The 288,358-nt window shown below is 49.0% G+C and overlaps 1 protein-coding gene across 1 annotated transcript; it reads right to left on the bottom strand.

Annotated features, from left to right (window-relative positions):
- Nucleotides 1-107,320: 107,320 nt before the first annotated feature.
- Nucleotides 107,321-235,354, bottom strand: RXRB (retinoid X receptor beta). The gene is made up of 10 exons (XM_069241896.1): nucleotides 235,165-235,354; nucleotides 183,406-183,644; nucleotides 182,977-183,130; nucleotides 175,687-175,866; nucleotides 174,391-174,554; nucleotides 136,880-137,009; nucleotides 136,079-136,211; nucleotides 129,438-129,529; nucleotides 128,162-128,267; nucleotides 107,321-111,633 (listed from the first exon to the last, which is right to left on the bottom strand). The coding sequence occupies exons 1-10, from the start codon at nucleotides 235,178-235,180 to the stop codon at nucleotides 111,486-111,488; spliced, it is 1,362 nt and encodes a 453-aa protein (XP_069097997.1). The 5' UTR covers nucleotides 235,181-235,354; the 3' UTR covers nucleotides 107,321-111,485.
- Nucleotides 235,355-288,358: the final 53,004 nt, after the last annotated feature.

Here is a 288,358-nt window from a genome sequence, read left to right as displayed (position 1 = left end):
AGTTTTTGGAAAAGGAGCCAATGACAATTTTTCTTTGATCACATTGAATTCCCTTTCACACACCTCATTCCATACAAAATCAACTCCCTTTCCGAGGAGGCCTCTCATATTATAGGTGATATCAGCAAAATTCTTGATAAATTTATGAAAGTACTCAACCATTCCTAAAAACCTCAAAAGTTCTTCTTTCGTGGAAGGAGAAACCATTGTCTGAATCGTATTAACTAGATCAGCCTTTGGGGCAACCCCTTCACCTGTTTTGGTGTGCCCTAAATACTCAATCGTTTTGGTGCCAAATTAACATTTTTCTAGCTTAACTGTCAAATTATGATCATCTATTCTCTTTAAAACTTATTTGACTCTGTAATTGTGTTCTGCATGATCTTTCCCATAGACAAACACATCGTCTTGATACACACAAACCCCTTCTAGACCTCTCAGGATCTTCTCTATGACCCTCTGGAACACGGACGCCGCCAAGATCAGACCAAAAGGAAGTCTGGTGTGTCTGAAAGTGCCACAGGGTGTTATGAAGGCAGTCAGATCCATGGATGCTTCGGTGAGTCGGATTTGATGATAGGCTGAAGCCAAATCAATAGTGCTAAAGACTTTTGCATCTCCTATCATCATTAACAATTGACTAATATTTGGTAACGGACACCTGTCTATAATGACACATTTATTTAGCTGTCTGAGGTCCACACATAGCCTGATAGACCCATTGGATTTCCTGACCATGACTACTGGGGCCAACCAGGGGGTGCCTTCTGCCTCCTCAATGATGCCTTGTGACTTTAATTTATTTAATTCATTAAGTATCTCCTCTCTGGCATTGATTGGAACGTCCCTGACTTTGCTGCAGAAGAGGACGGAACCTGGAGCAATTTTAATTTCATGGCAATAATCTTTTAGGCAACCCACCTCACTTCTGAACACCCTTGGGAATTCTTGAAACAGAGTCTAATGGAGGCCCGCATCAGAGTACTGTGATGACACTGACTCAACCTGGCATATGTCTTTTACAAAAATGGGGTTCGTACTACTGGGGTCCAACATGACTCCAAGGTCTTTCTGGTGCCACCAGCTAATAATGCTATTACCTTTTTTTTTTAGACATTAATTTTAAATGACGTAAAACGGCCTCTTAATTCAATTAAACCTATGAAGTAGCCAAGTAGAGGGATTACTTCACGCCCATAAGCACAAGGTTTAATATCAGGCTTCTGAAGAGTGACTTTCTCTTTCAAGCAGCGAGAAAAGAAATCACGGGAGACAATGGTGATTTTAGCCCCAGAATCAAATAGGACTTCTGTCTGCATACCTTCTACTGTGATCAACTCAAGGGGACCTCTATTCTTCCCTACCTGAAGGACAATTTGTCCGCAATCAAAGTCCGAAGAACCAAGATCTTCATCACCATCAGTGTGGACCTCACTTACATTTGATTTGGCTTTTTACAATATGAACAAATTAATTTGAGAGCCGGACATTTCTTATCGTTAGCAAGATGACTCAGTTTGTCACATCAAAAACACGTTTGTCTCTCACTGTAGAGGAAGCTTCTAACGCTTTCTTATGTGTATTGCCATTTTTCCTACTATTCTCAGCTATAGTACAAACCACCCCCGAAGGCTCTCCACTGGAAGCAACTTTCTTAATTACATCCACGCACTTTAAAGAGTGTTCAATCTGCTTTGCAACTGTCAAGACATCCTCCAAAGAGGTTTCATCCTTAAGTAACAGTTCCTCTCGAACCTTTTCAATATTGCAACCCAACATGAACTGGTCCCTTATTCTCTCATCTGTGAGCGAGCCAAATTTACATGAGGAAGAGAAACGTCTAGGATCTGTTATGTAGTTCTCTACAGATTCACCCTCCATTTGTTGTCTTTTCCCAAAATAATAACGTTCGAATATAGTCCTGACCTTAGGAAGGTAATGCCTGTCCAATTTCCGTATTCAAACTTCGAATTCGTTCAAATTTATTGCTTCGCTGTCTGGGATATCCGGGAGGTGATCAAATACTTCTTGGCCTTCAGAACCCAAACAGTGAAGTAATAAAGCAGTGTGTCGTTCAGCACTTAGTGACGTACCACAAACTTTGGCGTACTTCTCAAACACCCTTTTCCATTTTGACCACTTAATGGGTGGTTCTCCTGGAGAAGATAGGAAAAACGGAGGTGCAGTTACGTTTTGCATTATAACAAGTTAAGTATTCAAAATTGAGGTTGAACCCCGTGCTTTGGTATTAATACGTGAAAGAAGACTAAACAGAAGGCACCAAGTCTGGGGATGTAGAGCTGTGTGTATCAGCGTAGAATACATTGAATTGATACACATTTTATGAGACACTTTAAGTGGTGAGAACTTAGCAGCCAAACATATGCAATTGAAAACGACACCTCCCAAAACAAAAGGAGCCTTGTTCAGTAATATAATAATTGGCAATGCATGAAAGGCATTACTCTTTGCGACTGAAGTGTGGGCGTGAATGCTGTTGTCAATTCCAGCGACGTTTCTCTGAAAGAAAGAAAAAAAAAATGTCTTGCGTCAGGAAATGGAGTCCGGCGGGGAAGTCCGGCAGGCGGGGCACTCTCTGCCGTACAGGCAGGACTCTAACTGTTGCTTAGAAACCAAGCAGCGGCGTCTCTGTTGAAAATGTCTTGCGTTGAGAAATGAAGTCCGGCGGGTGGGGCGCGCTCTGCCGTACAGGCAGGACGCTAGCTGTTGCTTAGGAACCAAACAACAAAGCAGGACCGCGTCCCGATACGTGGGTGTACGGCAGGATGCCGGCTGTTGCTTAGAAACCAGCCAGAGAGGAAAAGCGCGTGCCGATGCGAGCGTGAGCGTGATCTAGACACAGCTCTCACGCACCCTTTCAGAATTGTAAAGGGGTGCGCGAGATGCCAGAGCACAACAAAGTCCCTTCAACGAAACAAAACAAAAGAAAAAATGTAACTCCAGAATGCCTGCCTGCTTAAAGTCTCTGAAGTCCCAGACGGAGGGCGTGGTACCACACTGCCCAAGCGATGTGGAAGCGGTACAGCCGTTGCCAGGTGTGTTGGGCCAGCGAGTTGTTTTGTCCCATTCTGGTCGCCAGTGTTAGGAAGTAAGTGGTCTCGATTTCTTTAAACAAACTCCTTTATTCCAAGATGAGCAAGTTACAATCATAACTGCACAACCACACAGCAGTCTGTCCACACCGGTCCAGTGTCTCTGCTCAACTGCCACAATTCAACCTCCCTCCAGCACTCTCAGTTCTACATTCCAGAATGAGTGAATGAATGCAACAGTTATGTTGTGTGGTACTGTGTTATGTTATGTGATGTGATGTTATTTTATGTTGTGTTGTGTTATTTTATGTGATGTGATGTTCCTTTATGTTATGTTATGTTATGTTATGTTATGTTATGTTATGTTATGTTATAGGATATAATTTGATATTATGTTATGTGATGTTATGTTGTCTATGATGTGATGTTATGTGATGTTACTTTGTGTTATGTGATGTTATGTGATGTTATGTTATGTGATGTGATTTGATATTATGTTATGTGATGATATGTTGTGTGATGTGATGTTATGTGATGTGATGTTACTTTATGTTATGTTATGGTATGTTATGTTATGTTATGTGATGTGATGCTTTGTGTTGGTATGTTATGTGATGTTACTTTATGTTATGGCATGTTATGTTATGTGATCCTTGTGATGTTATGTGATGTTACTTTATGTTATGATATGTGATGTGATGTGATTGGATATTATGTTATGTGATGTCATGTCATGTGATGTTAATTGATGTTATGTTATGTGATTTGATATTATGTTATGTGATGATGTGTTGTGTGATGTGATGTTCTGTGATGTTACTTTATGTTATGGTATGTTATGTTATGTGATGCCTTGTGATGTTATTTTATGTGATGCTATGTGATGCTATGTTATGTGATTTGATATTATGTTATGTGATGTTACTTTATGTTATGGTATGTTATGTTATGTGATGCCTTGTGATGTTATTTTATGTGATGCTATGTGATGTGATTTGATATTATGTTATGTGATGTTACTTTATGTTATGGTATGTTATGTCATGTGATGTGATTTGATATTATGTTATGTGATGATGTGTTGAGTGGTGTGATGTTACTGTATGTTATGTTGTGGTATGTTATGTTATGTGATGTGATTTGAAATCACGTTATGTGATGTGATGTGATGTTACGTTGTGTTGTGTGATGTGATGTTACTTCATGTTATGGTATGTTATGTCATGTGATGTGATTTGATATTATGTTATGAGATGTTATGTAATGTTACTTTATGTTATGGTATGTTATGTTATGGGGTAGTATGTTATATGATGTTATGTTATGAAGTAGCATGTTATGTGATGTGCTGTGATGTGATTTGATTTTATTTTATGTGATGTTATGTGATGTTATGTTGTGTATGATGTGATGTTAATTTATGTTATGGTATGTTATGTTATGAGGTAGTATGTTATGTGATGTTATGTTATGTTATGAAGTAGCATGTTATGTGCTGTGATTTTATTTTATTTTATGTGATGTTATGTGATGTTATGTTGTGTATGATGTGATGTTATGTGATGTTAATTTATGTTATGGTATGTTATGTTATGAGGTAGTATGTTATGTGATGTTATGTTATGAAGTAGCATGTTATGTGATGTGCTGTGATTTTATTTTATTTTATGTGATATTATGTGATATTATGTTGTGTATGATGTGATGTTATGTGATGTTAATTTATGTTATGGTATGTTATGTTATGTTATGAGGTAGTATGTTATGGTATGTTATGTAATAAGGGAGCATGTTATGTGGCGGATTGTGACTTATAGGACTAAAGTCAGAAGATAAAATCTTTGACCATCCAGAGAGATGTGGTTGGTGTATCTGAGCTGAGCTCCCCCGCAGTCAGTGTCAGGTCCTGTTCTACCACTGACCATGGAGTATTATTGCCACCTTAAACTTCTTGGCGCTGTTTTTTAAACTTTAAAAAAAAAATCTAAACTCCATCGCTATTTTTACCTAAACCTTTAAAATCCATAATTATGGTTCCTCTTGTTGGATTAATGTCATTTTGGTGTAATTTTATTTAATAAATTGTACTCTATGTCTCAACCTTGTGCTGTGATGTTCCTTGTGTTGTGTTTTCCACTTTATCACTGTTTGGCTGCTGCGTAAATACTTGCACACTGCCTCTAAGTTAGCCTGGCTGCTGCCCGCTGCGTGCCAAGCTTCTGGGGGTTGGCACTGGTTTATTTAGGGACTTCTGTGGCTCACCCTGATGAAGATTGTGATGTGTCTCTGAGGTGGGCCCTCCCCTCCCACAAGTAACATCCCAATCTCTTACAGGTGTCAAGGATAACACCCTCAAGAGGTCAGGTGTCAAGGGGCAAAATCCAGACCAGTGCCACCAGTGCTGACTGGTGCTGCTGTGCTGTTAGATCACTTCTTTCAGTACCACTTCGGCACCGGTTCTGTTAAGGGTACTGGAGTGTTTCTGTGGACAGATGTTCCAGTACTTGTACCTGTACTAGAGTGTTCCTGTGGACAGGTGTTCCAGTACCCGTACTTGTACTGGTGTGTTTCTGACGACAGGTGTGTCAATACCAGTGCCTTCAGCTTCTCTCTACAGTACTGACTTGTATCTGAGGACAGGTGTGTCAGTACCTGTACTGGAGTGTTTCTGTGGACAGGTGTTTCAGTACCAGTACCTGTACTTGAGTGTTTCTGTGGACAGGTGTGTCAGTACCCGTACCTGAGTGTTTCTGTGGACAGGTGTGTCAGTACCAGTACCTGCCGGTTGTGTTCAGCGTACTGGAGTGTTTATGTGGACCAGTGTGTCAGTATCAGTACCTGCTGGTTCTGTTTAGGGTACTGGAGTGTTTCTGTGGACAGGTGTGTCAGTACCAGTACCTTCCGGTTCTGTATACGGTACAGGAAGGTTTCTGTGGACAGGTTTGGCAGTACCAGTACCTGCCAGTTCTGTATAGGGTGCTAGAGTTTTTCTGTGCACAGGTGTGTCAGTACCAGTACCTGCCAGTTCTGTATAGGGTGCTTGAGTGTTTCTGTGGACAGGTGTGTCAGTACCAGTACCTGCCTGTTGTGTTTAAGGTACTGGAGTGTTTCTGTGGACAGGTTTGGCAGTACCAGTGCCTGGCGGTTCTGTGTAGGGTGCTAGAGTGTTTCTGTGGACCAATGTATCAGTACCAGTACCTGCTGGTTCTGTTTAGGGTGCTAGAGTGTTTCTGTGGACCAGTGTTTCAGTACCGGTACCTGCTGGTTGTGTTCAGGGTACTTGAGTGTTTCTGTGGACCAGTGTTTCAGTACCAGTATCTGCTGGTTCTGTTTAGGGTACTGGAGTGTTTCTGTGGACATATGTGTCAGTACCAGTACCTGCCAGTTCTGTATACGGTACAGGAGGGTTTCTGTGGACAGCTGTGTCAGTACCAGTACCTGCTGGTTGTGTTCAGGGTACTGGAGTATTTCTGTGGACAGATGTGTCAGTATCAATACCTGCCGGTTCTGTTCAGGGTACAGGAGTCTTTCTGAGGACAAGTGTTTCAGTACCAGTACCTGCCGGTTGCACTCAGGGTACAGGTGTGTTTCTGTGGACAGGTTTGTCAGTACAAGTACCTGCCATTTCTCTAGAGACTACTGGAGTGTTTCTGTGAACAGGTGTGTCAGTACCAGTACCTGCCGGTTCTGTATATGGTGATAGAGTGTTTCTGTGGACAGGTGTGACAGTACCAGTACCTGCCGGTTGTGTTCAGGGTACAGGAGTCTTTCTGAGGACAAGTGTTTCAGTACCAGTACCTGCCGGTTGCACTCAGGGTACAGGTGTGTTTCTGTGGACAGGTTTGTCAGTACAAGTACCTGCCATTTCTCTAGACTACTGGAGTGTTTCTGTGAACAGGTGTGTCAGTACCAGTACCTGCAGGTTCTGTATATGGTGATAGAGTGTTTCTGTGGACAGGTGTGTCAGTACCAGTACCTGCCGGTTCCTTATATGGTGATAGAGTGTTTCGGTGGACAGGTGTGTCAGTACCAGTAACGGAGTGTTTCTGTGGACAGGTATGTCAGTACCAGTACCTGCTGGTTCTGTTCAGCGTAATGGAGTGTTTCTGTGAACAGGTGTGTCAATACCAGTACCTGCCGGTTCTGTATATGGTGATAGGGTTTTCTGTGGACAGGTGTGTCAGTACCAGTACCTGCCGGTTCTGTTCAGCGCGTGGGGTCAGTGAAGCCCTCGGACTGCCCCGTAGGGCATGGGCATGTGACTACGGGCATCATTGAAGGGGCAATGACCCTTCTTAGCCCATACCAGGGCACGGACGGCAAGACACTGTGTCCAGCCCACAGGGAAGGCACATCAGGCTATGGGCATCCTTGAAGGAGCAATGACACTTTTTAGACCACACCAGGGCAAGGACATCAGCCTATGGGCATCCTTGAAAGAGTAATGACCCTTCGTAGACTACACCATGGCACAGACATCAGGTTCTGGTCCTCCTTGAAGGAGTGATGGACCTTCCTTGACCACACCAGGGCACGGCCAGCAGAACACGGTGTCCTGCCCACAGGGCATGGACATCAGCCTACGGGCATCCTTGAAGGAGCAATGACCCTTCGTAGACCACACCAGGGCACGGACATCAGTATATGGGCATCCTTGAAGGAGCGATGACCCTTCCTAGATTACACCAGGGCACGGACAGCAGGTCATGTGCCCAGCCCCACAGGGTATGGACATCAGTCTATGGGCATCCTTGAAGGAGCGATGACCCTTCCTAGACTACACGAGGGCACGGAGAGTAGGTCGTGTGCCCCCCCATAGGGTATAGACATCAGTCTATGGTTCTCCTTGAAGGAGCGATGGCCCTTCCTAGACTACACTAGGGCACGGACAGCAGGTCATGTGCCCAGCCCCACAGGTATGGACATCAGTCTATGGGCATCCTTGAAGGACCGATGGCCCTTCCTTGACCACACCAGGGCATGGACAGCAGATTATGGGCCTCCTTGAAGGAGCAATGACCCTTATTGGACCACACCAGGGCATGGGCATCCTTGAAAGAGTGATGACCCTTCCTAGATTGCAATCAAATCAAAACTAGATTTATAAAGCGTGGCTAATCATCCGTTTGGGTACCTAGGTGCTACACCAGGGCACGGGCAGCAGGACCTGGTGCCAGCCCTGCAGTAACAATGACACTAGAGGAACCAGCTCTACCCTCTTTACGTTTGTCTTTTTCCTGTCTATTTCCCTCCAGTGCCTCTCTCCATCTCCCTCTCGAGGTCTCTTTTTTGCCTGAGTCTACTACCCTCAACAACTGGAGACACAGCCAACAGCTTTCGACCTTCAAAATCAACCTGAGGAAGTGCCCGATGGAACAGGTCTACGATCCATCCCTGGTCCCAATACTGTTGAACTGAAGGTTGCACAAAGCCTACAGTGATCAATCAATGAATAAATTCAAGTTGGCTCTTTGGAAATTGATACACCTGGAAAACAAAACTACGACCTTGGTACAGTTATCTTTTATAAAAACATATGTAGAATATGGAGTTTTGATTAAGTGATTTGGGCAAAGTGCAATAAAACTGAGTAGATGGCAACTGTGTTTCAGATGGTAAGAGCGAATACATGTAGGAACAATGCATGCTGGAACCACGCATGCCTGAACAACGCATGCTGGAACCACGCATGCAGGAACAACGCGTTGTTATCACTAATGCCTTTTCCACGAACGCCTTAACAATGATTTTTCGTTGTAAAGGCATGTCTGGTAAAGGCATGCGTGGTTCCAGCATGTGACCCCTCTCACACCCACCCCCACCCCTAAAACTACTGTTATTCCCCATCTCCGCCCCTCAAACTACCCCGGCCTCCCACCCAGCCCCTAACAACTAAACTTACCCCAACCCCTTCCCCAGCCCCTAAAACTACCTGACCTCCCACACCACCCCTAAAACTACCCTGACCCCCCACCCGTACCATTAAAGCCAATTGATACACCTGGAAAACAAAATTACGATCCTGAAACGGTTTATAAAAAATATATAGAATATGGTGTTTTAATGAAGTGATTTAGGCAAAGTGCAATAAAACTGATTAGGTGCTAACTGTGGTTCAGATGGTAAGAGCGAATATATGTCGGAACAACGTATGCTGGAACCACGCATGCCTGAACAACGCAGTCGGAACCCCTCCCCAGCCCCTAAAACTACCTGACCTCCCACACCGCCCCTAAAACTACCCCGACCCCCCACCCCACCCCTGAAAACTATAATTACCCCAACCACCACCCCAGCCCCTAAAATTACCCAGACGCCACACCCCGCCCCTAAAACTACCCCAAGAAACTAAAATTACCCCAAACCCCCTACCTTCGCCCCTAAAACTAACCGCCCCCCCCACCATTAAAACCTATTGATACATCTGGAAAACAAAATTACGATCCTGAAACGGTTACCTTTTATATAAAATATATAGAATATGGCATTTTAATGAAGTGATTTGGGCAAAGTGCAATAAAACTGAGTAGGTGCTAACTGTAGTTGAGATGGTAAGAGCGAATATATGTCTGAACAACGCATGCCTGAACAATGCGGTCTGAACAACGACCGCGTTGTTAGCACTAATGCCTTTTCCACGAACACCTTAACAATTATTTTTTGTTGTAAAGGCATTCCTGGTAAAGGCATGCGTGGAACGGCATGCGTGGTTCCAGCAAGCAACCCCCCTGACACCCACCCCCACCGTTAAAACTACCACTACCCCCTACCCCACCCCTAAAACTACCCCGAACCCCCAGTCCGCCCCTAAACACCAAAATTACCCCAACCCCCACCCCAGCCCCTAAAACTACCCCGACCCACCACCCCACCCCTAAAACCTAAAACTATACCAACCCCTCTCCCTCCTAAAAACTAAAATCACCCCAAACCCCACCCCAGCCCCTAAAACTACCCCGACTGCCCCTCTCACCCCCTAAAACCTAAAACTACCCGACCCATAACCCCTAAAAACAAAAATTACCCCAACCACCACACCAGCTTCTAAAACTACCCCCACCCTGCCCTTAAAAACAAAAACTACCCCAACCCCCCACCCCACCCCTAAAACTACCCCGATCCCCCACCCTCACCATTAAAACTTAAAATTACTCCAACCCACCAACCCGCCCCTAAAAAACTAAAACTACCCTGACCCCCCACCCTAAAACTACACCCACCCTTGCCCATAAAACTACTCCCTAACCCTAACCCAGCGCGCTTACCTGACCGCATCCTCTCCGATCCAGAGTCTGTTTTCCTCTGCCTCAACCACACATGTTCATTGTTCCGGACATGCATGTTTAAGGCAGAGGAAAACAGGATCGTTGACAACGCACCTCGTTCCACCATCGTGGTTTCGGCCACTTCCCAGTAAGAACACTCACTGAAAGTAAATCCAAATTCCACTGTCCAAGTGAAAGGCTAGTAAGTTATATTGTCAGTGCCCCTGGGGTCGGCGGAGGGTTTCTTTAGGAGAGGTCCGACCTCTGTGTGCTTCCATCTGTCTGGGAACCTTGCTGTGGAGATGGAGGTGTTAAGGGTGCTGGTTAGTGCTGATTGTGTTGGAGAGATGTGGGGCAGGGGTCGGTAGGCGCCTCTGAGTGGATGGTAACATGATGGCCGCAGTGGTCTGTGTGGTGATTAGGGACCAGGTGGTTATCGTGTGGTTGTTGTTCACTGTTTAGGGGAGGTTGTCTAGGCTGGAAATGGTGGGTTGTGGGTCGACGTTGTTGTGGATGGTGGTGATCTTGCTGTGGAAGTAGTCTGAGAGTGTGTCGCAGAGCTCCTGGGGTGGGTGGATGGTGGTCCCTGTGGCTGCCGGGTTGGAGAATTCCTTGATGATTCTGAAGAGTTCTTTTAGCTGCAGTGATGATGCGGGCAGTGATTGCTGCTCTTCTTGCTGCATTCATGTGGAAGTGGTAGTTGTTTTGTAGGCAGCTCTGTTGGAGGCTTTTGGGTGGTGCCGCTGTATTTAGCAATAACTTCTGGAACTTGTAATTTAAAAGCACCTGCTGAAAAGTTCCTTGTGTGTTTAGCCTTCAGGAAACAATTACAATGTCAAGATACTGCTTGTGATTAATGTTCCTGCTAGAGAGAGAGAGAGAGATGGGAGTTTTGCCTAGTGGCAGCATTGACTCAACACAAAGTAGAATAGAGGGTTAATATGCCTGCTGCAAAAAACAGAGCTATGGGGCATATTTAAGAAAAGTGGCGCTGCACACAATGCAGTGCCACTATTCTTGCACCCCTTAGCGTTCCCCCAACACCACCATGTGTGCGTCATATTTAAAATATGACGCACCATGGCTGTAGTTAGGGGACTAGCGTCAAACAATTTCACGCAAGTCCGGCACTTTGCAAGATTAGCGCTAAAACTGTTGACGCTAATCCTGCAAAGCACCCAGAGGCCCATTGTGACCAATAGGAGCCCCCTTTAATGCCTGCTCTGAGCAGGCGTTGAAAGTGCCGGCAAGAAATGATGCAAAGAAATCTGACAGATTTCTTTGCGCCATTTTTTTGGCCTCCTTAATGGGTGGATGCCCCCTTTGCATACATTATGCCTGACAGAGGCATAATGTAGCACATAGGGTTACAAAGTGGCACAATGCATGCATTGCACCACTTCTAAATATGGTGCAGTGTTTTTGGCCTTCTAATGCCACATTAGCATGAAAAAATGACACTAATGTGGCATTAGAATGGCACTAGGGGCTCTTAAGTATGCCCCAATGGGGCACATTTGACAAAAGTGGTGCTGCACACAGTGCTGCGCCACTTTTCTTGCGCCCCTTAGCACCCCACTAATGAAATCATGTGTGCGTCATATTTAAAATATGGCGCAACATGATGGTAGTTAGGGGACTAGCATCAGAATCTTTTACGCTAGTCCGGCGCTTTACAGGATTAGCATCAAAAATGTTGACGCTAAACCTGCAAAGCACCCAGAGACCCATTGGAACCAATGGGAGTCTCCTTTTAATGCCCGCTCTGAGCAGGAGTTACAAGTGCAGAAAAAAATGGCGCAAGGAAATCTCTCAGATTTCTTTGCGCCATTTTATTGTCCCCCTTAACGGGGGATACCTCCTTTGTATACATAATGCCTGGCGCAGCATAATGTAGTGCAAAGGGTTACAAAGTGGCGCAATCCATGCATTGCGTCACTTTGTGACTATGGCGCAGCGTTTTTGGCCTTCTAACGCCACATTAACATATAAAAAAATGACACTGTGGCGTTAGAATGGCACTAGGGGCTCTTAAATCTGCCCCAATGGGGCATATTTGAAACAAGTGGCACTGAACACAGTGCTGCGCCACTTTCCGTGCGCCGCTTAGCACCCCCCTAAAGCCACTGTGTGTGTGCTGTATTTAAAATACAGCACACCACAGCAGTAGTTAGGGGCCTAGTGTCAGAATTTTTTACGCTAGTCTGTCGTTTGTCAGGATTAGCGTAAAAAATGTTGATGCTAATCCTGCAAAGCACTCAGAGGCCCATTGTAACCCACGGAAGCCTCCTTTTAATGCCTGTCAGATTTCTTTGCACCATTATTTTGCCCCCCCCCTGTAGGAAAGTACCATCTTGCCTGGCATGTTACCCCCATTTTTCACTGTATATATGTTGTTTTAGTTGTATGTGTCACTGGGACCCTGCCAACCAGGGCCCCAGTGCTCATAAGTGTGCCTGACTGTGTTACCTGTGTAGTGACTAACTGTCTCACTGAGGCTCTGCTAATCAGAACCTCAGTGGTTATGCTCTCTCATTTCTTTCAAATAGTCACTAACAGGCTAGTGACCAATTTTACCAATTTACATTGGCTTTCTGGAACACCCTTATAATTCCCTAGTATATGGTACTGAGGTACCCAGGGTATTGGGGTTCCAGGAGATCCCTATGGGCTGCAGCATTTCTTTTGCCACCCATAGGGAGCTCTGACAATTCTTACACAGGCCTGCCACTGCAGCCTGAGTGAAATAACGTCCACGTTATTTCACAGCCATTTTACACTGCACTTAAGTAACTTATAAGTCACCTATATGTCTAACCTTTACCTGGTAAAGGTTAGGTGCAAAGTTACTTAGTGTGAGGGCACCCTGGCACTAGCCAAGGTGCCTCCACATTGTTCAGGGCCAATTCCCCGGACTTTGTGAGTGCGGGGACACCATTACACGCGTGCACTACATATAGGTCACTACCTATATGTAGCTTCACAATGGTAACTCCGAATATGGCCATGTAACATGTCTATGATCATGGAATTGCCCCCTCTATGCCATCCTGGCATAGTTGGCACAATCCCATGATCCCAGTGGTCTGTAGCACAGACCCTGGTACTGCCAAACTGCCTTTCCTGGGGTTTCACTGCAGCTGCTGCTGCTGCCAACCCCTCAGACAGGTTTCTGCCCCCCTGGGGTCAAGCCAGGCTTGTCCCAGGATGGCAGAACAAAGGACTTCCTCTGAGAGAAAATGGTGTGAAGGCAGGGGAGGAGTAGCCTCCCCCAGCCTCTGGAAATGCTTTCATGGGCACATTTGGTGCCCATTTCTGCATAAGCCAGTCTACACCGGTTCAGGGACCCCTTAGCCCTGCTCTGGCGCGAAACTGGACAAAGGAAAGGGGAGTGACCACTCCCCTGACCTGCACCTCCCCTGGGAGGTGTCCAGAGCTCCTCCAGTGTGCTCCAGACCTCTGCCATCTTGGAAACAGAGGTGCTGCTGGCACACTGGACTGCTCTGAGTGGCCAGTGCCACCAGGTGATGTCAGAGACTCCTTCTGATAGGCTCCTTCAGGTGTTGCTAGCCTATCCTCTCTCCTAGGTAGCCAAACCCTCTTTTCTGGCTATTTAGGGTCTCTATCTCTGGGGGAACTTTAGATAACGAATGCAAGAGCTCATCCGAGTTCCTCTGCATCTCTCTCTTCACCTTCTGCCAAGGAATCGACTGCTGACCGCGCTGGAAGCCTGCAAAACTGCAACATAGTAGCAAAGACAACTACTGCAACTCTGTAACGCTGATCCTGCCGCCTTCTCGACTGTTTTCCTGGTGGTGCATGCTGTGGGGGTAGTCTGCCTCCTCTCTGCACTAGAAGCTCCAAAGAAATCTCCTGTGGGTCGACGGAACCTTCCCCCTGCTACCGCAGGCACCAAAGAACTGCATCACCGGTCCCTTGGGTCTCCTCTCAGCACGACGAGCGAGGTCCCTCGAGTCCAGCAACTGTGTCCAAGTGACCCCCACAGTCCAGTGACTCTTCAGTCCAAGTTTGGTGGAGGTAAGTGCTTGCCTCCCCACGCCAGACTGCATTGCTGGGAACCGCGACTTTTGCAGCTACTCCGGCCCCTGTGCACTTCCGGCGGAAATCCTTTGTGCACAGCCAAGCCTGGGTCCACAGCACTCTAACCTGCATTGCACGACTTTCTAAGCTGGTCTCCGTCGACGTGGGACTCCTTTGTGCAACTTCGGGTGAGCACCGTTTCACGCATCCTTGTAGTGCCTGTTTCTGGCACTTCTCCGGGGGCTACCTGCTGCTGAGAGAGCTCCTTGTCTTGTTCGACGTCCCCTCTGTCTCCTGACGCAATTTGCGACATCCTGGTCCCTCCTGGGCCACAGCAGCGTCCAAAAACACTAACTGCACAATTTGCAGCTAACAAGGCTTGTTGGCTTTCTTTCGGCGGGAAAACACTTCTGCACGACTCTCCACGGCGAGAGAAATCCGTCCACCAAAGGGGAAGTCTCTAGCCCTTTTTGTTCGTGCCGAAACCTCTGCTTCTTCTGTCCAGTAGAAGCTTCTTTGCACCCACAGCTGGCATTTCCTGGGCATATGCCCATCTCCGACTTGCTTGTGACTTTTGGACTTGGTCCCCTTGTTCCACAGGTACCCTAGATTGGAAATCCATTGTTGGTTTGTGTCTTTCCTGCATTATTCCTCTAACACGACTTATTTGTCCTTAGGGGAACTTTAGTGCACTTTGCACTCACTTTTCAGGGTCTTGGGGTGGGCTATTTTTCTAACCCTTACTATTTTCTAATAGTCCCAGCGACCCTCTACAAGGTCACATAGGTTTGGGGTCCATTCGTGGTTCGCATTCCACTTTTAGAGTATATGGTTTGTGTTGCCCCTATCCCTATGTGTCCCCATTGCATCCTATTGTAACTATACATTGTTTGCACTGTTTTCTAAGACTATACTGCATATTTTTGGTATTGTGTACATATAACTTGTGTATATTTGCTATCCTCATACTGAGGGTATACTCTGAGATACTTTGGCATATTGTCATAAAAATAAAGTACCTTTATTTTTAGTATAACTGTGTATTGTGTTTTCTTATGATATTGTGCAAGTGACACTAGTGGTACTGTAGGAGCTTCACTCGTCTCCTTGTTCAGCCTAAGCTGCTCTGCTAAGCTACCATTATCTATCAGCCTATGCTGCTAGACACCCTATACACTAATAAGGGATAACTGGGCCTGATGCAAGGTGCAAGTACCCCTTGGTACTCACTACAAGCCAGTCCAGCCTCCTACACCCCCTAACAGGGGAATTGCCGCTTTTGCATACATTATGCCTGGCGCAGACATAATATAGTGCAAAGGGTTACAAAGTGGCGCAATGCATGCATTGCACCACTTTATAAATATGGCACGGCATTTTTGGCCTTCTAACACCACATTAGCAACAAAAAAAAATACGCTAATGTGGCGTTAGAATGGCGCTAGGGGCTCTTCAATATGCCCCTATATTTTATGTGGCTAGCTGAGTGGATTAGTAAAGCCACCCTTTACAAGTGCTTTGAAACACATGAATGTATGTGAAAGGGGAGCGATGGAGAGATGAAGGCCACATAGTAGTAGTAGTGAGTGAAAACGAGGAGGTGGTCATGGGTTGGGGGGTGCCAAAATAAACTGTCACACAGGGCGCCACCAGTCCTAAAGCCGGCCCTGATTGGAGGGGTCTTTGGTTAATGCCATTGTGTCTCGAGTCAATGGCAGCCACGTTCGAGAGTTTCTGAGCTCCGCAGTGTACCATCTCGCTTGCTTGGAGGTGTTGTTGGTTTTTGCTGGTTTCAGAGGGATGACTCTGTCGGTGCATCTGGTGATCCAGGTGGTGAAGTAGCTCTGGATGGCCTGGTTGAGGTCTGATGTGGGCTCGGGTTAGGATTGATCCCTGGCAGGTCATGGTGCCCAGCTCTACTAGGGTTGATTCCTGGCAGTTCATCGTGCCCATCTCTTCGAGGATTGATCCCTGGCATGTTATGGTACCCAGCTGTTCTAGGATTGATCCCCAGAGGTTCATGGTGCCTAGCTCTTTTAGGATTGATCCCTGACAGTTCATAGCGGCCAGCTTTGTAAGACTGACTCTGGGCAGGTCATGGTGCTCAGCTCTTGTAGGGGTGTTCCAGGTGAGAGGATCTAGTCGGGGTTTGGGTGTAAGTGTCCAGCCAGGGTCTGGGTGTCAGTTTATGCTCACATTCTGGTTTTCAGGAAGGATTATTGTGAGAGTCTAGTCATGGTCTGGTTGAGAAGGTCCATTGTGATGGTCTGGTAAGGCTCTGTGCTTGAGGGTGCTTGAGGATCTAGGTGCAAGGGACCGGTCAGTGTCCAGTCATGGTCTGGCTGATAAGGTCCATTGTGATGGTCTGGTAAGGGTCTGGTTGAGAAGGTCCATTGTGATGGTCTGGTAAGGGTCTGTGCTTGAGGGTCTAGGTGCAAGGGACCGGTCAGTGTCCAGTCATGGTCTGGTTGAGAAGGTCCATTGTGATGGTCTGGTAAGGGTCTGTGCTTGAGGATCTAGGTGCAAGGGCCCGGTCAGTGTCCAGTCATGGTCTGGCTGAGAAGGTCCATTGTGATGGTCTAGTAAGGGTCTGTGCTTGAGGGTCTAGGTGCAAGGGACCGGTCAGTGTCCAGTCATGGTCTGGTTGAGAAGGTCCATTGTGATGGTCTGGTATGGGTCTGTGCTTAAGGGTCTAAGTGCACGGGACCGGTCAGTGTCCAGTCATGGTCTGGTTGAGAAGGTCCATTGTGATGGTCTGGTAAGGGTCTGTGCTTGAGGGTCTAGATGCACGGGCCGGTGAGTGTCCAGTCATGGTCTGGCTGAGAAGGTCCATTGTGATGGTCTGGTAAGGGTCTGTGCTTGAGGGTCTAAGTGCACGGGACCGGTCAGTGTCCAGTCATGGTCTGGCTGAGAAGGTCCATTGTGATGGTCTGGTAAGGGTCTGTGCTTGAGGGTCTGGGTGCAAGGGACCGGTCAGCGTCCAGTCATGGTCTGGTTGAGAAGGTCCATTGTGATGGTCTGGTAAGGGTCTGTGCTTGAGGGTCTAGGTGCAAGGGACCGGTCAGCGTCCACTCATGATCTGGCAGAGAAGGTCCATTGTGATGGTCTGGTAAGGGTCTGTGCTTGAGGGTCTAGGTGCAAGGGACCGGTCAGCGTCCAGTCATGGTCTGGCTGAGAAGGTCCATTGTGATGGTCTGGTAAGGGTCTGTGCTTGAGGGTCTAGGTGCAAGGGACCGGTCAGCGTCCAGTCATGGTCTGGCTGAGAAGGTCCATTGTGATGGTCTGGTAAGGGTCTGTGCTTGAGGGTCTAGGTGCAAGGGACCGGTCAGCGTCCAGTCATGGTCTGGCTGAGAAGGTCCATTGTGATGGTCTGGTAAGGGTCTGTGCTTGAGGGTCTAGGTGCAAGGGACCGGTCAGCGTCCAGTCATGGTCTGGTTGAGAAGGTCCATTGTGATGGTCTGGTATGGGTCTGTGCTTGAGGGTCTAAGTGCACGGGACCGGTCAGCGTCCAGTCATGGTCTGGTTGAGAAGGTCCATTGTGATGGTCTGGTAAGGGTCTGTGCTTGAGGGTCTAGGTGCAAGGGACCGGTCAGCGTCCAGTCATGGTCTGGTTGAGAAGGTCCATTGTGATGGTGTGGTAAGGGTCTGTGCTTGAGGGTCTAGGTGCAAGGGACCGGTCAGCGTCCAGTCATGGTCTGGCTGAGAAGGTCCATTGTGATGGTCTGGTAAGGGTCTGTGCTTGAGGGTATAGGTGCAAGGGACCGGTCAGCGTCCAGTCATGGTCTGGCTGAGAAGGTCCATTGTGATGGTCTGGTAAGGGTCTGTGCTTGAGGGTCTAGGTGCAAGGGACCGGTCAGCGTCCAGTCATGGTCTGGTTGAGAAGGTCCATTGTGATGGTCTGTTAAGAGTCTGTGCTTGAGGGTCTAGGTGCAAGGGACCGGTCAGCATCCAGTCATGGTCTGGCTGAGAAGGTCCATTGTGATGGTCTGGTAAGGGTCTGTGCTTGAGGGTCTAGGTGCAAGGGACCGGTCGGCGTCCACTCATGGTCTGGCAGAGAAGGTCCATTGTGATGGTCTGGTAAGGGTCTGTGCTTGAGAGTCTAGGTGCAAGGGACCGGTCGGCGTCCAGTCATGGTCTGGCTGAGAAGGTCCATTGTGATGGTCTGGTAAGTGTCTGTGCTTGAGGGTCTAGGTGCAAGGGACCGGTCGGCGTCCAGTCATGGTCTGGTTGAGAAGGTCCATTGTGATGGTCTGGTATGGGTCTGTGCTTGAGGGTCTAGGTGCACGGGACCGGTCTGCGTCCAGTCATGGTCTGGTTGAGAAGGTCCATTGTGATGGTCTGGTATGGGTCTGTGCTTGAGGGTCTAGGTGCACGGGACCGGTCGGTGTCCACTCATGGTCTGGCAGAGAAGGTCCATTGTGATGGTCTGGTAAGGGTCTGTGCTTGAGGGTCTAGGTGCAAGGGACCGGTCAGCGTCCAGTCATGGTCTGGTTGAGAAGGTCCATTGTGATGGTCTGGTAAGGGTCTGTGCTTGAGGGTCTAGGTGCAAGGGACCGGTCAGCGTCCACTCATGGTCTGGCAGAGAAGGTCCATTGTGATGGTCTGGTAAGGGTCTGTGCTTGAGGGTCTAGGTGCAAGGGACCGGTCAGCGTCCAGTCATGGTCTGGCTGAGAAGGTCCATTGTGATGGTCTGGTAAGGGTCTGTGCTTGAGGGTCTAGGTGCAAGGGACCGGTCAGCGTCCAGTCATGGTCTGGTTGAGAAGGTCCATTGTGATGGTCTGGTAAGGGTCTGTGCTTGAGGGTCTAGGTGCAAGGGACCGGTCAGCGTGTCAGTGTCCAGTCAGGGTCTGGGAGAGATGGTCACATCAGGTCCAGTGTACAGTTGTAGGCGGATTCTAGGTGCGAGAGCCCTCTGAGGGCTCAGGTGCAAGGGTCTTCACCTGAGCATCCAGGAGGGAGCGTCCTAATGCGATGCTCTAGTCAGGGTCCGGGTCCTGGGTCCACCTCACAGAATATTTCACTAAGACTGGTAATGGGAGACAGGGAATGAAGGATTTGCTTATGTTTAATACACCACGAGTGGCCAATCGCAGTATTTCATTATTGTTAACCCCAGGGGCCTGTAGTACGGCCCTCGGACACAAGGAGTCGCTGTAGCTCAGTGAGTGGTGACCCCTAGAGGCCAATGACAGTATCTCATTATCGGTAACCCCAGGGGCCTGCAGTTTGGCCCTCAGACACAAGGGGTCGTTGTAGCTCAGTGAGTGGTGACCCCTAGGGGGCTTCAGGAGGCCCTCAGACATAAGGGGTCGCTGTAGCTCAGTGAGTGGTGACCCCTAGTGGCCAATCACAGTATCTCATCACTGGGTAATCTGGGGGGCTGCAGGTGGGCCCTTAGACACAAGGAGTCGCTGTAGCTCAGTGAGTGGTGACCCCCTAGTGGCCAATCGCAGTATCTCATTACTGGATAATCTGGGGGCCTGCAGGTGGGCCCTCAGACACAAGGGGTCGCTGTAGCTCAGTGAGTGGTGACCACTAGGGGCCTGCAGGTGGGCCCTCAGACACAAGGGGTCCCTGTAACTCAGTGAGTGGTGACCCCTAGTGGCCAATCGCAGTATCTCATCACTGGGTAATCTGGGGGCTGCAGGTGGGCCCTCAGACACAAGGGGTCCCTGTAGGTCAGTGAGTGGTGACCCCTAGTGGCCAATCGCAGTATCTCATTACTGGGTAATCTGGGGGGCTGCAGGTGGGCCCTCAGACACAAGGGGTCCCAGTAGCTCAGTGAGTGGTGACCCCTAGTGGCCAGTCGCAGTATCTCATTAATGGGTAGTCTGGGGGGCTGCAGGTGGGCCCTCAGACACAAGGGGTCGCCGTAGCTCAGTGAGTGGTGACCCCTAGTGGCCAATCGCAGTATCTCATTACTGGGTAATCTGGGGGGCTGCAGGTGGGCCCTCAGACACAAGGGGTCCCAGTAGCTCAGTGAGTGGTGACCCCTAGTGGCCAGTCGCAGTATCTCATTACTGGGTAGTCTGGGGGGCTGCAGGTGGGCCCTCAGACACAAGGGGTCGCTGTAGCTCAGTGAGTGGTGACCCCTAGTGGCCAATCGCAGTATCTCATTACTGGGTAATCTGGGGGCTGCAGGTGGGCCCTCAGACACAAGGGGTCGCTGTAGCTCAGTGAGTGGTGACCCCTAGTGGCCAATCGCAGTATCTCATTACTGGGTAATCTGGGGGCCTGCAGGTGGGCCCTCTGACACAAGGGGTCGCTGTAGCTCAGTGAGTGGTGACCCCTAGTGGCCAGTCACAGTATCTCATTACTGGGTAATCTGGGGGCCTGCAGGTGGGCCCTCTGACACAAGGGGTCGCTGTAGCTCAGTGAGTGGTGACCCCCTAGTGGCCAGTCACAATATCTCATAATTGGTTAATCTGGGGGGCTGCAGGTGGGCCCTCTGACACAAGGGGTCGCTGTAGCTCAGTGAGTGGTGACCCCTAGTGGCCAATCGCAGTATCTCATCACTGGGTAATCTGGGGGCTGCAGGTGGGCCCTCAGACACAAGGGGTCCCTGTAGCTCAGTGAGTGGTGACCCCTAGTGGCCAGTCACAGTATCTCATCACTGGGTAATCTGGGGGCTGCAGGTGGGCCCTCAGACACAAGGGGTCCCTGTAGCTCAGTGAGTGGTGACCCCTAGTGGCCAGTCTCAGTATCTCATCACTGGGTAATCTGGGGGCTGCAGGTGGGCCCTCAGACACAAGGGGTCGCTGTAGCCCAGTGAGTGGCGACCCCTAGTGGCCAATCGCAGTATCTCATCACTGGGTAATCTGGGGGCTGCAGGTGGGCCCTCAGACACAAGGGGTCGCTGTAGCTCAGTGAGTGGTGACCCCTAGTGGCCAGTCACAGTATCTCATCACTGGGTAATGTGGGGGCTGCTGGTGGGCAGCTCATTAAGAAACAGCCCGCAGACCAGTTCTGTGCGTTTCATGTTGTCATGCTCGGTTCTGACAAGGGGGCCCTGGCACTGAGGGTCTTGCAGCTGCCATCAGTGTAAAGTTTGCCACTTTAAATCCTACTTTGACTGGGGTTTACAGTAGCTAAGAGTGAATTTGCCCGTAATTGGGGGGAACAGGAGCCCCCAGGCCTTGGGGTCCTGGCCTGGATGACTCCAGGGGCCTGGAGAGGTCCCCGCTCTTGCCGAGGAGATTCCCACAGAAGTACCATAAGGTATGGACGGACCGGAGCTTCTATAGGGGCACCTCCCTGGCCCCTATGGAGAGGGGGGCCCCGGGCACACAGGCCCTGTACCCAGACATACTGGGGAGGGCGGAGGATAGACCTATGTGTGAAACCCGTGCCTTTATCATCCACGTGGCAAGCTGTGCTGCCATTCTGGTGTGCTGTTATCAAAACAGCACAATTGTCTCTGGTGCCAACCTGCTCGTGACATGTTATTGAAAACAATTAAAATGTTTTATAAAATAATATGTGTCATCTTATCTACGGTCACATCGTCAACAGTCACCAACAATGAGGGTTCCGGGGTGTGAGTTTGTTTGATGAGTTCTGTTTAGGAAGTGAAAACTATTTTGACTTCATTCACCAGACGGACCCTTACAAAACAAATGCAACATATTTGAGATTCTTCTAAAGTCCCGGTGCAATTTTAAAATACCTGGCGTCTGCCTGTGAAGTAGATTTACATTTATGTGAACACTGCAAAGCCTAACTTTCACAATAAGCCGGGAATCATGGTTCCCATCATCTATAGTTACCTACGAGTACTTAAGGCTTTTCTTTCCCTTTGAAACCCCACCGGCCCCCACCCGACCCGACCCAAGTCCCTCACCTTTGTATATTCACACAAACAGGGCGACATTTCCTCTCCGACTGCTGAGAAAACCCACGCAGTCTTTTGTGCAGAACTGCAACCAGTGTGCAGGGATTTTAGAAACCTTTAACCAGTTTAAGCAAAAAAGTGTTTTTTTCTAAAAGTTTAAACACCATGCGGTAGGTTGTTGATTATGCGGAACGTGTGGCAAATTCATCCTCAAACAGAAAGGCAGCGGCTGCAGAGTGACATTTCTTCCGGAGGTCCTGCAGATGTTTACTGCTGGATACAGTGGTGGGATATGGAGATTGGGTCTTTAGTGTATGAATGTATAGATCAATAAACAATAGAGGTCTACTGCCTATATTGAAAACAAAAAAAAACGAGGAGCATTAAACAGGAGTAAGTTGTTGAAAGGTGCGCTGTTAGTGACGTCTGTACATGCCACGCCATCCAGTCCTACGCCCCTGAATGTGCTGGGGGGTGCAGCTCTTTCTGGGCCCGTCAGTCATTTGTTATAAAATAAAGCACTTCTTTCGTATGTTACTGGTGAACTGGAGTCTCTACCAGGTGCGGTGAAAGTCTCAACGTCCCCGCCTCAACCTTCAGATACAGGCGCCCCCGGAAGTGTTGTTGGTGGGGGGGGGGGGGGGGGGGGGGGGAGCAGGATCACGAAGCCTTACCACTCCCAACCCCATCTGGGACCCCCAAATCCCGCCACGCCTACTGTGGTACCCATCACAGCCTCCTGGGGTAGTGGTGTAACCAAACTGTAGGGGGGCCCACAATGCACAGAACATTGAGGGGACCCCCCTCGGGCCCACTCAGGCCAGGTGATGTGCTGAGGGGGCCCCCTGGAGCTCAGCCCTCCCACCCACCGGCGCTGTGGGTGCCTTTGTTACACCAACATCTTGGGGGTCACCTCGGGGCCACCTACTGAAGGAAGTTGTAAGGACGGAGTAGGGAATGTACCGGGTCGGGGGGGGGGGGGGGGCGGGTGCATTTAAATAGCATTTATATAGCGCTTACTACCCCTGGCGAGGGTGAATGGTCTAGCGGGCGTCACCGGCCCTCCAGGTGAGGGGAGTCCGTATAGGACAAGGCACCATTGAGTGTGAGAGACAGAGAGAGTGAGAGAGGGGAGGAGGGGCCTGGTGGTGTGACCCGTCCGCTCTGCTTCCTAACAAAGTGCCCCTTATATCCCTCCGCCGGCCCCGCCCCGGTCCCGCCCCCTGCCACCGGCCCCGCCCCCCGCTCAGAGCCCTCATTATGCGGCACACCCAGGAGGCAAGCTGTGTAAACAGGAGCAGAAGACGGCTCTTTATGCACAGAGGCGGCCATTCACAAATACTGTACGGGGGGAGGGTACCTCGGGGCCCAGGCCAGGAGGGCTGCACTCAGGCTGGGGCCGGAGAGTGTGCGAGGAAAAGTGGTGCCCCCAGTACCCTTCAGAGGGTGTGTGAGAGGAAGAGGTGCCCCCCAGGACCCCTCATAGGATGTGAGAGGAAAAGAGGTACCCCCCAGCAGCCCTCACAGGATGTAGCAGCCCTCACAGGATGTGAGAGGAAAAGAGGTGCCCCCAGCACCCCTCACAGGATGGACGAGGAAAAGAGGTGCCCCCCAGTGCCCCTCAGAGGGTATGTGAGAGGAAGAGGTGCCCCCCAGGACCCCTCAGAGGGTATGTGAGAGGAAGAGGTGCCCCCCAGGATCCCTCATAGGATGTGTGAGAGGAAGAGGGGCCCCCTGACCCTTCATAGGATGTACAAGAAGTGCCCCCCTGCACCCCTCAAAGGATGTGAGAGGAAAAGAGGTGCCCCCAGCACCCCTTCAGAGGGTGTGTGAGAGGAAGAGGAGCCCCCAGCACCCCTCACAGGATGTACAAGACGTGCCCCCACAGCACCCCTTAGAGGGTATGTGAGAGGAAAATTGGTGCCCCCAGGGCCACTCAAAGGGTGTGTGAGAGGAAGAGGTGCCCCCCAGAACCCCTCATAGGATGTACAAGAAGTGCCCCCCTGCAGCCTCATAGGATATGAGAGGAAAAGAGGTGCCCCCCAGCACCCCTCAGAGGTTGTGTGAGAGGAAGAGGTGCCCTCCCCCCGCAACACTTCATAGAATATGTGAGTGAAAGAGGTGCCCCCAGCACCCCTCAAAGGGTGTGTGAGAGGAAGAGAAGCCCCCAGCACCTCTCACAGGATGTACAAGACGTGCCCCCCAGCACCCTCAGAGGGTATGTGAGAGGAAGAGGTGCCCCCCAGGACCCCTCAGAGGGTATGTGAGAGGAAGAGGTGCCCCCCAGGATCCCTCATAGGATGTGTGAGAGGAAGAGGTGCCCCCTGACCCTTCATAGGATGTACAAGAAGTGCCCCCCTGCACCCCTCAAAGGATGTGAGAGGAAAAGAGGTGCCCCCAGCACCCCTCAGAGGGTGTGTGAGAGGAAGAGGAGCCCCCCGCCCCCCTCACAGGATGTACAAGACGTGCCCCCACAGCACCCCTTAGAGGGTATGTGAGAGGAAAAGAGGTGCCCTCAAAGGGTGTGTGAGAGGAAGAGAAGCCCCCAGCACCTCTCACAGGATGTACAAGACGTGCCCCCCCAGCACCCTCAGAGGGTGTGTGAGAGGAAGAGGTGCCCCCAGCCCCCCTCAGAGGGTGTGTGAGAGGAAGAGATGCCTCCACAGCAAACCTTCCTAGAGTATGTGAGAGGAAGGGGGCCCCCCAGAGCATCCCTCATAGGATGTACAAGATGAAGAGATTGGGGCTCATCTGAGGGCGTCAATGCCAAAGAACGGAAAAGGTGAAAGCGGGGAGGGGTTAAGATACAGTGATTTGTTCTAGACATGCAGAGTTACATAATATGAGTTATTAAGATAAACTAATTTCTGTCTTGACACCTAAGTAATGGGCGTTGATGTCGAACACAAACACCTTTCATCACTCTGATGAAATGCTGAGTCGGGGCCGCCGGCATCCGAACCCCGCTGTGATCGTCACATTCCTGGAGGGGGCGCCTGACCCGCTGAGCTACCAAGCGGCCTAGCAGACGTGTGGATTGATGAATGGATGGACGGAGAACCGGATGGATAAACGGATGGATGAATGAACTGATGGACAGATGAATAACTGGATGGATAAACGGATGGACAGATGAATAACTAGATGGATAGACAGATGGATGGATGAACTGACGGACAGATGAATGAATGAAATAACAGATGGACGAGTGCAGTTCTCAAAAAGAGAGGGGTTCAGCCAGACCCCGGATCCAGCAGCTATTAACAAGTGGGACCCAGGTGGTGCCAGTGAAATGTGGCGAGTGCACCCAAGTGTAGTTTGCCACACTGGGACATATTCAGTGTTGCCCCCCTTTGCGTGCCTTCAAAGCAGCACTTTGGCGTGGGTGAGGGGCATCTCTAACTTCCAGTTCTGTCTGGGCCCAACACAAATGCATCACTTCAAGGGCCACCAGCAGTACTCTTTACGTTCGAGTCTCACCCCTTCTGGGAGTTACCTGAAGCCTGGTACCTTGATGCCAATGCCTTCATTGAAGCAGACAGTCTCTCACTTCACTAGTGCTTGGGTGAAGCAGATGGCAACATGTACAAAACTTATGAATAGCAATTTCTAAAATGCAATTTCCTGCAAATCTCAATAAGGATCGATTTTTCTAATGTATGAGACTCTTTTGAGTTTTATTAGCGATTCCTAGTGGGTCTCAAATAGAACAACCTCATGAATATTAATGAGGTAGGTTGCAGTTTGCAACCCATTAGGATTGCAACCATCACATGGACGGTGGCCTGTTGGGGTCAGCTGACCACCCAGTCTGTGATTGCTTTTAAATAATGCAATATATATTTTTTTTCTAAACACAACCCATTTTCCCTAGAGGAAAACGGGATGCATTTAAAAAGGAAAAAATGAAACTTAGAAGTTTCATTTTTAACACTAAGCAGGGAAGTGGTCCTTTAGGAACCTCATACCATTTACAAATGGGTCAAGTACCAAATCGCAAAACCCAAATTACAATTTTGGTAACAAGTTACCGAATATCAATTTGGCTATTGTACATCTCACAAAGCATTTCCGTGGTCGCAAATGGCCCAATTCTGTGAATTGGCCTCTTTGCAACCTCAAAAATGCTTTGTACATCTAGCCCTAAACTATATTACAAGCATTGAAACTTGTGACCAGCAGGTGAAAGAAAGATCTGCGCAATAAACACATCAACCCACTGTGCCATTACCATAAAATACAATCAGTGACCTGCCATACTCCATAAGATATTTTAAATACAGTCTCTTTGTGGCCAATGAAGTAAGCCAGAGCAGGTTTATAATCACATTTGTCCTTGTTGGTAATTTCTTTGGGGCAGAGTTAAAAAAAAAAAATGGGTAAGTAAACTCCCAGACTCCACTGCTCAAGGCTCCGCTCTCGTGACTCCACTCCCTTTCTTCTGCCCCCCTCCCCTTGAACCACAATGTATGGAGTCCCAGAGTAATTGTTTCTATCTGCAGAAAAGGATAGATAGATGGATGGTCAGATGGATGGACAGACAGATGGCTCTTCCGCCCACGCCCTTCTGCTTTAATCCCCTTATGACAGAATACGGAAAACAAAAAACACCGTCAGCCCAAACTATCGCGGCACCAAGCAAGAGTCAAAATATCAAGACGATTAGTGCACATGGATAAGTATTCTTTAATATTCTTAATTCCACATCTGCGTGCCTTAAAGATATATATTGTCAAGGTACGTGCATGTGGAGTTCAGTGTAGTAAACATATGCTTACTTATAGAAATTTACATTCACAATATTTTGGTCCTTAGTATTTTTACACAATATTTTGACCACACAATATTCTTTTGTCGATATGTTGGTATTCTTGTACAATACCACGTTACACCCAGATCTACTCATTAATTCTGTCTTCGCTCCCTCTCTATGGGAAGGTAGGTATGTGTGTGTGTATGTATATATATATATATATATATATATATATATGTGTGTGTGTATATATATTTATATGTGTGTGTGTATATATATATGTGTGTGTGTGTGTGTGTGTGTAGATATATATGTGTGTGTGTGTGTGTAGATATATATATATATATGTGTGTGTGTAGATATATATATATGTGTGTGTGTAGATATGTGTGTGTGTGTAGATATATAAATATGTGTGTGTAGATATGTGTGTGTGTGTGTAGATATGTGTATGTATGTGTGTGTGTGTGTGTGTGTAGATATATATATCAGGCAGCACAGAAAAATTGACATTAGAAAAACACCACTTACTATTCCTAATTTAGGTTAAATACCTTTTGTTAAATAAATACACATGGGAAAATGTAATAATACATATATGCAGATGCCTCAGATATCACATGTAATTTGTTACTGCGGTGGCGGGCCCTTGCCGCCCTCAATAATGGTAATAAGTAGCATTTCACACTCTGCACATCTGCTAGGCTGCAGGTCAGAGCCCACAGGGGCACCCGGCCTGCCCAGATCATTAGAACCCCACAGACACTTCTGAAACCCCAGGCCCTTCTCTCCTGCTCCCAGCTCCACAAACCACCAAAGACTTTCTGATGTGAAACAGATGGGGCCATAAGAGTGAAGGCGCAGACAGTGGCATATCTGTGGCCTGACCTCACATAATGAGAGTACAGGGCTGGAGGGGGAGTGTGGGTGTACTCATTGGGAGGTGGTCGACGGGTTCTTAGCCCATCTAGGGGCAGACTAGAGGGCCTGGAGCTGGGGCAGGAGGACCCGTACCCTGGAGAGGCAAGATTAGCAACATAAAAGGATGATGGACGGAGTGCTGAACCTTTTCAAGCACTCACCCCCGGTCACAGATCTGGGTTTAATGCATCATTCTGTTGCTCACCATGCCACCCCAGTTTGGACCCAGCCATATGTAAATCAGTCTTGACCCTGTTCCTCTTTGGAACAGTCAAGCCCGAACTGCCAAGCCAGGTCCTCCCTGGACCGGAAACATGCATCCTGGGACCGGTTTCAGGGTATCAACCTTCATCAGCCAGGCTAGCTTATATCCAGTGGCACAGTGAGCAAGGGACCCACGTCTGGGCATGCCGTTCCCACTTAGGGCAACTTTAGCAACACAAAAGGATGATGGACGGAGTGTTGAACAATGCAAACACTCATCCCCATTCACAGATCTGGGTTTAATCCATTCTTCTTTTGTTCACCATGCCACCCCAGTTAGGCCCCAGCCATATGCAAATTAGTTCCCCATGGGGGCAAGACTCAGGGAGACCCAACTCAGGGGTGTGGTGGTGTCCCAGCAGATTGAATGACAGGTTGTTGGGGCATGATGGATGGTGGAATAACTCATCTTGTTCAGGGGCAGGCTGCAGGGGGCAGAACTTATGTGTATGGGGTGCTGAGGAATGGCTCACCCATCAAAGGCGGGCTGGAGGGCAGGGAGCTTAACTGACAGACATGGGTGCTGAAAGGAGCTTATCCCATCAAGGGGTAGGCTGCAGGTATAGGGGCCTGAACTCACGGAAAGAGCAGTGAAAAAAGGCTGCTCAGGTGGGAGTGTGCAAATTAATTATGTCTGCTTGGCTGGAGACTCTTTGTGTACAAAAGTGCACATGGTTCATGGGCGGGACTTGGAGTTCACACAGCCATAATTCCCATTGGCTAATCTGCATTCAGAAAGAAACAGCCCTGGTGAAGGTTTAGCCAAAACCTAATCTCAAAACTGACAAATCTTCACTGGCAGATGTCTTTAAACTTTGCAAATAAGGGGAGAGGGTGAGACTCTGGGCCTAACTTAGGGCCTGGTGGAGGGGGTTACTCGATATCCTGTTGGCGTATTACGATCCATTGTATCCTGTGGGAATCATAATATGGCAGACGGGATATCCATCATGTCCCTCACCAGAAGCGAAATCACGCCCTCCGTCTTGGGTGGATAAGGTGACCCTGGCCGACGCCTGCAGCCCTGCCATGACCCGGGGGACCTACCCCCACGGCCCCCCACCAGGCACAAGCACTGGCTTCGCTCCCCTCTCACTGGTGATTCTGGCTCTGTTCACCCCGAGCTTCATTGGCTACAGAGAAGTCAAGAGATCTAGCAGCCAAAGTCAGGCGTAAAACAACATTTCTATGTCGCACTTGCTGTGGCCCTCGGTAGGCCTGGGTGACATGTTTGTTTCGCAGGAGTAATCGTGTAATTTCACATTACTTGTTTGACATCAGATTACTGTAAATTATGTGACTACACCTGTCTGCATAAATATGACATATTTGGCACAAAACTCCTACTGCAGGAGTAAAGTAACGGCTGAGTGAGCGGCCGCGGCCACTGCTGGTAGCGTTCTGTTGCATTTAGTGCTATTTTCTTAGCCCAAAATACGTCTTCCTGTCCATTTTGGGTGTGAGATTGCATTTTGTGCAAAGAAACCAGAGGTAAAGGCTGGGATATGCATGAGTAATTCTGCATCATCTAGCTGTAAATTCAGGTAACTATGTTATAGCAATTTACGCGAATTGCAACCCTCCCTGGTTCTCGGGCTTGCGGTTGGACTGTTAATGTCAGGTATGTGTGAAGACTAGTTGTTGGGACTTGAACTGAGCTTATATTAGGTGTGGGTGTGAAAAGTGTGTGACATCACAGCCTGTCACTGGCCGGACGCGGAGGGCCCTGTACGCAGCGCCGAGCTGGGGGTCCGGCGCGAGGCGAGCTACCGCCTGTCCCAGCCCCTGCCTCTGGGCGCTCCCTTGATGCTCTTGAAAGATGTCTGGACAGTGAGCCTCATTTTAGGAAATGACCCAAGGCCTGGCTCGTGCCCCATTAATCCTGCCTGCAATGAATGTTCTCGCACAGCTGCTCACCGTTAGCGCCGCGAAGCCTTCCGGTAGCCACGCACTTTACACATGCATCTAATCTAATCTGATCTGATCTGATTATACCAAGGACTGTGGCCACAACTTTACCTCAGAAAAAACTGAACAAGATGGGAAATCTGCCTCCAATACCAGGAAAAAATAGAGGGGATAAACTCCTGAGAGTAGAAGTAGCGGCTTGACAACCGAAGGGTGAGGAGCTGGAACCTGAAACTAGACGAGTGGACGGACAAGGGCCCCTACTGGAGATGAGCGCGATGCGCCTGGGTCGGACAGAGGAGGAGGCCGGCTTCTGCAGATAACCAGCACAGGAGCTCAGCGCCCCGGCCCCTGGAGTGGGCTGGGGCCAGGGGTCCGTGCAGCATTGCAGGGCCCTGGGGCCGCCCTTCCGAGCCTTCTCAAGGCCCGCAGACCCTATGCCCGAGGGCTGATGTTTAGACTTTCGGAGCGGGCGTGTGCCCCCTACCTTTCCAAGCCAGGCGCAGGCGCCGGTGACCCTATCTCCCGGGGTCCAATGTGAGCAGTGCCTAGAGGACTCATCCCAAGGGCACTGCTCTTCCCTGGCCAGGGGAGTGCCACTCCCTGCCCACACTCTGTGGGCAGAGAACACAGCTGCCCCTGCCTGGGCCGGAGCACTGAGTGCCTGCGGTTGCGGGTGCCCTGGGTGGGCACCGCGGCACCCACTGCGGCTCTCGCTGGCACAGAGTATGGGTGCCTGCTGGGGAGCCGGCACGGGTTATGGGGCTCTTGGAGATCTCCCCGCAGCCCCCAACGAAGGCTACATTGTGGGGGCCCGGGTGACCACCGGGGCACCCCAAAAATATAAACAATATACAAAAAATAAGCGCCAGAGCGGCCCACTCGTGATTCTCTGCTCCATCCAACGAGCGCCCTAATGCTGCCCAGTGAATAGTTAATACTGGCTGTGGAGTCTGGCCAGGGTCCTGCCCGGTGAATAGTTAATACAGGTAGCGGTGTCTGGCCAGGGCCCTGCCCGGTGAATAGTTAATACTGGCTGTGGAGTCTGGCCAGGGCCCTGCCCGGTGAATAGTTAATACTGGCTGCGGTGTCTGGCCAGGGCCCTGCCCGGTGAATGGTTAATACTGGCTGTGGAGTCTGGCCAGGGCCCTGCCCGGTGAATGGTTAATACAGGCAGTGGTGTCTGGCCAGGGCCCTGCCGGTGAATGGTTAATACTGGCTGTGGAGTCTGGCCAGGGCCCTGCCCGGTGAATAGTTAATACTGGCTGTGGAGTCTGGCCAGGGCCCTGCCCGGTGAATGGTTAATACTGGCTGTAGAGTCTGGCCAGGGGCCCTGCCCGGTGAATAGTTAATACTGGCTGTGGAGTCTGGCCAGGGCCCTGCCCGGTGAATAGTTAATACTGGCTGTGGTGTCTGGCCAGGGCCCTGCCCGGTGAATAGATAATACTAGCTGTGGTGTCTTGCCAGGGCCCTGCCCGGCGAATAGTTAATACTAGCTGTGGTGTCTGGCCAGGGCCCTGCCCGGTGAATGGTTAATACTGGCTGTGGAGTCTGGCCAGGGCCCTGCCCGGTGAATGGTTAATACTGGCTGTGGAGTCTGGCCAGGGCCCTGCCCGGTGAATGGTTAATACTAGCAGTGGAGTCTGGCCAGGGCCCTGCCCGGTGAATGGTTAATACTAGCTGTGGAGTCTGGCCAGGGCCCTGCCCGGTGAATGGTTAATACTAGCTGTGGTGTCTGGTCAGGGCCCTGCCCGGTGAATAGTTAATACTAGCTGTGGTGTCTTTTCAGGGTCCCTCCCAGTGAATAGTTCATACTGGCTGTAGGGTCTGGCCAGGGTCCCGCCCAGCGCAATGTTAATAGATCTACTGGTGTCTGGTCCTGTTGTTCACGCCTATTGCCTGGTTAAAATACGAGTGAGGTCTGGCCCGGTTCCTGCCCTGTGCTTCATTAATACCCGGAGTGGAGTTTGGCCTATTTCCTGCACAGTACAGTAGAGTGGAGTCTGACACATTTCGTGCACGTTACATTGTAATACCCGGAGTGAGGTCTGGCCCGGTTCCTGCCCAGTGCATTGTTACTACCTGGAGTGGAGTCTGGCGTAATTCCTGCCCTGTGTATTGTTAGTGAGTGAAGTCTGACCCATTTCGTGCATAGTACATTGTTAGTACCTTGAGAGAAGTCTGGCCTATTTCCTGCACTGTGTATTGTTAGCACCCAGAGTAGAGTCTGGCCCGGTTTCTGCCCAGTATATTGTTAGTACCCCAAGTGGAATCTGACCCGGTTCCTGCCCAGTGCATTGTTAGTACCAGGAGTGGGGTCTGGCCAGGTTCCTGCCCTGTGCATTGTTGGTACCCTAAGTGACATCTGATCCTTTTCCTGCCCTGTTCATGTTAATACCCTTAGTGACGTCTGACCTATTTCCTGTCCTGTGTATTGTTAGTACTCGGAGTGAAGTCTGACCTATTTCATGCCCTGTGCATAGTTAGTACCCGGAGTGGGGTCTGGCGTAGTTTCTGTCCTGTGTATAGTTAGTGAGTGAAGTCTGACCCATTTTCTGTACAGTGCACCATTAGTACCCTGAGTGAAGTCTGACCCAATTCCTGCCCTGTGCACTGTTAGTACCCTGAGTGAAGTCTGATCCATTTCCTGCACAGTACATTGTAATACCCGGAGAGGAGTCTGACCCATTTCTTGCCCTGTGCACCGTTTGTACCCTGAGCGAAGTCTGACCCATTTCCTGCCCTGTGCATTGTTAGTACCCTCATTGAAGTCTGACCCCTTTGCTGCCGTGTGCATTGTTAGTACCCGGAGTGGAGTCTGGCCCAATTCCTGCCCAGTACATTGCTAGTACCCGGAGTGGAGTCTTGTCCGGTTCCTGCCCAGTACATTGTTAGTACCCGGAGTTGAGTCTGTTCTGGTTCCTGCCCATTACCTTGTTAGTACCTGGGGTGGGGTCTGGTCCGATTCCTGCGTAGGGTATTGTTAGTTCCTGGAGTGAAGTCTGGTCCGGTTACTTCCCTATGCATTCTTAATGCCTGGAGAGGAGTCTGGCCAGGTTACTGTCCGGTGCACCGTTAGTACCCAGAGTGGAGTCTAGCGTGGTTCCTGCCCAGTACATTGTTAGTATCCGAAGTGGTGTCTAGTCCGGTTCCTACCCATGGCATTGTTAGTACCCGGAGTGGAGACTGTCAGGTTCCTTCCAAGGACATTGTTAGTCCCAGGAGTGAAGTCTGACCCATTTCCTGCCCTGTGCATTGTTAGTACCAGGAGTGGACTCTGGTCCTGTTCTACCCAGTACATTGTTAGTACCAGGAGTGGACTCTGGTACGGTTCTACCCAGTACATTGTTAGTACCCGGATTGAAATCTGACCCATTTCCTGACAGAGCACCACTAGTACCCTGAGTAGCCTTTGGCCCGCCCCCTCTCTGCCCAGGCTGCTGCACCTAACAGGCCACATTATAACCCGGGCCTGGCCTGCAGCCACGCGCCCCGCGCGCCACGCCCGGCCAGGCCACCATTGCAATGAGAGGGCCCTTTTCTCCGCACGCCTCCGCCAGCCGCGGCCAACCCGCTCATTATTTCTATTTTCTCACAGATTTCCGCTCTGGTCGCCTCAGCCCAAACACAGCAGCCGCGGGAGTTCATTTTAAGCAGTGAAACCAACTCCGCCAAGCCGCAGGCCAGGAGGCCGGGCGGGCTGGGGCGGAGGCGCACCCAGGGCGCAGAGAGGGGGCGCAGCCTCCAAAGAGGTGCCAGTCCTGTCAGACGGTGCTGGGCGCAGAGCGGGGGGAGCCCGTCCGAACAGTATCCCTCGACCACAGAAGATGGGCGCCTTCCCACAAGACCCCGGCTTCTAGGGTGTCTGTCATCGAGGCGCTTTCAGAATGGCCTCTCACTGGACCCAGGCGCATCCGCCCACAGCGCGTTTAGGGTTCAGCCGACCTCCACCACTCTGAGGCTCTTAGGTGTTCCGATCAATGTGTGGGATTGAGGGGTCCTTGGTAGTTAATTTGATATCACACATTTTCACCCATTTCTAACCCAATGGTACCCGAATAAGTAACCAAGAAGGAAAGGTCAAGGGGCATCTGAGGTCTCCCACTGCATGGAACCAAATGGCTGGAGCCCCAGTGCCAGCTGCCAGCAGGAGGGGGCGTGGTCACATGTCTTCAGTGATGGGTCTCACCCACACCTGCCATCCGTGATGGGTAGACACCAGTGCAGGCGGAGGTGTGGTCACCTTTCCTTCCATTGGCGGGTCTCACCCACACATGCCAGGTGCCCGAGGGAAGACCCCAGTGCCAGCTGTCAGGAGGAGGTGTGGTCTACTTGATTTCCATTGGCGGTTCTCACCCACACATGCCAGATGCCATGATGGGCAGATCCCAGTGCCAGCTGTCAGCAGGAGGGGGCGTGGTCACCTGTCTTCAGTCATGGGTCTCACCCACACATGCCATGTCCATGATGGGCAGACCCCAGTGCAGGCGGAGGTGTGGTCACCTTTCCTTCCATTGGTGGTTCTCACCCACACATGCATTGTCCATGATGGGCAGACCCCAGTGCCATCTGTCAGCAGGAGGAGGGGTGGTCACCTGTCTTCAGTCATGGGTCTCACCCACACATGCCAGCTGCCCCGAGGGCAGATCCCAGTCGATTCACTAAAATGCCAGGAGTGGTGGAAGTGGCATTACAAACCCTTAGGCCTTAATGACATCATAGGAAGTGACAACATATGACCTTTGACCCTTTTTTCCAGGAAGACGTGTCACATGACCGTAACATCACACTGACACAAGCCATGTGCATGGTGCCTAGACCTCAGTGCCGGCTGTCACTTTTGTGATGCAAACCCGTGCAAAGTGATCGGGTGGGGCTTATTGTGCAGCGTGAATCAGGGTTTGCGCTGGGGAGTATCCCAGGCGTGCAAAACTGCACTGCGCACTGCTTTGCGTCATCTTGTGCCAAGAGAGCGTTCCATGGATGGTGCATGATCATTCCTATGCAAGTTCACAAGGAATAAGACACACATCAGTATCTACACACTTTGGTGGACAGCGATTTGCACCACAATTCTAGGAATCCTTGAGGAAGACGTAAGGAGGAAAAGTTTTTACATGTCTCATTTTTCCAACTGTGCCTTAGTGCGCAGTGTCTGTACTGGAGGAGCCCTTCCCGGTACGGATCCTATGCTTGGGAGAACGCACTAGGGCGCACGGCTGTGCAGGTAGGCGGGTCCGCCACGGGTGCACCAGCACACAGTTTCTCTTCCCTTTGGCGCAAAGCATCGAAGCCACTTTGGAGCAGCATTGTTTTGCGTCAAAGAACAGTAACTCTGGGTTTTCATCTCGCACAGTCTCACCCACTACCTGTCAGTCACTTTCACTTACACACAGAGGCTTGCACATACTCTCTCTCTCTCACACACACACACACACACACACACACACACACACACACACACACACGCTCTCGCACATAAACACACTCTCATTCAACACACGTTTAAAACAATTTTTACTTACCACAGCCGCCACCAAGTGTCCAACTCCTGCCACGTGTGCTCCATTTTCTATTACATTAATAGTGAGTTATAGAATATTATTCACTATTAGTTTCATGAAATGTGGACAAAAAATTAGGAATGTGGATCTGCTCCTGTGTTTTTGGCACTGATTTTGCCACCTCGGAGGACAGGGGTCCCAAAGGCAATGCCAGGGGTCGCAACTGCAACCCTTTGTGACTCCCAAGTGACACCCATGGGATTGCCGTAGGTGGGACTTTGCCAATGTGGCTGCCGAGGACTGGAATCACCTAAACACCACATCTGCAAAACGTTCTGATCAAAGTGCCCACTGTGGTGGGACTAGGCTTGGTCAACGTCCTTCAATGATGGCACTGACCACAAGACCCCCCATCACCTACCGCGGTGGGCACAGGAATGATCAACATTATTTTTAAGGGACTCTCTGCTCGCCTTAAAACCGGGCAGGTTTTTGTCCCACTGCAATGCCCTGATCCTAACACATCCCCATGCGTCCAGACATGTCCTTTAACACAACTGCACGAGGAACATTCACCCACAGCAGCGCCTTATCGTGTGCAGACCCTGGTGCCTTGCTGATGCAAACAAACCCTCCCTCACCACCACTGGCCGCAGTGAAGTCTCCCAGGCCGTGGTGAACATGCACCAGTTCCAGTCACGGGTGGTCACGGGTGGACGGTCCTCAGCCCTCTGAAGAGAGAGACCACCAGTGCTTCCTCTCTGTCCCGGGCAGTGTATCTCCCACCTGAGAGGAGACAGCATCCTCATCTAAAATGTGCTTTTCTCCCACCTGATATTGGGAGGTGTGGATGGCTTCAAAGACTGCACCAGGGGGCTCTGAGAGCCTCTGGGGGCCATTCACCGGGGGGGGGCTCTGAAGGGTCGGGCAGAGAGCCACTGCTATGACCTGCCCTGCCCGGAGTCGGGTGTCCTATCATTGCATCACTGTGTCCTCTCCTGCACTACCGGAGAGGTCGGCAGAGTACTTCTCCTGCATTACCGGGGAGGTCGGAGATTGGCAGGGTACCGCTCCTGCACTACCGGGGAGGTCGACAGAGTACTTCTCCTGCACTACCTGGGAGGACAGAGTACCACTCCTGCACTACCGGGGAGGTCGGCAGAGTACTTCTCCTGCACTACCTGGGAGGTCGGAGATTGGCAGGGTACCGCTCCTGCACTACCTGGGAGGTCGGACATTGGCAGGGTACCGCTCCTGCACTACCGGGGAGGTCGGAGATCGGCAGGGTACCACTGCTGCACTACCTGGGAGGTCGACAGAATACTGGTCCTGCACTACCGGGAGGTCGACAGATTACCTCTCCTGCACTACCTGGGAGGTCGACAGAATACTGGTCCTGCACTACCTGGGAGGTCGACAGAATACTGCTCCTGCACTATCTGGGAGTTCGACAGCGTACTGCTCCTGCACTATCTGGGAGGTTGGCAGGGTACTGCTCCTGCACTACTTGGGAGGTCAGCAAAGTGCGTCTCAGAATTCCAGTGTCAGTCGGTATCTGGTAGGTGCTACTTGGTGGATGATCGTGCAACATCCAGCTGGTGCTTAGACACTTGTCTCGTGCACCTTTCGTACACATCTGTTCTCTTGAATACCTGGTTGGTCCTGCCAGTCGCATACGCTTGTCTGAAGGATTCATCCGGGCATGTGTTAGTTCACAAGACGCACGTGTAAGTGCGCATGTCCGATACAGTGAACTGTGAATGGCTCATTCAATCAGTTATGGTTCCCTCAATCACTCCATGGTATTATTGGATAACTGTGGTGATTGTGGAGTCTTCTGTACATATTTTAAATAAAGGCCTCTGTGTCAGCCTGCCGGCCTCTAGTCGCCCCCGCAGGGGACTACCACCATACCCCACAGCACTGTCCACGAGGGGGGCTCGGCTCGTGCGGTGGATGCTTCCTTGGGTTGTGCTGGGGTCCTGAGGCCCGTGCACTTTACCTGCATGAATCTCTGGTGCTGAGTAAGGACCCTGCAGTCACCAGAGGGGGCTTTGTCCTTGTGTGAATACCTGCTGATGTGTTATGTTCACATGATGGGCTGGCAGGATGGAGTGAGTGAGAGTGAAGGAGATCTGCTCATGGGTGGGTGGGCATTGCAGCACTGGCTGGGATGAGGGGCCTCCTGCTTCCTGCAGCCCGCCCGTGTCTGGTATTTGAGGCGTTCCAGCCAGAAGTACTGCAGGGAGGTACAGCAGGGGTGCCAGTGATGTGAAGGGCAGTGGTGACTCTCTTAGACAGTGGTGCAGGAGGTGGTACCGCAGGGGTGCCAGGCTCTGGTGCAGGAGGTGGTACAGCAGGGCTGCCAATGATGTAAAGTGCAGTGGTGACTCTCTCTTAAGCTCTGGCGCAGGAGGTGGTACCGCAGGGGTGCCAGTGATGTGAAGTGCAGTGGTGACTCTCTCTTAGGTTCTGGTGCAGGAGGTGGTACAGCAGGGGTGCCAGTGATGTGAAGTGCAGTGGTGACTCTCTCTTAGGCTCTGGTGCAGCAGGTGGTGCAGCAGGGGTGCCAGTGATGTGAAGTGCAGTGGTGACTCTCTCTTAGGCTCTGGTGCAGGAGGTGGTACAGCAGGGGTGCCAGTGATGTGAAGTGCAGTGGTGACTCTCTTAGGCAGCGGTGCAGGAGGTGGTACCGCAGGGGTGCCAGTGATGTGAAGTGCAGTGGTGACTCTCTCTTAGGCAGTGGTGCAGGAAGTGGTACCGCAGGGGTGCCAGTGATGTGAAGTGCAGTGGCGACTCTCTCTTAGGCTCTTCTGCAGGAGGTGGGGGTGCCAGTGATGTGAAGTGCAGTGGTGATCCTCTCTTAGGCTCTGGTGCAGGAGGTGGTACAGCAGGGGTGCCAGTGATGTGAAGTGCAGTGGTGACTCTCTTTTAGGCAGTGGTGCAGGAAGTGGTACAGCAGTGGTGCCAGTGATGTGAAGTGCAGTGGTGACTCTCTCTCTTAGGCAGTGGTGCAGGAAGTGGTACAGCAGGGGTGCCAGTGATGTGAAGTGCAGTGGTGACTCTCTCTTAGGCTCTGGTCCAGGAGGTGGTACAGCAGGGGTGCCAGTGATGTGAAGTGCAGTGGTGACTCTTTCTTAGGCTCTGGTGCAGGAGGTGGTTCAGCATGGGTGCCAGTGGTGTGAAGTGCAGTGGTGACTCTCTCTTAGGCTGTGATGCAGGAGGTGGTACCGCAGGGGTGCCTGTGATGTGATGTGCAGTGGCGACCCTCTCTTAGGCTGTGGTGCAGGACGTGGTGCAGCAGGGGTGCCAGTGATGTGAAGTGCAGTGATGACTCTCTCTTAGGCAGTGTTGCAGGAGGTGGTACAGCAGGGGTTCCAGTGGTGTGAAGTGCAGTGGCGACTCTCTCTTAGGCTCTTCTGCAGGAGGTGGTACCGCAGGGGTGCCAGTGATGTGATGTGCAGTGGTGACTCTCTCTTAGGCTCTTCTGCAGGAGGTGGGGGTGCCAGTGATGTGAAGTGCAGTGGTGACCCTCTCTTAGGCTCTGATGCAGGAGGTGGTACAGCAGGGGTGCCAGTGATGTGAAGTGCAGTGGTGACTCTCTTTTAGGCAGTGGTGCAGGAAGTGGTACAGCAGTGGTGCCAGTGATGTGAAGTGCAGTGGTGACTCTCTCTCTTAGGCAGTGGTGCAGGAAGTGGTACAGCAGGGGTGCCAGTGATGTGAAGTGCAGTGGTGACCCTCCCTTAGGCAGTGTTGCAGGAGGTGGTACAGCAGGGGTTCCAGTGGTGTGAAGTGCAGTGACGACTCTCTCTTAGGCTCTTCTGCAGGAGGTGGTACCACAGGGGTGCCAGTGATGTGATGTGCAGTGGTGACTCTCTCTTAGGCTCTTCTGCAGGAGGTGGGGGTGCCAGTGATGTGAAGTGCAGTGGTGACCCTCTCTTAGGCTCTGGTGCAGGAGGTGGTACAGCAGGGGTGCCAGTGATGTGCAGTGGTGACTCTTTTAGGCAGTGGTGCAGGAAGTGGTACAGCAGTGGTGCCAGTGATGTGAAGTGCAGTGTTGACTCTCTCTCTTAGGCAGTGGTGCAGGAAGTGGTACAGCAGGGGTGCCAGTGATGTGAAGTGCAGTGGTGACCCTCCCTTAGGCTCTTCTGCAGGAGGTGGTACCGCAGGGGTGCCACTGATGTGAAGTGCAGTGGTGACTCTCTCTTAGGCAGTGTTGCAGGAGGTGGTACCGCAGGGGTGCCAGTGATGTGAAGTGCAGTGGTGACTCTCTTAGGCTCTGGTGCAGGAGGTGGTACAGCAGGGGTGCCAGTGATGTGAAGTGCAGTGGAGACCCTCTCTTAGGCTGCAGTGCAGGAGGTGGTGCAGCAGGGGTGCCAGTGATGTGAAGTGCACTGGTGACTCTCTTAGGCTCTGGTGCAGGAGGTGGTACCACAGGGGTGCCAGTGATGTGAAGTGCAGTGGTGACTCTCTTAGGCTCTGGTGCAGGAAGTGGTACAGCAGTGGTGCCAGTGATGTGAAGTGCAGTGGTGACTCTCTCTCTTAGGCAGTGGTGCAGGAAGTGGTACAGCAGGGGTGCCAGTGATGTGAAGTGCAGTGGTGACTCTCTTTTAGGCAGTGGTGCAGGAAGTGGTACAGCAGTGGTGCCAGTGATGTGAAGTGCAGTGGTGACTCTCTCTCTTAGGCAGTGGTGCAGGAAGTGGTACAGCAGGGGTGCCAGTGATGTGAAGTGCAGTGGTGACCCTCCCTTAGGCTCTTCTGCAGGAGGTGGTACCGCAGGGGTGCCACTGATGTGAAGTGCAGTGGTGACTCTCTCTTAGGCAGTGTTGCAGGAGGTGGTACCGCAGGGGTGCCAGTGATGTGAAGTGCAGTGGTGACTCTCTTAGGCTCTGGTGCAGGAGGTGGTACAGCAGGGGTGCCAGTGATGTGAAGTGCAGTGGAGACCCTCTCTTAGGCTGCAGTGCAGGAGGTGGTGCAGCAGGGGTGCCAGTGATGTGAAGTGCACTGGTGACTCTCTTAGGCTCTGGTGCAGGAGGTGGTACTGCAGGGGTGCCAGTGATGTGAAGTGCAGTGGTGACTCTCTTAGGCTCTGGTGCAGGAAGTGGTACAGCAGTGGTGCCAGTGATGTGAAGTGCAGTGGTGACTCTCTCTCTCTTAGGCAGTGGTGCAGGAAGTGGTACAGCAGGGGTGCCAGTGATGTGAAGTGCAGTGGTGACCCTCTCTTAGGCTCTGATGCAGGAGGTGGTACAGCAGGGGTGCCAGTGATGTGAAGTGCAGTGGTGACTCTCTTTTAGGCAGTGGTGCAGGAAGTGGTACAGCAGTGGTGCCAGTGATGTGAAGTGCAGTGGTGACTCTCTCTCTTAGGCAGTGGTGCAGGAAGTGGTACAGCAGGGGTGCCAGTGATGTGAAGTGCAGTGGTGACCCTCCCTTAGGCAGTGTTGCAGGAGGTGGTACAGCAGGGGTTCCAGTGGTGTGAAGTGCAGTGGCGACTCTCTCTTAGGCTCTTCTGCAGGAGGTGGTACCACAGGGGTGCCAGTGATGTGATGTGCAGTGGTGACTCTCTCTTAGGCTCTTCTGCAGGAGGTGGGGGTGCCAGTGATGTGAAGTGCAGTGGTGACCCTCTCTTAGGCTCTGGTGCAGGAGGTGGTACAGCAGGGGTGCCAGTGATGTGAAGTGCAGTGGTGACTCTCTTTTAGGCATTGGTGCAGGAAGTGGTACAGCAGTGGTGCCAGTGATGTGAAGTGCAGTGGTGACTCTCTCTCTTAGGCAGTGGTGCAGGAAGTGGTACAGCAGGTGTGCCAGTGATGTGAAGTGCAGTGGTGACCCTCCCTTAGGCTCTTCTGCAGGAGGTGGTACCGCAGGGGTGCCACTGATGTGAAGTGCAGTGGTGACTCTCTCTTAGGCAGTGTTGCAGGAGGTGGTACCGCAGGGGTGCCAGTGATGTGAAGTGCAGTGGTGACTCTCTTAGGCTCTGGTGCAGGAGGTGGTACAGCAGGGGTGCCAGTGATGTGAAGTGCAGTGGAGACCCTCTCTTAGGCTGCAGTGCAGGAGGTGGTGCAGCAGGGGTGCCAGTGATGTGAAGTGCACTGGTGACTCTCTTAGGCTCTGGTGCAGGAGGTGGTACCGCAGGGGTGCCAGTGATGTGAAGTGCAGTGGTGATTCTCTTAGGCTCTGGTGCAGGAAGTGGTACAGCAGTGGTGCCAGTGATGTGAAGTGCAGTGGTGACTCTCTCTCTTAGGCAGTGGTGCAGGAAGTGGTACAGCAGGGGTGCCAGTGATGTGAAGTGCAGTGGTGACTCTCTTTTAGGCAGTGGTGCAGGAAGTGGTACCGCAGGGGTGCCAGTGATGTGAAGTGCAGTGGCGACTCTCTCTTAGGCTCTTCTGCAGGAGGTGGGGGTGCCAGTGATGTGAAGTGCAGTGGTGATCCTCTCTTAGGCTCTGGTGCAGGAGGTGGTACAGCAGGGGTGCCAGTGATGTGAAGTGCAGTGGTGACTCTCTCTCTTAGGCAGTGGTGCAGGAAGTGGTACAGCAGGGGTGCCAGTGATGTGAAGTGCAGTGGTGACCCTCCCTTAGGCTCTTCTGCAGGAGGTGGTACCGCAGGGGTGCCACTGATGTGAAGTGCAGTGGTGACTCTCTTTTAGGCAGTGTTGCAGGAGGTGGTACCGCAGGGGTGCAAGTGATGTGAAGTGCAGTGGCGACCCTCTCTTAGGCTCTGGTGCAGGAAGTGGTACAGCAGTGGTGCCAGTGATGTGAAGTGCAGTGGTGACTCTCTCTCTTAGGCAGTGGTGCAGGAAGTGGTACAGCAGGGGTGCCAGTGATGTGAAGTGCAGTGGTGACCCTCCCTTAGGCTCTGGTGCAGGAGGTGGTACAGCAGGGGTGCCAGTGATGTGAAGTGCAGTGGTGACTCTCTCTTAGGCAGTGTTGCAGGAGGTGGTACAGCAGGGGTGCCAGTGATGTGAAGTGCAGTGGTGACTCTTTCTTAGGCTCTGGTGCAGGAGGTGGTACAGCAGGGGTGCCAGTGATGTGAAGTGCAGTGGTGACTCTCTTAGGCAGCGGTGCAGGAGGTGGTACCGCAGGGGTGCCAGTGATGTGAAGTGCAGTGGTGACTCTCTCTTAGGCTCTGGTGCAGGAGGTGGTGCAGCAGGGGTGCCAGTGATGTGAAGTGCAGTGGTGACCCTCTCTTAAGCTCTGGTGCAGGAGGTGGTACAGCAGGGGTGCCAGTGGTGTGAAGTGCACTGGTGACTCTCTTAGGCTCTGGTGCAGGAGGTGGTACAGCAGGGGTGCCAGTGATGTGAAGTGCAGTGGTGACTCTCTCTTAGGCTCTGGTGTAGGTTGTGGTACCGCAGGGGTGCCAGTGATGTGAAGTGCAGTGGTGACTCTCTCTTAGGCAGTGTTGCAGGAGGTGGTACAGCAGGGGTGCCAGTGATGTGAAGTGCAGTGGTGACTCTCTCTTAGGCTCTGGTGCAGGAGGTGGTACAGCAGGGGTGCCAGTGATGTGAAGTGCAGTGGTGACCCTCTCTTAGGCTCTTCTGCAGGAGGTGGTACCGCAGGGGTGCCACTGATGTGAAGTGCAGTGGCGACCCTCTCTTAGGCTGCAGTGCAGGAGGTGGTGCAGCAGGGGTGCCAGTGATGTGAAGTGCACTGGTGACTCTCTTAGGCTCTGGTGCAGGAGGTGGTACCGCAGGGGTGCCAGTGATGTGAAGTGCAGTGGTGACTCTCTTAGGCTCTGGTGCAGGAAGTGGTACAGCAGTGGTGCCAGTGATGTGAAGTGCAGTGGTGACTCTCTCTCTTAGGCAGTGGTGCAGGAAGTGGTACAGCAGGGGTGCCAGTGATGTGAAGTGCAGTGGTGACTCTCTTTTAGGCAGTGGTGCAGGAAGTGGTACCGCAGGGGTGCCAGTGATGTGAAGTGCAGTGGCGACTCTCTCTTAGGCTCTGGTGCAGGAGGTGGTACAGCAGGGGTGCCAGTGATGTGAAGTGCAGTGGTGACCCTCCCTTAGGCTCTGGTGCAGGAGGTGGTACAGCAGGGGTGCCAGTGATGTGAAGTGCAGTGGTGACTCTCTCTTAGGCAGTGTTGCAGGAGGTGGTACAGCAGGGGTGCCAGTGATGTGAAGTGCAGTGGTGACTCTTTCTTAGGCTCTGGTGCAGGAGGTGGTACAGCAGGGGTGCCAGTAATGTGAAGTGCAGTGGTGACTCTCTTAGGCAGCGGTGCAGGAGGTGGTACCGCAGGGGTGCCAGTGATGTGAAGTGCAGTGGTGACTCTCTCTTAGGCTCTGGTGCAGGAGGTGGTGCAGCAGGGGTGCCAGTGATGTGAAGTGCAGTGGTGACCCTCTCTTAAGCTCTGGTGCAGGAGGTGGTACAGCAGGGGTGCCAGTGGTGTGAAGTGCACTGGTGACTCTCTTAGGCTCTGGTGCAGGAGGTGGTACAGCAGGGGTGCCAGTGATGTGAAGTGCAGTGGTGACTCTCTCTTAGGCTCTGGTGTAGGTTGTGGTACCGCAGGGGTGCCAGTGATGTGAAGTGCAGTGGTGACTCTCTCTTAGGCAGTGTTGCAGGAGGTGGTACAGCAGGGGTGCCAGTGATGTGAAGTGCAGTGGTGACTCTCTCTTAGGCTCTGGTGCAGGAGGTGGTACAGCAGGGGTGCCAGTGATGTGAAGTGCAGTGGTGACCCTCTCTTAGGCTCTTCTGCAGGAGGTGGTACCGCAGGGGTGCCACTGATGTGAAGTGCAGTGGCGACCCTCTCTTAGGCTGCAGTGCAGGAGGTGGTGCAGCAGGGGTGCCAGTGATGTGAAGTGCACTGGTGACTCTCTTAGGCTCTGGTGCAGGAGGTGGTACCGCAGGGGTGCCAGTGATGTGAAGTGCAGTGATGACTCTCTTAGGCTCTGGTGCAGGAAGTGGTACAGCAGTGGTGCCAGTGATGTGAAGTGCAGTGGTGACTCTCTCTCTTAGGCAGTGGTGCAGGAAGTGGTACAGCAGGGGTGCCAGTGATGTGAAGTGCAGTGGTGACTCTCTTTTAGGCAGTGGTGCAGGAAGTGGTACCGCAGGGGTGCCAGTGATGTGAAGTGCAGTGGCGACTCTCTCTTAGGCTCTGGTGCAGGAGGTGGTACAGCATGGGTGCCAGTGATGTGAAGTGCAGTGGTGACTCTTTTAGGCAGTGGTGCAGGAAGTGGTACAGCAGTGGTATCAGTGATGTGAAGTGCAGTAGTGACTCTCTCTCTTAGGCAGTGGTGCAGGAAGTGGTACAGCAGGGGTGCCAGTGATGTGAAGTGCAGTGGTGACCCTCCCTTAGGCTGTTCTGCAGGAGGTGGTACCGCAGGGGTGCCACTGATGTGAAGTGCAGTGGTGACTCTCTCTTAGGCAGTGTTGCAGGAGGTGGTACCGCAGGGGTGCAAGTGATGTGAAGTGCAGTGGTGACTCTCTTAGGCTCTGGTGCAGGAGGTGGTACAGCAGGGGTGCCAGTGATGTGAAGTGCAGTGGCGACCCTCTCTTAGGCTGCAGTGCAGGAGGTGGTGCAGCAGGGGTGCCAGTGATGTGAAGTGCACTGGTGACTCTCTTAGGCTCTGGTGCAGGAGGTGGTACCGCAGGGGTGCCAGTGATGTGAAGTGCAGTGGTGACCCTCTCTTAGGCTCTGGTGCAGGAGGTGGTACAGCAGGGGTGCCAGTGATGTGAAGTGCAGTGGTGACCCTTTTAGGCAGTGGTGCAGGAAGTGGTACAGCAGTGGTGGCAGTGATGTGAAGTGCAGTGGTGACTCTCTCTCTTAGGCAGTGGTGCAGGAAGTGGTACAGCAGGGGTGCCAGTGATGTGAAGTGCAGTGGTGACCCTCCCTTAGGCTCTTCTGCAGGAGGTGGTACCGCAGGGGTGCCACTGATGTGAAGTGCAGTGGTGACTCTCTCTTAGGCAGAGTTGCAGGAGGTGGTACTGCAGGGGTGCAAGTGATGTGAAGTGCAGTGGTGACTCTCTTAGGCTCTGGTGCAGGAGGTGGTACAGCAGGGGTGCCAGTGATGTGAAGTGCAGTGGCGACCCTCTCTTAGGCTGTGGTGCAGGAGGTGGTGCAGCAGGGGTGCCAGTGATGTGAAGTGCACTGGTGACTCTCTTAGGCTCTGGTGCAGGAGGTGGTACCGCAGGGGTACCAGTGATGTGAAGTGCAGTGGTGACTCTCTTAGGCTCTGGTGCAGGAAGTGGTACAGCAGTGGTGCCAGTGATGTGAAGTGCAGTGGTGACTCTCTCTCTTAGGCAGTGGTGCAGGAAGTGGTACAGCAGGGGTGCCAGTGATGTGAAGTGCAGTGGTGACCCTCCCTTAGGCTCTGGTGCAGGAGGTGGTACCGCAGTGGTGCCAGTGATGTGAAGTGCAGTGGTGACTCTCTCTTAGGCAGTGTTGCAGGAGGTGGTACAGCAGGGGTGCCAGTGATGTGAAGTGCAGTGGTGACTCTTTCTTAGGCTCTGGTGCAGGAGGTGGTACAGCAGGGTTGCCAGTGATGTGAAGTGCAGTGGTGACTCTCTCTTAGGTTCTGGTGCAGGAGGTGGTACCGCAGGGGTGACAGTGATGTGAAGTGCAGTGGCGACTCTCTCTTAGGCAGTGGTGCAGGAGGTGGTACCTCAGGGCTGTCGGTAAAGTGCAGCTCACTCCTGGCTGGCTCCCATTCCTGGCACCAGGGCTTGGACACTGCTGGACCAGTGGAGTCTGCTGCCCTCTGCTGGGCTCCCTGAGCCGCTGCACTGCCGCAGCCTCAGTAGCAGTGTGCAAGGCTGAGCTTGGAGCGGCGCTCCCTCTGGTGGTCACTGGGAGAAGAGCACCGCGTCGGAGAAGAGCCCTGCGGTCCTGCTGGACTGGCAGCTGTGCAGGGTCTGCCATGAGGAGAGGGAGGGAGCTGTGCGTGGTCTACCTGGAGGAGAGGGAGGGAGCTGTGCATGGTCTGCCAGGCGGGGAGCTGTGCATGGTGTACCTGGAGGGGAGGCGGGAGCTGTGCATGGTCTACCTGGAGGGGAGGGAGGGAGCTGTGCGTGGTCTGCCAGGAGGAGAGGGAGGGAGCTGTGCGTGGTCTGCCAGGAGGAGAGGGAGGGAGCTGTGCGTGGTCTACCTGGAGGAGAGGGAGGGAGCTGTGCATGGTCTACCTGGAGGGGAGGCGGGGAGCTGTGCATGGTCTACCTGGAGGGGAGGGAGGGAGCTGTGCGTGGTCTGCCAGGAGGAGAGGGAGGGAGCTGTGCATGGTCTGCCAGGAGGAGAGGGAGGGAGCTGTGCGTGGTGTACCTGGAGGAGAGGGAGGGAGCTGTGCGTGGTCTACCTGGAGGAGAGGAAGGCAGGGAGCTGTGCATGGTGTACCTGGATGTGAGGCTGGGAGCTGTGCATGGTCTACATGGAGGAGAGGGAGGGAGCTGTGCATGGTCTGCCAGGAGGAGAGGGAGGGAGCTGTGCGTGGTGTACCTGGAGGAGAGGGAGGGAGCTGTGCGTGGTCTACCTGGAGGGGAGGTGGGGAGCTGTGCGTGGTCTACCTGGAGGGGAGGCGGGGAGCTGTGCATGGTCTACCTGGAGGGGAGGGGGGAGCTGTGCATGGTCTACCTGGAGGAGAGGGAGGGAGCTGTGCATTGTCTACCTGGAGGGGAGGCAGTGAGCTGTGCGTGGTCTGCCTGGACGGGAGGCGGGGACCTGTGCGTGGTGTACCTGGAGAGGGAGGCGGGGAGCTGTGCATGGTGTACCTGGAGAGGGAGGCGGGGAGCTGTGCATGGTCTACCTGGAGGGGAGGGAGTGAGCTGTGCATGGTCTACCTGGAGGGGAGGCAGGGAGCTGTGCATGGTCTGCCTGGAGGAGAGCTGTGCATGGTCTACCCGGAGGGGAGGGATGGAGCTGTGCATGGACTACCTAGAGGGGAGGCAGGGAGCTGTGCGTGGTGTACATGGAGGGGAGGCAGGGAGCTGTGCATGGCCTGCCTGGAGGGGAGGCGGGGTGCTGTGCATGGTCTACCCGGAGGGGAGGGAGAGAGCTGTGCATGGTCTACCTGGAGGGGAGGCGGGGATCTGTGCATGGTCTACCCGGAGGGGAGAGATGGAGCTGTGATTGGTCTACCTAGAGGGGAGGCAGGGAGCTCTGGGTGGTCTACCTAGAGGGGAGGCGGGGAGCTGTGCATGGTGTACCTGGAGGGGAGGCAGGGAGCTGTGCATGGTCTACATGGAGGAGAGGGAGGGAGCTGTGCGTGGTGTACCTGGAGGGGAGACGGGGAGCTGTGCATGGTGTACCTGGAGGGAAGACGGGGAGCTGTGCATGGTGTACCCGGAGGGGAGGAAGGGAGCTGTGTATGGTTTACCTAGACGGGAGGCAGGGAGCTGCACGTGGTGTACCTGGAGGGGAGGCAGGGAGCTGTGCGTGGTCTGTCTAGGGGGGGAGGCAGGGAACTGTGCGTGGTCTGCCTGGGGGGTAGGCAGGGAACTGTGCGTGGTGTACCCAGAGGGGAAGCAGGGAGCTGTGCATTGGTGTACCTGGAGGTTAGGCAGGGAGCTGTGCATGGTCTGCCTGGAGGGAGGGGAGGCAGGGAGCTGTGCATGGTCTACGGGGAGGGGAGGCAGGGAGCTGTGCATGGTCTTCCTAGAGGGGAGGCGGGGAACTGTGCATGGTCTACCTGGAGGGGAGGCAGAGAGCTGTGCATGGTCTGCCTGGAGGGGGGAGCTGTGCATGGTCTACCTGGAGGAGAGGGAGACAGGGAGCTGGGCATGGTCTACCTGGAGGGGAGGCAGGGAGATGTGCATGGTCTTCCTAGAGGGGAGGCGGGGAACTGTGCATGGTCTACCTGGAGGGGAGGCAGGGAGCTGTGCGCATGGTCTGCCTGGAGGGGAGGCAGAGAGCTGTGCATGGTCTACCTGGAGGGTAGTCAGGGAACTGTGCATGGTCTACCTGGAAGGGAGGAAGGCAGGGAGCTGTGCATGGGCTGCCTGGAGGAGAGGAAGGCAGGGAGCTGTGCATGGGCTGCCTGGAGGGGAGGCAGGGAGCTGTGCATGGTGTACCTGGAGGGGAGGTGGGCGCGGGGATCTGTGCAGGGTCTGCCTGGAGGAGAGGCAGGGATCTGTGCAGGGTCTGCCTGGAGGGGAGGCAGGGAGCTGTGCAGAGTCTACCTGGAGGAGAGGCGGGGATCTGTGCATGGCCTACCTGGAGGGGAGGCAGGGAGCTGTGCATGGCCTACCTGGAGGGGAGGCAGAGAGCTGTGCATGGTCTACCTGGAGGAGGGGCAGAGAACTGTGCATGGTCTACCTGGAGGAGAGGGAGGGAGGAAGCTGTGCATGGTCTGCCTGGAGGAGAGGTGGGATCTGTGCAGGGTCTGCCTGGAAGGGAGGCAGGGAGATGTGCATGGTCTGCTGGAGGAGAGGCGGGATTTGTGCAGGGTCTGCCTGGAGGGGAGGCAGGGAGTTGTGCGTGGTCTACCCGGCGGAGAGGCGGGGATCTGTGCAGGGTCTACCTGGAGGGGAGGCAGGGAGCTGTGCATGGTCTACCTGGAGGGGAGGCAGGGAGCTGTGCATGGTCTACCTGGAGGGGAAGCAGGGAGCTGTGCATGGTCTACCTGGAGGGGAGGCTGGGAGTTGTGCATGGTCTACCTGGAGGGGAGGCAGAGAGCTGTGCATGGTCTACCTGGAGGGGAGGCAGAGAACTGTGCATGGTCTACCTGGAGGAGAGGGAGGGAGGAAGCTGTGCATGGTCTGCCTGGAGGAGAGGCGGGATCTGTGCAGGGTCTGCCTGGAGGGGAGGCAGGGAGCTGTGCATGGTCTGCCTGGAGGAGAGGCGGGATCTGTGCAGGGTCTGCCTGGAGGGGAGGCAGGGAGCTGTGCGTGGTCTACCCGGCGGAGAGGCGGGGATCTGTGCAGGGTCTACCTGGAGGGGAGGCAGGGAGCTGTGCATGGTCTACCTGGAGGGGAGGCAGGGATCTGTGCATGGTCTACCTGGAGGGGAGGCGGGGATCTGTGCATGGTCTACCTGGAGGGGAGGCAGGGAGCTGTGCATGGTCTGCCTGGAGGGGAGGCAGAGAGCTGTGCATGGTCTGCCTGGAGGGGAGGGGGGAGCTGTGCATGGTCTACCTGGAGGGGAGACGGGGAGCTGTGCATGGTCTACCTGGAGGGGAGACGGGGAGCTGTGCATGGTCTACCTGGAGGGGAGACGGGCAGCTGTGCATGGTCTACCTGGAGGGGAGGCAGGGAGCTGTGCATGGTCTACCTGGAGGGGAGGCAGGGAGCTGTGCATGGTCTACCTGGAGGGGAGGCAGGGAGCTGTGCATGGTCTACCGGGAGGGGAGGCAGAGAGCTGTGCATGGTCTACCGGGAGGGGAGGCAGAGAGCTGTGCATGGTCTGCCTAGAGGGGAGGGAGGGAGCTGTCCATGGTCTACCTGGAGGAGAGGCAGGGAGCTGTGCATGGTCTACCTGGAGGGGAGGCAGTGAGCTGTGCATGGTCTGCATGGAGGGGAAGGAGGGGGCTGTGCATGGTCTACCTGCAGGGGAGGCAGAGAGCTGTGCATGGTGTGCCTAGAGGGGAGGGAGGGGGCTGTGCATGGTCTACCTGGAGGAGAGGCATAGAGCTGTCCATGGTCTACCTGGAGGAGAGGCAGGGAGCTGTGCATGGTCTACGTGGAGGGGAGGCAGTGAGCTGTGCATGGTCTGCCTGGAGGGGAAGGAGGGGGCTGTGCATGGTCTACCTGCAGTGGAGGCAGAAAGCTGTGCATGGTCTGCCTGGAGCAGAGTCAGGGGGCTGTGTATGGCTACCCGGAGGAAGGCCATCAGTGCATTGGAAGAGGGAGGTTGAGGGCTGAGGAGGGCCGCCAGTGTCTGGCAGGGAGAGGCAGGGAGCTGTGCATGGTCTGCCTGGAGGAGAGACAGGCGGCTGAGAGGTTGTGCCCGGAGCAAGGGGGGGTGGCACCGGTGACTGGGAAGGGAGATGCAGAGGGCTGAGGAGGGCCAGCAGTGCCTTGAGAAAGGGAGAGACAGAGGGACTGAGTAGGGCTACCAGTGCCTGGGGGAGAGAGGAAGTGGGCTGAGGTGGTCCGCCGGTGCCTTGGGGGAGAGAGGCAGAGGGCCGAGAAGCGCAGCCAGCGCCTGGGGAGAGAGAGGCTGACGAGGCCACCAGTGCCTGAGGAGAGAGAGGCAGTGGGCTGAGGGGTCGCCAGTGCCTGGAGAGAGAGAGGCAGGGGGCGGTGCACGGTCTGCCCGGAGGAGGGGCCACCAGTGCCTGTGGAGAGAGAGGCAGGGGGCTGAGGAGGGCCTCCAGTGCCTTTGGAGGGAGAGGCAGAGGGCTGAGGAGGGCCTCCAGTGCCTGTGGAGAGAGAGGCAGGGGCGGTCCATGGTCTGCCCGGAGGAGGGCCGCCAGTGCCTGTGGAGAGAGAGGCAGGGGGATGTACAATGTCTGTCCGGAGGAGGGCCACCAGTGCCTGTGGAGGGAGAGGCAGCGGGCTGAGGAGGGCCTCCAGTGCCTGTGGAGAGAGGCAGGGGGTTGAGGAGGGCCACCAGTGCCCGTGGAGAGAGAGGCAGGGGGTTGAGGAGGGCCACCAGTGCCTGTGGAGAGAGAGGCAGGGGGCTGAAGAGGGCCTCCAGTGCCTGTGGAGGGAGAGGCAGCGGGCTGAGGAGGGCCTCCAGTGCCTGTGGAGGGAGAGGCAGCGGGCTGAGGAGGGCCTCCAGTGCCTGTGGAGGGAGAGGCAGCGGGCTGAGGAGGGCCTCCAGTGCCTGTGGAGGGAGAGGCAGCGGGCTGAGGAGGGCCTCCAGTGCCTGTGGAGAGAGAGGCAGGGGGATGTGCATGGTCTGTCCGGAGGAGGGCCACCAGTGCCTGTGGAGAGAGAGGCAGGGGGTTGAGGAGGGCCTCCAGTGCCTGGGGAGAGAGGCAGCGGGCTGAGGAGGGCCACCAGTGCCTGGGAGAGCGAGGCAGGGGCTGAGGAGGGCCACCAGTGCCTGGGAGAGCGAGGCAGGGGCTGAGGAGGGCCACCAGTGCCTGGGGAGAGAGAGGGAGGGGGGATGTGCATGGTCTATCTGGAGGAGGGCCACCAGTGCCTGTGGAGAGAGAGGCAGGAGGTTGAGGAGGGCCTTCAGTGCCTGTGGAGAGAGAGGCAGGGGGGCTGAGGAGGGCCTCCAGTGCTTGGGGAGAGAAAGGTAGGGAAATGGCATGGTCTGTCCGGGGGCCACCGGTGCCTGTGGAGAGAGAGGCAGGGGGTTGAGGAGGGCCACCAGTGCCTGGGAGAGAGAGGCAGCGGTATTAGGGACGCAAGTGCTTAGGGGGAGAGAAGCAGAGGGCTGAGGAGGGCCACCAGTGCCTGTGGAGAGAGAGGCAGGGGGATGTACATGGTCTGTCCGGAGGAGGGCCACCAGTGCCTGTGGAGGGAGAGGCAGCGGGCTGAGGAGGGCCTCCAGTGCCTGTGGAGAGAGGCAGGGGGTTGAGGAGTGCCACCAGTGCCTGTGGAGAGAGAGGCAGGGGGCTGAGGAGGGCCTCCAGTGCCTGTGGAGGGAGAGGCAGCGGGCTGAGGAGGGCCTCCAGTGCCTGTGGAGGGAGAGGCAGCGGGCTGAGGAGGGCCTCCAGTGCCTGTGGAAAGAGAGGCAGGGGGCTGTGCATGGTCTGTCCGGAGGAGGGCCACCAGTGCCTGTGGAGAGAGAGGCAGGGGGTTGAGGAGGGCCTCCAGTGCCTGGGGAGAGAGGCAGCGGGCTGAGGAGGGCCACCAGTGCCTGGGAGAGCGAGGCAGGGGCTGAGGAGGGCCACCAGTGCCTGGGGAGAGAGAGGGAGGGGGATGTGCATGGTCTATCTGGAGGAGGGCCACCAGTGCCTGTGGAGAGAGAGGCAGGAGGTTGAGGAGGGCCTTCAGTGCCTGTGGAGAGAGAGGCAGGGTGGCTGAGGAGGGCCTCCAGTGCTTGGGGAGAGAAAGGGAGGGGAATGGCATGGTCTGTCCGGGGGCCACCAGTGCCTGTGGAGAGAGAGGCAGGAGGTTGAGGAGGGCCTTCAGTGCCTGTGGAGAGAGAGGCAGGGGGGCTGAGGAGGGCCTCCAGTGCTTGGGGAGAGAAAGGGAGGGGAATGGCATGGTCTGTCCGGGGGCCACCGGTGCCTGTGGAGAGAGAGGCAGGGGGTTGAGGAGGGCCACCAGTGCCTGGGAGAGAGAGGCAGCGGTATTAGGGCCGCAAGTGCTTAGGGAGAGAGAAGCAGAGGGCTGAGGAGGGCCACCAGTGCCTGCAGAGAGAGAGGCAGGGGGCTGAGGAGGGCCTCCAGTGCCTGTGGAGAGAGAGGCATGGGGCGGTGCATGGTCTGCCCGGAGGAGGGCCACCAGTGCCTGTGGAGATAGAGGCAGCGGGATTAGGGCCGCCAGTGCCTGTGGAGAGAGAGGCAGTGGGCTGAGGAGGGCCTCCAGTGCCTGTGGAGAGAGAGGCAGCGGGCTGAGGAGGGCCTCCAGTGCCTGTGGAGAGAGAGGCAGCGGGCTGAGGAGGGCTCCAGTGCCCGTGGAGAGAGAGGCAGGGGGGCTGTGTATGGTCTGCCCGGAGGAGGGGCACCAGTGCCTGGGAGAGCGAGGCAGGGGCTGAGGAGGGCCTGAGGAGGGCCTCCAGTGCCTGTGGAGAGAGAGGCAGGGGGTTGAGGAGGGCCTCCAGTGCCTGTGGAGAGAGAGGCAGGGGGCGGTGCATGGTCTGCCCGGAGGAGGGGCACCAGTGCCTGTGGAGAGAGAGGCAGGGGGAAGTGCATGGTCTGCCCGGAGGAGGGCCACCAGTGCCTGTGGAGGGAGAGGCAGGGGGCTGAGGAGGGCCACCAGTGCCTGTGGAGAGAGAGGCAGGGGGCGGTGCATGGTCTGCCCGGAGGAGGGCCACCAGTGCCTGTGGAGAGAGAGAGAGAGGCAGGGGGCTGAGGAGGGCCACCAGTGCCTGGGGAGAGAGAGGGAGGGGGATGTGCATGGTCTATCTGGAGGAGGGCCACCAGTGCCTGTGGAGAGAGAAGCAGGAGGTTGAGGAGGGCCTTCAGTGCCTGTGGAGAGAGAGGCAGGGGGGCTGAGGAGGGCCTCCAGTGCTTGGGGAGAGAAAGGGAGGGGAATGGCATGGTCTGTCCGGGGGCCACCGGTGCCTGTGGAGAGAGAGGCAGGGGGTTGAGGAGGGCCACCAGTGCCTGGGAGAGAGAGGCAGCGGTATTAGGGCCGCAAGTGCTTAGGGAGAGAGAAGCAGAGGGCTGAGGAGGGCCACCAGTGCCTGCAGAGAGAGATGCAGGGGGCTGAGGAGGGCCTCCAGTGCCTGTGGAGAGAGAGAGGCATGGGGCGGTGCATGGTCTGCCCGGAGGAGGGCCACCAGTGCCTGTGGAGATAGAGGCAGCGGGATTAGGGCCGCCAGTGCCTGTGGAGAGAGAAGCAGTGGGCTGAGGAGGGCCTCCAGTGCCTGTGGAGAGAGAGGCAGCGGGCTGAGGAGGGCCTCCAGTGCCTGTGGAAAGAGAGGCAGCGGGCTGAGGAGGGCCTCCAGTGCCTGTGGAGAGAGAGGCAGCGGGCTGAGGAGGGCCTCCAGTGCCCGTGGAGAGAGAGGCAGGGGGGCTGTGTATGGTCTGCCCGGAGGAGGGGCACCAGTGCCTGTGAGAGCGAGGCAGGGGCTGAGGAGGGCCTCCAGTGCCTGTGGAGAGAGAGGCAGGGGGTTGAGGAGGGCCTCCAGTGCCTGTGGAGAGAGAGAGGCAGGGGGCGGTGCATGGTCTGCCCGGAGGAGGGGCACCAGTGCCTGTGGAGAGAGAGGCGGGGGGCAGTGCATGGTCTGCCCGGAGGAGGGCCACCAGTGCCTGTGGAGGGAGAGGCAGGGGGCTGAGGAGGGCCACCAGTGCCTGTGGAGAGAGAGGCAGGGGGCGGTGCATGGTCTGCCCGGAGGAGGGCCACCAGTGCCTGTGGAGAGAGAGAGGCAGGGGGCTGAGGAGGGCCTCCAGTGCCTGGAGGGGGGAGAGGCAGGGGGCTGAGGAGGGCCTCCAATGCCTGTGGAGAGAGAGAGGCAGGGGGCGGTGCATGGTCTGCCCGGAGGAGGGGCACAGGGTGAGGTCCCCTCCTGGTCTCCAGAGCCACCAGGCACAGAAGGACATGGGCAGTGGACACAAGAACGATAACACCAACAAGACAACAACCCCACTCGCTTCATTAAAAGAGATAATATTAACACATTCTTGTTTTGCATGTCCAGTTTTCTTCGTTGGGGCGCAGGCTCAGGGGTGCGGGGGGGGGGGGTCTTTAAAGCCTACATATTATGATAACCTACAACATGCGAGCCCGGGGGGCGGGGGCGTCAGGGGAGCTTCCATGGGGAAAGAAGGCTACAGAAGACCACAGAATCCAAACTACAGGTCCCAGAATGCACTAGGAGATAGACTGTCACATCAGAAACCCCGATAAGAGGTGGTCTTTGCTCTGACTCTTGTTCTCATGGTGTTTTTTTTTTTTATCAGCAAGTCACAGCCTCTGAGTAGTCTGCGCAGTGGGTGGCTGGGGGGGGGGGGGGGGTGCACCCCTCTTCCCCACCCCCCTAAACACCCCAGCACGACCAGGACTCAGGGGGGCAGAGTCAGGGTAGAGAGGGGAGAGTAGGAATGGATGGGGTGGGGGCGCCCATGGCCCTGGGGCATAAAGTGTATTTTCCCTTCATACTCTCGTTTCTAAGCACTACTCTGTTTTCTAATCTGACAAAGCTCAATATTTCGACCCCAGAAGGAGAAAGGTTTAGTCGGCTCGGCTGGGATCGACTTGTGACCTGGAGGGTGACAGATGTCAGGAGAGAGCGCTTAAATCACTGGACCCAGCGCACGAACACGGGTTACTTTACAGTCAGGCTCATACATCCCTCCCAGCCACCAAGGGGTTAAGTTAACTCTTAGGTGACCTGCAATCCTGTGTCAGTAAACTCTCTCCTGCTCAGAACCGTGAGGCTGCCCTGCCACCTAGTGGCCGAGTGAAGGGGGGCCGATGGATCTGGACAGCATGTAATCCAGCCAGGGTCGTCTCCCTGCTGCAGCTGCACCCAGGGTAGCCACAGTCAGTAAGACTGGGGGGGGACTAGGGCGAGCTTCAGATCTCCCAACCACCAGGTTGACATATAATGCTAAAATACATTCTAGGGGGTCAGAGTGCATGAGAGGGGTTAAAGGGCAGCTGACAAGGAGAGAAGTGCAGATTGGCAGGAGTACTGTCTGAGGGAAGGCCAGCATTCTGTAAAATAAGCAACATTTTGAGAACGAGAGAATTTATGTGCATGTGTGTGTGTTTTTGTCAGTGTATGCATGTGTGTCTTTTTGTCAGTATGTGTGTGTTTTTGCTGGGGTGTGTGCGTGTGTATTTTTGCCAGTGTGTGCCTGTGTGTGTTCGTGTGTTTGTCAGTGTGTGTGCGTATTTTTGTCAGTGTGTGTGCATGTGTGTGTTTTTGTCAGTGTGTGTGCATGTGTGTGTTTTTGTCAGTGTGTGTGTGCATGTGTGTGTTTTCGTCAGTGTATGTGTGTGTATTTTTGTCGGAGTGTGTGTGCGTGTGTGCATGTGTGTGCGTGTGTGCATGTGTGTGCTTTGGTCGGTCTGTAAATGTGCATGTGTGTTTGTCAGTGTGTGTGTGTTTTTTGTCAGTGTGTGTGCATGTGTGTGCTTTTGTCAGTGTGTGTGTGTGTGTGTGTGTGTGTGTGTGTGAGAGTTTTTGTCAGAGTGTGTGTGTGTGTGTGTGTTTTTGTCAGTGTGTGTGCAAAAATCCCAGGTGAAATCCAAAAGACACCTCACCATACGCGACTGAATGCACCTGTACCCAAGTATTCATCAGAAAATACAAATGTTAGGGGGTGTGACATCCCAAGCAACTCCCGAAGCTAGACGCCTGACCAACAGGGAATTAGGGTTCAGAATATGACAGTCTTGGGGTTCTGTTTGAAAGTAACGGCAAGTGCTTTTGTCGTGGAACAGATGGGGGGTTCTTTAAGAGGTGATCCCCAAAGGAACAAGGCACCTCCAACCTTACACAGTCGCTGAAATAACCTCTGAACAAAAGTTTCTTGCAGATATACTGAGTCATTTTACCCGGTAGGTACTGGGCCCTGTACCTTCTACATTTCACCAAGTGACTGAGGTGTTTGAAACTATTACTTACCGGTAAACTTCATTACCCCGAGTAAGATCATCCCTGTCCCAGGGCCCGGCCTGGAGACGGACAAGTCCCACGCTAGCCCCATTTCTAGTTCAATTGCCTTCCTACACAGAGGCCCGCCCACTCACCTCCTGGAAGTGACAAGTAAGGTCTAGGATGTGCAAAATAAGGGGGGGCGCTTTGACTTGGACAGAAGAATCTTAATCAGGGTAATGAAGTTTACCGGTAAGTAATGTTTTCATTAACCCCTCAAACGAGCCTCCTCGCCTCACTAGTTAGGTATTCACAAGCTTCAGAAAAACAGCAAACATTTTGCATCGATCAAATGCTGTAGTCACAATTTTTTTGGGGTTTTAATATTTCATTGCCGGTTTAACCACAACTGATTCGATTATCAGAAAATTAATCTGTTACATCAAGTCTGTGATGGTTCACAAAGGTGTGATGGGAAGCGCATGTGGGTGCCCTAATAGCTCATGTGGAGATGCCCCGCCAGCCCCTGCGCAGGAAGTCAAAACTCACCTTGTAGATTGTAGCAGTGTGGCTGGCGTAACCAGATAAAGAGGAAAGGGTGGATGGATAATCGGTCCTTATAGATCCGTTACTTCATCGTCCTCCCGGAGGCCTCTACCGGCTGCCCAAGCTCCCTTGGAAGAGAAGCACGGCAGAGGAGCTAGGCACTGGGAGTCCGAGCCGTTCCAAAGGGAGCTATGGGGAAGCAGAAAGACACATCTGTGAAGGGGAAGCCTCCTGCAGATCTCTGTGAATGCAGAACCTCCAGAAGAGGGGTCAGCTGTGAGGCCAGAGGCCGCTCCTTGGAGACGGTTAACTACTTGGATGACGCATCCCGTACACTAACTTCTGAAACAGTCTTGGATGCAGGAAGAGCGGGAGAAGTGGAACAGACATAACAATGTGCAGATGTAGGGGGTACTCGAGAAACCCGACTTACCCCATGGACTGTTCAAGGAACAACTGATGTGGAAGCCTTCTCCCTCTGTCATATTGTCAGGGGTCATTATCGTAGAAAGAGAACATTGATGGGTGGGTCCTGGGCAGGTTGTTGGGCTAATGCATGCCCGATGGATGCCAGAAGTTTGCATTATCACGAGAGCCTCTACTGCTGCACGGTTACAGGACGTTCTTTCCGGGCTCCACAGCAGAGGTGCAGGTGGCAATGAAACAAGAAAACTGTTTGACTGAGGAGGGTACAATGTAAGGCAAATACCTTCAATATGGAATGCTTCAGCCAGCAGAAGCAAACATCTTCCAGGATCCAGGAGGTAGTTCATTTATTTTTTTCATTTATTTACTGTACAGATCTCCCAGAGGTGCCATGGTGGACTTTTCCTGCTATGAACAGCAGAAGCCCCCCCCCCCAGCTTCATTCCATTACAAGTGCAAGATGGAGGGGCCATATCTTAGCCCTCCCTCTCAACGGTCCCCAAGAGTTAGTGCCTTACTCATGAACAAGTTGCGCCTCTTTTGCACCACGCGATGGGGTGCAAGAGAAATGCAACTACAAAATGTGATTTATCATTACTCTTAAGTTTTCAAGCCACTCAGGGCCATGCAGGGTGGCCTTGCGCGGCCCCGAGTGGCTTGATAAATCCATAGTAATGCAACGCAGTGCAAACTGTGCTGTGCTACTCTGCCCCAGGGAGGCGTTCCATGGGTGTTCGCATGCACCATCCATAGATTGTGATGCATTCTGCAGCACACACAGCAAGAGGAAAATGACTGAAGGGATTGTTCCTGGTGTTTCCACGTCACGTGGTGCAGCGCAGTAGGTGACTTGCTGCATTGCGTCACAAGTTCACAAATAAGCCCCACAATGTCTCCCCATAATGTAAGTGAAATTGGACCATGGCGATGAGTGAACTGCACTAGGGTGGCTTCTGGGCCCTCGCTGCGGTGGAAGATGCAGAGTGTCACACTCATGTCCCAGCACCTCAACCTCACCATAAGAACATTCAGAGCCTGTAGGAAAATGCTACTGCTGGCATGGTCACCCCCTCACGTTTTGCCTAGTGTTGATGCCACCTTTGATTGGAAGTGTGTTGGGACCCTGCCAACCAGGCCCCAGCACCAGAGTTCTTTCCCTAAACTGTACCTTTGTCTCCACAATTGGCACATCCCTGGTACACAGATAAGACCCTTGTAAAAGGTACCCCTGGTACCAAGGGCCCTGTGGCCAGGAAAGGTCTCTAAGGGCTACAGCATGTATTATGCCACCCTGGAGACCCCTCACTCAGCTCATGCACAATGCCTCACAGCTGGTGTGTGCTGGTGGGGAGAAAAGACAAAGTCGACATGGCACTCCCCTCAGAGTGCCATGCCCACTACCTACTGCCTGTGGCATAGGTAAGTCACCCCACTAACAGGCCTTACAGTCCTAAGGCAGGGTGCACTATACCACAGGGGAGGGCATAGCTGCATGAGCACTATGCCTCTACAGGGTCTAAGTCAATTCTTAGACATTGTAAGTGCAAGGTAACTATATTGAGTATATGGTCTGGGAGTTTGTCACTACGACCATAATGGCTACACTAAATACTGTGAAGTTTGGTATCAGACTCCGCAGCACAATAAACGGACACTGATGCTAGTGTGGGATTTATTGAAAAATGCACACAGATGGCATCTTAGAGATGCCCCCTGTATACCAGTCCAAGTACTAGTGCAAGGCTGACCGGTCTGTGCCAGCCTGCCACTCCTAGACCAGTTTCTGCCCCCTTGGGGTGAGAGCCTTTATGCACACTGTGGTCAGAAACAAAGCCTGTCCTGGGTGGAGGTGCTTCACCCCCCCCCCCGCAGGACCTGTAATTCCTGGCGGTGAGCCTCAAAGGCTCAGGCCTGGTGTTACAGTGCCGCAGGGCACTCTAAACAGTGGAGATGCCCACCCCCCCAGACGAGCCCCCAATTTTGGCAGCAAGTCCAGAGGGATAATGAGAAAAACAAGGACGAGTCACCCTCTCAGTCAAGACCACGCCTAAGGTGTCCAGAGCTGAAATGACACCCTCCTTGAGAAATCCTCCATCTTGCTTTGGAAGATTAGGACCAATAGGGATGGGATGTGTCCCCCTCCCCAGAGGGAGTGGGCACAAGGAGGGTATAGCCACCCTCAGGGACAGTAGCCATTGGCTACTGCCCCTGACCCTAACACACCCCTAAATTTAGTATTTAGGGGCGACCCTGAACCAAGCTTTTCACATTCCTGACGACCTCAAGAAAGAAGAAGGACTGCTGAGCTGAAAACCCCACAGAGTAGAGAAGGGGACAACAATTGACTCAGTCCAAGCCCTACCGGCCCTTCTCCTGCTTCAAAAAGCTGCAGAAGAAGAAGCAACACGTTCTGGAGGACCATCGACCCCTGAAAAGCCTCCAGGGGACTGCCTGCATCACCGAGCACCAAGAAACTCCTGTGGACAGCAGACCTGTCCAACAAGAAGACAGAGAAACCATCTTTAAAGGGACTCTCACCTTCTTTCCTGAAGCGTTAGTCCAAGCTACTCTGCACACGACACCCCTGGCCCATGTCCAGAGAAACCCACTAGCCAAGGAGGATCCTCAGGCGACTCCGACGACGTGTCCACCCTGGGCTGACCTCTCCAGAACCCCACGACGACACCTGCAGAGGGAACCCCGAAAACCTCCCTGACCGCGACTGTCCAGGACGGAGATAGCCTGCACAGGGTCCCAGTCTGCCTGGGAACGCCCAGCCAATCCTGACGCTGCTTTGAGGAGCGTCAGGATTGGCACAGGGCAGGTTGGGAGCCTGTGCCTGCAGCAAGAAGATGGAAGAGCAGAGCAGAGCGACGGCGAGGAGGGAAGTGTTTTTTTTCTTAATTAATTACATTTTTATTCCCCCCCTCCACGCGCCGCCACACCCCTTCTGCGCCCCACAAGCCGCCACTGTCTTTAAGAGAAGGCCTGAACTGATGGGGCTAGATGTGACACGGTCTGTCTGCAAGAGGTGGTCTGAACTGATGGGGGCTAGATGTTATAGGGTCTGTCTTCAAGGGGAGACCGGAACTGAGGGGGACTAGATGTGACAGGGTGTGTTTTTAAGATCCCTGAACTAATGGGGGCTACGTGTGACAGGGTCTGTCTGCAAGAGGTGGTCCAAACTGAGGGGGACTAGAAGTGACAGGGTGTGTTTTTAAGATCCCTGAACTGATGGGGCTATGTGTGACAGGGTCTGTCTGCAAGAGGTGGTCCGAACTGAGGGGGGCTAGATGTGACAGGGTGTGTTTTTAAGATCCCTGAACTGATGAGGGCTAGATGTGACAGTCATTAAGAAGGTATTTTCAGCTGCTTCTTAGGATGACACAAGTTACTTAACTGTGATAACATCTTTGCCGCTTGAGATGCTTTGTGATTCACATTCTTTGCATTAACATTGCATGAACCTTCAGGCATTGACATGATGGGTTTCTCCTTGTAATGTAAGCAAGGATCTTTAATGTCTGGTATTTTATGTTATCGACCCGCCAATCTCTCAGATTGGCATTCTCAACCCCTGATAGACTCCATCTCAAGCATGGCGCTGACCCACTCTAATTTCTTCATTCTTGGTTATTTCAACTTGTGGGCTGAAGAGTCACCCCTTCTTCCTCCTACAGAGAATTCAACAACTTCTGTAAGATTCAGGGTCTAAGTCACCTGGTCTATGGCCCAAAGCACTCCAGTGACGTAGAGCTTTATTGCTGCATGGGATGTTAAACCTCTACATCCTAAAGCAAGGCGGTGCTGGTGTTATCACTGTATGGGATGTTAACACCAGCACCGCCTTGCTTTATGATGTAGAGGTTTATCACTGTATGGGATGTTAACACCAGCACCGCCTTGCTTTAGGATGTAGAGGTTTATCACTGTATGAGTTGTTAACACTAGTACACTTTGCTTTAGGATGTAGAGGTTTATCACTGTATGGGATGTTAACACCAGCACGCTTTGCTTTAGGACGTAGAGCTTTATCGCTGTAGGGGATGTTAACACTAGCATCGCCTCACTCTAGGATGTAGAGGTTTATCACTGCATGGGATGTTAACATCAGCTAAGCCTTGATTTAGGATGTAGAGGTTTATCACAGCATGGGATGTTAACACCAGCACCACTTTGCTTTAGGATGTAGAGGTTTATCACTGCATGGGATATTATCACCAGCATTTCCTACCTTTAGGATGTAGAGGTTTATCACTGTATGGGATGTTAACACCAGGAACGCCTCGCTTTAGAATGTAGAGATTTATCGCTGCAGGGGATGTTAACACCAGCTCGGCCTTGATGTAGAGGTTTATCACTGCATGGGATGTTCAAGCCAGCACTGCCTTGGTTTAGGGTGCAGAGGTTTATCACTGTATGGGATGTTAACACCAGCACCGCCTTGCTTTAGGATGTAGAGGTTTATCACTGTATGAGATGTTAACACTAGCAAGCTTTGCTTTAGGATGTAGAGGTTTATCACTGTATGGGATGTTAACACCAGCTCTTTGCTTTAGGACGTAGAGCTTTATCGCTGTAGGGGATGTTAACACTGGCACCGCCGCACTCTAGGATGTAGAGGTTTATCATTGCATGGGATGTTAACATCAGCTAAGCCTTGATTTAGGATGTAGAGGTTTATCACTGCATGGGATGTTAAACCTCTGCATCCTAAAGCAAGGCGGTGCTGGTGTTATCACTGCATGGGATGTTAACACCAGCACAGCCTTGCTTCAGGATGCAGAGGTTTATCACAGCATGGGATGTTAACACCAGCACCGCCTTGCTTTAGGATGCAGAGGTTTATCACTGCATGAGACGTTAACACCAGCACCACTTTGCTTTAGGATGTAGAGGTTTATCACTGCATGGGATATTATCACCAGCATTTCCTACCTTTAGAATGTAGAGGTTTATCACTGTATGGGATGTTAACACCAGGAACACCTCGCTTTAGAATGTAGAGATTTATCGCTGCAGGGGATGTTAACACCAGCTCGGCCTTGATTTAGGATGTAGACGTTTATCACTGCATGGGATGTTCAAGCCAGCAGTGCGTTGGTTTAGGATGCAGAGGTTTATCACTGTATGGGATGTTAACACCAGCACCGCCTTGCTTTAGGATGTAGAGTTTTATCACTGTATGAGATGTTAACACTAGCAAGCTTTGCTTTAGGATGTAGAGGTTTATCACTGTATGGGATGTTAACACCAGCTCTTTGCTTTAGGACGTAGAGCTTTATCGCTGTAGGGGATGTTAACACTGGCACCGCCGCACTCTAGAATGTAGAGGTTTATCATTGCATGGGATGTTAACATCAGCTAAGCCTTGATTTAGGATGTAGAGGTTTATCACTGCATGGGATGTTAACACCAGCACCGCCTTGCTTTAGGATGCAGAGGTTTATCACTGCATGGGATGTTAACACCAGCTCGGCCTTGATTTAGGATGTAGACGTTTATCACTGCATGGGATGTTCAAGCTAGCACTGCCTTGGTTTAGGATGCAGAGGTTTATCACTGTATGGGATGTTAACACCAGCACCGCCTTGCTTTAGGATGTAGAGGTTTATCACTGCATGGGATATTATCACCAGCATTTCCTACCTTTAGAATGTAGAGGTTTATCACTGTATGGGATGTTAACACCAGGAACACCTTGCTTTAGAATGTAGAGATTTATCGCTGCAGGGGATGTTAACACCAGCTCGGCCTTGATTTAGGATGTAGATGTTTATCACTGTATGGGATGTTAACACCAGCACCGCCTTGCTTTAGGATGTAGAGTTTTATCACTGTATGAGATGTTAACACTAGCAAGCTTTGCTTTAGGATGTAGAGGTTTATCACTGTATGGGATGTTAACACCAGCACTGCCTTGCTTTAGGCTGTAGAGGTTTATCACTGCATGGGATGTTAATACAGCACTCCCTTGCTTTAGGATGTAGCGGTTTATCACTGCATGGGATGTTAACACCAGCACTGCCTTGCTTCAGGGTGCAGAGGTGTATCACTGTATGGGATGTTAACACCAGCACCGCTGACAGGTGAGAAGGGCATCTTACGCCCTGTGTCTGACTGGCTAGGAAGGCCTGGCACTGGGGCCTCTGGTTGTCCCAGGGCTAAGAATGATGAAATAGTCTGAGCTGTGCCCAGATATATCCTGGTAACCCCTCGGTGAGTCCATGTCGACCCACAGAATGGATGGACCTACCCAAGGCCCTCAGCTGTGACTGCCGGTAGTGCAGTAAACAGAGCTGCCCATCGTCTCTGCGTGCTGGTTGCCTTGTGGACACAACTGGTCCTAGGTTGGGAACAGAGATGTGGCACGAGGGCAGAGGGCCCCATTTAACCTTTTAGCTTCAGATGCTTTGTTGCATCTATAGCAGGCTAAGGACAGTCCTGTCACAAGTGGGATCTGCAGATGAGGAGAAGAGGTTCCCATAGGCAGGGTTAGTGGCTAAGGCAGAACTCAACAAAGGGGTACTAGTAAGTTTAAAGCGGTATAGAAAGAGCAAGCGCCTATGCAAAGGCAGCTAACTCATGTAGCTCCCTCTGGCCCAGAAATCCTGACACTTTAGTTTCAGAAGTGCTCCCATTCCAGCGGCGGACAGAAATAGTAGCACTTGATAGTGACAAGTTCTAGCAGTCCGCTGTCAATAGTGATTTATAGGGAGTGCACTTAGAGCAAACAAGAGCCCCCCGTGTGCCTCACAACATGGGCGTGCTTCTGAAGGAAGAAATGGTATAACCAGATGAGGGTGAGATTCAGCCAAAGGGTATGGAGCCATGGGGTGTATCTGGCAGAGAAGCAACACTCTAGTTCACAAAGAACGACGAAGACATCCCAGGAGTGTTGACACAAAAGTCAGTCTTTAATATCACGCCCCCAAGTGAAGAAACCCAGTTGTCAAGAAAAAATATATTTGTTAGAGGAATGGTGATCTCAGTGGTCCATAGGGAAAGGAAGACTGAGCTCCTGAAGGCATGATGAGGAGGCCTTCCGACTGAAGCAGCCTTCTGTCAGTCCCTCAGGACCTGCAGTGTGTCCTTCTCCACCCACCTTCAGAGACAGAGCGTCCTGGCACAGGATAGGGACCTCGCCACATACTGCTGGTGTAGGAAGTTGGCCCTGTATGTGCTATTTCAAAGTAAGGAATAGCATGCACAGAGTCCAAGGGTTCCCCTTAGAGGTAAGAGAGTGGCAAAAAGAGATAATACTAATGCTCTATTTTGTGGTAGTGTGGTCGAGCAGTAGGCTTATCAAAGGAGTAGTGTTCAGCATTTGTCGTACATACACACAGGCAATAAATGAGGAACACACACTCAGAGACAAATCTAGCCAATAGGTTTTGTTATAGAAAAATATATTTTCTTAGTTTATTTTAAGAACCACAGGTTCAAATTCTACATGTAATATCTCATTTGAAAGGTATTGCAGGTAAGTACTTTAGGAACTTTGAATAATCACAGTAGCATATATACTTTTTACATAAAACACAATAAGCTGTTTTAAAAGTGGACACAGTGCAATTTTCACAGTTCCTGGGGGAGGTAAAGTAATGTTAGTTTTTGCAGGTAAGTAAACCACCTACGGGGTTAAGATTGGGGTCCAAGGTAGCCCACTGTTGGGGGTTCAGAGCAACCCCAAAGTCACCACCCCAGCAGCTCAGGGCCGGTCAGGTGCAGAGTTCAAAGTGGTGCCCAAAACGCATAGGCTTCAATGGAGAGAAGGGGGTGCCCCGGTTCCAGTCTGCCAGCAGGTAAGTACCCGCGTCTTCGGAGGGCAGACCAGGGGGGTTTTGTAGGGCACCGGGGGGGACACAAGTCCACACAGAAAGTACACCCTCAGCAGCGCGGGCGCGGCCGGGTGCAGTGTGCAAACAAGCGTCGGGTTTCCAATGGGAGACCAAGGGGTCTCTTCAGCGGTGCAGACAGGCAAGGGGGGGGCTCCTCGGGGTAGCCACCACCTGGGCAAGGGAGAGGGCCTCCTGTGGGTCACTCCTGCACTGAAGTTCCGATCCTTCAGGTGCTGGGGGCTGCGGGTGCAGGGTCTTTTCCAGCCGTCGGGATTTTAGAGTCAGGCAGTCGCGGTCAGGGGGAGCCTCGGGATTCCCTCTGCAGGCGTCGCTGTGGGGGCTCAGGGGGGACAACTTTGGTTACTCACAGTCTCGGAGTCGCCGGAGGGTCCTCCCTGAGGTGTTGTTTCTCCACCAGTCGAGTCGGGGTCGCCGGGTGCAGTGTTGCAAGTCTCACGCTTCTTGCGGGGATTGCAGGGGTCTTTAAATCTGCTCCTCTGTAACAAAGTTGCAGTCTTTTTGGAACAGGTCCGCTGTCCTCGGGAGTTTCTTGTTCCTCTTGAAGCAGGGCAGTCCTCTGAGGATTCAGAGGTCGCTGGTCCTGGAGAAAGCGTCGCTGGAGCAGGTTTCTTTAGAAGGCAGGAGACAGGCCGGTAGGACTGGGGCCAAAGCAGTTGGTGTCTTCTTTCTTCTTCTGCAGGGGTTTTCAGCTCAGCAGTCTTCTTCTTCGGTAAGTTGCAGGAATCTGAATTCTTAGGTTCAGGGAAGCCCTTAAATACTAAATTTAAGGGCGTGTTTAGGTCTGGGGGGTTAGTAGCCAATGGCTACTAGCCCTGAGGGTGGGTACACCCTCTTTGTGCCTCCTCCCAAGGGGAGGGGGTCACATTCCTATCCCTATTGGGGGAATCCTCCATCTGCAAGATGGAGGATTTCTAAAAGTTAGAGTCACTTCAGCTCAGGACACCTTAGGGGCTGTCCTGACTGGCCAGTGACGACTCCTTGTTATTCTCATTATCTCCTCCGGCCTTGCCGCCAAAAGTGGAGTAGCTGGAGTGCCCTGTGGTGCTGGAACAAAGGGGGTAAGCCTTTGAGGCTCACCGCCAGGTGTTACAGCTCCTGCCTGGGGGAGGTGTTAGCATCTCCACCCAGTGCAGGCTTTGTTACAGGCCACAGAGTGACAAAGGCACTCTCCCCATGTGGCCAGCAACATGTCTCGAGTGTGGCACGCTGCTAGAACTAGTCAGCCTACACGGGTAGTTGGATTAGGTTTCAGGGGTCACCTCTAAGGTGTCCTCTGGGGTGTATTTTACAATAAAATGTACACTGGCATCAGTGTGCATTTATTGTGCTGAGAAGTTTGATACCAAACTTCCCAGTTTTCAGTGTAGCCATTATGGTGCTGTGGAGTCCGTGTTTGACAGACTCCCAGACCATATACTCTTATGGCTACCCTGCACTTACAATGTCTAAGGTTTGGCTTAGACACTGTAGGGGCACAGTGCTCATGCACTGGTGCCCTCACCTATGGTATAGTGCACCCTGCCTTAGGGCTGTAAGGCCTACTAGAGGGGTGACTTATCTATACTGCATAGGCAGTGTGAGGTTGGCATGGCACCCTGAGGGGAGTGTCATGTCGACTTACTCGTTTTGTTCTCACCAGCACACACAAGCTGGCAAGCAGTGTGTCTGTGCTGAGTGAGGGGTCCCCAGGGTGGCATAAGATATACTGCAGCCCTTAGAGACCTTCCCTGGCATCAGAGCCCTTAGTACCAGGGGTACCAGTTACAAGGGACTTACCTGGATGCCAGGGTGTGCCAATTGTGGAATCAAAAGTACAGGTTAGGGAAAGAACGCTGGGGCCTGGTTAGCAGGCCTCAGCACACTTTCAATTCAAAACATAGCATCAGCAAAGGCAAAAAGTCAGGGGGTAACCATGCCAAGGAGGCATTTCCTTACACAACCCCCCCTCCCCCAAACGAAAGAGGATGAGACTAACCTTTCCCAAGAGAGTCTTCATTTTCTAAGTGGAAGAACCTGGAAAGGCCATCTGCATTGGCATGGGCAGTCCCAGGTCTGTGTTCCACTATAAAGTCCATTCCCTGTAGGGAGATGGACCACCTCAACAGTTTTGGATTTTCACCTTTCATTTGCTTCAGCCATCTGAGAGGTCTGTGGTCAGTCTGAACTAGGAAGTGAGTACCAAAGAGGTATGGTCTCAGCTTCTTCAGGGACCAAACCACAGCAAAGGCCTCCCTCTCAATGGCACTCCAACGCTGCTCCCTGGGGAGTAACCTCCTGCTAATGAAAGCAACAGGCTGGTCAAGGCCATCATCATTTGTTTGGGACAAAACTGCCCCTATCCCATGTTCAGAGGCATCTGTCTGCACAATGAACTGCTTGGAGTAATCTGGAGCTTTTAGAACTGGTGCTGTGCACATTGCTTGTTTCAGGGTGTCAAAGGCCTGTTGGCATTCTACAGTCCAGTTTACTTTCTTGGGCATTTTCTTGGAGGTGAGCTCTGTGAGGGCTGTCACAATGGATCCATATCCCTTCACAAACCTCCTATAGTACCCAGTCAAGCCAAGGAATGCCCTGACTTGAGTCTGGGTTTTTGGAGCTGCCCAGTCCAGAATAGTCTGGATCTTAGGCTGGAGTGGCTGAACTTGGCCTCCACCTACAAGGTGTCCCAAGTAAACCACAGTTCCCTGCCCTATCTGGCATTTGGATGCCTTGATAGAGAGGCCTGCAGATTGCAGAGCCTTCAAAACCTTCTTCAGGTGGACCAGGTGATCCTGCCAGTTGGAGCTAAAGACAGCAATATCGTCAAGATAAGCTGCACTAAAGGACTCCAAGCCAGCAAGGACTTGATTCACCAACCTTTGGAAGGTGGCAGGGGCATTCTTTAAACCAAAGGGCATAACAGTGAACTGATAATGCCCATCAGGTGTGAAGAATGCTGTCTTTTCTTTTGCTCCAGGTGCCATTTTGATTTGCCAGTACCCTGCTGTTAAGTCAAAGGTACTTAAGAATTTGGCAGCACCTAATTTGTCTATCAGCTCATCAGCTCTAGGAATGGGATGGGCATCTGTCTTGGTGACAGAATTCAGTCCTCTGTAGTCCACACAAAACCTCATCTCTCTCTTTCCATCTTTGGTGTGAGGTTTGGGGACTAAGACCACTGGGCTAGCCCAGGGGCTGTCAGAGTGCTCAATTACTCCCAATTCCAGCATCTTGTGGACTTCCACCTTGATGCTTTCCTTAACTTGATCAGACTGTCTGAATATTTTGTTTTTGACAGGCATGCTGTCCCTGTGTCCACATCATGGGTACACAGGTGTGTCTGACCAGGGGTTAGGGAAAAGAGCTCAGCAAACTGTTGCAGGACTTTCCTACAGTCAGATTGCTGTTGGCCAGAGAGGGTGTCTGAATAGATCACTCCATCTACTGAGCCATCATTAGGGTTTGATGACAGACGATCAGGGAGAGGCTCACTCTCAGCTTCCTGATCCTCATCTGTTACCATTAACAGATTCACATCAGCCCTGTCATGGAAGAGCTTAAGGCGGTTCACATGGATCACCCTCTTGGGGCTCCTGCTTGTGCCCAGGTCCACCAGGTAGGTGACCTGACTCTTCCTCTCTAGCACTGGGTAAGGGCCACTCCATTTGTCCTGAAGTGCCCTGGGAGCCACAGGCTCCAAAACCCAGACTTTCTGCCCTGGTTGAAATTCAACCAGTGCAGCCTTTTGGTCATACCAAAACTTGGAGCAGTTGGCTGGCCTCAAGGTTTTTACTTGCCTTTTCCATGTACTCTGCCATCCTTGAGCGAAGGCCAAGTACATAGTCCACTATGTCTTGTTTAGGCTCATGAAGAGGTCTCTCCCAGCCTTCTTTCACAAAAGCTAGTGGTCCCCTTACAGGGTGGCCAAACAGAAGTTCAAAGGGTGAGAATCCTACTCCCTTCTGAGGCACCTCTCTGTAAGCGAAGAGCAGACATGGCAAGAGGACATCCCATCTCCTTTTGAGTTTTTCTGGGAGCCCCATGATCATGCCCTTTAATGTCTTGTTGAATCTCTCAACAAGGCCATTAGTTTGTGGATGATAGGGTGTAGTGAATTTATAAGTCACTCCACACTCATTCCACATGTGTTTCAGGTATGCTGACATGAAGTTGGTACCTCTGTCAGACACCACCTCCTTAGGGAAGCCCACTCTGGGAAAGATACCAATGAGGGCCTTGGCTACTGCAGGGGCAGTAGTCGACCTAAGGGGAATAGCTTCAGGATACCTAGTAGCATGATCCACTACTACTAGGATGTACATATTTCCTGAGGCTGTGGGAGGTTCAAATGGACCCACTATGTCCACACCCACTCTTTCAAAGGGGACCCCCACCACTGGAAGTGGAATGAGGGGGGCCTTTGGATGTCCACCTGTCTTACCACTGGCTTGACAGGTGGTACAGGAGACACAAAACTCCTTAACTTTCTGGGACATATTGGGCCAGTAGAAGTGGTTGACTAGTCTCTCCCACGTCTTGGTTTGTCCCAAATGCCCAGCAAGGGGAATATCATGGGCTAAGGTCAGTATGAACTCTCTGAACTCCTGAGGCACTACCACTCTCCTAGTGGCACCAGGTTTGGGATCTCTTGCCTCAGTGTACAGGAGCCCATCTTCCCAATAGACCCTATGTGTTCCAGTTTTCTTGCCATTGGACTCTTCAGCAGCTTGCTGCCTAAGGCCTTCAAGAGAGGGACAGGTTCCTTGCCCCTTACACAACTGCTCCCTTGAGGGTCCCCCTGGGCCTAAGAGCTCAACCTGGTAAGGTTCTAGCTCCATGGGCTCAGTTCCCTCAGAGGGCAGAACTTCTTCCTGCGAAGAGAGGTTCTCTTTTTGGTGTTGTGTTGCAGCTGGTTTCCCAGCTGGCTTTCCTTTTCTCTTGGTAGGCTGGGCCCTTTTTCCAGACTCCAGCTCTACTTTTTCACCCTGAGCCTTGCACTGTGCCCTTGTCTTGACACACACCAGTTCAGGGATACCCAGCATGGCTGCATGGGTCTTCAGTTCTACCTCAGCCCATGCTGAGGACTCCAGGTCATTTCCAAGCAAACAGTCTACTGGGATATTTGAGGAGACCACCACCTGTTTCAGGCCATTGACCCCTCCCCACTCTAAAGTTACCATAGCCATGGGATGTACTTTAGTCTGATTGTCAGCGTTGGTGACTGGATAAGTTTGTCCAGCCAGGTATTGACCAGGGGAAACCAGTTTCTCTGTCACCATGGTGACACTGGCACCTGTATCCCTCAGGCCTTCTACACTTGTCCCATTAATTAAGAGCTGCTGCCTGTATTTTTGCATGTTAGGAGGCCAGGCAGCCAGTGTGGCTAAATCCACCCCACCCTCAGAGACTAATGTAGCTTCAGTGTGACACCTGATTTGCTCTGGGCACACTGTTGATCCCACTTGGAGACTGGCCATTCCAGTTTTAGCTGGAGTGGAGTTAGAAGTGGTATTTTTCTGGGGACAGGCCTTGTCTCCAGTTTGGTGTCCAGGCTGATTACAGCTACGACACCAGGCGTTTTTGGGATCAAAGTTTTTACCCTTGTACCCAAAATTGGTTTGTGAAGAGGCTCTGGGCCCACCCTCCTGTGCAGGTTTTTGGGGGCCTGTAGAAGACTCTTTACTATTTTTGTTTTTGGATGTCTCAACACTTCCCCTGGGGAGGCTTTGTGACCCCTTTCTTTTGGTCACCCCCTGTGGAAGTCTTGGTCACCCTAGTCTTGACCCAATGGTCCGCCTTCTTTCCCAATTCTTGGGGAGAAATTGGTCCTAGGTCTACCAGATGCTGATGCAGTTTATCATTGAAACAATTACTTAACAGGTGTTCTTTCACAAATAAATTGTACAGCCTATCATAATCATTTACACCACTGCCTTGAATCCAACCATCCAGTGTTTTCACTGAGTAGTCTACAAAATCAACCCAGGTCTGGCTCGAGGATTTTTGAGCCCCCCTGAATCTAATCCTATACTCGTCAGTGGAGAATCCAAAGCCCTCAATCAGGGTTCCCTTCATGAGGTCATAAGATTCTGCATCATTTCCAGAGAGTGTGAGGAGTCTGTCCCTACACTTTCCAGTGAACATTTCCCAAAGGAGAGCACCCCAGTGAGACTTGTTCACTTTTCTGGTTACACAAGCCCTCTCAAAAGCTATGAACCATTTGGTGATGTCATCACCATCTTCATATTTAGTTACAATCCCTTTAGGGATTATCAACATGTCAGGAGAATCTCTGACCCTAGTTATGTTGCTGCCACCATTGATGGGTCCTAGGCCCATCTCTTTTCTTTCCCTTTCTATGGTTAGGATCTGCTTTCCAGAGCCAATCTCTTGGCCATCCTGGCTAATTGGATGTCCTCTTCACTGAGGCTATCCTCAGTGATTTCAGAGATGTTGGTCTCTCCTGTGAGGGAAACAGCATCTCTGACTATTATGTTTGGAGTCAGGGCTTGAGCAGCGGCACCCAGCAAGGAGGCGGCGGCAGCACCTGTAAGGGGGCAGGAGCCCTTTAATTGATTTCAAAGGGCAGGAGCCCTTTAAAAACAGACTACCGCGCTCCCGCCCGCGGGACGCGCACGGGCGGCGCCCGGGCCAAGGGCGGGCCCGTCCTGCGCCCGTCAGCGCCTGACAGAGGCTGGGCTGGGCCATCCCCCTGACATCCCTTATCGGCCACTATCGACATTGGTTTCTTCAGGTCTATAAGAGCTGCTTTTTATTCAAAATGGGGAAGAGAAAGCAAAATCAAATAGGGAATGATAGGAACATCACAACCCAGAGAAGTACTAATACAATTACTAATTCTCTTACAGATGCCATGGAAAAAATAAATGAAGAAATCATTAATGCCGAAGCACGTCTAGTGGCAACAAAAAATGTTTTACATGTGGCCATCGCCGAAGTGAGCTCTGAAGCCGCTGGTCTAACTTCTGAGTTAAAAGTCCCAGAAGGAAAAACTACTAGGGCCAGACCCTAGGTTCCCCATAGGTCCCTTACTTCCTACAGATATATTAGAGGAAAATGATTCACCTAATAGTACAGATGACCAAATCCTTTCACCACCTAAGAAAAAAATAAATAGTCAGATTTTCAAACCTAAATCCATGGCAGTACACTCACAACCCCCTAAGAGTAACAAAAAAATTACACAAATGCATGGGGGTCATGTAGTAGCACTACCATCAGAGAATGATGGCTCCCTTCAAAAATGCGTGGAAACTCTTTTTAAAAAACTGCATGGCAAGTTAGATCATATAGAGACAAAAATACTGTTAGAATTTAAGGAGATAAAAGAACGCATAACCAAGATAGAAGCAAGTGTTAACTCAATGACCAAACCAGAAACCCTATCTCCTAGCAGCGACCTTATATTAATATAAATTTACATGGGTAGTTGGATTAGGTTTCAGGGGGCACCTCTAAGGTGTCCTCTGGGGTGTATTTTACAATAAAATGTACACTGGCATCAGTGTGCATTTATTGTGCTGAGAAGTTTGATACCAAACTTCCCAGTTTTCAGTGTAGCCATTATGGTGCTGTGGAGTCCGTGTTTGACAGACTCCCAGACCATATACTCTTATGGCTACCCTGCACTTACAATGTCTAAGGTTTGGCTTAGACACTGTAGGGGCACAGTGCTCATGCACTGGTGCCCTCACCTATGGTATAGTGCACCCTGCCTTAGGGCTGTAAGGCCTACTAGAGGGGTGACTTATCTATACTGCATAGGCAGTGTGAGGTTGGCATGGCAACCTGAGGGGAGTGCCATGTCGACTTACTCGTTTTGTTCTCACCAGCACACACAAGCTGGCAAGCAGTGTGTCTGTGCTGAGTGAGGGGTCCCCAGGGTGGCATAAGATATGCTGCAGCCCTTAGAGACCTTCCCTGGCATCAGGGCCCTTGGTACCAGAGGTACCAGTTACAAGGGACTTATCTGGATGCCAGGGTGTGCCAATTGTGGAATCAAAAGTACAGGTTAGGGAAAGAACACTGGTGCTGGGGCCTGGTTAGCAGGCCTCAGCACACTTTCAATTCAAAACATAGCATCAGCAAAGGCAAAAAGTCAGGGGGTAACCATGCCAAGGAGGCATTTCCTTACAGCTGGTTACAGTACCAAACGGCAGTCGTGCTCTACTTTGGAAATTTTGTTTGTTAGGACCGGTACCAGCCTTCTCCTGATGGTCAGTAGGAAGGCTTTCGGGCCAGACTGATTACCAGAAGCTCCAGAGTTTGATGAGGAGCTGGCTCTCTGCTGAAGGCCAGGAGCCTCTGATCTCCACCTCCCCCAGATGACCCTCTCATCTCCACCCCAGCAGTGAAACATCTGTCCCAACCATGAGGTCTGTGTGGGGAAGAGACCGTGGCCTGCGGCAGGACAGGTTAGCGCTCAACTGCAACTTTTCTGAGGGTTACACAGGGTCAACAAGTGCCATCTGGACGAGTTGGATGTCCTTGACTCTGCAGAAGTGGGAAGGTCATGTCCAGGATGGAGCCTATGAAGGAAATCCTTAGTACCTGGCTCAGGGGAAACATCAGCTCACTAGCTGAAAGCCAGGCACTTCATCCGCAGTTGGTCTGTGACTGAGGGCAGTAACCCTGCCTTGAGCAGCAAGTCTTGAGGTTCAGGAAAACATGAATCCTCGACCTCCAAAGATGAGCTATGACAACCACCATCACCTTTGTGAACACCAGAGGGCCAAGGTAAAGCCTAAAGCCAAAACGGTGAATTGGACAATTTCTGAAACCACCATAAGCCACAGGTAAGGTCTGTGAGACTGCAGGAGGGGTATCTGAAAATATGCATCATGCAAGTGCAGTGTCAACATTCAGCGCCCAAGATCCACAGGAAAGAGGGGTTGAGACAGAGTAAACATTTTCAATTTATCGCTTTCCAACGGGCATTCAATGGCCAGAGGTTCACTATGGGCCTCTGTCCTTCTTTGAGATGAGGAAGTAGCGCACACAAAGCAACCTTTGTCTCTCTTGAGTCCTGCAACCGCTCGATGGTGGCTTTGGACAGCAGGCGATTGACTTTTCATCGAGAAAGTAGCATGGTCTGCTGAAAATCACTCGACTGTAGGGAAAAGAAAAGACAGGGAAGAAAAGAAGGACCATGTGAAGGGATGCTTGAACATCCCTTGCAAGCCCAGTTGATCACATCAAGCTGTGCCTTCTGAATACTACACTGGTGCTAATTCAACAGCTTCTGCAATTGGAGGTATCTGACGCAATACATCCCGTCTGTCCAGGATTGGCTGGGCCAGTGATTGCCTGAGGTTCTCCAGAAGAGACAGCAAGACCTCGCTGGCCAGGTCAGTTCACGAGTAGGAGTGCAGCTGCCCTGCAAGCACCCGCCTTCATAGATCATGAAGCCAGGGAGGCCGGGCAGAGGTAACCATCTTCTGCCCAAAGGCATCAATACATTTTGGCTCCCTATATGGTGGAATTTGAAGGAAAAGCATCCGAATTGACTTTACTTGTGGGTGCTTATACCACAAGACTTACAGGTGTTGGGTGTCAAAAAATCATGGTCAGCCGGGTCTGGTCTTTGCCGCCTGGCCACAGATCAGCTGAACGGAGGGGCTGAGCATGGCTTAGACCACGTGGCCAAGAGGGTGTTAGTAAAAGACTTCTTAATGTTAATAGCAGCTCAGAAGTTGGACCTGGTTGTTAATTTCAGTCAATAAATTGCCTTTGCTTTCCACAGTAGGCAAGTGCAAGTCTAGCACTGTTGCTGCTCTAAGCACTACTACAGTATAGGAGGAACTTTACGCCGTCGGTGGACCAGACGGTGAGTCCTGCTCTGCTTCTGGTGAGGTATCTCGCCCACTTGCATTCTCGCAAATCCAAATAAAGCCCCTCATCAATGTAATGAGCCAGGAACTTATTGTCCATCCCCTCATTATTGTCAATGTTGTGAGGGACATTCATATGCCTTGTGCTGCCATGGAGGGTCTCCATCCTCCAACAGGACTGGTGTCAAGGGAGAGGCCCAGGCTGAAGGCCTGGTCGCAAACTGACTGCACCTTAGTTACTTTATAGCACAACACAGGCCTGGCACAAGACGTGCTTGAGGTGAGAAATCGGCATCACAATTTGTTCCGTTTCAGGCGTGGCACGAAAGGAGCGGGTGTTGACCAGATGACAGAGTGAAAGTCTCAACAAGCTTCATAGATGCTCAAGAATCGGTCCCAAGGGGACCGCCTGTCAGGGAAGAGGTCCTTGGCAGAGGTCCACATGGGGGCCTCTGTGACACCATGGGGCCCAAAGCAGCACCCAAGTACCCCAGTAGCATCTGATGAACTTGCAGCATGGTGTCTGTGATGGCTGCTCTCTGCAGAAGATGGCCCAAGGAATTCGGGGCACATCAGATCAGCACTGAGACGATGTCAGACCCTTCGATGAACGCCCTTGCGACGTCACACCCGATTTTAAGTGGTGGGACGGGTGCTTGGCTTCTTTGCTCTCATGGCACCTTTTTTACTTCGGCTTAGAATAACTGAGTGGGAAGGTAATTGTGAGCTGCACCAACCTGGTGACCTTGATCGACAACAGCCCTGTGACTTGGAGCAGGATCTCTGTTTTGAACAAAGCTCTTCTTATGCTCACAGTGTAGAGATTTGCCTCCCACTCCCTGCTTGCCTTCAGGTGCATGAGGGTCAACTCATTGCAGAACTTTATGATTGAAGCAGGCGTACACAGCCAGTGACATGTTGCCTGCATGGCTTGAATCCTGTCATTTTGAGGGGAATTCTTTCCCCTGGCACACTATATTTGAGATAAAGTTTGTCAGAAAACTGAGGCAGGTAAGAGTGGAGCACTGGATCCGCGTTGAAGGCGTGGAAAGAAACTGACATCAGTGCACAAGGGTGGTGCTTATATGCTGCTCTGCTCCATCACAATCCGGGTGGTATAAAGTTATGGAGGAACCATGTGGCGTCATAAACTGATGAACAGGAGGCAATACTCGAAAACTCTCTAGATCCAGAGAGGTCGCTGGAAAAATACCAAAGCTGCAGTCAGAAGTATTAATCAGAAACAGGCGTTTGATATTCCTGCGAGCGTGGCACTAGACAGCGACACTAGTCCGCTACCGATTGTGCCAACATCAGGTTTACCAACCAACTGCTGGAGAGGATGCATGTCAGGGAATGGTCGTAGCAGAACTGCCTGATTCGAAGCATCAGGAGCGGGTAACTCCAACCCAGGAAAGAGGTCGAACAGGATTGTGAACAGCTCCAAGCAACATCTTTCCAGATCTTGGCCTCATTGAGGCGTGGGCAAGGCTTGCAGTACATCGAACATGCTTTTTCACATGGGAGTGTACCTTTCATATGTTTCCTGGCGCGACGATAGGTGCAAGACATCGAAAACACATTCATGCGCACAACCCCGGAGGCTGAGCAGGAATTTCCTTCTTTGAGGGCAGAGTGTCAAACTGAAGAATGGGGGCCATCTCTCTCCTCTTCATCTGCCCTTGGAAGCTGCCTGTAGCCATCTCTGACCACGGTACTGGAGAAGGTAGAAACCCCTGGAGACCACTGTGGTGTGTGGAGATATAGTCATGGATGCTTGTTCAACGGCGAGACCTTTAAAAGAGTATTAACACGCTTTGCCTCAAGCTGTGTGAGGTCAAATGTCTACTCTTTGAGAACTTTACATGTAGGCTGGAGATTGTTTCATGAGTTTCAAGCATCAGGGACATTAAAGTGGCCATATTGCTGAACTTTTATATACAAGAAAAGATAGATATCATATTTAGAGAGCACACACATCCCCCGGAAGAATATCACGGCGCTAATACGGTCATACATTCAATCATCCAATACTGGGAAAAGATCAGATTGTTGGGCCAAGGTCCATTACTCTACAAAAAGCCATGTTTAAAGTTTTTACCTAAATGTAATCTAATCATCAGAATATCCAAGGCGAAGAGACTCCATTGGTTGCAGCCAGATAACTGAAAGAACGGCCTCTGACTCTAACTTTCCGGATAGGCTTGGTGTAGCTAAGGCTAGATTCGCTGATCTCAAATTCCTGGTGGGTTGAATTCCAACTTGGATCGGAGACTCGCAGGCCCAGAGACATGAAGGGCCCTGTGAGGGTGGCAGGGAAGCTAAACTGTTGCTCTCTTTCATATAGACAGCCAATGCAAGCTTTCTAGGAAGGCAGAGCTTTTAACCATCTTGGTTGGAGATGCGTTTCGCGGACACGTTTTGTATCATCGTCAAGGTGTGGGTCATCAGATGTTCCTCTGGTCACAATGTTCACAAGCCTTCTTGGTGCCACTGCCAGCTTCCTCTCCTAATACCCAGTGACTTTACGCCTGCCTTTGACACAGCCAGGGTCACTCTATAGAAATAACACACATACTTGGGTTTCATTTGTAAAACTGCAATCATGCCAATTCCCAGACACTAGTCCACAGCTAAGGGAGGCGTTTACCTTAGATGTAGGTGCACTGGGACGTGAGAAAGAACCAGAAGAAGGAGGGCACCACTGAAGGGTGTCTGACTAAAACTGAGCTCAAGCCCCTCCCAAGGCTTGTCCTGGTGAGATTCCCACCTCAGCATGGTGGGTGTTTAAACAGCAAGTGGAGCTATAACTAAACCAAATGCTCTGAAAGTTCTCCTGTGCAATGTAGGAGCCAGAGATGAAGAGAAGAGGTAACTCCATACTTACACAATACCTGCATTAGACACAACCCACCTGTACTGACCAAAAACCATAACTTTAGAGCTCCTCTCTCCACCAGTAGCTGGCGGTGGGAGATTCAGAACCACAGACTGAGTTCTGGATCTGGAAGGGGTAGTGTGTGGTATCCGGGTGACCAGTTCAGGGTTATGGCCCTGACTTTGGCTCGCTGGAGGTTTTCTTGTAAACATATCTGTTTTCTTTGAAGATTGCCTGGGTCAGGGGCTCATCGCGGAGAGGTACTTTCACACACAGCTTATTCTGGGCTTGGAAAGATCTGATGTTTCTACTGGTAATGAGCCCAGAATGGATGAAGCTTAACCCCTACGCAATTAAAGATGCGCCGTTTGCCACATTACCTGCGAATGACATTATTACCAGTTTCAATTCCATCCCCCATGTTAATGGCGCGTGGAAGGTTATTTAAGACGCATTTAAGGTATTACTGCAGGGCGAATCACAGCGCGACAGGGGCACCCACCCTATGATTAACTAAAGGAAAGAACCGGAAGTCAAAACTGCAGGAAATACACTGAGAAAACTGTCTGAGGTTTGCAGTGAGATGTATCACAATACCACGCCATATATATCTCCAAAACAAACAATTGACCAACAATTGATTTGTTGCACTCCAGGAGTTTAATTTCTTATATCCAAAGAATTACAAAAAGACACCACCAACGCGTTTCACCCTCTCGGTCTTGTTCACAGTTTACAAAAAACACCTTCCCATAAGTCTCCATTTATACTGTTGTTTTCCTATTACCACCCAAGTGCATTGTGGGACATATATCATAACTACCATTTCAGTATTTGAAAACATACTTTTTGCTCTCATATATGTGACAATTATTACCATGAATCTCTGTATATATATTGTTAGATACAAAGTTAAATGTTGGAGTTGTTTTTAAAAAAAAGAAACAAAGATGGGTTTGGGTTGTTGACACCTTTTGGCCATTAGTAGTTTTTTAGGGGACTATATGAGATTTTGGAGGACGTTCCTCACGTTTGCACCCGTGAAATTTACGCGCCACAAGGTGGACCTTTGGACGCATCTGTGTGGAAAAGGATGTTTCCCATTGCAGGGTGATGGGAAAACCCTATGACTGCTGCTTAGGAATGCCATGTGAATGTCTCGGATGGGTGTGGATAGTCAGTGGACTCAGAGGGAGAGGCCTGGGAAGGCCCTGGCCTTACCTGTGAGATAAAGCGGAAGCCAGAACCACCATCAGTGACTCATTGCCCCCCCGGAACTCACAGTGCACCAGGATACAGATTCCACCTCAGACTGCATTTTCCCATATGGGCAAGAACACATGCAACTATGTGTAGCAGGCCAGACTATGTACACTGGCATAATGTAAGAATGCACAGCAGATGTAGCGACTATTACAAATGTCCTACTAGGAGCTCGCGCCTCAGGTGATGGAAAGAGCCATGTGAACCTACACCATGTGCTGCTGCAGACTGAAAAGTGTCACTTTCCCTTATGCAGTGGCTTGTGAGCCGGAGGGAAAGATACTGCAAACAAAGTTTTAAGGACAGTTTGCTTGGCTTGTGCTTCTTGGAGAGCATAAATGTCCACGCACTAAAGAGGGTCCATGATAATATGGGGCTTACCTGTGGCTTTCCCGCCAAAACTTTCTTTAAAACAAGCCAAGCAAGAAGACTCCTGTCCATCCTTCATCTACAGAGGAAGTGACATAATTGGATTTCCCATCATCGATTCACACAGGAAGTGACATCACAGGATCTCCATCATCCATCTGCGGAGGAAGTGACATCACAGGATCTCCCATCTGCGGAAGAAGTGACATCGCAGGGTTTCCTTTCATCCAGCTGCACAGGAAGCATCTCATTGCTCCAGGACCTACGTAAGAGCAGATGCACCAAAGGAAAGCCTGCCTGTGCCTGGTGCTGGGAACCCTGGTCCTCTCCCCTCCCTCTGTGACCCTTAATGCCCTCAACTTCGGCCACCACTCCCCCATACTGCTGCCTCGCTACACCATACAACACTAAGAAAGAATTCTCCTACGCTTCCTGCAAATTTTCATGCATTTATCCACACCCAACACTCATTACACCAACAGCCCCCACCACCTCACTCACACATTCCCAGTCCTGCAACCACCCACACAACACTTTGCACTCACATGCATGCTTCTCAACACCTGCTCTCTCACCAAACACCCCAGAGAACTGGGACCTGTGGCACAGCAACACCCTGGACCTACGTTTCCTCACAGAAACCTGGCTGAATCCCACATCGGCACAGGACATCGCGACAGCCATCCACCCCTGCCCCCAGCCCTCCCACTCTCCGCTGCAAGATCACCAGATCTGGGCAGACTTCACACACCCAGAGGCAGAATCACCATCATCCACAAGAACACTATCAGCTGCACCATCTCCACAGAAACGTCATCCCCAACTTCGAACACGTTGTTCAAGCTCTACGTCACAGCCAACTTCATCCTAAGCAGCACTCTATTGTACAGACTATTTGGACCGTGCACCATTTCACCAACACCATCATAGACCACATTACACTGCTTGCCCTCAGTGCTAGCAATTACACCCTACTCAACGACCTCAGATTTCACCTGGAAGACCACACCGGCCCCAACTCAAAAGAACTCACAGTAGACCTTAAAGTCTGATTCTCACCCAATGAGTGAAGAAACCTACTTGGGTCGCCAGACACCCCCTGGACTCTATTTTCACCACCTACAACAACATACAAGTTGGACAGCCCACACCAGTGTCCTGAACAGACCGTGCTCTCATCAAGTTCAGCATCCCAGTCCAACACAAACGAACCACCATCAGAGATTATCACACTGAAATTGGATTAGCATCTCTAACGAGGACTGGAACACAGACTTGAACAAAGGAACAGCCTCCCAGAAGTCATCAAGATTTTCAACAACTGGATCCCCTCCTGCGCCGACTCCCTGCCTCCCTCCCAAACACAGCAACACAAGATCAAGACTCCCTAGCCAGTTGGCACACAAAGGGATTCCGACTGATGAAACAGCACTGCAAACAGCTGGAGCACAAATGGAGAATGAGCCTGGGCAATGCAAGCAGGAGCACATTCAAATCCACTCCAAGACGCTACCATCAAATGATCAAGACCACCAAACACACTGCTCTGCACTGCTGCAAATACCAACATAAGCTAAGAAATATTCATCATCATAAAGGATTTCACCTTACCTGCAGCCTCCTCAAGCTCCCTTCACCCCAGAACTGCCAAATCTCACTGTGCCACCATGTGTCACGATATCGGCTCCAATCACACAGTCACCCAATGAGAAGCTAATATCAAACAGTGTCAGGCAAAGCAACTGGAGACTACTGCATATAGTGTATTTCTAGGTCATGTTTTGAGGCAGCCACTGTCCATTAAGAGGTGTGGAAACACCCCAAGACATTGGCACCAGCCTCAGTAACTTTTTTTTTTTTTTTTTTTTTTTAGGAGGGTGAAGGAGGTTGATGGGGGCAGGGGACAGGGGCAGACAGGCTTCCTGGGCCGTTCTCGGCATAAAGCCTAGCTCCCTCCAAGCCGCCGCCACCACCCCTCCCTTCTAACACAGCAAATTTAATTTTCAAGTTGGCACGTCTGTCACTCCCTCACCTATCTCTGCAATAATCTCTTCCATTTCTTCAGCAACCAAATCACTGCCATTTTCAGCAACTACAACCCACAACTGGAACTGACAGCCCTAACCAAACACGTTCCAATCTTATCCAAAGGACCAATGCTAACTGCATGGTCCTTCAGAGCCCCAAACAACCCCGGCCCCACCAAGCCTACTCCAGAGAACTGCAACCCATCAGCGCTATGGTCATACCCATTCTGAACACCCCCACCTCTTCTGCGACCTTCTCAGATACCTGGAAACATACAACTATCTTCCCATTGCTGAAGAAACCCTCTGTGAACCAGTCAATGCTTGCCAGTAACAGACCGATCTCCCTGCTACCATTCCCAGCCAAGGTGTTAGAGAAAATCATTAACAGATGCCTCACAGACTACCTCAATGACCGACAACTTCACAACACCACTCAGTCTGGTTTCAGGCCCAACTAGAGCATGAACACTGCCCTCATTGCCACCACAGATGATTTCCATATGACTTGGTCTACCACCCCATCCTCATCCGATGCCTATACGACAAGGACACGCTCTTTGACGGATCTTCTTCCTGACAGCAAGGACCCAGTCATTAAGCCGGGCACTATTTCCCTTGGATGTCTGCAACCACATTTATGGTGTGCGGCAAGGATCCTCCGCGAGCCTGACCCTCTTCAACATGTTCATGATCACTCTAGCCAGCAATATCCACTCTCATAACATCAAAGCCCTATTCTAGGACGATGAAGAAGCATATTCTCTCCATTATGGGCAAGATGCCCAGTACCTGGATCAAGTTCAATTGCAGCATGACTCAAATCACCCACTGGATGAAGACCACCTGTCTTAAGTCGAACACCAAGAAGACCGAAATCGTGATCTTCCAGAAAAGCACTCCACCTGGTGGGCAACAGGGCTCAGACCGACACCCATCTCTACTGCCCACACCAAGACCCACCCGATAACAATCAAGAGCAAACTCAACATGCTCACCGAAGTAAAAGCCGTCACCACCTCATGCTCCCATACCCTGAAGATGCGGAAGTTTTTCAAATGCCTCCCAATCAGCACAGAGAACACGTCACACACACCCTCATTACCAGCAAGCTGGACTATGGGAACACCCTCTATGCTGGGATCGGCAAAAAAAAAAACTCACCAGAAGGCTGCAGACTATTCAGATCTTGGCTGCCAGAATCACTCTAAACCTCCTATGCCGCACTCGCATCACACCACACCTGACGGATCTCCACTGGGTACCTATACACAAATGAGCACAAGTCAAACTCCTCAACCACACTTTCAAGGCACTACATAACACTGGTACAGCATAACTCAAGAATTGCATCTGCTTTCAGAAACCTTCCAGACACCTCTGCTCATCCGGTCTCCTACTTAAACATATCCCACGCATACAGAAAAATAGATCTGTTGGTCAAGCCTTCTTCTACATCGTTACTAAAGCATGGAACAGCCTACGGCTACACTAAGAGCCTTCTACTCGCATCTTGAACTCAACAAGAAGCTGAAAACCAGGCTTTTGGAGTAGGCCCACTAGGTCCTAGTTTCCACAAGACTCTCACCTGCTCAGCACCAAGGTACCCTCCCAGTTGATAGTGAGCTCTACAAATCTGCACCACATACCAGCAGCTAGCCTGAACAGAATTGATAATTCATCTAGCAAGTCCCACTTTTGAAATAGGTTTCTCAAAGCGGGCTTTTGAAAAGATACAAAGAGTTGTTTTGTCTTTCTAAATGATTTAGCATGGTCAATAAAAAGCAGGAGGGCTCTTTTGATATCTTTAATGGATAAGGCTCTGTCTGCAAAGACTGAGGTTAGGGGGAATAATTGGTAAATCAATAGTCCGACTGAAATGAGGAGATAGTATTAGGCATAAAACAAATGGTTACTTACCTGTTGGAATATTTTTGCAGCGTGAAGACTTGTCTGTACTCACATGCTGTACATTATTCTGGCTAGTGGTAGGGTCCGGAAAGTCTTCCTTTAAAAAAAAATCTCTTGAGCATCGTTAGCCACGCCTCCCAAAGTCTCAGTGTGTGGTCACCATCTTCAGATTCTATGTAAAAATGATGTTGTGTATACTTTCTACAGCAGTGCGAAAACACATGCCCTCTCGGGGATGCCCTCAGGCTAGATGTAAATCAAGAAAAGCCTTCAAGCTGCAAAATGCTACTGCAAGTAATTATTTAATTTTGCATTATGGATATTTTCTAGCTTTCACGTACCATGCAATGATCATGTAGCAGTGTCTCCCTCCACCTGGGAGGTTGGTCTGAAGTGTGTCAGCTAATATTTGCTCTGACTTTTTCACTACTTGTGCTTCCTCGTTGACATGAAGGTCTACGCAGTACTACTTATTAAAGTGTGTGTGGATGACCATGTTGCTGCTATGCAGGTATCATTTATGGATATACTGCTCTGAATACTAGGGTGCCCCCACCCCCCCAGTGAAGTGTGCTCTAGGTCTCTTTTCCAAAGGGCAGTTTGAAGCATGTTTGAATGGTCTGGAGAATCCACCTTGCAATGGTTCCCTTTGCGACTTCCATCCCCTTGATTGTAGGCACACAATAAACAAATACATGGTTTTCGTTGCTGTACTGTTTCGTCTCTTAGTGATAAACCCTCAGTTAATAAATGTGGGTTTGATCTGAAGACCACCCTATTTTTGTGTACTTGAAGGTGTGTTTCCTGCTTCGTGGGTGCCTGAAGTAAGCTAACTACAGCGTCACCAGCAGCACAGTAGTTGCGCCAGGCACTAAAAAGATGTTTCTAGAGCCAGTGATGTTAGTTGTGCCGTGTGCACAGGGTCCAATGTTCTCTTCACTTGTTGTGTCAGAACTATGTTACGGTTCCACATAGGCGTGACAGCTAACCTTAGTGGTGCAAGTCTTTTAACACCTTCCGAGAACCTCTTACCAACTGGTGAGGGAAGGTGACTCATCAGTGGTGCAGGCTACAAGGTGTACCTTCAAGGGCACATACAAGAGCCTCACCCAGAAGTTATGTAATTATAGTGGAATGCCTGGTGATGTGATGTGATCTTTTGACTTTCCTACACCAGGGGATACATCTGTTCCACTTTGCAGATTAACATTACCTTCTGGTTGGTCTCCTAACTTTTCTCATTACCTCCATGCATCTTTGAGACAGCCCAGGTGATTGAACACCATGTCCCCAAAGAACATGGCACAGAGAGCCCAGAGGCTCTTTGCCTCTGGGTGACACATCTGACCCTCCTGAATCATTAAGTCTTGTGAGACTGCCAATCTCATTACTCTGTCTAGTGCCATTTCCACTAGGTCTGGCCAGGTTTGCCTTGATCATTGCTGGGCTACTGGTATCATTGTCATGGTGGTCTGTTTTTACTTGCTGAGTGATACAAATTATTAGTGGTAATGGAGAAAAAGTGTATACAAAGGTCTTTGGGCAGTCTATCGACAGGGCATACTCCCAAGAAAGGTGGTGCTGGCACGTGGACACGAAGTCTCAGCATTTTGCATCTCCATGTGTTGCAAACAGATCTATATGTGGTCTACCCCTGTTTTGTTTGGAAAAGTGCGTGCACCCATTTTGGATTGATTTCCTACTCATGTGACAAGCCTACTTAGCTCCCTCTCTCTCTGCCTCTACGTGTTGAACACCTGTCAAATGCATGGCTATTGTAATCTCCAATGTTGTTGATTTTGCGAGCAAACTGCCACAGTAGCTGGTTCCTGACTGACGTGTAGGTGCAACAAGTGACAAACCGTAATAGAACTTGTTATGTAGACTAGAGCAGCAGTTGACAAATTGTCTCCATTTTGTGGCAAAACAAACCTTTGTTGTGGGCTTAGGTCTCCCCTGAAGAAGTTGCACGCACTCCTCTGGGAGAAAAGATACACAAGAACTCAGGTGACGAAAAGCATGAGACAATTTCTTGAATTTGCAGAGTTGCAGCTGATTGTGATGTTGTGTGAGGAGGCCTGACCCCAGAGGAAACCTCTTGTAGGGGTGCACAGACATTTCCAGAAGCAACGAGTACCACTTGCTGCCTTGTCCTGGTGAGTGCGAAGAGGATGCCTCATAATAGAGGATGTGCGCATGTGCTGTCTCTAAGATCTATTGTATCTTAAACAAACCTCAGAAGGATTTCGAGCCCACCTGTTACTCACCATTGGTTGTCATCTTTGTCAGTCTGCCTTCTGCCAGAGGCAGCTAAGCTGGCTTCATTTTGCTGGCCGGTTTTGCTCCAGACAGCTTTGGGAGGAATTGGGATTCACTTATTTCGATCTGAGACACACACACAGTGACAGCAGATTGCATCTGACACATCACTCCATACTATGCCACACTACCACTCAACTCTATACGTCACTAACCTTTAGCCACGCTGGTGTACAATATGGTTAAAGCTCAAACGTTAATAGCTCTTGCATAGACGAGACCTATTAGCTTTGCCAATGGTTGTTTTTTCTCAGTGTCTGGTGGTTGTGGAGGAAAAGCATACACAAATGTCAGTAAAAAGTTCATGAACCGGGTGGACGTTCACAGAGTCTCTCTGGATTCTGACCAGAAGTTCAGAAACAATGCGCTGCGCCTTTCGACAGGGTGCACTGGTTCGCCCCTCAGGTGGTGATGCTTGAGAAGATCAGAAATGATACAGACCGAGCCACAACAATAGAGACAATGGGGCCAACCTCCTACTTTGGTTTGTGCATTCCAGGGCGTGGCAAAGATATAGGCTGCCAGCGTCCCCTCTTGCAGTGAAAGGGCTCAGATGTTGATCTCCCATTCATGTTTTTTGCTGCTTCTTGCAGAACAGGCGAGCTAAGCCACTGTCTACTCTGGGGAGGAGTCCCACCAGGGTAAGGAGTTGATGGCAAATCGCCCAATGCCAGGCTGTTTGCCCTAGCTTGAACAACTGCGATGAGTGGGAGCCTCTTGTTTTTGAAGGGAGTACATTATTGTCATGTGGTCTGTGTAAATAACTATTTTTTGTTTGTGAATCACTTTGGGAAAAAGTCCCAGCTCTTACAAAACTCTTAGGTCCAGTACATTGATCTACTGTCCTTGTTCCTCATTAGAACATTGGCCCTGGGTCATCAGTTGACCAAGACAGGCTTCCAACATCTGTGTTGACAGTAATTTGCAGCTGGGCATCGAGGAACATCCCTGCCCACTAACAAGTCTTGTTGTTCTACCATAACCGTATGTGTCGAACTCTGGGCCCAACCAAGATATTGCACCCACCAATCACTTGTGACCACTGTATGCCAAGGTACTTCTGCAATGAGCGCACGTGCAACCAAGCATCTGCCTCTATTGCAATACAAGACACACTCATACATTCCCAAAACATATTCTCACTCTCAGAGGACACAGCCTCTGAAACACTATGACTTACTGTTGGGAGTAGGCTTTACCCGTTACAGTAGTCTGCATGGGACCCAGGAAAATTCACGTTTTTTGAGGTACTGAGCAGTGATCTTTTCTGTATTTTTTTTTTTTTGCAGTGATAGTGAACAAATTTAGCTGTAGCAGTAACTCTGCTTGTGGAGTGAGCAATGCAAAATGTAGTTTCTTACCTGTAGGTGTACTTTTGCAGCTTGAAGAATTTTCTGGGTTCACAAGCTGTGCATTATTTCACCATCGCTGGGTCCAGAAATTCTGATATTTTCTCTGAAATCTACAAAAATCTTTTGTCCTTCTTTCTCTACTTTTGTTTGTTGGTGGGCGTAGACAGTACCTCCATTTGGTGTGCCCTTGTGACATGCTCCAGATGTTCACATCTTGGTCACCATCTTCAGACTTTTTTTCCTCTGTCCCATTTCTCGCTTGTGAATCCAGAAAATACTTCAAGCTGCAAAACTACACCTACAGGTGAGAAACTTCAAATTTTGCACTGTGAATGTTTTCTGGATTCACATGATGTGCATTGCTTTTAAATCAGTTTTACTACTGAGGGTGCTGGGTTGAAGATGGGCAAACGCTAATAAATAAAAATGTTTTAGTACCTTTTGCCCCACTTGAGCTTTCTTTTTCATTTGTATGTCGACACAGTAAAGTTTAGTAAAAGTGTGCACTGATGACCTCATTGCTGCCATGCAGATGTCTTGCAACGGAGTATTCAACATAAATGCGATAGGTGCACCCTTTCTCCTGGTTGAGTGTGCTCTGGGCATCACTGTTAATGTTTGTCCTGTGCGTGTGTGACAACTGAATTAATTTGTGCAGTCCCTCTTGCTTTGTAACTGTTTTCCCCAGTAACTCTGAGAACGAGACAAATAATTGCTGAGTCTTCCTTAACGTTTTTGTCCTTTCAATGAAGTACATATTGGAACATCTTGCATCTAATGTGTGTAATGTTCTTTCCGAGTCTTTGGGTTTTGGAAATTTCTAAATGCTTCATGGTGGTGTTTGTCAGCTTGCGAAGTATTTGCATTTGTGATTGTAACAATTTATTTCTCCTTTTTGTTCTAGTTCAAAGCTTTTGCACCCTTTGCTGTGGCTCCTTGCAATTTTGGCAGTGATTGACCTGCGGTTTGCGTGGTTGTATTCTTTAGGTAAGTAAAAACAATTTACTCCAAAGAAGTATTTTGCCATGCATGAATTACATGTTTGTAGGTGGTGTACTAAATGCAGGATTGTGTGTGAAATTGTCCTTAGATTTGTGCACAATATTTGTGATGTCTAACTTGCTTTTCATTTTTCTTTTTAGTGGGATATCATTGGTGATTGGAAGACCTGAACTCTGGGTTGCCCCAAACATGGAGCAGCCAGAGTTGCCGGCCTTTACTGGTCTCCCAGGGTGTAGAGTCAATATGGAAAACTTTTTGCCTGTCAATTTCTTTCAGTTGTTTATGGACCATGTGTTTTTGGAAGAGATTGTTGAGCAGACTAATTTGTATGCGGAGCAGTATTTGAGGGACAACGCTGCCAGGCTTAGGCCACACTCTAGAGCTACCCAGTGGAATCCCACAAATTTGGAAGAGATGAAAAAGTTTTGGGGTTTGACTTTTTTGATGGGGTTGATAAGGAAGCCGTCACTGGCTTCTTATTGGTCTACTAGTCCCTTGATGGCAACAGCTATATTTCCTGCAACCATGAGTCGTAATCAGTATTTGCTTCTTCTTCAAACGCTACATTTTGTTGACAATGCTTTAGCCGTGCCACAAGATCACCCGGATTCTGACCGTCTTTTTAAGATTAGGTGTGTCCTTGATCATTTTGTAGATCAGTTTTCAGAGGTCTATGTTCCAGGGAAAGAAATAGCTGTGGATGAGTCTTTGGTCCTGTTCAAGGGTCATTTGGTTTTTAGGCAGTGCATTCCTAGCAAGAGGGCACAGTATGGAATTAAATTGTATATGCTGTCTGAAAGTAGTACAGGATATGTGTATAATTTCCAGGTCTACACTGGTAGGGATTCCAGTATTGCTCCTCCCCCCGTTGTCCACCCACTTTTGGAGTTAGTGCGAAAATTGTGTGGGAACTTGGTTGATGGCGGTTTAACAAAGGTCACCATTTGTATGTAGATAACTTCTACACTGGAGTGCAGTTGTTCAAGGAATTGTTTAGCCTGGACACTGTTGCTTGTGGCTCAATCCATTGTAGCCAGTAAGGCTAAGAGAGCTTGTCTGTAAAAAAAAATTAATAATAACTTGAGTGGGGACAGTGCAGTGCCTTGTAGAATGATGAGCTACTAGCTCTGAAATTTGCAGACAGGAGGGATGTCTACATGCTAAGTACCATCCATGATGAGAGTACTTCACCTGTGGCTGTTTGGGGTCAGGTTGCCGAAGTGCACATACCTGTGTGCATTTTAGATTATAATAAGCATATGGGTGGTGTAGACAGCGGTGATTAGAGGTTGGAACCTTATACTGCTATTCGTAAGTCTTACGTTTGGTATACGAAGTTGGCGATTCACCTGTTCAACTTGGCAACTTTTAATGCTTTTATTGTGTTCAAGGATAGTTCTTCAGAGTCAAAGATGACATTTGTGAAATTTCAGGAGTCAGTGATAGAGAGCCTTATTGTGGTGAAACAGGCAAGAGTTCCTAGAGAAGCAGTGGTGGAGGACGTGGCTAAATTGAAAGATCGCCACTTTGCCAAGCACATTTCTCCCACGCTCAAAAAAAAGACTTTCCAGCTAAGAAATGTAGTGTGTGTGCTCAAAAAGGTATCCGGAGGGTGACTAGAATGTACTGCCCAGATCGTCCTCCAAAGCCTTGGCTCTATGTGGGTGATAGTTTAAAAAATTACCACATCCAGAAGAATTACTAGGAACTACCATGAGTGTAAACTGCCTGTTTTATATTTTCATGTGTTCAGTTTCATGGTTAGCATTTCTGTCATGTATTTAGTTAGAGCTTTTGTGTCTATAGGTTTGTACTTATTTCTAATTAGTTAGTGGCTTCTTTGTTGTTTAACAAAAAAAAAAAGTGATGGCATTTTGAGTAAAGCTTGGCTGGGGATGTAAATATGGACTTGACGTTGGCAACTGCAACACACTTCCAGCCAAATGCCAGTCCACACACTCCCATCAACTGGTGTGATTGCTGTATCAGGCATGTGGGCGTATGAAAGTGATGGGCCTTTGAATGGCGCAGTCTGATGATGCAATTGCTGTAATATGCTGGGCTGGCGGCGTGAATGGTCTTGTGCATGTCATGAATGAAAGGTGTGTGAATGGACGGTAAAGCAGTTGGTGCATTGATGCGGCTTTACAGCTCACGAGCTGTGAGTCATTGGTTCAGTTTTTTGGCCTTTCTGTTATTGACAGAGCATGTCATTTATGTGAAATTTCTTGTTAAAAATATTTGATCTACTGAACCATCACCCTCGTGCCAAATCCAACCAGTACGTGTGGTAGAAATAACAAAACGTGCTCCGCTGTAATCAGGCATCGGAGCACACCAGTGACATGTTAGGTGACTCAGGTTGGACCCCAATGATGGAGCATGCCACCAACTTGGTTGGGGGTGAAGGGTCGTTTTAACATAACTTAAGTGCATTTCTTTTCCCAATTTTAGTGTTTGGAACATCACAGAAGTATGTGGACACATAAAAATGATCTATTACAAAGCTATCTGTGTTTTTTTTGGGGGGGGCCTATGTTTTTGGTCCCAGGTGCGGCCTTCATCTAGGGAAACCTACCAAACCCAGACAAATTTTTAAAACTAGACATCCCAAAGAGTCCAGGGAGGTGTGGCTTGTGTGGATCCCCCAACATTTTCTTACTCAGCCTCTGCAAACTTCAAACTTTGCTTAAAAATGAAAATGTCACTTACCCAGTGTACATCTGTTCGTGGCATCAGTCGCTGTAGATTCGCATGTTTTGCATAGCTCGCCATCTGGTGTTGGGTCGGAGTGTTACAAGTTGTTTTTCTTCGAAGAAGTCTTTCGAGTCACGGGACCGAGTGACTCCTCCTTTTGTCTCCATTGCGCATGGGCGTCGACTCCATCTTCGACTGTTTTTCCCCGCAGAGGGTGAGGTAGGAGTTGTATTGTAGTAATAGTGGCCATGCAATGGAGTGACTAAGTATGTACCTATTTAAGGTTAAAAAAATATACAAATAGTTGAAGGTACCTTCCGAACTGCTACAGGCTCCCGGGGAGGCGGGTGGGCACATGCGAATCTACAGCGACTGATGCCACGAACAGATGTACACTGGGTAAGTGACATTTTCAGTTCGATGGCATCTGTCGCTGTAGATACGCATGTTTTGCATAGACTAGTAAGCAGTTATCTCCCCAAAGCGGTGGCTCAGCCTGTAGGAGTGGGAGTAGTCTGAAACAATGTTCTTAATACGGCTTGACCTACTGTGGCTTGTTGTGCGGATAACACGTCTACACAGTAGTGCTTGGTGAATGTGTGAGGCGTAGACCATGTGGCTGCCTTACATATTTCTTGCATTGGGATGTTTCCTAGAAAGGCCATGGTAGCACCTTTCTTTCTGGTTGAGTGTGCCCTTGGTGTAATGGGCAGTTGTCGTTTAGCTTTAAGGTAGCAGATTTGGATGCATTTAACTATCCATCTGGCTATACCTTGTTTTGATATTGGGTTTCCTGCATGAGGTTTTTGGAATGCAATAAATAGCTGTTTAGTTTTCCTGATGCTCTTTGTTCTGTCAATGTAATACATTAATGCTCTTTTGACATCTAAAGTATGTAGTGCCCTCTCAGCTACGGAATCTGGCTGTGGGAAGAACACTGGAAGTTCCACTGTTTGATTTAGATGGAACGGTGAAATAACTTTTGGTAGAAATTTAGGATTAGTCCTTAGGACGACCTTATTTTTGTGTAGTTGTATAAAAGGTTCTTGTATTGTAAACGCCTGAATCTCGCTTACTCTTCTTAGAGAGGTAATGGCGATGAGAAATGCCACCTTCCAGGTTAGGAACTGTATTTCGCAGGAGTGCATGGGTTCAAAAGGTGGACCCATAAGTCTAGTTAAGACAACATTTAGGTTCCATGAAGGAACAGGTGGTGTTCTTGGTGGAATAATTCTTTTAAGGCCCTCCATGAATGCTTTAATGACTGGTATCCTATATAGGGAAGTTGAATAGGTAGGCTGCAGGTATGCTGATATTGCTGCAAGGTGTATTTTAATGGAAGAGAAAGCTAGGTTAGATTTTTGTAAGTGAAGCAAGTAACCCACTACATGTTTTGGGGTTGCGTGTAATGGTTGGATTTGATTAATATGGCAGTAGCAAACAAACCTCTTCCATTTACTGGCATAGCAGTGCCTGGTGGATGGCCTTCTGGCTTGCTTTATGACTTCCATACATTCTTGGGTAAGTTGTAAGTGTCCGAATTCTAGGATTTCAGGAGCCAGATTGCTAGATTCAGCGATGCTGGATCTGGGTGTCTGATCGTTTGGTTGTGTTGTGTTAACAGATCCGGCCTGTTGGGCAGTTTGATGTGGGGTACTACTGATAGGTCTAGCAGCGTTGTGTACCAGGGTTGCCTTGCCCAAGTTGGTGCTATTAATATGAGTTTGAGTTTGTTTTGACTGAGTTTGTTTACCAGATAAGGAGGGAGAGGAGGAAAAGCGTAGGCAAATATCCCTGACCAGTTGATCCATAGGGCATTGCCGTGGGACTGCCTGTGTGGGTATCTGGATGCGAAGTTTTGGCATTTTGCGTTCTCTTTTGTCGCAAAAAAGTCTATTTGAGGTGTTCCCCAGAGCGTAAAGTAAGTGTTCAGAATTTGGGGGTGAATTTCCCATCCGTGGACCTGTTGGTGATCTCGAGAGAGATTGTCTGCGAGTTGATTCTGAATTCCTGGGATAAATTGTGCTATTAGGCGAATTTGGTTGTGAATTGCCCAACGCCATATCTTTTGTGCCAGCAGGCTCAATTGCGTTGAGTGCGTCCCCCCTTGTTTGTTTAGATAATACATTGTTGTCATGTTGTCTGTTTTGACGAGAATGTATTTGTGAACTATTATTGGTTGAAAAGCCTTTAGTGCTTGAAAAACTGCTAGCAGTTCTAGGTGATTTATATGCAGTTTTGTTTGATGTACGTTCCATTGTCCTTGTATGCTGTGTTGATCGAGGTGTGCTCCCCACCCTGTCATGGAAGCATCTGTTGTTATTACGTATTGTGGCACTGGGTCTTGGAAAGGCCGCCCTTTGTTTAAATTTATATTGTTCCACCATAGAAGCGAGAGGTAAGTTTGGCGGTCTATTAACACCAGATCTGTAAGGTGACCCTGTGCTTGTGACCACTGTGATGCTAGGCACTGTTGTAAGGGCCTCATGTGCAGTCTTGCGTTTGGGACAATGGCTATGCATGAAGACATCATGCCTAGGAGTTGTAATATCATCTTTGCTTGTATTCTTTGTGTTGGATACATGCGTTGTATGATGTTGTTGAAATTTTGAATTCTTTGTGGACTTGGAGTGGCCACTCCTATTGTTGTGTTTATTATGGCTCCTAGGTATTGTTGTACCTTGCATGGCAGAATGTTGGATTTTGCAAAGTTGACTGTGAACCCTAGTTTGTAGAGGGTTTGTATGATTTGATTTGTGTGGTGTGAGCACGTTATTAACGAATGGGTCTTGATTAGCCAGTCGTCTAGATACGGGAATACATGTATTTGCTGCCTTCTGATGTGTGCAGCGACTACTGCTAGACATTTGGTAAAGACTCTTGGTGCGGTTGTTAAACCGAAAGGCAGTACCTTGAATTGGTAGTGTATTCCTTTGAATACAAACCTTAGGTATTTCCTGTGCGATGGATGTATTGGTATATGGAAATACGCGTCTTTGAAGTCTAATGTTGTCATGTAGTCGTATAGTTTCAGCAATGGTAACACTTCTTGTAGTGTGACCATGTGAAAGTGGTCTGATTTGATGTATGTGTTTAGCATTCTTAGGTCTAGGATTGGTCTTAGCGTTTTGTCCTTCTTTGGTATTAAGAAGTACAGTGAATAAACTCCTGTGTTTATTTGTGTGTTTGGTACTAACTCGATTGCATTCTTTTGCAATAGTGCTTGAACTTCTATCTCCAGGAGCTCGGAATGATGTTTTGATAAATTTTGTGCTCTCGGTGGTATGTTTGGAGGGAATTGTAGAAATTCTATGCAATAACCATGTTGGATAATTGCTAGAACCCAAGTGTCTGTAGTGATTTCCTCCCATGCTTTGTAATAATGACCTATTCTTCCCCCCCACTGGTGTTGTGTGGAGGGGGTGAGTGACATGTGAGTCACTGCTTAGTTGTAGGGGTTTTGGGGCTTTGAAATTTTCCCCTATTCCTAGGGAATTGCCCTCCTCTATATTGGCCCCGAAAGCCTCCCCTGTACTGTCCCTGGTAACTGGATGTTGCCTGTGAGGTACTGGCTTGTGTGGCTTGACCCCGAAACCCCCCTCTAAAGGGTGTTTTGCAGAAGGTGCTGTAATTTCCTCTGCTCTGCGGGGAGTAGAGTGCGCCCATGGCTTTAGCAGTGTCCGTGTCTTTTTTAAGTTTCTCAATCGCCGTGTCCACTTCTGGACCGAACAGTTCTTTTTCATTGAATGGCATATTGAGAACTGCCTGCTGAATCTCTGGTTTAAACCCAGACGTTCTTAGCCATGCATGCCTTCTGATGGTCACAGATGTATTTATTGTTCTTGCAGCTGTGTCTGCTGCATCCATGGAGGAGCGTATCTGGTTGTCTGAAATGTTCTGCCCTTCATCAACCACTTGCTTTGCCCTCTTTTGTAGGTCTTTGGGTAGATGTTCAATGAGATGTTGCATCTCATCCCAATGGGCTCTGTCATAGCGCGCAAGTAGTGCCTGAGAGTTAGCGATGCGCCACTGGTTTGCAGCTTGTGCTGCGACTCTCTTTCCAGCTGCATCGAACTTGCGGGTTTTCTTATCTGGGGGTGGTGCGTCCCCAGATGTGTGGGAGTTGGCCCTTTTCCTAGCTGCTCCTACAACGACAGAATCTGGTGGCAGCTGTGTAGTGATGAAAATAGGGTCTGTAGGAGGCGCTTTATACTTTTTTTCCACCCTTGGTGTGATTGCCCTACTTTTGACAGGCTCCTTAAAGATGTATTTTGCGTGCCGAAGCATACCAGGGAGCATAGGCAGGCTTTGGTAGGAGCTGTGGGTGGCGGAGAGGGTGTTGAATAGAAAGTCATCCTCGACTTGTTCTGAGTGGAGGCTTACATTGTGGAATTGTGCTGCTCTAGCCACCACCTGAGAATATGCAGTACTGTCTTCTGGTGGTGATGGCTTTGTAGGGTATGCCTCCGGACTGTTATCTGACACAGGGGCGTCGTATAAGTCCCATGCGTCCTGATCCTGGTCACCTTGGCTCATGGTGGTGTGAGCCGGGGAATGTGATGGAGTTTGTGCTGGTGAGACGTGAATTATAGGTGGAGGAGAGGGTGGCGGAGTAACCTTTTTCACCATTTTTGTTTGTGGTGTTTGGTCAGTTTGAAATTCCAGTCTTCTCTTTCTCCTAATAGGGGGAAGGGTGCTTATCTTTCCTGTCCCCTGCTGTATAAAAATACGTTTCTGCGTATGGTCTACATCGGTGGATTGCAGGTCTTCCTCAAACCTATGCTTTCGCATTTGGGAGGTCATTGATTGCTCTTCTGTATAAGAGCCTGAAACTGGGTCGGTTGCAGGTTGTTTTGGCATCGAAACCCTGTCTGCATCTTTTTTCGGCTCCGAGGTGACTTTTTTTCTTTTTCGGAGTCGAAACATCTCGGCGTCGATCTTCGTCGGTGCCGCTGTCTCAGCGTCGAGCCATGTCTACACCGCTATCTCGGTGTCGATGTATGTCTCCAGCACTTTCTCGGTCCCGAGAAGGCTGCGTGCCGGTGTCTCGACCGGAGTCGGACGGTCTCGGCACTGTTTGGGCCTTTTTCGGTGCCGACGGTCGGTCACCGAATTTATGGGTGGAGCCATGGCCTGGTGGCAGTGGCGTCCCCTGGGCCTTGACAATCTTCTTATGAGTGGTTTTCGACGTCTTACTCACGGTTCGTGGATCGTCGAATTCCTCGGAGTCCGATTCGTGTATCGAAAAGGTTTCTTCCTCTTCTTGTATCTCGAACTCTCGGTGGGCTGTCGGCGTGGACGCCATTTGAAGTCTTCTGGCTCGACGGTCTCGGAGTGTTTTTCGGGACCGGAACGCACGACAGGCCTCGCAAGTGTCTTCACTGTGCTCAGGTGACAGGCACAGGTTACAGACCAAGTGTTGGTCTGTATAGGGGTATTTGTTGTGGCATTTGGGACAGAAACGGAACGGGGTCCATTCCATCGGCATTCTTCTACACGCGGTCGGGCCGAGCAGGCCCCGACGGGGGATTGAAAACTACCCCGAAGGGCTCCGGAGCTCTTCGATCTTCGATGCGGTGTTGATTCTAACTACGCCGATCCCGAACGCAACAATACCGACGAAAATCTTCCGAAATTTAGCTGTTTTTCCGTTCCGAAACTCGGAGCGACAGGAACACGTCCGAACCCGATGGCGGAAAAAAAACAATCGAAGATGGAGTCGACGCCCATGCGCAATGGAGACAAAAGGAGGAGTCACTCGGTCCCGTGACTCGAAAGACTACTTCGAAGAAAAACAACTTGTAACACTCCGACCCAACACCAGATGGCGAGCTATGCAAAACATGCGTATCTACAGCGACAGATGCCATCGAACAGCATATTTTCCTCACTTTTCTGTGTGGGATCACCGCTCCGGCACAAATTTCCTACCACCCAGCGTTCCCCTCAGTCTCCCAAGTAAAATGATACCTCACTTGTGTGGGTCCCCAAAGCAGAGTCATCCTAAAGATGTATAAAAGAAAACTATGCGCTTATCAACTCCCTGTGCTATCCCCTCAATCTCTACAGGTTTGCAGCTTTTATTTCTGTTGCAGGCACCTGGGCCACCCACACAAATGAGGTATCACTTTAATCAGGAGACTTGGGCGGAACGCTGGGTGGAAGGAAATTTGTGGCTCCTTTCAGGTTGCAGAACATTCTGTCACTGAAATGTGAGGAAAAAATGTTTTTTAGGCAAATTTTGAGGTTTGCAAAGGATTCTGGGTAACAGAACCTGGTGAGACACCCACAAGTCACCCCATCTTGGATTTCCCCTAGGTGTCTAGTTTTTAAAAAAATCCACAGCTTGGCACTTTCCAAAAAACACGTCAGTTCTCAATGTAAAAATGTGATGTGTCTATGTTGCGTTTCCTGTCACAGGCATTAGGCCTACCCACACAAGTGAGGTACCATTTATATCAGGAGACTTGGGGGAACACAGAATAGTAGAACAAGTGTTATTGCCCCTTGTCTTTCTCTGCATTTTTTCCTTCCAAATGTAAGACAGAGTGTAAAAAAAAAAAAAAAAAAAAAAGTCTATTTGAGAAATGCCCTGTAATTCACATGCTAGTATGGGGACCCCAGAATTCAGAGATGTTCAAATAACCACTGCTCCTCAACACCTTATCTTGTGCCCATTTCGGAAATACAAAGGTTTCCTTGATACCTATTTTTCAGTCTTTATATTTCACCAAATGAATTGCTGTATACCCGGTAGACAATGAAAACCCATTGCAAGGTGCAGCTTGTTTATTGGCTCTGAATACCTAGGGTTCGTGATGAACCTACAAGCCCTATATATACCGCAACCAGAAGAGTCCAGCAGACGTAACAGTATATTGCTTTAAAAAATCTGACATTGCAGGGAAAAGTTACAGAATAAAACGTGGAGAAAAATGGCTGGGTTTTTTTTTCACCTCAATTAATTTTTTTTTTTTTTCATCTGTTATTTGCTGCAGGAAAACCTTGTAGGATCTACACAACGACCCCTTGCTGAATTCAGAATTTTGTCTACTTTTCAGAAATGTTTACCTTTCCGGGATCCAGCATTGGTTTCACACCCATTTCTGTCACTAACTGGAAGGAGGCTAAAAGTTAAAAAATAAAAAAATAAAAAAGTAAAAATGGGGTATGTCCCAGTAAAATGCCAAAATTGTGTTGAAAATGGGGTTTTCTGATTCAAGTCTGCCTGTTCCTGAAAGCTGGGAAGCTGGTGATTTTAGCACCACAAACCCTTTGTTGATGCCATTTTCAGGGGAAAAACCACAAGCCTCCTTTCTGCAGCCCTTTTTTCCCATTTGTTTTTTTTTAAACAAAACTTTTGCTGTTTTTTGGCTAATTTCTTAGTCTCCTACCTCTAGAATCCCTAGGACGTTGGAAAAAACGGATGCAAATTTGGTATGGGTAGCTTATGTGGACAAAAAGTTATGAGGGCCTAAGCGCGAACTGACCCAAATAGCCAAAAAAATGGCTTGCCATTTGGGGGGGGGGGGGGGGGGAGGCCTGGCAGCGAAGGGGTTAACACTGCCATTTTTTTTCCTGCTATTTTCATGAGTTCAAGTTCTGTGACTTCAGGAAATAGTGTGCACAGAGTCCAAGGGTTCCCCGTAGAGGTAAGATAGAGGCAAAATTAGATAATTCAAATGCTCTATTTTGTGGTAGTGTGGTCGAGCAGTAGGCTTATCAGAGGGTAGTGTTAAGCATTTGTTGTACACACACAGGCAATAAATGACAACAAAGACAATTCCAGGCCAATAGGTTTTTATATAGAAAGATATATTTTCTTAAACGTTAACGCACCGAGACTCCCTTGTGTGCCCACAAGTCCTATATATTTTTTTACTCTGGTCTTCTACATAGGCAGCCAACTCGCTTACCCTCTTACCTCCTTTTGGATCTTCTTTGGCGGTCCCTCTTCTATTTCTATGACCTCTCAGTCTCCTTCTGAGGTTTCTACCACTGCTTCTTTAGCAACAATTTTCATTCTCATCGCTGGAGAGGCCCAGATCTTTCAAGAATGGAGTGGACTTTAGGCCTTGCGCCAAGTGGCGAGCCATTCTTTGATTCGCTCCCACTCCGAGTGTGTTTGGTGCAAAAACTGCACAGGCGTTGCTTCACTTCGGTGGTCGGTTGGAAGGCAGAGATTACACACAGGGTGTATTTTTTTTGTGCATATTGGTGATGGTAATTTTGGCAGAATTAGAAAGACGTTTTCTCTATCATGCTGACCCGGATCCAACCCACCCGGGCATTCTCGACCAGGGGCGGTTCATTTGGGGGCACCACCTTTGCCTTTGGAGTTGTTACAACAGTATGCCTCTTGGAAACAGCCCCTTGGGAAGGGTTGCGGAGCCTGCTAACGCTGGAAGTGGAGGCATCTGGGGAGGTGATCTGGGAGTCCCCTCGGTATGCTGACTTGCAAAGGACCCATGAGGGGTACGTGTCTGAAGGGTAACCATGGCTTTCACGGACTCCGTGTCCAATTTTAGATTTTCCAGCATCTCATCGACCTGGGGCCCACATAGCTGCTACCTGTCAAAGTGCCAGTTGAGGAGATGCTATTGGATATCCGGCTTCAAGCAGAGAAACACAGCCAGGTGTGTCTGCATAGGAGCATTCTGGTTTGGATGCCACATGCAGGGCACAAGGATGGTGCTTAAAATGAGCGGGTCTTAGACTAGCTCATGCTTTCTCCTGCAGTACCCCTCTGGAAGATACTGGAGGAGCTCCTCCATTTCACCCATGTGACCGGTTGTATCTGAAAAAGAAGCCAAAGGAGCTGGCGCTGCATCTGTGGTTGGCAGATTGCACAGTGATTCATTTGCCCGCTGCATTAATGAGCTTGCTTTCTTTGTACGGTGGGGGGTGTGTCACCTGTACTCTGTGCATTGGCTTGTTTGTGAGCTCCCTGAGTCAGGAGGGAGCTGACAACGCATGTACAGTGGATCTGAAAAGGTTTTTGTTTGTATACCCTAGGCATGACCACACAGGCTGTATCCAGCTCTTTAAAGATGTCAGTGGCTGGTTTGAGCATGCCTTTCAGCATAGAGAGGTAATGCATGAAACGCTATGATGACAGTTTCCAGCTGAAAGTCCTCTTCGATGACATCTCTGTGCATGTCAACTCTATGGAATGAGGCAGCCCTGCTAAGGACCTCTTTGTCGGCGGTAGTCATTTGGTGGTGAGGGACGGGTGGGGTAAAGATCTGAGTCAGTGACCCCCTGGCGAGTCCACATCATGGGAACCCCAAGCATCTGCTTGTGGCGGCATGTCCTAAGGATCCCCGTCTGTTCAGCTCCAAAATCAGTGTGGTGACCCCTGAGGTGCGTAAAGGGTGGCAGGGGTCAGTGGGGAGAAAGGGGGGTGGAGTTTGATGCGGGGAGGAGTTTAGGATTAGGACAAATGGATGAGGCTGTGGAAGTCAGCTGGTAGACTTGCTGTGCCGCTTGTTCTCCTTGCGGGGTGATGATGGAGATTACAGAGCCGACTCAAAGCCGAGCTGATTCTTGGATGACTGCGTGGAGGGCCCCGGGACTAGGTGAGGATCCATCTCTTCTGGGGGTGGAACATAATGTTCTGATGGCTGGTGTCTAGTTCGTCCTGCAGCTTCTGTAGGACAGGTTCAACGGAACCACTGAAAAATGCCAATGCAAATGGGTCCCTGGCCCAGAGTGTGTCAGCTTCAGAAATTTTCTTTGGTGCAGAGTCCTAGCTGGGCATGGGGTCTGAAGTGGAAGTTCAGTGCCAACCATCTCCTGAACGCAGTGGTGACCAAGAAGCCTGTCTGAGCCACAAGCGTGGTTGCCTAGCCCTTGGTGGGGGTTTCTCAGACCGAGTGGTGTACAGGGGAGGAGGGATCATACTGTCAACCAGTTGAGAGGGTGGTAAGTCTTAGATCACCAAATCAGAGCCAGAACTTGCTTTGGCCTTTGCAGGCAGCTCTGACTGATGTTTCCCCCACACTGTCCTCGATGCCAAAGGTGCCTGGTTTGTCGTCTCCACTTCTGTGCAACATTTCAAAGTAACGAGCCCAACTGTTTCAAAGAGTCTTCATCAACCAGAAAGAGGAGCAGGTGTCATGCTTGGACAAGAAAAAGAGGTTGCACACTTGAAGTAGTTCAGCCCAGGGGTATTTCATGCAACACAGAGGACAGTTTAGAAAAGGTATCCGTTCCATCACAAGCAAGGCATTGGCAATGACAGAGCGAAACCGCGGAGGCCCTGAAGGAAAGACCTCTTGGGTCTAAGTCAGCATGATACCCGCTCAATCGAAGATGTGTTCATCAAGCCAATACAAGAAAGGGAAGCCACAATATCAGACCAATACTGACAGAAGGGAGACTAATCAAGGAGAACACCTCAACACCATGATACAGAACTCAGAAGCATGTCCGAACCAGACATCTATAAGAAAACAATCTAACAATGGAACCAATGACCATGCAGATTACCAGCACGAGGTGGAGCCACACTACCTCATGACTCGAGAATAATTCTTTAAAGAAAAACAACTTCCACACATCCAGACCTAACACTAGGCAGCAGGAGTATGCACAGCATGTATATTTACAGCCACACATGCCTCCAAAGGTACTACTGCAGCTGATGCTGAAGGCGTTGTGAGAGAGCTGTTGACCCACCCCCTTACACTCCCTAATCCTTCGGGCTGGGTTTGGAGTTCTCCTATTGGTTTAGATGTGTTATTGTCCTTCCTGATCTTCGAATATCCAATCCACCACAAACTGGTGGACACCATTAAAAGGCATAGTCAAGTGTTGCTGGACTCCTGTTCAGAATCCTGAGACTCTCACCCAGGAATGTCTTGGGGGACTATGCTAGTGGTAGTTTCTCTGGAGGACAGATCAGCAGAATCCAGGGCACACCCAATGTTGACATTAGAGGTGATACTAGAAGAGTTCCTTTCCACATTTCTTGTATGTCACGGGAATAGGGTTTGCCAGCTGCTGCAACTTCTCCTAACAATGGTATGAGTTATACTGAGACACAAGCCAACCAAGTGGCTATGCGCCTTTGGGAGGCAGAATCACAGCTACCTTTTTACCAGGAGCACTGATTTATTTGCACTGTGTCAGTAAGATGTGCAGCACCTGTGCGAAAGCCCTTTCCCAAGCTGTACAGACCACCAAGAATAAAGTAAAACATGGTCCCTGTGTACAAGTTACTTACCTTTGGTAACATTATATCTGGTAGAGACAATCTAGTTGCAGATTTCTTACCTTTGAATTTCCCCAGGCGTCAGACTGGATCAGGAGATTTTTCTTCGAGCAGTACCTCTGCACGCCAAAGGTGGCATCGGTCGACTACGCGGGCGCCAGGGTTGTGTTCGCAGTGATGACGTAGCGGTCATATATAGGTACCACCCCAGCGCGGTAACGTCAGTTTTTTTCCCACAGCTTTCCACGCCAGTAGTGCAGAGCCATGAAGAAAACCGAGTGGTGTGCCAAAATTAGAGCCCTTAAGGGGACGTTCCTGTCCCTAGAAATCAGTTAGCAGTGCGGGGAGGAAGGGCGGGTCAGTAAAGAATCTGCAACTAGGATATGTCTCTACCAGACATATCGTTACCGAAGGTAAGTAACTTGTACATCTGATAGAGACTTCTAGTTGCAGATTCCTTACCTTTGAATAGATACCCGAGCAATACCATCCCCGGTGGTGGGCTGCGAACCAAGATCACACCAAAAAGTCCTGCAGGACTGAAGGGCCAAAGTAGCCGTCTCTTCGGGACAGTCAAGTGTGTGTTTGGCAAAAGTGTGCAGAGATGCCCACCTCGCTGCTTGACAGATAACCAGGACTGGAACGCCCCATGGTAGCGTTGTGGGGGGAAGAAGTAGCTCTGGTGGAGTGAGCCTGCAAACCTAAAGGCGGTTGCATCTTAGTCAGAGCGTAACATTTTGATGCGTAAGAGCACCCATCATGAAATGGTCCTCTTCTGCACCGCCTTCCCCTTTCTTTGTACTCATATATCCCACAAAGAGTTGATCGTCCACCCAGAAGTCTTTGGTACGATCAAGGTAGAACTCCAACGCTCTTTTTGGGTGCAGACTGTGCAGTCTCATCTTCATGAGAGGGATGTGGGGGTGCATAAAAGGTAGGCAAGGTGATGGACTGACTGACATGGAAAGGTGTCACTACTTTAGGTAGGAAAGAAGCCCTTGTACAAAGGGCCACTTTGTCAGGGTGTATGGCCAGGCAAGGTGGCTTAGATAACAGTCTGAAGCTTACTCTGCGGGCAGAGGTAATGGCAACTAAAGAGGCAGTCTTGATGGTTAAGAGCCATAAAGGGCAGTTGTGAAGAGGCTCAAATGGGGCACACATAAGGTAAGTTAATATCAGGTTTAGATCCCTTTGGGGCATGATGAATGGGATAGGAGAAAAAATGTGTGAGACCTTTAAGAAACCTCCCAACTATAGGAGATTTAAATAAGGAAGGCTGATCAGGTGATCAAGAGAGCAGAGATCGCAGAAAGATATCCCTTAAGCGTGCTCAGGGTGGAACCCTGCTGGGCGAGGGAAAGAATAAACAGGAGGACTTGAAAAGAGGAGCACACAGAGGATCGACATTTGTTGATGCACCATGGCACAAATTTCTTCAAAGAGGCGTATACGGTTTTGGTTTAGAGCGGCAGGTCAAAAGACATCAACTGTCGCCACTCAATCTCCACGCAAGGCGGAGGGTGGACAGGTTCGGATGGAGGACCCTCCCCTGCTGCTGCAACAGAATATTCTCCCGAAGAGGCAGTCTGATCAGAGGAGCTATGGCCATGCTCAACAGCTCGGGATACCAGACTCTTCCTGCCCAGTCCGGAGCCACCAGTGTAACTTGGGCCCGGTCTTGCCTGATCTTCTTCAGAACTCTGGGCAGAATAAGTATGGGCGGAAAGGCATACAGGAGGCCTGAATTCCACTTGCGACGAAAGACGTTGCCGAGCGAATGCCGCCTTGGAAACTCCAATGCGCAAAACAGCTGACATTGCACGTTTTCTACAAAAACAAGTCTAGCCAAGGTTCTCCCCCATGAAGGAAAAGACCTTGCGCCACTTCCGGATGGAAACCCTATACATGATCGACCACGCATAGTCAGCTGAGTTCGTCTGTTCTCGTGTTCAAGGAGCCCACCAGGTGTTGAACCACCAGGGAAATGCCCTGATGTTCCAGCCAAGTTCAGGGACGAAGAGCCTCTTGACAAAAGGTCCACGACCCCACTCCACCTTGTTGCAGTACCACATGGCGGTGGTGTTGTCTGTGAACACTTGCACTGCTTTCCCCTTGAGAGAGGGAAGGAATGCTTTCAATGCTAGTCGAATCGCTCAGAGTTCCAGAAGGTTGATAAAGAGTCTGGTTTCCACCGGAGACCAGAGGCCTCTGATCTCTGCCTCTCCCATGCCAGAGACCTGCAGTGGTGGTTAATGAATCAAAATTGGGTCAAGATCCTTCCCCTCTCCTTAACCAGATCTCAGTCGTGACAGATGCGTCACTCCAGGGATGGGGCGGCCACATGGGAGAGGTGGATTGCTGGACATCCCCTGAAAAGCCAAATCTCAGTCAGTCGTGGCGTCTCAATGCCACCATCGATGCAATCGATCTGCCCAGAGAGTGTCGTATCCAGTCCACAACAAATCATGAACTTTGCTGCATCCCTCCCATCTGTTACAGCTTGGGAAAGGATAGTCCAGGCCTCCTCCGGAAGTCTAGGCAGCACTTGTACGATCGTATCCCAGAGAGTATGGGAATAGCGGCCCAAAAGGCACAGGGTGTTCATGGACTGCAGCGCTAGACTGTTGGAAGAAAACAACTTCTTCCCCCAAATTGTCCAGTCTTTTTGATTCCCTATCCGAGGGTGAGGCAGGGAATGTGCCAGAGGAAGTCTGGATAACGAGGCTCTCAGGCATGGGGGGTTGGGTGAGGAATTTCGGGTCTGTCTGCGCAGGCAGATGGCGGCCGGCAATCGTCCTATTCACAGGAGCCCCTGTGCTGGGTCTGGACCAAGTACCCAAAAAGGACGCCTGTCAGTGCCTCATTAAAGGGAAGAAGGGGTTCGGAAGAGAAAGACACCGGCTGAAGCATGTCAGTTAGGATATTAGGCCTAACCTCCACACAAAGTAGCTTGAGATCCAGGACATCAGCCGCCCTTCTCACCACCATGGAACATGAGGCACCCTCCTCCCTAGCCACAGTAGGAGAGAGCATACCAGTGTCCGGGGAGGTGTCTAGACCCCTGGCATCACCCAAATCCTGCACCCAGTCCATTTGGGGGTCAAGCTGGTATTCAGAAGGGTCCGGCGTCCCCTCCATACTCTGCCCATAATCCATACCCATAAACATAGGGGTCTGGATCAACCCTGGGCCCAGGAGGGCCCATAGAGAACGGAATCTGTGTTGAGTGATGTTGTTCCGGGTCGTCGAGTATGAGGATGGGATCAATGTCGATTGTGGGCCCAACCGACGTCGGGAGCATCGTCGTCTGACCCGACGCCCGGGAAGGTCGCTGTGGCACGACCGGCATCAGGACAGATCCGCGATTAGATCTGGAGGAGCCCTCTGGAGCCTAAGCCGATAACTTCGAACCAGAGAGGGCCCCACCGAGTGGGTGCCTGAGGGCACCGAAGGTGGGCGGTCTGCCCAAAAATGAGTCGTATTGCCTCTTAAAATTCTTTGAGCTGGGCAGGGGTGGCTCTGGCTCCCGCGAAGTCGGGGAGGTGTGGAGTCAACCCAGATGAAGGCTCCGAGGACAGAGGACTAGAGCATCGATGCTGTACCCACGCTGCATCATCAGAGCGACGGGGTGAAGTTGAAGGAACGCTTGTCCTTCAACTACTTTTATTGACCCAAACATCCCGATGACTTAGAGGACAAAGAGTGGTGATGACTCTGCGGCCGGTCTCGAAAACTTCCTCTCGTACGAGACCGTGAGCACCGCGGAGTTGAGTGTCGGGCCGCCATGAGCTTTAGGGATTGCTCCCTCAAAGCTTTCGGGTACATGGCCTGACACTCTGAGCACGACTTCGGGTTGTGATCGTGCTCCAGGCACCAAAGACACACGAGGTGCAGATCCGTCACAGTCATCATTTGGTGACAGGAGTTGCAGGGCTTGAATCCGGTCTTGCGGAACATCCCTCGACACAGCCACGACCTCGTCAAAAGAATTCGACAAAAGTGTCGACATAGTCAAAAAATTACTGAGGTATCTCTCTCTGGATCTGTTCGTAGGCTGGCGCAGAAAGAAAATAAATTGCTGCATTTTGGATAAACTGAAAGTGTACATTCTCCATAATCCAACCTTCCCCCAAACCTGCCCTCACATTTCTGACATGGATCCCAAGCTGTTGCAGTCACAATATCTTTGTATGTTGGGTGTAGAAACACCAGTGAGTCGAGGTCTGAGGTGCCTCTTCCACAGCATGACGGCCCTAGAGCTCTGAAAATTAAGTCCTAACACAGGGGTGAGGGGGAATCTGAGGTGGAGTCCATTTCTTGGTGCATAGTGGATTTCACTGGCGGGATCAGGAGTTACATTAAAACTGAAACTCTGACTACAAAGAAAAACGTACAACATCCGCACCCAGCTCTAGAGGCAAAGAGTTCTGTAGCAACACTTGCTGCAAGCACTTTGGATACAGTGGTTGCTTTCACCAACCAAAAATCTGCACATCAAGTTCCAAGACACAGGTCCCTGAACCTGGTAGTCCTGGGTACTTGCTGTGGATGTCAGCTACATCCAGCAACCAGTCTCTCCGGCAGTAACACTTGAGTAGTTGTGCTCCCAACTGCCCTCAATCTTCCAGGTTGCACCAATGTTCTGGTAGCCAGGTTAAATAGGACAACAAAAATACTCAAGGACTTATTTTTGACATATTTTGAACTCAGTAAGGTCTTTGTTCAAGTGTGGGTAAGAGGTTTAAGGATGTTTGTTAGAAACTGTTGTGACCCCAATAACTCCAACACTGCAGCTCAAAGTCAGAACTCACCTTTCAACCAGCCTACCAAAATACTTAAGTCGATTTATATGCAACTTTGACGCATTGTGTTTGTGTCTGGCAACTCTGTCGCAGTGATGGACTGCGTATCAGCACAGGAAACACTGGCAGGCCCAGGGCACAATGAAGTGACTTCACAGTGGTTTAGTCAACACAATATCCCTTTGACACAGAGCACAATACTTACTGCCTGTACTGGATTCTGTGGCGGCAATGAAAGGTCATGCCAAGAGGCTGCATCAGTGCTAGATCCGCTCTTTAATGTTCAGAAAGCAACTCAAAGGGTTAAAACAAGAGAGAGAAACGGAATCATGCAGCAACAGCAGCAGCAGAATTGCACAAATCAAAACCAGATCATCTTTTGTTTCATACAATCAAAATACAATGTGTAAAACCTAGAGGCAGGCGAATGTGGGGAGGTGGCAAGACCCTTATGAAGTGTGGGACATACAACCACAATGGTATTTTAAAACTGAAGAGTCAAGGGCTATAGGCTCCTCAGCATATTCCTCCCCTCCCCTCAATTCCTGTGGCAACCAGAGGCAATCCCAGACAGCCACAATCACCTGCCCAGCAGAGAATCAAAAATATAGAAGGATTTGTTAACGGTGATGTCAATGCATCATAAAATACTCTGAAGCGCTTGCTTATCCAAGCCCAGAACCAACTCTTATTTCTCCACCCATCATGCTATACAAAATGCATCCACAGGCTTGCTGTCAGGGGAACAGGTAGGGAGAGCAGATTAGCCCTTTCTTTAAGGGCAACACTGCCTTAGTTTGCTCAGAAAACTCAGTTATCTTTTACCAATGTTTGGTTGTGAAATAAGAGGCCAGCTTCACCCCCTGCCTGCTCTTCCTGCAAGCAGTGTAGACGATGCTGACATCACGCAGACACAAGGACGGTGGGCATCAGTAACGGGAGGCTGATTGCTTCAAGGGTCAGATGGATTCACAAAAAGCAGATCTTTAAAAGGGACCAGTGACATCTGCATGCCAAATGGATCATTTCTTACAATGATAGCCAGAAAGCCTTCAATGTCTCAAATGAAGGAATATGCATGGATGGATAATAAACACCCAATAATTGAGCAGGATTATAGTTTTCCAACTTGATTTGTTATGGGGAGAATGAGTGACACACCTGTAAAGTGTCAACCTCATTAGGTTATTTTTTTAATTTTAAACAGAGGCCTCCCTTCTCCCCTTTCAATAATCTCACAGTATAACGTCAGTCTCTCTGGAATCCAGCCAGTAGCAGGTGCAGGAAGGCTCCATACAATCCATGCTGGAGAACCACAATACAGGTCATTACTGTAACCATTAGTTCACTCTGGCCAGCCCATGGGGTACTAAAACTCACCCAACCCCTTAATGTAATCTCACTGATTCAGAGTCTGCATTTATTACAAAAGGATCCTTTCTGGGGGGGTCCGAATCATTAAATGCCATCAGATGAGCACGCGCACACAGACCAGGCCGCTCAGTCACCAAACTGCTGCTGATCTAGCATCCTTGCTGTCCTGCCCTTCTGGAGTTAACATAGCCATACAACACTACAGGAAGGACCTAGGCCTTGCGGGATGGTACGCAGTCCATGGCAGCACCCACCTTGGATCAGACCTACTCCCCGAATGATGGAAAAGACAATCAATGAGAGACGAAAGGTGGGTGGGGAGTCAAGAGTGCTTTCACAGGCATAAAATGAAGAAACGAACCTTCAAAGCCAGAGCACCCTGCCATCCTCTGCTCCTGAAACGGAACCTGCCACTTCCAACTTGGGGGCTCCAATTGTAGGCCTATATAGGTACCTCTTTTGGCAAATAAAGCACATGGAACCTAAAAACAGCTTTCTCATACGCACCCTCTTAAGGCCCCCCTCCAGTCAAGCTTAAAAGTAGTAAAAAAGCTGGCACTAAGCTAACCCATCAGCAGCCCTTTAAGGAGCCTAGGTACGAAAAGTCCACATTCTGATTCCAGAGCATCTCCAAGAAGACTGGCTATCAAAGGACTGCTGAGAAAACGCTTCAAATGTTAAAATAAATCCTGATCCAGGAGTAAACTCAGAATAAAAAATAAAAAAAAAAACTATTTAAATGTCTAATTCCCAGCACCCCCTCTATATCTACATCGGTGTTACTGAGGCTGAGGAAGGCTCTCAGGGCGACCAACACCTGCCCAAGCACTGAAGTCCAGGTCTTTGACAGGGCACCCTTGCAGCCACGTAAATATAGAGCACCCTTTCTGAAAGGGAAATATGATCACACAAGAGAGGAGCAATTTAAAACGGGACTTGAGGGGTGGTCCTTTCCATCCTTTGCTGTTCTGTACCTTCAGGACCCCAACATCATCAAAGAGAACAGAGCTTGATGCTAGATGAATCTTAGGGGAGGATGCAGAGGCCATATAGAAGAAAAAAGACAAGCAATAAGAAGTAGGAAAGCGCTAACAAAAATGAGAAGCACGAACCATGGAAACGTCAAGTGGTGATTGGTACTCAGGAGGATAAAACAGATTTGAGGAAAGGTTAAGGAGCCCTGGGGTAAGAATGCAGTGCTCATGGAGGCGGAGAGACTGAATTGCAATGTGAATCAGCTAAAAAAGATGTGAATAGAAAAAAAAAAATGATTGTAAAAATGTCACTGGAACGCTAATTGACAAGGGGATTGTAGGGGTTAAAGCGAGATGATTTGTTATGGTTAAGAGCAAAATGGGACAGTACAAATTACAGGCTCAAACTAGTGTGACAGGGAAGTATTGCAAGGTTCACGGACATTAGGCAGAGGATAGCAAGATGGGCTGGAAAGGTACAATACAATTTGGTGATGTGGGGAGATGCAGTAGTGTTAAGGGCGAGGACAAGTGCTTGGTTCACGAGCTGCCACATGCTAGGAAGATGAGGATGGGTTCAGATAAACGCAACAGGGTTAGAATGATGCAAGACAGCTATTGCTGGGGAGAAGAAAAGACCCAGACGTGAGGGATGAGACAGGACAGATATCATGGGGGTGAAGAAAAAAAAAAATACAAGTGAGTCCCATCAAGCAAGCACTGCTCCTTCTGAACACTCCACTCAAAGCAGACTAAAACTCCTCTACGATTTGCTGTCTGAATGCTCAGTTCAGCAGTGCCTCCTAAATTCCTCTTCGTGTAAACAATAACCCACATTTCTATGGAGTGGACTCATTTAGAGTCTGCATTCAGTGTTAGGTCTGGCTATGAGGCCCGACTCACTTCTCTGATTGAACCTCCCTGCGGTGTCCCACTGTTATCTTTCATTCACTCTGTGAACCTCATGGAGATTCTATCCATGTCTGCCCACGTGCTTCTTTCGCCCCCTTAAGCCTCCCTGCCTCCCTCCACGACCTTCCTGCACTCTTTGCCACTCCCTCTGCATAAACTTCCAAGAGATCATCATCTTTAACGCACCCCTCGCCGCCTCTGTAGAGGGCTACCTCGTATGGACGCCTCTGAAAGGTGCCTTTTGTCCATCTGTCCAAGCGTGGACTCCGTGAAGACCTCTGTGTGGCTCTCTAGCCCAAATCCTGCAGAAGTCAGCCTTCTTTCTATGTATGAAGTCCTGCAGAAATAAAGACGGACCGCGGGGGCGCTGCAAGCAGCCTTACAAGCACATATATGAATTATGTGTAGCTATTAGGCTGATGATCTATTTTTCCAAGTCTCTGCAGATACCGATCCATATGTACTAGCTAGGACCCCAAAACCCATTAGTTTGTATCACAAGCTATAGACTGGCTGAAGCCATTCATCCCCATTGTCTACGTATGGATCGCTCGAAGCCATCAGCTCTTATCTTCTGTAGATACAGGCCCAGCTGCCATGGTTCACCTTTTCTGCTGATGCAACTCCTGCTGCCATTAGTCCTCAGCTAAACAGTGCACAGCAAGGGACAGAAAAAGGTCAATGTGGCACAGTTGTGATAGACCAGTTTGCACCCCACTCACTGTCTTGGCAAGGCTCATTTTTACTCTCAGCCCAGAGCACTAAAGAATATCCTTCGATCAGGTTAAATTCAGAGGTTAGTCACCCCGTGTGCCATATCCTTCACCCACGACAATGTGGTAAGCTACGTCGTGAAAGCGCCGTTTCCAAGAGCAATGGTGAAAGATCTTAGTCTGTAAGTAATATGTAGTAAAGCCTCAGTGATGCATGCCCGTCAGTAAGACAACTCTTAGTCTGCAGGAGCCAACTGTGAAGGAACTTCTACGGGTCCACTGTGGCTCTCAGAGCATCACTGAGGCTGATTTTCCATTTTGGTAACCGGAGTGTGTGCACGGCATGCAGAGAAAAGGCTCTCCTCTTCCAAAAGGGGTCACATGGCAGGGGACATGGGAGGAATCTTCGGCTCTCAACTCCTTGCTGTGGCAAAGTCTCCCTTCCATTTTCAGGAGAGCTGGTGAGGAGCCTCGAGCATTTCCATCAAGAAGGTGTCGATTGGGGTGTCTCCGATTAGCTTGAAGAAGAATAGGTGCTCCAGGCACTTCAGCCCAATGGAGCGGAGAGCTGGAAGGCGGAGCAGTAGCTTCGCAAACCTAGAGAAAGATACAGAAGAGGTCAGTGGCCAAGAGAATGGAGAAGCAGCAACTCTCAACACTAACCAAATACTGCCTCGATAATGTGGGACTCACTGACCCCCTCCCCCCCCCCCGCCAATCTAGGTTCTCCAAGGAAATTAGAAACTAACTGTGTAGACTTAACGGTTAGCAACCACAATGAGGGAAACAACATCTTTAACAGTGCAGAACAAGCCTTCCAGAACAAAATGATGCTGGGAAACCAAAATCAAATACAGTTGTTACATATAGACCAATGTATTATTGCCAACAAAATTCAAGACATAATTGGAAATAACTAAGAGAGAGGTTGACGACCAGGTTAGAAAAAGTGCTTATAATCAGAAAAGGAAAGCCAACATTCATAAAATATATGGACATTTCACTGTGAACAACTCAGTAAGGTTGTAAGAAAATACATTAAAAGCCCAAACACATTTCCATCACACTGGAAACGTGCTTCCACAGGAAATTCATGATACAGGCACCTTTTCAAGTCAAGACCCTCTTCCGGGGTTTGGCAGGGAGAATTTCATTCCAACTCCTGCATTCCGCTCCTGGATCTCTGCTTACTCTGCCACCCTGATGTGCAGCTGGTTAGAAAAGAAGCAGTTTGGAACAAAATATTCCCAGATGGACAGGTTTATCCAAAAAGGGGGTGTGCTACTTCTGAAACCTTGGTGCCCCTCCAATTCTGAGAGGTAATTCCTGCCTGTTCACTGCATAATCAATGCATGAGGAGGGGGGCTGCCCTCCTCCTCCTCGGTCTCTTGGTACCTTCTGGGTTACCCACATGGAGGAATGTTAATGAACTCTAAGCTAGGAGGCCCTGACCATCACTGAGCAAAAAGGATGTGGGTTGTCCCAGCAAAGGGCACGTTAGCTAAACTGAGATTAGAATGGCTGCCTTCCCAAACCCATCAAGCTTCTACCAAGATGAGGGTGCGCACAGGGAGCTGCAATATCCAGCAGACCAGCTAGCAGCTCAGCTCACATTTAAGACAATGGCTCACCATAATCACCCAATGAACCCACCGACTCCCAAAATACGTACCTCAGACAAGACGCAAAAAGGACCCAGATAAGGGAGGCTGCAGGGGTTTTTAACAGCATGGAGTTGGTAGGCAACCCCTCCTAAGGGGTACCCAGAGTATAGGTTAATGGTGCCACCCCTGTCCTTCTACCACTGCCTAGGGGGAGAGGGCAGTAGGCACCAGCTGTAAAAGAGGCGTTTACCAAGCTTGTCCACTCAACCTCAGGGCCTGGCTCTGGGGTCTGGATCCCTGTAAACAGAGACCCTCAATGGGCGCACACGACTCATGTTCACCGAGGTAGAGATCATGAAATCCTGCAGCAACTTTCCAGTGGCTTACCAGGAGATCCAACAGTGCAGGGAGGCGCGCGCTCCAACGCTGTGCAAAGACTTCCTGTCCAAACAGATGCAACTTAAGAAGTAGCACAATCAATAACATTTTTCACAAATTTTGAATTCTAAAGCAGAGCTCCTGCAGATTTTGTCACATTGAACACACAGTCCTAAAATCTTACTACTGGTGCTACAGAGGAGTTGAGCTCTATCACTCCATCTCACTAACCAGAGTTCAGCCAAGACTATTTTTGGCTCAGACCCTATGGGCGGCGGGGAAAGCATACACGCACGCGCAGAGTTATGATAAGAGGCTCCGCTCTGAAAAGTGCAAGGAAAAATAACCACATGTTGAAGCTCAACTACGTGACTTCACTAAGAAATATTCTGACTCTCTCCCATTGCCTCTGTTGCAAGAAAGTGTCACAATAAAAATTTAACTCAAGTACCTGCTTTGTCACAGGAAGAATATGCACCATCCCATACTAAACAGAGACAGTATGTACAAAGGATAAAAGCGGGTCTCCTACCAAAACTAGGGTAGCTGGAATCCTTGGTTATACAATTAGAAACTACCAGGGTGACTGACCTCACTAAGGAATTTGCAGCATACTTCTAAGGCCTTTATACTCACCACATCAGGACACAAACACTAGAAGAGATAAAGTTAGTGAAATGATTGCCCCCACTATTAGGTAAGGCTAGGAACACATTTGAAGGTAGCATTTCAGGGGAGGTCCAGAATGCCATAAAAGATATGTCCAGAGGAAAATCATCAGGGGAGGTTAGCTTCCGAGGAGAGTTCTAACCAACAAGTTACTTACCTTCGGTAACAAATTACTTGGTAGAAACATTCTAGTTGCAGATTCCTTGCCTTAGAATTTCCCCCAGGTGTCAGACCAGAACTGGAGATTTTTCTTTGAGCAGTACCCTTGCATGCCATCTGGTGACAATGTTTGACTCTGCGTCTGTCTCTAGTGTGGTGGTCACATTGATGACATTGCGGTCGTCTATAGGTGCCACCCCGGCATGCTGACTTCAGTCTCTTTTCACAACTTTCCAAACCATTAGCAAAGAGCCATGAAGAACACTGGGAATGGTGGGCCAGATCTAGGGCCCTGAAAAAGGAATCCCTGTCCCTAGAAATCAGTTCGCAGTGCGGAGAGAATGGGCGGGTCTGTAAGGAATCTACAACTAAAATGTGTCTCTACCCGATAATTACCAAAGGTAAGTAACTTGTTCATCTGATAGAGATTTCTAGGTGCAGATTCCTTACCTTAGTATTGATAACTAAGCAATACCATCCTCGGCGGTGGGTTGCAAACCAAGATCATACTAGAAAGTACTGCAGAACTGAACGGCCAAATCAGTTGTCTCTATGGACTGGACTGTCTAGGCAGTAATGCTTTGTGATCGTGTGCAGAGATGACCACATTGCTGCCTGGCAGATGTCCAGGACAGAAACTCCGCATGCTAACTATGTAGTGGCAGCAGTTGCTCTGGTGTAGTAAGCACGCAAACTCTCAGGGGTTGCTTCTTTGCCAAAGCGTAGCATCTTCATGCAAAGCACCACCCAACGCAAGAAGGGCCGCTTCTGCACCGCCCGTCTTTTCTTCACACCTCATACAAAGAGTTCATTGTCCAACCGGAAATCTTTGGCACGACTGAGGTAGACCGCCAAAGTTCTTTTTGGATCCAGACAGTGGAGTCTCTCCTCTTCAAGAGAATAATGTGGAGTAGCAAAAGTGATGGACTGGCCTACATGAAAGGGCGTGACCACCTTGGGAAGGAAAAAGGCCTTAGTACAAAGCACCACTTTGTCAGGATGGACAGATAAAAATGGTGGCTTCGAAGAAAGAGCTTGAACTCACTCAGCGAGCAGAGGTGATGGCAATGAGGAAAGCAGTTTTTAGTGTGAGAAACTGCAAAGGAAAATTATGTTGGGGCTCAAAACGAGTACACAAGATAGGTAAGGACCAGGTCCTAATCCCACTTTGGCATTATGAACGGGGGTAGGTGTGAACAAATGGGGGAGTCCCTTAAGGAACCTCCCAACAATGAACTTCAACAAAGAAGGTTGATCTGTCCATCTGAGAAAGGCAGGGTTGGCAGATAGCCTTTAAGGGTGCCTAAATCAGAGCCCTAATGGGCAAGAGAGCACAAGCAGAAGGACCTCAGGCAGCAGTGCAGAAAGGGGATCAACAGGCTTGTTGGCACACCATGCCACAAATTTCTGCCAACAATAGGGGTATACCGTTTTGGTGGAGTGGGCATGGCTGCATAGATAACATTGCAGGCTTCGGGCGGAAGGTCGAAAGCTGTCAAATGCCAGCGCCCAATCTCCACACAATTAGGCAGAGTCTGGACAAGTTCGGGTGGAAAACCGCTCCCTGCTGCTGTGACAGAAGATCCTCGTGAAGGGATAGTCTGATCAGAGGAGCTGTGGAAATGAGGCAATTCCTTTTAGGACTACTACAACCCCCTGCAGTGGCCAAAGTTCCCCAGGGAATCTTCTCAAGGGTGGGATTTCTTAAAGAGGTGTTATGGGACAGAGGTGCAAACTTCACGTCTGCATACCTTAAAGCCATTTGGAAAGAGTGTAGCGTCACTTACAAATTCACCACTCCTTGTCCACAAACAAATGGGTTGGTTGAGAGATTCAAGAAAACCATCAAAGGCATGCTCATGGGGGACTCAGAAAAAGAAGAAGGTGGGATGTCCTATTTCCTGGTCTCCTTTTTGCCTAAAAGGAGGATGCTCAAAAGGGAGTGGGCTACAACCCGTTTGACCTTTTCTTGGGATACACTGTTAGGGGTCCCCTTGCCATTGTGAAGGATGCTGGGAGCAGCCTCTCAAGTCTCCCAAACAGGACATTGTGGATTATGTGTTGGGCCTAAGATCCAAAACTGCCAAGTACATGAAGAGGGCATCTAAAAATCTTCAGGCCAGCCAAGAACTGCAGTAACAGTGGCACGACGAGAAGGCTGCACCGACTGTTTACCAGTCGGGACAGAAGGTGTGGGTCCTGGAGCATGTGGCTCCCAGGGCACTCCAAGATAAATGGACTGGTCCCTACACTACTGCGAGAGAAAAGGTGAAGTCACCTACCTGGTTGACCTGGGCACTCAGAGAACCTCCACAGGGTACTTCATGTGAATCGCCTAAAACCTTATTAGGACAGGGCTGGCAAGACTTTACTCATGGCCACTGATGAAGGTCAGGAAGAAGAGTGTCCCTCTCCCTGATCTCTTCTCTCACAATACAATGGCTTGTTCAGTAGAGGGAGTTGTTATTGCTGACTGCCTCTCTGACCAAAAACAGGATGATTGCAAAAGTCTCCTGGGTCAGCTCTCTCAACTGTTCTCCTTATTCCCTAGTCAACCCACATGGTTGATAAAGGAGACAGCCTGCCTGTCAAAGGTAAAATATACAGGCAGTCTGATCATGTTAGGGAATGCATCAAGGCGGAAGTGCAAAAGATGCTTGACCTGGGAGTTACTGAGCCTTCAGACAGCCCTTAGGCTAGTTCTGTAGTCCTAGTACCAAAACCCCACTCTCAAAATGGCAAAAAAAGAGATGAGGTTCTGTGTGGACTACAGAGGCTTCAATACAGTCACAAAAATCGATGCTCATTGTAGTAAAATGCCCCTTTTGGCATATGTAGGAAAATGGCTCCCTGTTGCAGTTACCCTCCACTTTTTGCCTGATGCTGACTTGACTGAAGTGTGCTGGGACCCTGCTAACCAGGCCCCAGCACCAGTGTTCTTTCACCTAAAGTGTACCATTGTTTCCACAATTGTCACACCCCTGGCACACAGATACGTCCCCTGTAAAAGGTACCAGTGGTACCAAGGGTCCTGTGACCAGGGAAGGTCCCTAAGGGCTGCAGCATATGTTGTGCCACCCTATGGGACTCCTCACCTAACACATGCACACTGCCATTGTAAATGGTGTGTGTTCGTGGGGAGAAAAAGGCAAAGTCGACATGGCATCGCCCTCAGGATGCCATGCCCACAAAATACTGCCTGTGGCATAGGTAAGTCACCCCTCTAGCAGGCCTTACAGTCCTAAGGCAGGGTGCACTATACCACAGGTGAGGGTATAGCTGCATGAGCAATATGCCCCTACAGTGTCTAAGCAAAACCTTAGACACTGTAAGTGCAAGGTAGCCAGTATATGGTCTGGGAGTTTGTCAAATACGAACTCCACAGTTCCATAATGGGTACACTGAATACTGGGAAGTTTGGTATCAAACGTCTCAGCACAATAAATGCACACTGATGCCAGTGTGGAACTTACTGTAAAATGCACTCAGAGGGCATCTTAGAGATGACCCCTGAATGCCAGTCCAACTCCTAGTGCTAGGCTGAACAGGTTCTGCCAGCCTGCCACAACCAGACGAGTTGCTGGCCACATGAGGAGAGTGCCTTTGTCACTCTGTGGCCAGGAACAAAGCCTGAACTGGGTGGAGGTGCTTCTCACCTCCCCCTGCAGGAACTGTAACACCTGTCAGTGAGCCTCAAAGGCTCACCCCTTTTGTTATAGCACCCCAGGGCATCCTAGCTAGTGGAGATGCCCGCCCCTCCGGCCACTGCTCCCACTTCTGGCGGCAAGGCTGGGGGAGATCATGAGAAAAACAAGGAGGAGTCACCCACTAGTCAGGACAGCCCCTAAGGTGTCCTGAGCAGAGGTCACCCCTGCCTTTAGAAATCCTCCATCTTGAGTTTGGAGGATTCCCCCAATAGGATTAGGGATGTGCCCCCCCCTTTCCCTCAGGGAGGAGGAACAAAGAGGGTGTAGTCACTGTCCATTGGCTACTGCCCTCCTGACCTAAATACACCCCTAAATCTAGTATTTAGGGGCACCCCAGAACCAAGGAAATCAGATTCCTGCAACCTGAAACTAGAAGGACTGCTGACCTGAAAGCCATGCAGAGACAACACCTGCTTTAGCCACAGCCCTACCGGTCTGTCTCCTGACAGGAAGAAAACTGCACAGTAACGCATCCGAAAGAGACCAGCGACCCCTGAAGCCTCAGAGGACAGCCCTGAAATCCAAAGGACCAAGAAACGCCAGAGAGCAGCAGCACTGTTCACCTACAGCAACATTTTTGCAACTTTCTAACAACTTTCAAAGAGCTCACTCTTTCCGCTGGAAGAGTGTGACTTCACACTCTGCACCAGACGCCCCCGGCTCGAACTCAAGAGAACCAACACTACAGGAAGGACTCCCAGGTCACTGCGACCTCGTGAGTAACCCGAGACAACCCCCCTGATCCCCAACAGCGACACATGCAGAGAGAATCCAGAGGCTCCCCCTGACCGCAACTGCCTGTAACAAGGAACAGGATGCCTGAAACAAGCACTGCACCTGCAGCCCCCAGAAGGAACCAAACTTCAGTGCAGGAGTGACCACCAGGCGACCCTCTGCCTAGCCCAGTCCGTGGCTGGACTGAGAAGGCCCCGTGCCCTGCCTGCACTGCTAGAGTGATCCCCAGGTCCCTCCACTGATTTCTATCCCACACCTGACGCCCACTTTGCACACTGCACCCAGCCACCCCTGTGCCGCTGAGGGTGTGTTTTGTGAGCCTACTTGTGCCCCCCACCCCCCGGTGTGCCCTCTGAGGACGCGGATACATACCTGCTGGCAGACTGGAACCGGAGCACCTCTGTTCTTCATAGGCACCTATGTGTTTTGGGCCCCTCTTTGACCTCTGCACCTGACCGACCCTGTGCTGCTGGTGTGATAACATTGGGGATGCCTTGAACCCCCAATGGTGGGCTGCCTATGCCCAGGAACATGAACTAAGTGCCTTACCTGCCTGAAAAACTAACCATTACTTACCTCCCCCAGGAACTGTTGATTTTTGCACAAAGTGTCCACTTTTAAAATAGCTTATTGCCATTTTAACTAACACTGTGTATGTTACTGCTCTAACTCAAAGTTCCTAACTTACCTGTGTGGAGTACCTTGTATTTTATGTATTTACTTCCAATCTTGAACTTGTGGTTCTAAAAATAAATTAAGAAAATATTTTTCTATGGGCTGGAGTAAGTCTTTGATTGTGTGTTCCTCATTTATTGCCTGTGTGTGTACAACAAATGCTTAACAATACCCTCTGATAAGCCTACTGCTCGACCACACTACCACAAATAGAGCATTAGAATTATCTGATTTTGCCACTATCTTACCTCGAAGGGGAACCCTTGAACTCTGTGCACACTATCCCTTACTTTGAGATAGTACATACAGAGCCAACTTCCTACATCCATGTTACATCCAGTTACTATTTCAGGGAGTCTGACTGCCACACATTTAACAATGTAGAGCATAAGCTTCCCCACTCCACATACCTCTTGTGGAACATTGGCATGATCCCCCACTCGGGTAAGGCGTAGAGGGAAGGCTGGTAGATGTCATCCGGAAGTTAGGCATTGTATATAATGTCCCCAAGATCGCACTGTCGACGATTAATCAGTCCTAATCTCAATACACTTGGAAACGTGCACACGGATTTCAACACCCATGTACCTAAACAATGAAGAACAAGTTACTTAACTTATGTTCTTTATGCCTTCAGACTGGATCCAGAAAATGTAAAGCAATAGTCCAGTGCATTTATAGGTGGCATCAGGCAGTCCACACAACGCCTCTCCGCTCCGAGAGTGACAAATACAACCTCACATAAGCACCACCCATGCAAGCTAACATCAGTTGATATTTTAGGCTTGCCACACCCTTTGACCAGTTTGCAGATCTCTAGGGATCTTTTTAGTCTGAAAACAATTCAGTTCACAGAACAGTGAGGTTGGAGGGTCAGTGAGGAATCCGTGGTTAATGTATCCACCAGAAAGAACCTTAACAAAGATAAGTAGCTTGCCTTTTTGATGGATATTTCCAACTGCAAAATCCTCACTTTGTGAATAGATACGAAAGCAATACCTCCCAGGTGGTGAATGTGTGAACTGGTTCATACCAAAAAGTCCTGCAGGATCAAGCAGGCAAAATGCCCATCTTGACAGACCTAACAGTGCTTTGTGGATAAGTGTAGATGCTGATGTAGCGCCTGACAAATATCCAGGCCAGGCGCGGCGTGTGCCGATACTGTGGCAGCAGCTCTGGTGGAATGAACCTGTGGGACTTCCAGAGGCTGCATCTTGGCCATTTCGCAACGGATCTTGATGCAGAGCACAATCCATCAAGAGATGGCCACCTTGTGAGAAAGTAGCCTCTTTCTACCATGTTTACTCCCATTTTTGGCCTGTTTCTCAGTGTGTTTTTTACTGTGTCACTGGGATCCTGCTATTCAGGATCCCAGTGCTCACAGGTTGTGGCCTACTTGTCAGTCTGTTTCACTGTTTTTGTCAGTATGCTGGACTGTGAAACTGGAGTCCTGCTAACCAGAACTGCAGTGATTATGCTCTCCCCGATTCCAAACTTGTACTTACATACTGGTAACCCAGTATTCCACCCCAAATTGGCATACTGGACCCCCCCCCCCCCTTTTTTTTTTTTAATAAGCCCCTTGTATATTGTACCTAGGTACCCAGGGCATTAGGGTTCCAGGAGATCCTTATGGGCTGCAGCATTTCTTTTGCCACCCATAAGGAACTCATAAAAACACTTCTTCAGGACTGCCATTGCAGTCTGAGTGAAATAGTGTAAGCACTATTTCACAGCCTTTTTTACTGCACCAGGTCACTTATAAGTCACCTATATGTCCAACTTTCAGTTCCTGAAGTCTAGGTGCAAAGTAACTGTGTGTGAGGGCACCACTGCACTAGCAGAGGTGCCCCCATGTTGTCCAGGAACAAATTTCCCAGACTTCATGGGTACGGTGACACTATTAGAAGTGTGCACTACATATAGGTCAATACATATACGCAGCTTCATAATGATTACTCCGAATATGGCCATATAAAGGTGTCCAACAACTGGGTATTGTACCCCAATACTGATTCTGGTATGGATGCTCCAATTCCATGCACCCTGTGGGCTCCACCACGGACCCCCAGTACTGCCATACCAGTATTCAGAGGTTTTCACTGCAGCCACAGCAGCTGCCACCTCACAGACAGGCTTCTGCCCTCCTGGGGCTTCAGCAGCTCAATCCCAGAAAGGCAGAGTAAAGCATTTATTTTGGGACAGGGGTGTTACACCCTCTCCCTTTGGAAATAGGTTTACCGGCATGGGAGGGGTTTCCTCCCAGAGCCTCTGGAAGTGCTTTGAAGGGCACAGATGGTGCCCTTCTTGCATAAACCAGTCCACACCGGTTCAGGGACCTCCTCCCCTTGTGGGTGGAAAGGCTTGTTGGCGGAATCCAATGACACAAACCAGACTGCATTCATCCATCCGGCATGGGACATCTTCTGCACCAACCAAGAACCTGCATCGGTCTTCTATGGTGCAATACGGACTGTCTTCTCATCCGGGTTAGCAGGGGCTCCTGTTCTCCCTGGACTCTCCAGTGCTTCTTGGACTTGGTCCCCTTCTTCCACAGGTCTGCAGGTCCAGGAATCCATTGTTGGTGTCTTGCAGTCCCTTCTGGTTCTTGCATTCTCTTCTATCATGACTTCTAGTGTGTTTTAGGAAACTTGCCGTGTTTCACTCCAGCTTTCCTGGGCTCTGGAGTGGGGTATTTTACTTAACTTTGTTGTTTTCTTACACTCCCAGAACTCCTCTACACACTACACTTGCCTAGGTGGGAAACCGACTTTCGCATTCCACTATTTTAGTATATGGTTTGTGTTCCTCCCAAGGCCCATTGCAACCTGTGGTGTTTTTCACTATTTGCACTATTTTCCTACTGTGTAGTTATCTGTTTTTGGTTACTAGTGTATATATTGTGTGATTTACTTACTTCCTAAGGAAGTATATCCTACAAAGTATTTTTTGGCATTGTGGGACTAAAATAAAGTACCCTTTATTTTTATAACACTGAGTATTGCCTTTCATGTGTTTAAGTACTGAGCGACTACAGTAGTATTGCAAGAGCTTTGCATGTCTCCTAGTTCAGCCTTGGCTGCTCTGCCTATAGCTACCTCTAGGCAGCTTGGCTTATAAACAATGACTACATTTCACTAATGAGGGATAACTAGACCGGTTATAAGGTGTAAGTACCTTTGGTACCCACTACAAACCAGGCCTGCCTCCTACACACTTATACACTGCCTTGCCCTTCTTTACCACAGCCAATCCCACAAAGAGCTGACTATCCACCCGATATTCCGTGGTGCTCTCTTGGTGTCCCCAGATGATGGACTATCTTCCTCGTTTGAGGAATGAGTCAGGGTAAAGAATGCCAGGAGGGTGACAGCCTGTCTGATGTGAAACACAACTACACTTTTGGCAGAAAAGCAGCTTGGGTCTTCAGCACCAGCCTATGTGGGGTAAACTCTTATAGGGTGATGAGACAGAGAGAGTTTGATGCTATGACAATCCGAAAGATCATTTTGAAGATCGGGCGACGTAATGCACAAATGTGGATCAGCTCGGAGTACATATTAAAAAAGTTAAAATAAAAATTTAAATCCCACTGCAGTATCACAAACTGCTTTGGTGGAAATATATCTTGCAAACTTTTCAGACTCTCATTACTACAAGGTGATTTAAACAACAAAGGCTGAACTAGAAACCTAAAAAAAAGCAGAGAAGTCTGACAAATAGCCCCTAACAGTGCCCAAAGTAGATCCTTGATGGAACAACAACAAAACCCAAAACTTCAGGCAACTCGGCCTGCAACAGGTCCAACTGGCAGGTACTGCACCAAGCCACAAATATGTCCCAACACCCTACATACACAAAATTAGTTGAAGGAGTGGCTGCCAAAATGACATCAAAGACCTCGAGAGGAAGATCAAACATATGCAGGCTGGTCAATAGCATCCTCAGTGATCTGCCAAAGATCCAGACCTGACTGGAAAACAAATGTAGTTGAAATGTCACGAGAAAAGGCCTTGGAAAAACGACTACGGAGTAGCTTGGAGCTGCTTCTGAAGAAAGAAAGGATCTGATGTCCGCGCAAATGGGTAGCCCTTACATTGGGCACTGCTTGTCACTTCCAGAGCAGAACAGCGCAAAGCTGCACAATGCAACCTACAGACATGGAGAGTACTGCTTCGAAGTTTCTGGATCTAAGCTGAGGCCTGGGGAATATTCACAAGGTGAGGAATCTATGGTAAGAAGTATCCATCAGATGCTCCTCTACGGCTTAACACCAATCTGAGGATTGGCAAAGGCCCCTGCACTGGACAGAACGTTGCAGATGCTGAACCAGATCACAGGCCTTTGCTCAGGTATGAGGGGTTATGTCTTCCCAGGGAATCTGAAATGCAAGTTAGAAGCTTAACATGCTGTGCTCGAAATAGAACTAGCTGAGAGAGAGTAGAAATTATTAAGACCATGATAGCGTTATTCTTATGTTTCACTCTCCTCGTGACTATTTCAATCCTACTGTGTTGTATGGTTCTGGTTATTGCGGCTCACGCCTTAATATCTAAAATGCAGTAGTTTTATTAAAACAATCTATAAAACTCAAACTGCCTTTGTCATTTGTATATGAGATCGTACTGTAGATGAGAGAGCTGGTTTGGATCTGAGTGCCCACGACTTCCCTGAGAAGTTCTAAGATGTCATGCGCTCGGCTGCCAAATCATCCCTTCCCCTTGGGAGAGATGAGGCACTGCTAGTTAGCCGGAGCAAAACCGGATTTAGGGTGACAGAGGTCCTTCCAAGTGGGTCAGACTCAGTCCCCCACACCGTTATCGATCCTGCTGCCTAGAAATCCAGTAGTCTCATTTAGGATAATGAGAGCCCACGCGACAGTATGGCTGTACTAGGGATTTGAAAATACATGCCAATTGTAAGGCATTTTGGGAGCTGGGAGATCAGTGTGGGTTACATTGCTTCAAAAAAATTCATGTATACACAACTGACCCACTGACTTTGCACTGGTTTGGAGGTCGCCCTCTGATTCTCAACATCCCTCATTTAGAAAGATGTGCAGACAAGGTGTGAACAGCGCTGCTGTAGGACCTCTTTTCTGCCCCCACCGCTGCAGTGTTTATATTTTGGCAGGGCACAAAAGACTGCTGTAAAGACCAGCAGTGGTATTCAGCAAAGCAAAGCACAATTTTTTGAATGTGTGAGATCTGAGATAGCAATTTTCATGCCTGTTCTTTAGCTCCCCACTGGCGCGCTAGACAGTAGTGAACCCCACCTGCAAGGTTCCATACATATTCACTATTTCACACCCTTCCCCAAATTCTAACGACCCACTAAGATACTGCTCTGTTATACCCCCCCACCACCGCCTCCCACAGTCACCGGTTCTCAACTGGTAACGTGGGTGCTGTTGTTCCGGTGTGACATGAACAGCAGGATGGTCAGTACATTGATGGGGGAAGGTATTGGCCGAAAGGGCCCATATTGTTGCAATTCGGTGTTTTGAGCATGGAGACGGGATTTGTTGTGTGATGTGTATTTTCTCTCATTCCTTGCCCTTTCCCGTATACGTTCCCACTGACTCTACTCCAGTCTCTTAGTTGGTTGTGAAATTACCCTACCCAGTTTGAGACAGGGTGCTGAGCTCCGCATAGCTGACTTAGAAACAGGTCCCCAAGTCGACAATAACTTGTAACTGTTTTATAAGAATACTTTCAACCTTTTACTGCTCGGTTTCTATTATGGTAGCATCTTCTATCCGTGTGCCCTGTATGGCTTTTGTCCTCTACTTCTACACAATCCTACACTGGTGATAAATAAAAAAAATTGTTTCAAACAGAAAGAACTAGGCCTACTTAAACCCAGATTTTAAGCTTATAATTACTGTAATTTGTTCAGTGCGATTAAACAAACGAATTATTATATAGTTAAATTCTGCACATTATTCCATAATTTAGTGCTAGGGTTCTAAATGTTTTTGTATTAAACCTACATCTTGTTTTGGGCATCAACCACAGGAGTCGTCACCCTGACCCACTGGAATGTTGATCGCAAGCATATATCCGTCTAATTTCACTAAGGAATCTAGAACAGTTTCAAACTTCAAAACTATTGTTACAGTAAAGTCAACATTTTTCTTTTAGACTAGCATGTTATGCATGGATTATGCAGCAATATTTTTCCCAGGGGAGGAGGAAGTGAAGCATGGGTGGTTGCTTAGAAATGTTTTACTTTCTGACCCAAATGGGTTTCCTGTAAATTCACACTGTAATACTTTGTGTGTGTACGAAGAACCATATGGCTGCCATGCATACATGACAGCGGAAATAATTAGGCATATATTTGCAAATGGGAATCATTTATTTCTTGTAGAGTGGGCTCTTGCCTTTAATTCCAGTGTTTTTCTTGCCAAGGAGTAACTTATCAAAGTAGTTTGTAGAATTAATGTTCCTACAGTATTAGCTACAGTCTGATAGGCCTTGATATTGCTGCAGAGGCACTAGAAAAACTTTCTGAAAGGCTGTCTCTTGGATAATATAAATACAAGATCTTCCTACATCTAAGATGAAAAATGCTGTTTTTGCTGGTGTGTCTCTGCTGAAGAAGGCTGGTAGTTGTATGGGTTGACTGAAATGAGAAACTATCTTTGATATGAGGTTACGGTTAGTTCTCAGTACTTCCAATCACAAACGTGCGTAGTCTGTGCCTACAATCTACATGCTGAGGAAGCAGCAAGTAAGAGTGTTTTTATCATGTAATATTTTACTGTGCGCATTTACATGGGTTATAAATGTGTTTCCATTAGATGTGATTAAAGTGGATTCATGTCTCCATACGCGGAGGTAAGGAGATTGAGCGACAAATTCTTCATGTTACTTGCAAGAATCTTTCCATCACCTGCATGGAAAACATATTCCTGCTTTCTGTACCTCTTTTATGTGCAAATAAGGTTGCTAAAAGTGCTATTAGTTACATGTAGGATACATTTGTATTATCCACTTAGGAGCATAACACTCATACCAGTTGGTCTTCTTGCTTTGCTCAGACTTCTAACATTTGCTGGTTAAGGATAAAGGCCCAATGTGCATGACCTCAGAGGCCAAACTGCTAGATTAAGAATTCCTTGGTCAACTGGGAGACCATTTTGCATTTGTATGCCAGTCGTTTGCTCTAATAAACCCTTGCGTAAAGTTCCCGGTGTGCTCATAGAGGTGGCACTAATATTAGCATCACATGTTTGTACTGGTTGATGACGGGAGGTATCAGTGGCATTGGTGGAAACGCATATGCAAATCTTCCAAACCAATATCACCTATTCATTCCTGGGCACAGTGTGTGGAGAACGGAAAGCAAAGCTAATGTGCTTTGTCTGGTGTGGCAGAAGGGATTTTGTTGGTCTATCCAATAACTGAAAGACTACGCCTACTGCTTCCTGACCCAGCGCTCACTGGGAGACGCGCCTGTGTGTCTGCCGAGCCCGCTTGCTTCAGTCTTTTGTCCTCCTTGTGAGTGAGCTGCTGCTTCAGTGTCGGGCGGACTCCCCAACTAGTTTTGCCAGTATGGAAAGCAACAATGACTCTCAGTGCTATTATGAACAAAACCATGATTCAAGAGGTTTTGGAAGCTGAATCAACCTACAAAAAACAAACAAAATTCCCACCATATTTCTTACACTTTTTAATTAATGCAGTGCATAAGTGATCACACAGAAGTACACTGAAGTAAAATACATGTATAAAAAGGCTTTGAGGGTAAAGGAATAAAAAATGAAAATTTGACAAGTATCTCTGTCCACAAGCATATATTGGCTTTTTCCTAAGAACCCTGTGAGTCAACAGCATTTCGATGCCACGCATTTGATTCCTGAGCTCATTGTCCGGACTATCAAGCTTGCTGTGTCCCAGCACTGTAGTTCAGATGAAGAAAAATTTCAGCTGAAGAAAAGCAGAGGCAAACTGCTTGCAGCCATTCGCACTAAAATATGGGAACCTAATATCTTTTGTACACACTAGAAGGTAGCCTGGAATAAAACTCCACTTCCAAAAACAGGTAAGGTCCCTAGAGGGACGATCTTACAAGAACCTTAAAAACATGTCAGAGCAATGGACCAGTTAACTCAGTATCACACAAAACTAAGGCGGGAACCACAGAACTCAAGGAAAGGGGTCCTTCAGGATGCCAAAAGAGTGCTCCACTAATGTAGAGAAGTCTGTGGGATTTTTATTTCTGCAAACACCGAGTTAGTATGGAGACAAATATGCAATATCTGGTGATTTCATAATGAAATCATTGTATTTATATTTAATGCTTCTGGTTTCAAGCTATCCTGGTTGATGGGGGGGTGATACCCCGAAACCGGTCCCAGGATGCTTGTTTCCAGTCCAGGGAGGACCTGGTAGTACGAGCTGGACTGTTCCCATGGGGAGCAGCGTCAATACAGATTCGCATGTGGCAGAGTCCAAACTGGAATCGTGCAGCGAGCAAAAAATGTATGGTTTTAGTGGTGTAAATGTTTGACATTGGTCAGTATTTCCTCAATCACCTGTTATTTTTTCAAATTATATTGACTCACAACAGCTCCTCTTACACCTGATGTATAAAAACTAGACAGCAGACCAATGTACAGCACCTATTACAGACTACAGTCTAGTCTGAACAATCCTTCATTCATCCACAACTGAACTATTGTGTTATGCTAAAACATACTGCACTTCATAACTACATTAGTAGAGCTTGCTCTCGTCACTCAAAGCCTTGTCATGCTTTAAGCTCATCTATCTAGACTGTCAAGTTTTCAGGACAGTGCCACTTTTAGAACAATCCACCTCTAGCTGGTTTCTACAGACTGTCAGCATTAAACAAACTTATGTCAATTCAGCTTCCTACAAACCTGCCCAGCTAATCTGCACACAAGAAGTTTAACACACCCTGCTGATCTGAATGCAGGCATAGCTTACTCTATATATGCCCTGTTGATCAGTGTATATGCATTTCTGTCTATCTGCCATACTGATCCAAGTAAACCGTTTCCTACCCACCTGCAAAACTGATATGGACACATAAGGCTTCATACACAACTGCAGGCATGGCCCAGACAGATGCGAAGCACACTACACACCTGCCCTATTGGTCGTTGGAAGCATGCAGCCTCCTATCTACCTCCCCTGCTGATCTGCAGACATTCATGTTCCAACACACCTGCCCTGTTGATCCGGGTACTTTTGCTTGCAGTAAGACTCCAGTGATGCATATACTTTTTCTCGTAACAGCTCCACTTCCCCAGGGTTTGAGAGCCCCTTGGCATCTGAGATGAGGAAGAATCAGAGAATCAAGTCAGTGTCCCTATTACTCAATATCCTCTCAATACTAGTCACTTTCAAAGGCTGCCAAAATCGGTAAGGTTTGATGAAAGATAAGTGAGCTCTGGAGGCCGGCAAGGGGACCGCGCACAGGGCAGGAGGGAGGCCGGCAAGGGGACCGCGCACAGGGCAGGAGGGAGGCCGGCAAGGGGACCGCACAGGGCAGGAGGGAGGCCGGCAAGGGGACCGCGTACAGGGCAGCAGGGAGGCCGGCAAGGGGACCGCGTACAGGGCAGGAGGGAGGCCGGCAAGGGGACCGCGTACAGGGCAGGAGGGAGGCCGGCAAGGGGACCGCACAGGGCAGGAGGGAGGCCGGCAAGGGGACCGCACAGGGCAGGAGGGAGGCCGGCAAGGGGACCGCACAGGGCAGGAGGGAGGCCGGCAAGGGGACGGCACAGGGCAGGAGAGAGGCCGGCAAGGGGACGGCACAGGGCAGGAGGGAGGCCGGCAAGGGGACCGCACAGGGCAGGAGAGAGGCCGGCAAGGGGACGGCACAGGGCAGGAGAGAGGCCGGCAAGGGGACCGCACAGGGCAGGAGAGAGGCCGGCAAGGGGACCGCACAGGGCAGGAGAGAGGCCGGCAAGGGGACCGCACAGGGAGAGAGGCCAGCAAGGGGACCGCACAGGGAGAGAGGCCAGCAAGGGGACCGCACAGGGAGAGAGGCCAGCAAGGGGACCGCACAGGGAGAGAGGCCAGCAAGGGGACCGCACAGGGAGAGAGGCCAGCAAGGGGACCGCACAGGGAGAGAGGCCAGCAAGGGGACCGCACAGGGAGAGAGGCCAGCAAGGGGACCGCACAGGGAGAGAGGCCAGCAAGGGGACCGCACAGGGAGAGAGGCCAGCAAGGGGACCGCACAGGGAGAGAGGCCAGCAAGGGGACCGCACAGGGAGAGAGGCCAGCAAGGGGACCGCACACCGCACAGGAAGGAATGCCAGCAAGGGGACCGCACAGGAAGGAATGCCAGCAAGGGGACCGCACAGGGCAGGAGGGAGGTTGGCAAGGGAAGTAGGCCGGCAAGGGGGCCGCAGTAACGATTTAGACCACAAAGCATTACCAGCACCCGTCAAATCAGGCAAGGTCTTGGTAGCCAAAGAGTAAAGGGAAACACTGTATACCTGGGTTAAAGAGGATGATGGCTCGTAGGCAGCCCAGTTCAGTCTTGTCCATCCGCATGTCCCTCATTTTTGAGACTAGTTCAGTCAAAACTCTGTGGAGAAAAATCTGTCTTTAGTTGATAATATCAGAGCACGTATTGTTTTCACCTGCAGCAAAGGCTTGGGTTGTCAGGTGCCAATCAAACTAGTTACTTCCCATCAGTAACACTCTTTCTGGTAGAGACTATCTAGCTGCAGATTCCTCACCTTTTTTAATATTCCCCAGGTTTCAGACTTGATTCAATAAGTTTCTGGATCCAGTTTGACCCCTGGGGAAGTATTCAAAAGGCAAGGAATCTGGAGTTAGATGTCTCCATCAGAAAACTCAATTTCTTGTTTATTCTCTTACGCAACAGTTTGCTTAAAAACTTAAAGGAAGTAAAGGCTTGATGTGCTGATGATCATTAGTAAGCTGCCTGAATGGAGTGTTACCTTTTTGGTTCAAAACTGAATTAGTCTCAGATTTGACATGTGTAAGGAAATGCCTCCTTGGCATGCTTACCCCCTGACTTTTTGCCTTTGCTGATGCTATGTTTTGAATTGAAAGTGTGCTGAGGCCTGCTAACCAGGCCCCAGCACCAGTGTTCTTTCCCTAACCTGTACTTTTGATTCCACAATTGGCACACCCTGGCATCCAGATAAGTCACTGGTACCTCTGGTACCAAGGGCCCTGATGCCAGGGAAGGTCTCTAAGGGCTGCAGCATGTATTATGCCACCCTAAGAGACCCCTCACTCAGCACAGACACACTGCTTACCAGCTTGTGTGTGCTAGTGAGAACAAAATGAGTAAGTCGACATGGCACTCCCCTCAGGGTGCCATGCCAGCCTCTCACTGCCTATGCAGTATAGGTAAGACACCCCTCTAGCAGGCCTTACAGCCCTAAGGCAGGGTGCACTATACCATAGGTGAGGGTACCAGTGCATGAGCACTGTGCCCCTACAGTGTCTAAGCAAAACCTTAGACATTGTAAGTGCAGGGTAGCCATAAGAGTATATGGTCTGGGAGTCTGTTTTACACGAACTCCACAGCACCATAATGGCTACACTGAAAACTGGGAAGTTTGGTATCAAACTTCTCAACACAATAAATGCACACTGATGCCAGTGTACATTTTATTGTAAAATACACCACAGAGGGCACCTTAGAGGTGCCCCCTGAAACTTAACCGACTATCTGTGTAGGCTGACTGGTTCTAGCAGCCTGCCACACTAGAGACATGTTGCTGGCCCCATGGGGAGAGTGCCTTTGTCACTCTGAGGCCAGTAACAAAGCCTGCACTTGGTGGAGATGCTAACACCTCCCCCAGGCAGGAGCTGTAACACCTGGCGGTGAGCCTCAAAGGCTCACCCCTTTGTCACAGCACCGCAGGACACTCCAGCTAGTGGAGTTGCCCGCCCCCTCCGGCCCCGGCCCCCACTTTTGGCGGCAAGGCCGTAGAAAATAATGAGAATAACAAGGAGGAGTCCCTGGCCAGTCAGGACAGCCCCTAAGGTGTCCTGAGCTGAGGTGACTCTAACTTTTAGAAATCCTCCATCTTGCAGATGGAGGATTCCCCCAATAGGATTAGGGATGTGACCCCCTCCCCTTGGGAGGGGGCACAAAGAGGGTGTACTCACCCTCAGGGCTAGTAGCCATTGGCTACTAACCCCCCAGACCTAAACACGCCCTTAAATTTAGTATTTAAGGGCTCTCCCTGAACCTAGAAACTAGATTCCTGCAACAACAAGAAGAAGGACTGCCTAGCTGAAAACCCCTGCAGAGGAAGACCAGAAGACAACAACTGCCTTGGCTCCAGAAACTCACCGGCCTGTCTCCTGCCTTCCAAAGAACTCTGCTCCAGCGACGCCTTCCAAAGGGACCAGCGACCTCTGCATCCTCTGAGGACTGCCCTGCTTCGACGACGACAAGAAACTCCCGAGGACAGCGGACCTGCTCCAAAAAGACTGCAACTTTATCCAAAGGAGCAGCTTTAAAGAACCCTGCAATCTCCCCGCAAGAAGCGTGAGACTTGCAACACTGCACCCGGCGACCCAGACTCGGCTGGTGGAGAACCAACACCTCAGGGAGGACCCCCGGACTACTCTACGACTGTGAGTACCAAAACCTGTCCCCCCTGAGCCCCCACAGCGCCGCCTGCAGAGGGAATCCCGAGGCTTCCCCTGACCGCGACTCTGAAACCTAAGTCCCGACGCCTGGAAAAGACCCTGCACCCGCAGCCCCCAGGACCTGAAGGACCGGACTTTCACTGCAGAAGTGACCCCCAGGAGTCCCTCTCCCTTGCCCAAGTGGAGGTTTCCCCAAGGAAGCCCCCCCTTGCCTGCCTGCAGCGCTGAAGAGATCCCTTGATCTCTCATTGACTTCCATTGCGAACCCGACGCTTGTTCTAACACTGCACCCGGCCGCCCCCGCGCCGCTGAGGGTGAAATTTCTGTGTGGGCTTGTGTCCCCCCCGGTGCCCTACAAAACCCCCCTGGTCTGCCCCCCGAGGACACGGGTACTTACCTGCTGGCAGACTGGAACCGGGGCACCCCCTTCTCTCCATTGGAGCCTATGCGTTTTGGGCACCACTTTGAACTCTGCACCTGACCGGCCCTGAGCTGCTGGTGTGGTAACTTTGGGGTTGCTCTGAACCCCCAACGGTGGGCTACCTTGGACCAAGAACTGAACCCTGTAAGTGTCTTACTTACCTGGTAAAACTAACAAAAACTTACCTCCCCCAGGAACTGTGAAAATTGCACTAAGTGTCCACTTTTAAAAGCTATTTGTGAATAACTTGAAAAGTATACATGCAATTGAAATGATTCAAAGTTCCTAATGTACTTACCTGCAATACCTTTCAAACAAGATATTACATGTTAAATTTGAACCTGTGGTTCTTAAAATAAACTAAGAAAAGATATTTTTCTATAACAAAACCTATTGGCTGGATTTGTCTCTGAGTGTGTGTACCTCATTTATTGTCTATGTGTATGTACAACAAATGCTTAACACTACTCCTTGGATAAGCCTACTGCTCGACCACACTACCACAAAATAGAGCATTAGTATTATCTCTTTTTACCACTATTTTACCTCTAAGGGTAACCCTTGGACTCTGTGCATGCTATTCCTTACTTTGAAATAGCACATACAGAGCCAACTTCCTACAACATGGTTTCAAAACAAACCACTTTGCCAATGAAACCACCCGTAAGCACAAAGTATTAACGACACTGCCTTAGGTACAGACAGAAAAAGCTCTATAATAATACGAAGAGGAAAGAACAAGTTTGGGTTTGTGCATGTGGAAGTTTCTGTGAAAGAAGTCTGACACATTGAGCAGCTTACCTCTGCTTACGGAGAGTCTGTGCAATCACCCTCACAACTCAAATCAGACCAAGTAGGATGTATTGTTTATGGTAACTCGACTGACTAGCTAAGAGTATTAGCTTTAAGCAGAGCTGCCAATTGGGGAAATATGCCTGCAATCCAGAGGGGTGCCGGTAACCTCCCTTAATATTGTGTTAAGAGAGTGGAACCAGACTGTTCCCAAAGAAAAAGACAAGAAGCAGGTAGGGGAGCAGTGGCAAGGCTTCTATCCTTAAACAACAAAGTTGATTCCTGAGCACTATGATAGAGTTAAGGCAGAATGATTACAGGAAAGGGGCACTCCCGCAACAAAAAATGAATAAAAGGACAAGACAGACTGCCCCTGAGACAGCAGCCATCCGCTAAACAACCACTAGCACAATTTTTGGAAGCAATGGAATTGACACATGGCGGACACTACACCCAACAGGCCATCAATACACATTCCACTCCGGCACCCATGGCAGCCTTTCACGTACGGACTACATCCTTACACTGCCACACAAACTCCCATATTTTAAATAAGTTCGACAACTCGCTAGGGAAATCGCAGACTCCAGATTGGGCCTCCTATGGGCCCCCCTCTACCCACCTGGCACAGCGGAGTGGTCCTTAACCCCTGGTACTTATGTATTCCAGCCAGCCGTACAGGCCTCCAAGAAAATACACATTTTGAAGAAATGGCACAGTTACTCTGGCCGCAAATCTATGGGAGGCATACAGAGTAGAGGACAAAAAGAAAGCCCACCTGGACAAGCTTGAACGTGAAATCCTAGTCTTAGAGTCCCAACTTCCACATCACAACTCGGAAGACTGTCACCTTCAACTTGGCTAAATGCAGAAGTCAAAATTCTCACAAAGTTATTAACCATGCGCCTCGTGAAGGTTGTGCAGAAACTGGTCCATGCCAGGGAGAAGCAAGTCCCTTAACCTTAGACAACTGCGTGGAGTCCTGGGTAGAGCAGCTACAATAAAAGGTGACGTCCTTGTGCTTTCATTATATGCACAGATGGCCTTTGGTACTATTGAATGGCCATTTATCTTCGAAGTATTGCATAGGATGGGCTTTGGCCCGTGCTGTCTCTCTTGGGTTTGGCTTCTATACTCTGAACCAATGTCCAGGTCGTGGTCAACAGGATTCCCCCAGCTGGGCTGAGGTACATGGCAGGGATGTCCCTTATCCCCCTAAATCTTCGCTCTGGTCCTGGAGCTTTTGGCTATGTGGATCTGAGGGCATCCCCTCGTGAAGGGGTTGAGATGAGCAGATGACTGGGAAGAAAGGATCTCTCCATATGCAAATGATATTCTGCTGTATGTGTCACTCCCCACGCCCACCCTAAATGCTGATAATGCATGTAATGGATATTTTACAGCTTCATACAGGCTACTCAATTAACTGGGGCAAATCTACCTCCTTCATGGCTCTACTCCACACTTGCCTAGGGACTGTATGGCCCAAGTCACAGCAACCCAATTTCGTTATCTGGGTTTCTACATAACTAGAGACCCCCAGGCTTTTTACACGCACAATCATGAACCCCCACTTACTCGGCTCCGTAACGACATACATCGTGGGCGGACTTTGCACTAACCCTTCAGGGAAGAGTAGCTCTTTACTAAATGATGGCACTACCCCATTTCCTATACATACTCCAAAAGACGCCACACCCTATCCCACAGTTACTTCCAGACAAGAGAGGCTGCTGTGCACTCCTTGCTCTGGGACAGGGGTACCTCCCGTATAGCCTATAAGAAACTGCTTAGGGGTTGGTACAAAGGGGGGATAGGTCTTCCAGATATACAAAAATATTGCTGGGCATCACAGTTGATTATAATCAATTCTTGGCCCTACTTGTCAGAGGAGCAGCCAGCTGTTCAGATCGATAGACCTAATACGCTCCCAGGGGGGTTTATCTTAGGACACTATTATAACATCGTGCAGGGTCCCTCCCCGACACCACTGCTGTGACCCTTGCACTTTGGCGCACCACACAAAAGCATTTGGGGTGGAATGACAGGATCACAGAAGCAACTCCCCTAAGGGATCCTGCACAACTAGGCACTCTTTCGACACAGCCAGGGTGCCACAAAAGGGACCCAGATGAGGTGATCTCCTTTGCTCACTTTGAGGGAATATCAATTAGCGCCCACAGAACACTATAGATATTTACAAATATGGCACACACTCAAACAGGTGCGGCCAAGTAACAGAGATCCCCCCCCGACTCTTCTCCACTTGAAGACAGAATACTCTATGGCCACTTGTCCAAGAAAGCGATCTCACGCACCTATTGTAAAATTCTCAATAACTCCACAGACACACTAATTAGTCTCCGGGATTGGTGGGCACTGGACCTCCAAGTTATTGAAGACAATGGATGGGCTGAGGCTCTAGCCTCACCGAGGGAAGTGGTCATCAGATTAAGATTCGACCTTATACAGTTCACAATTCTGCACATAGTTTATTACTTTTGCACCGTCTTGGCTAAAATGGGCGGTGTGGCCGCTCCAGTGTGCTCCTGGGGATGCGTGGGGCAGGGGTCCTGCTTTCAGATGATCTGGAGCGGCCACTTTTACAAGTGTATTGGGAAAAGTTAGTAAACTGCCTAAATGAGGTGTGATGAGGTAAGAAGGAACTATCAGCTAAATGGTGTCTTCTTAACATATGGGATGCAACAGATCTGGGCCGGATGGATCAACTTTGGGTGTCGCTGGGATTAATGATCGCCAAACCTAATATCGCTCAAAAATGGAGCCCATAACAGGCACCTCTGCTACTGGAGTGGAAATGTGATAAGGACTGGTGTATGATGGCAGAGAGGGATGTCTATAAAAGTAGGGCGTGCCCACAGAAATGGTCTAAAATATGGGGCAAATGGAGCACTTACCGAGGTAACCTGTGCCCTCCTATAATCGGCACAACAGAAACTGATATCAAGCGAGATATCCGGACATTGCTGCTCTCCCTTGACTAGTCGGTTTGGAATGGGAGGGGGGCTTATGGAGAGTGCGCATTTTTGTTACATAAGGCTGTTACATGGATGCTACATGTCAAATACAGTGGATGTTTGTTCTGTTACTTATAATAAAAAGGGTTTTTTAAATGAATAAAAGATGGAAGGAATGGATTGCCCATGCAAAGTGTCCAAATGTGAATGTGTCAGAGTGACATTAAACTAAAGGAATGTAAATACAGAGGAAAGAAATCAAACATGCATCTTGATGGAGACAACCAGACTGGAGAGCCCTTACCTGTCAAAGATGGCACCGACCCCTGCACTGTGTGCACTGTTCCGGTGTACATGGAGACCAGTCGCCAGCAGGATGCCATCCTTTACAGAGATGGACCGATGTGAAAAAGAGGCAATGAGCAGCTCATTCCAACCTGCAGATATGGGAAGTGTAGGGTCAGCGGATGCAGGACAAAAGGGAAAGAGCCACAAAACATACGCAGACTGTTGAAAGTGCCCCAAAAGATACGAGAGAGTAACAGACAAGAGGGAAGACTCATTCTGGGCCGCAAACGACTGATTGCCAGTTAGGAGTGCCCAGAAGAGAGCACAGCTCACGAAAAGTAAAGGCCAAAGGAATCAGTGTTACAGATGGAAAACGGGGGATCACAGTATCACAGATGTGGAATGATGGGGGAACTGTGCTACTGAGGGGATTCCAAAGTAGTACAGACTAGCAAAAGTGAGTGCTGAAGGGAGCCAAGACTAACCAACTGTGGGATGGAGGGCTCAACTGCTGCCTCTAAATGGTCTCTGTGGGATGGACAGAGCCCCGCCTGCAGGAGGTTGAGGGGCACAGACAGCCTCCAATAGGTGATAGGAGTGAAACGCAAAGAGTTTCCAAAAGAGCACAGACTGCCGGCAATGAAGGGCGCACACACACACACACACACACACACACACACACACACACACACACACACACACACACACACACACACACACACACACACACACACACACACACACACACACACTCTCTCTGAGGCTGCCAAGAAACAGGGTAGCACAAGGAGAGATGTTTGGATGGAGAAAGACTCACCAGCTCGCAACAAGATGACCTGGTCGTCTAGGGGAAGCTCAGAGAAGTGCGGGATGCGCTTGGCCCACTCCACGAGGGTGAAAAGCTGCTTGTCGGCTGCCTGGCAGATGTTAGTCACTGGGTCATTGGGCTAAGGACAGAGATGGAAACAAGATCAGATGCCAAACACTACTCATTACCCACAAGAACCACCCTCACCTATAAGACCCAATGAGGGAGTTCCATGGGCACCTCTTAACATGATGCTTCAACCACTTCACACTCACAGAAGCTTGTCAACCCCAGGTTTAACCCCACCAACACACATCTAGAGATTAGGGTAGCAGGGATGTGTATCATATGCCCAGGTTTTAGGTTACCCACAAACTATGAAAATTAGATCCATTTACATTCAATCAATCTGAATTTATATTACGTTCTTTTCCTGAAAACCTGCCGTGTATCTGGCCATGCTGGATACACTGACCCAGGTCAGCACCAGGTGACACCTCAAGCGCCCATACTCACCAGACTTGTCTGTCAGGTAAAGGGGAGGGGAGGGAACAACGTATCGCTCAGGGGTGTAACTGTGTGGAATGAAGATGCAGGTTTGGTACATACTAGAACAAGACAGCACTCTGCCCCCACCTCAAGGATATTTGGGGGGTTGGTTTACCTCTGTACACCCCCACAAAGCTGTTTTCTATCATCTGTCGTTGATGGCTTTTTTGCTGTGCACAACTTCTTTTGTTCCCTTGTCTCAAAAGAACAAGTAAGGATATTTCTGGTAGATAACTCTTCTTCCCAAGGATTCCCCGCATTTTGAATACACAGCAGTCTCAAGATTGAATCGGAAATAGTTTTTCCACAGAAATACATCACCAGTACTGCTAGATGACAGCCTGCAGCACCATCCGCCCCAGATTTGATGAAATCAGATTATATATAACGAGGGGAGGACCCAAGATAACACAGCGATAATAACAGAAGAGCTATCATTGCATACTTTACGATCCAATTCTGAACTGCACTATCGCGTAACAAGGAGGAAAAGCAGGAAAATCAGCAGGAAAAAACACGATTTAGCAGAAAAATGGTTAGAGATTCAAGTAACCTTTTTTCAAGATGAATACTTTTCCTCGCAGGTTCCACAACTTAAGAATGAGCCCCAAAGCAGTGATCTCTAGGAGGTGAGACTGATAATGCTAATCAACCAATGAAGTCCTGCAATGGAGCTGGGACTTAACTGCTAATGCCAAATATTAGCCATAGAAACACATTTAGTAAGTGCAGTAGAAGCCCCCTTGACCCTAGTAAAGTTTACACAAACACCAGCCAGGTATGGTCACTGCAAGGGAAAGCTCAGAACATAAAAAAGGCGAGTCTTAAGAGGGTTCAAGCCTGCAGACTTGTACCAATAACTAAATTTAGACTAGCAGCATGCCTATATTGACTTGGTAGCATCTTTTTCTGGCAAAGTTTGATGTTCCAGTGATAGCCTGTGTTTGTGATGAGGAATTCTTGGAGGTGTGGTAGTGAACTCCAGGCAATAACCATGTTGGATAACATCCAACACCCACTCGTCTGAGGTGAAGGCTTGCCATGTGGGCAGAAAATGTTGTAAACGTTCCCGACAAGTGCTGTATTGTCGGGAGATAGATGAGGGGAATCAAGTTTTGGTGTCGGGTGTAGCCCATTTTGGGGGGGGGGGGGGGGGGGGGGGGGGGCGGACTTCCCTTGTATCTGCTTTTTGAGTTATTACCCCACAAGATCCTCTGAGGTAACACATGGGTGAGGTGTGCTGGCCCTGGGTGTGTCGGTATGACGTGGAGGTGTCAGAGGAGGCTGTTTTTGAAATTCAAAAGGTAGGAAGGGTGGCAAAAGAGCCATGAGGAGCTGGTGTGTGTAGTGTCCCCCCCACCCCCATCGCTTTTGCCATCTTTCTCTTCCTTAATCTTTTTTTGGGCTTGGTCAACCTGGGAGTCAAAAAGATCTTCTCCATCAAATAGCATGTTCAGCACATTTTGGTGAACCTCTGGCTTGAAACCAGGAATTCAGAGCCATGCTAGTTTTCTCAAGAGAATGCTTGTGTTGAGACCGCCCCCCTCCCTCCCCAAGGTGCAGTGTCAGCTGAATCTAAGGCGCAACATATTGAAGTGTTTGAGAATAACTTGCCCACTGAGACAAGTTCTTGGCCCCGTTTTCTGTGCTCCTTTGTGAGATATTGGAGGAGGTCCTCCATTTAATTCCAGTGGGCACGTCATACCTTGCAAGGAGGCCCATGGAGTTTGCAATCTGCCAATGGTTGGCAGATTGCGCTGCCACCCATCTCTCCGCAAGCATCAATCCTTTTACTTTCTTCATCTTGGGCAGGGCATATCCACTTGCCTGAGTTTGCCTGCAGTACCATTTATCAGGGAATCTAGTGGAAGTTGATCACAAACATAAATGAGGTGAGATGGGAGCCCTTGTATTTTCTGTCCAGCCTGGGCGTTATCACCCTTGCTCTGATAACCTCTTTAAGAGTGTCTGGGGTATGTCTAAGCGTGCCCTTGGCCGATATTGGGTGGATCGGAGTATGGAAGAGTGTTTTAAATAGGAAATCTTCCTCGGACGTTCCACCTGATGGAATGAAGCAGCCCTACCGATAATGTCCTGATAAGAAGTAGAGTCTTTAGGGGGTAGGGTCCTCTCAGGAGGAGTGTCAATAGTGTCCTGCCATCCCCCCCTCCAACCTCACTCCCCACCCAACCACAATCCCTCCCCCCCATGGCCAGTGGAGTCTAGGGATCCCAGAGGTGAAATGTTGAGTGGGTCCTCTAACAAATGAGGTGGGGAGGGTGGTGGTGGTGATGGTGCGAGAGGTAAAGGCCTAGTGGCCTTATGTCTTCTTGAGGATCTGGCGTATCCAGAGCCTCTTGAGTATAACTATCTTGTTAGGTGGAATTGCAGGCAAGGAAGGGTGGGCAATGGTGCTGCCAGTATGAGGCTAGATAACAAGTTATGTTTTGAGTTAAATTGTTCTCGCAGTTGATGGAGGATGGGCTCCACTGCTGTGCTGGAATCAGCCTTGGAGATTGGCTTAGAGATAGCCAGTTCCCAAAGCGGTTTCCATTTCGATAACATAGATTTGCTAGTTGTCGAAGCAGAAGAACTTGATGGCGTAGGTCAGCGCCGTGCAGAATTTTGGGTCGTGCCAAAGAGCAGTCCGATGCCGCAGTGGTCAGTGACGAAGCAGATGGCTTAGAATCTTTTTTGGGGCACTGAGAAAGAGGGCGGGGCGTTGAAAGAAGTTGCTCAGTGCTGACCATGGCCAGAAGGCCTCTGCTTGATATTCTATAGAAGCTGTAATTTAGCTGAAGGCTGTTCGTGATGGTGTGGAGGAGGTACCATATTCACTCACTGTTGAGTAGGTGGGGGGGGCTAGATCTCAAGACTAGATCTGGAGCTATCTCAATGAAGAAGGCCTCTTCCTCTGCACCTGAAGGTTGAGGGTGGTGTTCTCCCTCAACATCGGCGGGACAAAAAAGGTCCAGTGTATTGCTTGTGCTCCTCTGCAACATCTTGAGCTGGCATGTGCAACAATTCAAGAATATTCTTCAAGCAAAGGGGCAGAAAACATCGTAGTCTGCCTCAGTTTGTAACGGGGAAAGGCAGAGGTTGCAGACCTGATTTAAGTCAGCTCGAGGGTACTTCGCGTGGCAGCTACGACAATAACAGAAGGGATCAGTTCCATTACCGGCAAGAGATTCTTTAGAGACGCAATGGAGACTGGAGTAGGCTTAAAGTGAGAGGCCCTGGAGCGGCAGTAATCAAGATGAACCTAACTAGATGGAAATCTGTAAATACGCTAGGAAGAATAGGAACGCGAATGAAGACAATACCGACGGAGAGGAAGGTGTCTTGTGAGCCAAATGGCATAGAACAGAAACACTCACCTGAAGCAGACAGCGGAAATAAAAGTATTTAACAATGGAGTCGATGCCCTTGCGCATTATGTGGAAGAGTCATTCTAACTCGAGACTCCAAGGAAATCTTCGAAGAAAAACAGCTTGCATACATCCAGAACCAACACTAGATGGGAGTATGCAAAGCAAGAGTATCACATGCCTCAAACGATTTAATACATTGGGTCACGACACAGAAGCCACTTGGACAATCCTGTGAACCAAGTAAAATTAGTAATGATCTCCAGAAACCTGAAGACATTGACTCAAGTGTGATGCTTTGCCAGGAACTATGTGACTCTCCGGCTAACAACTTGATTACAAATAAATCTTGAAAAGAAAGAGGGAACTCTAAATTCTACCATTGCACCTGCAATGCACCAATCAAGTCAAGGTTTGAAGTTACACTACTTCAACCTCATCATCAATACTACAAAAGCCTGAAGCTCAGTTAAATCACCAGCTACCCCATTTTCAGCTCATATGCTGAAGGATGCTCTCCTCACAAACTGATGCAAACCTGGACAAACTCGTTGTCAAACATTCCTTTAGAGATATGAATCTTCCTAAGGGAACCCAGAACTGCTTACACGAAGCATTCTTAAGGATACAAGGATCCTAACTACTGAACAACAGCTAACACACTTCTTGTGGAAACTCATTGGAAGAGCTGCTTTCAAACAAATCTTGGCACTCGCTGAAGCAAACAGCCGGCTTTCGGATTTGATTCCGCCCATGCCATGGCACAGAAGTGGCACCAAGAATCACACGGGAGGACATCAAAAGCTAGTGTCAACTCAAATTTAGCAGTGGCGGGACTGTTACTTGATTGTCCATCGGTTTCTGATTTGGTTCATCACCCTGTGCTCGGAGGGAAGACTTGAGGACACAGGAGTTCAAAGAATAAACATAAAATGAACTGCTCTTACCTCACATCACATCACCAAGAGTTCATGTCACTTCTTACACCCCGTGACACCAATCAAATCCATAACTGATGTCCCCCAAGACTTAAACACTACCCTCTTACGCTTTTATTTAACCATTTTTATTGATGTTCGACAGTACAGTGCAGGAATTGTCACGTTAGTTCACTGCCTCTCTTATTCAATATTTCCCTTTGAAGTCAGCCAGTGCTCATTGCCCAATTTAATCTCAACTGCTACAAAGAGGTGAAAGACAAACCGTACTAAAGCCTGCACAGCCATTCGACCTTGGATAGTAGATAATGGCTACAATTAAATGACCAGTGGACGCTTTATCACAAAATAATGATTCCAAACACAGACACTATCATGAGACAAATGACCCAAATAGTATTCTTCAACTATCTAGCATCAAGCATAAGAAGCATCACCATCCCACTGTACCAAAATGAGGGTGTAGGGAGTTGGCTCTGTATATACTATCTCAAAGTGAGAGATAGTGTGCACAGGGTCCAAGAGTTCCCCTTAGAGGTTGATAGTGGCAAAATTAGATAATACTAATGCTCTATTTTGTGGTAGTGTGGTCGAGCAGTAGGCTTATCAGAGGGTAGTGTTAAGCATTTGTTGTACACACAGAGGCAATAAATGAGGAACACACACTCAAAGACTTAACTCCAGGCCAATAGGTTTTTTTATAGAAAAATATTTTCTTAATTTATTTTAGAACCACAAGATTCAGAATTTAGGTAAGTACATAAATTGTAAGGTACCTCACACAGGTAAGTATAGAACTTTGATTTAAAACAATAGTACATACAGTTTTGGTTAAAATGGCAATAAGTGCAAAAGTCAACAGTTCCTGGGGGAGGTAAGTACTGGTTAGTTTCTCAGGTAAGTAAAGCACTTACAAGTTCAGTCCCCTGGGCATAGGCAGCCCACCTTTGGGGGTTCAAGGCAACCCCAAAGCCACAGCACCAGCAACACAGGGCTGCTCAGGTGCAGAGTTCAAAGGAGGGCCCAAATAACATATGCAGATATGGAGAACAGGGGTGCTCCGGTTCCAGTCTGCCAGCAGATAAGTACTTGCATCCTCGGGGAGTAGAAGATGGGAGGTTTTGTAGAGCACCTGGAAGCGGGGGGAAATGAACGGCACAAGCACACAAAACACACCCTCAGCGGCAAAGGGGCGGTTGGGTGCAGTGTGCAAAGTAGGTGTCGGGTTTGTCATAGAAAACAATGGAGGGACCTGGGGGTCACTCTGGTGATGAAGGCAGGGCACAGGGGGGCTTCTTGGGCCAGCCACCGACTGGACTAGGATGAGGGCCGACTGCTGGTCACTCCTGCACTGTTAGGTGGTTCCTCTCGGTCCTGGGGGCTGCGGGTGCAGTGCTTGGTCCAGGCTTGTTACCAGGCAGTCGCAGTCAGGGGGAGCCTCTGGATCCTCTCCGCAGGCATCGCTGTGGAGGTGCAGGGAGGTTGACTCAGGCTGTCCATGTTGTTGGAGTTGCCTGGGAGTCCTCTCTGTGGTGTTGGTTGTCCTGAACTCGAGCCGGGGGTGTCGGGTGCAGAGTGTGAAGACTCACGCTTCTGGCAGGAAGATGGAGTCTCTTTAAAGTTGCTTTCCTTGCGGTTGTTTCTGGACAGAGCCGCTGTCCTCAGAGGACTGACCTGCACCTAAAGGACCAGGAACCTCCTGAGTCCTCAGATGTCACTGGTCCCACTGGATGTGTCGCTGTGCAGGTTCTTTGAGTCTGGAGACAGGCCAGTAAGGCTGGGGCCAAGTCAGTTGTCTCAGTCGTCTCTGCGGGGCTTTCAGGTCAGCATTCCTTTCTTCAGGTTGCAGGAATCTGATTTCCTGGGTTCAGGGTCGCCCCTAAATACTAAATTTCAGGGGTGTGTTTGACTCTGGGGGGCAGTAGCCAATGGCTACTGTCCTGGAGGGTGCCTACACCCTCTTTGTGCCTCCTCCCTGAGGGGAGGGGGACACATCCCTATTCCTATTGGGGGAATCCTCCAAAACCAAGATGGAGGATTTCTTTAGGCAGGGGTCACCTCAGCTCAGGACACATTAGAGGCTGTCCTGACTGGTGGGTGACGACTCCTTGTTTTTCTCATGATCTCCTCCGGACGTGCCGCCAAAAGTGGGAGCTGTGTCCGGAGGGGCAGGCATCTCCATTAGCTGGGATGCCCTGGGGCGCTGTAACAGGCATGAGCTTTTGAGGCTCACCGCCAGGTGTTAGTTCCTGCAGGGGAGGTAAGAAGCACCTGCACCCAGTGCAGGCTTTGTTCCTGGCCACAGAGTGACAAAAGCACTCCTCCCATGTGGCCAGAAACTCGTCTGGTTGTGGCAGGCTCGCAGGAACTGGTCAGTCTAACACTGGTGTTTGGACTGGTATTCAGGGGGCATCTCTAAGATGCCCTCTGTGTGCATTTTTCAATAAATCTCACACTGGCATCAGTGTGGATTTATTGTGCTGAGATGTTTGATACCAAACTTCCCAGATTTCAGTGTAGCCATTATGGAACGGGAGAGTTTGTGTTTGACAAACTCCCAGAACATATACTGTTATGGCTACCCTGCACTTACGTCTAAGAATGGACATAGACACTGTAGGGGCGTAGTGCTCATGCAGCTGTGCCCTCACCTGTGGTATAGTGCACCCTGCCTTAGGGCTGTGAGGCCTGCTAGAGGGGGGCTTACCTATGCCACAGGCAGTGGGTTGTGGGCATGACACCCTGAGGGGAGTGCCATGTTGAATTAGTCATTTTCTCCCCACCTGCACACACAAGCTGTGAGGCAGTGTGCATGTGCTGAGTGAGGGGTCCCCAGGGTGGCATAATACATGCTGCAGCCCTTAGAGACCTTCCCTGGCCATAGGGCCCTTGGTACCAGGGGTACCATTTACAAGGGACTTATCTGTGTGCCAGGGCTGTGCCAATTGTGGGAACAAAGGTACAGTTAAGGGAAAGAACACTGGTGCTGGGGCCTGGTTAGCAGGGTCCCAGCACACTTTCAATCATAACTGGCATCAACAAAAGGCAAGAAGTTAGGGGATAACCATGCCACAGAGGCATTTCCCTACAGAGGGCTTTAGAGGTGACAAGAGACCCCAGTGTATCAGCTCATGGCTCACTTTAAACAAAGATTCTCCATGATGATAAGACTTTGGCAAATCTTCCCATCCCTTGGGTTGCCTTTAAAGGTCCAGGCTACCATCGCTTTCATACTTTGCTATCTTCACTATATGAGGGGACCATGCCTTGGAGCACTGCTGCAAATACTTCTGATCATACAGAGGATCCTGACCGCCGCTGCTGACAGATTCACAATCTACCTATCGAGCCTCACTTCACACCAGTCAGGGGGCCCTTACACTGGCTGACGGTGCTAGAGACACTAATTTCAGAGCGAGGTGCCTCATTCATCCAGTAGCCAAGGGATCAGACACATTTCCTTTTAGCAGTCTATCAACTAAAGAAGAGCAGTACACTCCAAACAACAATTCTGCCTGGCAGATGTAGCTCGACCCCAGCATAAAGACTTGATAATTACCTTGAATTCTGGAGAACACTTAAAACCGGTCTTTTTCCAATCTATAAGCTTTTGAACTTTACCTCTGCACGAATAAAACAATCTACAATCAACGGAATTCAGGAGAGCATGAAGATCACAATCACATAATGAAGCTGTCCAACTACAGGAAGTAGGTACGTATGAATGTTTATTTTCACACTCTAAGCAAAATCCCATTCGCATGTGCAGCCATGAATGCAGCACCATGTTTAAAGAATGAACCTCACTAAACACCTTAAATATGTGGCATACCACTTCAAACTTCCTTTCAAGTACACTATGCACCAGGGTACTTAAGATCCCAGTGCAAATCAGAGTGCGTTGTGGCCTTCTCAGGAGGCTGAAGCACTACGTACATTCTGCAAATGAATATCAGCTGCACACTGCTGCGCGACTTCTACGCAGGTTCTACTTTATTACTGGAGAATGAGCAAAAACTTCAAGAAGTTGAATTCAACTCAAATGTCAGGCTTCAATTGCAACCAACGTTTCCTTGACAGTCCAAGAACTTCTTCTATCAAATATCAACAGATGTAATCTACTGACCATCCTTACAAACTGCACCTCAATATTAAAATCCAACATGACAGTAATGAGGCCATCTTTAAAACAACCCGCCTCACCAAGACACAAAAAATATGTATGATCTCAATATGAACCCTAGAGGAAGTTTAACGTCTTGTCCTCCGGCATACACTATATACAGGACCACTGCAACTATGCAGAGGGGAAAGCCTAATTATGCGGCAAAGGTTGAGTAAATTATGCAGCACGAAAAGGCAAATTATGCAGCACATTTTGTAATCATATTACTTCATTATTTCGTAATTTTTAAACTTGGTAACACTGTCTGGCTTTGGGTGCACCTCATTAGGGCCTGTTTAACAGTGAGCTATAGCAATGAGCAACTGAAAAGTGACAAGTATAGCTTTACAAAAGGAACCCTCAAATAAGCAACACTTGACACGGAATCTTGCAACCATTACAGCTAGAAAGTTGTTTTTGTTAAATTCTGCAGATTATGGATTAAATGGATGTGGCAAATCCATAATAATGCACAAATCGCCACAATCGCATAATTTGGGTGGCCCGGACTATATTGGCCTGCATGTATCACCGTCAAGGATGTCAACAATATAAAATCAGGTGAGTTAGCATGAAGCGCGCTCTGGCCACACTGAGCACTATCTGAGCCCGATGACATGTACAACATACAGACCACCACATTTATGCCCTGCCGTGGAACAAGCTCTTCTGCAGTTAGTACTCGCCCTACCATTCACCACCAGTGCAAGGGCAAAATAACATTGTATTGTGATCGTATTTATATAGCGCTTACTACCCCTGACGAGGCGTCGAAGCGCTTTTCGGAGAGTAGCACGCTACTCTGGAACCCAACAAGAATTAGTGATGGATTAGTATCGGGAAATATGTCACTGCAGTATTTTTCTTTCACTCGCTAACAACTAACTCTTGCCTTGGAGTCCCTCCACGCGGAATCCCACCTTCTCTGCATGCAGACAGCCTCGTCTGCTTTCCATAACCGGACACCACCAGGCTCGAAAATATCCCTTGCTATGTAAAGCATTTTACTGACCTTCTGAGCTATATTCATGCTATATAAATACCAGCAATGAAATGAACTGTAAACTATAAATGCGCACCCTCGTTAAACATTTCCTTGTTAACTGCTCTGATCTTCAAGCTTTACAAAATTACAAAGTGAACTGCACTTGCTCCGTTCACGATTGAAGGCAATCAGAATCCATCACATTGTGTATAGTGCGCCACGTCAAGGCCATTACGAACTTAAGCACCAGAGCTACGTCAATCACGATACTCGAAACATTAACCACCAATCAAGAGTGGCCACAATACAAGCCTACTGCAATAATAGGAAGCAGCGACAAAGGGAGACCAGAACTGTGTGAGCAAAACTGGAGGCTATACCAACAGGGCCCTAGTGAGACTACCAGTCCAGCCTTACTTAGCTACACCTACGGGGCCCTTAGTTACTTGCACCCCTGAAGATAGTAAACCAACAGACATACACTGCTGCTTTCCACACCATACAACCCCCCCCCCCAATAGCACCCTAATTGTCTTCTGTCTCAGTGGGTATAACCGGGAATCTGCACATCACTAAAAAACGGTACCCAGGTTCCCTGGTGCCCACTGAAGAGACTGGCTGGAATAAGTAATGAACAAAGAGACCACACGACACTGGCAGAGTGAAAATTCAGGTCTTTTCCTGGCTCACAGGCCTGCGTAGAAACTCTCTGGTACGCCAGAGCCAGGGGCTGCCAGAAGGTGTGTTTGAACAGACCCTTTGTGAGTGATGAGTCAGTGATCACTGCAAAGACGGAGCAGAACGCCCACAAAGGCTCTCATCTGTGACACTGGGAGTCACTCACTCCAAGTGGATCGTCCTGTTTACTGCTAACCACAGCTGCTCTACCAGGACTAACACTCATATAGGGAGTAATACTTCCGCAGGCACTGGAGTCACTGGGCTGGTTTTAGGGCAACTCCTACAGATGAGCAGAGGCACCAGACCTGCAACGAAATACCCACAGTAAAGGAAGTACTCGTCTAGGGATCTTCGGGATGAAGTACGATTTGTGCACACTTGAGCAGAATAAAAGTAAATGTTTCATCAAATGACACGCCTAGGTGCCAAACGTCATCTGCTCAACATTAAAATTCAAGCTTCATGCCTAGAAGTCAAGATGGCACGGCTGGAAGCCTACGTTTTTTTTTTCCTTTTCTAAAAGCCATGCTGTACAGCATCTCCACAGCTAAAACAACTGACAAAGCCAATAGATTTCAAAGGCGAGCACTTCTGGCTTTCCAATGCTGCTTGTATTCGTCGCTGAGAGCGGCACTAAAAGAAACAGTTGCAACTTTTAGCAATCTAGCTCCGTTTTTTGCTCACTGCACTTAATTTCACAACATGGCTTGAATAGGTGGCTATACATGTGCTAAATATTCTTAATACATTCTAAGCAAACAAGAGGCAGAAAAAGATGTCATTCCTCTGTTAGAAAGAAATTAAAAGAAGTAGTGGGAGAAACAGGGATTGATCGTTTTTAAAGAGCATTAATAAGCTTCAGAATAGAAATTTTATTAGTGAATATAACATCCTTGGAGCCTTTCCCAGCAAAGCTGAACAAACCAGCATTAAAAATGTATCTTGAAAGAGTGAGTACTTAGCATTAAAACGGTCTTTTTTACTTCAGTCCAATACTACAAAGGTGTACCATGTGCATATCTACCAGACCCAAAAATGTGCTTCGAAGTGCTAAACCGAAGAGTAGGGTTTAATCCAATCTACAGCATATCTGAGCTGAGGATCAAGGTGCAAACTAGGAAAGGGTTTTGTCTCTTCATCTACTGCTAAATTTAAAATTAGTCATGTAGTAATTGATTGTCCTCCATTTTTAGAAAACTGAAAAAAATAGATAAAATAAACAATTTACAAAATATCCAACGTAGCTACGGAACGAGTGACTTACTTTAACACCTTCTCTGGTAGAGACCACCTGACCGCAGATTCCATCCCTCTGAGTAAGTTCCCAGGTGAGAGAAAATCTTGATCAGTAACTGTGCGCCGGTCGGAGGCGCCAGCGTTCTGCACCGGATGTGGCTTGGGCAGTACCTTTATAAGTTCCACCCCAGCATGCTGACATAAGTTTCTTTTGTGATATAATCCACGTCTACCGATGCAGAGCGCATCAGAATGGTCGTGACCAGTCTGCAGAATCTCAAAGGGACCTTCAGGAACAAAGAGCCAAGTTCACAGAGTGGTGAGGATGGCAGGCCCTCTGAGAAATCTGCGGTTAGAGAAAGTCTCTACCAGAAAAGGCAATAGCAAAGCAAAGTAACGTTCATGTAATAGAAAATTCAATCCGCATGGCTCAAATCTAAAAGTCCTGCAGAATCTAGACCGTAGGACTTACTGAACATACAGACTCATACCAAAGTAGCCACCTAGCATATGTTGAGAACAAGCACCCAGCGTGCCAACAGTAGTCACAGCCAAGGCTCTGCTGGAGTGAGCACTCAAACCTTTAGGAGGCTGCATTTTTGCCAATGCATAGCAAAGTTTTATGGAGAGTAATACTGAGACATGGTCCTCGTATGCACTGCCCTACCCTTCTTTACTCCAGTAAACCCAACGAAAGGCTGATCGCCCAGCCAGTGTACTTTGGTACGCTCAATAAAAAACGAAGATCTCTCAGGATCCAAGAGATGGAGTCTCCACTCCTCTTCCTCAGAGGAGTGTATGGGAACAAAGAACATCTGAAGGGCGTTGTCTTAACATGATGGGATTCACCACTTTTGAGAGAAAGGAGGCACACGTTCAAAGAACCAGTTTATCCTGGTAGAAGACCCTATACGATGTCTGTGCCTACATAACAGCAACCAAGAAGAGTGTCTTAAGTGTCAGAAGTCAGACAGGACAGCCCTGCATGGGTTCGAAGGGAGGACACATCAGATAGGTTAAGACTAAGTTCAAATCCTACTGAGGTATAAAGAAAGGGGAAGGGGGAAACAATCCGCAAATCTTTCAAGAAAGGTGACTTGAATAGGGAAGGCTGATCCAGCAGCCGCAGAAAGGCCTCGAGTCAACAAATACCCATTAACATGCCCAGAGGAAGGCCTTGCCGGGCCAACAACCCAAAAACAATGCCCCAGACAGTTTGGCATGAAGTGGGTCAACATCCCTGTCTGAATAACAGGCATATCAAAATGGTTACTTAACGGTTTGAGTACTTTTTCTGATTTTCTGGATTCACATGCTGTGCACCTTTTCACCATCTTGTGCTTGGTCTGGAATGCTACTTTTGCAGTTTCTCTCAGGCCTTCTTTTTTGGTGCTTAGTCCAACCTTTTCCTGACGTCAGAGGCTTGCCCCAGAGGCCTCTGTGTGTGGACACAACCTTCGATTCTTTTTCCCTGCAAATGATTGTTCACTTTTAGTGTTCCATAGTCTTCCACTTACATTTTACTTTCCTTTGGCTTTATTTTACTTCCTCTGTATCACTTCCTAGGGAGGTGGGGGTCACATGTAAATCCAGTAAATTATTCCAAGCCGAAAAACTACTCCTACCGGTAAGTAACAATTTTGTTTTGCAGCATCAATCTTTTCTAGACTCTCACACTGTGCATTAATTGTGTCATGGTTTCCACACTGTGGTGATTGGACTAGAAATGCAGAAGAGCTTGTAAATATGTGCTTCAGTGCTCTGTCCAAACTCTCATTCTTTCAGCTGGATGCTGATGCAGTAATGCTTTGTGAATGACTGAACTGCCAAGCATCTGTTGCTTCATCAGACATTCACCAGGAAAGCTAAAGTAGCTCTTTTCTTTCTTGCTGAGTGTGCTCTTGGTGTTGGTTCCAGTTGTATGCCAGCCCTTTTGTGGCATATTTGAACTGTTTGAGCATCCACTCTGGGATGATGTTTTTAGTGACCGGCATCCCTTTGCTTTTGTCTGCCAACAATACAAAGAGTTATTTCCCTTTCCTGGTTGGTTTTGTTCTCTCCAAATCAAACACTATTGTCCTGTGCATGTCTAGGATACGCAAAGCTCTTTCAGCCAAAGTCTTCAGTTTCTGAAAAATACTAGGCATTTGGATTGCTTGAGTTACGTGAGACTGATACAACCTTTGGTAGGACGAGGAGGTTGGTTCTCAAGACTACCCTGTGCGTGTGTATTTGTAGATACAGTTCCTGTAAGCTAAGTGCTTGGAGGCTACTTTACGGGCAATGTCATTGTAATTAGAAACACTGTACTGACTGACACATAGTGCTTTCCTGTGGAGTGGTACAAAGGGAGCTTTCATCAGGTGCATACGCATCATGTTTTGGTTCGACGTGGGAGCAGGTGCACATCTTGGTGGGGCTATCTCTTGGCCCCTTCTAGGAATCGTTTGACCACTGGTGCTGTGAAGAAGTTTCTTCCCATGTGTCTCCTTGTACAAGTCACTATCTCGGTCTGTGTGGTGGCTTCTATTCCCACAGCTGTGTCCTCACCTGTGTCTGACTACTCTGTTAAAAGGGTTGTTGTGGGTTCAAAAACTCGTCTTCCTGTTTGTCTCCTAGTGGGAGTGGCTCCTCTTCTGTTGTCCTCCATACTGTAGAGTTCTGACTGACTTTGCTGCATCCACTGCACAAGAATTGTTCCCTGTTGAACGGTGTTAATGATGTTGGACTGTACTTCAGTGCACAAGCCTAAAACTCACAGCCAGATGTGCCTTTCTCAACATCTTCCGACACCACTTGTCTGATCGCTGTCCGCAGCATCCAGTGGTGATTTCTAGCAGTTATTTGCAATGTTGTTGCCTTCTCCTACAAGAGAGTTTGCACTCTCCTGATATTGCTCTGGAAGGCGCTTCAGCACTTCTCCCTTCTTCCCTCACTGTTGATTGGCATATCTGTCCAGTAGGGCACTGGAACCTGTGATACGCCATTATGTTGCTAAACCTCTTGAATTTTCACCCCATCATTTTCATACTTTTACTGTCTTTTTCTGGTGGTGGTACAGTAAATCTTTTCCTAGGGGTGGCCACGATATTGGCCACCACACTGCGCCATATTTAAGCCAGGTGTTTTGAGGAATGTTTATATTTTTTCTTCCCAGGGTGTCACTGACCTGCAGGCTGCTGACTCCCTGAAGGTCTTTCTCCCCTGGTCTAGGATGTCAGGGACCACTGGCAGGTACTGGCTTTTGCTTTGGGAGGTGCAGGAAAGTGCCCCTTTTCTTGGCATGGCTACCCCCATTTTCTGCCTGTTAGTGTGTGACTGTGTCCACTGGGATCCTGCTAACCAGGACCCCAGTGGTTATGCTCTCTCTTGTAAATGTTGGTAACTGTACCTTTTTCTTCCCACATTTGGCATACTGGCACCCCCATGTAAGTCCCTAGTATATAGTACCCAGGGCATTGGGGTACCAGGGGATCCCTATGGGCTGCAGTAGTTATTCTGCCACCCATAGGGAGCACATGCAAAGGGTTCTGTAGGCCTGTCACTGCAGTCTACGTGAAACGGGTGCATGCACCAGTTTTCACAACGGTCACTGGCACCAGGTCACTATAAGTCACCCCCATGGTAAGCCCTCTCAGCCCAGAGGGCAGGGTGCAGGTATGTGTGTGTGTGTGTGTGAGGTCACCCCTGCACTAGCAGAAGTGCACCCACAAACTCCAGCTCCATTTTCCTGGACTGAGTTCGGGGACGCCATTTTACATGTGTACTGGACATAGGTCACTACCTATGTTCAGCTACATAATGGTAACCTAAAACTGGGCGTGTATGGTATCAAACGTGTCAGAATCATACCCCAATACTGCTGTATTTGGAAGTATGATTCCATGCACTCTTGGTGCTCCGTAGAGGACCCCCAGCATTGCTACCACCAGTCTTCCAGGGTTTTCCCAGCAACCCAAGCTGCTGCCACCCCACATACAGGTTTCTGCCCTCCTGCTGTTTGATCTAGTTAAGCCCAGGAAGGCAGAACAAAGGATTTCCTTTGGGAGAGGGAGGTAACACCCTCTCCCTTTGGAAATGGGAGTGACTGACTTGGGAGGGGTAGCCTCCCCAAGCCAATGGTATGCATTGAAGGGCACATTTGGTGCTTTCCATGCATGAACCAGTCCACACAAGTTCAGGGACCCCCAGTCCCTGCTCTAAGAAGAAAGTGGACAATGGAAAGGGGAGTGACCAGTCCCCTGTCCATCACCACCCCAGGGGTGGTGCTCAGAGCTCCTCCAGAGGGTCCCTGGGTTCTGCCGTCTTGTTTCTAAAGTTGGCAGGGACCTCTGGGAGCATCTGATTGGCCAGGCCTGGCAGGTGACATCAGATCCTCCCCTGCTACGTGACCCATTCCCGTTTCGGGGATATTTAGGATCTCTCTCTTGGGTGGGTCCTCTGATTCGGTTTGCAAGATTCCAGTAGGAGTCCGTTGCAACCTTCACTTCGGAACTGCGACAGGACCCTTCAGGACTCGACAATCTGCCTCCAAGAAGAACTCTTCTGTAACATTGTTTCCAGGGCTCCTGCCAGCAACTGCAACATTTCCACCGGCTGTGTATCCACCGGGGAGAGAAGGGGAGGGGAGGAGGGAGGGGGGGCAGGGGGGGTTGCATATCTTCTTCCTTTGGTGCAGATTGAAGAAATGTTCTTTGGAGTGAAGGAGTCCCTCCCCTGCATCCACAGGCACCTGCTGCAACGACGACCGGCTCAGTGGATCTCCCCTTATCTTGAGCTGCGTTGTTCCTGCATCACAGGCGGTAGTCCGGAGTAGTCCTCTTGGTCCTCTCTGCCAGCTGTCCAACTTTGGTGGAGGTAAGCCTTTGCACTCCCACGCAGGACAATACCCCCGTGCACCGCGTCTGTGTTCGCATTCTATTTTTTTAAATATAGGGTTTGAGTTCCCCCTAGGATCACCAATGGTTATTGCTATTTACACTATTTTCTAACCGGTTTCTGATTACAAGTGTATATATTTAGTGTATTACTTACCTCCTAAGGGTGGGTCACCCGTCTAGTATTGTGTGGTGATTTGTTCTAAAATGAAAATGTCACTTACCCAGTGTACATCTGTTCGTGGCATCAGTCGCAGTAGATTCGCATGTTCTGCAATAGCTCGCCATCTGGTGTTGGGCCGGAGTGTTACAAGTTGTTTTTCTTCGAAGAAGTCTTTCGAGTCACGGGACCGAGTGACTCCTCCTTTTGTCTCCATTGCGCATGGGCGTCGACTCCATCTTCGATTGTTTTTCCCCGCAGAGGGTGAGGTAGGAGTTGAATTGTAGTAATAGTGCCCATGCAATGGAGTGACTAAGTATGCACCTATTTAAGGTTGAGATGATACATATATAAATAATTGAAGGTAACTTCCAAACTGCTACAGGCTCCCGGGGAGGCGGGTGGGCACATGCGAATCTACTGCGACTGATGCCACGAACAGATGTACACTGGGTAAGTGACATTTTCAGTTCGATGGCATCTGTCGCTGTAGATACGCATGTTCTGCAATAGACTAGTAAGCAGTTATTTCCCCAAAAGCGGTGGATCAGCCTGTAGGAGTGGAAGTAGTCTGAAATAATGTCCTTAATACAGCTTGACCTACTGTGGCTTGTTGTGCGGATAACACGTCTACACAGTAGTGCTTGGTGAATGTGTGAGGCGTAGACCATGTGGCTGCCTTACATATTTCTTGCATTGGGATGTTTCCTAGAAAGGCCATGGTAGCACCTTTCTTTCTGGTTGAGTGTGCCCTTGGTGTAATGGGCAGCTGTCGTTTAGCTTTAAGGTAGCAGATTTGGATGCATTTAACTATCCATCTGGCTATACCTTGTTTTGAAATCGGGTTTCCTGCATGAGGTTTTTGAAATGCAATAAAGAGTTGTTTAGTCTTTCTGATGTTCTTTGTTCTGTCAATGTAATACATTAATGCTCTTTTGACATCTAATGTATGTAGTGCCCTTTCAGCTACGGTATCTGGCTGTGGAAAGAACACTGGAAGTTCCACTGTTTGATTTAGATGGAACGGTGAAATAACCTTTGGCAAAAATTTAGGATTGGTCCTTAGGACGACTTTATTTTTGTGTAGTTGTATAAAAGGTTCCTGTATAGTAAACGCCTGAATCTCGCTTACTCTTCTCAGGGAAGTAATGGCGATGAGAAATGCCACCTTCCAGGTTAGGAACTGTATGTCGCAGGAGTGCATGGGTTCAAAAGGTGGACCCATAAGTCTAGTTAGGACAACATTTAGGTTCCATGAAGGAACAGGTAGTGTTCTTGGTGGTATAATTCTCCTAAGGCCCTCCATGAATGCTTTAATGACTGGTATTTTATATAGGGAAGTTGAATAGGTAGTCTGCAGGTATGCAGATATTGCTGCAAGGTGAATCTTAATGGAAGAGAAAGCTAGGTTAGATTTTTGTAAGTGAAGCAAGTAACCCACTACATGTTCTGGAGTTGTGTGTAATGGTTGTATTTGATTAATATGGCAGTAGCAAACAAACCTCTTCCATTTACTTGCATAGCAGTGCCTGGTGGATGGCCTTCTTGCTTGTTTTATGACTTCCATACATTCTTGGGTAAGTTGTAAGTGCCCGAATTCTAGGATTTCAGGAGCCAGATTGCTAGATTCAGCGATGCTGGATCTGGGTGTCTGATCTTTTGGTTGTGCTGTGTCAACAGATCTGGCCTGTTGGGCAATTTGATGCAGGGTACCACTGATAGGTCTAGCAGCGTTGTGTACCAGGGTTGCCTTGCCCAAGTTGGTGCTATCAATATGAGTTTGAGTTTGCTTTGACTGAGTTTGTTTACCAGGTAAGGAAGGAGAGGGAGAGGAGGAAAAGCGTAAGCAAATATCCCTGACCAGTTCATCCATAGGGCATTGCCTTGGGATTGTTTGTGTGGGTATCTGGATGCGAAGTTTTGGCATTTTGCGTTCTCCCTTGTCGCAAACAAGTCTATCTGAGGTGTTCCCCAGAGTTTGAAATAAGTGTTCAGTATTTGGGGGTGAATTTCCCATTCGTGGACCTGTTGGTGATCTCGAGAGAGATTGTCTGCGAGTTGATTTTGTATCCCTGGTATAAACTGTGCAATTAGGCGAATTTGGTTGTGAATTGCCCAATGCCAAATGCCAAATTTTTTGTGCTAGCAGGCTTAACTGCGTGGAGTGCGTCCCTCCCTGCTTGTTTAGATAATACATTGTTGTCATGTTGTCTGTTTTGACGAGAATGTATTTGTGAACTATTATTGGTTGGAAAGCTTTTAGTGCTTGAAAAACTGCTAGAAGTTCTAGGTGATTGATATGCAGTTTTGTTTGATGTACGTTCCATTGTCCTTGTATGCTGTGTTGATTGAGGTGTGCTCCCCACCCTGTCAAGGAAGCATCTGTTGTTATTACGTATTGTGGCACTGGGTCTTGGAAAGGCCGCCCCTTGTTTAAATTTATGTTGTTCCACCACAGAAGCGAGAGGTAAGTTTGGCGGTCTATTAACACCAGATCTAGAAGGTGACCCTGTGCTTGAGACCACTGTGATGCTAGGCATTGTTGTAAGGGCCTCATGTGCAGTCTTGCGTTTGGGACAATGGCTATGCATGATGACATCATGCCTAGGAGTTGTAATACCATCTTTGCCTGTATCTTTTGTGTTGGATACATGCGTTGTATGATGGTGTTGAAATTTTGAATTCTTTGTGGACTTGGAGTGGCTACTCCTTTTGATGTGTCTATTATGGCTCCCAGGTATTGTTGTACCTTGCGTGGCAGAATTTTGGATTTTGTGAAATTGACGGTGAACCCTAGTTTGAAGATGGTTTGTATGATATGATTTGTGTGATTTGAGCACTCTATTAACGAATGGGCTTTGATTAGCCAGTCGTCTAGATATGGGAACACATGTATTTGCTGCCTTCTTATGTGTGCTGCGACCACTGCTAGACATTTGGTAAAGACTCTTGGTGCGGTTGTTAATCCGAAAGGCAGTACCTTGAATTGGTAATGTATTCCTTTGAATACAAACCTTAGGTATTTCCTGTGCGATGGGTGTATTGGTATATGGAAATAAGCATCCTTGAGGTCTAAAGTTGCCATGTAGTCGTGCAGTTTTAGCAATGGCAATACTTCTTGTAGTGTGACCATGTGGAAGTGGTCTGATTTGATGAAAGTGTTCACTACTCTGAGGTCTAGGATTGGTCTCAGCGTTTTGTCCTTCTTTGGTATCAGAAAGTACAGTGAGTAAACTCCTGTGTTTATTTGTGTGTTTGGTACTAATTCGATTGCATTCTTTTGCAATAGTGCCTGCACTTCTATCTCCAGGAGATTGGAATGGTGTGTTGTTAAATTTTGTGCTTTTGGTGGTATGTTTGGAGGGAATTGTAGAAATTCTATGCAATAACCATGTTGGATAATTGCTAGAACCCAAGTGTCTGTAGTGATTTCCTCCCATGCTTTGTAATGATGACCTATTCTTCCCCCCACTGGTGTTGTGTGGAGGGGGTGAGTGACATGTGAGTCATTGTTTAGTAGTAGGGGTTTTGGGGCTTTGAAATCTCCCTCTATTTCTAGGGAATTGCCCTCCTCTATATTGTCCCCTAAAACCTCCTCTATACTGTCCCTGGTAAGTGGACGGTGTTGCTTGTGAGGTGCTGGCTTGTGTGCTTTGACCCCGAAACCCCCCTCGAAAGGGCGTTTTACGGAATGTGCTGTAATTCCCTCTGCTCTGCGGGGAGTAGAGTGCGCCCATGGCTTTGGCAGTGTCTGTATCTTTTTTGAGTTTCTCAATCGCTGTGTCCACTTCTGGACCGAACAGTTCTTTTTCATTAAAAGGCATATTGAGAACTGCTTGTTGAATCTCTGGTTTAAATCCAGACGTTCGGAGCCATGCATGCCTTCTGATAGTTACAGATGTATTAATTGTCCGTGCAGCTGTATCTGCAGCGTCCATGGAGGAACGTATCTGGTTGTTGGAGATGGTCTGTCCCTCCTCAACCACTTGTTTTGCCCTATTTTGGAAGTCTTTGGGCAGATGTTCAATGAGATGTTGCATCTCGTCCCAGTGGGCTCTGTCATAGCGCGCAAGTAGTGCCTGGGAGTTCGCGATGCGCCACTGGTTTGCAGCTTGTGCTGCGACTCTCTTACCAGCTGCATCGAACTTGCGGCTTTCTTTATCTGGGGGTGGTGCATCTCCAGATGTGTGAGAGTTGGCCCTTTTCCTAGCTGCTCCTACAACAACAGAGTCTGGTGGCAGCTGTGTTGTGATGAAAACCGGGTCCGTAGGAGGCGGCTTATACTTTTTTTCCACCCTTGGTGTGATTGCCCTACTTTTGACCGGGTCCTTAAATATGTCTTTTGCGTGCCGGAGCATACCAGGGAGCATAGGCAGGCTTTGGTAGGAGCTGTGGGTGGAGGAGAGTGTGTTGAACAAGAAATCATCCTCGACCTGTTCTGAGTGGAGGCTTACGTTGTGAAATTGTGCTGCTCTAGCCACCACCTGAGAGTACGCGGTGCTGTCTTCTGGTGGAGATGGTTTTGTAGGGTATGCCTCTGGGCTGTTATCTGACACTGGGGCGTCGTATAGGTCCCATGCGTCCTGGTCTTGGTCACCCTGGCTCATGGTGGTGTGAGCTGGGGAGTGTGATGGCGTTTGTGCTGGTGAAACGTTAATCACGGGCGGAGGAGAGGGTGGTGGTGTAACTCTTTTCACCACTTTTGGTTGTGGTGCTTGTTCCGTCTGGAACTCCAACCTTCTCTTTCTCCTAATGGGGGGAAGGGTGCTTATTTTTCCTGTCCCCTGCTGAATGAAGATACGCTTTTGCGTATGGTCCACATCAGTTGCTTGTAGCTCTTCCTCAAACCTATGCTTTTGCATTTGGGAGGTTAGCGAGTGCTCTTCTGTATAAGAGCCCGAAGCTGGGTCGCTTGCAGTTTGTTTCGGCATCGAAACTTTGTCTGCGTGTTTTTTCGGCTCCGAGGTGACTTTTTTCCTTTTCGGGGCCGAAACCTCTCGGCGTCGATCTGTTTCGGTGCCGCTGTCTCGGCGTCGAGCCGTGTCCACACCGGCATCTCGGTGTCGAGGCTTGTCTCCAGCACTTTCTCGGTCCCGAGAAGGCTGCGTGCCGGTGTCTCGACCGGAGACAGACGATCTCGGCACTGTTTGGGCCTTTTTCGGTGCCGACGGTCGATCACCGAATTTATGGGTCGAGCCATGGCCTGGTGGCAGTGGCGTCCCCTGGGCCTTGTAAATGTTTCTTTGTGTGGTTTTCGACGTCTTACTCACGGTTTGTGTATCGTCGAATCCTTCGGAGTCTGAGTCTTGGATCGAGAAGGTACCTTCCTCTTCCTGTTCCTCGAACTCCCGTTGGGCTGTCGGTGCGGACGCCATTTGAAGTCTTCTGGCTCGACGGTCTCGGAGTGTTTTTCGGGACCGGAACGCACGACAGGCCTCGCAGGTGTCTTCGCTGTGCTCAGGTGACAGGCACAGGTTGCAGACCAAGTGTTGGTCTGTGTAGGGGTATTTATAGTGGCATTTGGGGCAGAAACGGAACGGGGTCCGTTCCATCGGCGTTCCTCAGCACGCGGTCGGGCCGACCAGGCCCCGACGGAGGATCGAAAAACTACCCCGAAGGGCACCGGAGCTCTTCGATCTTCGATGCGGTGTTGAATCTAAGTACGCCGATCCCGAACGCAACAATACCGACGAAAATCTTCCGAAATTAACTATTTTTTCCGTTCCGAAACTCGGAGCGACAGGAACACGTCCGAACCCGATGGCGGAAAAAAAACAATCGAAGATGGAGTCGACGCCCATGCGCAATGGAGACAAAAGGAGGAGTCACTCGGTCCCGTGACTCGAAAGACTTCTTCGAAGAAAAACAACTTGTAACACTCCGGCCCAACACCAGATGGCGAGCTATTGCAGAACATGCGTATCTACAGCGACAGATGCCATCGAACATAAAGTACCTTTATTTTTGTAACACTGAGTATTGTGTTTCACGTGTTTAAGTGCTGTGTGCCTACAGTGGTTTTGCATGAGCTTTGCATGTCTCCTAGATAAGACTTGGCTGCTCATCCACAGATACCGCTAGAGAGCTTGGCTTCTAGACACTGCCTACACTTCACTAATAAGGGATACCTGGAATAAGGTGTAAATACCTTAGGTGCCAGGCACACACCAGGCCAGCTTCCTACAGGAGGGTAACAGTATCTTGAGTAGGAAGCATGTCTGATTTTTCCTTCCTTTAACTGGACCCTTTATCGTTCCGCCGCCCTCTTAACCATCGGTTATACGTATTGATGTCATCCAGAGGCAAAGACCTCAACAGATGTGTCTATTCCCTCTTCCGGGGAATCTGCCTCAGATCAGAATGATGGTCAGATCCAGCCATCGTTATTCAATGCCCTCTGACCCTTCAATGTCATGGAATAGGCCTTGTGACTCTGGGTCCTCCTCTTCATAGATCTCCTGTTCTTCCTCTAGTGGCAGGGGCCAAAAGCCTTCTGAGACTTTCTCCTCCTGAACGTTTTTGGTCAAAGGCCTCAATGGTATACGGGTTTCTCAGAAGGATGTGCTGAAATCCTTCTTTCAAACAACAGCTGCCACTTCAACCTCAATTTGTCTCTTCTCACGCCGTTTCTCGAGCATGCACTCTTTAGCATCTAGCGTGCTTTCCCATTGATTTTTCAGCTTCGACTTTTAGGTCGTCCATATTTCTGCTTCCTACCAGTGTCTCAACTTCAGTCAACTTTCCACATTGGTGTCTTTTAGAGCCTTGACCTCCTGCAGTGCTCTTGGTGTGGGACCAGAGGGGCTCTTTCTATCTTGATCAGCAGTATCAGCAATATTCTCCACACCTCGACAGTGAGTTTATTTTTTTAGTCCAATGATCTGGAGTCACCTGCGCCTTGCTTTTTCAACAATATGTACATGAGTTTTTCTGCATTCATGCCTAAATTAGATTATCACTTTTTCAACATCCAAACCTTCCCATTCGGCGAGGTTGTCATCCTCAATGCTGGACACCCTGTGGTCTGTTAACAATAGAGTACCCTTCTGCCCAACAATGATGTAGTGTACCTATCTCTGCTTCTCTCTTGCTCCTGGTGTTTTGGGCTTGAACCCTGCACAAGCCTCGCAGTCCCAGTTGTTGTGGTCTTTCAAAAGGCATAGATTAAAACACCTGGTGGCTGTCTGAGCAAACTTGTGATGGCACTCCAAGCAGAATCTGACAGGTGTTCTTTTCCAATCTCCTTCAGAACAGGGTGCCTTTCAGACCCTCATTCTCTGGCTCTCTCCCATCTGCTGATCATAGATCCCCCCAAGTTAGTGTTTTTCGATGAAATCAGTTAATTTCACAGCAATAGTCTGTCTCCCTTGTGATGTTTTTTTTTTTCCTCCTAGATCTTCAAACTTTCCCCAAAGATCCATCAACAACTTTCATTTTCCTTTTAATGCTTTGAGAGCTTTCAGAGTTGCTTGCAGACCCAATAGCAGAGAAAAGAATCTGAAGAAATGGAAGCACGCAGTGATCAGACCCCTTTAGAAGAAACACTATTTAGATCCTGCTATCCTGGGCAATTTTTGACCTATCTCCCACCTACATGCCAAGGGGAAGCTGCTTGAGAAACATGTGAACCAAGTGCTGGCAAACTTCCTTGAAGATGATCACTACATTCACCCCACTCAATGGGCTCCGAGCACGCCATAGCACGGAGCCAGCACTGCCAGCGGTGACGGGGAAACCAATGCCAGTTTGCCCAGGAGACGCTGCGACACTTATATGACTAGATTTAGGTGCTGCTGTTGACACTGTTGACCACTCAGTACTGAGAGACTGAAGGAGGTGGGAGTGAAAGGAAAGGCGCTGGATTAGTTTGACATCCTTTGTAGATAATAGAACTTTCCAGTTACGGAAGATTGCTGCTTACATATGTGGGGTCCCACAGGGCTCACCTATCAGTCCCACCCTTTTTAACATTAATCTACATCGCCTGGCACACATCGTCTAGGACTTTGGGTTAGCCATAATCTCCTACGCGGATGATATGCAACTTGTGGTTTCCCTCACCGACAGCCAGAAGTGACACCTGCACAAACTCACCCCATGTCTGGAAAGAGTGGCTACCTGGACAGCAAATCGTCACCTAAAATTAAATGGGGACAAAACAGAACTAATGATTTTAGGGAAGCAAGAAACTCCATTCCCAAGGATTAGCTGGCCTGACTCTGTGGGGGCTCCTCAGACTCCTAACTTTGTCAAGAATTTGGGAATGTGGCTGGATAAAGCCCTGGTTCTGGATGCCTAAGCAAAAGACCTTGCGGTCACCTGTTTTGGATTACTAAGCGCCACGTGCAAGAGCTTCGATTTGATTCCAGACGAATCCAGAAGAACTGTGATCCAATCCCTGGTGCTATCCCGCCGGGATTATGGTAACTCTCTACTTCAGCTCACCGAAATATGTGACAAAAAACTACGAGTAGTTCAGAGAGAGGCCGTCAGAACTCTTCTTAATATCCCTTGACAGGAAACAGTGAAAGAAGCTAGGAAAAAGTTACACTGGCTACCTATAGAAACCAGAATTAAATTAAAATCCCTAGACCTGGCACATAGAGCATTGAATAAGGGCTCTCCGAGGAGCATAGATCTTATTTCCCCATACTTTCTAACTAGGTCTCTTGGCTCCGCTATCAGTCGTCTTTTGAATATTCCAAAGATGCAGAGAGCTAAGTGGGGAGGAAGATCCTTTGGGTATCTAGCTCCCAGACTCTGGAACTCAATACTTCTGAGTTGTGGCTTTTGGATGAGGAACTAAGCTTCAGGAAATTGGTCAAAGCCAGGTTTTTTTTCACAACAAATCAGGAAATGTTCTCATTTATGAAAATTCCAGTACCCTACAACCTCTCGCCAAAGAGCACGTGCATGAGTGCTAACTGGACATCTCTCAAGAAGTCCTTTTAACGCTTCATGGTGTCTGCGAAGTGTGACAACTGTGGCCATGGATCAGCCCACCGTGCTGGCAGAAAGAAGGCTGCGCTCCAAAATCAGTTTGAAAGCATTAATAAGTGATGCTCATCAAGTCAGAGAAGGGCTTCTTCAATTATCAGAAAGGGTAACTGGGACAGTGTCATACAAGGAGCAGACACACAGTCTAATAGGCACGGCCGGTGTACAGGGCCAGAGAGCCTCATGTGAAAACTTTTCAGCCCAGTAAATCAAGCTGTCTGGACCCATGGTCCAGGGAAGCAATCACAAATGCATTAGGATTCAGTCTGGCTACTTCAGCTTGGACCACCAAGTTCTATGTTAATGGATGTGTCAACATAAATGAGTGTGCATGTCTTCTGACACTGTGATAAATGCCATGCCCAAATTGGATTTCTCCCAAGCAGCCAAAACAGGTTCTAATGATTCAATGTAAGGAGCTTGCAACTTCATCGGCTGAAAGCAACGAAGGCGATTTAAGGTCAGTGCTGCTGATGGTGTTTTGATTGACAAAGGTAAAGGTGTTAATCACTTCAGAAGACAATGACTGAATTGGGATCATTGCAGATGCCAAAAGCATGCGAAGACATAGAGACTAGGCATAGTGGCAGGGGCCCCAGAGTCACCAAACTCACGGGAGAGGCCCAACCTTGGGTGTCGGCCCCAACATATGTTGGAGCAGGCTTAAAAATATCCCATATGGCCTGCTGAAAGGTCTCAACTTGGTAAGGTTGAGGGATGAAGCCAGCAACTTCAGTTCCATCTTTTTGAGGACTGGGATGTGCTCATATGAAGATTTGGGAATCTAATAACTTTGACAAAGTAAAAGACTTATCCTTCCAGTGGCTGTTATTGAGAATTTGTTTTTTAATTAATTTCTTTTTAGAAGAGTATTGCTTGGTGAAAACCACTCCCTCCCATGAAAATTTCCTAAAATAAAAGCGGAGAGGTTGCATCTTTGGAGTGTCCTGGGGGCCCTGGTCAAGAATTACTTGGCTTCTTGCCACCTAGTAGCATTCAAGTGCACTGATGAGCATCAGATGCAGATTAAAAATGATTGTAAAGACTTAGCTCTTGTACAGATTATCTTACTCATTTACATTGGTTTAATGTTAATTTATATAACTTTGGGGAGTGGTGATTTTTGTTAATTATCCAGCACCTTACATTTCATATCCAGGCACAGAACTACTGCTGACACTGTGGTTGGCATTCCCGAGACTGAGGCCTTCATTCCCCATTTTGTCAATAACTGGTATTGATTTCATTGATTACTTTGGGCAATCTTGGAAGTCATAGCGGAAAGAGTAAACATCTTCTGCTGGTAAAGGTAGATCTAAAGGGTTAGATGTCTTTTCTATAATAGCATGAAATTCTGCTATATCCTCAGGTGGAGTCTATAGGCGCAGAGTACCTGAGAATCTGGTGAAGAGGCTATATAGCAATACCATTCTGGAGACCCATCATGGTCACCATTTGCTGTGAAGCCCGTCTGAGCCAGTGATGGGGTCAAACTGGCTAGTTGGGACATCCGAGCAGCAGATTCAGCTTGGGCAACAGGTTCTGCAGGTGGTTCTGTAGGGGGTGTCACTCCAGGCATCCACTACGTAACCTGATGATCTGGTGTAGCCTGGAGTTGGACCTTATCAGGAAATTGCCTATAATTATCTGACTTCATCCTGAAATCCTCCAAAGGTGGTTATTAGGAGTGTGTCAAGGGCATGGTACTGGTTGGTGGTCATGCTAAGATTCATAACGTTGGAGAGATTGCCAGTGCAATGAGCGAGAGAGTCTTCTTCAAATGGTTCATACGACCTTGCACGATATGGTTGTACTTCAGCAAGTTCTGTGGATATAGCATATTCCTGAACATCACTGTATTACTGCCATTTTACTCTTAACTGGCCAAACGGCCCTTCATCCTCTTCTCTGTCTAGAAGTCTCACAGGTTATTCTTCCTATATTTTAACAGGAAGGTAGGTTGAGGCATATCTATTGTAGAAGGAATCTGTAGCTGATGTTTCGTCGCAGGGCAACTCGTCAATGAAGATGCCTTCCCAGTCACCAAGACACAAAATGACGGTGATTTGCTTGTAGGCTGTCATCAATAAGGCTTTTTGCTCTGTTGTCTCTCTTGATCTTGTCGACTCAGGTCGTGATGTGGACTTCTCCGTGGAGGCAATCATGGACAGTTTTGTGTTCGGTGACAGTGTCATCAATGCGTATATCTTCAAAAATGAAACTCTCAATGAAGGTGAGAGGAAAGCAGATGGTGATTAAGGAACGTTCTGAGGCTCTGGAGAAGGAGCTCTTGACTTGGTATGCAATTTCTTTGGAGAGGAAGGTTCTAGTTGAAGCTTTGGCTTTTTCAGGGTGTGAGGTACCTTAGAAGACCTTTTGTGTTTTAGATTTTTCAACAGCCGGTTTGAGATAGATGGATCCTTTTCACCCTTACCCGTTTCAGAGACTATTTTTTCCGAAGATTGAGAAAACGGTCCTTGGTCATCTGAGGCAGTTGTCCCTTTTGATTTATTACATCAAAGAAGTAATCTTACCGCTCTATCTTTTAAGGTCATTGAGTAAAAGTTTCTGCACCTCTTGCTTGTGAGAAGGATGAAGGCAATAAACACAGTCCTTATAAGGGTTATCAGAATATAACTACTTTTCGCAAGAGCCGGATAGCCTAAAGTCTACTAAGGCGTATCTAACACCCTGGCGTATGTTTAGATGAAAGGATTCCAAATTCCCTTTTAATAAATGCCTCCCAAGTTTGAAAAAATCTGAAAGGAGTACGTATCTGATGTCATTTCAGCAGAGCTCAAGGGGACTTATTTCACATACAGAGAGGAGAGTAGTAGATATCTGAAGGATGATGGTTTCGCATAGTGTGGCTTCAATCAGATGGTCTCAGGCTGGCTGAAGTATGATTCTTTTAAAATGATGCGAGTAGGCGTTCCCATTTTAAGAGCCATGGCTATAGCCTCTAGGCAATGTTTAACATGGGAGTGCTATTGCACGGTTACAGTGGGATTTGTACTGCACCAACTAGGGTGATTCGAGCCTGGGAATCTATGAAACATATAACAAAGTATGAAAACATGTTATGTTATCGGCATGTATAAGGAGCATGTGCTACAGACTTGCATAAAGTAGGCCTTTTTCTACATACTCTATGGTTGTCGTGAGATAAGGCTATAGATGACAACTTATTCCGGAAGTAACTGGGCTTCACATGTTTTATTTTACGTCACTTTTAATCATAGCAGAAACTGCCTGGCATTGCATGAGTTTGGCTAAGAAACATACCAATGGCTGTCAGTGTGCTCAGCCCATTCATTTTACATGCCACTATTAACATGCACAAAATTCTCATATAGTGAAAGATGTCAACCGCTTAAAATCATACGACCTTATGTGCAGACAAACCACTAATAAAACAAAGCAAATATAGTGATTGCCCAACAATTTGTTTGTTGATTTATTAACATTTTAGATGTTTAGCTGCTCCTCACTCAGCAAATAAGGCATAGTAAGGGAGCTGCGTGCAAGGGGCCACGTCACTGGCGAGGCAGAGAAAGGAGGATGCTTGAGGGATTGGCTAGTATATACTAGTAGGTCCTCCAAGTTATGAGAGTTTATGGCTTTCATCGGTTGCTTTCTGATGATGAAGCTTACTTGTGAGTCACATCGGTGATGAGGAACCCTGGGCTTCATTTTCTACAGTTCTCCTAGTGGTGCTCCCATGCGATATCACATTCTTTTAAGAAGTCTTGGGTACCACCTGGCACTGTTACTACAACATACTAAATTGAATAGCAAGGCATTTTTCCTTGTAATGGATGTCAGGCAGAAGAAGGGAAATCTGGAGTGACTTACGTAGTAGCTCTAGAAATAATGTCGCCTATTTGCAGAGGCCTTTTGTTTTCATATTGGTTAAATGGGGGTAGCTTGCAAAGTTTCACATTTTATCTTTTCCAGGGAAGGTAGCAGATTAAAGTAAGTTCTGATTTTTCAGATTTACTGTAGAATATTTCTTCAGTGTCAAAGATAACAGCAAAGTGAAAGGGTTTCTTTCCTACCACTTTGCCGCTCCTCCTTCCTCTCGAAACACTCAAAACCCAGAACTCTCAAATTGTATGTACATTTTTTTTTAAATGGTGCCAAGGACATTATCAGATAAGGAAAATGTTACTTACCAGTAGACATCAGTTTGTGGCATGTAGTGCTATAGATTCACATGCTGTGAATTATCTTGCCATCTAGTGTTGGGCTCAGAGTATTGCAACTTGTTTTCTTCTAGAAGTGTTTTTTGAGTCATGGGAACGAGTGGCTCCTTCTCAGTGACAGTGAGCATGGGCTTCGAGTTCTTTGTTAGATTATTTTCCGCAGGCAGGCGAGAGATATAGTATAGATAAGTATAGAAAGAAGTATGTCCATGCAAAAAAAAAGTAACTATATACAACTATTTAGGTACAAAGCAACTGCAATGCCACAGGTTTCCGGGGAAGAGGGAGGGCGCACGTGACTCTACAGCACTAGATGCAACAAACATATATCTACTGGTAAGTAACATTTTCTGTTCAATGGCATGTGTGACTGTAGATACACATGCCGTGCATAGACTGTAAAGCAGTACCTCCTAAAAAAAAATGCAGTGGCTAACCAGTGGGAATTGGAGTTGTTCGAAAAAGTGTTCTCAGGACAGCTTATCCTACAGTGGCTTGCTGACAAGCCTATACATCTGCACAGTAGTGTTTTGTAAATGTATGTGGCGTAGACCAGGTAGCTGCTTTACAAATATCAGCTGGGGAATATTTCCTACAAATGCCATAGTGGCTCCTTTTTCCTTGTGGAATGTGCTCCAGGAGTGAGCAGTAATTGTCTTTTTGTTTTAGCATAACTTATTTGCATAAATTTGACAATCCATCTAACTATGCTATTTTTTTAAATAGGATTTCCCTTATGCAGAACAGAAAAAGCTACAAAAACGTTTCTTTTTCTGAACCCTTTTGTCTTGTCAATGTAAAACATGGGAGCTCTTTTAACATCTATTGTGTGTAGTACTCTTTCATCCAAAAAAAACGGTTGTGGGTGAAAAAACAGCAAGTCAATAATTTGATTAATGTGAAATTGTAAAAATAACTTTTGGTAAAAACTTAGGGTTTGTACGAAGGACTGGTTTGACCTTATGTATTTGGAAGAAAGGCTCTTCTAACATTAAGGCCTGGAGCTCACCAACACGTCTTAGGGATGTAATAGCTGCTAAAAAAGCTACTTTGTAAGAAAGGAATTGTAAAGGACATGAACGAAGAGGCTCAAATGGAATCCTCATGAGCCGAGTGAGTACAACATTAAGATTCCAGGTAGGCACTAGGGGGCAGCCTGGGTGGGATTACTCTGAAGACCTTCCACGAAAGCTTTAATGAATGCTATTTTAAATAATGAAGTATGCGGTCTATTTTGTAAATACCCTGCAATTGCAGCTAAGTGCAATCTAATTGATGTGCAAGTCAGATTTGCTTTTTGCATGTGAAGCAAATATCCTTCACTTATGGTTTTAGTGGATCAATGTGTTTAGATTGAGAGTAACAGACAAAACGTTTCCATTTTGCTGCATAACAGGCTCTAGTTGTTGGTCTACGTGCCTGTCTTAGAATGTCCATACACTGCAGGTAACTGAAGGTAACCTAATTCTATGACTTCGGGAGCCATATCGCAAGATTGGGTGATTTGGGATCCAGATGTCTCATCTGTAGTTGATTGTGTTAAACAATCCAGTCTTTTGGGGAGTCTCTTGTGACGTTTTAGGGAGAGATCCAGTAAAGCTTTAAACCAAGTCTAGCGAGCCCATGTGGGTGCTACCAGGATCATTTTGAGAGAAGTTGGTTTGAGTTTGCACACCAGGAATGGAATGAGTGGGAGAGGTGGAAGAGCGTAAGCAAATATCCCTGACCAGTTGATCCATAGGGCGTTGCCCTTGGACTGGGGGTGTGGGTAACAAAGCAAAGTTTTGGCATTTTGAGTTTTTTGCTGTAGCAAATGGGTCTATGTGAGGTGTTACCCACTTTTCAAAGTAATTTTGAAGGACTACTGGACGGAGTTTCCATTCATGGACTTGTTGATGCCTCCTCCTTAGCAGGTCTGCAAAGTCATTGTCTGTCCCTGGGAGATATTCTGCCAGACGATTAATGTGGTGGTGATTAGCCCACCTCCAGATTGTTTGTGCTAGCTGAGACAACTGGAGAGTGTCCCTCCCTGTTTTTCTAGATAATACATTGCGGTCATGCTTGTGCAACTCAAAACAGATTTCTGCACTAAGTAAGGCAGAAAAAGCTTTCAGGGCTAGAAAGATTGCTTGAAGTTCCAAAACATTGATGTGTATGGCCAGCGACTGGAGTCCCATGACCCCTGCACTATGAGGTTGTTGAGATGAGCGCCCTATCATGTAAGGGAGGCATCCGAGATCCGAACTATTTGGGGAACAGGGTGCTGAAAAGGCCGTCCTTTGAGTAGATTGGTAGAATTCCACCATAGGAGAGAGATGTAAGCAGTTCGATCTACCAACACTAGATACTGAAGATGATCCTCTGCTTGCGACCTTTGGCAAGAGATTGTTGTAGGGGATGCATTTGAAGTCTGGCATGAGGGACGACGGCAATGCAGGATGCCATCATGCCTAGGAGTCACATCAGTGTTTTGATTGAGTACATTTGATTGACCTGTATTCGAGAAATTGTTTCCTGAAAATTGTGGTCACATGTTGGATTGGGGCAAGCAAGCCCCAACTGTGTGTTGAGTATAGTTCCTAGATATGGCTGAATCTGGAGAGGCTGTAGGTGTGATTTTAGGGTGTTTATCGTGAATCCTAATCTGTGCAAAAGGTTTACTGTTTGAGTGCGAGACTGACATGGATTCAAAGTGTTGGCTTTGATTAGCAAATCGTCCAAGTAAGGAAATACGAGTATGTGTTGCCTTCTGAGATGTGCTGCACCTACTGCTAGGCACTTTGTGAATACCCTGTGAGCAGTTGTGACTCCAAAAGGTAGAACTTTAAGCTGATAATGTTTTACCGCTACTACAAATCTTAGATATTTGAGGTGTGCAGGATAAAACAGAACATGAAAGTAGGTTGCATAACAGTTCTAGGCGTCCTCCAGATCTAGGGCAGTCATGATGTCACCTTTTTGTAGCAGTGGAATTACATCTTGAAGGGTAACCATGTGACCATGATCGGACACCATACATTGATTTAACGGTCTGAGATCTAAAACAAGCCTGAGAGTGTTGTCCTTTTTGGGAATGAGAGAGTAGAGAGAGTACGCTCCTGTTCCTTGATATTGTATGGGAAAAGTTTCTATTGCCTCTGTTGTTATCTCTATACATTGAGCGGCGAAAACAACCCTATTTGGCTGATTTTGTAAAGCTCCCATAGCTTTAGCTGTGTTTTTTTTTTTTTTTTAGTTTTTCGAGGGTGAAGTCAATCTGGAACCCAAATAGGTGCCCCCCATCAAAAGGCATACTGAGGACAGCTTGTTGGACTTCTGGTCTTCAACCAGAAGACCTTAACCAGGCATGTCTTCTAAGGAGGATACTGGTATTGACCCCTCGTGAGGCTGTGTCTGCAGCATCCAGTGAACACCTAAGTGAATTATTTGCAATTGTCTGACCTTCAGAGACCATTTGATGTGCATGTTTATGGTGTTCTTCTGGGAGGTGTTGAAGGTCTTAAATTTTGTCCCTGGGTGCCCTATCATATCTTTCAAGCAGTGCCCGGGAATAAGCAATGGGCCAATGATTGGCCGCTTGTGCAGCAACCCTTTTTCTTGGTGCATTAATTTTTAGGTCGAGCTTAAGCATTCAATATCGTGTAGTACACTTCTTATGGCTTAAAGCAATTTCATTTGTTGTTGCGGTATCCTTTAAATATTCTCTCTCGCTAGTGGTCAGTTCTGCCTTTTTCTGTTTCAGAGCAGCGACAAACTGCTGAATTATTCAACTTTAGTTTCTTTATCTGTTGCTGTGATGGGCGACTTTTGTCATTTTTTGTTTGCTTCCTTTTCACTGTGCGTGTTTTATGCTGGTAGCTGCCTGCGTTATCTTGCAGCATTCCGTTCCTCCCATGTCACTGGCATTTGTTTTGGCTTTATTCCAATGCTATACTCGTTTACCTCTGGCTCCTAAAATAAGCTTATTTTACAAAAGAAACACTCAGTGCCTAAACATTTAGCTCACTGCTCACAAAAGTTACAATATGCCCTTTCTGGTAGAGTGTAGCTAAACCTAGAAGCAATGATGTGAAACTTGCAGAGCCTCATCTGGAGTCTCTCTCTCCAGGGCCCCTCCCTGCCAGCCCTCCGAGACATCCGTACACAGGGCATTGCTTATCTCCTTTATTGAGGCGATAAATCTTCTCAAGCTGCTCTGCTATTGTTAACTTCATTAGAGCTTTGTTGGAATGCGAGGCAAAAATCCTTGCAAGACTTTTCATTCTGTTAACATAAAAAGAAAAATACTTTTCCAGCCTTATTTTCCAATTTCTGTAGTAGTGCAGTCTTCATCGCGTCTCTCCTCAAGGGCTTGTAATTTCTGATTTCAGTAGCCACCAGTGACCACCAAAACATGGCATGAAAAGATGAAATTATGAGGCAGGGTTGAGCAGTTTAATGCCAAGAGCTCTAACTCCAGAAAAGGCTTGTTTTACTTTCCTTCTCTGGAGGAGGAGAATCTCCAGTAGCCTGGCTATTTACTCTTTCCCTGGCTGTGGTACCGACAATGGAACCTGGAGGGACTTGTGACCGAATGTATATTGGGTCCGATGGAGCTGCCTTATTATTTTTATCTATCCATGGTGTAATTATACAGGAGCGCTCTTTAAAAATGTCTTGTACATGACAAGGCATTCCTGGTAACGTAGGGAGGAATTGTATGTCCCTGTGTGTTGTGATGAGAGTATCCAACAAAGTCTTCATCTATTGGATCCTTCTGTAACTGCACACTGTGATAGGCAGCAGCTCTAGCTATTATTTGCTGATACCCAGTTGTGTCCTCTGGAGGGGAGGGGTGGGCAGGATATAGATCTGGGTCTGCGTCTATAATAGGATCCGTATCAAAAGTATCCCAGGGGTCAGGGCCTTGTGGAACCTCCCCTGGGTGTTCTCTACCATATACAAGCGAACCCTGTGGTGTGTAATGTTCCTCAATTTGACAATGAGGGGAATGAGGTGGAGGAGAAAGAGAAGGTGGAGATGAGAGCGACTGCTGCAGAGCTGAGATAGGAGCCGCTGCTGCAGATGTAGAAGCTTTTCCTTAATGTGGCTTTTTAGGAGGAGGTAAGGTGTCGAGATCCTCTTGAAAAGAAAGCTTCTTCTTTACAGGAACCGTGGGAGAAGCCACAATTCTGCCTGTATCTTTTTCTATTTTAATTTTGCGCTGCTTAGCCTCCCTAGTTTCTAAAAATCGGTTCAACTGTAAACAATAAAGTCGAAGAATGTTCAGATTCAGCTACTTTCGGCATTGAAATGTTATGCCATTGTAAACTTTGATTACGAAAGGACAGATATTGCACTCACGCTCTGAGACAAAGTTTTCAGTGCTGAAGTTGTGAGCAATGAGGTAGCCAGTCCCAAAGTTTTCAGTTCTGAAGCCTTGGTTGTCTTTGGTTGGACTGAAGCAATAGAGGTCGAATGAGAAGACCCAGCCACAGTCTTTCCAGATTTTGGAGCTGAGGGCGGGGCAGCCGAATTAAGCTTCCATGACCAACCATTTCCCAAGAGCAGTGGCGGTCTGGGGACTTCTTTTGTGACCTTCTTTACGGGAAGAGGAGGCAATTTTTTTATTCACAACTTGGGCCAAAGTGATGTCCTGGCTCTCAATGTCAGATTGTAGGTCTGAGTCCTAGGCTTTGACGGAGAATGCCCCTTCTTGCTTCAGCTCCTCCTGTGCATGTCCATCACCGAAAATATCTACGATGTTGTCTTGAGCCAAGTGTGCCATTTCCAGCCTGCAAGCTCTTCGGTCCTCAAGTGTTTTCTTGGACCGAAACGATCAACACTTGTCGCAGGTGGCCTCGTTGTAGTCTGGGGAAAGGCAGAGTTTACACACTTGGTGATCAGTGTGTGGAACTTTGACATGGCACAGAGGATAGAATCTAAACAGCATCCGTTCCATCAGGGTATCATAGCTTTCCTGCCACGTGAAGATAGGCCTGGTGCCAGACAAGGCCCACCCCAAAGGCACACGATTTGAGATTTGACCAGAATCGATCAAGATTATGATAAATTAAAAGCGATCGACTTACAAAACAGTCAATGGAAAGTAAAGAGAGCAAGAAAGTTTCAATCCGGTTCGAGTGAATACAGAGCAAGCAGAAACACGTCCGAACCCAAAGAAAAAACAAAGAACTCAATGCCCTTGCGCAGTATCACCGAGAAGGAGGAGCTACTTCTCGAAGAAAACAAGATGCAATACTCAGAGCCCAACACTAGATGGTAGGATAATGCACAGCATGTATCAATAGCCAGACATGCCATCAAACACTTTTTAGGGTCGAGCCTGCGTTGCATGCGCATGCGTATCGCAGCGAGACGCTTTAGTTATTAGAAAAGGGCTCAGAGCCCTGTCGACGTCACGTCAGTGTGTTTCATTGGTTCTTGGGCTTGCCTAGTAAAATCTGCTTGCTTTCATTAGTCGAAGGCATGCACACGTCATGCCTTTTCCGGTGGTTAGCCCTCCTCGAGCGCAGCAACCAAGTACAGAAAACATGCGAGGCTCGCTGTTTTCTGTCGGATAGTGAACTACTTTTTCTCTGTTTTCCTAGCACGATTTCGCTTGGCAGAAGTCGAGCGCTTTACACAGTTAATTTCACTTTTTTGGGTTACGTACATAAAAGCACTTTTGCCGATAGATGAAAAGTCGGGTTAGGAGTTTACAACGCGATCAGCTCTAACATGAGCAAATGCGAGACCCGTTGCATTGCAAATGCTTGTTTTGGTTACTTCCTCTCTAAATTTGCCCCTTCACCTTGGCAGACGTGCACACAATTAAACAACTAAACATACAAAAATTATACTAACTGTGCTAAGTTAGCTACTGGATTTCATGGATATTTCTCAAGTGTTGCTAAATGTCGAATACAATTTAAAACACATTCTCATTGTAAACTACAACTTAATCAAATCGTTTGCATATTTTATATCTAGGAGTTTAGCTCTTCAAATTTAAACCATCAGCTTTTTGTAAAGCAAATATCACAACCAACCAAAGTCACAAGAAACTACAAAAAATGTCAAGTCTGAGAAAAAGTTTGTTTGCTGCCATTTTGTTCAGCAGAGAGCCGATACTCCTATCAAGAGTTCCCCACTGAATGGATGTGCACAACACCTGACACACCAAAACATTACGTGTTAATTTGACACAGGTTAAACTCTGCCAAAGCATTCGTATAAAGAAAAAGGGTATTTTTTATTGTTTGTGAAACTATAGAAGCACTATCACAGACTTTGAAATAGAAAATTTTTCTAAGGCCGCCCCTCAATCCCACCCTCTAGTGAGAAGGCACTTCCCCCAGTCTGTATCAATGCACTCACAGAACTGCCACCGGTCCCAGACCCATCAACGCTCTGATCAGATTTCTGCTCCACCGCCAACTCCGCTTCCAGAATCTTGTCTACAGGCATTTCCTCGTTCACACCACTGCTGTACTCCATATCTCCATCCCGGTCTCGGCCTCGCTGCCGCTCCTCCTGTACAGCTGAGAGATGGGAAATGGGGGGGGAGGAAGACAAGTATAAAAATCTAACTTTTTCTTTCCCAATCAGTTTGGAATAGAGAAATGTGTAGGGGTAGCCCCCAGCCCCTGAGCAAAACATGCAAAACATGCTGCCAATGTAGGGGGAAGTCCTAGTTACAAGCACGCCCCTAACACCCCCACCCCCCTGCCCCCCCCCCCCCAACCACTCCCCCCCCCCCCACCCCCTTGCCCCCACCCAACCCCCCCCCCCCCCCCCACCCAGCAGCTAAGAGGACACTTCACCAGGGAATTATCTACTTCTAGGTAGCAGTACCTTTCTTTTATCTTATGAATGATACATTGAGTAAGAATCCTATGGTTCATTTCACGGATGTCAGTGTTTATAACCCTAAGAAAACACACAGTTAAATCAATGCTAGACAGCCCATTAACATACAAATCCAAAACAAGAAGGGAGACGGGAATAGAGTGAATTCAACCAGCTGTCTGACACCCTAAAAGTGAAAGACCCATGTTAACACGCATGATAATTACCCACACATCAATCACAGAAGGACGTTGAAGTATTTCGAAACGTGGGGTAGGAGTGAGGATGAGGTTAATGAGAATTTACAACAGCCAATAAAAGATGGGCAATAGAAAAATATCACTCAGACATAATCCTAACATAATACACACTGCCTTTCACAAAACAGAGACAAATGAAAAAATTAACAAGAAATTCAGTAAGGCCAATCGCACATTCTACTCTGTCCAAAGACTGGGATAACAACAATGGAAAGAGCCAACAGATGCCAAAGGGCCCACAACCATCTGCCTCACTCATAGGAAGAAAAGTAGATAGTAGAAATATTCAAAAAGTGTCAGCCAGCCGACCCTATATCTTACAGCCTGGTCGGGAAGACTGCCCATTGAACAAAGAGAAGCCCAGATGACATCTCACCACGAAGAAACAGAAAGGAGCAGCACTGAAATAAACATCTCCAGCAAGTTCAGAAACCTGGGCATGCAGGTCTTCCTCCACCAGGAAGGAATTGAGAAAGAGGAAAAATAAATCCCAGAGAATCCAAATAATGGGCTATGTTTTAATAGATGGTTAGTATCCGTTGCAGCCTGTGCTCACCCCTCTTACCTTCTCTCTTCATGCCTGTGGCAAGACACTTCTGGTACCGACAGTACTGGCAGCGATTCCTTTGACGCTTGTCCACAATACAGTCTTTGTTGTCCCGGCATGTGTACGTAAGGTCCTTTCGAATGGTTCGCTTGAAGAACCCCTTGCAGCCCTCACAGCTGTACACGCCATAATGTTTGCCTAGAAATTGACAATTCCCAGACTTGAAAATCAGAACACACAAGCCAGATGAACCACAGGCATACACAGAAAATGCAACAACCAGGTCAAGGAAGCGAGCAAATAAGTACAATTTAAAGACTGTAGACAGCTGGGGAAAAAACAGATAAACATCATTAGCACTAGGTGGTGCCAAAGTCCTAGCATTCACTGCACAACGAAGGTGGAAATTACATACATATGCAGTCAATAAGCACTAGTGGCATCAGTCACAGCCAACTTTCTAGGTCAAGATAGACATTAGCTACAGGTCAGAATCAAAACAAAAATCAAAGGAAAAACCTTGACTGGATGAATGACAATGAAAGAGGCAAGGCAGAATGTTTGTAGGTAATCTGCTAGAGCTCCTGTGAGCATCAGAAAGAACAACAGCTAAAGGAACTAACTTGTTCTTCTAATGACACCACATTGTGGATGCTCTCAGAAACTAATGCTAGGCGAAGGAGAGTACAGAGGACCAAGTAACCACATTACAAATAAGCTGGTTCGGTGGCCCTCACAGGAGAGGACCAGTAACCACAATACTCTTGAACTCTACTTGAGTGACACAAAGTAGTAACACCCTCTGGCCCAGCTAGTTCTGCCAGTTGCACCGATTGTCAACTGAATGCCAGTGCAAATAAAACCCCCAAAAAACAGCACTACGTATCAAATGCCGCCTCTTGTGGCATCTCTGATTTTTTAGGTAACACTGCGGAATCGGGTACCACCCACCCAATACCAAATCTTCTGCGTCAATGCTGACAGCTGTGAATGACTGCTTCTATCTTCACATGTAACGCATGGCAGTCACATTGTCAATTTTGATCACTATTACCGTGCCATGAATTCTGAAAAGAATGCTCTGAGAGCTCGTCAGAAAGCAAGAAGCTGAAGGTAGTTTATGTGAAGCCCCTGTGTCTGAGGTGTTGCAAGACGAGTTATGGTGCGTAGATACAACACCCCATCCAGAGAGGTGACCATGGTGACGGTCACTTGCAGAATGGGGATTTGTAAATGGCCTGCCCCTGCAGGCTCATATCAACCCTAGATCTTGTAGATGAAACTTAGCAATGTGACCATTGCTGTAGCAGATCCATGTGTAATCTGGCATGGGGAACTATGGCTATGCAAGAAGCCAATATGACTAGAAGGTACTCAACTGTTCTGACTGACAGATGCCAATCTGGTTAGAAAAGGCAGTAACTCCTGGAAGACCAGCACTCTGAGGGTTAGGGTAAGCCTTGCAGTGACAGCATTCAGAACTGACCCAAGAAAAGGCTGAATTTGCAGAGGTTGGAGACAGTCTGACATGGGGTGTACAAGCAGTGTGTACCACAAGGGAGTCTGGAGAGGCAGGGCTCAGATGTAGTTGGGATCTGAGTGATTGGGCTTGTTCTTCTCTACTCAGGGAGTAACAACCCAGGCCCGACCGGTTCTCTAAAATATCTGAGGATGGCTAGAGCATCTCTTCAAGCATTGGGAGTAACTGCATACGCTGCTCCGATTTAGATAACGGTGGGCATACCTAGCCCTCTGAGTGACCCTATGGTAGGTGACTGTCATTGAGGGGGGCAGAGGGTGCGGAACGGGTCTAGGTCAGTATCCCTAAGGGTGGGGGTGCAACATTATAACCCTTCCATAAATCATCTGCTAGGGGAGGATAGAAGGGAGTCTCACTCATTAGGGGAGGTGTAAAAGTTGGGGAAACTAGGGCCGGGACCAGAGTGTGGAGAACTGGATGGGCACTTAAAGTAGGGTAATGTGTGGGTTACTTCTTGTGGAAGGGATGATGGAGAAGTAGGCGCATGCATGGGGGACTAATGCCAGTACCCTTAAAGGGGTTGGGCTTTGATAGTGTCCAAAGCAGAGTCCACTATAGGTTCTTTCTGAAAAGTGAGCCTCCTCTTTTTAGGAGGAGGGCTCAGTCTCTAAGGTGCTTAGCAGAGACCTTCCCTGTATGTGGGTGGATGGGGATGTGGCAGTGTCTCATTAATCCCGTTCTGCAGTCTCTCAAGGATCTGTTTTCAGGTACCCTCTGAGACAGCAGTCGATTTGGTCTTCGAAGCAGATGGCGTTTTCGGCACAGAGAGGGATTTGAAAGTTGGCTTCACAGATGGCTCCGAAGTCTAATCTTTTTTCAGGTTTGAAGTGGGTACCTGCACTGAGGATTCTTTAGACTTAGATGGCTGCTTGGATTTGTCAGAGCCAAAGGACTTATGAGTAATCAAGGACTTCAAGTCCTTCTTTGGGTCAGATGCCGGGCCTCGGGGCAACCAGAGCATGAAGATCAGGGAGGCCTTAGAGTGTTATGAGATGAGCTGGATGCCCCCCCCGGAGGAGTGGTGCTCCGCCTCAGTTTGTGCTTGTTTCGTTTTTAGGGCAAGTTGATCGATGTTCATGACATTTGGCATAGATTTCCTTGGCGGTACCAGTGATGTGGAAGGAAGCTCTTGTCAGAGTTCCTCAGGATCCGATAATTCGGATGGGATGGTCGCTGGGCTGGGCTGTATGCAGGGAGGCCCTATAGCTCGATATCTTTCTGCACCTCCCTGGCACAGAGGGGGATCAGCCTTGCCAAAGAAAAGTGCTGTGGTATAAGGTGAATGGTGCTACATCAGAGGTGCCCTAAGGGGTGATCTCTTCGCTGTATAAGGATCTATTTGCAGTGAATCGCCAAACAAAAGCCATACTCTCTGTCCCTGTGGTCCAGTGAGTGGCACAGGTTACAGACTGTGGGCGTCGGTCCATAGGTATTTACAGAGACACAGGAGGCACCTTTTAAAAGCTATCCACTCCATCACCCTTTGTAGCTCTCATTCTCTGGAGTCGATGAGAGGCAGAGAGGAAGGACCGGATGAGGCATCAGCGCGTCATAGATCAGAGGATTGAAGTTTGATGTTCCAGTGTTTTTTTTTTTTATTATTATTTATTTTTCAGAAAATTTTGTGTTTTCTGCAGCACTCTGTCCATGTGAGGAGCTTGGGAAAGCATGCTTGGAGCTCAAACTCTCATGGTATGCTGAGAGCATCCCTAAAGACGGAACGCTGTCACTAAGAGAACTGAGAAAATGTCTTATTCTTTATTATAGCAAAGAGATTAATCATAATGGATCCCCAATTCCTTGGCAAGTGTCTATTCTGGTTTACAGACAACATGTGACTCAAAGTCACAGAAGGGCCAGAGGACTGCTTATCAACCAATTCCTTTTTCTGTGACCCACAGCCACAAGTCCCTAGCTTTTAGGCTAAAAAAAAAAAAACAGAAACCACTGCTTGTTGAGATAGAACAAGGAGTATGTGTTGTCCATCAAGATTTGAACTTGCTTGTTACGGACCAGCGGAAAAAGGTTTAGCACCAGGATAATTATACCAAGCTCCAATTAATTTAAGTGACGATTGGACATCTTTGGAGACCACAGAGCACTGAAGCACAATGTGCCTAGATGCACACACTACCCATGGAGACAAGCATTTGTCACCAAGGTAGCCCAAGGCCAATAAGCATGTAATGGTTCTTCATGCAACTGATTTTCACACGTATGTCCAGACTTAGGAGTGCAGAGTTGGTAAACCCAGAATATTTCTGTTCTTTGAGGCAATATAACTGGTTCTACTGCGTCAAACACTCCCTGAGGATGTGGAATTCTAAGTTGTGCTTGAAGAACCAGACAATATGAAGAAGCCATTACACCTAGGATGAATCTCATGTCCGACAGTGCCAATTCAAACCTAGCCGTAATCTCTCTTTTACATGAACCAGGAGGAGGAATAAGTACATTCATCTGAAAAGTACTGAACACCAACCAAATGAGCTCGATTTCTTTTGATTGACACAAAATCTTAAGATTGTGTAAGAGACAGGATGTACTTTCTAGGTTCAATTGAACTTTTGTGGTGGACCACTCCTCTACCAGCCTACCGCTGAGGCAAGAGTATAGATGGGCCGCTGAAAATGAAGGAAAGCTGCAGCCACTGCCATTTGGTGAAAAATATAGGGAAATTCAGAAGGCCAGACAGTAAGACCTTGAACTGGAAGTTAAGGTCCCGAACTACAAATCAAAGATATTCTCTGTGGTGTGGGCATTGCAATATGTGAATATATGCACCCTACAAATCGAGTGAGAACAACCTGTCTTTGGGGTGAAGAACAGGTAAGATAAGAAAAAAGTAACCACTATGTCTCTTTTCCTAAGAACTTGTTCAGAAATCAGAATTTTAAAATGGGTCTTTGACTACCTCCTCTCTTGGGAACAGGAAACCAGCAAAAATAATACAACGTGGCTCTTTGTAAATAACATAGTCCCTCACGCACTGCAGGCCAAAAGAGACATAGCCTCAGCTACCAAGATGTTTGTATGTGGGAAAGGGTGGGAGGTGTGAGGAGCAACAATATGTGATTTCTACACAAACAGAAGAGCATAACCAAACTCGATTAGCTGAAGAGCCTATTGATCGGATATGTTCTTCCATTCTGAAAGAAAAAGGAAGACTACATCCTACTGATGTCCCGTGAAGCAGGATATATCAATCAAATATTCCAGTTGGTTGTGGGGCAATAAGAGGAAGAAGGTGGGGCAGATTGCTTTTGCTTGAGCCTCTGCCTTAGCAAGCAAGAAGGAAAGACTGACTGTGCTGAGTTTTTGTCAACAACCTCTGCTCACTTGTGGAAGTGACAAAGAAACCGTTTCACTGGTAGTGACAATCGCAATGCCTAAGTGGCTGGTGGCTCAGCTTTTGATTTGAAGAGCAGTTACAGCCAAATGGCATGTTTAAATGGGTCTGTATGTCCCCCGTGGGTCCCTTGTAGGATTTTCAAAGCAAATTGGGAGCCAAAACAGTGCTCATGGATGCAAGGCCCATTTGCATAGCATGTGTTGTCACTTCCATGCCACAGCTACATAACACAAGGAATAATAGAGCATCGTCTCAAGCAGGTCCTGAATAGGCAAGCTTGCCATTTCCCATTACGGGTAAGGATCAAGAGCTAAAAGGCAAGAGGAATTATTTGCCTTCTGCGCCAAGCCACCAGAAGCAAATATGTTCCAAATGCTTAAACCCCTTTCATGAAGGGTGAAGGAAACAATCCTATATTTAACTGCGGCGGAACAACCCTACATCACCAAATCTTCAGGTAGCAGATGAATCATTAGGCGCAAGCCTGTTTGCTTGTGGCACTTTCCACTGGCTAATTAAGTGAATCTCCTCTGCTATCCTTCCCACAGCTGAAGACTGCACTTGCTGCGAAGGAGCAGGGCCCTCACTACTAAGAAGGGGTCAATCTTTGGTGACACACCCAGCCACTGAGCTCATGAAAGGTCCATCGTGAGCTGTTCACCAGTGTTCAAGAAAGGGGACAGGTGGTCTGCCATACTCTGCTCACCTTGCCATAACATATGGGACATCTGAACCAGGTAGGAATCAGAGCAGAGAACTCCTTCATTCCTTGAGGGCAGTTGTATTGATAATAAGTACCTCAAGAATACTCATTTTCTTCAAAGACCGAGTCTTGGGCCTAGCAGTTTCCAGTTTGCTGAGCTACTGGCACAAAATAGCTGGTGTCATCCAAAGGATGAAGAGGTTGCAGCAGCATTGGAGCAGGTTCCAATGGATGCATGGGTAGATAAACCAAAGTTGGAACTGTTGGCGTTGCACCAAAGGTGAAGCAACAGGGAGTGAGCTGCCCTGAGAAGACATATCAGGAGTGTTCCTGGAAAATATAGCAAGTATAGCCATTTGGAAAGATTATACAACTTTTTAGTGAAGCACTAGTCCTATAGAACTTTCAGTTCGGATTCATCACTGGAACAGGTTCAGAAACACATGTGGCTCACACTTTATATTTTCCTTTACTAGACATGATGTAAAGACCACTGTTTGCGCTCCAGTTTTATGGGTTTTAAGGTCTCAAGTGGGAAATCAACTCCAGGGACAAGTGCAGGTTCGATCTGCAACAAATTCTTCCAAGAGAAATCCTGGCGCCCCCACTTCCCACCTGCAAACTGACTTTGGTGTTATTAAGGAACAGAAATCGCACGACCACAAGAGGAGTGTTGGTGACAGTCTTCAAACAGCAACAGGGCTTTTGGCCAAAATACATTTTCTTAAAAGTTGGGGTAAAGTTACCAACTACCGGAATCTCACATCGGTGGAGGCACAGAAAAAAGGAACATACTTCACCAATGCTTGAACACTAGTAATATACTACATATGTGAGTTCTGGTGCAGCTGCACAACACCAGATAGAACTTTCATGGTCACCAACTAGCACGAGTGACGAAGCTAAAAAGAAATCCAGACCACAGCCTGGTGCTATGGTTTAAGAAATCTACGACAGTTGACATAACTTAGAAAGAAAAAACAAGGCGGCCAAACAGAGCAAGAAAAAGGAAAGCCAAAAGAGCCCAAAATAAGTGAACATCGGCAAATCACAAACAAGTAACCACATAAAAAGAAAGCCACATAAGAGGGATATATACCAAAGTCATAGCACAGAACTGAGACAGACCACTACAACATTGCACAGTTGAATATAAAAAAAAAAGGAAAGATAGAACAATGAAAATGCACAAACAGAGAAATAAAAAGTTAAAAAACATCAAGGCAACAGTACAAACAATGCAAGGAAGAGAGACTAAGTCAAAGAAAAAGAACATGAACTCAAGGCGACATTACAGCCACAGTTTTTTCCAGCACATAAGCATCAGACATCCAGTCGTGGCATGCAGAGTTCCCCTCCACACAGGCCTCAGAAACTATCTTTGCAGACCACCCCCAACTCGGCACCTGAAGATACCATTCTAATGTGAACAATAGCACATCTTCTACTCCTCCACCTAAAGCTCCCATTCTACATGTGAACATATCACACCTTCCACCCCCTGCAACTGAAGATCCACGTTCTACATGTGAACATAGCACATCTTCCACCCCTGTACCTGAAGATCCCATTCCACTCTAGATGTGAACTATGGCACATCCTTCACCCCTGCACCTGAAGAGACAGCCGTACCATTTAGTTATCTTGCTAGTAGGAGAATCAACTAAAAGCACAAATCCCTCTTGCCCTTGTCTCCTCACAACAGTACCTTACCTGAGGATCGATCACCACAGATAGCACAGAGCCTCTTGCTAGACAGCATGCCTCCATGAGGGTGGGAAGGCAGCCCCCTCATTCCAAGTGGCGGCTTCACATCATCAGAGCTACTCACTGTGTGGTGGCCCGAAAGGTTAACCGTGGAATTAATCTGCAAGGATAAGAGTTAGAAACTTGGAAGAGTTGATAACCTGAAGCAACTCCAATTAGAAGTTTTCTTGTGTATTATTCAATCACAAGTGACCACGCTCATACTGCTGTCACCCTCCAGTCTGTGCCCTTACAGCCATAACTACACACGCACCACCACCACCAAGAGCTGCCATCAACCAGGCTGTGACTTCCAGCAGAAATGTAAACATTCTGCCACCCTATCCTCTCAGCTCCTGGCCAATCACATCAACTGCATCCATCCTCTTCAATTACCTGCGGGCTGCTCACAGGTCCATATCCTATGGACGGAGTGGAGGGCATTCCAGGGGAGCCCAGAGATGAGCTGATGACTGAAAATGGGGACCCCAGGCTCCCCATGGGTGAGTTAACAGAGGAGGTCATCGCTGAGCCGATCATGGAGGGATGTAGAGGAGTTGGAGAAGGGGGAGAATGGCAGTACGGACGAGGGTGCGGAGAAGAACTGAGGGACGAACTGTCTGGGCTCCTGCAGTCTGAAGAGAAAGCAGAGGAAAGAATGGATTAGTATGCAGTTGTGCTTTGTTAATTGTGGTTTAGAACAAGATACATATGTTTTACAATTGTACATAGCGCTGTTTTACACAAGAAGGGAGTAGTGTGTGTTACAGACTAAGAACCAAAGAGAAATGAGTGCTCTTTACAAACCGCGAAACAATAATGAAAATGTATGCACAAAGAAGAAACTAATTTTAGAGGAGGGAAGAGGTGATATCAAGTTATATAAAGTACAAATTGGTAATGGGAAGTTAGTTTCCTACAAAGATAACCTAGGACCTTCAAGTTTTTCCACTGTCCACGAGTGGATTCCTATGAGATTCCTGACGTGCTTTCCTGACCATCCACCCGTTCACACCCTCTTTAAAAGGTAAGCGGCTATAATTTATTGTTTCACAAACCGTGTACATGTATCAGGATCGGTCTCTCAGCAGCGTCAGGCCAGGAGATGCTATCCTCCCTTATAAGCAGCATTCGACCTGGTTACTGTTCCTCATATTCGCCAAGTGTGCAGGTGAGGACAGGTTTCTCTTCTGGATTTACCAAACTCGGCCTCTGCTACACTTAGATCACAACCCAATCTCTAGTGGCTTTAGAAACTTCTTAACACATGGCTCTCCATAAGTATGTAGGAAATTGTTTTACAGTTCAGGTCGCATCACCCCTAGCCTTTAGACACCAAACGCATTCACCCCCAATTCACATTTTTTCACCTAGAGAGCGCCACAAAATGGATTAGCTTCCACCCTCAGGGGGTGAGCTAGACCAACAGCTTCCTTACAAAAGCAGCCCGAGATACCGGACGGGAGGACAAAGGCTCCATGCAATCACATAAAACGCATGCTTGCGTCATAGCTCCAAATTAGCTGCAGAGGGAATGGTTAGAAACCAGGTGTCCCAAGTGTGTCAACCAGGAAGAGTCCCCCGAAGTACTCACTATGGAAAGAAAGGTGGGCTCACTCACCCAAAGATTCTAAATATGCTTGTGGGAGGTGTCTTCCTACTCCATGTGTGCTCCCATTGGCTCAGAGGTGATTGACAGCCACAGCACCTCTTGATCTTAACCAATAAGGTCAGCCAGAACAAGACATGGAAATCTGAGAAAACAGTAAACTTTAATTGTGCTTCAGAGGCTTTATGCAAGGCCTGTAAAGGGATTTAACAATAAACCACCCAAACCTTAACTGAGAATTAAAGCCCTTTTGTAACAATGGCATTACAATAAAATGATCTGTAAAATCCAGGTCTTCAATGTTTGCCTTACTGCACCTAGCGCTACCGACACCTGTCCAATTACTGCTCTACATTCAGCTGGTGAGCACACAATTATTAACATGAATTTTACTCTGCGTTCCAACCATTTTAATTACATATGGACACCCCTCCCTTGTAATACTAGGTGGTATCTTCTTTCTTTAAAAGGCTAGTTAGTTAACCTGGCTGGTCCTTGAGGAGAATGTGTGCCTGCATGTGCCCTAAATAACTTGGATGCCATTCCAGCAATACAGCAACTAGGCCAGGAGAGCCCAGAAGCAGAATACCACAATATATTGCCTTGCTCAGAGCCCCCAAGATTCCATGCTCGAAGGCTAGTAACAGGGAAACTGAGGCTCATATGACAGGTGTCATAAGAATACCCAGACCCTCTCAGTAGTCAGACTATATTCTCCAGTATCTCAAGGGCCGTCAGAAGGCTGGTGGCACAGGATTCAGAGGTACACAAAAGAATGTGCATGCGTGCATCAGTCACTGTGGTGGGAAGTAAAGCGAAAGGGTAGCTTTCTGAACTTTGTGCATTTACACCATCTCCCAACACCTATGGAAGTCTTTTGGACGACATTAGGGCCTGTAGGAGCAATACCCACTACAGGTGCAGATGGCTTCCATGCTCTCTCCTCCTATCATTTAGAAGCTATCAATTACTTTTGATCTCTGCAACGGTCTAAATTTGTAGTGCAGTTAACCTTTCCCTAACAATCTTTAATACAGTTTGTAAACTTGCACAATCAGCCCATCAAACCTCAACCTGCCACTCTCCAGTTGCATCTACCAATCAATCAGGAATTTGTAAAGTGCGCTACTCACAAGTGAGGGTCTCAAGGCAGCTATAGAAGATGCAGAAGTGCATCCGGGTGGCTTCTGACGGAATCAACTATACCTTGCAGGAAATGGTCCTGGTTATTTAGGATTACTAAAACAACTTGCAGCCAGAACTCTCCCTGAACAACTGCATTTCAAACAGCAGCGAAACAGAAGGTAACTTGATTCAAATACTCCTTTCAATACAAGTTAAACAGTTACTCAGAAGACAAAGAACGAAGAGTAACAGTAAAACTGCCTGACACATTTACCACATTTGTTAAATACCTATGTACAATACAGTCTATTTGCCACTTTCCTGCAATCACAAGGCTATCGCGTTCATGATCCACAGGTAAACACACCACACATTTTTGCAGGCATTGACGCCTCTTCAGAAAATCACAAAGGTTTCATTGTGGGTGACAACATTCTTTCCTGACCAACAGAGAACTGACCCTGTTCAACAAACACCTGCAGATCACTCACACAATCATGTCCAGTGGTACCTAAAGACAATTTGTTGCACCCTTAAAGCATTCACTGCCATAACATCATGGAACTATCTACAACACTGAAAAGGACCCAAAAGTTCAAATGTGAAGTTCAAAGTAAACTCCCAAAAGCATAAACTACAATATACAACCGCCTCAAAATCCATTTACTGCTCTCTATAATAAAGAAAAACTAAGCTTATGATGACAAGGTGCCAAGCACTGTCGGTTGTGGGTTTGTCTGGATTGCACGAGGCACCAAATGGAGCACTACAATGATTAGCATCTCATCACTGATCCGGGTCACTCTGAGCCAGGGGTGGGGGGGGGGTTAGTGATCCAAAGGGCTTCAGCATTTATCATTGTTGGGTTCTGCATCAGCCTCTTCCTAGCGAATCAATCAACCATCTCTTACTACAAAGTCTCCCAAACTCATCGGAGGTCAACTGGCACAGTCTCTCTCAGAAGCAGACTCTACCCTCTGGAACACCCTTCCTCTTGAAACCAGAACTGCACCAAATCTTCTCTCCTTCCACCGTCCGTTATAGACATGACTGTTTCGCAAGCAATAACTACACTCTATGTTCACAGAGTTGATCGTTATATGTTCAAGATTCACCCACATTCCTTCAATCGCCCCATCCATACCCTCTGCTTTTCAGTTCCCAGACTTCTCCTTCCTCCCTTTTCTCTCTTCCTCCAGTTCAAACCCACCTCTGACTCCCCCTTTCCATATCCTTCAACTCCCTACTATATCTCGTCCCATTCCAACAATCGTCCTCCACCCCTATTATACCTTCTTGCCCACTCACCTAATGTATACCATGTCTCTTCACTCCTCCCCTTTGCCCGCTTCTTCGGTTGCCAATTCAACTTTTTATGTAACACATTCCGTCATAATAATTTTTACCATGTAAACCAAACATATATCTTTGGTGACCGTGCACCATATAAATATGCACAATAAACAGTTCCACTGCCTTGTGGTTAAGTTTGCACTATAAAAATATCATATACATACCTGCCTATGGTTTGGGAGTTTTAAAACAAACTTTGCGAAATGTTTTTTTCTGAATACGGCACAAACACTGAAGCAAAATGCCAGAAGAAATAAGGTGCCACCTCTACATTTTTAAGGCCTTCCTGTGTGGTCTGCTTAGTCCCTCACAGTAACGTCTTGTGCCAGCATGACTTCCCTGAATGAGTTCTACTGACCCTGTATAAGATGAAACAAGATAGACTAGCTCAATCGAAAACCTCAGCCGTGGCCTGAAGGTCTTGAAACAGGATTCTCCCTATTTACATCTAATAACAAGATGGAAGTAAAATTCCTTCTCCTCTCATGAGTAGTATACTCGCTCCATTTTTAAGTCCTGTCGGAGAGTCAAAAATGAACTGAGGGACCAAAGTAACCATTAACGAAACACTTTTGCCTAGTATTCGCCATCTTGTGCCTAAAAACAGTTGTCATTGAGAGTAATGCTGCAGTGTGTTGCTGCTTTACCACTCCTGTCAACCAACTTCATTACTCTTCTTGAAAGCACGCCTGCATTTGTCTTTTGCTAGCATAGCAATTACTTTCTGCCCCTCACTCAGATTACTAACAAGATGAAGATTACAGTTTAAAAAACATAGTCAAGGTGTTTTAAAAGAGCCTGCCACTGTCCTCCACTTGGCTGTGTCTTCTTAGAAGTGGAGAAAAACTTTCCTCCTAACCATAAAATCAGACTAAGGACCATCCTATCTATATTAATTCATGAAACCAACTGACGTAAGTGACGAAAGGCGAGACACAAAGAGCATCTAATCTCAAATCTCACCTTCAAAACACAGCCTGAAAGATGAAGCACTCGCTCTTGGGTGACGCAAACATGTAAAACCAGCACTGGCAAAGGAAATAGGACTGACGCTAGCGCTAGCAAATAGGAGCAAAGGTCATTTGTTAACTTTTTATGACAAACATGCCACAAAAATAAAGGAAAGTTAACAAGAAAAAAATGTTGCCACCTAAATGGTCCTGCCATATACATGAAATAAAAATAGTAAATAAAAAAAAATAAAAAAAAGTGTGTGTGTTTGCTAGAAAGAAAGCGTGTTTAAAATAGGCCTAAAAACCTTTAGGCTTTAAAGTACATCACACAAACGTATGATTCTTATAAGTGCAAGGAAAATATTAGTGGTAAATTACAGTAAACTTAAAACAGTTTATAAACACACAAAGTTTAAGTTTTTTTTAATTTTTTTTTTTTAAAGGGTAAGAAAGAACAGAAAGAGACACACACACAGTGCGTAGACCGCTTTAGAAGAGCCATTAAAAGCCCAGCCCAACTGTTCCCGAAGGTGATTAAGGAAGCGGAGACAACATTTCAGAACATGAAGACCTGCTAAAATCTCCACAAGCAATAGTGGAATTTTCAACACTAAGGAGCAACAGGCTTTATTCAATTCTTTAATAACCGGTTGGACAAGCGGGTCTACTCTTGCACCCTCCTGTCAAGCATGTACTCATGCCTTCCAAAACACACCCTCAAAACCAACAAGGGCTTATTAGCTGGTATTTTAGAAGCCAGCTCCAACAACACGTCAACACAGATACCACACAAATGTATTATAAGCAGGAGGTATTAGGGTTTTGGGGGAACGGGGTTCAAAAACAATAGAAAAGTCACTAGGACTGGATGTAGATAAACTAAATGGGCCTCAACAGCCAGAAAACCAAGCTCCTGTTTTATGACACTGAACCCTTTCCAGAGATCAGCACAGAAAGCACGTGGTTTGGCTGTGGTCTCCTCACTGCTAGGGTGTGACCTTTTCTTCACTTTTCTCCACCAAGAGGACATTTCACCATGTACTGCCATGAATCTTCCAAATCGCCATAGAACTGCCAGCCGTCGACTCCAAGGTAAAATACTACAGGATCGTATTCATCTTGTAAGTCAATGTAAAGCAGTTATGTACTCAGAACAGGTTCAAAACAGAATGACCGAAGTAGTGCAACGTAAGGTTTAATGCACAAGCAAGTCTTGAAAAATCTACTCACCCGCTCGCTATCAGGGAGAGCTATTTTAGGGGCCTTCTGGCGAGATCGCTCGGGCTGGCAAAGAATAGGTGTTCTGTACATTCGGAAAGTTAGAGTAATAGAGGTCTTTCTAGAACAAGTTACTTACCGTCGGTAATGCTCTGTCTGGTGGAGACGCTACTTAGCTGCAGATTCCTCACCTTTGGAATATTCCCCAGGTGTCCAACTGGACCTGGGAACTTATTAGCCGCACACCATGAGCCGGTAGGGGGTGCTGTTCCATATCAACACTGTTTCACTCCAGAAATCATCTGCAGAGCCACTACCGCATGCAGACCTCACTTTTCTTTTTAGTGCCACCAGATTCAGAGCTACCACATTTCTTTGAGACCCTTACCCTCAAATAAATGTCTATCTTCACGGTGTATGGGAAATGTCACCTGCCAAAACTGCATGCTTCAAGCCCGGTAAGGCCTGCTGTGACAGATCCTCACCAGATTTGCCTGGGGTCAGGCCACAACTTCAAGGCCTGCTGTGACTGTAAGTCAATGAACCCAGAGGTCATACCAGACCACAAGGCAAAATTCTACATCGCCAAGCACCAGAAGTCTTTGCAACAAGACTGGCCCAAGTTGAAAGTCTGGTCCAGTTCAAGATCTACAAGTCTTTGGAGTTGCTCCAAGAGGTCAACCTCCATCTTCATCAAAGTAGTCAGGATAAGTTGAAGAAAAAGCACAAGACATCTAGGTGGGACTCGGATTTTGTGAAGTGAACGGTTTGACAATCATGCTATGGGTACTAGTAGTGTGTAACGAATTACTATAGAAGGTTAGTTGGCTTTCTAATACACCATTTAAACAGCACGTACATGAACTGGGCAAACGTTTAAGTTAAGTTAAAAAAAATCACATTTTTAGTACTTTTCAAGTGTGATGGAAACAGATTTCAGTAGGGTCACAACAAATCAGAACACTATTTGGTGATGCGTAAATGATAACTGCTGAAAACAGAGTTCCTCATCACTTGCACGCTATATAGCTGTATCAGTAAAACTACATGGAATTTCAATGGGAAAATGTGCTGTCTGTAAATGACCATGCTCTACCACATCATGCTTTAGTAATTTATTAAATGTGAGAGTTTTTAAACATGAACAGAGAAACTTTCTTGCCCCGCTCTGATAATATTAGTGAACTAAGAGGCACGTCAAGGGTCATGTTACTCTATACGTGGGATAGATTCATTTTACATATGGAGCAAAGTTTAGGTCCATTAAACCAAACAAAATAGCTTTTTGTACATCAGAAGTGCTGAACTCACATATTTGAAGGTGCTCTCATATGTGATAATAATAAAGGAAAGGGAGACTGCAAAATTGGATTTTTGCCTAGGATCACACAATTAGAGACCAGCTCATGTGTCAAGAGCATTACAGTTAGGTTGAGTAGATTATTCAATTCACTAGACCTGCAGGTGAGATAATTTTATGATTTTTCGAGGCCTTTCTAGGCCCAAAAAAGCACAACAGACCAGCCTTGAAAAGCTTACATTTGCCAAACAGCATAAGTCAAGTCCACATGCCGAGTTCATTAAGCTCTCCACCTCGGTACATGGGCTGCCTAATCAAGCATCCCTAGCCGTACTAGTCAGTTGTATCCTTGACTACCTATCCAATGTTGTCAGACCTACCAAGCAGCCAAACACCAGAGGTTAACATCCCTGAGCCAACAGGCCATCCTCGTGCCCTATAACAGAGGATCTGTTGGGCGTGCCCTCATACAACTCTGTTTAAAGACTTGATCAATTCTTGACTTTACAAGCTACCTTATTCTGCTGGTCAAATGTCTAAGACCAATTCTATTTCAGCATTTCTAGGAGAATATACTGAACACTGAAATATGCAAAACTCCCTCTGTTCTGCTTCCCCAGAGACCGCCTCAGGCCACCACTCTTTTTCCATGGCTTAGTTGTTATGAGGCATACTGCAAATTTTAAAAAGTAAAAAGCTTGATATCGGCATGAGGTTAAGTTTTGGCTAGCAGAGCCCTTTATTACAGACTATTCACTGACACAGGTAAGATGTTATTCATTTCTAGGGGTAATAAAGCTCCTTATGAATGGAAGGAGACATCTTTAAGCTAATACCCAGCGAAAGACTAGATTGCAAAACGATGTAACCAGTGTTATATTGGATTTATACAGTTACTTCGGCAATAGAAACCGAAGAAAGACTATCCTGGGAACTCACTGTCACATGACTAAGAAAACAAAAGTAAAGACTACCTGTTGATCACTCCACTGTATAACATTCATGGGAACTGAAGGCTCAATTCACCAGATTAAAAAGGAACACTTTAGACTCCCTAAAACCATAATTTTTCACAAGGCTTGTTGGGAGAACAAAAGGAAATCAGCCACTCATGTTAGAAGAGATCCACTGTACTAGAAAGATTAACCTAGAGTAGAAAAAGGGAACAAAGACTGATATTTCTCCTGGATAAGTAATAAGGATCCTACAAAGAAGTAAGTCAGAATATAGGTGAAACTAAAGAGACTTTGGAGTTTAACTAGGATTAGACTGAAGAAAGGTTACGACCCCAATGTTGGCTTGTCAGGGTGAAAAAAGGAAGAGCAGCTTGCACACTGGACTTTTTACTACGGCAAGCTGAACTTTTTCTTTCATTACCTTGAACTGCCCATAGATAGGACTTCAGGGACTTTCGGATCTGTGGAAGAGATGGAGGTCGTAGATGAAAGGATAGGTTGTTCCATGCCTTCGCTACTAGGTAGGAGAAAGAACGTCGTCAGATGCGGGAGATGAGTCAGAGAAAGGAGACGGAGTTGAGGTGTCTAGTGAGCTGATGGAAGTTCAGGCAGTGGCTCAACTAGGGGGGACTGAAGTTGTGTAAGGCCTTGTATGTATGGATCAGGAGCTTAAACTGACATTTTCTGTACAGGGAGCCAGTGGAGTTCCCCGAGATAGGGGGTGAAGTGGGTTAATCTAGGGAGAAGCAGGCCAGGTCTGGCTGCAGTATTCTGTATGGTCTCTAGTCATCAGAGGAGCTGAGCTGTTATCCCTGCGAGAGAGCGTCACCAAAGTCAAGTTGGCTAATTGATGACGGCCTGGGTAATGATGCGCCTGGAGCTTTGGGGGAGCCATTTGAATATCTTACGAATCATGCAGAGAATGAAGACACAGGAGAGGAGACAAAGTTGACCTGAGTCATCATGGTTAGCTTGTTGTCCAGGATGATGCCTAGGCCCCTAGTGTGGTCAGTGGGGGAAGAAGTGGGTCAGAGTTCTGAGGGCCACCAGGATGCATCCCATGGGGAGCTCTTAAATACAGACTTGCGCTTCTGAAAGCTTCTCCTTCAGTGTGTGGCATGACTCTTGGCTGGAAAAAAAAAAATTCACCAGATCAGTCCCTTGCTAAAATCTATTTATTGAAAGTACAAAACACCTTCAAGATTGTCTGTTTCACATTCTAAAACGCCAGTCATAGTTAGTCCCCAAACTAACTCACTGAGATGGAGCAAGTAATCTAGGAAGAGAAGAAACCGGTCACCCCCATCTCAGAAGCTTAAAAGACAAATATTCATAATGAAAAACGTTTCACCTTTAATGCATCCTGAAACAAGTAATGCCCTCCCCAGTGAATGTCTCACTGTTGAAATCGAAACTGAAGAAACATTTAATTGATACCTACCAGACTCTTCCCTCTCACTCTGGCAGCTCATTTTGGCCAGTGTTCACAGATACCTCTCGCCAACTACAACCATGCTATTCATCTTTATTTATTTTGCGACCTATTTGTCTCTCTAACATGATACTGTGTACTACCTCATTTTTTTGCTCTCTGTAAAGCATACATTCATCCTCCCTGGGTAGCATTGCCCTGTACAAGAATCTAATGAAATAAAAATAAAACTCTGCATACCAAGGGGCTGAATACAGGTTCTTGTCAATTTCAGTTACCAACCCATTAGAATTACAAGGTGTACTGATCTATTGTGGACCCAATAAGAGTCCCCTGGGAATCAATCTCTCACAGAACCCTCAGGGGCCCACAGTTGACTCCAGTGGATCCGCAATGAGCCCTTGTGCGTAATCATCAGACTCTCAATGAACAGAGTGGATGGAATGGCCAGAGCGGCCCATAGCTGTAACAAATGCTACACATCAAAACATAAGCATTGGGGGTAAGAAATTGATGACCCCCCCCCCCCCTTAAACGCTCTTGAACTACTCAGCAGCACCCCATAGAGATCTTCACTATTGCCACAGCTTTCTAATGAATGCTTCTGACCACTAGGTCCGACTGATGCAGACTTGCTTCAAAGAGGGGCTGGACTAGATAAGCCAAATAATACTACATAAAGTATTGAGGTACTAAAGAATCTCAATGGGGACAAGTCAGCGGTTCTCAAAGGATGTCCACCTCAACAATTGACTGATCTTCATATGGTTGTTCTCGCTCAGTTAGGTTCCCATGCCGATGGGAAAGAGACAGAATCTGGGACTCACAACTAACAAACAAACTAGATTGAGCTAACAGATCACAACGAGCTACAAAGCATTCAAAGAGTAATGAGGATAGCAGCCCTAGACCTGAAAAAAGCACTATCATTTGAGAACCAGATTGTATTAAAGCGCACTCACAAATAAAAGTCAAAATTCTTTTACCACATGCAAGGGGTTTCGAAGTCTGCTAAACCAAGCTTTCACCTAATCTGTAAACAGAACCTCACATCTTCTAAAACCTTCCTGATTGCCCAAAAGATGCTCAAGTGGGAGAAGCATGAGGCTATGCACCCAAACTATGGAAAAAGTCAAAGGGGGAGATAAGATCATAGAGCAGCAACAGGCCTTTGCCTAGGGACCATTACTCTAGCAATAACAATGATTTAAAAAGCACTTCTTCATTTGAAAGGGCTCCCCAGCAAGGTGATGACAGAGGATATCTTCCGACACCTGGTCCTCAAACAATACAGGGAGTGCAGAATTATTAGGCAAGTTGTATTTTTGAGGATTAATTTTATTATTGAACAACAACCATGTTCTCAATGAACCCAAAAAACTCATTAATATCAAAGCTGAATATTTTTGGAAGTAGTTTTTAGTTTGTTTTTAGTTTTAGCTATGTTAGGGGGATATCTGTGTGTGCAGGTGACTATTACTGTGCATAATTATTAGGCAACTTAACAAAAAAATATATATACCCATTTCAATTATTTATTATTACCAGTGAAACCAATATAACATCTCAACATTCACAAATATACATTTCTGACATTCAAAAACAAAACAAAAACAAATCAGTGACCAATATAGCCACCTTTCTTTGCAAGGACACTCAAAAGCCTGCCATCCATGGATTCTGTCAGTGTTTTGATCTGTTCACCATCAACATTGCGTGCAGCAGCAACCACAGCCTCCCAGACACTGTTCAGAGAGGTGTACTGTTTTCCCTCCTTGTAAATCTCACATTTGATGATGGACCACAGGTTCTCAATGGGGTTCAGATCAGGTGAACAAGGAGGCCATGTCATTAGATTTCCTTCTTTTATACCCTTTCTCGCCAGCCACGCTGTGGAGTACTTGGACGCGTGTGATGGAGCATTGTCCTGCATGAAAACCATGTTTTTCTTGAAGGATGCAGACTTCTTCCTGTACCACTGCTTGAAGAAGGTGTCTTCCAGGAACTGGCAGTAGGACTGGGAGTTGAGCTTGACTCCATCCTCAACCCGAAAAGGCCCCACAAGCTCATCTTTGATGATACCAGCCCAAACCAGTACTCCACCTCCACCTTGCTGGCGTCTGAGTCGGACTGGAGCTCTCTGCCCTTTACCAATCCAGCCACGGGCCCATCCATCTGGCCCATCAAGACTCACTCTCATTTCATCAGTCCATAAAACCTTAGAAAAATCAGTCTTGAGATATTTCTTGGCCCAGTCTTGACGTTTCAGCTTGTGTGTCTTGTTCAGTGGTGGTCGTCTTTCAGCCTTTCTTACCTTGGCCATGTCTCTGAGTATTGCACACCTTGTGCTTTTGGGCACTCCAGTGATGTTGCAGCTCTGAAATATGGCCAAACTGGTGGCAAGTGGCATCGTGGCAGCTGCACGCTTGACTTTTCTCAGTTCATGGGCAGTTATTTTGCGCCTTGGTTTTTCCACACGCTTCTTGCGACCCTGTTGACTATTTTGAATGAAACGCTTGATTGTTCGATGATCATGCTTCAGAAGCTTTGCAATTTTAAGAGTGCTGCATCCCTCTGCAAGATATCTCACTATTTTTGACTTTTCTGAGCCGGTCAAGTCCTTCTTTTGACCCATTTTGCCAAAGGAAAGGAAGTTGCCTAATAATTATGCACACCTGATATAGGGTGTTGATGTCATTAGACCACACCCCTTCTCATTACAGAGATGCACATCACCTAATATGCTTAATTGGTAGTAGGCTTTCGAGCCTATACAGCTTGGAGTAAGACAACATGCATAAAGAGGATGATGTGGTCAAAATACTAATTTGCCTAATAATTCTGCACTCCCTGTACATCTCCTCTCAAACACTGACATTGTCACAAGCCATCATTACACTGCAGGAGGCCCTGTACAAAATACGATAAACACATACTTCTAGAGAGAGGTTGAGAAAAAATGAATAAGTTCCTGTGGTGATGCACAAATCTTTTTTCTAGGTTGATCTAATGATTATTTTCTTTAAGATCAATTGCGTCTATGTGCTGCAGCTGCTAACAGCCTATCACAACAACTGAACATGGACCACTCAAGTAAGGGTCTCTTGAATTTAGTGGTAGGCTGAGTGAGAGATGCAAGAGCTGAGCAACAGTTATTAGACTAGAATAAAAGACAACACATGACATCAGGATGCTGGCACTTCCACGAGGTTAGAGAAGGTCAAAGCTCCAGATGAAAAATCAGAAGTGACTTTCCACCAGAGTAAACAGGCGTGAGGTCATGAATACATCTGAACACTTGGAGAACAATGCCGAGGTATCAGAGGAGAGCTCACGGATTTCTACTTCCTTGGGCAAGAAAAAGGGTAATCTGCAGCATTGTACACATATTAAAATGGCTCCAAAGAATCAGCAATCACCACCGATGTTACCAGAACTGTTACCTTTCGCAGGGGCAGAGCATGATGGGGTATTGCAGCTATAGATGGTAAAGAGTACCTGATGATTATTCTTGGCTGAGTATTTATGTTTAGATTCAAGAGGGTGCCCAGGATATTTACCAGTCTTATTGGAATTGTTACTCCACAGAGCAGGAGTCACACACACACTTGTCTTGAGCAGCTTCAGGCTGAGAACCACAAACTCCATTTTAGGCCACGTGTTTCTTCAATAGCCCTAAAACTACCAGCCCATTAAGTGGAAAACTGATCCCGACCCCTCAATGACAAAGTAAATCTAGGCATCAATACTTACAAAGAGAAGCAGGGGTAGTAGGAGAGCATGACTAAGCAGGGATAGAAGCGCCATAGAAACGTAAGCAAGGAGAGCACCTACATACTAATGGAAGAACAGGTAGTAGCTGTATACGCATACAAGCAGGGACAGAATGTGCGTACTAGCGGTAGCACAGACAGCTGCACGTGGATATAAGCGGGAATAGCACCATCGTACTAATGGAAACACAGATAGCTGTATACGCATACAAGCAGGGACAGAACGTGCGTACTAGCGGAAGCACAGACAGCTGCACACAGATATATGCTGGGATAGCACCAGCATACTAATGGAAACACAGATAGCTGTATACGCATACAAGCAGGGATAGAATGTGCGTACTAGCGAAGCACAGACAGCTGCACATGGAAACACAGATAGCTGTATACGCATACAAGCGGGGATAGAATGTGCATACTAGCGAAGCACAGACAGCTGCACATGGATATAAGCTAGGATAGCACCTGCGTACTAACAGAGGGAGAGATAGCTGCGTACTCGAAGGAGGACAGATAGATGCACATGAATATAAGCTGGGCTAGCACCTGCGTACTAACGGAGGGACAGATGGTAGCTGCGTACTCGGAGGACCGATAGATGCACATGGATATAAGCTGGGATAGCGCCTGCGTACAAACGGAGTGACAGATGGCTGCGTACTCGAAGGAGGACAGATAGTTGCACATGGATATAAGCTGGGATAGCACCTGCATAATAAAGCAAGGACAAATACTAGCTCCATACGAATGTATGCAGGAATTGTAGGTGTCCACAATCATTAAGGGGGGATAGTACTGGCGTACTGAATGAAGCACACCAATGGCCCCCAGAGGTGGGGGCCGCATCCAATGACCCCCCAGAGGCAGGGCCCGCATCAAATGGAGGCAGAGGCGGGGCACGCATCCAATGGAGGCAGAGTAACATCAGGAAGATGAGTAGGTACAAGAGCAGTAAACTTTGCAGAACTCCCCTAAAGACCTTCCGAGAGAACCAAATTAAGGCAACATATCTGCTTATCTGTTCTCTTCTGGATAGAAAGCAGTGGAACACATTTGAAGACAGCCATTACCCCAACCTTTAAAGCAAAGGCAAATGCTCCAAGGGATCAACATATATCACGACCAACAAGCTGGCTACCCATACTTGATTCAGCCATTCTGATATAGGCAGATTCTTAAATCCCTGGATCTCCAACCCTAGACCAAGAGCCTTGATTCTCATGGAAACCAGTGTTTATGCAAACGTTGCATATTTCAATCCATTTCATGTACATTAGTTGCAGGTAAATATTCACATCCTGGCAAGGTTACGGTGTTTATGTACTAACATTAGTATACCTTGCCTCCAGATGCTACAGGAATCTCCATCTAGTAGCAGAAATGCGATGACAGCGAACAGTCAAGGCAGCACAAATCTGTAACTGTACCCATCTTGGCACGTTCTCAGACTGCCATGAAAGGGCAGCAGTGGGTGTATAACGCTGAAGATCCCAGGGTTCTAGGGCGATCGTCTACTAGCAGTGTAACTACAAGTTTCTACAGAGGAAGTCACAACACCTCAGACTAGGGGCTGATTAATCGTTTTACTAACAGACTGTCAGCACAGCTATTTGCCCAAGTGTCAGGTCAGTGGCTTCACTGGGCACGAGGCTAAAAATGTAACCCGTCACATTCCGGACAAGCATGTAATTGCTGCTTACTGACGCGGGAATCAGATAATCGTTGAGAATTCCCTACTCCTAGGAGTTGTGCAAAATCTACTGGATAAGATAACCTAAGAAAGGTTAAAGCTCTAAATAATGGAGTGGCACAGTCGCAAGGACACTTAGCCAGTTTGGCCTCGGCCAATTTTAGCATCTTCTTAACAACTTGACTTCTACCACCTAATTTACATCCACAAAACTTCAAGACGGTGTCCTTTTTATTCTACGATAACAGGATCGTTATAAAGCTCTATGTTACTGCCATAGTTAACAGCACACAGATTCATCAGATGTGTGCGGAAAGGTAACAAAGGTAATTCCTCAGATTATGGTATGAGCGGTTCTCAACCTTTTGACTTCTGTGCAGCCCCACTTTATAATTACCGGAACCCGGGGATCCCCACTGAATCATCATTGGCATCCAGGGACGCCCCACTGAATCACTACTGGAAGCCGGGGACCACGGCCTAAACACTGTCGATTTGAAGCGTAAAACAATACACAAAAACAAGCATTTCATCAAAAACATGCACACATGATCATTTTTATTTAATTTGCAAATATAATTCAAATTCAACTGAAGCCACACATGGTCATGATTATATTCTGTTTGATACACCTGCACTGCGCCCACAAATCAAGCTGAGAATACTAATTTAATTGTTAGATTGCCTCATTTATATACAGTTTATTAATATTATTTAATTTTCTAAGCAGTCTTGGACCCTTATAAGGAGGCTTTGTGGACCCCCAACAGCCCCCAGACCATAGGTTGGGAGCCACTATCGAGGACCTAATTGTAACACCAAACGAAAGGCCTCTGGCAAGAACTCGAGCATGAGGGTAGGTGGTAGGCTGGCCACGTGTGACGCTCTTACACAGCTCTAGACTAGTCCTTCGATGTGTAGTAACCACGGCCTAGGAAAAGTACTTCTTCCGTGTCCACGTTCAATCCGAAGCACAGTGCTCTGATGCTGCCACGGCACTGGCTCACTACAGCCCTAGGCAACAGCATGTGGAGGGCACATATAAATACATACAAATTAAACATTATCACTGAGAAAAATGCAACGTGGAGCAACGAACCAAATGCTTAAAGATTAGAGCAAGAAGAAGGTCCTTCCGGTCTATTTTAGGTAAATTAAAATGATTCGGGCTGGAAGCTTGAGCGCCATGGAAAGTAATATTTCAGCGATAACCAGACAGGCAGTGCTCAAATTCACCGTCAAAACAATGGTAGAACTCCATGGATAAACAGTGCACGAAGGACAGACAGGCCGACTCGGCTCTTATCAATGCAGGAAGGGTAGGGCAGGCAGGTAATGATTGTATTCATATTCAGAATGCTAGGGGTAGGCAGGTAGGTTGAGAAATACTCAAGCCCTAAAAACTCCGAGTACGCTCTGCAGCACACAAGGGACTGGATAACTTCAAGACCTTAGTGGAGACTCTCAGTGGGAAATTTCTCTGCTGTTGGGCATTGTAAGATAAAAACACAACTCTTGGAAAAAACAATGACTGATGCTCACAAAAGCCACGACTTGTAATAGCTAAAGCTTCAGCACAATGCGACACGGGAGTATAAAAAGCACCTATACTAGCAATCTAGAAAACAAATATTTAAAGTAGGAATGTGGTATCTGTTTAGCACGGACCTCGCCAAAGGCAGCTGGGCAGGTGCTGCATATACCTTCTAGCCTCGCCCAAGGATCTGCCAGCTACCACTGGTAGAAGCAGCACCTTCCCAGTGAGGCTCCAGTAATCACTTCTTTTCTCAAGCCCCATACCTCTGCTGATGCCACAGATCAGTGGTTTTCAACCTTTTCACTTCTGTGGACCCCCACTGAACCATCATTGGAATCCAGGGAACCCCACTGAACCATCATTGGAATCCAGGGACCCCCACTGAACCATCATTGGAATCCAGGGAACCCCACTGAACCATCATTGGAATCCAGGGACCCCCACTGAACCATCATTGGAATCCAGGGACCCCCACTGAACCATCATTGGAATCCGGGGACCTCCAATGAATCATTATTGGAACCCGGGGACCCCCACTGAATCGTTACTGGAACCCGGGGACCCCCACTGAATCGTTATTGGAACCCGGGGACCCCCACTGAATCGTTACTGGAATCTGCAGACCCCCAATGAGTCATTAGTGGAAGCCGGGGACCCCAGTCTAAACATCTATGATTTGAACCACAAAACAATATACACAAAAAAATAGAGAAACAAGCAATCTATCAAACACATACACAAATGGTAACATTTTATTTAATTTGCAAACAATCAAATAAAATAAAAAAAAAATACTAATTTCAATAGGACGGTTGGAGCTTTTCTAAACTCAATTGAAGCCACACATCGTCCATGCTATATTCTGTTTAATGCACCTGCACTGCTCACACAAGTCAATCTGAGGATACTAATGTATTTTTTAGCCTCCAATTTCAAATACCTTGACATTTACAGTATATTGTAACATTTTCAATAGTACATTTATATACTCTTTATTAATGTGTTATTAGGTAATTTTATAAGCAGCCACGGACCACCTGAGTAGGCTTTGTTTCTTGTCCTTCAGATCAAGCCTGTTGAAGTTTCTGAAGCTAATAAGAGAAACAATCAACATATTTCAGAGAAATGCTGTCGTCCTCCGTAAAGTCTCACACTCTACCCTTGTAAATACTGCTGTTGACAGCCGTCTACAAGCCACAGCTTGTTAAAACATATACCTCTACCTTATTGCTGCTCTGAATGCCCCATAAATGGAAAAATATAAACACCAACATTTACTCTAACTATTCATAATAAACAAGAAATGAGCATCTCCTTTGGTTAGTAACCACACCAATAAGATGAAAACCAGATATACGGTTAAAGGCAGGACGAGTACAGAAGACCATATTACAAACCAAAGAGCTCCAGTTACCCTGAACAAACTGAACTAACGCCTGGATTAAGGCTGATTTTTAGGTTGAGTGTAAGCATGCGACCTCTCGATACCTGTAAGTATACTTCTGTGGCTTTCCAGCTATTTAATTGTTTAGTTAGTGTCATTAAAAAAAAATCCTTGCTAGTGGTCAGTCATGCCTCTTTGTCCCTCCTTTGTGGGAGCAGGGGGCAACTACTGTATAATTACACTTTGTCCTGTTTATCAGGTCTGTAGGGGGACTTTCTTTTTACTTTCTTACCTGCTCCTGTTCAGGGAAGCCTCCATTCTCATGTGCAGAGCATTCTTGCTCGGATCTTAGCTGAAAACAAGGCTATAAATCAGGATGTTATCTTGGTCACATTTGGTCCTTGTGGGATCTCTGTATCCTCTTTCAGCTGCCTGGCTCACAATCCACACTGGCTTGGATTTTCTTTACCAAGTGTGCCTGCCTGTTTATATCCTAGCCGCCCATCTCTACCAAGGCTACACAATCCTTAAAGACAGTGCCCACTTCTGCTCCATACTGGGAGCCTACTCCCATCTCCATCAGTGTACCTACAGGGAGTGCAGAATTATTAGGCAAATGAGTATTTTGACCACATCATCCTCTTTATGCATGTTGTCTTACTCCAAGCTGTATAGGCTCGAAAGCCTACTACCAATTAAGCATATTAGGTGATGTGCATCTCTGTAATGAGAAGGGGTGTGGTCTAATGACATCAACACCCCATATCAGGTGTGCATAATTATTAGGCAATTTCCTTTCCTTTCGCAAAATGGGTCAAAAGAAGGACTTGACAGGCTCAGAAAAGTCAAAAATAGTGAGATATCTTGCAGAGGGATGCAGCACTCTTAAAATTGCAAAGCTTCTGAAGCGTGATCGAACAATCAAGCGTTTCATTCAAAATAGTCAACAGGGTCGCAAGAAGCGTGTGGAAAAACCAAGGCGCAAAATAACTGCCCATGAACTGAGAAAAGTCAAGCGTGCAGCTGCCACGATGCCACTTGCCACCAGTTTGGCCATATTTCAGAGCTGCAACATCACTGGAGTGCCCAAAAGCACAAGGTGTGCAATACTCAGAGACATGGCCAAGGTAAGAAAGGCTGAAAGACGACCACCACTGAACAAGACACACAAGCTGAAACGTCAAGACTGGGCCAAGAAATATCTCAAGACTGATTTTTCTAAGGTTTTATGGACTGATGAAATGAGAGTGAGTCTTGATGGGCCAGATGGATGGGCCCGTGGCTGGATTGGTAAAGGGCAGAGAGCTCCAGTCCGACTCAGACGCCAGCAAGGTGGAGGTGGAGTACTGGTTTGGGCTGGTATCATCAAAGATGAGCTTGTGGGGCCTTTTCGGGTTGAGGATGGAGTCAAGCTCAACTCCCAGTCCTACTGCCAGTTCCTGGAAGACACCTTCTTCAAGCAGTGGTACAGGAAGAAGTCTGCATCCTTCAAGAAAAACATGATTTTCATGCAGGACAATGCTCCATCACACGCGTCCAAGTACTCCACAGCGTGGCTGGCAAGAAAGGGTATAAAAGAAGGAAATCTAATGACATGGCCTCCTTGTTCACCTGATCTGAACCCCATTGAGAACCTGTGGTCCATCATCAAATGTGAGATTTACAAGGAGGGAAAACAGTACACCTCTCTGAACAGTGTCTGGGAGGCTGTGGTTGCTGCTGCACGCAATGTTGATGGTGAACAGATCAAAACACTGACAGAATCCATGGATGGCAGGCTTTTGAGTGTCCTTGCAAAGAAAGGTGGCTATATTGGTCACTGATTTGTTTTTGTTTTGTTTTTGAATGTCAGAAATGTATATTTGTGAATGTTGAGATGTTATATTGGTTTCACTGGTAATAATAAATAATTGAAATGGGTATATATTTTTTTTTGTTAAGTTGCCTAATAATTATGCACAGTAATAGTCACCTGCACACACAGATATCCCCCTAACATAGCTAAAACTAAAAACAAACTAAAAACTACTTCCAAAAATATTCAGCTTTGATATTAATGAGTTTTTTGGGTTCATTGAGAACATGGTTGTTGTTCAATAATAAAATTAATCCTCAAAAATACAACTTGCCTAATAATTCTGCACTCCCTGTATGTTCCCACACTGCGAACCCTCAGGGGTGCCCGTACCAGGAACCCCACAAGCGCGGTCTGCCAGAGAACCTCAGTTCTTGCAGTCAGTACACTCTGCCGTTCCAGTACTGGGACCTCAGGCACAGCTCCATCAGTGCACCTCAGTCCACACACTCCAAGCACCTCAGCCATTCCAGTGCCAGAGCCCCCCACAGACGGTCTGCCAGAGCATCTCAGCTCGTACAGTCAGTACACTCTGCTGTTCCAGTACTGGGACCTTAGACACAGCTTCATCAGTGCACCTCAGTTCACACACTACAAGCTCTCAGCCATGCCTGAACCCCACATACGCTGTCTGCCAGAGGACCTCAGTTCTTACAGTCAGTACACTCTAGTGGAACAGCACTCACTCTTCCTCACTCAACTCTAATACTGCTTTATTTTCCTACCGAAATTCCAGTCAACCATTTTCCTTTCTTGCTCCAAGGTCCATGACACCGATACTACGCCACTTGTCCTGTTAGTCTTCGCTCTTGACTCCCTCTTTCCTTTCACCCTTCAATCTGTCCCAAATTATATTTCTGTTACAGTGTTTTGAGCACTACACTCTGATGCCAAAACTTTATTTTGTGATAAAAATGTAAATAATTGTATATGTTTTACAATAGAAAAAGAAGGCAAATGGAAGTGCTTTAGTTAAATGCGGGCCCACTGGAATTATATGGCAGGAAAAGACAAAATTAAGACGTAGGGTTGACCAATTTATGTGGCAAGAAAAGTCCAGTTATGAATTTCCATTGACAATAGCTAACTCAAAAAAATGAGATCTATTGCATTGTGAATGCTTGTTATAATGTTTGATAACAGAAAGGGCACATACTGGGTTTTAACAGGAATGGTATCTTAAAATGTGAACTTACTCCAACACTAACAAATCTGGTGTCCCTGGTTGTTATTGTGAATATATTTGTTTGAGCAATATTTTGCTTTTCTCTGGACTGCTATGCCATATGCTTTGTGTAGAGCCTTTTCCGGTGTTCCTGGCTACAAAAAGTCCCACTGTCATTGTTCTGCAGAGTACTGTGCTTCTGGCTGCAAATCAACAATTAATGCAGACATGCTCAAAATTAAATGTGAGCCAATCATCAGCTATGACAAACTGTCTCTTGACTGGGCTTAAACCTGCGATACTTAACCCCTTTGCTGCCAGGCCTTTTCCCCTCCTGTGCCAAGACTTTTTTTGGGTAACTGGGGCACTTCACACTAAGGCCCTCATAATTTTATGTCCACATCAGCTATCCACTCCAAATTTGCCTCCTTTTTTTCCCCAACATCCTAGAGGTACCCAGAGTTTGTGGGTTCCCCCGGAGGAGACCAATGAGTTAGCCAAAATGATGATGATTTTTTTTTTTTTAATGGGGAAAAAAGGGCTGCAGAAGGCGGCTTGTGTTTTTTTCCCCTGAATATTGCATCAACAAAGGGTTTGCAGTGCTAATATCAGCATCTTCCCAGCTTTCAGGAACAGGCAGACTTGAATCAGAAAACCACATTTTTCCACAGTTTTGGCATTTTACTAGGACATACCCCATTTTTACTATTTTTTACTATTTTTGTGTGTGCTTTCAGCCTCCTTCCAGTTAGTGACAGAAATGAGTGTGAAACCAATGCTGGATCCCAGGCAGCTAAACATTTCTGAAAAGTAGACAAAATTCTGAATTCAGCAAGGGGTCATTTGTGTAGATCCTACAAGCGTTTCTTACAGAAAATAACAGCTGATATAAAAAAATATTGAAATTGAGGTGAAAAAACAGTCATTTTTCTCCACGTTTTACTCTAACGTTTTCCTGCAATGTCATATTTTCAAACACAATATACCGTTATGTCTGCTACACTCTTCTTGTTGCGGGGATATATAAGGCTTGTAGGTTCATCAAGAACTCTAGGTACCCAGAGCCAATAAAGGAGATGCACCTTGCAACGGGTTTTCATTGTATACTGGGCATACAGCAATTCATTTGGTGAAATATAAAACGTGAGAAATAGGTATCAAGAAAACCTTTGTATTTCCTAAATGGGCACAAGATAAGGTGTTGAGAAGCAGTGGTTATTTGCACATCTCTGAATTCCGGGGTGCCCATACTAGCATGTGACTTACAGGCCAATTCTCAAATAGACATTTTTTTAACACACTGTCTTACATTTGGAAGGAAAAAATGAAGAGGAAGACAAGGGGCAATAACACTTGTTTTGCTATTCTGTGTTCCTCTAAGTCTCCCAATAAAAATGGTACCGAATTTGTGTGGGTAGGCCTAATGCTCGCAACAGGAAACACAACATGGACACATCACATTTTTACATTGAAATCTGGCATGTTTTTTGCAAAGTGCCCAGCTGTGGATTTTGGCCTCTAGCTCAGCCAGCTCCTAAGGAAACCTACCAAACCTGCGCATTTTTAAAAACAAGACACCTAGGGGAATCCAAGATGGGGTGACTTGTGGGGCTCTGACCAGGTTCTGTTACCCAGAATACTTTGCAAACCTCAAAATTTGGCCAAAAAAAAAAAAAAAACACTTTTCCTCTCATTTCGGTGACAGAAAGTTCTGGCATCTGAGAGGAGCCACAAATTTCCTTCCACCCAGCGTTCCCAAGTCTCCCGATAACAATGGTACCTCACTTGTGTGGGTAGGCCTAGCGCCCACGACTGGAAATGGCCCAACACACAATGTGGACACATCAAAATTATCAAATACAAAACTAACTTTTTTTTCAGTGCGCGGGGGTGGGGGGTGCACCTGCGTTTTTGGTCCTGGCATCCAGGGAGGTGTGACTTGCGTGGATCCCCCAATTTTTTATTACCTAGAATCAATGAAGAGGTTAAAAAAGGAACCATATAGGTAGGACTAAGGAGAAAGCCCAAACGCCTCAATGCTTTAGAAATAGAACTGATCCATGAGCCAGACATTTTCTCCTATACAAGTGATCTGGGCGACTATCACTCCTAGGTAAACCGAAGACCATCAAAGACATGATCTATGCTGGTGCTTGGAGTTAACTGGGCTTTGGCTGTCGACGGATCAGGTAATTTGCTCCAGGAAGGTGCACTCCAGCACCCTGTGCAAGCAGTAAAGTGCTTTTGCCTCTTCAAAGCTCCAGAAGCAAGGTGGCTCCACAGTCCTTCCAGACATCTGCCAGTCTGGAGAAATAATACAGAGTTTATTTCTAGCTCAGTGTCTTCCCTCCTACTATGGTACAAAGGACCACTTCAGTGGGGAGAGAAATGGAGCACAAAATACTGGCTGGAAATACCTCCTCGGCAGCGTCAGGCGGATCAACAACGGGCACCCTTTGAATTTCTGGGTGTTTCTCCAGTCTTAGAGGTGCATGCTTCTGATCGTATATCCAAGGAGGGCGCACACGCAGTTCTGGCTATCTCACCCAACAAGAGTAGAGGCTTATCCACACTGACGTTACCTGTGCAGCTGAACAAAATAGCAGTTTACAATAAATATTCCAAAGAGGGGGGCATGGTGTACTGCGGTTCAATGGGCTTCTCCTAAATGTGCTCAGTGCAGCTCAGCTTCTCTTCCAAGTGCTCTACAGTCAGATTATACTTTTTTCCTTTATCAACATCTTCAAAGACCTGCCCAGACATGCAATTGCTAATACAAGAGCAGTACTGGCTCAAGCATATCCTTCTGCTGTTTTCAGAGCCCTTTCCATAGCTCGACCATGGAGTCAGCTGTACTGGTACTGTCCAGCAGAAGGTCCCTGTACTTCCATTTGTACATCTCACCTACAGGCAAGTTTTTAGCGGTCAGTTTGCAAAAAGACCTGTTGTGGAGCACACAAAAATTTGTGGCCTTAGAGCCAGCCAACTGTGTCAAACTGACTGGCTTTCTTGTCACTCATCTGCCTGCCTCTTATTCAATGGCTTCCCTTTCTCTTCTTGTGTTTGTCGCTCTCGTAAACTGTAGCCTCTCTAGAATCCTTGTGATTGGCTGTATTGTATCATTCCAAAGCCTGCATTTAGGGAACTATTTTATTCTTTTTCATTCAGCTTTTCATGAGAGTGCATACGCTTCTCCAGGTTTATTTTTGTAATGGGTAACTAAAGAGCAGAATTTGAGGGTTGTCTTTGTTATATTGTCTGCACTCGACATAGGGCGAAGGCCTTGGCATACAAGGTTTTTATGGCACTGAGGGAAGGGCCGGCTGGTGCACTCTATCGGCGTTTGAGCTGGAAGATTTATTTTGTGTGACTGAAGAAGAGATGTCAAAAGCGTAGGTTTCAGTTCTTGTTAAGTGTAGCATTTTCCTTTAAACTTCCTTACTGTTTTTAAATTCTGCTCAGAGTTGCCAGAGTGAAAAGAATTTGAAAACAAACCAAGCCATTGATAAAGACGGAGAAGAATCAATTCACTAAACCGTTCTGAACAACTTTAGGATAGGTTTGTTTTTCCTTCAGTATTTGAAATGGTTTTCTATAACTGTTTTAAATAATGCTTAACAAACAAGCCTTGAGAAAGTCAATAGCTTGGTACTCATTATAAAAGGTGAGACATGTTGGCTTTGCCAATGCTGGTTTCTTTTTATTTCAGCACTCTCCGAGTAGGTTTTCTAGCGCTCTCTCGTTTGCTGACGCACACGACTCCACGCACTTCGTGTAGCACCACCAACCCGCCACTACCCAACCAAAATGGTCCTTGGCTTCTCTCACATCTTCCTTTTTTTGTTTGCTTTTTGCCTCCCTGGGCCCAGCCCCAAGCGCCTTGTTGCTCCCTTGTCCCTGGCCCAGTCCCTGTTGCTTCTCCCCACCTGTCCCTCTCGAACTTTCATATTCACAATCCTTCAAATAAATGGTTACATTTTTTGGAGGGCCTGACAGTGGTCATTTTCTGCAAAGCTGTTCTGCATTAGAAAAGGCACTTCCGTGCAAGTACATTCATTTTTTAGGACAAGGCTAACAGACAAAGTTTCTGGTTGCAAAAGACCTATTGTTCAGTTACAGCCCACCCGCTGCTTACCGTTGGTTGGTTTTATTGTCACACTCAAATGCTTGCTTCTTATTTGAAGGCTTGTCTTCCTCTTACGTCTTGCGATTCCCTGGAGCATAGTCTATGTAGAATCCCTTTTGACTGGTTGATTTTTACCCTTCCACTGCTCACCTGTACCCTTCCACTGCTCACATTAAAGGAACTACTTTTTTATTTTTTATAAAGTACTCCATAAGTGCGTGTGTTTGCAAGCTCTTGCCCTCTTTGTGCTGCTTCACCGCTCATATACACTCCCACCAACTGTGTTGCTCCCAACCCCTCTCTACTCGTTTGTAAAAGCAAAGCAACAGGGCTAATTCTGCTGGAGTGTGGTTAAAGAAATAGACTTTAAAGGGTTGTTAGTTTTGTATCCTGCATTCCAGCTTTGACACACAAAGGCTTTTATGGCACTGGAGGAAGGTCTATCTTCTGCACTCACTCTGCTGAGGTCTGACACAGAGCGTGTATTTAGCACAGTATGTCTCCTGTTGGCCTATAATTCCCCACCCCGCCAGGCTAGAGCACATGAGAAAATAGCTGAATCCTTTTGAAAGCAAGTCGGCCGAATCAGTAAGATGGCCCAGCCAGGGATGGGTGGTGTAACGGGGATAAACAACACGAACAGGTGTGGCGAGAGGGGTATGTAGGAGGGGGCTAAGCAATACCGATCGGCGGGGGTGGGTGGTAGGGGGTTAAGCAACACCGATCAGCAGGAGGTGGAAAGGGGATAACCAACATGGATCGGCGGGGGGGCAGGGGATAAGCAGCACGGATCGGCTGGAGTTAGGAGGGGATAAGCAGCATGGATTAGCGGTGGGCAGGAAGGGGAGAAGCAACACGGATCAGTGGCGGGGGGAAATAAGCAACATGGATCAGTGCCTGTGAGGGGTGGGGGGAAATATGCAACACGGATCAGCAGAGGTGGTTAAAGAGGGGAATTAAGCAACGCGCTTCGGAGGGGGTAGGTTGGAGGTAGGGGAATTATGCTATACACACCCTAGGGGAATTAAGCAACATGGCCCAGGTTGGGTTGGGAGGTAAAATAAGCAACACTGATGGGCTGGGGTGGGTGGGAGGGGGATAAGCAACACCGATGGGCTGGGGGTGGGTGGGAATAAGCAACACGGAGGGTGGGGGGGGGAATAAGCAACACAGAGGTTGGGGGGGGGAATAAGCAACACAGAGGGTGGGGGGGGGGGAATAAGCAACACGGAGGGTGGGGGGGGGGGAATAAGCAACACGGAGGGTGGGGGGGAATAAGCAACACAGAGGGTGGGGGGGAATAAGCAACACAGAGGGTGGGGGGGAATAAGCAACACGGAGGGTGGGGGGGGAATAAGCAACACGGAGGGTGGGGGGGGAATAAGCAACACGGAGGGTGGGGGTGGGAGGGGGGATAAGCACCACAGATCAGCAGGTGGGTGGGAGGGAGAATAAGCAACCCAGATTGGGGGGGAAATAAGCTTTCCACATAGCTCATGTCTGCCTACACAGGTGAGCACTCAACTGTACTCAATAAGGCAGAGAATAATTTCCTTCCTTTGTTAGGAGCATCTATGGGACTGTTAGACCAGACGGATGCACTCACAGGACACCCTCCTTTATGTGTTTTATGTGACTGTTTATTGACAAGTATCGATTCATCTGGGTGCCAATCCAGTAGTTAGTGAAAAGCCAAGCACTTCTAGTGCTGAAGACTGGCATGGACAGGGCATGAGGCTACTACTACCGTATTTCACCAGCAAGTGAGTCAGCACCAGCTGATCGGATGTCCCAGGCTGGGTCAGAGTTCTTGCTAAAAACTCTTCCTCTCTCTTCAGAGACAGCCTTAAAGTATCAAAGCACTGCTCCTACCCTTACCCACAAACCTCACTTCCTTCTCGCCACCAGCTGTGCCTCTAACTGGGACAAAGGTTTCAGGGAATTTAACTTCAGACAGCAGATCTTTGCAGATCCAAACCACACACTGTATTCAGCAGACAACCCTCTTACCACAAAGTTCGGTGTACACAAGCCAGCGCTCCCCCCTGCATCCACAGAGCCCAGCGACCCCCCCCCTCCACCCACAGAGCCCGGCACCCCCTCCTGCACCCACAGAGGCCAGTGCTCCCGCTCTCTAGTCACAGAGCCTGGCTCTTCCCCCATGCACTCACAGAGGCTGGCACCCTCCTCCCCCCACCCCAGCACTCACCGAGCCTAGCGCTCCCCCCTGCACTCACAGAGCACGCCATCCCCGCACCCACAGAGCCTGGCGCCCCCCCTGCACCCACAGAGCCTGCCATCCTTCCACCCACGCCAGCACTCACAGAGCCCGCCACCCACAGAGCCTGGCTCTGCCCCCCTGCACTCACAGAGCCCACCGCTGACCAGTACGCTCTCCAGCCCCCTCTACAGACAGCAAAGCTATGCAGATCCAGACCACTCCCTATCTTCAGCAGACACATATATACTCAGAGCACTGCAGTCATCGGTGCCCAGAGAGCAACATTCACATTTATTGACTGCAGTAATCTTGGTGGGGGGGGGGGGGGGGGGGGGGGTTGTATTTGTACAGTATGAACTCAGCAAACAAGTCAGTGGAGCTCTGTACAGTGTCAAAGGGAATCATACAAAGAGTGATAGGAGAGTTAAGTGGCTACTAGTTTATTAATGCATTGTAATATAGTGGTCTTCTAAGATGCATCTTCAACTCTTTTCTAAATTAGAGACGTGCTGGGATGGTCCTTGTGGATATGGGGACATAGTTCCAGGTCTTGGCAACATAAGCAGAAAAGGCCCAATGCCTGGTTTTTATTTTTCATGCTTTTAAATCTACAGTCTGAAGATTGCCCAGCTGCAGATACACTAAGAGCCACAAAGAGAGAGTGAGCTTGTCGACAAGATAAGCCGAGGGGCTTGTAGTGACGGCTCTGTAAATGATGCAGGTAGTTTTGAGGATGGTGCAGGCTGGTAAGGAGTGCAAATACTGTATGTAAGAAAACGCCTCTTTTGATATAGTCACTCCCAATGTTTTGCAGATGGTGCTAGTTTTCCGGTTCAGAGTGCAAAGAGGCCTGCTAACCAGACCTCAGTGGCAGTGCCCCAACCCTTAAAATGTGTATGCTTGGCTTATATGCAATGGCCTAAGTTAACTTACTTTAAGTGCCTAATATATGGTGCCAGGGTACTCACAGCCTGTATATCGAAGCTCAGGGACTGAAGGACTGTTGTACCACGCTCAGTGGTACAAGGTAAAAACGCGACTCCCTGTCTGTCCCTACAGACAGGAAGGACAGTTTTACAAATGCTAACGTTGTCATTTCAGACAATGGCAAAGCCCAAACTCCCTTTTCTAATGTGGGTAATTTACTCATACAGTAGGCCTATCGAGTCCTGAGGCAGGAGCAGCATATTTGTGAAGCAGAACATGTGTTCAACATGTTCTGGCAGTAAAGAGCTGCAACTGCCATTTTTACTGGGGGGAGAAGTTGGTATCTCCATTGGTGGGTGAAGAGTTGCACATTGAACACCCCAGTCATGCCAACTTCTGAATCGCACTACCAAACTTAGCATTTCAAAGTATCTCAAAACACATTCCATTAATCCCAGCTTGATGCCCAAGTTGATATTAATTTAACTTGATGCCTTATGCAAGTATTAGAAAGTTGCCACTCTGTTGTCCAGTTTCCAAATGGCCATTTGCTGAGGCTGGCCAAGAGACCGGCTTCTGAGCACCTAGTGAGGTGTGTCAAAGGCTCCCAGGTCAAGTAACAACAGAGGCCTGCCAGCGGAGGCGGTGTAACTTCTTCCACATAGGAAGCCACACACGGTGCTGTCCCAAAAGAGGAGCTTCAAAGGGGAAGCAGCCTTGGAAGAGGAAATTTATGAACACACTAGAGAATGGCTGCTCTTTTGTTGGGGTTGACCGGTTGGTGTCTGCGACAGGGAGGGGAAACCTGGTCAAACTGTTTCTTTCAACAAAAGTGCAGCCACACCTCTGCGGGGGCTACTGAACTCTGCACAGCAAGCGAGGGGTCCCGACATTTTGGAAGTGGGCAGAATAAAGCACTATGGGATAGATAGATGCCACACTTTACAGGAAGTCATCAGGCGGGAGGAAACCTAGTAGCTCATTGGCTAGAGACCATGACCACCCAACCCAAGATCACACTTTAGCATAAAAGGGGCACCCCAGATCGGAAGAATATTGAAATATTGCCCTTCTCAACCTGGAACCAGCAAAGAAGAGGTTGTCCTTAAGCTGGACTGCACCTGCTGCTGTTTGGGCTACGATACCCCCCTGACTGGCTCCCTGCCAGAGTTGGTCTGCCAAAGTAACCTAAAGAAGTCTAATTACATCCTGACAACATTTTTCTTGAAAAGATTTTTTAAGTGTCAAGTTTGTTGAATTTGACACCGCTTGTTCACGGTTAAGAGGCAAGTCCTTAGTTTCTTGTAAAGTCTATATCTTCAGAACCCACCGGTGGATACTTTTCGTTTTGGTGTCTATAAATTCATAAAAATATAAACTACTTTCATACATTCGTGTTGGATTTCTTGAGTACTGAGTTTTTCTTCTTCAATTGTTTTGGTGCTGTTTAAATGCTTTACAAATTGTGCTTTGTGAACGCTTGACTGGTCAGATCCACAGTTACCAAGGGTTGAGCTAAGGTTTAACAACCAAACCTCATCGGTTCTAAAGGGGTTAATAGTTTATTACACAGTGAAGCCACACAACCACACCATATATTACACTCCGCTCCCTCACAGAGTACCATCAGCAATTCAGTGATGTGATCACCCTGGCTGAGACACGCTGGGGTGTGTAGAGTGCAGGTGTCCAGTCTGGGGGCAGTTCCAGGCTGCAAACTGTCCTTCGAAGAAAGACCGGTGTACACTCAAAGCCCAGTACTGTGCTCGTGGGGACCAGCGCACACCTCCGTCACCTGGATATCAGTACCGGGGTGTACTGCCTGAGGTGCACTTGAGCCCCAGTACTAATACAGCAGATGGTGATGCATGCTAGAAGTTCAACTCTGTAAACACCAGGGTGAGCTGCACTGTGTCCCAGCACTAGAATAGCAGCAGATGGTGCACAGCAGCATGCTTAATCAGAGGTGCATTCAGGTGCCAGGGATTGCACTGCAAGGGTTAGAAGTAAAGACCATACTGGAATAGTAAAGTGGGGGGCTTCAGACTGGGCATGCGATGCGCCAGAAGAGAGCAGCAGGGCTGAGGTGCGCTTGCAGAGCCCCATACTGGGGGATATTGTGGCTGGGATAGGGGCACTGGCAGAGCGCTGTACTCAAGGATACTGCGGTGGGCCGGATTTGCACTGGCAGAGCCCTGTACATGCCTGTACTGGAGAGTACTGCAGCAGGGATGAAGGGCACTGGCAGATCCTTATACTGGAGGGTACTGCAGCAGGGCTGAGGTGCACCCACAGATCCCTGTACTGGAGGGTACTGCAGCAGGGCTGAGGTGCACTAACAGAGCCCTGTACTGGAGACTACAGAGGGTACTGCAGCAGGGCTGAAGGGCACTTACAGATCCCTGTACTGGAGAGTACTGTAGCAGGGCTGAGGTGCACCCACAGATCCCTGTACTGGAGACTACAGAGGGTACTGCAGCAGGACTGAGGTGCACTGACAGATCCCTGTACTGGAGGGTACTGCAGCAGGACAGAGGTGCACTGACAGATCCCTGTACTAGAGGACAGAGGTGCACAGACAGAGCCCTGTACTAGAGGGTACTGCAGGAGGGCTGAGGTGCACTGGCAGATCCCGGTACTGGAGGGTGCTGTGGCAGGGCTGAGGTGCACTGACAGAGCCCTGTACATCCCTGTACTGGAGACTACAGAGGGTACTGCAGCAGGGCTGAAGGGCACTGACAGATCCTTGTACTGAAGAGTATTGCAGCAGGGCTGAGGTGCACCGAGAGAGCCCTGTACTGGAGAGTACTGCAGCAGGGCTGAGGTGCACCCACAGATCCCTGTACTGGAGGGTACTGCAGCAGGACTGAGGTGCACCCACAGATCCCTGTACTGGAGGGTACTGCAGCAGGGCTGAGGTGCACCCACAGATCCCTGTACTGAAGAGTACTGCAGCAGTGCTGAGGTGCACAGACAGATCCCTGTACTGGAGGGTACTGCAGCAGGGCTGAGGTGCACAGACAGATCCCTCTACTGGAGAGTACTGCAGCATTGCTGAGGTGCACCCACAGATCCCTGTACTGGAGGGTACTGCAGCAGGGCTGAGGTGCACAGACAGATCCCTGTACTGGAGGGTACTGCAGCAGGGCTGAGGTGCACTGACAGAGCCCTGTACATCCATGTACTGGAGAGTACTGCAGATTTGCTGAGGTGCACCCACAGATCCCTGTACTGGAGGGTACTGCAGCAGGGCTGAGGTGCACTGACAGATCACTGTACTGGGACTACAGAGGGTACTGCAGCAGGGCGGAGGTGCACTGACAGAGCTGGGAGCCCATTCCAGCCCCGAGGTACAGACGGCGCTCTCTGTCCTACGACGCCCTTTCCCCTGGCAGTTGCACAACGCACCTTAAATAAACTTGTTTTGACGAAGTTTGCTTCTCGGCAGCGATTTGCAATCAGACCAGCGAGAATTTAAACTTCCTGTGAAGCAACTATGAGGTCACCCGAGAGGCCATGGCCGACCTGGAGACACAACACTACCCCACTGGTGGAATACCCACGGGTCTCTCAGGCACTAGCAACGGATCCACGGGACAAAGGGGGGAGGTACGGTCACCTCACTGCTACTAATGCAGAAACCTATCCATCCAGAACCCAGGGTGCCATGGAGCGATCTAGGCACTGTACCTATCCGCCCAGAACTCAGGGTGCCAAGGAAAGATCTAGGCACTATACCAATCCGTCCACAACTCAGGGTGCCAAGGAGAGATCTAGGCACTGTACCTATCCGTCCACAACTCAGGGTGCCAAGGAGAGATCTAGGCACTGTACCTATCCATCCACAACTCAGGGTGCCAAGGAGAGATCTAGGCACTGTACGTATCCGCCAAGAACCCAGGGTCAGCTCACTGCTACTAATGCAGAAACCTATCCGCCCAGAACCCACGGTGCCATGGAGCGATCTAGGCACTGTACCTATCCGTCCAGAACTCAGGGTGACAAGGAGAGATCTAGGCACTGTACGTATCCGCCCAGAACCCAGGATGCCATGGAGCGCTCTAGGCACTATACCTATTACAATGACTACCCATACGTAATTTTCACAGACTGCCCGTAATTTGGCCCTGCGTCAATTGTCCAGGATTAAAGCTTTAACGGACAGCATTGGTTCGTAATTTTAGCTTTCACCGTCCTAAAGGACAAAATGTAATTAGGACAGATCAGTTTCCCCAGCTGAACTGAAAGGCAGGGAGTCTCTGTGCTCTGAGGGAGGGAGGGGCAGACAGATAAGAACCAGGCCTTCTTGCCAGGGGGTCTCCTTCCCTAAAGAAATGCAAATGTGCACAACTGGTAAATCTGCAAATGCAAAGGGGCTTGGAAACCTGCATTGACTTTAATGAAAGGAGTCACTTTAGATAGCTTACTACCACTGACAAGGCATCTTGAAGCATTCTGATGTCAAAGATATTTTCTGTCAGAGAGGTACAGTAAGGGTGTTCTAAGTTGAGCTGTGGAGTGTGTGGTTTTAATGGACTGTTATGAAAATGTTTGCACTAGGTATAATCTATATAATATTGAACTTTGTATTTTAGAAGGACTTTATTTATCCTAAATGAATGTGTATTTTGTAGCAGCCTATATTATGATGTGTGTAATGCATGTTTAAAATAAGGACTTACACATTCACAGTGCTTTCAGGGACCTCAGCACCTCATAGTACTAATAAACATTGGCAAACCCAATAGATCTTGTCTACGCAAGAGTTATTGGCTTTGCCAATGTGTTTTAGCCATGCTATACACCAGAGTGGCTGCAGTTAAGCATGGCTAAAAGTTAGTGGCATAAAAGAGTGTTGCGAAGTGTCGCAGAGTGCAATGGCAAAGAGTGGAGTGGCAGAGTGTGGTTTTTAGAAGTGGCATACTGTGGAGTCGCATAGAGTGGCATAGAGGGTGTGGTATGCAGTGAGTTGACTGATGTGGAGTGCATTGGTATACATTTGCATAGACATACAGTTTTTCAAACAAAACTATACAGTGCACAGACGATGTGTGGAAATTGCATCACCTAAAGTAATGGTTTGTTTTAATCATATAAAGGTATTTGTTTCCAGCACAGTTCAGTATTAACAAAAATGTGCTTCATTTGTACTTCTAATTCCGATATATTCTGAAATCCTTGCACAGTTTATTTAAATGTCATGTTATAGAAAAAAACCTCTTTCCTACCCCCAGTATCCAGCAAGATTCTTGCATAAATCCTCTCACTTTGAAGTCAGAGAAAGAAAAGTAAACACTAAGTTCCCACCAAAGACAGAGCCTGAAATTTGACCTTGTTCTTTGAATGCACAGTAGATGTAATGATAAGAACAAGATGTACAGGCCTGGTTACAGAAAGGGAGCACTCTGAAAGATACTGTATATAAGGTTTGGGCAAGGGAAGGGACAAACTCAAGCTATATAGCCTAAAACAAATAAAGCCAGCAAATTGAAAGCAACGAAATGCAAGTTACAAACCACAAAGCCAATGGCAAGTAACGGCCGTAATGCATGCCCATGGAAGCTCTATGAATGTACTTCAAGTGATAGCCCTGGGATACTTTGTGGGGAAAAACCAGTATCTTAGTCCTCGCAGAGGTTTGGCCACATCAATCACCCAGGTAGTATGGCCAGAAGACCTGGAGTGGTCACCATGTTGCAGGAAAGGTACGCACACCCATCTTATCAGTTTGCTGCCAGTCCCTATGGTGTAGAGCTTCTGGCACACTTCATCTATGGTCAGTGCTAGGTGGCGGAAATGAAATAGGGAATTTAATGATTGTTTAAGGTGGTTTTAAGTAAGGAGTTGACCAGGGTGAAGATGGTAGTCTGCCACAAGGGTTTGGAAAGTTAGTAGCTCACCGTCCAGAAACAATTCCTCCAATTTTAAGACACCTGCAGCATGCCACTGATGGAGTTGCACTGAGCACAGCCATCCTGTGCGAGTGGGAAGGCTTAGCAAAGGTAGTGCAGGAGTACAGGGTTTCTTCGTGTCAGTGACTTTACAGGTTCTTGCAAGGTAATTGAAAGCTGTGCATGATGACCCCGGATGGTGTTCCATAGAATGGTCCATAGGAAACAATGAGCAGTGCATAAAAACCCTCCTTAAAAGTCTTTACAGATAAAGCCCATCTCTTGAGGGGGTGGGTGGGGGGGGAGGGGGGCAGGCAGACAGCCAGCGAGCCACCCACTGGTCCTGTGCAGCTAAATAACAGCTTTCTAAGTCCAGAAGGCCAAATACACCCGCAGTCATGGGTAGCTTCTACACGACACCCCAGGGCCAAATCAGATGTGTGGTGTGTCTGAAGAAGGAATGAAGGACAGGCCGGGGGAGTGTTTGCAAAATAATACTATCATCGGGTAGCACACCATCTTTACTAGTGCCACGTGGCCCACTACAGAAAGCAGAAGACCAAAAGGCAAACTGGGCTCAGAGGGACCATGACGCTCTGCCGAGATTTCCATCATGCAAATCACTGGGGAAATGGTAGATATTAATCACTAGGTATCGAAAGGTAACTGGTTACCAGTTGAACCTGAGGTCTAATTGTATATAAAGGGGAAAACAGTACCATATGTTAAAGAAACACCATTGCATTTTAAAACCTCTCATGTTCTTACATTTTGTTTGTGCAATTTACATCCCAAATATTTTGAAGATTCTATGTGTACTTGACACTTGGGGATAACCCAGATCACTGGTTTGGCTTTTGCTCAAATGCAAAACCATTTTAAGACCTGGACAGAGCAGGCAATTGTCTTGCACAACCTTGCAAGGGGTCTGGCCCCCGCTCACCCTTCACATGCAGAAACTGCAGACCACTGCACCAAAAGAGCTTGCCAGGGTGGGTTGGTGATGCTTGTTCAACTACTTGACAGTACCTCTTCTGTTCTGTCCTGTCTGCAGGTACACAATACCTTCCGATAATCTTGGTGAAACCATCATGTCTGATTTTAGGACTTATCCCACCTTGTTCTTCTCTTATTTATCCAGTTCTTAGCAACAACCCTTTGAATCAGTTGCCATGGATCCTCTATTTGATCTTGATTTCATCCTCCTCTTTTATTATCTTTTATTGGGAGTCTAGGCTCCCAGTTCTGAGATAGATGTAGAGCTCCAGACATACACTCTAGTGCTGTGAGACAACAGACAAGTTGTGGGCACCTCACATCCTGATATTAGGTGTGAGGCTGTCACCCACACCATCTGCTCTGCCTCTTTTTTTTTTTTTTTTTTTTAAGGTTGAAAGTCCATGGGTGGTTGGGGTAAGCCAGATGTTTTGTTAAACCGGTTTCAACTAGCATAAAGGTTACTTGCTTTAATGTTTCCCAAACTGTTGCCATGGGTTTTAAAATGTATAATCAAAATGTTGCTGTTGCTCTCGCTCCAAGAAAGATTCGGTAGAATTGGGTAGGGGTGATGGCCTTGACAGTGCTGAAGGGCATTCATTTACTACTAAACAAGGACGTAATGTAACACCTGGATGTAGCTTACCAAGAGGCAATCCCAAAAAGACCACAGAGAATAAAGAGGGCTGTGTTAAAAATAAAAAATAAAAAATAAAGTAAATAAATGCACTGATAACGTAATGGGGTATGGCCTCTCTTGGGTGTGTCTGTAAAACTGACGTTTATTCTTGAATTTTTGTCCAGGATTTTGACCCTTTGTCCTGAATTTTTTACAGTCCTATCCGGAATTTGCCTTGATGCCAGGTGGTCACCCTAGTACCTATCTGTCCAGAACCCACAGTACTATGGAGTGATCTAGGCACTGTACCTATCCGCCCAGAACCCAAGGTGCCATGACAGATACACGCACAGTACCATCCGCCCAGGACCCAACGTGCCATCGAGAGATCTAGGCACCGTACGTATCCATCCAGAACCCAGGGTACCATGAACAGACCTAGGCACAGTACCTATCAGTCCGGGACCCACAGTGCCATGGAGAGACCGAGGCACCATATCTATTCGTCCAGAACCCAGGGTGTCATGGACAGATCTAGGTATTGTACCTATCCATCCAGAACCTGGGTGCCATGGACAGATCTAGGCTCTATACCTATCCCCATGACCCATGATGCCATAGATAGATCTAGGCACAGTACCCATCCGTCCAGACCTAGGGTGCCATGACAGATACAAACACCATACCTATTCGTCCAGAACCCACAATGCCATAAACAGATGCAAGCACAGTACCTATCCGCCCAGGACCCACAGTGCCATGGACTGATCTAGGCACTGTACCTATCTGCCTAGAACCCAGGGTGCCGTGACAGATACAAGCACCGCACCTATCCTTCCAGAACACCGGGTGCAAGGACAGATGTAGGCACTGTACCCAAGCATCCAGAACCAACGGTGCCAAGGAGAGATCTAGGCACCATACCTATCTGTCCAGAACCCACGGCGCCATGGACAGATCTAAGCACTGTACCTATCCATCCAGAACCCTGGGTGCCATGGACAGATCTAGGCACCATACCTATCTGTCCAGGACACAGAATGTCACGGACAGATTTAGGCAACTTATCTATTCATCCAGAACCCACTGTGCCATGGAGAGATCTAGGCACTGTATCTATCTGCCCAGAACCCAGGGTGCCCTGACAACAAGCACCGTACCCGTCTAGAACCCAAGGTGCCATGACAGATACAAGCACTGTACCTATTCGACCAGAACCCACAATGCCATGGAAAGATGCAAGCACCGTACCTATCCACTCAGGACCCATGGTGCCATGGACTGATCTAGGCACTATAACCATCCCTCCAGGACTCAGGGTGCCATGACAGAAACAAGCACTGTACCTACCTGTCCAGGACCCACAGTGCCATGGACAAATCTAGGCACTGTGCCTACCCGTGCAGGTCCCATGGTGCCATGGAAAAATCTAGGCACTGTATCTACCCATCCAGGACCCACGGTGCCATGGCCAAATCTAGGCACTGTACCCATTAGTCCAGGACGCATGGTGCTATGGACAAGATCTAGGTACCATACGACTATGTCAAGAACACATGGTGCCATAGAAAGATCTAGGTACCATACTTGTATGTCAACAACCCACAGTGCCATGGAAAACTCTAGGCACCATTCCCATCCATACAGAACCCACAGTGCCATGGAATGGACAGATCTAGGCAGCATACCTATAGGAACAAATCCCATGGTGCCACTGACAGATTTATGCACCATACCTATCCACCCAGAACCCATGGTGCAATGGGCAGATTTAGACACTGTAAATATCGATAGAGACCCCCGGGTGATAATGGACAGATTTAGTTTAGGCACCATACTTATCTGTACAGAACCCATTGAGATATCTGTGCACCGTGCCTATTTGCCCAAAACCCACAGTGCCATGGCTAGATGTAGGCACCATAACCATCCATCCAGAACCCACGGTGCCATGGAGTGATGTAGGCACCATACCTATCCAACCACAACCCACAGTGCCCTTGAGAGATCTAGGCATTGTACCTATCCTTCCAAAATCCACGGTGCCATTGACAGATGCAAACACTGTACCTGTCCGTCCATGACCCATGGTGCCATGGACAGATCTAGGCACCGTACTTATCAGTCCAGAACCTCCAGTGCATGGACAGATGCAAGCACCATACCTATCCGTCCAAGACCCATGGTGCCCTGGAAAGATCTAGGCACCATTCCCATCAGTCCAGAACCAACGGTGCCAAGGACAGATCCATACACCATACCTAGCCATCCAGAAACCACGATGCCATGGAAAGGACAGATCTAGTAACTGTACCTATCCATCCAGAACCCACAGTGCCATGGAGAGATTTAGGCAACATACTTATCCGTCCGGAACCCATGGTGCCATGGAATGGACAGATTTAGGTACTGTACCCATCTGACAAGAACCCACGGTACCATGGACAGATTTAGGCAGTGTACCTATCTATCTATCCAGAATCCACTGTGCCATGGCCAGGTTTATGTACCTTACCTATCTGTCCAGAACGCATAGTGGAATTGTGAGATTTAGGCAGCGTACCTATCAGTCCATAAACCACGGTGCCATGCAAAGATCTAGGCATCGTACGCATCCATCCAGAAACAACTGTGCCATGGTAAAATCCAGGTACAGTATCTATCCATCCAAAACCCACAGTGCCATGGACCAGTCTATGCACCGTAAGTGCCCGAGCAAAACCCACTGGAACCATCAACAGATACAGACAATGCACACCAGTACATACCTCACTGGTGCTACCAACAAATGCAGACCCCCCGCCAATATCTACCTGGAGAGAACCCACAATACCACGGACAGATCTAAGCACCATACCTATTCTTACAGAGCTGACAGTGCCATGTAAAGATGCAGACACTATACTGCTCTACAAAAAAAGTCTATTAATGGATACAGACACCATTCCTACCCATACAGTAATCACAGTGCCATAGCCCGATCTAGGCATCAGTGCAGAACCTACAATGCCACGGACTGATCTCTACACCTTACTTAGCCAAAGAAAACCCCTGCTGCATTGGCCAGATTCAGGCACAATACCTATTCGTAGAGAAAAAGGAACCATATCTATCTTTAAAAATAAAAAGTACTATCAATGGATTCAGACAGCATGCAGATCCATATCTACCTATACGGACCAACAGACAGATCTACAGACACAGCTAGACGTACTGTACCCCAGTGGACGAGAGATCTACAGACACAGTTAGACATACTGTACTCCAGTGGAGCAACACAGATCTACAAACACAGCTACTCTGTACGGCAGTGGACGAGACTGACAGATCTACAGACACAGCTAGATGTGCTGTATCCTAGTCATTAAGACAAAAAGAGCTACAAACAGTCAGACGTACTGTACCCCAGGAGACCAGAGGACAGGTCTACAGGCACAGCTAGACGCACTATACTCTAGTGGAACAAACAAAGCAACAGACACAACTAGACATACTGTATCCAGTGGAGCAGGCAGACAGATCTACAGAGACAGACGTACTGCACCCCAGTAGACCAAACAAATCTACAGACACAGGCAGGTGTATTGTACAACAGTGGACCAGGCAGACAGACATAGCTAGATATACTGTACCCCCGTGGAAGACAGATCTACCCAGTGGACCAGTCAGACAGATCTACAGACACAGCTAGACATGCTGTCCCCCAGTGAACCAGATAGAAAGCGCTACAGACACAGTCAGACGTACCGGCCCCCAGTGGACCGGACAGATCTACAGATACAGGCAGGTGTATTATACACCAGTGGACCAGGCAAACAGATCTACAGACATAGCTAGATGTCTTGTACCCCAGTGGACCAACAGACAGATCTACAGTCACAGCCAGACGTACTGTACCCCAGGAGACCAGAGGACAGGCCGACAAAGCAACAGACAACTAGACATACTGTATCCAGTGGAGCAGGCAGACAGATCTACAGAGACAGTGAGACGTACTGCAACCCAGTGGACCAGACAGTTCTACAGCCACAGCTAGACATACTGTGCCTCAGTGGACCAGACAGTTCTACAGCCACAGCTAGACATACTGTGCCTCAGTGGACCAGACAGATCTACAGCCACAGCTAGAAGTATTATACACCAGTGGGCCAGACAGATCTACAGCTAAAGCTAGATGTACGGTAACCCAGTGCACCAGACAGATCTACAACCACAGCTAGACGTACTGTGCCTCAGTAGACCAGACAGATCTACAGCCACAGCTAGACGTACTGTGCCTCAGTAGACCAGACAGATCTACAGCCACAGCTAGACGTACTGTGCCTCAGTGGACCAGACAGATCTACAGCCACAGCTATGCGTACTGTGCCTCAGTGGACCAGACAGATCTACAGCCACAGCTAGATGTAATGTAACCCAGTGGACCAGACAGATCTACAAACACAGCTAGACATACTGTACTCCAATAGACAGATCTACAGATGTAACTAGACGTACTCTACCCCAGTGGTGCGAGAGGTTGATCAAAAGAAACAGACTAGAGTCCTTTACATAGAGTGATGGAGCTATAGATACATAAATAAATGGGTACATTTTACCTACTGCTTTTTGGAACAAATATGCAGCAAGGCATAGGTCCAGTGCCAGTTACCAACTGATCCGTGTTTTCTGTCCGCCGGCATAAGACCGATATTGTGAAACATGTCAGACAGACACGAATACAGATCCAAAGACATAAAGCTAAGCAAACTTTATCCTCCAGTGTAATGGGTCCCTAGACACACAGCTAAGAATGCTTTATTTACCAGCATAAAGATGCACAGATACACAACTAAGACTACCTTATCCACCAGTGAAATGAGGTCACAGATCCACAGCTAAGAGTAATATATCCGCTAGTGAAAGGCTACACAGATACGCATCTAAAAGTGCTTTATCCGCAGTATAAGGTGTCCACAGATACAAAGCCAAGAGTACTTTATTCGCCAGCGTAATCAACTCACAGATAAGCAGCTAGGAGTACTTTACCTGTGAGCCTGGGTGACGCACAGCTAACAGTCAGTGTAATGAGCCACACACCTAAGTGTGCCTTACCCACCAGCCTAAGTGACCCCCAGATACACAGCTAGGAGTACTTTATCCACCAGAGTAACGGGTCCACACAGACGCCTCAGAGTGCCTTATCTCCCAGTATAATGGAGCCACACACACAGCTAAAGGTACTTTATCCTCAAGGCTAAGGGACCCACAGATGCAAAGGTAAGAGTACTTTCCTCATCAGAGTAAAGGGTCACATATACACCAGAGAGCACCTTACACACCAGAGTAACAGACCCCCTAAATACACAGCTATGGGTAGTTTATTTGCAAGCCTAGGGGACCACAGATACCCTGCTAGGAGTAAATTATCCACCATAGTAGCAGGTCCACACATACCCAGCTCAGAGTGCCTTATTCACCAGTGTAATGGAGCCATACACACGGGTAAGAGTATTTTATCCACTAGAGTAACAGACCCACAAATAGGCAGTAAGAATGTTTTATCCAAAGTAATTGGGCCATGCATAAGTAGATCAAGAGCTCCTTACCCTCCAGAGTAATGTGTCCACATATACCTAACAGTACTTAATACACCTGTGAAATGATTTATATGTAAACAGCAAAAATACTTTAACCACTGAAATTTTTTATTTTAAGAAAACTATATAGTGCAGAATGTGCCAACGAAGGAGCCTTTTACAAAGAGCACCTAAATGCGTTCAGTCATAATAAGTTGTGATGCATAATCACAAAAAGATTACTGTGAAGACGATAAAAATATGTTCAAACACATAAACAGCAAGTAACTGAGGAGAATTTAAACAGGCACTCATAATATTTTACTAAAAACTGATCATCCTAATTGATGCATTCATTCATGCCTGGTCCGTCTCCCACGCCAGTGTTACAGACAAGCCTAGGCAGAGCACAGGCGCCACCCAAGCATGTAAGTACCAAGCGCACCAGGCCTTGTGCAGAGCTCTCCCCACCCTACCATGAGAGCTGCAGTACTCCGGCACCACCTGAGCCTTGGATGAGGAGGCACTGCCACATGAGTGCATGTCAACGCCAATCGCACCAGGCCTTGTGCAGAACTCTCCCCACCCTACCATGAGAGCTGCAGTACTCCGGCACAACCTGAGCCTTGGACCAGGAGGCACTGCCATGTGAGTGCATGTGAATGCAAAGTGTGCCAGGCCTTGTGCAGAGCTTCCCCACACTACCATGAGAGCTGCAGTACTCCGGCACCACCTGAGCCTTGGACGAGGAGGCACTGCCATGTGAGTGCATGTGAATGCCACGTACACAAGGACTACTGCAGCTCTTCCCTTGCCCTACCACGAGAGGAGCAGTGCTTACAGTAGCAACCTGAGCTTTGGATGTGCAGGCACTGGCACATGTGTACACGTGGGCCTGTGAATGCCAAGAGCACAAGGCCTCATCCAGAGCTTCCCTCACTCTGCCATGAGAGAAGCAGCACTCACAGGCGACACCCGAGCCTAGGACGAGCAGGAACTGGCACCTGAGAGCATGTGAATACCAAGCGCACCAGGCCTTGTGCAGAGCTTCCCCCACCCTACCATGAGAGCTGCAGTACTCCGGCACAACCTGAGCCTTGGACGAGGAGGCACTGCCACGTGAGTGCATGTGAATGCCAAGTGCACAAGGCCTCACGCAGAGCTTCCCTCCCCCTACCATGAGGTGCAGTACTCACAGAAGCCGCCCGAGCCTTGAACACGCAGGCACGGGCACACAAGTACATGTGAATGCCAAGTGCACCAGGCCTCACGCAGAGCTTTCTTCACCCTGCCATGAGAGGAGCACCTGCCCAACCGGTCCAAGGCAGCTCCAGCACCAGCCTTCCATGCACCCTCCAACCCCCCGCAGCTCCACGCAGGAATGCCAAGGCCGGGCAGGGCTTAAACAACCTGTTCGACCTGTGGTTCCAAAGATCAACAAAGCACACTGGTCCGACAACAAATGTTAACTGTAACCAGGAAATAGCTGCACAAGCTGCAGCCGCCAGCAAACCCAAGGCACTGCAGCAACCCTCAGATGGGGAGGAGGGCTATGCCAAGCATGGACCGCAACAAGAACCCTCTTACAGGACAGGGGTGGAAGAAAGGGAGTGGAGTGCAGACAGGGGAGCCAGTGCAAGCCAAGTGTGGGTCCATGCAGAGAGCAGACAGGGGAGCCAAGCAAAGGGAGAGGCACTGCAACAACCCTTAGACAGATGGGTGGTGCCAGACAAGGGCACTGCAACAACTCAGACAGAATCAGCGGGGCAGTGCAGCCACAAAGGCACTGCAGCAACTCTCAGTCAGGGAAACCAGTGCCAGGCAGGGACAAGATCACTACAACAACCCTCAGACAGATGGGTGGTCCAGGCAGTCACAAAGGCACTGCAACAACTTTTAGCTGGAAGGGGGCTATGCCAAGCAGGGACAAGGCACTGCAACAACTCTACCAGGAGGACCAGTACCAGGCACTGCAACAAGTTCAGACCGATGGAGGGTGCCAGGCAGCCACAACGGCATGGCAACAACCCTGAGCCAGGAGAGCCGGTGTCTGGCAGAGACAAGGACACTGCAACATCCCTCACACATGGTAGGTGTAGGCAGAAGGAGAGACCAGCACCAAGAATCTACGGGTACACAGAAGAGCCAGTGCCTGGCAGGTGTGGGCAGAAGTTAACACCAGTCAACAGAGCTGGCCCAAGGCAGGTGCAGGAGAGGGCAACAGCAACTGCTTCACATCAGGTCAAAAACAAGGTAGAAGTGTTGCTACGTAGCGAGAGTACGAAGTGGCAGTGATGTGAGTGAATGCTACATCTTGGAAGCACCTCAGACCCACGGCAGAAACGGTGTGGAGGTGAAGATGGAACCGGAGAGGGAAGGCTGACAAGCAGGCACATGGAGAGTGCATCTGAGGTGGTATGGTGGGCCAATGTGGAGGGAAGAAAATAAGGTGTTGATAAAAGTGGTGATAAGCCAGGGCAGTAGATCCTAGGTAGGTAAACGCAGAGGGTGGCAGAAGCTTTAAGGCTACCCTGACTAGGGCCCAACTAGAATGGACAATGGTGTCTAGAGGGTAGTGAAATGGACCCACCGGCAAACAGAGTGAGGCTGGAAGCCAAACATGGGTTGCAGTATTGAAATTTGAAATAAACTGGCATAGGCAGGGTGAATTTTTCTATGCAAGAACACCTACAACTTAAAGTTTGAAAAGATGGGAATGTTCAGCATCTGACACTGCAATTACATAGTCATTCAGTCACCAGAAAAGAGACGAGCCCAGACAGAGGCCCACACAGACCCTGCAACCCTCTGTTGAGCAATCACCACATACAGCATACATATGACATGAAGACTTCACTTCCAACAACATTTCATAGACCATTCTAATGCTGAAGCCACACCATTAACCTCTCAGAAACACAGGGACAGAGCAGCAGGATTTACTGCAGGCTTAGATCGTCGACAGAAACAAGGGCAGTGATGTAAATCCCCTGGGCTCAATTAAAAGGTAAAAGTCCCCCAAATACAAATGTATGTGTGGCAGCTGAGATCCGAACCAGTCTGCCATGCTAACTGGACAGTGTTTACATAGACCAGGCGAGATCTACTGCCCTCTACAGGCTCAAATTAAATACTGCGATTGAAGAGATGCTGTAGGGCATAGGCATGACATGGATCCATCAAGTGTCATTACCCCTTGATCCCACCAGCAACAGGCTACTGCCTACCCATACCTCAAGAAGCAGCATATCAATGATCACAGCTCAAGGACTCCACACAATTCCCACCCAATTACTTCACAAAGAGCAAGCAATAACCACCTGACAACCAAACAGGTAGCAAGCAATCCCCATTCCAAGACCTTACAAGCAAAGTAGGTAATCACTTCAACTGGAACTCAAAGGCAGCAAGCAAACCCCATTCCAGGATCTTACAAGCATAAAGAAAGCGATCACTTCCATGGGTACTCAAAAGCAGCACGCAAACCTATACCTCAGAAACTTACAAGCAGCAAGCAATCCCCACTACAGAACCTCAAGAGCAAAGAAGTGATCACATTCAAGGACCTCACAAGCAACAAAGTAAGCTAATCTACGACCTCAAACATCAAGAAAGCAATCACCGTCCACATCCCATAAGCTGACAGGTAGAAGGAGACCCCAAGATCATGATTCCATAATTAGCAAAGGGACAGCCTTTTTCACAAAAGACAACAAACAAAATAAACTTTACAGCGTGCAAAATGCTTCACCGTAAGACGGTTATCAAACATCGCTTTAGGAAAACCTAGCAGCATGACAGTGCAGGCCCTTGATACTTTAGCACATGGAAAACCTCTTCATCATGGATTAAGAACAAAAGCAGTCAACCGAGGAGCCTGAAAGGAACCGAGCGTTCCTAAAGAGGGAGCATCTCTGCACTGCATGTGGTCTATGTCTAGAAGCCCATGTGCAGTACCAGGCTGCAAACGTCCGACCTAAAGTAACACAAGATACATGCCCTCAGTGAGACAAAGTTCCATAACTTCTAGTTCCAATCAGCACATACTGAAGTAATAAGAGCAACTGAAGTCCAAATCAAATTCCACTAAATCTTGGTGACTACTTCCAAGAAGGATCTCTGCTGACAACGTCCTAGCAACCTGAAGGCACACCATTACAACTTACAGCGCCACAGGCATGTGCACAAGACAAGTAGCTTGGGACAATGTTATTTAGAGGACGAAAAGTAATCAAAAGTGTCTTGAACAGAATTATCTTCTTTACAGGGAGCCAGTGTGAAGAACAAAGATGATGAGATCCAGGTTCGTGAGGAAGATTCAATAAAATCTGTACCACCTGAGGTTTATGGATATGGCACCACATTTATATTACTACCACAGACACCATTATGACTTTGCATGTGAGAAATTGTGCGAAATTTATTTTAAAATGTCAAATTAAAATAGAGCTAGAATCTCTCCCTTTCAACATCCTGATTTCTTCTCCATGATTTATAAGAAATGTTGAGAGAAGACCATAGATGCCAAAGAGACTCAGCTGGCTACACATAATTTAGAGGACAGCAGTAAATAAACCAGTCAATCAGATAGGATTCAAGCAGCATTTGTTTATGGGTCTGTCGACGTATTTTTAAAATGTGAGGGCGCCTGGATCTAATCTGCTGCCATGAGCTCAGCCTATTAGTGTGGAGCATACACATTTTTTGGGATCTCCAGGAGGTGGAAGGTAGTGCCCCAGAATCACTCCACCAGCTGCAGTTCAAGCGCTAGTGCTACTTGTAAATAATGAGTACAGTCATGAGATATGGAACATCAGCTAGAACTATTAGAGTACGAGGAGTCACAGTATCTGTGATGGTGAGTACAGCATCTGGAACTACTCACATACTGTGACCACATGCCATGGGATGAGGAAAAACCAACGCTGCTCGTGTCTGAAGAGCTGCTCAAGTACAGTAACTGCAAGCCGTGGATGAAAAGGAGCCAATGCTGCTCACATGTGAGGAGGTACGCTATCCACAAGCCGTGGTTGAAGAACAGCAAATGCTACTCACATGAGGCACCGCTCATGTATGCCAACCACAAGCCATGGATGAACAGGAAACAACAGCTCCCAGGTGAGGAGGTGCTCATGTTCAGTAACCATAAGCCATGGATTAATAGGAGCCAACCCTGCTCACAGGTGAGGAGGTGCTCATGTACAGTAACCATAAGCCATGGATTAATAGGAGCCAACCCTGCTCACAGGTGCTCATGTTCAGTAACCATAAGCCATGGGTTAATAGAGCCAACCCTGCTCCCAGGTGAGGAGGTGCTCATGTTCAGTAACCATAAGCCATGGGTTAATAGGAGCCAACACAGCTCCCAGGTGAGGAGGTGCTCATGTACAGTAGCCATAAGCCACGGGTTAATAGGAGCCAACACGGCTCCCAGGTGAGGAGGTGCTCATGTACAGTAGCCATAAGCCATGGGTTAATAGGAGCCAACACGACTCCCAGGTGAGGAGGTGCTTGTGTACAGTAACCATAAGCCATGGATTAATAGGAGCCAACCCTGCTCACAGGTGAGGAGGTGCTCATGTACAGTAACCATAAACCATGGGTTAATAGGAGCCAACCCTACTCACAGGTGAGGAGGTGCTCATGTTCAGTAACCATAAGCCATGGATAAATAGGAGCCAACACGGCTCCCAGGTGAGGAGGTGCTCATGTTCAGTAACCATAAGCCATGGATTAATAGGAGCCAACACGGCTCCCAGGTGAGGAGGTGCTCATGTTCAGTAACCATAAGCCATGGGTTAATAGGAGCCAACCCTGCTCACAGGTGAGGAGGGGCTCATGTACAGTAACCATAAGCCATGGATTATTAGGAGCCAACCCGGCTCCCAGGTGCTCATGTTCAGTAACCATAAGCCATGGATTAATAGGAGCCAACCCTGCTCACAGGTGAGGAGGTGCTCATGTACAGTAACCATAAACCATGGGTTAATAGGTGCCAACCCTGCTCCCAGGTGAGGAGGTGCTTATGTTCAGTAACCATAAGCCATGGATAAATAGGAGCCAACCCTGCTCCCAGGTGAGGAGGTGCTCATGTATGGTAACTACAAGCCATGGATGGATAGGACTCGCTGCTCATGTATGGTAACTACAAGCCACGGATGATTAGGAGCCAACGCTGTTCACAAGAGACACTGCTCATGTATGCCAACCACAAGCCATGGCAGAATACGGGCCAACGCTGCTCAAAGATGAGGAGGGGCTCATGTACAGTAATCAAAAGTTACGGGTCGATAGGAGCCAACGCTGCTCACATGAAGTTCTCATATACAGTAACCACATACCATGGCTGAATAGAAAACACAGCTCACATGAGGTACTGCTCCTATGTGGTGAGCACACCAGAAGGAAATGGAATGGAAGCTGGTGGTGCTCATGTATGGGAACCACAAACCATGGCAGAAGAAATGGAGCAACTACCGTTCATGAGTGAGCTGCTTGCGTACAACCAGCAAAGCAATGGTATATAGGGAAAGCTGGATGCGCTCACGGGATGAAGAATAGGAGTGAATGTTGTACATACGTGACCAGGCCAGCAGGATTCCGGGTGGAAGTGCTTGTGCACAGTAACCACAAGCCATGGCTGAATAACAGCCAAAGCTGCTCAAGTGTGATGAGCACAGCTACGGTGAGCAGACTAGCACTATATAGAGTGGGAGCTCAAGTACAGTAACCACAAGCCACGGATGAAGAATAGGAGCCAATGCTCCTCACGTCAAAAGAGCTGATCACGCAGAATAACCACAAGTCATGGAGGAAGAACAGGAGCCAACGCTACTCACATCGGAGGAGGTGCTCATGTACGGTGACGTCAAGTCATGGGAGGAAGAACAGGAGTCCACGCTGTTCACATTAGAAGAGCTGCATGGCATGGACGAGTCTGAGCCAACACCGCTCACGTGATGAGCTACTCATGTATGGTGAGTGGAATAGCAGAATATGGGGTGGAAGCCAGACGGGCTCATGTACGGCAACCACAAATCAAGGATTAATTGGAGCAAACTCTGATCACATCTTAAGAGCAGGTCATGTATGGTGAGCATAGCCATGGATAAATAGGAGCTAAAGCGCTCATGTATGAGGGTTCTGGAATAGTGGTACGAATGTACAATGAGTAGAGCAACAAAAGATAGCGCTGCTCAGACATGAGAGACTGGTTGTGGTATGGAAGCTGGCGTTATGAGCAGAGCAAAAGAAGCTTTTGCTGCTCATGAACAAGCACAAGACAAGGGGTCCCTAATAAAAGCTGGCACTCCTACGCTGCTACTATGAGAACAGTAACGGAATAAGGGATGGGCGCTAGCGCCATTCACATACAATGAGCCAAGCTATGGATTCCAGACTAAGACATACTGCTAGTCACATACAAAAGGAACAAGTCATTAGATGAAACTACTCACATATTAGCAAGCTCTCTGGGATGCAGGTTGGAAGCCAACACTACTTACGTACAATGAGCAGTCATGAGAACAAGCATGGAAGCTGGTGCTTCTCATGTACAGAGAGCTGCATCACAGGATCAAATGGGAGAACCTGGGCTACGGATGTGCAGAAGTGCATGCAACCAGATCCTACGAGCTACTTGCATACTATGAAGAGCAGCCTGGCTTGAGCCCAGCTCCATCAGCAGAAAGCATTCTAAAGAACCTAGCTACCTTATGAGACTTGACTTGCGCAGTTGTAGCAGGGTGGAGGTTAAAAACAGACACACTGCCAACAACTTCAAGATCGGATTATATGTCTGCAACCGGGATTCAAAGAGATTGCCAAGATATCTGAACTAACTCTGCAGCGCTGTTTAAAGAGCTTCTCAAATTACAAATGCTATTTCCACCAAACTCCCAAAGGATCTTTCCTCCTAGTGAAAACAGGCGTGTTACTAGGCAGAGATTCCTTGAGCATGAAGTTTTTCCAACAATAAACTATTTCTAGCATCGACAATGCATGAATCCAAAACCACAACTGGGAACTTACAAAGTAGCTAGATCATGAAACCACAGCACACTGTAAAATAGTATCTATTCTGCCTAATATGACAAAGGGCATCAAAGCCACTTCCAAGAGAGGGAGGCAAACAACTCGTAGCAAATGCTCGTTCACAGTCCATTCGCCCAGTGTTCAGGAAATAAATTCGATTTTCTACCCAGAGCAGGTAAATTAGAGACTCAAGTACACATGTAGTATATACATTTCATGCGCTCCAAGAATACGTCAGTGAGAATAAAGGTACCAACAAATGATCTGGCCTATCAGTAACATCGAGGTTCAGATTAGAAGGCAGAAAACCTCACAAGACATCAACGAGCACGTGCCCTGTGACAGAATACAACACTCAAAGGCCCCTATGGCTTACCTACATATCCTATGCTAATGAACAACACGGAAATTAGAGCAGCCCCTGTGGCCTGTGACCAGTATTACCTTAATGCATTCTCGGACGGGGCAATGAGACACCCTCGAGACAGCGACGTTCCCTTGGAAAAGTGCCCCTTGTTGTGCACTGCTAATTGTGCTGCGGCCAGAACAGTTCAGCGGAGAAGAGCGTAGACCCTTGCAACAGTACTCTATACGGCTGTTTAACTGCACTAACACAGGGAAGAGTTCGTAGGTACAGAATGTACCCCTGGGGACACTGCCAAGCACCTATACCAACCATCTCTTGGTTAGGGAAGGAAAAGGTGACCTGACAGGGTAAAGCCAGTTCTCATATTCTGTGCACGGCTGTCTATCCACGTTGTGTTGTAGAATAGTATAGTTTCAAACAACGGAGGCGACAAGATGCCACTCAGGCATTGTAGTTTAGTAAGACGTGGGGGGGTTTTCATGTGGAACTAACACTCCGTGGGACCAAGCCTAGATCAGAGGGTGCAGTGCCGTGATGGGCCTGGTAATAGATATTGAGGGGTGGCGACGGGCGGACACCTAGTACACCCCATGAGGGATCTTACTCTTCACCATAACGTTACAGCATTTTAATGCACCAGCTTCAAGACGGCTTGTGTTAATAGTACCATGAACTAACAGCATTCCTTCCTAGGTGCCAACATTATGGAATAATGAAAGGCCGCTGATCACTCAGGTCTGAAGCCACGTCATACTCCAAAGCGGTCACTCTGGGTGGCCATGGGCAGAAAAAAATAGACAGATTTATAATGCTGCTTAAAAGAGCTTATATCAAGGATCTCATACTTTTCTAGCTTCAAGAGTTTGCTTAGGTTAAAAAAAAAAAAGTTACGAGACTTGCTACAAAGACACTTTACAAGTGAAAGAACAACGAAGAGAATAGAACGGGTTTGCACTTAAAACCACCAGAGATAGACAAGGCACTGGGAGACATCCAAGTAGCAGGATTTAAAGTCACCTCTCGCGTCTGAAGCATACACACCTGTGCAAGTGTCAGTTGTGCCATGCTTGCGGAACACTGTATAAAATTAGAGGATTCAAACTCAAACATTCAGGGAAAAAACATTAAAATACTCAGTTTTGCACTTTACACAAAGACGGTCAGGATTTTAAAAAAAAATAGAAAACACGTCTTCGTGTTTTTTTCAAGTAGATGTCCAAGCTCTGGCCAAAAGCCTTGGGGCGGTGGGAGCAGACAGCAGGTGGAAATGTTAGGATTTCTCAATAATGCCACCAAGGCTGCAGACGGGTATAGCTGCTCGCACCCCCTGCTTCAGACTCCGGTGTTTGTCATGTGCACACTTGATGCCAGCAGAACCCGCCCGAGGCGGACAAGCAGGAGTACTTCAAAGGTTCAGTAGGTGCGACTGCTTCCGACCGAAGTCCCAACCCTAAACATAAATATGGGCAGAGGCGTCTGAGGGGAGGGGGCGATTCATGCACGGGTCCAGGGGTTCCTGGGACAGGTCACACAAGATCAGTACGATCCTAAGAAGAGTGCACAATCCACGCACCCCAAACTGCGGGGCTCGGGGTCAAAGGGCGAGTTTACAACCAGGAATAACCTCTTGAGGGGGGGTGGGCGGGTACCTGTAAGGGGCAATACCCCGCAAGGGCAGTGCCCGGGGCAACTGCTGGGGGGGGGGTCTATGCGGGGTGATATGTGCTGCTTGATCATGGAGGGGGCTTGTGGGAAAACGGGGGGACACGATGCCTGCGGCAAAGCCTGGAGGGGACAGCAACATACTTGTCAGGGTGACAATGTATGGGGGTGCAATAAAGAAGGGGAGCCCTAAGACCCCTGGGTGGCTGGAAAGGGTGTTAATCCTCCCGGGCGGGGTATTTAAGGGGGGGGTGGGGTCGCCTGGGGCTCAGCTCTACTCTACTGTTTGGGGGGGGGGGCTCAGCTACACCTGACAGTGTATGTACGGTGGGGGCTCCCCCTGGCGCTCCGCTGTCACCCCTCCCCCCCGCTCCCACAGTGCCCCGCGCGCGGCCCCAGCTCACCCCGGCTGTCTCCCATCCCGGGGGGGCGGGGTCGCTCGCTGGTGCCGGGTGCCCCCCTCCCCGGTGTGAGCCGCTCCTCGCGGGCTGCCGCCGGGTCCTCCGCGCTCCGTTCCCGCCGCCGCCGCTCGCTCCCTGGGCTCCGTCACCCGGGCCCCGCCGCCGCCGCCAGACCGCTCCCAGCCTGCACCGCGCGCGGCCGCAGGGAGGACCGCCAGCGATCCCGTCGGGCAGCGCGCGGCAGGGACCGCTCGCCTCTCTTCCAGCGCGACTCTATGGCACTCTCGGATGGCAAGCGGCATGAACATAGAAAAAGGAGGGGGCGCGTGACCTGCCGAAGAAGGCGCCACATTTGAAAGGGCTGATTGCAATGTTTCTAAACGAGGAACACGTCCTGCGTGGAGAGTCTGGGTAGGCCCCTGTGAAGGCCTACACTTATGTCTGATACTGTGAGGTTCTTGGATGAATTCAAAAGAAATATGATGTTAACGCATTTTAACAGTCTTCTACAGCTCTGATGAATAAATAGTCCAAGTACTGACTTTATTTAGTGCTGAGTGCAGCAGATGTTCATCAATCACATGGGACCCCTACCACACATGCCAACATTTTGCAAGTGGCAAGTGGGAGATTTTGAAATAAAAAGCGGGTGAATGTATTTTTCCCATTGACTTATATTGTTGTAAAGGCAATTAGAGGCGGGAGGCAGCTCAAATAAAGCCCTCTTTGGCTTTGAAAATTGGGAGACTCCCATCTGAATTGGATGATCTTCCTTTTTGTCTTGGGTGTTGGCATGTGTTTGCTAGCTAAATGCAGACTTACATGTAACTCCCTGTCAGGCTCAGGCGCTAGCGAAACTATGCATCCTTTGCGTGGGACAGATCGGCCATATGTAAAAAGTTATGTCAATGGTTTTTGCTCAAATGGGCAAAATTACTGCAAGTTATCAGTTATGGTATGCAACCCCACAATGCATGAAATAACATCTACTGCTACATAGAGTCTCAGGCGGGAGACTCACAATATTAAAGCCAAAAATGTCTGTCCCTGGCCTGAAATTGGCTCTACTCCAATATAAGTGTAGGAAAGTACCATCTTGCCTGGCATGTTACCCCCATATTTCACTGTATATATGTTGTTTTAGTTGTATGTGTCACTGGGACCCTGCCAGCCCAGGCCCCAGTGCTCATAAGTGTGCCCTGTATGTGTTCCCTGTGTGATGACTAACTGTCTCACTGAGGCTCTGCTAATCAGAACCTCAGTGGTTATGCTCTCTCTTTGCTTTCCAAATTGTCACTAACAGGCTAGTGACCAATTTCACCAATTCACATTGGCATACTGGAACACCCTTATAATTCCCTAGTATATGGTACTGAGGTACTCAGGGTATTGGGGTTCCAGGAGATCCCTATGGGCTGAAGCATTTCTTTTGCCACCCATAGGGAGCTCTGACAATTCTTACACAGGCCTGCCACTGCAGCCTGAGTGAAATAACGTCCACGTTATTTCACAGCCATTTACTACTCCACTTAAGTAACTTATAAGTCACCTATATGTCTAACCTTTACCTGGTAAAGGTTTGGTGCTAAGTTACTTAGTGTGTGGGCACCCTGGCACTAGCCAAGGTGCCCACACATGGTTCAGGGCAAATTCCCCGGACTTTGTGAGTGCGGGGACACCATTACACGAGTGCACTATAAATAGGTCACTACCTATGTATAGCGTCACAATGGTAACTCTGAACATGGCCATGTAACATGTCTAAGATCATGGAATTGTCACCCCAATGCCAATGGCATTAGGGAGACAATTCCATGATCCCCCGAGTCTCTAGCACAGACCCGGGTACTGCCAAACTACCTTTCCCGGGGTTTCACTGCAGCTGCTGCTGCTGCCAACCCCTCAGACAGGTTTCTGCCCTCCTGGGGTTTAGCCAGGCTTGGCCCAGGAAGGCAGAACAAAGGACTTCCTCAGAGAGAGGGTGTTACACCCTCTCCCTTTGGAAAAAGGTGTCAGGGCTTGGGAGGAGTAGCCTCCCCCAGCCTCTGGAAATGCTTTGATGGGCACAGATGGTGCCCATCTCTGCATAAGCCAGTCTACACCGGTTCAGGGATCCCTCAGCCCTGCTCTGGCGCGAAACTGGACAAAGGAAAGGGGAGTGACCACTCCCCTGACCTGCACCTCCCCTGGGAGGTGCCCAGAGCTCCTCCAGTGTGCTCCAGACCTCTGCCATCTTGGAAACAGAGGTGCTGCTGGCACACTGGACTGCTCTGAGTGGCCAGTGCCAGCAGGTGACGTCAGAGACTCCTTCTGATAGGCTCTTACCTGTGTTGCTGGCCTATCCTCCTTCCTAAGTAGCCAAACCTCCTTTTCTGGCTATTTAGGGTCTCTGCTTTGGGGAATTCTTTAGATAACGAATGCAAGAGCTCATCAGAGTTCCTCTGCATCTCTCTCTTCACCTTCTGCCAAGGAATCGACCACTGACTGCTCTGGATGCCTGCAAAACCGCAACAAAGTAGCAAAGACGACTACTGCAACCTTGTATCGCTGATCCGGCCGCCTTCTCGACTGTTTTCCTGGTGGTGCATGCTGTGGGGGTTGTCTGCCTCCTCTCTGCACTAGAAGCTCCGAATAAATCTCCCGTGGGTCGACAAAATCTTCCCCCTGCAACCGCAGGCACCAAAAGACTGCATCACCGTTCCTCTGGGTCCCCTCTCAGCACAACGAGCGTGGTCCCTGGAACTCAGCAACTCTGTCCAAGTGACTCCCACAGTCCAGTGACTCTTCAGTCCAAGTTTGGTGGAGGTAAGTCCTTGCCTCACCACGCTAGACTGCATTGCTGGGTACCGCGTGATTTGCAGCTGCTCCGGCTCCTGTGCACTCTTCCAGGATTCCTGTGCACTCTTCCAGGATTTCCTTTGTGCACAGCCAAGCCTGGGTCCCTGACACTCTAACCTGCAGTGCACAACCTTCTGAGTTGTCCTCCGGCGTCGTGGGATCTTCTTTTGTGACTTCGGGTGAGCTCCGGTTCACTCTTCTTCGTAGTGCCTGTTCCGGCACTTCTACAGGTGCTGCCTGCTTCTGTGAGGGCTCCTTGTCTTGCTGGGCACTCCCTCTGTCTCTTCACGCAATTTGCGTCATCCTGGTCCCTCCTGGGCCACAGCAGCATCCAAAAACCCTAACCGCGACCCTTGCAGCTAGCAAGGCTCGTTTGCGGTCTTTCTGCGTGGGAACACCTCTGCAAGCTTCTTCACGACGTGGGACATCCATCCTCCAAAGGGGAAGTTCCTAGTCCTCTTCGTTCTTGCAGAATCCACAGCTTCTACCATCCGGTGGCAGCTTCTTTGCATCCTCAGCTGGCATTTCCTGGGCATCTGCCCAATCTCGACTTTGTCGCGGCACTTGGACTTGGTCCCCTTGTTCCACAGGTACTCTCGTCCGGAAATCCATCTGTGTTGCATTGCTGGTGTTGGTCTTCCTTGCAGAATTCCCCTATCACGACTTCTGTGCTCTCTGGGGAACTTAGGTGCACTTTACACCTACTTTTCAGGGTCTTGGGTTGGGCTATTTCTCTAACCCTCACTGTTTTCTTACAGTCCCAGCGACCCTTTACAAGCTCACATAGGTTTGGGGTCCATTCGTGGTTCGCATTCCACTTCTAGAGTATATGGTTTGTGTTGCCCCTATACGTATGTGCTCTCATTACAATCTATTGTGACTGTACATTGCTTGCATTGCTTTCTATTGCTATTACTGCATATTTTTGGTATTGTGTACATGTATCTTGTGTATATTTGCTATCCTCATACTGAGGGTACTCACTGAGATACTTTAGGCATATTGTCATTAAAAAAAAGTACCTTTATTTTTAGTATATCGGTGTATTGTGTTTTCTTATGATATTGTGCATATGACACTAGTGGTATAGTGGGAGCTTTGCATGTCTCCTAGTTCAGCCTAAGCTGCTCTGCTAAGCTACCCTTTTCTATCAGCCAAAGCTGCTAGACACCTCTTCTACACTAATAAGGGATACCTGGACCTGGTGCAGAGTGTAAGTACCCCTTGGTACTCACTACAAACCATGCCAGCCTCCTACAATCAGTCAAAAGAGAAATACATTATTTTGTTTCAAAACTCCCACTTTTCTCTTCTAAAATGTTGGCATGTATATAACGAGCACAGGTCGACATGCACAAAACTGCCATTTGCAATTGCCCTGGAAAAATTACAGCACTTAGGGAAGAGTTAACTTTGATGCTGCAGACATGGAGGTCACGTCCACAGCATGTCAAGTTAACTCCTGCCAGATTTCAGGTGTCAAAGGCAGGGAATCCCTCTGGTGTCGGCATAAGAGGGATTTTGTGTTTCTTTCTGGTCAGGCTGGTGGGGAACAGTTTTCCCAGTAACCTGAAGCTGTTTATTTATTGGTAATGACGATCAGCATGCATGGCATGCTTATGTCCTTACTACAAAAAAGCGAAAGTAAAACGAGTTGATAAGCTTGTTTTACTTTCAGTGCATTGGTGCTCAAGGGAATATCTGACCCCGAGCACTGATTTAGTTGGCATATGCCAATATTTCGAAACAGGAAAGAGGGAGATAGTGAAAAATATATCTGGGGAATTTATTTTCCCCATTGACTAATGTTGAAACAGAGGCAATTTTAGGCAGAATACAGCTAAAATGAATTTGTTTTTGGTTTTAAAAATGAGGAGTCTCGTGCCTGAATCGGGTTGATTGGTATGAATAGTATCATTGGAAAAGTAAGAATGCAAATGTATCACTATTAGTGGATCCCTGCTTGAGGGATCATCACAGGAGGACGATCACCAAGCAGATATCCACCCACTACACACCATGGATCAATGTTTGAGGGGGACCAGCATCTTTATGCGCATCCCACCCCGGGGAGCAGATAGAAAGTCTTTACCTCCAATAGGCACCAAGGGAGGAGTAGAAAGCCCACTAGACTGCAGGGAGTTTCTGTTATAAAGAAACAGAAAGGGGTGGGAGCGGCCCACCCTGGCATAAAGCCACATTCCTAAACTTAAAGTAACAATGTAGTCTTTTTGCCCATCCGCGGGAGGCTGAGTTTGCGGTTAGCTCCAATCTGCCCCGCCCACTAGGGTTGAAAGCCCAAAATACATCAGTGAAAATATTTCTTTTAAAAAAAGGGGGTGGGGACAGTCCACACAGGCACAGGGCCATGGCTACAACTCAAGGTAGATAATACAACACTGCAGTCTTTTTTCCTCCCGAACCCCTGGAGGCAGCTGGGTTTAGCAGAAAGTTCACTGTACCGTAGGGAGTTTATTTTATACAGGAATTAAAGGTGTGGGGGCAGCCCACCCTGGCATACAGCTATGCCCTCACCCCAAAGTGGACAATACAGTCTTTCTGCACCCTGTTGAAGGTAGATTGGGGGGTTTGCTTAAAATCTGACCCCTGAGGGGCATAGAAAGCCCACTAGACATCAGGGAAAATATAACAGGGCTATTCCTTCATCCCAAGGTGTACAGCATACTCTTTCTGTCTCCTTCGCCCAGGATGCAAATGGAAAGAAAGCCAAAGTGGTCAGTACACCCCCACCTTCTCCCTGGGAAGGAGATTGGTGAGGGTTGTCTCCAATCTGCTCCCCGGGGGTGGCAGAAAGCCCACTAGAACCCTGGGAGGTTTTTTTTACAGGAAAGTAAAGGATGGGTGTGGCCACCCTGACATAGGGCCATGTCCCCAACACTCAGAGTGCAGTGAGGCCTGCTAACTGGACTTCAGTGCCAGTGTTCTGACCATACAGAGTATATGTTTGATTTGCTTATACCCAATTCCCATGTTAACTTACTCACAAGTTCCTAGTATGTGTTACATTGGTACCCAGGACCTGTAAGTTAAAGTGTCCCACCAAAGCTGCAGCACCTACTGTGCCACTCTGGATGAGACAACATGAAAACACCCCTCCCAGTCTGCGACTGCAGATTGCAGAGCAGTTTTAAACTGCTAAATTTACTTCACTGTTTAACCTATGAAAAAGCCCAAACCTCCATATTTAAAATATATAAATGTTCCCTACTGCAGGCCTATTGAGTCCTTAAGCAGGGTGCTGTATATTAAAGAGTAGAACATGTATTTTTATATGTCCTTCCAGTGAAGACCCCAAAGTGTCATTTTTTCTGCAGAAGTGTTAGTAGCCTGTCACACGGAGGAAGACTTAACCAAAATACTTTTGTGGCCATCCCCTCGCACTGTTGAAACAAAAGCAGGACTTTTCACTTTTCTGCAGGCTGCGGAGACCACTACAGATGGACCCTGTCTCTTTACTCTACTCCCTACTACGATGGGAGTTGCGGGGCCAGAGTCAAGGATAAAGAGAACAGACTACTGCAGATGGAGAGAACAAAGGAAGATGGAAGCAGATGTGGGAAGTGAGGAGACGCGTCTGATCGACCCACCCACCAAGGGAATCCCAAAAAGCCTAGAGCTCAGACAGTGAACGCTAGGACAAAACGGTCCAACCCAGACTGAGAAAAGTTTCCTAGGCTGTCTGCCCGAGGGAGTGACCCGCCAGTGTGGGGTTCTTCCCAGACACACTCCCAGAGGACTGTGGCTCTCACAGGTGTGTTGAAGGGTTCGAGCTTGGGGAGGAAGCCTCACGGCGGACTGCCATATGGAGCACATTTTCTGATTCTGTTTACACATTTTTGTCATGCACTGGGCAAACGGGTGGTCACAGACCAGCCCAACGGAATCTATAGCTGAGAATAAGCCAGCAGTGTGTTTGGACTGCATCAAGCATCATACCTTTCTTTGGGAATATTAAACAACACCCTTTAAATCCTGAGTACCTTCCCCTGCCCTCTCATTTCTTTTGGTGGCTTTCACAGGGATTAAAGGGGCATCACCTTTATAAAGAAAAACAGGAAGAACAACCACTTACCTGCCCTATTTTCCGTTACTTCGAGGTACCGGTGGGAACCACTCCAGACACCTAACCTACGTAAGGGAAAAAGAATAAAAGGAGATTAATTCCCCAATCTGGATGCCACCTCTGTAGATTCTTTATCACTGACATAGCACAAACATCACTATAATAAATACTTCACTAAACTTAACCCCTGCATATCAGGAAATATATGAGTGGGTTGGACCAGTTGATGACCAATGGTGACACAGCCCCATTAGCTAGTACAGGTTCACATGCTAACAACTCAGCTGCGCTAACTTCTGAATGGGACTACTAAACTTGATACTTAAAGTTATCAAAACGATTGTTGCATTAAACCCAACTTAATGCCCAAGTGAATTTAATGTAACTTTTTAAGAAATGCAACTTTTAGGAAGTTGCCACTCTGTTGCCCAAGTCTTCCCTGTAGCCACTCGCAGATGTTGGCTAAAAGAAAGCCTTCTGCCATCTTGGAGAGAAAGGTGAACAACATCAAGGAATCCAAACAATAAAGGCCAGCCGTTGGAAGAGGTGTCACCTTTCCCTGGCAGGAAACCACACAGGCTTTGAGCCCGAAAGGCGTGTTTCAAAGAAGAAGCCATCTTTGAAGGGCAATTGATGAACAGTCGCTAAAGAAGCTGCTCGTTTGTTGAGGAAGACAGGCTGGCATCAGGGGCAGAGAGGGGAGACCATGTGCCAAACGTTTTTTTCTGTGGACGTGTAGCCCCCAGGTAGCCACACCTGTTTGGTGGGCAACCAAACTCCCCACACCAAGATAGGGGTCCTGCCATCTTCCAAATGGGCAGAATAGTTCACTCTGGGATTGCGAGATGCTACACATTGCAGGAAGTAATTTTCAGACGTGGAGGGTCCTAGTAGCCCATTGGCTAGTAATCACTCCATCCCAAAAGAGCACTTTCAGGGTATAGATTTGGCACAACAGGCACCCAGACTTCAGAAAGCCCAGTGAATGTCAGGAATATGTTTTTGTAAATAATCGGGTGGGGTTTGGCCAATCCTGACATCAGGTCCCACCTTCACCCATAAAGCCTCAACCAACTTTCTGTACCCCAGGAAGTACAGCATCCCCATCCCAGTGGCAAGTGAGAGATAATGTCAATTCTTTTGGCTGTTTCTTTTTATATATGGACTAGAAGAGTGGGGCGAAATTCCAATATTGTCCCTTTTGCCATGCTGAATGATTGCACTTTCCAGCTTGGGTTGGCTGTCACTGGAGGAAACCTGAAAAACCCAGATATTTCTGCAAACTAGACATTGAGGGGAGTCTAGGGTAGTAAGCCTTGCATGGATGCCACAAAGGTTTCTTACCCACAATGCATTGAGAACCCCACGTGTTGCCTAAAATTACACATTTTCCTTGCATTTCTGTGACCAAAACTCCCAGAATCCACAGGGATCCTCCCTCCCACCCAGCATTCTTCTACTGAAAGCAGTTCTCCACTTGTGTGGCTAAAACACACATTTCCTCACTTTGTTGTGAAGGAATGTTTCAGGATCTGTGGGATCTACATGTGGGAATGCTGGCTGGGTCTTTGCAGATTCAGGAATGTTCCTTCACACACATTTAAGAAAAATGTTTTTTTAGACAAAGTTTGCAGTTTGCAATGGCTTTTTGGAAAACATGAAAACCAAACACGCCACACCACCCTGGACTTTCCCAGGTGCCTACTTTTCAGAAACAAATTGGTATCATGGCTTTCACTCAGTGTCAGCAAAACCTGCTGCTACCAACATTGTAAAAAACATTGATTTTGCTGAGTGAAATGTGATGTCTTCAGGTTGCATTTTGGGGTGTTTTGTGCCACTGCGCTAGGCCCAGCCACACAAGTGAGACACTGTTTTTATTGGGAGACATGTGGGAACACAGAATAGTAGAAAATGTATTACAACTTGGATTTATCTCCATTTGTGGCATCCAAAAGTAAGCAAGGGTGCATGAAAGAAAACATTTTGTAAAATTCCTTCTTATTCACGATAGTATGGATCACTACGAATAATCATTCTTCCTAAACTCAGTATATAGCGTACATTTCAGATATACATAGATTCCATTCATACCCATTTTAGATTTATTATATTTTACCGTATATTTTACCATAGTCGGTCCACAATAGAAAATCATTGCGAGGTGCAGCTCAGTTGGTGGCTCTGGGTACTGCATGTTTTTAGAGAACCTACAGTTCCTAAATATCCCCATGACCAGAAGGGTCCGCCAAACATACTGGTCCATTGTTTTTGTAAATTGCCCATCATGACAAGAATATACAAATATAAACGTTGTCACAAATGGATGTTTTTGTCTACTCATTTTTATTATGTTTTTTATTTCAACAGTTGGGGACTGATTTAGACTCAGCGGACAGGTTACTCTGTCCCAACAGCGACAGATATCCCATTCACCGAAATCTAAGTCCCATTAATTCCTATGGGATTTAAATTTCAGCAGATGGGATATCCGTCATTGTTGTGACTGAGTAACCCATTCGCCGAGTTCAAATCAAGCCCTTAGTTTCTTTAGGAAAACCTTGAGGTATCCATACGAATGACCCGTTGCTAAACTCAGATTTTTTCCTACATTTCAGAAATGAATAGCTTCCCAGCATCACCCACGGGTTTCACACCTGTTTCCACCACGAACGGCACGGAGGCTAAAACCATAAATTGTGTTTCTTTGCAGAGAACTATTTTTTTTAATAATACACATTATTCCCGACCCCTTTAGCACATAATTCAGCCATATACAAAGAGGGTTGACGTGCAGGGCCTGACCCACAGCAAGATCTTCAACCAAGACTCCACAGGTGCCCAAACCGTGTTGCAAACAGCAGAATAAAGCTGCGGCTGTCATCAACCCACCACGGCAAAACCCTCAAATACATTTGCAGAAAACGTATTCCGTATTGAGGAGCCAGAATAAGAAACCAGTGGATAAGAGCACGTAGAATGGGAATAGCATACCCAGTGCATCATAACTAAGAATAAGAGTTGTGTTAACTTGGAGGGATGGAATAGAATAAGCTCTGTTGACATATTTGTATTGATGCAATGAATTGATTGATGAATGCTTAGAGGGGTGTACTAAAAAAAAAACTCTTAATAAAAAGAATGGATTTGTTTATAATACAATTCCGCATGAGGTGGTTATATTGTATGGTAAATTGGAACAGTAAGATAAGCATGCTAACAAGAAAGTCTACGGTATCTGCCGGTCAGCCCAGCGGGAACGTGCTTGCAGCTTTGTCACTGGCTTGTAATTGAGTCGGCGGCAATGCTCCCGCCTGCAGGGGGCACAAGGCAGTGCACATTACAAGGGTGCTGGGCAGGGGGACCCTTGCACTGCCCATGCCGTGGGCATGGGCGGTGCAGGGGTCCCCCTGAGGACCCCGGGACCTGTTCTCTGCCAGCCTTTTCATGGCAGTGAAACCACCATGAAAAGGCTGGTGGGGAGCCAGGTTGTAATCAGCAGGGCTGTGCGTGATTCCAACCCGCACCACTGTTAGCCCTTCAGGAGCTCTGATCCCAGTGGAGACGAAAGTAGTTTGGCAGGGCTGCCCGCCAACCTTGTATTGTGGCAGTCGGACTGCCACAACCAAGGAGGTCCGAGAGCCACCACACACTCGTAATCAGGCCCAATATCATTAAATATCAAAATGTACTCTAATACTTTAGACTATATTATTAGGAATATAATTGGTGTTGTCAATGGTAAAGTGTAATGTCATATGTATTCTTCTTAACTTTTTGCAGCAGCTTGGCATGGGAGATGTCAGAATGTGCTCTCATTCATGCTCATTCATTCTAGGAGATAAACGCCCTCATTACGACCGTGGCAGGCAGGGGAGAAGTGGGGGTAATACCACCAACAGACCGGCGGAAAAAAAATGGAATTATTCCACTCCACTCCAACCGCAGGGGCGGTGACGACCGCTGAGCTGGAGACATCGGTCTCCAGCCCGTCGGCCGTCACCAGACCGCCGGCGGTATCATGACCCTGCATACCGCCATGGATTTCGGGTGGTTTGGAACTGCCACGAAATCCATGGCGGTAGGCACTATCAATTCCTTCCCTGGCACTGATAGGGGTCTCCCCTACCCCGAGTCCTCCCCCCACACCCCTGACCCCCCTACAAGCCCCCAAAGGTGGCAGGACCCCCCTCCCCACCCCTACCACCAACATTAACACACACCTCCCCTCCCCAACATTAACACACACACCCCCTACACGCAAACATACACTACAACAACACATACCCGCACACATACAAACAGACATGCAAACAGACCGACCCGCACACATTTTCCAGACACACAACACACCCTCTGCATTCATACATGCACTCACACACCCCCTCTACATACTCACACCCCCATGCACGCACACAACACACAACACCCCACCTCCTCCCCTAACGGACGATCACCTTACCTTGTCCGGTGATCCTACAGGAGGGAATGGGATCCATGGGGCCTGCTCCGCCACCAGCTCCCTGTCACCAGAACACCACCACACCGAATCCTGGGTTGGAATTCGGTGGGTGGTGTTCTGATGATGGGGCGGTGGAGGTGGAGCAGCCTCCACTTCCCCGCCGACCGCCAGTATGGCTGCTGGCGTCTTTCCATCTGAAAAAGGACAGAGGGCTGCCAGCAGTCATGATGCGCTGTGCGGAAAACCACCTGCACTGGCGGTATTCAGCACAGCGGTACCTCGGCGGTCTTGGAAAAAGACCTCCGAGGTTGAAATGAGGACCAAAGGCCCTAATTACAACCCTGGCGGTCGGTGTTAAAGCGGCGGTTATACCGTCAACAGGCCGGCGCTAAGAAAAATGGAATCACGACCATGGCGGAAACCGCCGACACAGACACCCACTTTAACACTCTGACCGCCAAGGCGGTAGAAACAACACCGCGGCGGTAACCGCCAACAGACAGGCGGAAGACAATGTACTGCCCACTGTATTACAAAAGGCCTATCGGCCACCTTTTCCGGGGCAGTACCAACGCCATCAAAAGCACGGCGGAAACAGTCTTTGGAACGGAAACCACTCACCTCTCGACACCCAACGAGGAACCGGGACGCCATGGAGCCCAAGTTACAGGTCCTGCCCATTTTGGTTTACCTCCTCTTCTACCAGGAGCAGCAAAGACGGCGGCGACAACCACGGTGAGTACTGCACCCAGTACACAGGGGAGAGGGGGAGGAAAGAGAGAGTGACACACACACATGCAAAACACACAAGACTCCCACCCTCACCCACAACACCATACACACAAATACATGCATCAACATTACATTTACTCCCCGTCAACCCCTGGAAGAACGCAAGGACAAGATTAAATGATTGTAACGAGTGTAATCATTGAAAATTCAGATATGGAAACTGCTCTGTAACAGATCATTATATACAAATATGTACAGCAACTACACAAGTCCGGATAGTGTTCCAATCATTGTCTGTGGACCAGTGGTCCCAAAATGCATGGGCGAAGCCCACACATGATACCTGACTCGAAACAGAGAGAACACTGCAGGGGCATCAGTTCGAAAATAAACAGGCACCTCAGGGGTAAAGGGAGGGGGGCACCTCAGCCGGTTGAAGGGACGACGCCACTGCTCCACGAGGGGGCTCCATGCCCACTGATTGGTCCGGGGAGTGCAAAGCCACAGTCTCTCAGGTGGGTGGTTTGCCCACTGCTTTCTCCTGGGGATTGCAAAGCCACATTCTCTCAAGTGGGTGGTTTGCCCACTGCTTGGCCCTGGGGAGTGCTTCATCTTGCCAAGGAGTGGGATAGTAGATGCTTTTCTCCACTGGTTATGGAGGGGGCTTGGTGCCCAGAGTGCTTCATTCTGCCAAGAACTGGGGAAGTGGATGCTTTTCTCCACTGGTTCTGGAGGGGGCTTTGTGCCCAGTGATGCTGCACATGCAGTGTGGCAGATCCCATTCCCTCACCTGGGTGTGTGTGCCACGAGATTGCCTGGGAACAAGTTGCATGATACTCCATGGAGTCAGAGACACATTCCACCCTGCTGCCACTTTGCCTGCCACCTGCTGGTACCAACAGTGCTGGGTGTGGTGCCTCATGTACGCTGTGCAAGGTCCAGGACGTCTCCTGCAGCCTCGGATGGCTGTCCACTGGGAATGTTTGCCATGTCGGCTGTGGTGGCACTGTCTGTGCACGTCGCAGGGCTGGTGGCGGTGGTTGCGGCGGTGTATGTGTCGGAGATGCTGCCGGTGGTGCATGTGTCAGCACCTGTGGAGGGAGACAGCAGGACGTCTCCTGCAGCCTCGGACGGCTGCCCACTGGGGATGATGCTGTGGTCTGTTGCTGAGGCAGCAGACGTTCAGGTGGCTGTGCAGGTGGCGGTGTCCACCGCCGTACAGGTTGCTGTTCTGTTTGCCAGAAAGGGTGACACCAGTCCCTCAGCCGGAGGCTCTGTGCCCTGTGCTGACTTCCCCTTAGCCTTGTGTCCCTTCCCCACCTTGGATGTCGCTGCTGGGCCCTTGGCACTGTCCCCTTTTGGCTTAGAGGAGGCCTTTCTGGGTGGTTGGAGCGGATTTTCCCTACGGCATTTGGGCCCCTTCTTCACCTTGGCAGGTGGTGGAATGGGCTGATCCTTGGTCTCGCTAGGTGGCACACTGGCAGCCCTGATGGGTGCCGCCCGCGATGTTACATGACTTGTTGGGACCACAGTGCTGGAGGATTTGGTGGCTGAGGTGCTGGGCTGGGACCTGGACATCCGGGCCCTAGGGGAAGGACTGGGGGGGAGGTGTAGGGAAGAGGTCAATGTTAGCCAGGAAAGGTTTTTTAGACACACTAGGATGGGAAGATGGAGTAGGTTTGGGAGTGGAGGAAGAGGTAGTGGTTGTAGGAGGTGTACGTCTGCTGAATTTGGGTGAAGGTGCATGGGCTGGAGGCTGTTGTGAGGTGGATGGCTGTTGAGTGGGTGTGGGCCTGCGTTTGTGTTATTTGGGAGGAGGGCTCACAGACACACTGTGGTGATGGGCGTGCTGGTGATGGAGGTAGTGGCTGAGGATGTAGTGCATGCAGGTGTGAGTGGAGAAGAGACTGGGAGGGAGGAGGAGGACGTGGAGGAGGGGGACACAGTGGAGGCAGTGGATGTTGGTGTGTCTGCATGGGTCTGGTGCATGTGTGAGTGCCTGTGGGATGTAGGGTGCTTATGTTTGCCATGTCCACTCTTGTGTGTTGACGAGTGTGCATGCTGGTCTGATGGTGTGCTTGGGATAGGCTGAGGTAGAGGGGATTGGGTCTGGGTAGAGGAAGTTGGAGGGGGGAGTCTGGAGACAGGGACAATGGCTGCCATCAGTGCTGAGGCCGGAGCCTGAAATGCTCTCTGTTGGGCCGCCACGCCAGAGTGAATGCCCTTCAGGTATGTATTTGTTTGCTGCAAATGCCTCTCGACACCCTGGATGGCATTCAAAATGGTTGATTGCCCAACAGTGAGGGATCTCAGGAGGTCAATAGCCTCCTCACTGAGGGAAGCAGGACGGACTGGGGCGGGGCCTGAGGTGCCTGGCGCGAAGGAGATACCCACCCTCCTGGGTGAGCGGGCACGGGAAACTCGATGAGGGGCTGCTGGGAGGGTGGTGCTGGTAGGGGAGGTGGTGGCTGTACCTGTTGTTGCGGTGGGCACAGAGGTGCCCTCCACCGCAAGGGAGCTCCCATCAGGGGAGGAGTCGCTGGGGTCTGCTCCTGTCCCCGTCGTGGAGCTCCCCTTGCCCTCCGTCCCACTGGTGCCTTCAGACTCTGTAAATTCACCCTCCTGGGCCATGTGGGTTGCAGTTCCCTCCTGCTCCGGTTCCAAGGCTCCTCCGCCAGTTGATGCTAATGCACACAAGGACAGGGTGACAAAACAAAAAGGGGGCGGGAGACAGAAGAGACACATTGTCAATGCCTGCAACACAACACACAGGGAGCAGCTCTATGCACTAGCCCATGCACTAACAGTGCAGGGGAAAAGCACATGCCTGTGGGGGACTCTGCCTAGACCCATTTGATGCACAGCTGGAACCCACAGGAACCTGACTAGGTGTAGAGGGCCACTACCACCTTTGGGGTTGGAGTGGCACTGAGCCTGCAAAACAATGGATCTACCTTGGCGCGTCTGCCCAGACCTAGGTGAACACACAGTCCACTTGCCCCACCCAGAAACCTCATGAAGCGCGCAGAGTCAGCTGAATGAGACTGTACCCATCCCCAGCTGTGCCTCCGTCATCTTCTTGGTCCAGTGGCGCAGGTCCTCCCGTCTTTTGCGGCAGTGGGTGCTCCGTCTATGGTAGACCCCCAGGGTCCGCACTTCCTTGGCGATGGCACGCCAAATCCCCTTCTTCTGGTGGGTGCTGACTTAGAGGAATAGTGAAGTAAGAATGGATGTTACTCCCCCGTCCGGTTCTTCTTATTCATTGCCCACAAACCTCCCACCCCAGCCCAGAAAAACATACACTCTAAATCCTCACAGGCTGGCCTGTGCCCCAATCTCTTCCATCCACGACACTCCATACATCCATGTGCCATCCACCATGCACACAGTTTACTCACCTGTTTGTCTGGAGGACAGTAGAGTAGCATGTACAGGGGGAGGACCCCATCCACCAGTTTCTCCAACTCCTCTGCAGTGAAGGCAGGGGCCCTTTCCCCAAACACTGTAGCCATTGTCGCTTCCAGACTCAGGTCACAGCAGCACTTGTAGTGTAGGTTCTCTCCTGTTGAAGGTCAGGTATCAAGTGAGTGAACAGATAGAAAATGGCGGTCCGTCCGCGGCGGTGCGTACTGTCACCGCCGGCATACATCGTCATTGGCTCCTGGAATCCATAGGGTCCAATGATAACCAATGCTGAATTGCGTCGCGGCCTTCGACCGCCTACCACTACGCTGCACAACGCCAGCGCAGTTACCTCATTTCCCCTTGTCCCTCCTTACAGGTCAGGCAGCCGCCATTTCAGGGAGCCACATGGCAGGCCAACTAACTGCGTCACAGCACTTTTGGCCAGGAATACGGACAGACAAAGCCACACACCGATTATATCATGATTGTGCTAAACACCCTTGTGAAACCTATGTATGACCCTCTGCTCACCCTTCTCCTCCATAGGGGACGCCCGCTGGGGCAGGTGATGAGATGGCGTCATCCTCCGGTATACAGACCCCTGGTGGACCTGTCGACAATGGAAGACAGACACATCATTATCACCTACAGACTTGATCGTGCCACAATGCAGGAACTGTGTGCCCAGTTGGAGCCAGACCTGATGTCATCTATCCGCCATCCCACAGGAATCCCCGCTCTAGTGCAGGTCCTGTCAGTACTCCATTTCCTGGCCAGTGGTTCCTTTCAAACAACAGTGGCCATGGCATCAGGGATGTCACAGCCAATGTACTCTAACGTGTTGTCCAGAGTGTTGTCTGCCATGCTGAAACACATGCACAGCTACATCGTGTTCCCTCAGGTGGAGGATTTGCCCACAGTGAAAGGTGACTTCTATGCCCTGCGACATATCCCCAACATCATTGGTGCCATTGATGGTACACATGTGGCATTTCTCCCTGCCCCCCGCAGGAATGAACAGGTGTACAGAAACCGCAAAAGCTACCATTCTATGAATGTGCAGATGGTGTGTTTGGCAGACCAGTACATCTCCCATGTGAATGCCAAGTATCCTGGCTCAGTGCATGATGCTTACATTTTGAGGAATAGCAGCAGTCTGGGTATGGGAGAGTCCCTAAGGGTTGGAGGATGTCTAACAGTTGTCCCTCGATATTTGCAGGTGACTCTGGTTACCCCAACCTGTCATGGTTACTGACCCCAATGCGGAATCCCAGGACACGGGCAGACGCACGCTACAATGAGGCACATGGGCGAACTAGAAGGATAAAAGAGCGCATCTTCGGCCCCCTGAAGGCCAGATTCCGATGCCTCCATCTGACAGGTGGCTCCCTGTACTACTCACCGAAGAAGGTGTGCCAGATAATCGTGGTATGCTGTATGTTGCACAACCTGGCTTTGCGACGCCAGGTGCCTTTTCTGCAGGAGGATGGGTCACATGATGGTCTTGTGGCAGCTGTGGAGCCTGTGGACAGTGAAGAAGAGGAAGCAGAAGAAGAAGATATAGACAACTGAAACAACATCATCATGCAATACTTCCAGTGAGACACAGGTAAGAGGATGGCACTGCTTCTCACATATCATCCTACTGTAGGACATTGCATAAATCTGCCTTTTTACCTCTATGTATGGACCCTGACATCTCACTTTGCCTTTCCATTTCACAGATGTGGGTCCCACTTTGTGCCCTCTGCTACGTTTACTGCTGCCCAACAACTGTGTAACATTGGTATGTGAACATGAACATTGACATTGCTATATTTCTGAGAGGTTGCAATTACACATTTGTGAAAGTACAGACTGACTCCAGATTGATTTGTGATTCAAGGGTGTTTATTTCTGTACAAATAAGTGGAGGGTGAGTGTGCAATGGGCTGGGGTGATGGTGGAGGAATGTGTAGGAAAGTACCATCTTGCCTGGCATGTTACCCCCATATTTCACTGTATATATGTTGTTTTAGTGTATGTTCCACTGGGACACTGCCAGGCAGGGCCCCAGTGCTCATAAGTGTGCCCTGTGTGATGACTAACTGTCTCACTGAGGCTCTGCTAACCAGAACCTCAGTGGTTATGTTCTCTCTGCTTTCCAAATTTGTCACTAACAGGCTAGTGACTAAATTTACCAATTCACATTGGCATACTGGTACACCCATATAATTCCCTAGTATATGGTACTGAGGTATCCAGTGTATTGGGGTTCCAGGAGATCCCTATGGGCTGCAGCATTTCTTTTGCCACCCATAGGGAGCTCTGACAATTCTTACACAGGCCTGCCACTGCAGCCTGTGTGAAATAACGCCCATGTTATTTCACAGCCATTTACCACTGCACTTAAGTAACGTATAAGTCACCTATGTGTCTAACCTTCACCTGGTGAAGGTTGGGTGCAAAGTTACTTAGTGTGTGGGCACCCTGTCACTAGCCAAGGTGCCCCCACATCATTCAGGGCAAAGTGCCCAGACTTTGTGAGTACAGGGACACCATTACACGTGTGCACTGTACATAGGTCACTACCTATGTACAGCGTCACATTGGTAACTCCGAACATTGCCATGTAACATGTCTAAGATCATGGAATTGTCCCCCCAATGCCATTCTGGCATTGGGGGGACAATTCCATGACCCCCCGGGTCTCTAGCACAGAACCCGGGTACTGCCAAACTGCCTTTCCGGGGTCTCCACTGCAGCTGCTGCCAACCCCTCAGACAGGTTTCTGCCCTCCTGGCCCATGAAGGCAGAACAAAGGACTTCCTCTGAGAGAGGGTGTAACACCCTCTCCCTTTGGAAATAGGTGTGAGGGCTGGGGAGGAGTAGCCTCCCCCAACCTCTAGAAATGCTTTGATGGGCACAGATGGTGCCCATCTCTGCATAAGCCAGTCTACACCGGTTCAGGGATCCCCCAGCCCTGCTCGGGCACGAAACTGTACAAAGGAAAGGGGAGTGACCCCTCCCCTGACCAGCACCTCACAGGGGAGGTGCCCAGCGCTCCTCCAGTGTGTCCCAGACCTCTGCCATCATGGAAACAGAGGTGTTTGTGGCACACTGGAGTGCTCTGAGCGGCCAGTGCCAGCAGGTGACATCAGAGGCTCCTTCTGATAGGCTCTTACCTCTCCTGGTAGCCAATCCTCCTTCCTAGGTAGCCAAACCTCCTTTTCTGGCTAATTAGGGTCTCTGCTTTGGGGATCTCACCAGATAACGAATGCAAGAGCTCATCAGAGTTCCTCTGCATCTCCCTCTTCACCTTCTGCCAAAGGATCGACCGCTGACTGCTCAGGACGCCTGCAAAACCGCAACAAAGTAGCAAGACCACTACTAGCAACCTTGTATCGCTTCATCCTGCCGGCTTTCTCGACTGTTTCCAGGTGGTGCATGCTCTGGGGTTAGCCTGCCTCCTCCCTGCACCAGGAGCTCTGAAGAAATCTCCTGTGGGTCGACGGAATTTTCCCCCTGCAACCGCAGGCACCAAAAGACTGCATCACCGGTCCTCTGGGTCCCCTCTCAGCACAACGAGCGTGGTCCCTGGAACTCAGCAACTCTGTCCAAGTGACTCCCACAGTCCAGTGACTCTTCAGTCCAAGTTTGGTGGAGGTAAGTCCTTGCCTCCTCACGCTAGACTACATTGCTGGGTACCGCGTGATTTGCAGCTGCTCCGGCTCCTGTGCACTCTTCCAGGATTTCCTTCATGCACAGCCAAGCCTGGGTCCCCGACACTCCTTCTTGCAGTGCACAACCTTCTGAGTTGTCCTCCGACATCGTGGGACTCCCTTTTGTGACTTCGGGTGGACTCCGGTTCACTTTTCTTCTAAGTGCCTGTTCAGGTACTTCTGCGGGTGCTGCCAGCTTCTGTGAGGGCACCCTACGTTGCTGGGCACCCCCTCTGTCTCCTCTTCCAAGTGGCTACATCCTGGTCCCTCCTGGGCCACAGCAGCACCCAAAAACCTCTACCGTGACCCTTGCAGCTAGCAAGGATTGTTTGTGGTCTTTCTGCGTGGGAACACCTCTGCAAGCTTCATCGCGACGTGCGACATCCATCCTCCAAAGGAGAAGTTCCTATCTCCCTTCTTTCTTGCAGAACTCCAAGCTTCTTCCAACCGGTGGCAGCTTCCTTGCACCCTCAGCTGGCATATCCTGGGCTCCTGCCCACTCTCGACACTGTGCCGACTATTGGACTTGGTCCCCTTGTCTTACAGGTACTCAGGTCCAGAAATCCACTGTTGTTGCATTGCTGGTGTTTGTTCTTCCTGCAGAATCCCCCATCACGACTTCTGTGCTCTCTGGGGGTAGTAGGTGCACTTTACACCTACCTTTCAGGGTCTTGGGGTGGGCTATTTTTCTAACCCTCACTGTTTTCTTACAGTCCCAGCGACCCTCTACAAGTTCACATAGGTTTGGGGTCCATTCGTGGTTCGCATTCCACTTTTGGAGTATATGGTTTGTGTTGCCCCCATACCTATGTGCTCCTATTGCAATCTATTGTAACTTTACATTGCTTGCATTACTTCCTTTTGCTATTACTGCATATTTTTGGTATTGTGTACATATATCTTGTGTATATTTGGCATCCTCATACTGAGGGTACTCACTGAGATACTTTTCGCATATTGTCATAAAAATCAAGTACCTTTATTTTTAGTACTTCTGTGTATTGTGTTTTCTTATGATATTGTGCATATGACACCAGTGGTATAGTAGGAGCTTTACATGTCTCCTAGTTCAGCCTAAGCTGCTTTGCCATAGCTACCTTCTACCAGCCTAAGCTGCTAGAAACACCTCTTCTACACTAATAAGGGATAACTGGACCTGGCACAAGGTGTAAGTACCTCTGGTACCCACTACAAGCCAGGCCAGCCTCCTACGTCCATGGTAGAGTCCAGTCTCTTGGTCTCACAGGTGCATTGTCCAAGGGGGCATAGGGAGTGGACTAATGGCAGTACAAGATGTCAGGGTGACAAAGTGAGACAAAAGGGTGACAATCAGGAGAGTGTTATTTCCCGGCGGTAGTCTTGGCAATGTTCTCTGTCTTGTTCCTGGATCCCAGGGACCGTTTGCGGGGTGGTTCTCCATCTGCAGGGGGTGGGTGCTGGTGGCCTGTTGATCCTGTGGCGGGACCTCCTGTCCACTAGCGCTGGCAGAAGTGGAGGGCTGTTCATAGTTCAGGCTAGTGTCAGGGGCCCGTTTGTGTGCCACTGTGTCCCTCATGGTGTTGGCCAGGTCTGCCAGCACCCCTGCAATGGTGACCATTGCAAGTCCTCCCTGATCCCCAGGTAGTGTTCCTCCTGCAGCCGCTGGGTCTCCTGAAACTTGGCCAGTACCGAGCCCATTGTCTCCTGGGAATGGTGGTATACTCCCATGATGTTGGAGAGTGCCGCTTGGAGGGTCAGTTCCCTGGGCCTGTCCTCCCCCATCGCACAGCAGTCCACCCAGTTTCCCTGTTATCCTGTGCCTCTGTACCCTGAACCGTGTGCCCACTGCCATTGACCCCAGGTCCCTGTTGTCATTGGGGTGGTGGGTTAGCCTGGGGTCACTGTAGTGGTGGACACACTGGTGATTGACGTGTCCTTGGGACAGAGGGATGGGCTCGCTGGGTGGGTGCTGTGCTGGTGTTTCCTGAGGGGGGAGGCTCTGTGGTGGCTTGTGACAGTGGCAGGGGAACCGACTGACCAGAGGTCCCTGATGGGCCGGGCTGGTCATCTTGATCCAGGCGTGCAGAGCTGCTGTCATCACTGTGGGCCTCTTCTGTGGGGGGACTGGATATGTCTGGCACCTCCTGTCCAGTGACGTTGGGTAGGGGTCCTGTTGGGTTGTAAATGCATAGTTATTGTATCTGTGTGTGCCATCTTGTGCAATGGGTTAGTAACCCTCTACTCCTGTGCTTGCATTATTGTGTTTGCCCTTGTGTGATTAGTGTTTTGGGGTCTGTGTGGGTATCTGTACTGGACAAGCTTTGGTAATGGGTGTCCATGCAGAGGTGTTGCATGCAGAGCTTGGTATTGGGATGGGTGGGTTGTGATGGTGGGGCATATGTGAGGTGTTGGAGTGATGGGGGTGAGGGTCAGGGTGGGGGTATGTGATGGCATGCAGGTGGGGTGGGGGATATGGTAGTAAAGATATGACTTACCAGAGTCCAGTCCTCCTGCTACTCCTGCGAGGCCCTCAGGATACAGTATTGCCAAGACTTGCTCCTGCCATGTTGTTAGTTGTGGGGGAGGAGATGGGGGTCCATCGCCAGTCCTCTGTACAGCAATCTGGCGTCTGGATACCACGGAACGTACCTTCCCCCGTAGGTCGTTTCACCTCTTCCTGATGTCATCCCGTGTTCTTGGATGCTGTCCCACTGCATTAACCCTGTCGACGATTCTCCGCCATAGCTCCATCTTCCTAGCAATGGAGGTGTGCTGCACCTGTGATCCAAAAAGCTGTGGCTCCACCCGGATGCTTTCCTCCACCATGACCCTGAGCTCCTCCTCAGAAAACCTGGGGTGTCTTTGAGGTGCCATGATGTGGTGTGGGCAATGTGTGAGGTGATGTTTGTTGTGCTGTGTGATGTGTTGTGTTGGGGTGTGTTGTTTGAGGTGCGTGGATGTTGTATGAGTGATGGTGTTGTGTGCTTGTGGATGCTGGTGTTGTGTTTGCTATTCTCTCTCTCTGCTTCTTCACAAAAATTTCGTTGTAAGGGGTTGTGGGTAATGTGGGTGTGTGTTTTATAGTGTTGTGAGTGTGTGGGTGTTGTGTGTGTATGTGTATTTGGAATTGTCCAATGTGGTTGTGTTTTGTAAGTGTGTGTGTATTATGAACGCAGTGGTGTGCATCGCCAATGGTTTACCGCGGTTGAAAGACCGCCGCGTTGATTCGTGGGTTGTGATAGTGTGGGCGTATTCTTGTTGGCGTGACGGTGTGGATTTTGGTATCGCCAGTTTATCACTGACCTTTGGTGTGGCGGACTTGTGTGGGTGTCTGTATTGTGGTGGATTACGAGATGTGGGTCGTAATACCTGTAGAGGATTTTCCCCGCGGCCACGGTATGTTGGCGGCCTTCAGCGCGGCGGTAAGCGGGATTTACCGCCAGGGTTGTAATGAGGGCCAAAGTCCTAATTTTTCTAATAACCAAAAAAATGGAAATATTTTATCTGTCCAAAAATGTTTGAAATCCTGTTTTTTAAGAACACACATTGGTTTTTTTAAAGATATTTTTAGAGACATGCTGAGTTACTTATCTTTCTGTGGTCACAAAATACATGTTTTGATCCATGACCTCTAGCTGTCCACATATCTATTGGCTTTAAAACTGTCTGTCAGCAGGTACTCTGGCCAGAGGGATGTCAGACCATACCAGAGTTTGCAGCATACAGCAGCAAGTCCACCTAGGTGGACAAAGAAGGAAGGCTGTCTGAGGGGGAATTAAGACTCCCAAGGGCAAGTGTTACCCACTAAAGGTGGGTGAGTTGAGAGATACAGAAGTGACTCATACATGGCAACATTTAGAAATAGGAAAGAGAAATATAAAAAAAACTTCAGGGGATTTTATTTTCTCTTCTCAGTTACTATGAAATCGAGGCAACGCTAGACCACTGACAGATAAAAAAAAGCTGTTTTGGGCTAAAAAGATTAGTAGTCTGCTGTCTGAATTGATATACTCAACCAAAACAGTAATTACGGCACTCAGTCACAGCAAATTCAGTGCACAAAGTAGTTTATTGCAAGAGCACAATCCCCTGAAGCATTTCGGCCTCACTCTGCCTTGTGATCTAGGCACAGTGAGGCCGAAACACATCTATGTTTTCAGGGTGTTCACTCTAGAATTTTGGTGTTTTCTGAACCCTATACTTTTGCTGGCTTTAGAACCCTATATTTTTGATGGCTTTAAAACACTGAAATCAACAAAAAGAGCAACCCAGTATAGCCTTGTGGGCTTGGGTACCGCAATACAAACAGGTAACAAGGGATTTAGGGCCAGATGTACGAATGTCCTGAATTGCGACTCGCAAATTGCGAGTCAGAGAGACTCGCAAATTGCGAGTCAGAGAGACTCGCAATTTGCGAGTCGCAATTCAGGATGCAGGATGGTGTCCCTGACACCATCTGTGACTCGCAAAGGCCCACCTCATTAATATTATTGAGGTGGGTCGCAATTTGCGACCCCCTTGTGACTCGCAGCACTCACAGGGATGGTGGCCTGCTGGAGACAGCAGACCACCATGTCTGTGACTGCTTTTAAATAAAGCAGTTCTTTTTTGTAATGCAGACCGTTTTCCTTAGATGCATTACAAAATGAAAAAATGAAATGTTTCAGTTTCATTTTTTAAGAGCAGGCAGAGGTCCATAGGACCACTGCCTGCTCTGAAAAAAATTTTTCCAGGCCATTCACAAAGGGGAAGGGGTCCCATGGGGACCCCTTCCCTTTTGCCAATGGGTTACCACCAGTGTGATACTGGTGGTCACTGCGATTGCTTTGCGACCGTGTTCGCGGTCACAAAGCAATGCAGCATTGCGCTGCGACTCGCAATTAGGAAGGGGAACGCCCTTTCCTAATTGTGACTCGCAGTCCCGTTTTACGAGTCGGTAACCAGATTACCATCTCGCAAAACGGGGACTGGACATTGCGATGTGCTTTTTGCATGTCGCAAACAGCGAAATTCGCTGTTTGCGCCATGCAAAAAGTTTGCTACATCTGGCCCTTAGTTATGAAAATATTTGATGAGTTAAAGTTAATTAATGACGCAAATTACTAGCATCTGTTGAATTGAATTAAGATGCTAGCTATTTGCATCATTAATTACCTTTACCCCATCTAATATTTTCATAACTAAGGGCCAGATGTACAAAGCATTTTTTTCAAGTCACAAAGGGGCCGATTTGCAGTTTGGGTTTTGCGATTTGGTATTAGGAAGGGGCGTGACAAGGGCGTCCCTTCCTAATATCGAATCCAAATGGTATGTATGATTGGTCGCAAAACAATCGCAGTTAGCACCAGTTTCAAACTGGTGCTAACCCATTCACAACCCGTCCCCATGGGACCCCTTCCCCTTTGTGAATGGCAGCGAAAATATTCTTGGGACCACTGCCTGCTCTGAAAAAATGAAAAGAAAACTTTTCATTTTTGATTTTGAAATGCATCTTGTTTTCCTTTAAGGAAAACGGGCTCCATTAAAAAAAAAAAAACTGCTTTATTTAAAAGAAGTCACAGACATGGTGGTCTGCTGTCTCCAGCAGGCCACCATCCCTGTGAGGGCGGTCATTCCCAATGGGGTTGCAAATTGCGACCTACTTCATGATTATTCATGAGGTAGGTCATTTGCGACCCCATTGGGAATCGCAAACAGTGTTAAGTACACTGCTGTACATCCAGTTTTGCGACTTGCAAACTGCGAGTCGCTAAGACACACAGTTTGCAAGTCACAAAACCGGATCTTTGTACATTTGGCCCTAAATCCCTTGTTGGCATTCTTACCTGTTTTTTGGCTTTAGAACTCTGTGCACTTTACCCCTGCAAACCAATAGTAAAGTGCCCTTCCTATCCCGTTAAACATAATTGAATTGGAATATTCCTAATTGGTATATTTATCTTACATATAAGCCCCTAATAGATGGTACAAAATGTATCCCGGGCCTGTAAGTTAAATGCCAGTATTGGACTGTGCACCTATTGTGCATTCACTACAGTGCCAATGTAAAACATGGCTTCAGGCCACTTCTGCCAGCCAGTAATAAGCATTTGATTAGGTGTGAAAAAAGGTGTGCAGTCCCTCCCAGGAGAAAAAGATAGGCTGGCCTAAATGGGCAGAGATGACTTCTCTGAACCTTCCAGAATATGCAAATGGGGGTTGTGAGCATTCGTTTTGACATTACAGTACCAAATCCTGCTTGACAGGTCTTCAGCATTTTTACATATAGCACTGGGGGTGCACTTGAATAGAAGGGGAAAAGGATGCTAAAACAATTCTTGTGTATCCACTGTAAGGTTGCTGAAGATCTGCTTTGTCCCAGCAGATTTCTGTCTCTGGGTTTTTACGTATAACACAGGGGGCACAATTGAAATGAAGGCAAACAGGATGCCAAAAAACAATTTTTGTGTATCACCTGTCTGGTTGCTGGAAATGCCTGCTTTGTTCTAGCAGACTCCTGTCTCCTTGTTTATTGGGGGGTAATGGGGCTGTCTCAAAGAGAATTTTGGTGTTAGATGTGGGTGGACAATAAGATCACCATGGTACACTCCCCCACGCTTCCACAGCCCTCAGAGCCCATACTGAGTATGGCTGAAGACTTTTGGCATCTTGAAAATGCCCAAAGTGGGTACAGCTGTCCCCCAGGAACCATAATGCCAAAGTTGGGGCGTGCCCAAGAGTCATTCCTGCCCACTAGCTCATGAAAGGCATAAAAGTGGCGACTCCAGGCTCCCCCTTTCTGTAACTGTGGAAAAAGCAAAGAGGGCTAGACCTGCAGTCTGTGACCCGAGAAGACCTTTGAAGGACTCTGCTTTCTGTTGTATCCAGGACAAAGAGGTAAAAAGACTGATCTGTGGGGGGCGTGGCTAGAATGACCACCGAGTAGGAGCGTCTTTTTGAAGCTCTGCTGCCGGCTGCAGTAAATGGGCAGTTCGGGCATCCAGTACTGCAGTTGGGAGATGAGATGAAGCTTGCCGGCTCTCCTAAAGCCCTGGGGTTTGGCTGGAGGCTGGGAGCCGCGGGGCTGAGTGCCTTGGTCCCGGGTCGGAGCCCGAGGGAGAGTGGTGGTAAGACTGCGACAGGTCGCACTCACCGCCCCGACGAGAGATGAGGCCTGTCGGGCGGAATAGGGTGGTGAGTCTGCACCCTCCCCCAAACCCCCACGATCGGCAGGCAGCTGTGAGGGGGCATCAGCGTGTCAGGCACCAGAAGAAGTGTGCGGAAGTGACAGAGGCAGCGGGGGAGCCCAAACCAGCGGCGGGTCTGCAAGCAACCTGATGGGAGTCGCAGGGAAGCAGGTCGGAGAGGCATGGCGAAAGGCAAGGCCTGAGGAGGGCGAAGAGCAGAGGAGTTGCGTGGAGAACCCTGAGAAAGGTAGAGACGCTGCCTGATGCAGACCACAACCGCAACTACAGCGTGCTCTGAAAGGGGGACAAAGGCCCTGGCAGGCTGGTGAACGGGGTGGGTAGTGGGCCCCGCCCACGGACACAGAGATTCACGCCAAAGTGCGTGAAAGAGGGCCAGTACCTAACTGGGGGACCCAGAGGACAAGCGGCCCGGGCCCAGCGGTGCCGGCTTTAATGGACGCCTAGGAGACTGGCTAGAGAAGCAGCCCAGCAGCCTGGGCACTGGCAGAGAGACACTGAAGGAGGCCTGTCCTGGACCACAAAGTAGAAGCTGAAAGGCTATAGTATTAAGCCCTTGGAGGGACCATCGGGAGATACTGGTGAGTACCTGCACCACTCAGAGACGACCACTTCAGACATCAAGCGCAGGAGTTAAGTGGACCCAGTGAAGACAGTCTGGTGCCTGCCGGGCAGGCCTCTGGGGATCCTGCAGCGAGACCGCCTGTCCCGGCGAGCAACCCTACAGCATGGATGGCGGTCGGGGCAGGCCCTCGAAACCAACGCGAAGTGCCCCGCTGGGAGAACCACAGGCCAAAAGGAGGGGCGTACTGCCCCGGACACATATTGTGGCTCTGGGTCTGGGACCTGCTGGGGGTCGGAACGGTGATTCTAGACACCGATGGAGTGCACCCCTGAGTGGCGGTCTGACAAAGGCAGCGTTAAAGTGAATGAACCCAGACGGGAAGTGGGCAGACGAGAATGGCGTCCCAGAAACATGGCTTCAACAAAACACCTGCCATGAAAACAGTTCCACCAGGGACCCCAATGGCAGAGGAAGGAGAGGTGGCAGATACGAGCCAGGGGGAGGGCAGAGAAAGCGCCTCCAATACGGACAATCATGGAACAGCTTTTTTGTTCCCTCCGTGAGGATTTTGCCACATTGAAGCAGGAAATTGCAGCAGAAGTCAAGGACCCCCGAAGAGAGGTGACCAACCTGGGTCAGCGTGTGGACATGCTGGAGCAGACCCACGACGCATTGGAGGAAGAAGTAGATTCTCACAGATGGGAGCTCCTCACCCTACAAGATAAGAACCAAGAACTCCAGTATCAATTAGAGGACTTGAAAAATAGATCCTAGCGATCTAATATTCGCATAAAAGGAGTGCTGGCACAGGAAGTAACGGGCTCCCTAGAGGACCAAGTAGTGCGACTCTTTCAACATGTGGCTCCAGCGTTAAAGGACCAGACCATCATATTGGACAGAGCACAATGAGCTGGCTGCCCTGCTCAATTGCAGGGTCAGGCTTCAGATATAGGGCCAGATGTAGGTAGGTTTCCTTTTGCGAGGTGCAAATTGCGAGTCCCAGCGACTCGCAATTTGCACCTCGCAAAAGGAAATGCAGAAAGGTGTCTCAGACACCTTCTGCGAGTTGCTATGGGGTCGCAAAGACCCACCTCATTAATATTAATGAGGTGGGTCGCAATTTGCAACCCCATAGGGATTCAGGGCACTCACGGGGATGGAGGCCTGCTGTAGTCAGCAGACCTCCATGTCCATTACTGCTTTTAAATAAAGCAGTTTTTTTTTTCAAAGTGCAACCCGTTTTCCTTAAAGGAAAACGAGCTGCACTTTGAAAAATAAACCGAAACCTTTAGTTTCGGTATTTTTCAGGGCAGGTAGTGGTCCATTGGACCACTGCCTGCTCTGAAAAATTATTTTTTATGCCAGACACAAAGGGGAAGGGGTCCAATGGGGACACCTTCCCGTTTGCGACTGCGTTACCATCCACTTCAAGTGGATGGTAACTGCGAGTCCATTTGCGACCGCTTTCGCAGTCACAAATGGAATTACATCGCATTGCGAGTCGCAAATATGAAGGCAACACCCCTTCCTATTTGTGAGTCGGAAATGCATTTTGCGAGTCGGTTCCGACTTGCAGAATGCATTTCTACATAGCAAAGTGGCTTTGGCGACTCGCAAACGCCGTTTTTCGCCGTTTGCGAGTCGCTAAACATTTGCTACATCTGGCCCATAGTGACTTGTTTGCACTACTATACACAATGGGAGGGAGATCATAATGGGGGCTGCTCGCGACCAAAATGCGATTAAATTTGAAGGGCACCGGATCGGTCTATTTCAGGACTTGTCGATGTTGACGCTGCAGCGCTGCAGAACCCTTTGGCAGGTAACGGACTTCTTACAAGAGGAAGGCATCAGATATAAATGGGGCCACCCCTTTCGTCTACACTTTGTCTGGCAGAACGAAACCCGCAGCATCCGCACACTGGAAGAAGCACAAGTCCTTGAGGGGATGCCACCGAACCTTGGGGGCCAGCCCCAGCAGTCGTTGTCCCAGGAGCAGCCACCATGAAGCGATAGGGGCCGTCCAAAATCCCATACCAGGCAGAATAAATTCCATAAACCAACAACGGCTGAGAGTTAGAAGGAAACAGCAGCCTTGTTCCGGAGTCTACGCAGCCAAGACAACGTTTCAGAAGTGGACTCAGACCACTAATAGGACAAAGTAAACCATAAGGGCCCTCCCCCCAATGGCCTACACATCACCTGGGAGATGATCGTGCTTGGCGACCTTGACCCGGTAAAGGCAACCCTTCACGCAAGTACAGACCGAGCGGCGGAGCTCCAACCCCCTTGAACAGGAGGTCGAACAAAGGTGAACTGAGGACCAGGCTGCTCCCAGACATGTCTACATTAGTTCCCAGGTGGGGAGCATTTTTCAATGTTCACACCCTGTTGTTTGTCCCCTTTCTCCATACCCTTCTCTCTTTCGGTTTTACCACAGGGAAATTAGAATCCTGCAACCCCACTGAACACGGGTTTGTGTGGTGTGTCATCTTCCTAATGACTGAAGCATCTGATAGACCCATAGTGAACTACACTAAACACCTCAATGGTCACCATTCTTAGTTTAAATGATCGGGGACTTAACACGTCTGTGAAGAGGCAGGCCCTTCTTCTGCAGCTTAAGGAAACAAGGAGTGATATCTGTCTACTACAGAAGACCCACCTACTCCGACCAGACTGGAAGAGATTGCGGTCCTGCTGGTTCGACCGCCAGTTCCATTCCTCAGGTCCAGGGTGGCTATCTTGTTGGCCAAGGGCTTTCCAGGGAAGGTAACACAGATACAGGCAGAGATTCCAGGGAGGCTCCTCTCACTTCATATTGACATTCACGGGCGTAGACTAACAGTAGCCAATAGCTATGGGCCGAATGAGAGCCAGGAGGGCTTTCTGAAAGACGCATTGAGGAGGATACTGACAACACCAGACGAGAACTTTGTGGTGGGCGGAGACTTTAACCTAGTTCCAGACCCCCAGCTAGACAGGTCCACCCAGAGATATGGCCAATCAGGAGCTTTCTAAAGGGGTTTTCAGGAGTGCTTGGTGGGGGCAGGGCTGACTGATATCTGGCACCGTCATCACCCAACGAATACGACATACTTCTTTTTGTCGGCTGTCCACCAGTCATACGCGCGCATAGACCTCTTCCTCACAACTCCCCGTATCAGTTACTCTGGTTAAAAGGTCTGAGATAGGGGTGGCTTCTATTTCGGACCATTCCCCGCTCACATTGCGTCTCGCACTAACACCCCACACCACAAGCAAAAGGCATTGGCGGCGTAATACGCGCATGATGATATCTTAGCCGAAATAAGGGATACAATCGCTTACTTTCTAGAAACAAATGACATCCCCACAACAAGTATCACAACCCTATGGGAAACCCTAAAGGCAGCCGTCAGGGGCCAATTTATAGTGATAGCAGCGAGATTGAATATCACCCGCCATGAGAAGCATCAACAACTAGAGGATGAAATAAGTCATGGAGGTCGCACATAGCAGGACAGGATCTCTGATGGTGAGGAGACACTCACTGCCCTCAGGAAACAGTTCCGGGCCTTAGTTGGGGATAGGCTGGAATATGCCCTACTCTGGACTGAGCAAAAATTCTACGCAGGGGGAGACAGGGCAGCCTGACTTCTGGCCCATCGTGTTCGCATGCAGGCCGAGAGCTGCAGAGTTGCTGAGGTGTGTTTACCAGATGACACACTGACGAGTCAGGAGGCGCTTATTCTTCAACAGTTCGAGAGGTTTTACTCGGACTTATACGCTAAGGAAGAGCTTGACAGTCAGGACATAGAAGACTGTCTGGACTCCACTCACCTGTCCCAGATCCCCCCTGCAAACAGTGCCATACTGGAGAAGGATGTTACTCCTACGGAGGTATTAGCGACTAAACACCGTCTGCAAACCGATAAAGCGCCGGGCGGATGGCTTTGGAGCAGAGTTCTATAAGGCCATTGGGGCACAGTCAGTCCCCGTGTTGGCTCATCTGTACAACGCGCTGACCCCGGCTCACCCCCCTACAATGCAACTAGGCATGGTGATAGTTAACCCCAAACCAGGGAAGGACCCGCAGTTGTGCTCCTCCTATCGGCCCCTAACGTTACTGAACATGGACACTAAGATCTTCACGGGTATCCTGGACCGCCGACTGAACCCGTATATGCAGGGTGAGATCAAACAGGGTTTATCCCTCAGAGATCCTGTAGCGACAACACCAAGACACTATGGCCCTCATTATGACATTGGTGGTGAGTGATAAAGTGGTGGTAATACCGCCAACAAGCTGGTAGTAATAACCGCCAAATTATGACCATGGTGGTGATAACTCCCATAGACAGCCAATGTACCAGACCAACCACCAAGGCATTAACACCACTGACCATGGCGGTAGCTGTCAACAGCCAGGAGGAAGACAAAGTACCACCCACCATATCATGACCCAGGAAACCGCCACGATTTCCGGGGCGGTACCAACGCCATCAAAAGCCTGGTGGAAAGAGAACACAGAAGACCAAACACTCACCATCGGAGACATAGGGAATATTAACGCTGCCTTGGAACCGGAACTGCAAGTCTTCCCGATGCTCCTCTACATCATGCTCCACCTGGAACATCAAAGCCGACGAAGACGACGACGGTGAGTACAGCCGCCTAGCACACAAGGGAGGGAGGGAGGAAAACAAGAATGACACACACAGGCACAACACACACCCGACACACACACACCATACACACAACCAGCTGCAGACGAAAAACAATGACACACGACACACGGCATAATAAGGACAACAAGCATGCAGTAATGAGAATGTATTGATTGTGAACAGCTACGAAAAGAACCAATTGTATGAAAAACAGATATGCACAAATGTACACAAAGGGCCAATGCCCATTCCAAACTACTAGGGGCCCACATGGCCACAAGGCACAGTCCAAGGCCCAACCCGAATCCTGTCCTCATCCGGATAGAACTCTGCAGGGCCATCAGTTTGCAAGTGGGCAGGCACCTCAGGGGGATGGGGTGGGGGGCACCTCAGCCAAATACGGGAACAAGCCCACTGGTTCTGGAGGGGGCTCCATGTCCATTTCTCAAGGCTGGGGAGTGCAAGGCCACAGTCTCTCAGGGGGTGACTTTCCCACTGGTTCTGGAGGGGGCTCCATGCCCATATCTCTATGCTGGGGAGTGCAAGGCCACAGTCTCTCAGGTGGGGAACATACCCACTGCTTCTGGAGTGGGCCCCTTGTACTGCAGTCCCTGGAGGGTAGACTACGTGGCTTCCGCTGGTGGTGAGGGCTATACTGTGTCATCTAGAGGTGAGGGCTGCACTTTGTCAGCAGGTGAAGGTGGCGTCTGCTGGTGGTGAGGGCTGCACTGTGTCAGCAAGCGAAGGTGCCTCCTGGGCAGCCACTGCAGGAGGAGTAGGCTGCACATCCTCATCTAGCGGTGAGGGCCCCGTGACCACTGGTGGTGGTGGTGGGGGTGTCACCCTGACAGCCTCTGCTGGAGGTGAGGGCTGCACTGTGTTAGCAGGTGAAGGTGGCTCCTGGGCAGCCTTCGCTGGAGTCAAGGGCTTCTTCTCCTTCATGGGAGGAGTTGTTGGATCCTTACCCTTCCTGGCAGGTGTTGAGGGCTTCTTCCCCTTCACTGCAGGATGTGCATGCTCCTTAGTCTTCCGGGCAGGAGTCGAGGGCTTCTTCCCCTTCATGGCAGGAGGTGCAGGCTCCTTCCCCTTCATGGCAGGAGGTGTGGGATCCTTAACCTTCCTGGCTGGTGGAGTGGGATCCTTCACTGACTTGCCACCACGATTAGGTGGTGCCACCACTGTCCGCGTGGACTGTTTGGCTGAGCTGCTGGGCTGGGTCGTTGGGACCCTGCTCTTACGGGCAGGACGGGGGAAGGGGGAGGGAAGAGGTCAAGTTGGGCAAGTAAAAGCTTCTTAGGGACGGAGGGGCGGGATGAGGGAGGAGGGATGGGAGTGGAGGTTGAGGGAGTGGTTGTTGGAGGTGTATGCCTGCTGGACTTGGGTGCAGGTGAATGGGCAGTATGCTGATGTGAGGTGGATGGCTGTTGGGTGAGTGAGGGCTTGCGTTTGTGTCCTTTAGGAGGAGGGGCAGACAGGGTAGGAGAGGACACAGGGGATGCGTGCATGGATGTTGTGGAGGTGTCTGCTAGTGAGGTGTGTGTGCTGCTTGGTGTGGTGATGCTGGTGGTGGATGTTGATGCAGTGCATGCAGGTGTGAGTGTGAGGAAGGTGAAGGAGGAGGGAGAGACAGTGGAGGCAGTGGATGTGGTTGTGTCTGCAACTGTCTGGTGTTTGCGTTAGTGCTTGTGGGATGAAGTGTGGTGCCTGTGTTTGACTGTGCCACTCTTGTGTGTTGTATTGTGTGCGTGCTCGTCTGTATGTGTGCATGGAATGGGTTGGGGTTGAGGAGACTGGGACTGGGAAGTGGTAGTTGGAGGGGGAACGGTAGGAAAAGGGACAATGGCTGCCATCAGAGCATTGACCTCTGTTGGGAAGCGAAACCACCGTGGATGCCTTCCAGGAATGCACTGCATTGCTGCATCTGGGATGCCAGCCCCTGGATGGCATTCACAATGATTGACTGCCCTATAGAGATGGATCTCAGGAGGTCAATAGCCTTCTCACTCAGGGCAGCAGGGCTCACTGGTGCGGGCCTGAGGTGCCTGGGGTGGAGGAGATGCCTACCCTCCAAGGTGAGTGGGCATGGCCAACTCGCTGAGGAGCTATTGGGAGGGTGATGCTGGTACAGGGGTGGCAGCTGTACCTGCAGCTGGGGTGGTCACAGAGGTGTCCGCCACCACCAGGGAGCTTCCATCGGAGGAGGTATCTGAGTCTGTGTTGTCGCCTCCTGTCTCCGCCGTGGTGCTCCCCTCGCCCTCCGTCCCACTGGTTCCCTCGGCGTCGGTGGACTCTGCCTCCAGGGCCCTGTGGGATGCAGCTCCCTCTGTCGCCGGTGCCCCTACTCCTCCGCCAGATGATGCTAATGCACACATGGACAGGATGACAGAAGAAAAAAGGGGGCGAGAGAGAAAGGAAACACTGGGTCAATAACTGCACCAACACCACAGTTGGCATACACAGCACCGTCACACACAGGGATCAGGATTGAGCACTATGCATTGCACTGCCAGTGATTTGGCTAGATGCCACGGCAAGATGAGAGCCACACACTGCCAACTGCACCCTCCTGGTACCCACAAAGCCCTGACTGACATGGAATGCTAACAAGCTAGGTTACCTGCATTTGCCATACACCCATTAGCCATGAGCTGGATCACGCTGCAATGTCTGACCTGGCATTAAGGGGCACCCACTAACTCACACCCACCACCCGGATCTCATGCCACCTGCCACTTACTGTAGTAATGCCCACTGTACTCACCCCCTTGTGGCTGCTGTGATGCCCTCAAGCACCCATCCAGATCTTGGTAGGCCACCGCCAGTATGCGGGCCATCAGGTGGGTCAGGTTCCGATGGGCACCCCTTCCTCATTGGAAGGCCATCCCCAGCTGGGCCTCTGCAATCTTCCATGCCCAGCGTCTCAGGTCCTCCCACCATTTCCGACAGTGGCGCTCCACCTGCCATATACCCCCAAGGTCCGCAAGTCCTTGGCGATGGCACGCTATAATCCCTTCTTTTGATGGGCGCTGACCTGCAGAGGTAATACAGACAGGAGGACACCATTACACATACAATCCAGCCTGCCACACATATGGCCCACCAGTCCTGTTTCCAACTCCATTGGCACACACATTGCTCAGCGGACAACATGTACACCACCACAAGACATCACCCCCCCAATGACATGATGCTTGCACACACATCTCCATGTAGCCTTCCCACATGCATCTTGTCCAAGGTGTTCTCACCTGTTGGTCTGGAGGCCCATACAGCAGTCTGTACTGGGGTAGGACCCCATCCACCAATCGCTCCAACTCCTCCGTAGTGAAGGCAGGGGCCCTTTCCCTGGTCACACGGACCATGGTAGGTTCTGGACAAAGGTCACAGCAGCACACGGGGTTTAGGTGTTCTCCTGTTGAAGTTCAGGAAAAAAGTGAGGAATCAGATAGAAAATTGCAGTCACGTCTCCGCCGGCGCTGATCCCCATTGGCCACTGTACTCCATGGAGCCCCTTATTATCCAATGAGGAATAGCATGGCGGTGCAAGACCACCTTCCCCCACGACGCCCAACGTCGGTGGAGTTACCTCACTTCCACCTGTCCCTACATACAGGACAGGAGGTCACCATTTCATGGTGGCAGACAACAGTCATCTCTACCTTAACTGTGTCACAGCCTAGATTAGCACAAACATCACCATTCCCACTGTCCCAGCACATAAATGCACTATGTACACTGAGGTTGTGGTTCCATTGTTCAAACTGTGACAGCCTACTCACTCTTGTGTCCCTTAGATACCTACTCCCGTGTACAGACCCCTTGTGGACTTGGGTACACTGGAGGAATGGCACATTATACTCACCTATAGACTGGACAGGGCCACAATCACAGAGCTGTATGCCTTATTCAAGCCTGACCTGATATCTGCTATCCGTCAATCGCCTGGGATCCCCCCTCTTGTGCAAGCGCTATCAGTGCTCCATTTCCTGGCAACTGGTTCTTTCCAAGCGACAGTGGGCTTGGCAGCAGGAATGTCACAGCCAATGTTTTCAATCATGCTTGCAAGCATTTTGTCTGCCCTGGTGATACACATGTGCAGCTACATAGCTTTCCCCCGGTGGAAGATCTGGGCACAGTGAAGGCCGGATTCTATGCAAAGGGACATATCACCAGTATTGTTGGGGCGATTGACGGGATACATATTGCGTTAGCCCCCCACCGCCAGAATGAACAGGTGTTCAGGAATCATAAGAGTTTCCACTTACTGATGTGCAAATGGTGTGCTTGGCGGACCAATACATCTCCCACGTCACTGTAGGAGGATGGCCTGGCTTATAGAGAGTACCTTGTGGTACTTACACCACGTGCCAGGTCCAGTTATCCCTTATTAGTAGAATAGAGGTGTTTCTAGTAGCTTAGGCTGATAGAAGGTAGCTACGGCAAAGCAGCTTAGGCTGAACTAGGAGACATGTAAAGCTCCTACTATACCACTGGTGTCATATGCACAATATCATAAGAAAACACAATACTCAAAGGTATACTCAAAGGTACTTTATTTTAGTGACAATATGCCAAAAGTATCTCAGAGGATACCCTCACTTAGGAGGTAAGTAATATACACAAATTATATGTACACAAATCCAAAACAGGTACGTAACAGTAAGAAAAGTAGTGCAAACAATGTAGAATCACAATAGGATGCAATAGGTAGACATAGGCCTAGGGGCAAAACAAACCACATACTTCAAAAGTGGAATGTGAATCACGAGTGGACCCCAGGCCTATGGGAGGTTGTAGAGGGTCACTGGGACTGTAAGAAAACAGTAGGGGGCCAAGATACCCCACCCCAAGACCCTGAAAAGTATGAGTAAAGTTACCCTACTACCCCAGAAAGACAGAATAGTCGTGATAGGGGATTCTGCAAGAACCACAAGCACCAGCAAAACACTGAAGACGGATTCCTGGACCTGAGGACCTGTAAAGGAAGGGGGCCAAGACCAAGAGCCTACTAAACCCCTGATGAAAGTGCAAGGGGGCTGCCTCCGGGTGGAAGAAGCCGAAGATTCTGCAACAACGAAAAGGGCTAGGAACTTCCCCTTTGAATTAAAGATGTCCCACGGCGTGCTGGAGGTTGCAGAAGTGTTTCCAGGCAGAAATACCGCAAACAAGCCTTGCTAGCTGCAAGAGTCGCGGTTGAGGATTTTAGGTGCTGCTTGGGACCAGGAAGGACCAGGATGTCGCCCCTTCGAGGAGGAGACAGAGGGGGAACTCAGCAACTCAGAGAGCCCCCGCAGAAGCAGGCAGCACCCGCGAAGTACTGGAACAGGCACTTAGAATATCTGAGGACAGCGGTCAACTCAGAGTCACAAAGGAGGGTCCCATGACGTCGGAGTCCAACTCAGCGAGTTGGGCAATGCAGGATGGAGTGCTGGGGACCCAGGCTAGGCTGTGCACACAGGAAGTCCTGGAAAAGTGCACAGAAGCCGGAGCAGCTGCAAATCACACAGTACACAGGTTTGCTGTCTGGCGTGGGGAGGCAAGGACTTACCTCCACCAAATTTGGACAGAAGGGCCACTGGACTGTGGGAGACACTTGGACCCAGTTCCTGTGTTCCAGGGACCATGCTCGTCAGGATGAGAGGGGACCCAGACGACCGGTGATGCAGAAGTTTGGTGCCCACAGGAGATTTCTTTTTTGCTTCCAGTGCAAGGTGAAGGCAGACAGCCCTCAGAGCATGCACCACCAGGAAACAGTCGAGAAAGCCGGCAGGATGAGGCGCTACAATGTTGCTGGTAGTCGTCTTGCTACTTTGGTGCAGTTTTGCAGGCGTCCTGGAGCAGTCAGCGGTCGATCCTTGGCAGAAGTCGAAGAGGGAAGTGCAGAGGAACTCTGGTGAGCTCATGCATTCGTTATCTGAGGAATAGCCCAGAGGAGAGACCCTAAACAGCCAGAAAAGGAGGTTTGGCTACTAAGAAAGGAGGCTTGGCTACTGAAAGAGGTAAGCACGTATCAGGAGGGGTCTCTGACGTCACCTGCTGGCACTGGCCACTCAGAGCAGTCCATTGTGCCCCAACACCTCTGAATCCAAGATGGCAGAGGTCTGGGACACACAGGAGGAGCTCTGGGCACCTCCCCTGGGAGGTGCAGGTCAGAAGAGTGGTCACTCCCCTTTCCTTTGTCCAGATTCACGCCAGACCAGGGCTGGGGGATCCCTGAACCGGGGTAGACTGGCTTATGCAGAGATTGGCACCATCTGTGCCCATCAAAGCATTTCCAGAGGCTGGGGGATGCTACTCCTCCCCAGCCCTTCACATCTATTTCCAAAGGGAGAGGGTTTAACACCCTCTCTCAGAGGAAATCCTTTGTTCTGCCTTCCTGGGACTGGGCTGCCCAGATTCCAGGGGGGGCAGAAACCTGTCTGAGGGGTTGGCAGCAGCAGCAGCTGCAGTGGAAACCCCGGAAAGGCAGTTTGGCAGTACCCAGGTTCTGTGCTAGAGACCCGGGGATGCATGGAATTGTCACCCCAATACCAGAATGGCATTGGGGTGACAATTCCATGATCCTAGACATGTTACATGGCCATGTTCGGAGTTACCATTGTGACGCTACACATAGGTAGTGACCTATGTGTAGTGCACGCGTGTAATGGTGTCCCCGCACTCACAAAGACCGGGAAATTTGTCCTGAACAATGTGGGGGCACCTTGGCTAGTGCCAGGCTGCCCACACACTAAGTAACTTGGCACCTAACGTTCACCAAGTGAGGATTAGACATATAGGTGACTTATAAGTTACTTGTGTGCAGTGAAAATGGCTGTGAAATAACGTGGACGTTATTTCACTCAGGCTGCAGTGGCAGTCCTGTGTAAGAATTGTCTGAGCTCCCTATGGGTGGCAAAAGAAATGCTGCAGCCCATAGGCATCTCCTGGAACCCCAATACCCTGGGTACCTAGGTACCATATACAAGGGAATTATAAGGGTGTTCCAGTATGCCAGCGAGAATTGGTGAAGATAGTCACTAGCCTGTAGTGACAATTGTGAAAAGCAGAGAGAGCATAAACACTGAAGTTCTGGTTAGCAGAGTCTCAGTGATACAGTTAGGCACCACACAGGGAACACATACAGGGCATACATTATGAGCACTGGGGTCCTGCCTGGCAGGATCCCAGTGACACATGGGCAAAAACAAACATACATACAGTGAAAATGGGGGTAACATGCCAGGCAAGATGGTACTTTCCTACAGTCACGGCTAAGTATCCTGGGGCGGTGAATGACACCTTTGTTCTGAAGAATAGCAGCATCCCAAATGTGATGGTCCAACTACAGAGGCACAGGGTGTGGCTAATAGGTAAGCCATGGTCCCCACCCACTGTATGTTAGTGTATGCCTTCAGGTGTCATCCCCATAGCATTGTGTGAGGCTAAATGTTATCCCTCAATACTTGCAGGTGACTATGGCTACCCAAACCTATCGTGGCTGCTGACCCCTGTGAAGAATGGAAGGACAGGGGCGGAGGAACTTTATAATGAGGCACATGGGCGAACCAGAAGGATCATCGAGAGGATCTTCGGGCTCCTGAAGGCCAGGTTCAGGTGCCTCCATCTGACAGGTGGATCCCTTTGCTACTCACTCAGGAAGGTCTGCCAGATACTAGTGGCATGCTGCATGTTGCACAACCTGGCCCTCAGACGGCATGTACCTTTTCTGCAGGACAGTGAGGATGAGGAGGCAGAGGATGAAGATGAGGACAACCGAACATCAGTTATATGTCAATGCTTCCAATGACACACAGGTGAGACAGTGCAACTGACCATTCCTCTGACTTGGGGGGTCATTACAACATTGGCGGTAAAAGCCGCTTACCGACATGCAGAAGACCGCCAACACACGGCCGTGGAATTTCGCCACAGCTATTATGACCCACATCTCAGAATCCGACAAAATTCAGACCTTCACACAAGTCCGCCACACCAAACGTCAGTGATAAACTGGCGAAAACAAAACCTCCACGTCATGCCAACAGAAAAACACCCACACTATCACGACCCACGAATCCACGCGGCGGTCTTTCAACCGCGGTATTCCATTGGCGGTACACACCGCCGCGCTCAAAATACACACACATCTCCAAAACACCACCACATTGGACAATTTGAAATACACACACCTGATACACATACACACACCACCCCCACACACCCAATACAATATAAAACTCACACCCACATCACCCACAAACCCCTACGACCACAAATCACGACCGAAGGCCAGAGAGAGACACCACCATCAACAAACTAGCATCCACAGGCACACAACACCATCACCCACACAACTTCCACTAGATGACCAGCCCGGACCATCGGGGGCCTCGGGACAGTCGGTTCCCCTCACACAGGCACAGGCCACCACAGACCTTCCCCCCTCAGGAAACACCAGCACAGCACCCACCCAGCGGGCCCATACCTCCTTCCCCAGGACACGTCAATCAGCTGTGTGTCCACCATTACAGGGAACCCAGGATAACCCACCACCCCAACAACAACAGGGACCTGGGGGCAGTGGCAGTGGGCACACGGTCCAGGGAATGGAGGCCCAGGAACACAGGGGAACTGGGAGGGCTGCTGTGCGACAGGGGGCGGACAGGCCAAGGGAACCCTCTCTCCACGAGGCCCTCTCCTCCATCATGGAAGCCTACCACCACTCCTGGGAGATGATGGCAACGGTACTGGCCAAGTTTCAGGATACTCAGCGGATGCAGGAGGAACAGTATTTGGGGTTCAGGGAGGAACTGAGAACCATCAGCTCCACCCTGGGCACCATCGTAGGGGTGCTGAAGGAAGTACTCAACACCAGGAGGGACACTGTGGCACTACAAGGGGCCCCTGACACTAGCATGGACAATGAACTGCCCACCACCTCCGCCGGCGCTAGTGGACAGGAGGCACCGCCACAGGACCACCACAGCAGCACCCCACCCCAGTCGGTTCCCCTCACACAGGCACAGGCCACCACAGACCTTCCCCCCTCAGGAAACACCAGCACAGCACCCACCCAGCGGGCCCATACCTCCTTCCCCAGGACACGTCAATCAGCTGTGTGTCCACCATTACAGGGAACCCAGGATAACCCACCACCCCAACAACAACAGGGACCTGGGGGCAGTGGCAGTGGGCACACGGTCCAGGGAATGGAGGCCCAGGAACACAGGGGAACTGGGAGGGCTGCTGTGCGACAGGGGGCGGACAGGCCAAGGGAACCCTCTCTCCACGAGGCCCTCTCCTCCATCATGGAAGCCTACCACCACTCCTGGGAGATGATGGCAACGGTACTGGCCAAGTTTCAGGATACTCAGCGGATGCAGGAGGAACAGTATTTGGGGTTCAGGGAGGAACTGAGAACCATCAGCTCCACCCTGGGCACCATCGTAGGGGTGCTGAAGGAAGTACTCAACACCAGGAGGGACACTGTGGCACTACAAGGGGCCCCTGACACTAGCATGGACAATGAACTGCCCACCACCTCCGCCGGCGCTAGTGGACAGGAGGCACCGCCACAGGACCACCACAGCAGCACCCCACCCCAGTCGGTTCCCCTCACACAGGCACAGGCCACCACAGACCTTCCCCCCTCAGGAAACACCAGCACAGCACCCACCCAGCGGGCCCATACCTCCTTCCCCAGGACACGTCAATCAGCTGTGTGTCCACCATTACAGGGAACCCAGGATAACCCACCACCCCAACAACAACAGGGACCTGGGGGCAGTGGCAGTGGGCACACGGTCCAGGGAATGGAGGCCCAGGAACACAGGGGAACTGGGAGGGCTGCTGTGCGACAGGGGGCGGACAGGCCAAGGGAACCCTCTCTCCACGAGGCCCTCTCCTCCATCATGGAAGCCTACCACCACTCCTGGGAGATGATGGCAACGGTACTGGCCAAGTTTCAGGATACTCAGCGGATGCAGGAGGAACAGTATTTGGGGTTCAGGGAGGAACTGAGAACCATCAGCTCCACCCTGGGCACCATCGTAGGGGTGCTGAAGGAAGTACTCAACACCAGGAGGGACACTGTGGCACTACAAGGGGCCCCTGACACTAGCATGGACAATGAACTGCCCACCACCTCCGCCGGCGCTAGTGGACAGGAGGCACCGCCACAGGACCACCACAGCAGCACCCCACCCCCTGCAGACGGAGAACCACCCCGCAAACGGTCCCTGAGATCCAGGAACAAGACAGAGCACGATGCCAAGACCCCCGCCAAGAAATGAGACCACCCTGATTGTCATCCCACTGTCCCACCTTGTCACCCTGTCCATAATTAAACTGCCCCAGCTCAACTTCCTATGCCCATATGGGCAATGCACCTGTGAGACTAATAGACTGGTGTAAGGAAATGCCTCCTTGGCATGGTTCCCCCCTGACTTTTTGCCTTTGCTGATGCTATGTTTACAATTGAAAGTGTGCTGAGGCCTGCTAACCAGGCCCCAGCACCAGTGTTCTTTCCCTAACCTGTACTTTTGTATCCACAATTGGCAGACCCTGGCATCCAGATAAGTCCCTTGTAACTGGTACTTCTAGTACCAAGGGCCCTGATGCCAAGGAAGGTCTCTAAGGGCTGCAGCATGTCTTATGCCACCCTGGAGACCTCTCACTCAGCACAGACACACTGCTTGCCAGCTTGTGTGTGCTAGTGAGGACAAAACGAGTAAGTCGACATGGCACTCCCCTCAGGGTGCCATGCCAGCCTCTCACTGCCTATGCAAGTATAGGTCAGTCACCCCTCTAGCAGGCCTTACAGCCCTAAGGCAGGGTGCACTATACCATAGGTGAGGGTGCCAGTGCATGAGCATGGTACCCCTACAGTGTCTAAACAAAACCTTAGACATTGTAAGTGCAGGGTAGCCATAAGAGTATATGGTCTGGGAGTTTGTCAAACACGAACTCCACAACACCATAATGGCTACACTGAAAACTGGGAAGTTTGGTATCAAAAATGTACATTTTATTGCAAAATACACCCCAGAGGGCACCTTAGAGGTGCCCCCTGAAACTTAACCGACTGTCTGTGTAGGCTGACTAGTTCCAGCAGCCTGCCACACTAGAGACATGTTGCTGGCCCCATGGGGAGAGTGCCTTTGTCACTCTGAGGCCAGTAACAAAGCCTGCACTGGGTGGAGATGCTAACACCTCCCCCAGGCAGGAGCTGTAACACCTGGCGGTGAGCCTCAAAGGCTCACCCCTTTGTCACAGCCCAGCAGGGCACTCCAGCTTAGTGGAGTTGCCCGCCCCCTCCGGCCACGGCCCCCACTTTTGGCGGCAAGGCTGGAGGGAACAAAGAAAGCAACAAGGAGGAGTCACTGGCCAGTCAGGACAGCCCCTAAGGTGTCCTGAGCTGAGGTGACTCTAACTTTTAGAAATCCTCCATCTTGCAGATGGAGGATTCCCCCAATAGGGTTAGGATTGTGACCCCCTCCCCTTGGGAGGAGGCACAAAGAGGGTGTACCCACCCTCAGGGCTAGTAGCCATTGGCTACTAACCCCCCAGACCTAAACACGCCCTTAAATTTAGTATTTAAGGGCTACCCTGAACCCTAGAAAATTAGATTCCTGCAACAACAAGAAGAAGGACTGCCTAGCTGAAAACCCCTGCAGAGGAAGACCAGAAGACAACAACTGCCTTGGCTCCAGAAACTCACCGGCCTGTCTCCTGCCTTCCAAAGAACTCTGCTCCAGCGACGCCTTCCAAAGGGACCAGCGACCTCTGCATCCTCTGAGGACTGCCCTGCTTCGACGACGACAAGAAACTCCCGAGGACAGCGGACCTGCTCCAAAAAGACTGCAACTTTATCCAAAGGAGCAGCTTTAAAGAACCCTGCAATCTCCCCGCAAGAAGCGTGAGACTTGCAACACTGCACCCGGCGACCCCGACTCGGCTGGTGGAGAACCAACACCTCAGGGAGGACCCCCGGACTACTCTACGACTGTGAGTACCAAAACCTGTCCCCCCTGAGCCCCCACAGCGCTGCCTGCAGAGGGAATCCCGAGGCTTCCCCTGACCGCGACTCTCTGAAACCTAAGTCCCGACGCCTGGAAAAGACCCTGCACCCGCAGCCCCCAGGACCTGAAGGACCGGACTTTCACTGCAGAAGTGACCCCCAGGAGTCCCTCTCCCTTGCCCAAGTGGAGGTTTCCCCGAGGAAGCCCCCCCTTTCCTGCCTGCAGCGCTGAAGAGATCCCTTGATCTCTCATTGACTTCCATTGCGAACCCGACGCTTGTTCTAACACTGCACCCGGCCGCCCCCGCGCCGCTGAGGGTGAAATTTCTGTGTGGGCTTGTGTCCCCCCGGGTGCCCTACAAAACCCCCCTGGTCTGCCCTCCGAAGACGCGGGTACTTACCTGCTGGCAGACTGGAACCGGGGCACCCCCTTCTCTCCATTGAAGCCTATGCGTTTTGGGCACCACTTTGAACTCTGCACCTGACCGGCCCTGAGCTGCTGGTGTGGTAACTTTGGGGTTGCTCTGAACCCCCAACGGTGGGCTACCTTGGACCAAGAACTGAACCCTGTAAGTGTCTTACTTACCTGGTAAAACTAACAAAAACTTACCTCCCCCAGGAACTGTGAAAATTGCAGTGTCCACTTTTAAAATAGCTATTTGTGAATAACTTGAAAAGTATACATGAAATTGAAATGATTCAAAGTTCCTAATGTACTTACCTGCAATACCTTTCAAACAAGATATTACATGTTAAATTTGAACCTGTGGTTCTTAAAATAAACTAAGAAAATATATTTTTCCATACAAAACCTATTGGCTGGATTTGTCTCTGAGTGTGTGTACCTCATTTATTGTCTATGTGTATGTACAAGAAATGCTTAACACTACTCCTTGGATAAGCCTACTGCTCGACCACACTACCACAAAATAGAGCATTAGTATTATCTCTTTTTACCACTATTTTACCTCTAAGGGGAACCCTTGGACTCTGTGCATGCTATTCCTTACTTTGAAATAGCACATACAGAGCCAACTTCCTCCAACTGGACTCTGCCATGGACATTCCTCCGCCATCACCCCTCACCATTTAACTTCCCCCTCCAATATTTTTAATTTAAATAAACACACCTAAAGCACCAGAAGATCTGGAGTCTGTCTGGGATTTCGAAATAGTGTATTTGCAATTACAGTGACAAAATGTTCTTGAGATAGTAATGTCAACATACCTATGTCACACAGCTCTAGTCCATGAGGAATCTAAGCAGATGACACACGTTGGGACCCACACCTGTGAAACCGTAAGGGAAAGTGACAACTCAGTGACCATACACTGGGTGAAAACGACAGACAGGACAGAGGTAGAAGTGTAAAAGTAGATGTAGTAGGCAGGAATGTATTCTCACCTGTGTTTCACTGGAAATATTGCTGGATCACTGAGTCCCTGCTCTGCATGTCTTCTTCCTCTGCTTCCTCCTCATCACTGTCCACAGGCTCCACAGCTGCCACAACACCACTATCTGGACCATCCCCTGCAGAAAAGGCACCTGTCGTCGCAAAGCCAAGTTGTGAAGCATACAGCAGGCCACGATGATCTGGCACACCTTCTTTGGTGAGTAGTGTAGGAGGCTGGCTTGACTTGTACTGGGTACAAAGGGATTCTTACACTCTGTACCAGGTCCAGTTATCCCTTATTAATGTAGAAGAGGTGTTTCTAGCAGCTTAGGCTGATAGAAGGTAGCTATAGCAGAGCAGCTAGGCTGAACTAGGAGGCATGCAAAGCTCCTACTATACCACTGGTGTCATATGCACAATATCATAAGAAAACACAATACACAGATATACAAAAAATAAAGGTACTTTATTTTTATGACAATATGCCAAAAGTATCTCAGTGAGTACCCTCAGTATGAGGATGCCAAATATACACAAGACAATACAATACAAAAAATATGCAGTAATAGCAAAAGGAAGTAATGCAAGCAATGTGAAGTTACAGTAGATTGCAATAGGAGCACAAAGGTGTAGGGGCAACACAAACCATATACTCCAAAAGTGGAATGCGAACCACGAATGGACCCCAAACCTATGTGAGCTTGTAGAGGGTCGCTGGGACTGTAAGAAAACAGTGAGGGTTAGAAAAATAGCCCACCCCAAGACCCTGAAAGGTAGGTGTAAAGTGCACCTACAGCCCCCAGAGAGCACAGAAGTCGTGATAAGGGGATTCTGCAAGGAAGACCACCACCAGCAATGCAACAACAGTGGATTTCCGAACCTGAGTACCTGTAAGACAAGGGGACCAAGTCCAAGAGTCACGACAGTGTTGAGAGTGGGCAGATGCCCAGGAAATGCCAGCTGAGGGTGCAAGGAAGCTGCCACTGGATGGAAGAAGCTTTGTGTTCTGCAAGAACGAAGAGGACGAGGAACTTCCCCTTTGGAGAATGGATGTCCCACGTCGTGAAGAAGCTTGCAGAGGTGTTCCCACGCAGAAAGACCGCAAACAAGACTTGCTAGCTGCAAGGGTCGCGGTTAGGGTTTTTGGATGCTGCTGTGGCCCAGGAGGGACCAGGATGTCACCACTTGGATGAGGAGACAGAGGGGACACCCAGCAAGTCAGGGAGCCCTCACAGAAGCAGGCAGCACCCGCAGAAGTACCGGATCAGGCATTTAGAAGAGGAGTGAACCGGAGTCCATCCGAAGTCAGAAAAAGGAGTCCCACGACGCCGGAGGACAACTCAGAAGGTTGTGCACTGCAGGTTAGAGTGTCAGGGACCCAGGCTTGGCTGTGCACAAAGGAAATCCTGGAAGAGTGCAGAGGAGCCGGAGCAGCTGCAAATCACGCCATACCCAGCAATACATTCTAGCGTGGGGAGGCAATGACTTACCTCCACCAAACTTGGACTGAAGAGTCACTGGACTGTGGGAGTCACTTGGACAGAGTTGCTGAGTTCCAGGGACCACGCTCGTCGTGCTGAGAGGGGACCCAGAGGACCGGTGGTGCAGTCTTTTGTTGCCTGCGGTTGCAGAGGGAAGATTCCATTGACCCACAGGAGATTTCTTCAGAGCTCCTGGTGCAAGAAGGAGGCAGGCTACCCCCAGAGCATGCACCACCAGGAAACAGGCGAGAACGCTGGCAGGATGAAGCGATACAAGGTTGCAATAGTCGTCTTTGCTACTTTGTTGCGGTTTTGCAGGCGTCCTGAGCAGTCAGCGGTCAATCCATTGGCAGAAGGTGAAGAGGGAGATGCAGAGGAACTCTGATGAGCTCTTGCATTCGGTATCTGAAGAATTCCCCAAAGCAGAGACCCTAAATGGCCAGAAAAGGAGGTTTGGCTACCTAGGAAGGAGGATAGGCTAGTAACACAGGTAAGAGCCTATCAGAAGGAGTCTCTGACGTCACCTGCTGGCCCTGGCCACTCAGAGCAGTCCAGTGTGCCAGCACACCTCTGAATCCAAGATGGCAGAGGTCTGGGGCACGCTGGAGGACCTCTGGGCACCTCCCCTGGGACGTGCAGGTCAGGGGAGTGGTCACTCCCTTTTCCTTTGTCCAGTTTCGCGCCAGAGTAGGGCTGGGGGATCCCTGAACCGGTGTAGACTGGCTTATGCAGAGATGGGCACCATCTGTGCCCATCAAAGCATTTCCAGAGGCTGAGGGAGGCTACTCCTCCCCAGCCCTAACACCTTTTTCCAATGGGAGAGGGTGTAACACCCTCTCTCTTAGGAAGTCCTTTGTTCTGCCTTCCTGGGCCAGGCCTGGCTGGACCCCAGGAGGGCAGAAACCTGTCTGAGGGGTTGGCAGCAGCAGCAGCTGCAGTGAAACACCGGGAAAGGCAGTTTGGCAGTACCCGGGTCTGTGCTAGAGACTCGGGGGATCATGGAATTGTCTCCCCAATGCCAGACTGGCATTGGGGTGACAATTCCATGATCTTAGACATGCTACATGGCCATGTTCGGAGTTACCATTGTGACGCTATACATAGGTAGTGACCTATGTATAGTGCACGCATGAAATGGTGTCCCCGCACTCACAAAGTCTGGGGAATTTGCCCTGAACAATGTGGGGGCACCTTGGCTAGTGCCAGGGTGCCCACACACTAAGGTGGTCATTCTGACCCTGGCGGTCTTTGACCGCCAGGGCGGAGGACCGCGGGAGCACCGCCGACAGGCCGGCGGTGCTCCAATGGGGATTCCGACCGCGGCGGTAAAGCCGCGGTCGGACCGGCACCACTGGCGGGGTCCCGCCAGTGTACCGCCGCCCCATTGAATCCTCCGCGGCGGCGCAGCTTGCTTCACCGCCGCGGGGATTCCGACCCCCCCTACCGCCATCCAGATCCCGGCGGTCGGACCGCCGGGATCCGGATGGCGGTAGGGGGGGTCGCGGGCCCCTGGGGGCCCCTGCAGTGCCCATGCCACTGGCATGGGCATTGCAGGGGCCCCCGTAAGAGGGCCCCTACAAGTATTTCACTGTCTGCTGCGCAGACAGTGAAATACGCGACGGGTGCAACTGCACCCGTCGCACAGCTTCCACTCCGCCGGCTCGATTCCGAGCCGGCTTCATCGTGGAAGCCTCTTTCCCGCTGGGCTGGCGGGCGGTCTGAAGGCGACCGCCCGCCAGCCCAGCGGGAAAGTCAGAATTACCGCCGCGGTCTTTCGACCGCGGAACGGTAATCTGACGGCGGGACTTTGGCGGGCGGCCTCCGCCGCCCGCCAAGGTCAGAATGAGGGCCTAAGTAACTTAGCACCCAACATTCACCAGGTGAAGGTTAGACATATAGGTGACTTATAAGTTACTTAAGTGCAGTGGTAAATGGCTGTGAAATAACGTGGACGTTATTTCACTCAGGCTGCACTGGCAGGCCTGTGTAAGAATTGTCAGAGCTCCCTATGGGTGGCAAAAGAAATGCTGCAGCCCATAGGGATCTCCTGGAACCCCAATACCCTGGGTACCGCAGTACCATATACTAGGGAATTATAAGGGTGTTCCAGTATGCCAATGTGAATTGGTGAAATTGGTCATTAACCTGTTAGTGACAATTTAGAAAGCAGAGAGAGCATAACCACTGATATTCTGATTAGCAGAGCCTCAGTGAGACAGTTAGTCATCACACAGGGAACACATACATATAGGCCACAAACTTATTAGCACTGGGGTCCTGGCTAGCAGGGTCCCAGTGACACATAACAAACATACTGACAACATAGGGTTTTCACTATGAGCACTGGGCCCTGGCTAGCAGGATCCCAGTGAGACAGTGAAAACACCCTGACATATACTCACACACAGGCCAAAAGTGGGGGTAACAAGGCTAGAAAGAGGCTACTTTCTCACAAGTGGAATAGGGATCCACCTTTCATATGCAGACACCTGAACCTGGCCTTCAGGAGGCCGAAGGTCCGCTCAATCACCCTCCTAGTTCACCCATGGGCCTCATTGTAGCGTTCCTCTGCCCTTGTCACTGGGGTCAGTAGCCATGACAGGTTGGGGTAACCAGAGTCACCTAATAGCCACACACGGTGCCTCTGGAGTTGACCCATCACATAAGGGATGCTGCTATTCCGCAGGATGTAGGCGTCATGCACTGAGCCAGGGAACATGGCATTCACAAGGGAGATGTACTGGTCTGCCAAACAGACCATCTGGACATTCATGGAATGATAACTCTTCCGGTTCCTGTACACCTGTTCACTCCTGTGGGGGGGGGAACCAAAGCCACATGGGTCCCATCAATGGCACCTATGATGTTGGGGATATGTCCAAGGGCATAGAAGTCACCTTTCACTGTAGGCAAATCCTCCACCTGAGGGAAAACGATGTAGCTCTGCATGTGTTTCAGCAGGGCAGACAACACTCGGACAATACATTGGAAAACATAGGCTGGGACATCCCTGATGCCATGGCCACAGTTGTTTGAAAAGACCCACTTGCAAGGAAATGGAGCACTGATAGCACCTGCACTTGAGGGGGGATTCCTGTGGGATGGCGGATTGCTGACATCAGGTCAGGCTCCAACTGTGTACACAGTTCCTGGATTGTGGCACGGTCAAACCTGTAGGTGATAATCATATTTCTTTCCTCCATTGTCGACAGGTCCACCAGCGGTCGGTACACCGGAGGATTCCGCCATCTCCTCACATGTCCCAGCGGACGGTGCCTATGAAGGACAACAGCGAGCACAGAGTCAAACAACTCAGAGGTATGTACCCACAGTCTACACAGAACACCAATCATACACAAAATGTGGACTGTATGTGTGTTGAGACTAGGCCTAGGTATGTGTGACGCAGTTGGTAATTAGGCCATGTGGGCCCCTGAAATGGCGGCTGCCTGACCTGTAAAGTGGGACAATGGGATGTGAGGTAACTGCGCTGGCGTTGTACACCGTCGCGATAGGCGTTCGAAGACCGCGGCGCAATGCTGCATTGGTTAACATTGGACCCTATGGGTCCCAGGAGCCAATGACGATGTACGCCGGCGGTGATGGTACGCACCGCCGCGGACGTGACCGCCATTTTCTATCTGTATGATCACTCGATACCTGATCTTCGACAGGAGGGGACCTACACTGCAAGTGCTGCTGTGACCTCGGTCTAGAAGAGACAATGGCTTGTGCGTCTGGGGAAAGGGCCCCTGCCTTCACATCGGAGGAGTTGGAGAAGCTTGTCGATGGGGTCCTCCCCCAGTACACGCTACTCTACGGTCCTCCAGACCAACAGGTAAGTACACAGGGAGCATGTTGTATGGGCTATGCCTGTGTGGAGAGGGCTGGTTGTAAGAAGGAAGGGGGCAGAGTTCTGCATGCATGAAAGACGGTGGGTGCATGTGCCACATGGCAAGGGTAGGGGTGGGGGCTACTCACTTTGACGGCGCAGTTGGTAATGACTTCTCTTCTTCCCCTGTACATTTCATGTAGGTCAGCGCCCACCAGAAGAAGGATATTTGGCGTGCCATCGCCAAGGACGTCCGGACCCTGGGGGTCCACCACAGACAGAGCACCCACTGCCGGAAAAGATGGGAGGACATTCGCCGCTGGAGCAAGAAGACGGCGGAGGCTCAGCTGGGGATGGCCTCCCAACATGGGAGGGGTGCCCGTCGAACCATGACCCCCCTGATGTTCAGGGTCTTGGTGGTGGCCTACCCGGAGTTGGATGGGCGCATGAGGGCATCACAGCAGACACAAGGGGGTGAGTACACTCTCATTCAGCTGACTTTGCGCGCAGTGGAGGTGTCTGTGTGGGGGAGGAGGGCTGTGGGTTTCCCTAGGCCAGGGCGAGTTATTCATGCACCTGTGTCATCTATGTGTGCAGATGTCGTCCATAGCCTTGTAGGCCATTTCCCATGAATTGCACGGTTGAGCCCAAGAGCTCGACGTAGTGCAGGGGGCTTCTGTGTCTGTCTTGTCCACCAACGGTAACGGCATGCACTCAACACGTCTTTCTTCTGTCCCCTCCCCCCCTTTTTGTGGTCTCCCTGTTCTTGTGTGCATTGCATCATCAGGCGGAGGACCAGTGGCACCGGAGCACGAGGGAGCTGCATCCCATATGGCCATGGAGGGCCGCACTACGGACTCAGAATACACCAGTGGGACGGAGGGCAAGGGGAGCACCACAGCAGGGACAGGAGCTGAAACCAGCGACACGGATTCGTCCTCCAATGGGAGCTCCCTTGTGGTGGCAGCAACATCTGTGCCCCCTGCATCTACAGGTACAGCCGCCACCCCCCCTACCAGCACCGCCCTCCCAGGAGCCACTCAGCCTTCGCCCCGTGCCCGCTCACCCAGGAGGGTGGGCATCACCTTCGCCCCAGGCACCTCAGCTCCTGCCCCTGTCCCCCCTGCTGCCCTCAGTGAGGAGGCCATTGATCTCCTCAGGTCCCTCACTGTTTGGCAGTCTACCATTTTTAATGCCATCCAGGGTGTAGAAAGGCAGTTGCAACAAACCAATGCATTCCTGGAGGGCATTCATTCTGGTCAGGCGGCCCTTCACTGAGCCTTTCAAACTCTGGCCTCAGCACTGATGGCAGCCATTGTCCCTGTGTCTAGCCTCCCCCCTCCAACTTCCTCCACCCAGGCCCAATACCCTGTACCTCTGCCTATACCAAGCACACCATCAGACCAGCCTGCACACACCTCACCACACAAGGGAAGCTCAGGCAAACATAAGCACCACACATCCCACAGGCACTCACGCAAGCATCACACACATACAGACACACCAACATCCACTGCCTCCACTGTATCCCCCTCCTCGTCGTCTCCCTCCTCCCTCCCAGTCTCGTCTACACTCACACCTGCATGCACTACCTCTACAGCTACTACGTCCCGCATCAGCACACCCACCAGCACACCCCGCTCACGTGCAGTCACCACCCCCACTACCATATACACGTCCCCTGTGTCCTCTCCCAGTGTGTCTGTGACTCCCCCTCCGAAGATACACAAACGCAGGCACACACCCACCCAACAGCCATCCACCTCACGACAGCCTCCAGCGCATGCACCTGCACCCAAAGCCACAAAACGTACACCTCCTACAACCACCACCTCTTCCTCCACTCCCAAACCCCCTCCAGATACCCGTCCCAGTGTGTCCAAACAACTTTTCCTGTCCAGCCTTGACCTATTCACCCCCAACCCCGTCCAACTCATAGGTCCCGAACTTGCAGCTCAGCCACAACATCTCCGGGACCAGTGGTGCCTGTGGTCACAGGTATGTGGAGTGCACCGGCCACCAGGACAGCCAGTGTGGCACGGAGCCACAGCACAGCCAGTCCCCCCCCCCCCCTGTGAAGCACCAGAAGTTGGCCAGTGCCCGGCGGGAGAGGGGGAAGACTCCAGCCACCCAAGCCGCTCCCAGGGGTCCCGGTGGGAGTGTGGACTCAGCTGTGACTCCTCCCATGGTGGGGAAGGGCCACAAGAAACCAGGCAAGTCTGGGAGGAGCAGCACGGCGGAGAAGACCGCCATCATCCTCGCTGCCCAGGAGGCCACCGCCAGCCCCATCCTCGCTGCACAGGAGGCCACCGCCAGCCCCATCCTCGCTGCACAGGAGGCCACCGCCAGCCCCATCCTCGCTGCCCAGGAGGGCACCGCCAGCCACAGCCCAGCTGCCCAGGAGGCCACCGCCAGCCCCATCCTCGCTGCACAGGAGGCCACCGCCAGCCCCATCCTCGCTGCACAGGAGGCCACCGCCAGCCCCATCCTCGCTGCACAGGAGGCCACCGCCAGCCCCATCCTCGCTGCCCAGGAGGACCCCGCCAGCCACAGCCCAGCTGCCCAGGAGGGCCCCGCCAGCCACTGCCCAGCTGCCTTATGAAGGACCGCCAGCCCCAGCCCAGCTGGACAATGAAGGACTGCCAACTCAGGCACCGCTGAACAGGGCACCGCCAACTCAAGCACCGCTGAACAGGGCACCGCCAACTCAAGCACCGATGAACAGGGCACCGCTAACTCAAGTACCGCTGAACAGGGCACCGCCAACTCAAGCACCGCTGAACAGGGCACCGCCAACCCCATCCTCGCTGCACAGGAGGGCACCGCCAGCCCCATCCTCGCTGCACAGGAGGCCACCGCCAGCCCCATCCTAGCTGTCCAGAAGGGCCCT

Source organism: Pleurodeles waltl, chromosome 6 (assembly GCF_031143425.1).
Source record: "Pleurodeles waltl isolate 20211129_DDA chromosome 6, aPleWal1.hap1.20221129, whole genome shotgun sequence".
NCBI classification, from domain to species: Eukaryota; Metazoa; Chordata; class Amphibia; order Caudata; family Salamandridae; genus Pleurodeles; species Pleurodeles waltl.
This window is presented reverse-complemented; position numbering and strand designations above follow the sequence as displayed.

Bases quoted from the DNA above. Each gene is read 5' to 3' on its own strand.
- RXRB (XM_069241896.1), bottom strand. The intron at 136,212-136,879 runs GTGAGTCTTTCT...CCATATCTGCAG, and splicing joins GGTCATCTTGTTGCGAGCTG to GTTGGAATGAGCTGCTCATT. The intron at 129,530-136,078 runs GTAAGGGCTCTC...TTTTCTCCACAG, and splicing joins GTCGGTGCCATCTTTGACAG to AGTTTTGACTGAACTAGTCT.